We start from the raw sequence: 288358 nt of genomic DNA on the forward strand, positions 1-288358 counted from the left end.
CTCAAGGCAGCATAGAGTAGGGTTCTGCTTCAGTCGTCGGAGTGTTTGCCACACTGGAGCTCGCTGCCCCCTTAAGCCAAAACTTTGGCTTGAAGTCAAGCTGCAAGGCATTCCTTGCAGGATGGAACTGGACACTGGTTCAGCTGTATCCATTATTTCCCTGGAGACTTTCCGGTTCGTGTGCAACCACAGCAAGATGAGGGCCAAGCTTAGGCCATCCAACATCATTCTAACTGACTTCCAGAATTCCCGAGTAGCCGTCAAAGACAAGGCCACCATGGCCATCAAATTCAAGGGTTTTTGGGGGGGCCCTAGATGTGATTGTGGTGAAGGGCCAGAGAATGAGCTTAACAGGGCTAGATTGGTTTGATGCACTGGGCATTCAAGTAACCGGGATCCACCGGACACAAGCGGCGAACTTGGCATCAGTGTGCGAGGAATTTGCAATGTTTTTGACATGAGCCTGGGAGAGTACAAGGGCCCTCCGATAGCCTTTAAGCTTGATTCTGCCATAACACCTATTAGGATCAAGCCCTGTAGAGTGCCATTTGCACTAAAACACAAAATCAATGCAGAGCTGGACAAGCTAGTCAGTCAGGGGGTACTGCAGCCTGTAGAAGGGGGTGAATGGGAAACTCCCATTGCCATGCCACTTAAGGCCAACAGGGAGGTCAGGATTTGTGCTGATTACAAGTGCACCATTAATTGGGCACTACAGCAGCATGCGTACCCGGTGCCAGTCGTTAGCCACGTTTTGGCATTGCTGCAAGGGGGTACCATGTTTGCTAAGTTAGATTTGGCACAGGCCTATCAGCAGTTACCTGTGGATGAGGCCACAGTGGCTGCACAAACAATTGTGACACATAGGGGGGCTTTTAAAGTCAAACGCCTTCAATTCGGGGTTAGTGTAGCCCCAGGGATCTTCCAGGGAGTTATGAAGCGTGTGCTCAAGGGCATTCCGGGGGTTTGCCCCTATTTTGACGATGTGCTCATCGCCGGTGAGCCCACTGAGGTGCTTGCAAGGAGGCTCAAAGCCGTCCTTCTACAGTTCCGCACAGTGGGAATCAAACTGAAAAGGGACAAGTGTAAGATTGGGGTCCCTTCCACTGAGTTCCTGGGATTCTGTCTTGTTGCCGAAGGCATCCATCCTGCGGAGTCCAAGCTGAAGGCAATTCAGCTGGCACCAAGCCCCAGGTCTAAGGGAGAGCTTCAGGCATTCCTGTGTCTCCTTAATTTTTACCATGCATTCCTTCCTAACAAGGCCGCAATGGCAGAGCCGTTACACCGGCTCTTAGATAAAAACACCCCATGGAAGTGGACCAAGGTTCACGAAAATAAGTTTTAAGTTAGTAAAATCACTACTGTCCTCCAATTCAGTGCTTACCTATTTTAATGAAACATTGCCTGTATGCACTGCGTGTGACACATCCCCTTATGGGGTGGGGGCTGTATTAAGCCATTTGTCTAGTGATGGGACTCAAGTCCCCATTACCTATTATTCAAGGACATTGTCCTCAGCGGAGCGCAATTACGCTCAGATTGACAAAGAGACCTTGGTCATTGTGGCCAGGGTAAAGAAATTCCATGATTACTTGTATGGCAGGGAATTTACGGTCTTCACAGACCACAAGCCACTGTTGGGGTTATTTACTACAGATAGGCAGATGCCTCAAATACTGTCCCCTAAAATGTTAAGATGGTCCATTTTTATGTCAGCCTACAGCTGACATAAAAACCCGGCAAAGACATGGGCCACACAGATGGCCTTAGTAGGTTGCCATTGCCACAGGTAGAGTCAGATCCGGCTCCAGCAGCTTGCATTTTGTCAATTCAGGATTTGCCTGAGTTTCCCCTCCATGCTGGGGATGTGGCTGCAGAAATTGCTGCAGACAAAGTTTTAAATAAGAGTTTTGTCATGGATTCACACTGGGTGGCTTGAAAATAGCCCTGGACCAGAATTCCAGAGCTACTTCACTCGTAGACATGAGTTTTCAGCTCACAAAGGTTGCATTTTATGGGGGAGCAGAGTTATTGTCCCCAGTTCATTAAGGCACTGTGTGCTTCAGTTTCTGCATGAGGGCCATCCAGGCATAGTCCAGATGAAGGCATTGGCACGGAGCTACCTATGGTGGCCAGGGTTAGATAAGGCTATCGAAGGCCAAGTACATGGGTGTTACACGTGTCAACAGTCCAGACCAGAAATGCCACAGGCCCCTGTCCACCAATGGGAGGAGACTCATACACCGTGGTCAAGGATTCACATTGACTTTGCTGGGCCCTTTCAGGGACAGCTGTTTTTGATAGTGGTCGACAGCCGCTCTAAATGGTTGGAAGTAATTCCTATATCTACTATGACTACTGCTAGGACCATCCAGGTGCTTAGGAAGCTTTTTGCTACACATGGGCTGCCGGACGTCTTAGTCTTGGACAACGGGGCCCAGTTCACAGCGGCAGAATTTCAGGCCTTCTTGAGGACTAACCTCATAAGGCATGCAACATTGACTCCCTTTCACGCCTTGACTAATGGGCAGGCCAAACGCATGGTGCGCACAACAAAGGAGTCACTCAAGCATATTGTGACCGGGGACTGGCACCATAGGCTGGCTGATTTTTTGCTTTGCCAGCACACTACGCCTTGCACAGCAACAGACAAGAGCCCAGCAGAGCTTCGCTGGGGGAGAAGGCTAATCACGAAACTGGACCGGTTACATGCAAGGCTCCAAGGGGGTTGCAAGTGGGTAATGGGGTGTGGACCCAGAACTATGGGCATGGGAACTTGTGGGTGCCGGGTAAAATTGTCAAAATTTTCGGGACCTCTTTCTTACGAGGCTATGGATGGGGGGGCGAGTTGTTCACCGCCATATTGATCAGCTGCAAAAGTGTTTTGCAGCACGGCCACTAAACGAGGACCTCATGGTAGGTCCGCAATTAGGGCTGGAAACCGGCAGCCAAACAGGGCATGTCACACGCTCTGAGGACTCAAGCAGTCAGTACAACGGGGAGGTGGTTGTAGATGGACAAAGTCTGGGAGTGCAACGTGGGTCTCCTGATGGGGAAAGTCAACTCGAACACGGCAACAGCTTAGCTGACACAGCTACCTCACTGGACTTTGGCTTGGGCTGACCAGGAATGGTCAGCCAAAGGGACTCGAGTCAATACGACTCATGTGAACCTAAGAACCCAGGTCTACCCAGCCCAGCAGGCAAGCTGGTAGACCGGAAGTTGCCTGGATCCCCCAGGCGTTCTGAAAGGTCGTGTAAACCACCGCAATATTTACAAGATTATATTCTTAAATAATGAGACTTCCGGTGGCGGCGCGGCGCCGAAGACAGCCCTTTCGGGCTGCCCGCGGCTCAGCTGTGTTATTTCCACCCGAAACAGCGCCGATCAGCTGTTCGGGTGGATTTGAAGCCCCCTCCTCGGGAGAAGAGGAGGGGGTGAGCCCCCAGGTAGGGGTTGAGTTCTCCGGGGCCGCCTGAGCTTAAAGCTTGGGCGGCTGAAGGATCGAACTCCCCCGTAGCCTGGGTTGCTCCCAGCTGGTCAGCGTCTCTGCTCCGTGATTTCTGGAGCGGAGCCAGGCGTTTGCGACCACCCCTGCCAGAAGGAAAGACTATGGAATAAAAGGAGCAGGCAGAGCGGTACAGGAGGAAAAGGTGAAGAGGACTTTTATTGCTGCTTTCTAGCTTAATGGATTTTATAAATTTAAAAGTGAAAGTGCGTAGTAAGTGAAAGTAAAGATGGCGGCTAAACCTCCTCCAAAAGCTCTTTGGAGTGCTGGAACTTCTCCGGTGCAACAGTCATCATTGCAAGCGTTGTTTCTTCCTGATGTATTGACACCGAAGGATTTACAAGATGCTCTTGGAAAATATGCCCAGGTAATTCTGGAAGCAATGGGTGATAAATTTGCAAAGATGGAGGAGAAGTTGGAGAAACTGGAGGAGAGAATAGAAGAGAGGATGGAAGAGAAGTTCAGAGTGATGAAGGTAGACATTTTGTCTTCAGTGTATAGAGTGGCTGAATGTGTGGAAGATTTGGATGAAAAAGTGGAAGATTTGACTCAAAAAAATGCCATATTAGAAGTAAAAGTACTGGAAAATGAAGATTTAAGAGACAAAATGGACAAAGAATTGAGTCTTGCTCAATATTACCAGATGCAGTATGCTGTTAGAATCAGAGGTTTAAAAGAGAATATTAAGGAAGATCTAAAGCAGCTGATTTGTGAGGCTCTGGAAGTAGTATTGAGTCAGCCAGCATCTGAAATAAAGGGAGGCATGGATAAAGTGTTTCGTGTGAATTCATGGATTGCCAGACAGAGAAAGCTACCTAGAGATGTGGTGGTTTATTTTGTAAAGAGGGAAATTAGAGATGAAGTTATTCAAGCTGCTTATGGTACTAAAGTCGTGATTGCTGATCAAGAAGTTTTGGTTCTAAAAGAAATTCCTCCAAAGATTTTAAGGAGAAGGAAGGATTTTACATTTTTAGTGCAAGAGCTCAAGCAACGAGATATAAGGTTCAGATGGGAGATTCCAGTTGGGTTGATGGTGATGCATGAAGGTAAAAGGTACCGTTTGACCACTGTGATGCAGGCGCGTGATTTTTACAATAACGTTTTAAAAGCAACCCCACTATCACTTCTGGAAGTTGCAAAGGGATCTGGACAAGGAGAACACCAAGAGGCTGAAGATGGACAGATAGAGGAGAATGGTGCTGGAGGAGATCAAGCTACAACTTCTTTGGATGATTCTAGAGAGCAGAGGGTGACGTGTGCTGCTTTAAAACGATCAAAAAAAAATAAAAGAACAAGATCAGCAGAAGTCTATGGAATTTCCAAAATGTACTTACAGCCAAGTAGTGGGAGGAGCACGGCCTAAAAAAGATAGTCCTGTTTAAGCAGTGCTCCAAGAGCTTTGGGATGATATGCATGGCAACTAAATTTTTAACTTGGAATGTTAATGGACTAAATTCACCACAGAAGAGGAAGAAAGTTTTTTAATATTTAAAACAATTCAAGATAGATGTTATATGGTTGCAAGAAACGCATATTAGGGTTGTGGACCAAAAGTATTTATCGAACTCAAGGTTGGGCACGCAATTTGTTGCTTCTGCAATGAATAAGAAAAATGGAGTGGTTGTTTATCTTAAAAGTGCTTTAACAGCGGACTTAATTGAAGCAGATAAGCATGGAAGATACGTTATGATAGAGTTGCTGCTAGTAGGTAAAAAGATGCTTTTAGTTGGATTATATGCTCCTAATCAACAACAAGTTGACTTTTTTTAGTTTATTTCATACAAAGCTTATCCAGTTGGATTATAAAATTTTTATTTTTATGGGGGATTGGAATGGTGTTTTGGATGTTCAGATGGACAAGGCTGGAGCTTTAAAACGCGTCCCAAGTCATGCTAGACTGCCTAAATCCTCTTTTGAAATGAAGGATGACTTGGAACTGCGAGATATTTGGTGTGAAAGACATTCGTATGAAAAGGATTATGACTAATGACTTTTTTTTAAGGATTAAGAAGGTGAAGATATGTGCAAGAACTATTTCTGATCATAGCCCAGTTTGGCTAGAGATTTATAAGGAGAATAAGGAGAATTTTTTTTTGTTTTTTTTTTATATATTCTATATTAATAGTGTTTGTAGTTATCCTATGTGAGCTAGAGAGTGATAGATTTTAGAGTCTATGGTTGTTAGCATATGGTTGTTTATGATTCTTTTTTTCTTTTTATACCTTGTACTCAGCTCTGGGAAGTCGGGGGGAGGGGTAAGGAGGGAGGGATAGGGGAGGGGTAGGGGGGACTGTCAAAGATAAAATGTATGATAAAACTTTTCAATAAAAAAAAAAAGATTATATTCTTAAATAATGTATGTACATTCTAGGGGGGACGGGTGTAATGTATTGGGATTTTACTTGAACTGTTTCACGTGTCTGTCTGAATGCTGCTTAAGATTGCTCAATTGGTGTGTCTGTGTAACGGTCACTGACTAGCCATACTTGCTGTCTCCAAGAAGATCACTGGATGATTTGGGGCGGGAATGGGTTCCTTTAAACCTATTGGCTGCCGCCTAGTGGCCAACCGTATAAGTAGCTGCGCAGAAGCCTGTTTCAGTTCTGGTCCTGTTTGCCTCAATAAAGCAATGTTCCTGTTTGCAACCTCTCGTCTCGCTTACTGCCTGCAAGAACTCACTACACAACCATATTGTCTACCTAATTTATGTTTTTTTCTTTATGCAGAAAGAAATAAAAAATTCTTCTTACCTCTTTCTGCACAGAGAAATTAGTGATTATCATAGGATGGCACTTTTGGAGGACATTGGAGACTCTTTGCATTAGTCTCACTCATGACATCAGTCAGCCAACTTAAGCAACTGGAGGCTTCTCCATCAGGTATGGTTCCCTTCTCTCGTATATTTTGCCTAGCACAATGACTAAAACAACATACACACTTAAGCTTCATTCAGCAACAAAAACTGGGCTTGGTTTTATGCAACAGTATTTTAAGCAACAATACTGGGGAAAAACCCAAGAAAACAGACAATATTAAAAATGGAAGATTTCACTTTCAAAACTCAAAACTTAAAAATCCCTTGTGAACAGAAAACTCTTTGATCTAAAGAAGTTAGACATCAGATAAACCTTTCAGAACAACTTTTATAAATTGGGCATTAAGCTTTACTAGATATTGATATTGATAATTATTTTTAAAATTAAGCATGGGCAGAAGGCAATGTTGAATCACTTCTAGAAAACTATATAGTCATGTCTAGATAGTCTCCAGCAGTCAATCTGGACATGAAAGAGCTTTGCCTTTTTATGGGCTGGAGTCTCTGAGGCTGGCAATATCTGTTGATGCTGTATTCACAATAAATATAATTGTTCAAAAAATACCTATAACATCATTGGAAACAAAAATATCAGAATGCTGTCTTTCATTATCAACTTGGATAACCCGTTCAGAATTCCTCCCTCCCTCCCCTCCTCCCTCTCTCTTTCTGTTCACTTGTGTACATCTACAAGTCCATATTTTCATTTTAAAATATTTAAGAAGGTACATTAATACCTGAATTGGTTAAAAATTAAAAGCTGTTCTTTAAAAAAACTTGCAATGATTAGTGGCTTAACTAGTGCATTTTGCACAATACATTTTTCAAATATAATCCCATGTAGATCATGCTGGAATATTCAAGACAAGAAAGTAACCAAGACATTGACATATACTGACACCACATTAGACTAGTGCAGGAAGAGTTGAAATTGTCTATTGGTCATAATTGTACAAATCAGGCATGTTTTAATCCAGTGATAGCTGATAATATAAGAACACTGCCAGGTGATGGTTCTTTTTCATGGTGACAGGATGCTAGAATACTGATAGTTTCTTTGGCATTGGATGAATTAGTAAATATAATCATCCTGCCAGCGGAATTTCATATTGCATGATATCCCTGAATAATTTTACGTAGCTGTGAATGACATGGGGCGACGAGATGGAATCTTGTAGATCTAGGTGTCAACCAGAGTCCCCCAGCATCAGTTTCTGGATGTGGTCCAACGAAGATCACTATCACTTCAACCCAAAGTCCCAAACCTAATCCCATCACATGATCTAGAAGGCACTGAAACAAACTAGGGTAACCAGGAAAACAAGCCGAATTCTGCCCCTTCCACTCTGTAGTGTAGTTAATTAAGGTAAAGGTAAAGGTTCCCCCGCACATGCGTGCTAGTCGTTTCCGACTCTAGGGGCCGGTGCTCATCTCCGTTTCAAAGCCGAAGAGCCAGCGCTTGTCCGAGGACGTCTCCGTGGTCATGTGGCTGGCATGACTAGACACCAAAGGCGCACGGAACGCTGTTACCTTCCCACCGTAGTGGTCCCTATTTTTCTACTTGCATTTTTACATGCTTTCGAACTGCTAGGTTGGCAGAAGCTGGGACGAGTAACAGGCACTCACTCTGTTACGCGGCACTCGGGATTCGACCCGCCAAACTGCCGACCTTCTGATCGACAAGCTCAGCGTCCTAACCCACTGAGCCACCGCGTCCCTTTTGTAGTTAATTAAAGCTAGCATCAAAGCTCAGCAGAACAGAAATAGGCCAGATAATCAATATTAGTCAAATGTGTCTAGTGCATCCTTCTCAAGAATGTAATATTTAAGTTTGGTTTAGAATTGCACAGAATTCTTCAGCTAAGGGAGAGTTGCTTCATTTTGTGTCTTTTAACTGTTTTTTTAGGCATTCATAGGAATCAAGAAAATCCTATCATTTCCCTCAACTATGATAAGGTTAGTAACTGATAATCATTAAGAAAGAAGTGATCAAAAACCAGGCTGTAATTTTTCCACATCTGTTCACACCTTGTTTAGATCAACAAGCTGTGAAAAAAAATACCCCAAATGAGAGGACAAGTAATTTCTGAGGTTGCCTTCCTAGAAACAGACCCCAAAACTGGCATCCGACTGAAGTGTGGCTTTGATTATTTTATGTGCAAAGAATTATGTGTGCTGCTCAAAATAAGCCACCAATTGCTTTTGCTCCTTCTCATCACATCTGAGTGATTGAGATGTATTACCATATAGGAGAAACATGCTGGCCTGCTTTCTTGCTCCCATTATCATGGAAAAGGACTTCAGTCGGGAGTTAATCCCTGCTTGATCTGATGTGTCTTGAGAATTTCTCCTTTTGCACTACAGCTATCATTCCACTTTTTGATTATTCTCAACTCCCTTGTAAATTTAGGGATTGATTTGGTTCAGCAAGAAAGAATAATGTCCCAATGGTATAAATCACCTGGATTGTCCCTATCTTTTTATTCATAGTCCATAGACAGTACCAATAGAGTCACTTGTAGCAGCAGAAGACCGTTACTGTATCTGCTTATTACTGTTTTGATGCCAACACTCTTCCTCTATAATCACTGTCAATTATAGAAAGAGGGATAACTTTGTTTTTAATATGACATCAATGAGAATAAAATTATTTTTATATCAGTTTCATTCATCTAAATAATACGTTCTTTTTTGCAATCTGCTTTAATACTTTAATCCAATTATCATATAATTTTTGAGCAATATTGTGAGTAAGGTCTTTTTATGTGAAATATGTTTGGCGTCTATTTTGCACCAGCTGCATTTGGGAATAATACATGAAGTGATACTTTATTTTTATTTCTCACTTATAGATTAAGTGTAGCCGAGAGTCATAATTGTGGAGGCATAGAACTTTTTCTGTTTGGTGTGAAAAGTTGGCATTGCTGGAGTCTATCTCTATGGCTGCCAAAGGAAGATGGATTTAGCAGGCATGCTTTATTTAAAGTGATCTGTCATCTACACACTGGAGCACCACACCCCTTTTCATTTGTATTGAAAAGGTGATTTCACAGCCTCTGTAATGGTTTAGTGAGGTTAAAACATGATCTAAATTGTTAGTGTGGAAAGAGGTTCTTTATTAATGTATTTGTTTCTGTGGTGTGAGATATTTGATTAAAACATTAAGGCAGCATCATGTTTCTTTCAGGCTAAATATGCAATTTTAGACTGTAGATACTGTAGAGCCTACATAAGAACTGTCATAAATACAAGTTAGATTCAGATGAGGCAGATGTTACATTGCTAACATCTGATGGACAATGGAAAAAGTAGAGTTCCAAATCTCTCTCTCTCTCTCTCATATGTGTGTGTATGTGTATGTGTGTGTGTGTGTGTGTGTGTGTGTGTGTATATATACACACACACACACACACACACACACACACACACGTATGTATCTGTGTATGTATAAAAATTAAGAAAGGAATGTGCCAAGGTTGTATACTACTACCTTATTTATTTAACATAAAGAACATAAAAGACATCTCAGAGTGGTAGAAACATTTTGAATGTTGAATAATTGATCAGAACGCGGTTGAAAGTAGAAGTCTACAAAAACTAAAGAACATGCTAAGGGGGATGATAACAAAATGCATACAGGAGTTCAAAACAGAGAGGTGAATTATTGCCAAGGAAATAGACAGGCAATGGAGGGAATTAGGTGAATATATAATTGTTTTATCTAAATCAAAGCAAATTTTTACTATTGTAGCTTCTGCTATTATTGGCTACTGCTAAGCTTGTAAGCCGCCCTGAGTCTTCGGAGAAGGGCGGGATATAAATGGAATTAAAATAAATAAATAAATAAAATTATACATTAGCCAGGGAGGCCATAAAATTGTGCTTGTATTTGAGTTTTACAGATTGGAAGTGAACTCATTCAACCATTTTTGTTGCTTGATTTTGATGATTCATTGAAAAAAACAAACCAGTACTGGATAAATATAACTGAAAGCCATTGGTAGAGAAAAAATGGATTAAAGGATTTAACAAAAGGCAAAGAAAAGATGGTGGCAGGTATTCGAATTATGTGCTAATTATTTCACATTCAAATAATTTTTTGGGAAGTATATACTGAACTTTTGTTTTAGTAGTATTTAGTGTTTTTGTTTTAGTAGCATTTCTCCCAAGAAAAATGATCCCCGCAGCAATTTGGAGGGAAAAGCCATCTGCATGAGGAAACCTGATTTATTTGGTTCCTTCCAACCAATTCAGCCATTTTATACTTTCAAGTTGGGCAGCACAACTTTGGTCAGGTACCATCTTTGAAGCACACATTCTTTGAGGTGTGATTGCTGTTTTTAATGTTTTACAGTATTTGGTCTAGGTCCAGTCATCTGTTTTTCCCCCCTTTCTCTGGTTTTGTCTCCTCCTCCTCCCGCTCCTCAGGGTGGCCTACCCCTCCCCTCTTGTTGCCTCCGGTTTCTTTCTCACCCAGGGCTAAAAAAAATTCTTTCTTTCTTTTTCAACGCAGGTTACTTATCGCGGACAGGCTCTCCTAGCGTTTCCATTCTCTTGCCGGCTGTTCTCTCTCGTCATATCATCACGGAGGCAAAACGCATAAACCTCCCGGAGGTTTTCTCTTTCTTGTGTCGGTGTGATCTCCCAACGTGCACGATCCGGTTTCAGCCCAGCCGAAAGGCGCTCTGGGTTATACACTTTTCCGAGTGCCTTCTCTAACTCGGGTTGCCGCTGAACGCACCGAAGTCTGCGGAGCCCCCCACTTGCTTTGCGCTCGTAAAAGGAGCGTTCCCGCCGGCCCGCCCACCGACCCACTGCTCTCTCCTAGCATTTCAAGCGCTTCTCTTTCCACTCCCTCCACTTTTGCTCAAAAGAAAAAAGTCAGCAGCTCCATCTTCCTGCATTTCCATCCATGCGCTAAATTGTAAAAAAAAAGGGGAGATTTCCACCTCCGCCTCCTTCTGCTGCCGCCACCGGCAGCACCAGCCTCACTGGCCGGCTACTGCTGCTGCCACCGCCACCACCACCATCATCTCCCTCCTCCTCTGCTTCTCCTCCTCCTCCTCCTCCTCCCTTTCTCCTCTCCTTTTGGCAGCACCAGGACGTCCGGCGTGGTGGTGGTGGTAGGGATAGCGGCGCTGCCGGTCCTGCCGTGGGGTTGCGAGCTGACGGGGTCTCCTTTGAATCCTCCCGTTTTTCCAAGGTGCCTAGCAGAGCGCGAGCGACCCGAGAGCCTGCCGATAAGCTGAAAGGCAGCGAGGAGTCACGATGAGCACACGAGGTGACGGAGCCGGGCAGCCTTCGACTTCTTCAGCGGCTGCCAAAGAACAACCTGCCACCGCCGAACCGCCGAAGAGGGGACGAGGGAGACCCAGGAAACAGCCCCAAGTCAGTAATTTCTAAGCTAACCTAGACTAGAGCAGAGATATGTGAGAATTGGGCGCGCACGTGCCTTGCAAGCTCCTCAGCATTGGCGGTGTGTGTTGGTAGATGTAAAAGTGTTTTGGCGGCCACAACGGGTTTCTTTGCTCTCTAGCAATTGTAATGAAGCGGGTCAGAGTTGCAAATCCCACTGGCAAGGGGAAGGAGCGGTATGTGTTTGTGTGTGTGCACGCGCGCGCATGAAAGGGAGAAATGTGCGAGCGAGCGCGCGTTTGTTTCTTTTGAACTGGCGAAAACTTATCTTTGCCTTTATTGTGTGGTTTTACTCTGTAACGCGGAGCGGCTCCGGTCCCACCAACCAGCGCTCAAGGGCTAGTTTCGAGCAAAGTTTAAATCTGAGCCTGTGAGCGGACTGAAAAGAAGAATGGGAGTCAGGGCTGTCTTCGCTACGTCTCAATCTTTGTGCCATGTGTCTTCTTAGCTGGTCTCGCAGTGGCTGCTGCCGCAGTGGCTGCTGCCGCCGACTTCACCCCCTCCCATCGTGGCCGGGAGGGGGGGGGAGTCAGACTCCCCAACTGTGTGATTCAAAGGGGGAGCCATTGTTGGCTGCGTGTTTACTTTGCATTTTGTAGGATTGTTTGACTTCCTCGAGGCTTAGTCTGGTCCCCCCCCTCCCTTCCAGGAAACTGAGTACTCTGTGTGAGAAATAGTGCTTCGTGGTTTAGGGCTGGGTGAGTGCTCGTGGGACATTTGAGTCCTGGGCATTCCCTTTTTTTTCCCCACGAGGTGAAATCCATAACTACTATGTGCTACATTTGGCAAAGTAAACAGGCTACGGGGATACCCGAGTTGTCCTTCAAGTCATGTGGAGAGAGAGATTCTCTGCGGATGCAACCAATTAAGGTTGCCGTTGTAACGCTGCCTAGCAGCATGGAGAACTTTTTCTGTTGTTGTTTGGATTGGTTTCCATTTCCTCGGAGGCAGCTATTAGCAATAGGAATTGCCTACTAAGTGCATTTAAAGCTGACTTCCGCGGCATAAAAAATTTCATTCATTAGCATCAAACCACTTCCTTTAGAGCAAATCAGATGGTCGGCAAACTGATCTGAAACCTGAAATGTAAAATACCTCGAAGTGTGTGTGGGGGGTTTCCTTAAATTTGCGACGCTGTTGGGTGATCATTAGCTAGAACCTCACACTTACTCTTATTTTTCTCTTCACATCCCCAACAATAAAGCAATAAATATACGAAAGGAGGTTGTAAACAAACACACACATTCCTTGTATTATCTTTATTAAGCTATCGTGATTTCAGTGTTCCCCTCCCCCAGTCGTAGCAAAATTTACCATCACCAGTTTATTTTTAAAAGTGTGTGGTGTTGGAAGATTCTGGTTTGAAAATGGAATATTTTATGAAATACAGTGTATTCAGAAAAAAATGCTTCTCCCCCAGTCAGTGCTGAACATGATAGCTATCTGGCTTGATTTTTTAAATTTTTAAAATTATGTCAGTTACACAGCAGTACAGTGAAATTCTGTGCATGCCTGCCCAGAAGTAAGCCTCACTGAACGCTGGGTTTTAGTCCCAGGTAAGTGTGTATAGGATTACAGACTTAATTTATTTTGCAACCTAAAGAATGCAGCAGAGTTTTAAGACCCATTCACAACTGCACTTAATTAGTTGAATTTCATCCTGTAATCTAAATAAAATGTTTGATATTTGAAAGTGGATGTTTTTTTTTCTTTTAGTCTATATGATCCATTAAATAAACATTTGAATTCTGAAAAGTGGAATCCTACACATTTAAACAGTCTTCTGTTTATTATCAAACAGAAAGTATTGGGGAACAAAATATCTGAACAAAAACTGATTTTATATACTCTGAATCTCAGTCACGCTATAAACTTTAAATTGTTTTCTCATCAGGCCAAAACATGCAGACCCCACACATACTGTACAATATATAGATTCCATTAAGCTAGACAAAATGGATTGTAAACTACAGAACAAAGCAAAGCTCATTTTGGTAACTTTCATAATGAGAGGAAAAAATATGCCTTAAATGTTCTTTAAGGTTGGAATCTCAGTCTCAAGTGGTTACAAATGTATATTTAATAAGCAATTATCAGGTGAGTGGGAAGAACCTCCACTGACAAGAATGACAAAACATTATCTTATTAGGTGTATTTGGTTGGGAAAAATGTATCTGATATACTTTTTCATTGTTTTTCCATGGAGCTCAAGCTGCTAGGGAGAAACATTTTAATTAATGTAGATAAACATATACTGTTATTTCCCACGTTTAGCATTCTCTTTCACTATAAAATTGAGTCACTTGTTGACTTTAAGGTCTGTTGCTTGTATTTAGATTGGTGTTGAATTTTTTGGGACAACAGTGTGTTTTCTGTTTTTAGGAACCTACAGGAGAGCCATCTCCCAAAAGACCAAGAGGAAGACCTAAAGGAAGCAAAAACAAGAGTCCCTCTAAAGCAGCTCAGAAGGTGAGAGTAGTCCAGAACAAAAGATTTGCTTGCATTACCTCCTATTTCTTAGCTATTGTCTAAACAGTTTCACATTTAATGTTTGCACTGTGCGGGGTTTGGGCCATTTTAATAATATTTCAGGCAGGAATGTTGGAGGAGGATCTTGGACATATGAGAAGCAATCCTCCCTCACCCCCCCCTTGCATAGCTTCTACATATGTTTAGTTTACAAATTCAGGATTTCACTATATATGAACCCTGTTTACTACTGTTAAATAAAGTCTACTATTGTTAGTATCTAACATTAAATGTTCATATTCTGAAAAAATTTAATAGACTTAGGGAAATTATTACTCTAATGTTTTGTTAACTATATAGTTAAGTATAAGCTCAATAATACATTGATGGGTATCAGGATATATGTTTATACACTGATCATCATTATTATCATCCTCATCAGACATTAGGGGTTGAATACCAGACTGTCCTCTATATTCCTTGCTTGAGTTAGGAAGTATGTTTTGCGGAGGGGAGAAACATGCATTCTGAATGTTGTCAAGGGCAGGAAGCATGAATTGACTAGTTCATTGAAGTAATCCACTTTGTCTCAAAACAATTTTTTTTATTTAACAGATTCCAAACCATAATACCACATAATACCAAAAAAACCCCCTGTTTTTATTTTAAAAAATCATGGACAAATGCATAGTATAGTGGTTTGCTTTTTACAGTTTCTTTATAAGATACTGCTGACCTCAATTTTAAATAATTTTGAGACATCATGAATCATGGTAGACCAGTTGCTACCATCAGTGGTTTTCATTTACAAATACATCAGAAACAAAAACACAAATACTGTTATTGTTATACAGATGTGGTATTCTTCGAGTTAAAACTTGTCTAAGCACTTTTTTATATATGCACACCAGTTTTGATATTGTTAATAATGTTGAAATTATGAATTACCATAGCAACCTAGATAAATGCTTTTTTTAAAATTTAAGGACTGACAGTGTTTTTTTGTCTTTCTTTAATTTAGCTCCTTTGAGTTTCAGTACAGAAAACTATTTTATTCTTTTGCATTTGCCCAATCCCCTTTTTCTCCCCATTTTTGCAAATGGAATTTAAAATACCAAATATATTTCACAGGCAGATCTATTTTTAAAAAGAATATTGTAGAAACAGTGCAGACAAAAACAACAAAAATAATCTGTAATTTTAATCCCCCCTAAAAGAGAATCCAGGTAAGGTGATACGATAGGGTGATATAAAATTAAAGGTGGTACTAAGGAAATGAATAGATTTTATACTGCTAAAAGTCATAATCCCACAATCATCCAATAAAAAGGATAGAAGGCAATATAAGGCATGCAATGATTAGTCAGTGACATTTCTTGTAACAAGATGCAGTAGTGACAACTAATGGGAATAACTTTAATGAAAAATTAAATCAGTCTTCTTTATTTCTTCCCAGAATTTCATGACCATTCTCTTGTAGGCTGGTAACAAATATTCCAAAAAAACTGTTAATTTGTTTTACAGAAATCAGAGATCTCATGACAATTTCTGGAGGGTTTTCACATTCTGCTATAGGCTCTCCTTAGGTCCATAGCTGGCCACTGAGGAAACAGAAAATTGAACTATATAAGTATCTTGCTGAACCATAATATCCTTGCTGAACCATAATATCTTCAACTTATTACTGTAAAGGAGCCTGCCCATCATGGTTGTAATATGGGTCATCCACATGATCAACCCAATTTTACAACTTTTTTGTGTGATGGTTTTTAAATAAGTGAATCAGTGATTTGCTATGGGCTTGGTTTGTGAAAAACTGGAAATAAATGTCAGTTTGGGGCAAAACTGCTGTAAAATAGAGTAATGTGATCTCAGGATGCTACAAACGGTCGTAAATGTTGGCGGTCATCAAGCACCCAAAATATCACATGACTGCTGGGGGGGGGCTGGCCATCAGAACTTTGAAATCAGGTTGTAGGTATCCTGGGGAGGTCTGCCATAACTTAAACAATTAGTAACTAGTTGTAAGTCAAAACTACCTCTAGTGTGTTTGATTTTGATTCAGTGTGATATGCAAAATCACTCTCTATGATTTTGTAAACCGCTGATGACTTAGTGATATTTTTAACACCCGTATATAGTAGTTTACTCAACAAACACCAGTAATTTAAATAATAATTTAACATGATAAGTGAACCCAATTAGTGAATCTGCTATTTACTCCACATCACAAAACTTATACTTCTAGTCTTTGTAATAAGCAGTTTGTCATGTTTATAAGCAAGATTTATAAATTTAGATAATTAATCAGCTCTCAGGATAATCCTAACTATTGATTCTATTAAATTCAGTTTGCAGAACAAATAGGTTTTGGATTGTGCATATACAGTTACTCGTCCCAGCTTCTGCCAACCTAGCAGTTCGAAAACACGTAAAAATGCAAGTAGAAAAATAGGGACCACTACGGTGGGAAGGTAACAGCGTTTCCGTGCGCCTTTGGTGTCTAGTCATGCCGGCCACATGACCACGGAGACGTCCTCGGACAAGCGCTGGCTCTTCGGCTTTGAAATGGAGATGAGCACCGGCCCCTAGAGTAGGAAATGACTAGCATGCATGTGCGGGGGAACCTTTACCTTTACCTTTATGATCATTTTATAATATTAACTTGATTTATAAATAATTAGGAGTTTAGAGATATTCACAAAGGAATGGCCACACTTTTGTTCATAATTCAAAGATGTTATTCTTAAAATTATTGATTGTTTTAATAGAATAATTTTACTCTGCAGATATTACCAGTTTTGTGTTAAAAATATACCGTTTACTAGATGCTATGGTTGTTTGAAACACAGGAGTTGTATAATGGTTATCACAGAAGAGGGAGCTTTACTTTTAACTTACAGTGATTGAAAAAGATTGTGTGCAAGAAGTTGTAAGTGGATTCTGCCAAAAAATATCTAGATTTTCAAAAAACTTCTAAAATATATCTTCCAAAAAATATTCTGCAATAATTATTGAATGTACAGTAGTGACTATTGGTTACGTTTTTCTTTATGTGGGTTAAATATCTACTTAATAAAAGGACTATTTGCCTGTTTTTGAAGATCTATTTCTAAGAATGTTGAGGTGTAGATAATTAATTTTATATATGCATGGTTCTCTATCCTAATTATCCTCTATTGGGGAAATAGATTTGTTTTTATAAAAGTATATTCATATGAATTCAGTTTCTTTGCTCTAAAGGAAAAACTCTCTCTCTCTCTCTCTCTCTCTCTCTCTCTCTCTCTCTCTGTGTGTGTGTGTGTGTGTGTATGTATGTATGTATTGTTTAAATAATTTATATTGTGCCTTTCCATTGTTAAAGCAGTTAATAAAAAACAAATTTTAAAGTGTAACTGACAAATTATAAAGTATAGAAGTATACAAAGATGTATAAATCATAGAAGTGCTTTATCTTTTTGGACCTTTGAGAATTGTAACTCACTTTGGAATTTCAATGTATACAAAGTAACTGTGCACATTTGGTATATTGAATTCTTAGGAAAATATATTATTGTTAATTGTAACTGTATGCTTTTTATTGGTCTGAGTTATGGCTATTAAATAATTTTAAAACACACATATATGTTTATTTCCAACCTAGATTTGAAAGCAGGAGTTGTCACTGCTAAAATTATTTTACCATAAAAGTGGATTCTGTAGGTAATGAAATATTGCCAAAATTTATGATAAATAGGTGGGTTCTTTCTCAAAGTAAAGTAATTGAAATGTATTAGAAGATAAATGTATACTTTTAGAATTCAGACAGGCAAATAAAGAAGCTCATGATTAATTGTGAACTCTTACACTTCATAATTAAAAATCTCTCTCTCTCTCTGTATGTGTGTGTGTGTATGTCTATATGATATATATATATATATATGTGAATGATATGGATCTTTGTTATATTTTACAGAAAATTCCATTAAATCTATTGGGATTGTTCTGGAATGCTCAATGATGTATATTTTAAATTTCTTCCTGCATTTTTTTAAAGCTTACACAGCTTCTGGTAGACTTAGAAATCGGGCCTGGGAGGCATTTAAAACAAATTGAGCTTGTTAGGAAATTAGTAGTGTGAAACTTGACAATACATAAAAATGCTGCAGGATCTAATGAGTAGTTTGTTTCATGTCTGCTGCACAAATTCCAGGGAATAACCTATAAAAACAGTAATATAAAACCTACAACTAAATGAATGTATAATTAACAGAGCTTTCTAAAAGAACAGCAGCAGTATTAGCTCTTTTAAAGTTTTAAGTTCACGAAGGAATCAAATAAGAGGTAAAACAAGAAAGATGGGAAGCAGGATAGCACTGTTCTAATTCAGAGGTTTCTGTCACTGAACAAATTCTTACATTGCTGTTTAAAAATGTAGTTTTTAAATATTTGAGGAAAATTGTTTAATAGCTTCTAAAACAAGTATAGATATCTTATGAGTCATATTCTAGATTTTTAGATTTACAGTTCATATTCTTTGTGCTTGATAAAATACAGTTGATTTTTTTTAGAATGAAGATATACATTTAAGGTATTGTGTTACAAATTGTTTTTTTTGGAAGTGAGTTCTCATAATATTAACTATCAAAAATTAAAACTGTTTTGAGAAAATATGTGGAGATTACATTTGTCCATTGCCTCTGAAATGTGTATATGCCTATTATTCACTAGTCAATTAAAATAAACAGCCTAAACTGTGAATATCACCAGCATATTATTTGTCTTTTCCATTCTTCAGACAGTATCATCCACACTACCCACAATGAGACAGTGAAGAAGAAGCCTAATTTGCAAGCATAGATCACATCTGTATGTAGACTGCCATTTATTTATACTTGGGCCAGGAAAAGAAACCAATCCCCTCTTTTCTGGTTAAATTTACAAACATATGAGTGAAGGAAGATGCAGGGTTTTAGCTGCTCTAGCTATTTTTTTTATTTAGAACAATGATTTCTTTCCCCCATAATAAAACACTTCTAGAGCTGCTTTTGTTAGCATGTTTCCTTTACTTCCAAATGTGTCTGTAATTTATGGCTTATGCCAGGATAAATCTTAAGGTACTATACAGATACTAATTCTTCCTCTGTTAGTTACTAAACAATACTTAATCTTGATATGCCCTTAAAAATGACATCGTACCATAGCTATGACCATGCTGGTAAATAGAAAATGATGGGGCCATAGAGTTTGGCACATAGTAAAACAAGAAATAAGTTTAGGTTGACTTGTGCATAGTTCATAACCATATTCACATACTGGTGATAGTTATTAAAAGCAATCAGAAATGTAATCTTATAAAGAAAGCAAACCATGTCTGTTAAAGCAGTGATTTGATTACTTTAGCATGTGCTAATTTGTATGAAACCATGCAGGCAGCATTCAGTCTGTTCCAGTTTGACTGTGATTGGTAGTCTTTTGGTAGTGCTATTGTGTAAATCTTAGTACCGTGTTTTCCCGAAAGTAAAGCCTACCCCGAAAATAAGCCCTAGCTTGATTTTTGAGGGTGGGCCTAATATAAGCTCTACCTCCAAAATAAGCCCTAGTTTTGGGGCAAGGCACACACCTAAAAATCAAGCTAGGGCAGGGGTAGGGGTGTGGATCTGCCCCATGCGCCCCACACCCATTTACCTGGCAGCCAGGCCTCTCCTTGCTGGCCTACTTCTTCTGCGGCATCTTCTGCAGCCAGGCCTGCATTTCACAGTCACAGGCCTTTCCAGAAGACCTGTGCAGCCAAGAACCGAGCTATGGATTCAATCCATAGATAGCTTGGTTCTGCAAGACCTCTGCGGCTGAGGACTGAGCTATGGATTGAATCCATAGCTTGGTTCTTGGCTGCAGAGGTCTTGCAGAACCGAGCTATGAATTGAATCCATAGCTCAGTGTTCGGCTGCAGAGGCCTTCCAGAAAGGCCTGACTGCAAAATGCAGGCCGGAATGCAGCTGGAGAATGAAGCTGCTCCTTTGGCCCCAGAAGAACTGGACCTGCTCGGCAGGGCTGTCGGTGCCAGAGGTGAGTAAGACATCCCCCGAAAATGAAACCAGGTGCCTCTTTCGGAGGCAAATAAAATAATAAGACCCAGTCTTATTTTCAGGGAAACACGGTAACTTAAATATAGGCTTATGAGGAAGAGGCAGATTTTATTTTTATAGACAGAATACAGTATATTCTTTACCATGATTCTGAAACTTGAAGCTGGATGCCAGTGGAACTGACACATGCAAAATATTTTCATGTGGTCATCCTACTGCCTAGAGTGTAGTGGAGAATTTAAAATGTTAAACTTGGTGGTAAATGGTAAATGCATTATTCTGCCAAATGTTATAGTATAAGTTACTGATATGTGATGATTGCAGACTCTGGAATCATGTCATTTTTAGTATTCTGTCCATCTGAACATGTCTAAATGATAGCAGTCATTTTCTTCAGCTATTTAGACTAAATCTTTGTAGAATTATGAACTGATTAAAAGAACATCAATCAGATCTTGTTTGCTTTCAAAAGAAAAACGTAGGTAAACGGTTTAACTAATTAAGATTTTTTTCCTCTTTCTGCTGTTAATGGGAAAGTATGTTACATATTGAATGAAGTCAGGCTTCATCTAGTTCACCCATATGTGAGGATGTAACTCACCTTATCAGGATGTTAAGAGAACAGAAGATACAGTGAATTGATTATGCAGGTATACCATAAATCATGGTTACTGTGTGACTAAACCTCTGATGAAGACGTAAATCTTAATATCTGAAAAGTGATTCATGAAGCTATAAGTTTTAAAATTTGAGACATTGAATATGATTGAAGAAGTGTTGATAGTCTAAGTTTAATACATTTGCAATGAAAAAATAGAATTTTTGATACAGATAATCCTCAATTTACAATACTTCATTTAGTGACCTTTCAAAATTACAACAGCACTGAAAAAGTGACTTATGACCATTTTTCACACTTACGACTGTTGCAGCATCCCCATGATTCACATGATCAGAATTCAGACACTTGGCAACTGACTTATATTTATGATGGTTGCAGTGTCCCGGGGTCACATGATCCTCTCTTGCAACCTTCTGACAAAGTCAATGGGGAAGCCAAATTCACTTAACAATTGTGTTACTAGCTAAACAACTGCAATAATTCACTTAACAACTGTTGCAAGTAAGGTTGTGAAATGGGGCAAAACTCACTTAGCAACTGTCTTACTTCCAAACAAATTTTGTATTCAATTGCGGTTGCAATTCGAGGACGATCTGTATTTTGCTAGTGAAATGTCTTCTGTTATACTTCAGTGGGCTTTAGCTACATGAACTTTCTGAAATGCTTTCTTTCTTGTATCTATTTTTGATTTTAAACTACATCCTTGGTAGGGGATGGCAAAAAAAATCCTTGAAATTACACAGTTTTATGTTTGGCAATATTGGGGAAGAGGTGCAGCAATAGGTGCAGGCTTTTTGTTCAAAGAGGTTTGAAATTTGGAGCATGCTGAGGTTGCCTTGAGGTTTCCCCTGTGAAACTTTGTTGTAAGATCCTACTTGAGAGAATTGAGAAAGAACTTAATGAATACCTTTGCCTGACTAATTGTTTTGAACTCATCCTCATTCTTCTTATACAGTTATATCAGTTAGTTGTATAATAATGCTACTACTGAGGAATATACATATAGTTTCAGGAACATTTATTTGGATGCTTGTTGTTCTTACTTTAATGTACCTTTAAGAATGTTTGCATTGACTATGGTCAGTTGGGAATAAAGTTCAATGAATTCATTGGGCCTTACTTTCAGGTAACACCAATAGGATTGCTGGAAAGATATTATCACTTTGTTGTGAAATCTTTGTCCCCTCTTTCCTCTTTTTTTGAACTGGAACGTATCATTATCTTTCTTATCCCTCTGAATAAAGTCTAATCTGAAAACTACATCCTGTAATCAAAAGAGTTTTCCACCAAGAGACTATTCAGTGGTAGGAAATTGCTGTTATGATTATTTTAGGGGAAACATTCCACTATGACCAAATTCTCCCTGTCTTTTTAGATACCTTTATTTTTCAATCATGATACTATTACAGTCATTTGTTTTAAATACTAGTTAGGGCGAAGCTCCAAAGATTTCTAAAGTCCATCTTGACAGATGACAGATGAATACATTATATTTGAAGAACTGTTTTGACTATTAAAGGAGAGTCTCAGGAATTTGTGCAAAAGGATAACACAATTATCACTCTGGAAAAGATATGCATTACAGTAACTGTTTTTTAAAAACATGCATTCTCAACAGAAACTTTTTTTACTTACATGAAAATATGAGAGGATTGGGTCAGGTAAATTATCTGATTTGAAATAACCAGTGCTTTTTTTGTATGACACATGTCATACAACCCGCCTTGTCTACCCTACAAGGTTCCATCCCAAAAAGGTGCCGGAACTCCGTTCTGGACGTTCTGTGACAAAAAAAGCCCTGGAAATAACATTTTTAGATACAGTACTTTAAATGTTTTTAGAATATCTGTACTGCAGTGAATTAAATTAATTCAGTATATCCAGTTGCTGACCTGAAGTGAGGTTGTAATGTTTTAGTTTCCACTTGTGTAAATCAGAAGTGTTTGTATTCGGTTTTTTTAACTTCAGTATTTTTTACAATAACATAATGCAATGCAACTGTTAGATTTGTTATTTGCACTCCTTTTCTCTCAAAGATGCATGGCTTCACAAAGCAGTCTTGGACTGATATAGAGTCTATTCTTGCTTGTGTTTCTTTCCACAGCTTTTCATTGGAGAATAAATAATAACTTTTTCTTCACTGAAAACAGCAAGTGGTTTGAATATTTCTTTTTTAATTTCAAAGGACTAATTATTTCAGGATTTTCCCTGTAAGGCCACCATCTTCCCATTTACAGAAAATAAACTTTTTTTAATAAACAGCACATAGTTTTCATAAACACCTTAAATATCTGTCAAGCCTAACCTTATTGTACAAGTAAATCAGTGTTGGCAAATAGTAATTTAGGAGTTATGAAATTGTACTGAAATGGATAGTCAAGGATTGGCTATCAAATGTGGACTGCTAAAATCCAGTTGATCATTAGATGGGAACAGTGTTTTCTTTTTCTCTTTGCTACCATTTACAGATCTTTCAGATTTTTGAAATTATCTTCTAGGACAGCCTACACATATTTTTCCATATTATAGAGAAGGGAGTAAAAGATAGTAATTAAGATTTTGAATAGAAATTGAGATGTATCTTAAAAATGCTTTCAGGATCAATCTACCTAGCTTGATTCTAGATGTCATGTCTAGAAAATTGGACTAATAGTGAAAAAGGAGTGATTGCTGAAATATTTTTAAGCAATAATCACTGAGTGTTATGTGGTAAATTGTTAATACAGATATGTTTCCTTATGCAGGTTGTTTGAGCATGGTATCTTAAGAAAATGGCATTTATACTATGAAGTGCTATTTATAATTGAACATGAAGATTTTATGAAAACATTTTAAATGACATTTTATCCTCTAATTTTGTGCTGTTATATTTTCATATGTTTCTTCCTTATAACGGAATATGGATATTTATCTATATTTATAGTATCAAGGAACTGTAGAAAACTGCTGCAGTATTTTCAAATGTTGTATCAAAATTCCTTTTACAAGGCATAGGCTTAGACAAAGATTTTCAGTAGAAACTGAAAGAATGGAGTGTTAAAGTACTAAAAGCAAAACAGATAAATAGGCATACTATTAATTACAGAATATAGGCACTACTGGGATTACATTTTATTTTATTTTACTTCTATAGCCTCTTATCTCAACCAATGACTCTGTGCTACTTAAAGTTCTAAAAATATAAAAACAATAAAACATTTAAACAATAAAAACACTGAAAATAAATATATAGAGCAGCCAAGATACCGTATATACTTGAGTATAAGCCGAATTTTTCAGCCCACTTTTTGGGCTGAAAAATTCCACTTCGGCTTATACTCCAGTCAACAAAAAAACTTACCGAGGACTTGTGCGCGGCCGAGGCTTCGGTGCTTCCGGGATCGCGCGCACCTCTCCCAAGCCGCCGCCGTCCGGAGACCTGCCGAAGTTTGGGGAGGTTTGGGGAGGTGCGCGTGCACCTCCCCAAACCTCCCCAAACGTCGGCAGGTCTCCGGACCTCCGCGCCCTGCCTGCCTGCTTCTTTCCGCAACAATTCATTTAGTGACTGTTCAAAGTTACAATGGCACTGAAAGAAGTGACTTATGATCGTTTTTCACAGTTACAGTCTTTGGAGCATCTCCATGATCATGTGATCAAAAATTAAGATGCTTGGCAACTGGTTCACACTTATGAGCGTTGCTATATCCCAAGGTCATGTGATCACCTTTTGCAAACTTCTGATAAGTAAAGTCAATGGGGAAGCCAGATTCACTTAACAACCAGGTTACTAACTTAACAATGTCAGTGATTCACTTAACTGTGGCAAGAAAGGTCTTAAAATGGGGCAAAACTCACTTAACAAATGTCTCACTGAACAACAGAAATTTTGGGCTCAATTGTGGTCGTAAGTCAAGGACTACCTGTACATAGCCAAGTTTTTAAAGCCTTACAAAAGGTTAACAGGGTTGGGGCTATTCTAATTTCTAAGAGGAAAATATTCCACAGTGGAGGGGCTACTGCAGAAAAGGCCTGTCTTCTATTCCTTGTCAGCTGACTTTCTTTGGCTGATAGGATTTGCAGCATGCCCAGGCAGCTAAATAGAATTGAACAGATAGAGACTCTTGGAAAAAGATGGTCCCTCAGGTAACCTGGTCTCAAGCTATTTAAGACTTTAAAGGTGACAACCAGCATTTGAATTGTACCTAGAAATATACTGCTAGCCAATACAATTCTCATAATACTTGTGTTACATGTGCTGTATGTCCAACACCATTTATTAATGTGGAGTTGCATTCCGAACCAACTGAAATTCTCAAGTACTTTTCAGGGGCAACCCCATATAGAGTACATTGCATTAATCTAAGTGAGAGGTTATGTGGGCATAGGCGATAGTGAACATTCCTGGTCCAGGAATGGGTGCAACTGGTGCACTACTGAAAGGTGTGCAAAGGTTCTCTTAGCCACAATTGCCACCTGCTCTTTGAACAGGAGCTGTGAATCACGGAGAATCCCAGATTGCATATTAGGTCTGTGGAATAGTAGCACCCATCTAGAACTAAGGAGTGAAGAACCTTGTCTTGGGAGGGTCCAAATACTACCATAGCCACCAGTTTTGCCAGGGTTAAGTCAGAACTTGTTTTGCCCATCAGGTTCCACTGGAATAGGATATCCATAGTATCACTTGAGGGCCTGAGGTAGAGGTATAAAGCTGGGTGTCATCTGTATATTCTGGCCAAACTAGCAGCTGAGAGAGCCCTATCCTCATCTTCCACATGCTCAAATTCCTACTCCTCCTTGCAAGATGTAGCCCCCCCCACCTCCATTGATTCTGTTTTAAGGCTGAAGTCTAATACAGAGCAAATGGGAGCAGCTTTGGCTGCATTTTCTTCACAGCAACCCTGTAGGTGAACTTTGGTATTATTCTTCCAAGAAGGGACCAAGTTACCTGTAACAGGGCTAGTGGGTGTGCTGCCCCGCTCACACATGCACATGTAGCAGTATGTTAAAATTCTTTATTGAGTGGCCTGAGCCCAAATATACAGTCCCCAGAAGTTCCTGATTAGCAAAAGCCCACGCACCCCCTTGGAGTCCCACTGGAGGCTCTAAGGCAGACATGTCAAACACAAGGCCCGGGGGCCGGATGAGGCCCACGAAGTGGTTTCATGTGGCCCGTGATGCCATCCTGGAAACAGTGAGGGAACGGCCCCCACTGCCTTGGCCTTGGCCCAGAGACCCTCCTTCTGCCAGAGACCCTCAGATCTGTCCCACTCCTGCCCAGGCCCCCATAGGCACCCTTGATGCGAACAATGTAGAGCTGGCCACGCCCACCCAGTAGGCCATACGCACTCTAGCCATTCAGCCACAATCCAATCCAAAGCTACCACTGCTCTACTATTCCATTTGGTCACTAAGACTTTAGTCAGTCCAGGTACCAGCTTCTTCAGAATAATTGGATACATTAGTTGTTTCAGGTGGGCCCAAGCAATGGAGGAGAGTGGCACTCAAGAATTGGAAACTTATCAATTAGTGATCTGCCTATGGCAGGGGAGAAATTAATATTTTCCCCAAATCCATAAAGCTCTGCCATTGAGCTGACCCAAAAACCAAATCAGGTATGTCACCACTATGATGAGTTGGGCCCTGGACAATTCAACAAATGGCTAGTAACTCCTGAGCTACCTCTGATCCTGTGGCCAGGAATAACGACCGAGGTTCTCCAGGACCATGAGTCCAGGGAATACCACTACCAGCCCAGCCACAGAGTAGGGAAGTCACTTTGCAGCAAGAAGGCTGATACAATAGCAGCAGACCCAGCTGACCCTTCCTGCTGCCCAACATAAGAAATAGCATCTCATATTTGGTAATCTGTGGAGCAAGGCCCCTGAATACCTCCAAAACATCCCAGACAATTACCACCAGCCCATATCACCTGTCCTGAAGTCAATAATAATAACTTATAGGGCTACTGTTTATTAAGTAATGCAGGAGAAGTGCTGCTTAAATCTTAAGGCTGTAGTCCTTTGTGAATATTTAATGGTTATCATTGGAGACAGGAGGTGGCTTCACATATTGCCCTTAGTCATGATATAATTCAGGGCTTTTCAACCTTTTCACCCATTGTACCACTTTTAGGATATGGCAACATCCGAGTACCACCAGTCGCCTAGCAAGGTGTCAAAAACTTGATGACCAAAAAAAAAAAAAACAACAACCACCAGTCGCCTAGCAAGGTGTCAAAAACTTGATGACGAAAAAAAAAGGAAAAAAGTGATGAAGTACAGGTAGTCCTCGACTTACAACAGTTCACTTGGTGGCTGTTGGAAGTTTTATTTATTTATTTATTGATGGGATTTATATCCCGCCCTATCTCCTGAAGGACTCAGGGCGGCTCACAATAAAACATATAATAAGTGCATAAATCAAGATAAATGAAATTGAGAACATCAGTGCAATAAAAAATTAGAGAATTTAAAAATGAATTAAAAATACTAAATATAAATTAATTAAGATGCCTGTCAGTCTAGGTCAGCTTGGTGGAACAGGTGTGTTTTGAGGCCGCGGCGAAAGGATTGGAGGTTTTGGGCTATCCGAAGCTCAGGGGGGAGCTGATTCCATAGGGTTGGTGCTCCCACAGAGAAGGCCCTCCCCCTGGGGGTCGCCAGCCGACATTGCCTAGCTGACGGTACCCTGAGGGGGCCTTCTCTGTGTGAGCGTACTGGACGATGGGAATTTGTTCCCGGCAGCAGATGGTCCTGCAAGTATCCCGGACCTAAGCCATGTAGGGCTTTAAAGGTAAGTACCAGCACCTTAAATCTCACCCGGAGGGCAACTGGTAGCCAATGCAGCTCCCGCAGGAGGGGTGTAATAATGGCACTGAAAAAAGTGCCCCCCAAGCCAAAGCCAAGCAAGACACCTGCCTGCCCACCCAGTGGCACTCTTCCTCCTGTCCAAAGTTTTCATTGTTGTGAGCATTTCTGTTGAGGATTGGCAGCAGGGGTGGGGTGGGGGGGTGTTTGGTTTTTATTCCCCCCCTCTGCTGGGTGGTTGCAGCAGGTTTTGGTCACTTCACATGACCCTGGGACACTGTGACTGTCATAAATATGAATCAGTTGCTAAGCATCGGAATGTAAATCACAAAACCCTGGGGATGCTGCAACGTTCCAGCTGATCGGCACTTCTGGGCTCAGCAGAAGCACCAGGATCAGCGCCGAGCTCCAGCTGGAGCCTGGCGCTGATCCTGGGGCTTCCGCTGAGCCCTGAAGAAGTGCTGATCCTGGCACTTCCGCTGAGCCCTGACAGCCCTGCAGCTCCAGCCATCTCTCGCTCAGGCTTGTGCGGTGCTGCCGCTGGTTCAGCTCATTCCCCTCCCCCACTACCACTTTTCTAGGATGGTCGCATACCACCTGCCAGGTGCCAATGTACCACAGGTGGTACCCGTACCACTGGTTGAAAAGCTCTGATATAATTAGTTAAGTTTTGCTTTGGTATGTTTATCAATCCAACCAATTCGTTTTTTTAAAAAACATCTGTGTTAGAATTTATATGAACCCACCAAATTATTATTTATTGAATTGCAGCTAAGCAAGCCATGGCTTAGCATGTTTATGAATACATCCATTATAGAAGTTAAACATTGGCTTATGCGATTGTGCTATGTGTAAACCCAGCTAGAGCCCTTATTCAAACAAGTAGTATAGTTTTGTACAATGTGTTAACCTTTAAAGGAAATTTCCTTTTGAATAATAACAGAATATAAATGGTATAGATATTCAACATTTCAAACTGTTTTTTATCCACTTTTGCAAATGAATTGGAATGGTAAGAAAAACTGAAGTGTTCATGCAATATACCATATTAATTCAGTTAAATTCATTCAAGAATTTAACTTTATAAAGTGTTTTTTATTTGTAGGATTTGAATTAATATTAGTACTTAGCACCAAAATCATGTTTAGAATTGGAGAGGAGGAAAATGGATTGAAATAGCCTTTTAAATAAATGTATCTTTTGAGTATGCTCTGAATAATGTAACATACAATTTATGTATAGACAGTATGTTTTCTGATCTTCCTACATTCCTCTAGTCCCAGCTTTTTTGTTAGCAGTCATTGCTAACATTTTGAGTTTGTTTTGGCCCACAAACAAAGAAAAGTTCTTTAAACAGATACATCCAAAGATATTTTTTGTCAAGAATGTTGATTTGCTTTCCATACATTCTTATCAATAGTCTAGACACATGAAGATCACAGTGAATAGCATATCATTTTTTTTAAAAAGCCATATCCTTCCTCAAACAATGAACTTTTCATTCTGTTTCATGAAAGGATGGGCTCAGCTTTTCTCCATAAGGGAAAAAGGGAAAGAATAGGGAATGGGGGAGAAAAAATAAAATAGATAATAGCAGATTTTTTTTCTTAGTGGCTCCCTTCTAATCAGTAGATAAATAAAAATAACAGTGTTGCAGGAAGTAGGCGCTAGTTACCTCAACACCAGGGTTGTCTAATAATGTAATTAGAAATAATTTGGATCTATATCATGTATCTTTGTTTTTACAGAAAGCAGAAGCCACTGGAGAAAAACGACCAAGAGGCCGACCCAGGAAATGGGTAAATACTACTTTACATTTATAACTATGGCTATTTCATCCTCCAAACATAGCATTAATATAGATGGTTATGTCATTTTTTAAAACTTCATTGCTATTTTCTGCTTAATTCATCTCCTAGCAGATCCTAACCTGGCTTTAATGATTGATATACTTAGTTAATAGCCTGGATTCACACCATAGTCTAGTGGCACTGCAGGAGGCTGGTTTCAGAAAGCTGCAGACAGTAATATCTGAAGTGGAAGAGAGAATGGCAGTCCCAGTCTTGGAGTAAATCATCTCCCATCTTCCTAGTATATACATATACTTTCTCTATATTTGTAGGTTAACCTTGCCTAGTTTGCCTCATCAAATTTGTTATATCACAACTGCAAGACGTCTGTTAATTATACTGGCTGGGAACCCTAGGATCTGTAATCCAAACATATTTGGGTAGAGTAGATTAGGAAAGATAGATGTTTGTAGGGAGCACAAACAGCAGTCCTGTGTGCCTGATGTTGCAGCTATTTTGTGCTCCTGGTTGCTATCACTTATTCTCTTCATCACTATCCCCAATCATACCCTTACTCTTTTAGAGCTCTTTGGTGGCCAAAGCTTGCTCCTCTTTGTGGCTACAGCATTGGTAGGAGGAGGAAAAGACCGGATTTTTTGTTACCTCTTCAGCAAATAGTACAGGTAGTATACAGATTTTGTGATAATAGATACTAGATTGCACATGTCATTGTATATGTAAATAAACTGGGCTGTGGGAGCTGATTAATGTTTTTTTTTGCCTGGACCTCTGAAAACTGCAAGCACTGCTCAGTGAAGGTGTTGAAAGAAGGCTCATGAAGAGTAACCATGGTTTCTTACCTTTAGACTCTAATTTGCTCAGAGACTATTTATTGAATGGAAATAGTTGTGTGAGTCTATATCAGCATAAATGAACCTCAGCTCTTGCTTTTTAAAAAAAGAAAATGAGATAGTTTGTTGGGTAATTCAGTTACAAAGGTTAAAGAGGGGTTTATCAGACATCAGAAAGTGATTATGAAAGAGGATAAAATTCAAACAGAGTGTAGGCAAAGATAAGGTTAATAAACAAAACTCCTTTGTTTCTTTCCATAGTGTCCAGGGACAACTCTGCCTCAGAGTTAAGAAACTTATACCAAACAAATCATTGGTTTATATTATTTATCCTCTTTGGGTTGTCTCAGAAAAAATTGGCTTAAGCAAAGTGAACTTGGGTTTTCAAGCCACTCTTTAAATCAAGGTTTACATCTTCACAACAGTGCAAAATTGTTGTATAATTTTTAAAGTAGGGATAGTGTAGCTAAAGCAGATGTGTTTATTAAGTTTAGTTTGGGTTCATTCTCTCACATGCATCCTAATATCCTATCAGTAGAGTAGAATTTTGCTTTGTGGATTCTTGATTCAGGGCATATTACTCATGTCAGAGCCGTTCCTGTCACTATAGCTTCTTTTGCGGCACTAACTATTGCCATTGTCTACTATAGAGAGCATCCTCTCGTACTGTATTGTGGTTTGGTATGCTGGTCTGACAGCCGCGAATAGGAAAGTATTACAGAGGGTGGTGAGCACAGCACAAGACATTGTGGGCTGTCCCCTGACACCACTGGATGACATCGCCAGGGCTCGCTGTCTTGGAAGAGTGAGGAAAATTCTCAGGGATGACTCACACCCTGGACATTATCTCTTTACTCTCCTACCATCGGGTAGGAGATATAGGAGTATATCCAGCCGTACCAACAGGCTGAAGAACAGCTTTCATCCATGGGCTGTTAGGCTCTTGAACGGGAAATAATTTTATAAACTTTATGCATAATTGACTTGCGAGGCCGGTGCATTGTGCAATTAGCTCACATGGTGTAATAAGATGGAGGGTTTGTTGTCACTGTGAGTTGGGGGTGGGGGCACGAAGGGAAGCTCAGCCAATCTCAATGTATACATGGTTGTACTTTGACAATAAAGGTTCATTCATTCATTCATTCATTCATTGTCCAGGCAGTGTGGAAAAATCTAAAATAACGTCTCAACAGGCAAGTAACAGCTCCACCATTCCTCTTATAAAATGAAGAGCTTATAGCTCTAAAAGAGGAAGTTTCTTCAGGATATCAGATAAAGTGATAGGACAGACAATGACAGTACACACAGATTTTCCCCTGACATCTCCATGTCAAAACCTGATTTATCAAAATTAAGAGTCAAAATGCTGCAATTTTTCTTCCAAGTTGAAGCCAAGAATTACAAATCACTGGGAGAAGAATGTCTACGTTAATGTGTAGACTCCTAATCATTGTTAAGCTCTCTGCCAAGACTTCAGCTATTGTTCTTTTTTACCTATTAATCTATTTACCAAAGTTTAAAAAGGTACATATAAAACTAATTAAAATTAGGTTAAATCTTACTTAGTTTTGTCCCAGCCAATGCATTTTTTGTTGAGAGTACAGTCCTTGTTATGTTACTCAAAGGGGAAACACAATTCCCAGCCTAAAAAAACCCTATGTGCTTGTACTCTAGACCAGGACTTTTCAACCTTTTCACAGATTGTACCACTTTTAGGACATGACAATATTTGAGTACCACCATGCTTAGCAAGCTGTCAAAAACTTGATGACTAAAAAAAAGAGGGGGTACTGATTAGATTAATTTGTTGTTATAGAAATGGATAGTTTATAATATTATGGAAAAGTAAAAAGTTGAGGTTCAATTTTAATGCTTCTTTCTACTGCAAAAGAGGAAGCCTGTTCTTTTTCCCTTCTCCCCCTCACTTTTTCCTCCTTTTTCCTCCCCACTGTGTCCTACTATTTGCTTTTGTATTTTTGTATTTTATTCTGTAATCTAATAAAATATTACCAACTGTAGAAAAAAAGGGAAAAAGTACCAGTTTTAATTTCTTTGGTGGCTATTCCTTTGCTGAATCACTTTCCCTTTGCACTGACAATTGTATGATGAATTTATCCGTGTTTATTAATATGCGCCACTACCAGCTAGCTCAGGGGTCTTCAAACTTGGCACTTTTAAGACTTGTGGACTTCAACTCCCAGAATTCCTCAGCCATCATGGCTGGATGAGGAATTCTGGGAGTTCAAGTCCACAAGTTTGTAGACCCCTGAGCTAGCTGTCGGCCCTTCCTTTCTCCCTTCTGAGCTCTTTCCACAGTGTAATATGAATGCAACAAAAAAAAACCCCAATCCCTTCCCTGTACCCTTATAAAGACACAGGAATCAAGTGCAAAATAAGAAAGGCTCACAAAATAAAGAAACACATAAACTCCATTTTTTTTCCTTTAAGCTGCCTCACGCGTGTCACGGGTCACAATGTTGCAATCCAAGACTGAAAGGCTCGGCAATTGCAAAAAGCTTTAGCCTTAAATTAAGCCTATTTACCTTCAAAGAAAACTTTCTAAAAGCCATAGACAGACTCAAGGCAAGGGGGTAAAACTAATTACATTTGTTTAAAGGGATTAAACCTACGGAAGTCAACACTTTGGACTCATTGCTAGCCTCAAATACAGACTAAAATAGTCCAATAACCAAAGCACACAAAGGAGCCTCTGAATTACAAAACGCTGTAAAAATTGTACAAAAACCCTTATGGTAACCCAATCAAGCTGCCAGCTGATCCAGAACTAAATAAACCCACCTCCTTTCCGACATGCCTACTTTTTATTTCATCAGTGCTAATTGCATTCTCCTGGCTTGACAAAATAAACCAGGGGACCTTTTCTTCCAGCAACAGCTGCTTCTTCTTCCCTGTCCCTGTTTCCTCCCTGCCTGCTGACCTCTTCTCTTTCCCTGTTGTCTTTTTTTCCCTTCCTGCCCATACCACCTCCTTTTATAGCCTCTCCTCTCCACCCCCCCCTGCTTTTCTTCATTTCATCTCCAGCTCGGTGCTGCTTCCGGAAGCGCCAATCAGAGGAGCTAATCATCTGGAGCCCTGCCGGCTCTTGGGGCTTCTGCCGAGCCCAGACAATCCTGCAGCTGCAGCTGCCTCTCCTTCAGGCTTGGGTCACTTCGGCTCATTCCCCTCCCCCGCTACACTTGGCTAGCAGTCGCATACCACCTGCCACATGGCAAAGTATCACAGGTGGTACACGTACCACCGGTTGAAAAGCCCTGCTCTAGACTAGAGATGAGATATTTTTACCTCAACAGTCATATAAAGTATATGATAGTGTTTAATAGTTTGGTTTTAAAACTAATGTTTAACAGTATATTGAAATATTCTTTCTGGATAACAAAAGAACAATGTGTGAGTTTTGTAGTTATTTTGGTTTGTACCAATAAATGGAGAAAAGATGCTTTTATCAAACTGACAGATGCAGACAGATTTTTCTGTACAATGATGATGATGATGATGATAATTTGTTAAAGTTATATGCTGCCTGACTCCCTGTGACTCCATATGGTTTACAAATTATTAAAAACTTTTAATACAATAAAAGGCGCCTAATGGACCCGGAACGGTTCCAGAGGGCGCTTGGGCCTATACCCATCACCCTTACCCACAGCCCAGTTGATGCCCTGGTGGATGCCTGGGAAAGGGCGGCCGCCGAGGCACTTTACTGTGTTGTACCCTTGCAACCTCTGACCCGGCGCAGATCCCGTTGGGCTCCATGGTTCTCTGCGGAGCTCCGGGAGATGAAGCGTCGGAGACGGGGTCTAGAGAGCGGTTGGAGGTCCAGCCGATCCGAATCTGACCGATTGCAGTTAAGAACCTTTATAAGGTCTTATCTTGCGGCGATAAGGACGGCGAAGTCTAACTACTTCGCTGCCCTTATCGCGTCCGCAGATAATTGCCCGGCCACCCTGTTTAGGATAACTCGCTCCCTCCTGAATCAGGAGGTGAGGGAGGATCCCTTACGGGGACGAGCCGAGGAGTTTAGTCATCATCTGGCGGACAAAATCGCTCAGATCCGGACCGGTCTGGACTCTGACTGGGCAGAGTCTGGAGGAATCGGACGGTCTTGAGCATGTTATCTGGGCTGAGTTCGATCCTGTTTCCCCTGATGATGTGGACAGGATCATGGGGAGGCTGAGCACCACCACCTGTTTGTTGGATCCGTGCCCCTCCTGGCTAGCTTATGCGGCCCGGGAGGAGACACGAGGCTGGTTCCACGCAGTAATAACTGCTTCTTTGAAGGAGGGTGTCTTTCCTGCCGCCTTGAAGGAGGCGGTGGTGAGACCCCTCCTCAAGAAGCCTGTCCTGGACCCGGCTGTTTTAAACAACTATCGTACAGTCTCCAACCTTCGCTTTTTGGCGAAGGTTGTTGAGAGTGTGGTGGCGTATCAGCTTCCTCTGTTCCTGGAGGAAACTGATTATCTGGACCCGTACCAATCGGGTTTCAGGCCCGGATACAGCACGGAGATGGCATTGGTCGCGCTGGTGAATGATCTCTGGAGGGCTCGGGACAGGGGTTGCTCCTCTGTCCTGGTCCTATTAGATCTCTCAGCGGCTTTTGATACCATCGACCATGGTATCCTACTGCGGCGTCTCAGGGGGTTGGGAGTGGGAGGCACCGTTTTACGGTGGTTCTCCTATCTCCTGGGCCGTTTGCAGTCGGTGTTGACGGGAGGGCAGAGATCCGCCCCGAGGCCTCTCATTTGTGGAGTTCCTCAGGGGCCGGTTCTCTCGCCCCTCCTGTTCAACATCTATATGAAGCCGCTGGGTGAGATCATTCGTGGCTTCGGGGTGGGGTATCATCAGTACGCTGATGATACCCAACTTTTTCTTTCCACCCCGAACCAACCCAGCGATGCCCTCGCCGTGATGTCCCGTTGCCTGGAGGCGGTCCAGGTCTGGATGGGGAGAAACAGGCTTCGTCTCAATCCCGCCAAGACTGAGTGGCTGTGCATATCGGCATCTCGGGTCAACCAGACTATTCCATCTCTAACGATGGGGGGGTGAGGTGTTACCCCCCGTTGATAGGGCTCGCAACCTGGGCGTCCTCCTGGATTCATGACTCAATTTTGAAGACCATATAGGAGCCGTGACCAGGGGGGCTTTTGCCCAGGTTCGCCTGGTGCGCCAGTTGCAACCCTATCTGGACCGAGATGCCCTACGCACAGTCACTCATGCGCTCGTGACCTCCCGTTTAGACTACTGCAACGCTCTCTACATGGGGCTGCCCTTGAGGACCACTCGGAGGCTTCAGCTGGTGCAGAATGTGGCCGCGCGAGTTGTGATGGGGGTTTCCCGATACTCCCATGTAACACCTCTACTCCGCGAGCTGCATTGGCTCCCGGTTGCCCTCCGGGTGAGATTCAAGGTGCTGGTGATGACCTATAAAGCCCTAAATGGCTTGGGTCCGGGATATCTGAGGGAACACCTGCTGCCGGCATCACGTTCCCTTCGTCCAGTGCGCTCTCACAGGGAGGGTCTTCTCAGGGTGCCACCGGTAAGAGATTGCCGGCGGACGACACCCAGGGATAGGGCCTTCTCAGTGGGGGCGCCTGCCCTTTGGAACCAGCTGCCAGTGGAGCTGAGGACTGCCCCCGACCTCCGTTCATTCTGCTGGGACCTGAAGACCTGGCTCTTCGAGCTCTCTGGCCCAGGCTGAGAATTAATGTTAATTTTAACTGGGGTTTTATTTATGCAGGGACAAATATAATTTTTTTTTAAATTTGTTTTTAACTTTTGTATCTTGTTTTTTTTAATCACCCTGTAAACCGCCCTGAGTCCTTTGGGAAAGGGCGGTATATAAATGTAATAAAATAAAATAAATAAATAAAATAAATAAAAAACACCAAAGCAGCACAAAATGAAAGAACATGGCAGAGAAATAAAGTGTGGGGGAGGGGGGGAGGAAAAAGGAGCCTGCTTTAATATCGTCATCTGTAATCTTGAAAATCCTTTGTGAACTACAATACTCCATTTATAACACAATTTTCATACACAATCATGCTGAACAATTATTTGAATGGATTAGCTTTTTGAAGTACCTACTCTCACACATAAATTTATAATATTATTTTTACAAATAACTTAAGGCAGCAAACCACCTTCCTCCTCATATTTTCCCACAGCAACCGTGCGAGGTGAGTTGGGCTAAGAGTGTGTGACTGGCCCAAGATCACCCAGCTGGCTTCTGTGACTAAGGTGGGACTTGAACTCACAGTGCCTTGCTTTTTAGACTGGTACCTTAGCTATTAGACCAAACTGGCTCTTATTTACTACACTGTAAAATAGAAATAGCTTATCCTCATGTTAGGCTATCAATTGATGATGTATATCAATTATTGAGAAGCTGTATTCTATCTTTTCATTTTTTTCTTAAATATTATGATGCGCCCAGAGAATATGGGGATAAAAAATTATGCTATTGTATACGTTAGTCTGAATATATAACATATAATTACATGATCCTGCCTTGAGCAGTGGGCTGGACTAGAAGATCTCCAAGGTCCCTTCCAGCCCTATGGTTCTATGTTCTATGTTCTGTGATTGAGTAAATCTCATTAATATAGTAATTAATATGCATGTCAGAGCTCTCATGAGAATATGTGCATCTAAAATTGTTATCTGCTGAAAGAGCTTAGGAAGGAGCTCCCTATTTGCATTAGAGTATACAAAGAGCTTTCTACTGAGAGCAAAGTATACCAAGACAAAAATCAGTGAGGCACGTTATCTAAAGCCATATGTTCTTATGCATTTTACAGGCAACTCTGTCAAATAAGTTTCATTTAAATTTTAAAATAACATTGTAGTTATTTTATGCTTAATCAAGTATATTTACAACAAACATTTCTACAAAATATTTTTTATAATAGGGTTCATAGAGATTTTTTAAATTATACTTCTGAAAATACAGATTTATTTATTTATTTATTATTGGGACTTATATGCCGCCCTATCTCCCGAAGGACTCAGGGCGGCTAACAACAATAACATACAATAAATACAGAAGTTAAGATAAAATTAAAATTAAAGGCCTCTGTACAATAAAATTAAAATTAAAATTAAAATAAATTAAAAATTAGAGTTAAAAAATTAAAAACATAATTAAAATCCCTGTCAGTCCAGGTCAGCCAGGTGGAAAAGGAGTGTTTTGAGGCCGCGGCGAAAGGACTGGAGATCTTGGGCCATCCGAAGCTCATGGGGGAGCTGGTTCTACAGGGCTGGCGCTCCCACAGAGAAGGCCCTCCCCCTGGGGGTCGCCGGCCGACATTGTCTAGCCGACAGTACCCTGAGGAGGCCTTCTCTGTGTGAGCATACTGGGCGATGGGAATTCGTTCCCGGCAGCAGATGGTCCTGCAAGTATCCCGGGCCTAAGCCATGTAGGGCTTTAAAGTACCGTATATACTTGAGTATAAGCCGACTCGAGTATAAGCCGAGACCCCCAATTTCACCCCAAAAAACTGGGAAAAGTTGTTGACTCGAGTATAAGCCGATCCGCCGTTCTGCAAGCCTCCGCCGCCAGCAGAGGCTCGATCCGCCATTTTGCAAGCCTGAATACACAGGAATACCCTGTGTGGCCGCGGCTCTCGGGGAAGCCCTGGCTGTCCGCTTCCTCGCTCCACGCTGCCATTCGGGGCCCGCGCGTTCCCCGGGCAAATCGCGGCGCCCAGCAGGCGAGGAAACATGCCCGCTCCAGTCGCGCCCCCTTCCCTCAGGAGACGCGAAGCAAGTGACCGCCCGGAGCTTACCGAGGACTTGCGCGCGGCCGAGGCTTCGGTGCTTCCAGGATCGCGCGCACCTCTCCCAAGCCGCCGCCGTCCGGAGACCTGCCGAAGTTTGGGGAGGTTTGGGGAGGTGCGTGCGCACCTCCCCAAACCTCCCCAAACGTCGGCAGGTCTCCGTTCCTCCGCACAGACCTGCCGACGTTTGGGGAGGTTTGGGCGCCTCCCCAAACCTCCCCAAACGTCGGCAGGTCTCCGTTCCTCCTGCCGACGTTTGGGGAGGTTTGGGCGCCTCCCCAAACCTCCCCAAACGTCGGCAGGTCTCCGTTCCTCCGCACAGACCTGCCGACATTTGGGGAGGTTTGGGCGCCTCCCCAAACCTCCCCAGGTCTCCGTTCCTCCTGCCGACGTTTGGGGAGGTTTGGGCACCTCCCCAAACCTCCCCAGGTCTCCGTTCCTCCGCACAGACCTGCCGACGTTTGGGGAGGTTTGGGCGCCTCCCCAAACCTCCCCAGGTCTCCGTTCCTCCTGCCGACGTTTGGGGAGGTTTGGGTGCCTCCCCAAACCTCCCCAGGTCTCCGTTCCTCCGTGCAGACCTGCCGACGTTTGGGGAGGTTTGGGCGCCTCCCCAAACGTCGGCAGGTCTGCGCGACGTTTGGGGAGGTTTGGGGAGGCGCCCAAACCTCCCCAAACGTCGGCAGGTCTTCGCGGAGGAACGGAGACCTGGGGAGGTTTGGGGAGGCGCCCAAACCTCCCCAAACGTCGGCAGGAGGAACGGAGACCTGCCGACGTTTGGGGAGGTGCCCAAACCTCCCCAAACGTCGGCAGGTCTGCGCGGAGGAACGGAGACCTGGGGAGGTTTGGGGAGGCGCCCAAACCTCCCCAAACGTGGGCAGGAGGAATGGAGACCTGCCGACGTTTGGGGAGGTTTGGGGAGGCGCCCAAACCTCCCCAAACGTCGGCAGGTCTGCGCGGAGGAACGGAGACCTGGGGAGGTTTGGGGAGGCGCCCAAACCTCCCCAAACGTCGGCAGGAGGAACGGAGACCTGCCGACGTTTGGGGAGGCGCCGAAACCTCCCCAAACGTCGGCAGGTCTGTGCGGAGGAACGGAGACCTGGGGAGGTTTGGGGAGGCGCCGAAACCTCCCCAAACGTCGGCAGGTCTGCGCGGAGGAACGGAGACCTGGGGAGGTTTGGGGAGGCGCCGAAACCTCCCCAAACGTCGGCAGGTCTGTGCGGAGGAACGGAGACCTGGGGAGGTTTGGGGAGGCGCCCAAACCTCCCCGAACGTCGGCAGGAGGAACGGAGACCTGCCGACGTTTGGGGAGGTTTGGGGAGGCGCCCAAACCTCCCCAAACGTCGGCAGGTCTGTGTGGAGGAACGGAGACCTGGGGAGGCGCCCAAACCTCCCCAAACGTCGGCAGGAGGAACAGAGAGCTGGGGAGGTTTGGGGAGGCGCCCAAACCTCCCCAAACGTCGGCAGGTCTGCGCGGAGGAACGGAGACCTGGGGAGGTTTGGGGAGGTGCCCAAACCTCCCCAAACGTCGGCAGGAGGAACGGAGACCTGCCGACGTTTGGGGAGGTTTGGGGAGGCGCCCAAACCTCCCCAAACGTCGGCAGGTCTCGGACGGCGGTGGCTTGCGAGAGGTGCGCGCGATCCCGGAAGCACCAAAGCCTCGGCCGCGCACAAGTCCTTGGTAAGTTTTTTTGTTGACTGGAGTATAAGCCGAAGTGGAATTTTTCAGCCCAAAAAGTGGGCTGAAAAATTCGGCTTATACTCAAGTATATACGGTAAGTACCAGCACCTTAAATCTCACCCGGAGGGCAACTGGTAACCAATGCAGCTCACGCAGGAGGGGTGTAATATGGGAGTATCGGGGTGCTCCCATCACTACCCGTGCAGCCGCACTCTGCACCAGCTGAAGCCTCCGGGTGGTCTTTAAGGGCAGCCCCATGTAGAGAGCATTGCAGTAATCTATACGGGAGGTAACGAATGCGTGGGTGACTGTGCGTAGGGCATCTCGGTCCAGCAACTGGCGTACCAGGTGAATCTGGGCAAATGCCCCCCTAGCCACGACTCCAATATGATCTTCAAAACAGTCATGAATCCAGGAGGACGCTGTTCCGAACCAGCCCTCTTCTCGCACCCCTAATCAAAAGAAGAGACTGGAAAGCGTCCAAGGCTAAAAGGCTTCTGCCAAGATTTAATAGTAAACACACAAGAGCTTATCTTCTCAAGCAAAAGAGTTGCTTTCAGCAACCAGCCCCTCCCCAAACACTCCTTTTATAGAGAGCTCAGGGCGTGGTCTCCCTGTGCCTCCTCCCGAGGAGTCCCATAGCCTTCCTTTGTTTGTCCCTGCTCGACTGCCTCCTGCGTCGGGCGTCCTTGAACAGGGCCAGCTGTGGGTCATCATCCTCCGCACTCTCGGGCTCACACAGCTGAGCAGAGGTTCCCGGCTGAGGACTCTGCAAAGTCTCCAAATCATCATCAGCCGGTTCGTTTCCCTCCTCCCCCACATCTGAGTCCTCCGATACATCGGAGCCGGCTGTCGGACCCACAGGCTGACCCTGAGTCACAACACTATCCCGCACCGCAGGGCCCTTCCCCCGGGTCTGCCGATCCGGATGCGGTCGGGATGGGAACTGTTCGTGAAACGCAGTCACCAACGCAGGGGCATGAACGGCGGTCGCGTCTTCCCATGTGAAGTCCTCCGGCCCGTACCCTTTCCACTCGATCAGGTACTGGAAGCGACCTTTCAGCCAGCGGGAATCCCTGATGCTGGCGACCTCGTACTCGGGGGTGCTGTCGCCATCACGAGGTCCTGATGGGGGAGGTTCCGCTTGGCGAAGTGGACAAGCCGGTTGTTCGGGGACCAACAAGGACCGATGGAAGACGGGGTGCACGCGCAGGGAACGTGGCAGAGTTAAACGATAGGCGACCGGGTTGATGACGGCCTCGACTGGGAACGGTCCAAGGTAACGGTGGTCCAGCTTCCTCGCCGGCCGAGTGGATGGTAGGTTCCTGGTGGACAGCCAGACCCGATCCCCCACCGATAGTGGAGGCGTATCCCTTCTCGACCGATCGGCGAACCTCTTGTAGTCGGCCTTGGCCTTCTCCAGCTGCCGTCGCACCAACCGATGGATCGCCTGTAACTCCGCCATGAATTCGTTCGCTGCCGGCTCCGGTGAGTCCACGGGAGAAAGGGGGAAAAACCGGGGGTGATAACCCACATTGGCCAAGAACGGTGTCATCTGCGTGGAGGTGTGCTGCGAGTTGTTAAAGGCAAACTCGGCTATGGCCAAATAGTCCACCCAATTGTCCTGCTGCAGGTTAACGTAGCAGCGCAGATACTGCTCTAAGATGCCGATGACCTTCTCGGTACCCCCGTCGGTCTGAGGATGATGCGCGGACGAGAGGCAAACCTTAATGTCCAACGCCCGCATCAACTCCTGCCAGAAGCGGGCTGTAAACTGGGCCCCCCTATCGGAGACGACTCTATCGGGAAGGCCGTGCAGCCGGAACACCTGTTGGATGAACATGCGACTAGTGGCGCGAGCTGACGGTAAGCCGCGACAGGGGATGAAGTGCGCCATCTTGGTCAACATGTCCACCACCACAAACACTGTCGTGAAGCCGGAGGATGGGGGTAGATCCGTCAGAAAGTCCATGGACACAGCCCCCCAGGGTCTCTTGGGCGTTGGCAAAGGCTGCAGTAAACCAGGCGGGGCCCCTGTCGCTGACTTGGCCTGCCTGCATGGGACGCAGGAGGTGACATAAGACTGGACATCGTGTCGGACTCGGGGCCACCAGAACGTACGGGAGACCAGGTTCAGAGTCTTGAACAGGCCAAAATGCCCCGCAGCCGGGTTATCATGACATTGGCTGAGGACGAGTCCCCTGAGTGGCCCTCCTGGAACATAGAGCCGGTCACGATAATACAGGAGTCCATCCGTGACCGACCAAGGCGAATCTGGCCCCACCTCTTCCTTCCGCTGAGCCACCCACGCCTCCTGCTGCTGCGCCTCCCGGATCCGAGCCCGTATATCCACCGGCTCCCGCACCGCAGCAAAAGACTCAACGGGGATCACGGTCCATTCCGGAAGCTTGTCTTCCACTCGGGTGTACTCGGGCTTCCTGGACAGAGCATCCGCTCTCTGGTTGTGCCCGCTTGGTATGTACCGCACCCGGAAGTCAAACCTCGCAAAGAAGAGGGACCACCGGATCTGGCGTTGGTTCAAATTCCGAGCGGTCTGCAGGCTTTCCAGATTCTTGTGGTCCGTCCGGACCTCGATTTGATGCCGCGCCCCCTCCAGATGATGCCTCCAAGCCTCGAACGCCGCCTTGATGGCCAGCAGCTCCTTCTCCCAGATGGTATAGTTACGCTCCGAGGGATTCAATTTCCGAGAGTGATACGCGCAAGGGAAAAGGGTACCGTTGGGCGTCGCTGCCTGGAGCAACACGGCCCCAATGGCAATGTCGGAGGCGTCCGCCTCCACGACAAACGGCCGTTGCGGGTCAGGATGCTTCAAGATGGGCTCCTTCATGAAGGCGTCCTTCAAAGCTTGGAACGCCTGTTGTTCGGGGGCGTTCCACTGGAACCGAGTCTTCTTCTGCAGGAGTCGGGTGAGGGGGGCTGTCAAGGCAGCAAAGCCAGGGATGAATGTCCGATAGTAGTTGGCAAATCCAAGAAGTCGCTGAATATCCTTCACGCGACGCGGGGGTTGCCAACTCTGCAACGACTCAACTTTACTCGGTTCCATGGCGATGCCCTCAGGAGAAATGCGGTGACCCAAGAAATCAATGGTCACCTGGTAGAACTGGCACTTCTCCAACTTGGCAAACAGCCGATGTTTCCGGAGGCGCTGCAGGACCTGACGGAGATGCTGATGATGCGCTTCACGCGACGGGGAGTAAATCAGGATGTCGTCCAGGTAAATCACAACAAACTGGTCCAACAGATCCCGAAAGATGTCGTTCATAAAATGCTGAAACACAGCGGGGGCGTTGGTCAGGCCAAACGGCATCACCGTGTACTCGAAATGTCCATAGCGAGTACCAAACGCCGTCTTCCACTCATCACCCGGCCGAACCCTGACGAGGTTGTAAGCTCCACGCAGGTCCAGTTTCGTGAAGATCTTAGCCTCCCGGAGTCGGTCCAAGAGCTCGGGGATGAGGGGCAGCGGGTAGCGGTTACGCACCGTGATGGCGTTGAGTTTCCGGTAGTCACAGCAAAGCCGTAACTCGCCCGACTTCTTTTTGACGAAGAGCACGGGCGCAGACACTGGCGAGGACGAGGGCCGGATGAAACCACGAGCCAAGTTCTTTGTCAGGAAGTCCCGCAATGCAGCCAACTCGGGCTCCGACATGGAGTACAAACGCCCCACTGGGAGAGGCGCATCAGGGACTAGGTCAATGGAGCAGTCGTAGGGCCTGTGCGGGGGTAATTGGTCCGCCTCTGACTCGCTGAACACGTCAGCAAAGTCGGACAGTTCGGGAGGCAAGGAAACCCCTGGGGAACCCTCCACCTGGCCGGCACAGATATGGCGGGTGTGGTCCACGCACTGCAAACTTGGGAAGGTGACCAAGTTCTGAGACCAATAGATCTGTGGATCATGCGCCCGGAGCCACGCCAGTCCCAAGACCACGGGGAAGTGCAGATCCGAAGTGACGTAGAACTGAATGGCCTCCACATGGGTACTGATGGCCATACACACGGGTTGCGTGGCGGCCGTGATAGGCCCGGACAGGAGCACTCGACCATCGATGGTCTCCACAAGCATGGGCGGATCCACTGGACACTGGGGAACAGCCCATTTGGCCACAAAGGCCGAATCCATAAAGTTAGTGGTAGCCCCAGAGTCAATTAAGGCATGGACCGGAATCCCCTCTGGCTTGCCAGGGAGGATCAGTCGTGCCTCCAGAATCAAATGCCGTGGAGGTTCACAGGCACCGTCGGAACGGCGTCGCTCGGCGTGATCGTTGTGGGTCGCCCGATCTTTCACACCGTCTAGATCGGGCTCGGGCCGTTTCCCGATAGCAAAGCAGGGGACTTTCTCGGGGCAGGCTTGGTCACTGACGCCCGCTGACGCTTCTTCGGGCAAGAAGCAGCCAAATGTCCAGGGTCCCCACAGTAAAAACACAACCCCTCCGATCGTCGTCTGTCCATTTCCGTCACCGATAGACGGGACCTGGCGGCACCCAGCTCCATTGGCTCCTCCCTCTGGACTGGGGGCTCACGCACAACAGGGGCGGCAGGGGTCTGTGGGGTGGCACGGCGACTCTTACGCTGCTGCAGCCGGGCATCGATCCGCAGACAAAGATGGATCAGCCCATTCAGGTCTGAGGGAATGTCCACGCGGGCCAGCTCATCCAACATCTCCTCTGACAAGCCATCCTGAAAGGCATCCACGAGCGCAGCCTCATTCCAGGCGGAATCCTGGCTAAGCAGCCGGAAATCGCTGATATAGGCCTGTAGAGGGCGCTGACCCTGCCTCAAAGCTTTCAGGCGTCGGGTGGCGGTCTGCGCCTTAATCGGGTCCTCGTACATGAGGCGCATATGGTCACAAAACCCCCCAAAGTTATCCAACAAAGGGCTAGGCTGTGCCAACAGAGGCGTGCCCCAACGAGCTGCATCTCCCGACAGAAGGCTCAACACGAATCCCACCTTATCTCGGTCAGTGGGGAAATCAGCTGCTCTCACGCTGATATAAAGCTGGCATTGTCCCAGGAAGGCAGGAAACAGTTCTGGTTTACCAGCAAATTTATCCGGCATAGCTATCTGACATTTCCTCCTGGGTGGGGGGGCAGCATGTACCTGAGCCTGCAGTTGTGCCACCTGAGTGGCCAGCAAGGCGAGTTGCTGGTTGAGCTGGGCATTCTCGGCAAGAAGCTGCTCCATCGTAGTATTAAGGGGTGGGTGGCTGAAAGCAAACTGTTCCGAACCAGCCCTCTTCTCGCACCCCTAATCAAAAGAAGAGACTGGAAAGCGTCCAAGGCTAAAAGGCTTCTGCCAAGATTTAATAGTAAACACACAAGAGCTTATCTTCTCAAGCAAAAGAGTTGCTTTCAGCAACCAGCCCCTCCCCAAACACTCCTTTTATAGAGAGCTCAGGGCGTGGTCTCCCTGTGCCTCCTCCCGAGGAGTCCCATAGCCTTCCTTTGTTTGTCCCTGCTCGACTGCCTCCTGCGTCGGGCGTCCTTGAACAGGGCCAGCTGTGGGTCATCATCCTCCGCACTCTCGGGCTCACACAGCTGAGCAGAGGTTCCCGGCTGAGGACTCTGCAAAGTCTCCAAATCATCATCAGCCGGTTCGTTTCCCTCCTCCCCCACATCTGAGTCCTCCGATACATCGGAGCCGGCTGTCGGACCCACAGGCTGACCCTGAGTCACAACAGACGCCTAGATTGCGTGCTTTATCAACGGGAGGTAACATCTCTCCTCCTATAACCAAAGATGGAACTTCTTGGACTAAACGAGATGCCGGTACGTAAAGCCACTCAGTCTTGGCCGGGTTGAGCCGGAGCCTGTTCTTTCCCATCCAAATCTGTACCGCATTTTTAATAACTCCCCAATTTGTTTTTGCTAGATTTATGAATTACATAGTGGCCAAAATTGTGGAAACCTTTTGGGAAAAATGTACATTTAAAGTTTGATGGCTAATAACACCACTTTTTTTGGAGTAGTACCATAAAATTATATATCAATGGAAAGATAATTTAATCAAGAATGTAATGAATAACTTTTATGAAGGATTTGCTATTAGAATAGCAGTTATAAAGAAGAAAAGTGAAACACGTAAATAGTTGGGTAACTAGCATGAATTACGGCCTTACAACGTCTTCCCATGGAGTGAACCAAGTCCTTTAATTCTGCAGCTGTTATAATGTGAAACCAAGATTGAATGACTGCTTCTAATAACTGGGTCTTAATGCTGGATTGCTTCTGACTAACGAGTTTCTTTAGTTGACTCCATAGATTTTCATTTGGGCTAAGGTCTGGGCTATTCCCAGGCCATTCCAGCAGTGGAATATGATTATCTTGAAACCACTTTTTGCACATAGCAGCAACATGACATGGAGCTGAATCCTGTTGAAATATAAATGTTTCATTGTCTTGGAAAAGATCATGTGCAGAAGGCTTCAGTTTGGGCTCAAGTACTTCATTAATGTATTTTGGCCATTTATATTCCCATTAATAACACAAATTCTGCCAATACCTTTTGATGTCATACAACCCCAGATCATAACACTGACTGGGTGTTTCACGGTACATGTAATGCAATCAGGATGCAAATCTTCTCCGATTCTTCTTACGTATTTTATGCCATCACTACCAAACAGGGAGAGCTTGGTCTCATCACTCCAAATAACACTGTCCCATTGTTCCTCCGTCCATGCAACAGGGGTTTTAGCCCAGTTTAGTCTTTTCAACCTTTGTCTGAGAGATAAGAGTGGCTTTTTTCATGGAATTCTAGATTTTAGGCCAAATTCCTGCAGTCTGCACCAAACAGTCCTTGCATTCAACTTCACATTGCATTGCAGCATTTCATCTTGTATACACCCAGATGATTTTCTTCTGTCATGTAGTCACAGTCTCTTAATTCTTCGGTCATCACTTGCTGTTGTGCACCTTTTCCTGCCTTTACCAGTGTGGTTTTGTAGTGACTGAGTCTCCTTACACCTCTTCAGAAACTTAGAAATTCCACCTTTGGTTAAATTTCCACCATTTTTTCTTCTAATTTCTTTATAACTGTAGCCTTGTTCACATAATAATAATAATAATAATAATAATAATAATAATAATAATAATAATAATAATAATAATAATAATAATAATAATAATAATAATAATAATAATAATAATAATAATAATAATAATAATAATAATAATAATAATAATATTTTACATCGCTTTCTGGGTGACCAGTCAACTCTTTGCACTATTACTTTAATTTTATTACATTTTACAAGCTCACTAAATGAAAGAACACAAAAAACCCCAACCAAATTGATAGCGATCACATAACACACTGACAAATGTCCTCCTCTCAGCTTCAATACATGACATCAATAACTGAATCCTACAGTGATCTGATTGGCTCATTGCCAAAACAAGATGACACCTGATTGGCTCTCTAAACACTCATGCTCATTGGCTACAATCAGATGAAGGAAAAGCTACCTGATATCAGCCTAAGCAAGTTGTGCTTCTGTTTTCTGGTTATTTGGCTATACCTTTTCATAGAAAACAGATAATTGAACAAACTTTGTTACATTACATTCTTAAATTATCTTTCCATTGATAAATAATTTTAGGGTACTACACCAAAACAAAGTTGTGTTATTAGCCATCAGACCTCAAATGTACACTTTTCCCAAAAGGTTTCCACCATTTTGGCCACTACTGTATACTGTATGTTTATCAAACTTCATGAAGTATTATTTCTGCTGTGTCCTTCACTATGTATATAAAGAGATGCATTCGCTAACAGATAACTAACAGATATAGTTAGTTCAAATGAAATATTTTACATTTCTAAAAACTATGAATCCCTTGGTAAAACTAAATGTTGCACCTCTGTTACCTTGCTTTAATACCGTGTTTCCCCGAAAATAAGACCCGGACTTTTTTTTTTGCCTCCAAAAGAGGCACCAGATCTTGTTTTTGGGGTCTCTGTGTGTTTGTCTTTTCCACTGACCTCCGGCACTGACAGCCCCACCCATCTGGTCTACTTCTTCTGGGGCCATAGGAGCAGCTTCATTCTGCATCTGAGAATGGAGCTCCGGCCTGCATTTCGCAGTCAAATGCCTTTTTGGAAGGCCACTGCAGTCAAGAACCAAACTATGGATTGAATCCATAGCTTGGTTTTCGGTTGTAATGGCCTTCTGGAAAAGCCTCTGCAAAATGCAGGCCTGGGGATGCAGCAGAAGAAGTGGGCCGGCGAGGAGAAGCCTGGCTACAAGGTAAGAGGATGAGGGACGTGTGGGGCAGCTCCACCCCCCCACCCACACCGTAGCTTGATTTTTAGGTTTGTGCCTCGCCCCAAAACTAGGGCTTATTTTGGGAGCAGGGCTTATATTAGTCCCCCTCCCCCCAAGGGCTTATTTTCGGGGTAGGTCTTACTTTCGGGGAAACACGGTAGTAGAAGTGTACACAAATTCATAATTGTATGTAAAATGTATTATTTTTACAGTAAATTAATATGTCTTGAAAATATGCTATGGGAATGAATTATTTGGCTTCTATGCTTGACTGAAGAACATCAAGACATCTTACAAAAACTCAAGTGTTCATTCATTACGAAGAGCCAATAATGTATTAACATTTGGCTTCAATACATTAGTTTCATATAAACCTATTACTGTATTATTGAAAAGGTAAGAATTTTGGTCTTAATTCAGACTAGATGATTCATACTATTGATTTCAGTGAGATACAAATATATATCAATTTATTTGTTTGTGGTCATAGACCAAAGTACAAATACAACAAAAGAAAAACATGGAAAAAGTAAAATCATAGACAATTGGACACCAGAAGCCTTGGCTGAGGGGAATTACAACATTCTCCTCTAATAGTTACAGCTCTTAAAAAAAAATTAGAGACCTGAGAAGTAATATATGAGGAGCCATCCCCTAAACAATATAAGACCAAATTACTAGCATTGGGACCAGAAGGAGAGACAGTACTTTAGTTCTGCCTGCGTTATACATAGGGCAGTATAAAAAGACATGCTCCACAGTTTCAACCTCAGCCCTATCACAGGGGCATAATCGCTCGCTAATTGGGAGCCTCTTAAATCGCCCGTCGAGTAGTGCTGAGGGCAAGACATTGAAACGGGCTAGAGAGAAGACTCTCTTATACTTGGGGATAGTTAGAGTGTAGAAGTATGAAGCCATCCTCAGTCCATAATTATTAGATTGGCTGAAGATCAGAGGGGAGCAGGTTTTGTTAGCTCTGGCTCTTAAATATTGCAAATCTATGTCTACAAGCTGTTGGACTTCCCTAGATTGGGCATCCTTAAGGCCATAATCTCCCAAGACATCACCCGAAAAACCTAGCAAGTGGAGTTTCCTCATCAGCTCCCTCTCCCAACGAGAAGTATGAGGGTCAGCAAACACCAGGGAGAGATAGCTACCAGGGACTGCCAAGAAGAGCACCCGAAACCACCATTTAAAGGTGTTGATCCACGCCATGCATTCGATTGAACGAATGCCCAGTTCCAGGTACATCGGAACAAAGCCAACACAGGGAGGGAGACCCAGAAGTTTCCTAAGAAAAACAGCCTGGGTTCTTTCAATACAATCCTTGAAGCCCTGTATCCATATGGGAATTCTGTAAAGAGTTTGGGCCAAGGTTTTGGCTTTATATATACGCAGAGCAGAAGGGATGAACTGGCCTCCTTGGGTAAAGAAAAATCTTAGAATCTGCTGATGGCTACAGGAAGCCGAATTCAGCACCTGGGTTCGATGTCTGGTCCAAGCGCCGGTATTTTGAAATTGAATACCTAAATACTGGAAGTGGAAGACCTGCCTAACAGCATTACCATTAATAGCCCAGTTGTATAACTTCCGGGCTCTAGAAAACACCAATACTTTAGATTTGTTGTAATTAATGGACAAGTGGTTCTTGGCACAGTAGGACCCAAATGCAGAAAGTAATCTTTTCAATCCTAGTCTTGATAGTGATAGAAGGACCGCATCATCAGCGTATAGGAGAAGCGGAATCTTCGTAATTGACAGCTTTGGGGCATGGGACTCAATACGTCCAATGTAAGAGGCTAGATCATATACGAATAAATTAAACAAAAGAGGGGCCAGGACACAACCCTGCCTTACTCCGCTCTTAATCGGGATAGGATTTGAGAGTTCTCCCTGCAAGCCGCACCTGACCTGGCTGGAGGTCTGATTATACAAGGATCTTATTAGGAACAAGAGACGTCTATCGATTGAACTTTTGCGCAATTTTGACCACAGCAGTTCCCTAGGGACTGAGTCAAATGCTGCCTTTAGATCAATGAAAGCAGTAAAAAGTTTGCCACTTCGTGTGAAAGTGTATTTGTCAACCAGGTGCGCTAGGACAAAGCAGTGGCCCAATGTGGCACAGCCCGCTTTAAACCCGATCTGTTCTGCACCAATAATGTTGGACTCCTCGACCCAGGTGAGGAATCTAGGTTGGAGGTATTTAGCATATAGTTTTCCAATGATGGAAAGCAGGCTTATAGGGCGATAATCGGCCGGGTTGTTCCTATTTCCTCGTTTAAAAACTGGGACAATAATTGCTAGGCTCCAGGAGGTAGGAATCCTGCCGGAAGTATTAATATGGGTGAAAAGTGTTGCTAAGAGAGGAATCCACCACTTGGGATTAGATTTTAACAAATCAGGGGGTATGGCATCAGGGCCAGGGGCTTTGCCTGACTTGAGTTCAAAGATAAGCTCAGTAATTTCAGTGTGAATCACAGGTTGCCAGTTAGGAATTGCAGGGGGCAGTTGTGGTCCAAGCTCAGTCGGAAGTGTTGAAGCCTGGAAGATTGACAAGAAATGATTTTCCCAATCTATGTTGGAGATACAGCAGAGAGGGAGTTCTTGGTGGCCAGGCAAAGAGCTGGCAACAATTTGCCAAAATAATCGGGTGTTCTGCTGGATGGAGAAGAGAAGTAGATCCCACTTCTCTCTCTGTTTAGCCCTCTTTTCCTTAACAATTAGTTCTTTATACTCCCGATTCAGGCGATAGTAGTCCTCTGGTGGGCATTTATCCCCTCGATTACGATAGAGCAAGTAAACCCGGTTAATCTGGTTCCTAAGCATCAGACATTCTTCGTCAAACCAGGGATTACTTCTTAAATGATATGGGCCACTTGGCCTACGGTCAGCTCCTAGCTCCCTTTGGACACTATTAATTAGTGATTCAAAGGTCAAAATTATCTCTGAGCCGCTACTTATTAGGGCCTGATTGTATAGGCTGAGACACTCTGGAGATGATAAAAAGGAGTGAAACTTTCAGTATTAGGAGACCATTTGATCCTCCTTGTATACGAGGCCACATAAGGATCCAATATCTGGGGGCCTTTAGACAGATGAATATTTGAGGAAAGCCCAATGATTGTAACCAGGGGATAATGGTCGCTCTCTGTAAGGCAGTCCACATAGAAAGCATGGACTGCCTTTCTTAGTAACTGGGAAACCAGCACAACATCAATAACACTACTCTCATGTGAGGAACTAAAAGTAAACTCACTGGCTAGGTCGCCTGGGGTACTCCCATTAAGGATTATCTTATTATGTTGGGATGCTAAAAGGGCTAACTGAATACCAGCAAAGTTTGTTAGTTCATCCTTAGAGTGCCTAGCTGAAATCTGGTGACCTATTGCCTGGAGGATTTCTTGGGAGTAAAGTGCCTCAATCAATGGAGGAACTTGGACTCCCAAATGGGCATTAAAGTCACCCCCTACAAAGGTGAACAGCACTGGGAATTTAGTTTCAATACAAGTAATATAGTTCTCCAGTTTGCCCCATTGAGCCTTAGTATCGGCTTGCCTCACCGACGGGGGGAGATAAGATGTTAAACAATAAAAATTTGCTGCGTTCTCTCTTAATTAGGAGTGCCATGGCTAAGGAGTCACAGGGGCAGCTCCACTGACTCCACTTTTAAAGAGGTAGAGACCAGGCAAGCTAGACCACCCTTGGGTCTTCCCGTCGTAGATTGTTTGGTAGCAGCCAAGGAAGTGGCCATAAACCCTGTAAGGGATATCTCATCACATGCCCAGGTCTCCTGAAGCAAGACCACATCGAATGACTGGATATAGTTGGTAAATTCTATGGTGCCGCACCTTCTCCCCCAACCTGCTGTGTTCCACAAAAGGCATTTGAGAATGCACGGGGGGGGGGGGTTGCCAGGTTTGATAGTCATTCTTTATAGTTAATTTTTTCCAGAGAACCCTTTAGGTGTGGAAAGATACACCCGTTGTTAAATGGCAGTGTCACCCTCTTGGGAGACAAAGGCAGGGAAGGGGGGAAGGGAGGCGAGCCTTGTTCATGGGGCTGTAGGGTTCTAAGCGTGCTCCAGTTCATACATGTAGCATTAGTTGGTTGCTTAACTGGCAGGCATTCAGTGGCATCAGCAGAGGGAGTCTGAGATAGCCCAAGATCTTCAGATTTACGAATTAAACATTCTGGAGAAAGGGCCAAGGGAGCTTCCACTGATGAATTGGTATGGACTCTCTGAAATCCAAGGAGATCCTTGTCAGGTAGTGAAAGACTCCAGAGCTTAGATTTAACTGCAGCCAGACGCTTTATAATTTGGGCCCTTTCTGGTTGTGGGAGCGCACGAAAAGAGTTGAAAAGCTGTGTCTCTTCCACGTTCCAGAAATTATCTTGAGATGAGTCGATCTCATGGATAGGTGGAATCCCAGAGGCACTGGCCTGAGGCTTATTCACTAAGAAACCTTGGATGCCCTGGGCAGGTGTCACTTTCTTTGGGGTCATTTCTTCCCAGCTGATCAAGTCAAGGCAAGCTTCCTGATAAGATGTTACTCGCTGAGGGAGTTTGGTTTGACCGCTGTGGGAGGATCAGTCAGGCTACCGTCTGAGAGGACACCATTGGGATTTTACAAGAATGGGTGTGTAATTAGTAGATGGTCTAGTGTCAGGGATGACATTCAGGGTTGGCACATTAATATGTGCTGCTGAAGGACTTTTGAGGGCAATAAATCTCCTGACGCTCACAGATTGTCGATTGCTTAAAAAAGGCTTAGTTGACATATCTTTGAAGACTCTTCTTGGCAAAATGCCGAAGGATCTTAGCAGAGATCTTCTCCTGAAGAATAGTTTTGGAGTGTTGGGGTTGTCAGAACTGAGTAGCACTCTAGTGCACCATATAGGGAAGGGTAAAAATTCAACCTCCTTCAAATCATCAGCTTTCAGCCCCAATAGCTGTAGAATATGGCCTCTTGCCAGCCGTATTGAGCCCCAACGAGGCAAGTAGCCGTTAATGGGATTGATATTAAGGGCCACCTGTTTTGGCTGTAAAACCAGGTGACTGCGTCTAAAGGTGTAGAGTTCGAACTATTAGTAGGGTTACATTGAACAGATCTTTTGCTGAGGCTTGACAGGGAGGACCCTGCCATCACATCAGGCTGCCGAGCAGCCAGCCCAGGGCTACTACTGGCAACCCAGGAAACTAGATAGTTTAGAGTACTTATAATTTTATCAAGCTGGAGCTGTATGCTCGCTGTTGTATCTGCAACCAGAAAACATTGCTGGGCCAAAAGTTCTGTGAGGGTTAGGGTTAGGGTTAGAAGTGGGCCAGCGAGGAGAAGCCTGGCTGCAAGGTAAGAGGGTGAGGGACGTGTGGGGCAGCTCCACACCCCACCCCCACCCTAGCTTGATTTTTACATTTGGCTTCAATACATTAGTTTCATATAAACCTATTACTGTACTATTGAAAAGGTAAGAATTTTGGTCTTAATTCAGACTAGATGATTCATACTATTGATTTTAGTGAAATACAAATATATATCAATTTATTTGTTTGTGGTCACAGACCAAAGTACAAATACAACAAAAGAAAAACATGGGAAAAGTAAAATCATAGACAATTGGACACTCAAGGACTTCAACTCCCAGAAATCCTGAGCCAGCCACGCTGAGGGGAAAGAGAGAGGTTTCCAAGTTGAGCCATGCTGGCTTAGGAATTCTGGGAGTTGAAGTCCTTGAGTCATAAAAGAGCCAAGGTTGCCTACCCTGCACTAGAGGAGGACATTAAAATTATTTACAAGGTTACTTCTGTAGGAACTAAATTTTTAGAATCTAAAACAGCTAATTCAAAAAAGCCAACAGGAAAGAACCTCACATTTTTCATCTGCTCCTGTCTTTTGGAAAGTAAAATTAGATAACAAAATAATCTATTTCCTATGTTAACATCTCTGCAATGAAATAAATAAAGGTAACAGGAAAGAAATGAGAAACATTTTTCTCAATGTAATATGTCTAATTTAGTTGATGCGAGAAAAAAAATAGTATCTTTTGTACACTCTTGAAAACTATTTTGAATCTATAACCATCTATTACAACTAAACCACTTTAAATTAAACAATTCTTAAGAATGAAATATTCTTAATTTGGACTTTACTTTTACTGTTTGGACTGTTGTGTGTTTTGAAAAATAGATTATTTAGAATCTAGTTATGTTGCATTTCAGTCTTTAAATAATTAACCTAGTATATACATAACAATATATGATGTTTTCCATGGTGAGCTTAACATCAATAACAACATGTATTAAAAAGGCTAAAATAATTTCTGGTGGTATTATCTGTCCATTAAAATTTTGTTTAGTCACAATCTTTCACTTTTTACATTCTGGACAAGCAGTGGTCATGTATCCTAGCAAAAGATGTTACATATGTGTTTCTCATCCATAACTATGGCACCCTAAGGATACCTGCATACATGCAAATGCTTCTCTGGGATCAGTAACGCAGCAGGGATTGCTTTTTCCTTCCAGTAACAGATTGCTGGGAAATACCAAACATGGCCTTGAGAATTCCAATGTTTGTTACAAATTTTTCTGGATGTGGTTGGAAAGAGGCTGTTTGGCGCCGGAGACCACTGCCACAAGGAACACAGCTCTGGGTCGGGGTTCGGAGCAGCTCTGGATGGGGGCTCAGCATGGGCTGCGGTGTGGCAACTGCGGGGAGGGGAATCCCCATGGCGGCTGTGGGGAGGGGAATCCCCGTGGCATGTGGCTCCGAGCCGCAGGGGCGGGGGTGCAAAGGACGGCCAGCGACGCTGTAGCAAGACACCAGCATCGCTCCCAGTGACAGCACCTCTGAGTTCCAGCACCTCTTTTTTTAAAAAACAAACAAAACCCCACTGGTTATATATAATACAGAGTGATTTAATTGTATTACACATTTTCAACAATTACTGATAGAATTATATAGAGGGTTGGTTTACCTATTCTAATGTACAAATGTCATTTTTGTTTTGTTTGCAGTACTATTACCTCTATTTAAAGCAGCTGAATTAGTGACTCAGTTGACAGTGTTTTTATACCTTCATGGCCACTGCTAATTTTCATTGGTACCTAGATTGTCTGAACTGAAAACTGTTCATACCTCCTCAAAGTTTTTTTAGGAGTGGTTTCCTTCCTTCCTTCCTTCCTTCCATCCTTCCTTCCTTCCTTCCTTCCTTCCTTCCTTCCTTCCTTCCAATTCAGAGATCGGTTTTCAGTTATATGATAAATCAAAAGACAAATTGCATGAACTCATGGTGTTCTATACTTATAAATCCAAATGTGACATTCAACCTATGTTAATAACTTATTGGGAATTAACACATTTTAAGCATCATGTATGGAAAGTCTGTGCTGGATTTCTTTCATAATGGTTATTTCTTGCTTTCTTTTTACAAATTTTATTGATTTTCTAATGCTACATTCACATATTTGAAAAGCAACATGGTGGCTGGGTAGTAGTAATTCAATTACATACAGATATCATTAGTACAGATTTCAAATTGCTACCATAAACATTTCCTCTCTTTTTCCCTTCATATATACTGTCTATTTGTAGATTTAAAGACAAGTTTTATCCTATCAATCACATAGAAAATAACTTTCTTACATATATCCACAGTTTTTAGTTTACACATATTCTAATTGTTTTAACATACAATCTTTTACACAAACAGTGACCTAATAGATTTTTCAATTTTGAATTTTCACTAACATTTAGATTTAACGTTTCATATTTATCATTCCCAAGCTTTTAGTATACTCCCAATTCATCTATCACCATTCCTCACAAAATCTAATATTCAAAATACACATCCCATTTACTTAACTTCTCACCCTCTATGTGAACAAATTAAGGATACAATATGATGGCCTTCCTGTTTGCTAATTTTCAGTTGTTTTTTTAAGTAGTAATCAAAATTTCTTTTTATTTCAATATTTAATATTTCCTCTCTTCGTCTTTGTATCTGCTATTTTTTGCTTAAACTGATAATTTTCATTTTTAACATTCCATATAGTCCTATTTATTACTTTCAACAATAAGTTTTTAGCTTGTCTACATTATTCACCTTTACATGATCTTTATGCACAAATCAATATTCAAATTAGCTATTAGTATTTATACTGCCAAATTTTAATGACCAAAAAATTTTCTTTATCTCAGTTCATAACAATGTCATAACAATCTTATCTATTTAAGTACATTATGTTTCAGATTTCAATAAGATGGTCGAAACTCCATTCTTCTTTAGTCTTATTCTGTCTTTTTTCCTTTGCCAAATCATCTTCCATGTCCTTGTTTTTGGGTCATCAAACCAATCTCCTTGTAATATCATGTATATTAATTGATATTGGCAAAACCATCCGGTCGCCATTTTTTGAGAGGACTTGTAGGTCTAGTGGGTCATCTCTATTCTTCCATATCGAGGTAGTTGATCTGAATTGTTTGTCTTCTTATCCAACTGTTCTTTTTCTAGATCCTCTAGTTCCTTCTGAGTTGTATAAGAAACCTCTTCCTTTTTCCAAGTTGTCAATGTGTTTTCTGGATTTTCAAATATAAATATTTGTTGAATAGTAGATTCTTCTGTCATCGTATTTGAACGTTTCATTTTTTTCTGTTGTATTTTGTATAGATGATTCCTTAGTTGTGGCCAAAGTTTGGGCTTTCATATCTGGGCTGTCTTCTTGTTCCTTCACATAGCCTCTTAGTATTTCATTGGTTGTGGTAAGAATTTGGATTAGTGTTTTCAACATAGTGAGAGTTTGTTGATCTTCATCTGTAAATAAATTTTGTTCCTGGTCTTCTTCCATATTGGTATTTTAAGCTAAAGCCTTTACACTTAGAAAATCCAAAAGAGAGAATTTTTTTTTCTAGGTAGGAACACAAAGCCTTTCACAGCTGTTTTCCAAAGTTCTCAAGGTTATATATCTTATCTGATGTAGTTCCCATCTTCAAAAAAGGGAAAAAAATAGATCCAGGAAACTACAGACCTATCAGCCTGACCTCAATACCTGGGAAGATTCTGGAAAAGATAAACAACAAATCAGTGAACACCTTGATGCAAACAAAGTCATCACTAAAAGTCAACATGGGTTTGTCAAAAACAGATCATGCCAGACAAATCTTATTACATTCTTTGACCAAGTGACAAAATTAGTGGACCAGAGGAATGCTGTAGATATAATTTACTTGGACTTCAGTAAGGCATTTGATAAAGTAGATCACAACCTACTACTTGATAAGATATAAAAATGTGGGTTAGATAGCATCACCACCAGATGGATTCGTAGCTGGCTGGCCGTACTCAGCGTGTGGTCCTCAATGGAACTGCATCTACATGGAAGGAAGTGTGTAGTGGGGTGCCCCAGGGCTCTGTTCTGGGCCCAGTGCTCTTCAATATCTTCATTAACGATTTGGATGAGGGGATAGATGGGGAACTCATCAAATTTGCAGACGACACCAAGCTGGCAGGAATAGCCAATACTCCAGAAGATAGGCTTAAAATACAGGAGGATCTGGACAGACTCGAACACTGGGCACTATCTAACAAAATGAAATTCAATGGTGAAAAAAGTAAGGCTCTACATTTAGGCAGGAAAAATTAAATGCACAGGTATAGTATAGGTGGTACCTTGCTCAATAGTAGTAACTGTGAGAGGGATCTCGGAGTCCTAATGGACAATCACTTCAATATGAGCCAGCAGTGTGCTGCAGCTGCCAAAAAAGCCAACACAGTGCTAGGCTGCATTAACAGAGGGATAGAATCAAGATCAAGTGAAGTACTAATACCACTTTATAATGCTTTGGTAAGGCCACACCTGGAATACTGCATCCAGTTTTGGTTACCACGGTGTAAAAAAGATGTCGAGACTCTAGAAAGGGTACAGAGAAGAGCAACAAAGATGATGAGGGGGCTGGAGGCTAAAACATATAGGGAACGGTTGCTGGAATTGGGTATGTGTAGTTTAATGAAGAGAAGAGTGAGGGGTGACATGATAGCAGTGTTCCGATATCTAAGGGGCTGCCACAAAGAAGAGGGAGTCAAGCTATTCTCCAAAGCACCTGAAAGCAGGACAAGAAGCAACGGATGGAAACTAGTCAAGGAGAGAAGCAACCTAGAACTAAGGAGAAACTTCCTGGCAGTTAGAACAATTAACCAGTGGAACAACCTGCCTCCAGAGGTGGTGAATGCTCCAATACTGGAGGTTTTAAAGAAGAGACTGGACAGCCATTTGCCTGAAATGGTATAAGGTTTCCTTCCTGAGCAGGGGGTTGGACTAGATGACCTCCAAGGTCCCTTCCAACTTCTTCTTCTTCTTCTTCTTCTTCTTCTTCTTCTTCTTCTTCTTCTTCTTCTTCTTCTTATTATTATTATTATTATTATTATTATTATTATTATTATTATTATTATTATTATTATTATTATTATTATTATTATTATTATTATTATTATTATCATCAGGGGTCGGTGCTCTCGCCCCTCCTGTTCAACATCTATATGAAGCCACTGGGTGAGATCATCCGTGGTTTTGGGGTGAGGTATCATCAATATGCCGATGATACCCAGCTCTTTATCTCCACCCCGAACCAAGCCAGTGATGCCCTCAACGTGATGTCCCGTTGCCTGGAAGCGGTACGGATATGGATGGGGAAGAACAGGCTCCAGCTCAACCCGGCCAAGACTGAGTGGCTTTACGTACCGGCATCTCGACTCGTCCAAGAGGTTCCATCTTTGGTTATGGGAGGAGAGGTGTTGCCTCCCGTTGATAGGGCGTGCAATTTAGGCGTCCTCCTGGACTCACGACTCAGTTTTGAAGATCATATTGGAGTCGTGGCCAGGGGGGCATTTGCCCAGGTTCGCCTGGTGCGCCAGTTGCGCCCCTATCTGGACCGAGATGCCCTACGTACGGTCACTCATGCACTCGTTACCTCTCGGATAGATTACTGCAATGCTCTCTACATGGTGCTGCCCTTGAAGACCACCCGGAGGCTTCAGCTGGTGCAGAATGCAGCCGCGCGGGTAGTGATGGGAGCATCCCGATACTCCCATATTACACCCCTCCTGCGTGAGCTGCATTGGCTACCAGTTGTCTTCCGGGCGAGATTTAAGGTGCTGGTACTTACCTTTAAAGCCCTACATGGCTTAGGCCCGGGATACTTGCAGGACCGTCTGCTACTGGGGACGACTTCCCATCGCCCAGTGCGCTCACACAGAGAGGGCCTCCTCAGGGTGCCGTCGGCCAGACAATGTCGGCTGGCGACCCCCAGGGGGAGGGCCTTCTCTGTGGGAGCACCAGCCCTTTGGAACCAGCTTCCCCTTGAGCTTCGGATGGCCCCGGACCTCTGGTCCTTTCGCCGCGACCTCAAAACTTTTCTCTTCCATCAGGCTGACCTGGATTGATGATGGGTTTTTAAATATGTTTTAATTTTTAACTGTAGTTAATTTATTTTGGGGCTATTTAATTCGTTTTTTAATTTTTGTATTGTTGTTTTTTATTGTTGTAAGCCGCCCTGAGTCCTTTGGGAGATAGGGCAGCATATAAGTCCCAAAAATAAATAAATAAATAAATAAATAAATAAATAAATAAATAAATAAATAAATAAATAAATAATAATAATAATAATAATAATCTATTTCCCTGGGCAGTCAGCCAGGCCCATTTTAAAGTTTCCCTTTGAGTCCCAGAGTTGTCTTAATCTTTTCAGTTTTTCTTTTTTTTTTCATAAGAAAGAATCCAGATTTCCAACAGAAGAGTTATGAGTGGTATGGGCAGGCTGCATTATACTCGTAACTGGCGCACTACCTGTATCAACATCATATAAATTCTAGCAAAAACATATTTGAAAAAGTCTGTCGTGTTAACAATCGAAAGTTTCCTTGATTCTTCTCTGGAAAAGTAAGTATAATAGGAGGACTATATTTAGAAATGAGAGGTTATAGTTTTGGATAGGTTTCATTATCTAAACTACCTGACGCCATCTCAGGATTGGCGGTCGAATTTCCAAAGCTTATGGTACTGGGAGATTTTAATCTACCTTCCCTGGGCAGTGCATCAGAAGTGGCCCGAGAGTTCATGGCCTCCATGACGGCCATGGACCTTACTCAAATTACTCAGGACCCAACTCACGAGGGAGGAAACATGCCGGATCTAATTTTTGTCTCTGGGCAGTGGCTAAATGGGCTGGGTGGGGTTACTCCAACATCACAACCCCTTTCATGGACAGACCACTACCTCCTGCGGTTGGGCCTCCGTCACGTCACCCCCCGATGTCAGGAAGCGGAACCGACCAGGTGGTTCCGCCCCAGGCGCCTGATGGACCCAGATAAATTCCAGATGGCGCTTGGACCGATTCCCACCTCCCTCTCCCACAACCCGGTCGAGTCCTTAGTTAATGCCTGGCAACAGGCTGCTTCGGAGGCGCTCGACCGCGTTGTCCCTTTGCGGCCTCTGACCCGGCGCAAGTCCCGACTCGCTCCTTGGTTCTCCAAGGACCTGCGGGAGATGAAGCGCCAGAGAAGGGGCCTAGAGAGCATTTGGAGAGCCAGTCGGTCCGAGTCTGACCGAACACAGTTAAGATCCTTTTCTAGATCCTATCTTGTGGCAATGAGGGTGGCAAAGCGCGCCTACTTCACCACCCTCATTGCGTCCGCAGATAATCGCCCGGCCGCCCTATTTAGAGTGGTCCGCTCCCTTTTAAGTCAAGAGACGGGAGAGGACCCCCTACATGGACGGGCTGAGGAATTTAGTAAATATCTGGTGGACAAAATTGCTCAGATTCGGGCTGGTCTGGACTCTGACTGGGCAGTATCGAACGAGAGGAAAACGATGAAGTTGGCCAAGTACATTTGGGAAGAGTTCGATCCTGTGACTCCGGATGAAGTGGACAAGATCATGGGGAAACTAAGTGCCGCCACATGTTTGTTGGACCCGTGTCCCTCCTGGCTAGTCTATGCTTCTCGGGAGGTTACACGAGGCTGGCTCCTAGCAGTTATCAATGCCTCACTGAGTGAAGGGTACTTCCCCGCTGCCTTGAAAGAGGCGGTGGTAAGGCCCCTCCTCAAGAAACCGGCACTGGACCCAGCTGTTTTAAACAATTTCCGTCCTGTCTCCAACCTTCGCTTCCTTGCGAAGGTCGTTGAGAGCGTGGTGGCACGACAGCTCCCTTTGAACCTGGAGGAAGCTGAATATCTAGATCCGTACCAATCGGGTTTCAGACCGGGGCACAGCACGGAGACGGCATTGGTCGCGCTGGTGAATGATCTCTGGCGGGCCCGAGATAGAGGTTATTCTTCTGTCCTGGTCCTATTAGATCTATCAGCAGCTTTTGATACCATCGACCATGGTATCTTACTGCGTCGTCTTGAGGGGCTGGGAGTGGGAGGCACCGTTCTGCGTTGGTTCTCCTCCTACCTCTCGGACCGTTCGCAGACGGTGTTGGCAGGAGGGCAGAGGTCAAGCCCTAGGCCTCTTAATTGTGGAGTGCCTCAGGGTTCGGTGCTCTCGCCCCTCCTGTTCAACATCTATATGAAGCCGCTGGGAGAGATCATCCGTAGCTTCGGGGTGAAATATCATCAATATGCTGATGATACCCAGCTATTCATCTCCACCCCGAACCAACCCAGTGATGCCCTCGACGTGATGTCCCGTTGTCTGGAAGCGGTACAGATTTGGATGGGAGAAAACAGGCTTCGACTCAACCCGGCCAAGACTGAGTGGCTGTACATACCGTCATCTCGTTTAGTCCAAGAGGTTCCATCTCTGACTATAGGAGGAGAGATGTTACCTCCCATTGATAAAGCACGCAATCTGGGCGTCCTCCTAGATTCACGACTCAGTTTTGAAGATCACATTGGAACCGTGGCTAGGGGGGCATTTGCCCAGATTCGTCTTATATACCAATTACGCCCCTTTTTGGACCGAGATGCCCTACGTACAGTCACCCACGCACTCGTTACCTCCCGTATTGATTACTGTAATGCTCTCTACATGGGGCTGCCCTTAAAGACCACCCGGAGGCTTCAGCTGGTGCAGAATGCAGCTGCGCGGGTTGTGATGGGAGCTTCCCGATACTCCCATATTACACCCCTCCTGCGGGAGCTGCATTGGCTACCAGTTGCCCTCCGGGTGAGATTTAAGGTGCTGGTACTTACCTTTAAAGCCCTACATGGCTTAGGTCCGGGATACTTGCAGGACCATCTGCTGCCGGGAACAAATTCCCATCGTCCAGTACGCTCACACAGAGAAGGCCTCCTCAGGGTACCGTCAGCTAGGCAATGTCGGCTGGCGACCCCCAGGGGGAGGGCCTTCTCTGTGGGAGCACCAACCCTATGGAATCAGCTCCCCCCTGAGCTTCGGATAGCCCAAAACCTCCAATCCTTTCGCCGCGGCCTCAAAACACACCTGTTCCACCAAGCTGACCTAGACTGACAGGCATCTTAATTAATTTATATTTAGTATTTTTAATTCATTTTTAAATTCTCTAATTTTTTATTGCACTGATGTTCTCAATTTCATTTATCTTGATTTATGCACTTATTATATGTTTTATTGTGAGCCGCCCTGAGTCCTTCAGGAGATAGGGCGGGATATAAATCCCATCAATAAAATAAATAAATAAATAAATAAATAAACAATTAAATTGCAGAATTTGCTATGCGTTTGTAGTAGATTTGGTTTAGATATTTCATGGAATAGTATTGGCATTTACATATTAATTCCTATTTCATCAAATGAAACGTTTTTCTTTTTAATCTTAAAAGCATTTAAATTATGTACCCAGATTATATGTCCTGTATGAAAAGTACTTATAAACCCATATTTACAAGAAAGTACTATTTATCTGTTACTCTTATTAAATAACATGAAATGTCTCAGCACTGTGTGTTTTAAAATCCATCTTGTATGCATCTTTACCACTTCAGGGTGAAGGTCTCAATCATTTTTTTTAATCTAGTTTCTTTCAAATGTAACTGGTTGTCATACTTTTGAACATACTTTATATTAATAAATAGTGTAGCAACTGACTAGTGTATCTGTCTTGCAGTGTGAACATCTATAGCCCTTTAAAAGATAGGAACTGCAATACTATTACTATTAGAACTATTTCAGTGCTTGTTTGGTGTGCTGGTCTCCTAAAGCATAGTCAAGAAATGTATCATAAGTTGTCAATCATTCTGTGCTATTATAGTGAAACAGAACATGAAGGGCAAGGGCTCTCCCATTAGCCTAATTTATCCATTCATCTTTCTTCCCTCTCAACTCTTACTAGCAGCCAGATTTTCTGCATGCTATAATAACAGACGAAGTTGTGTTACAGTTGACCAAATGAAGCAGACTCCTGTCAGTCATCCTAGCACAGTTTTGACTATGTTGACTGGAGTGGCTGTGCAGTTTCTGACCAGTCTTTCTTAGGTATTCCTGAATATATATATTATTGCCTGCAGAATATATGTTCTACCATAAAATTGCAGCCCCATTTTCTAAAGAAAAAGGGAGTAAGGCCCTTTTTGCTTACATACTTTCAAAAGCATTCTCTCCAGTTCCTCAATTTTCTCCGATTCTCTCAATTACCAATCAATTTTCAGCTATGGGTGACTATTAATAGTTTGGATGGAACATTTTCATTGGGGGAGGAAGATGATGCTGTAGGAAAGAGTTAATTGCCCTTCCTGTCCCAGAATATTGTTGGTATTATCATTCTTTAATAAATGACGGTACATTTGCTGTTGTTACTACTGCTTGCCCCATTAATTGCATTCTAATTAAGTAATTGATAAAAAGACCAAGTGCTTGATAAAATATAAAAATTAAGAAGTCCATTCCAGAATCTTTGACATTTCAGCTACTTTGTAATGAAGTATTAAAAATATTGGCAAATCAACCTAGTGATCATTTTGTGTCTGTTAAGTTACTAATTTACACAGATTTGAAAGTTAGATAGAATTTGTAGTCTTGTATGTAGTTAAAAGAGTGAGTGGATCCGATATGTTACGGAGTATCGAGTTTGACTGGAACATCAATTAATTTAATTAAGATGAATTGGGATCCCTATATTTTTGCCTTTATAATCCTATCTTAGTTTCTTTGGATTAACTCTTTGAAATGTCCTTTCCATTCATTTACAACTGATCCAAACCATATTGTAACATGTTAATGTTGATAAAATCACTTCTGGGGCACTGCCAACTACCCTGGGGCACCAGTGGAGGTGTGGCACTCTGGAGGTGGCTGATGGATTAGATAACACCCACTACCTTCCCATGCTCACTTTGCTCAGTTTCTCATCATCTTGGACAATTTAATTTTAACTGAATCTTAAATTTAAGATCTCTATTGTTTTAATTTCTTAGTTATATGGTACCTTTATCAATATTGTAAGCCACTTAGAATTGCCTTCAGCAAGATCAAAGACATACAAGTTAATAAATATGTCTACTAGGAGCTTCTGTAACAGGAAAAAATAATGCACTATTAAAAATACAGATTAAAGGAAGAATCTAAACTCTAAATAGAAAAAATGGGTGCAACACAATTTCTATGTATTGAATGTGCCTTATTCTTGTCAAATTTATGTTAAAGATTTCATACTGAAGTTGTTGCAGTTCCCTCCCTCCCATCTAGGACATAGCACAGAAGCGTTGTTTGAACAGGGTCCGTAAGATTATCTGGGATACTACTCATCCTCTTCACAACCTGTTTTCCTTGTTACCTTCTGGGAGAAGGTTTCGTGGTATCCGTAGCAGAACATTCAGATTCAACCATAGTTTCATTCCATACAGCATTAACCTTGTGAACTCTCAGGCTTCTTACTTCCGTTATATATTCAATATGGACAGTATTTAATATTTTATTGTTATGTATATGTAGGGGTGTGGGTCCATACTGTACATATGTTGTTTTTGGTATGTTTTAGATGTGTGTCATGTATGTGTTTCACTTTGAGAGCGGTCAACTAAATTTCATTTTTGATGTGTGCCATTGTCCCCACAGTAAAAAATGACAGTAAAGATTATCTTATCTTATCTTAACTACATACAGTGTGGTTGAGATCTGGCTATACATTTACTGAGACATAATGATGCAAAGTGGCTATGATCTTTTCTTTTAAATATCATGGTTCCGATAGATGAGACCAACTAAAACAGAAGCTGAGGCTTGAGGTTTCCTTTAAGAACATGTTAATTGGCTACAAAGTATCCCCACTGTCAAAAGTGAAACCAAGACTAAAGTTCCCTCCAAAAAGTTACAGTATACAAAGTTAAACATCCCACTCACATTACTATGCAATCAATTTCTAATAAATTATTTTGGTGGGGTTTCTAACAGAAAGCTCAGCCTCCCAGTCTAACAAGCAGAATAAACAGAAATGACCTTGGTTCCCATGGGACAGAGAATTGTTTAAGCTAGCAGAAAAATTCCACTACCACTCTCCCATTCTGGTGGCAACCGAAAATGAGCCAAATGGCTTCATTCAGTTTCATTGCAGAGTTGACAGTCGGACCTCCCAAAAAGAAAACAGATCCTGTAGAGAAATAAACTGAGAAGTTAGGAACCACCCCGAGATTTCTGAGGATGCTTATCGTAAAAAATTTTTTTATCAACCGATCTGCCTTGACATCTGAACTTTTCACCCAAGTTGCCTCTGACAATGGATATACCTTCCACTGTACTAAGAACTATAATCTCCCCTTGAATAATCTAGAGTCAAGGATTTGTTTTATTTCATAATGAGTCTCCCCCTCAACCAAAAGGGGACCAGCTACTTTCTTAGGAATTGGTCTTAAGGATGACTCTCGTGAGAGGTTTTAGCAAACTACAATGGAAAACAGGTGGATTTTCCCCAATAAATGAGGAAGTTGTAACTCCATTGTCACATGGTTTATAATTCTAACTATAGGAAAAAGATAAAAAAAATTGACCCCAATTTCTTGCTAGGTAATTTGAGTCTTAAATGTTTAGTTGAAAGATAGACTTTCTCCTCCACCCAGAACAGTCTCTGAGGAGATCACTTCTTGTCAGCTTGTTCCTTGTATGTTTTTGCAGCTTGTGTTAGAGCCTTTTTTACGTTAGTCCTAACATGATGTCACCCACTGATCTAAAGTTTGTGAGGCAGGTGGTTCTTGGGGGTATTCAGGCATAGGAATGAACTCTTTACTGGTGGCTATTTTAAATGGAGTGAGCCCAGTACTGCTGTGCATGGTATTATTGTAAGCCACTTCAGCAAAAGGCAGGAGGTCAGCCCAGTCAGTTTGTTGGTAGTCAACGTAGCATCTGATGTATTGTTCTACCATCACGTTAGCTCGTTGAGCCGATCCATTCGTGCTCAGATGAAAAGCTGATGAAAGTCTTTGTGTGGACCCAATTAGCTTGAGAAAGTCTCTCTAAAACCTCCCCGTAAATTGAACTCCCCTGTCTGATATAATCCTCTTTGGAGCACCGTGGAAGCAGTATATATGTTTCAGAAACATCTTGGCTAATTTCTTTGCAGAGGGAAACCCTGAGCAGGCTATAAAATGAGCCTGCTTTGAAAAGAGATCAATGACAGTCTATATTACTGTATTCCCCCTACTTTCCGATAATTCAACAATAATGTCCAGAGCTATCTCCTCCCAGGGCTGAGAGGGGTCCGCTACCTGCTGCAACAATCCAGGGGGATTTCCAGGTCGCTTTTCCATGGCAGCACAAGTGGCACAGCTTTTTATGTAGCTTTAAATGTCCTTTTTCATCCCCAGCTTCCAAAATTGCCTCTGGACCAAATGTAATGTCTTTAGAAACCCAAAGTGGCCGACTTGTTTGGCATTGTGACTGCGTTAAAGCACCTGGAGTCTGAGGGTATTGGGCAGGCACAATTTAGAACCCTTCCAGGCTAAACCATCCTGTGTTTGGGTCAGTAGGGTCTTATTCGCCTGGATCCATGTGTCATTTTTTAAGTCTTCCTTAAAAATTTTTTTTTATCAAAGGGCTATCTGGCTCAGTAGATTGTGTGTACACTTGGCCCCTAGTGATTACTTGTGACGCTGATTGTGGCAGTGGAATAATAGAATTTACAGTCTCCTCTTGGCAGCTTTTGTACTGGGGCATTCTAGACAAGGCATCAGCTAGGAAATTCTCCCCCCCCCCCCGGGAAGTATTTCAGAGTGAAATTGAAATAATTAAAGTACTGTGCCCAACAGACTTGTTTGGGTGACAGTTTTCAAAGGGTCCTTAATGCCTCTAATGTCCACACTTCAAAAGGCACTTTACCCCCCTCAAGGAAATGGCACCAAATTAGTAGGGCCCATCTCACTGCAAAAAACTCCTTTTCCCATATAGCCCATCACCTTTCCATGTCAGTTAATTTCCTGGAGATGTAGGTGCAGGGTTGTAGGTCTCCTCTTTGATTTCTTTGCAGAAGGAGTGCTCCCACTGCGATATCACTTGCATCAGCCTGAATTATGAACTGCTCATCAGGATCACGGTTTTTGAGAAAAGGTTCAGCAACCGCTTGGCATTCCATAGACCATGGCAGGGGCTGACTGGTTCAAGGTTCCCCCTCTTTTCCAGTTTTCAGTAGTTCAATAATCAGAGTTATTGTAGCAAAAGAGGGAATGAATTGCCAATAAAAGTTTGCGAACCCCAGAAAGCTTTGAAGCTGCTTGCAGGTTTGTGGGAGCTGCCATTCCAACACTGCTTTGACTTTGGCTGGGTCCATTTCCACCCCTTCACTGGAGATTCTGTAACCAAGGTAGTTGAGGTGCGTTTGATGGAATTCACATTTGGAAAGTTTAGCATAAAGTTTTGCTTTCAGTATTTTTTTAGTACTTTGCGTACTAATCTGATGTGCTCCGCTATAGACTCTGTGTAAATAAGGATGTTGTCAAGATAGACTAGGACTCCTTTATACAAGTGATCATGCAGCACTTGATTGGTCAATTGCATGAACACACCAGGGGCCCCTTGTAGGCCAAAAGCATAACTTTGAAGTGAAAGCTTCCCAGAGGGCTGTTGAAAGCTGTTTTCCATTCATCCCCCTCTTTAATTCAAGCCTCTCTTAAGTCCAATTTTGTGAAAAACTTTCCCTTCGCCAAACGGGCTAATATGTCTTTCATCAGGGGAGGGGGTACATATTCTCCACACTGACTGCATTTAACGCTTTAAAATCCACACACAGTCTCAGTGACCCATGTTTCTTCTCTTTAAAAAGCACAGGGGCAGCCACGCATGACTTTGTGGGTTGATTGAAACCCCTGGCCAGATTCTTGTCAATGTACTCCCTCAGTTCTTTTAACTCTTTGGGTGTCAATGAATACATTTTTGGCTTAGGGAGTTTGACACCCGGTAGGATATCAGTTGCACAGTCAGTCACGCGGTTTGGGGGAAGGATGTCACATTCCTTTTCACTGAAAGCTTCTGCCAAATCTCAGTATTCAGTACTCAGTATAAGTTGGGTCCCTGGAATGGGTTCTATGGCAGCTCTCACAGGTTCAAGGGTCAGTTCTTGATCTTTAGTAGCGATAGCTTCTCACACCTCGCTGGGTGTGTGAGGGGTAAGGGGTCCCATTGCTAACCTTAAGGTCCTCACTCCATCCTCCCACCAAATCAAAGGGTGCAACTTATCAAGCCAAGACAATCCGAGAATTAAAGATTCAGTCATTTTTGGGACCACTATGAAGCAGATGATTTCCCAGTGCTCCCCCATTTATAAATGCGCTGTGCTTTGGTTAGATGAGTGGCAGAAGTTCCCCCCATAAGTGACCCGTCTACCTGTTCAAACCTTATGGCTAGGGGCAGTAGTTTGACACAAATTCCTAGTTTTAGCACTGTAGGGAGATTGATTATGCATCTGGTACAGCCTGAGTCAATTAAAATGTTTAAGTCCTTTTGGGCTCCTGTCTTGGGTACTATGACTTTCGTAGGAAAGGCAAAAGATGGGATGGGTAGGCTCACCATTGGGTCATTTCCCCCCTCATCATTGTCATAATGTGCTGGCATTAGGAGTCCTTCTGGATGAGGTTCTGTTTCTCCCTGGGGTGGACAAGTGGCCCAAACAGCTCTTGGTTGGCCCAATTTGATTTCTCCCAGACAGAATGAAGCTTTCTTCTTGTCTTTGGTGGCTGGTGTACACTTGGCTTGGGGAACTGGAACTGGCACTGGACAATCAGCAACTCGGTGTCCTAGTTGGCCACATCTGAAGTACTTGATCGGGGTCCCTGCTGGCGGCCGAAGGGCACTGCTGGCTCCAGTAGCTTGGGGGCGTTGGACCACTCATCATCTCTCCTGGACCTGCCTTGGTCTGGGCTCAGAGGTGGTGGGCCTCTGGTGGTGATCCAGTTCGATGTTTAAGGTTATAGCCACATGGTACCATTCATGGAGCTGATCAGGAGCTCCTCAATAGGTGCACGCCTGAAACAAATCACGGTCTAGCCCCACTTTGAAGTGGCGGATCAGCAATGGCTCCAGTCGCTGTCTGAGCCTGACAGTCACTTTCCGGAACTCTTGAACATAGTCCTTGGCTGGTCTCCCTCTCTGCTTCAGGTTATGGATGTTTTTCTCAGCTTGCAGAGCTAGAGACTCATCTTCTTACCTGGCTCTCAGTTCACCCATAAATAGATTGATGTTCCACAGTTCTGGTGCTTGTTCATCATGCAGGGTTGTTAGGCATATGGTGTTAGCCTACAATGTTGGGTTGAAAATATATTAACCATAATGCTATGACTTTAAGAAGTTAATTGGCCAATGGGTGTGTAAGTGTTCTCATGGCCATAAGAGGAAGCTAGGAACGTAGCTTCTCTCTCTCTCTGAATTCACTGATCTCTACTATTACTGTTTTTGCTCTGCTGTTGGTTTACTACTGTTGTAAACCTGAACTGTGTATTGACCTCTGGACCGGTAAGAAGACTTTGTAGTTTGGATTACTCCTTGGACTGTTGCTATTGTTTATGACCTGGACTGTTTATTTTTGATTGTGCATTTTTGTTCTTACACCACCTCAAAAGTAAACTACTTTTTGTTTTTATAACTCAGTGTATTCTTGTGTGACTTTTACTGCTCTCAGTACCATTCCTTGTCTGTGCAACTCTTTGGTAGCACAAGGAGACCTCTGCACAACAAATTCCTTAACAAGGGTGATCACTCACTCGGCTGCTTCCCCCTCTAGGTTCGCTGCCATGGCATTGACCATCCTGGCCCTGGTGGGGTAGGCGGGAGCATAGCAGTTCAGGTGAGCCCACACTTGGTTCAGTATCTCCGTCAAACATGGGTTTGATAGGAGGAGGGTCTCTAGGTGGTTGTCTCCAGTAGGCTTGTTGCATACCTAGTCTCTGGTGCTGGAGCTGGGGGAGAACTACATTGTGAAATGCTCTCGGCTGGGCTCCAGGGCTTGTAGGACGTTGACCTTTCTTGGGATTCTGCCTGTGCACTGGACTCGATGCCAAGACTGGCAGGGGTAGCGGTGAAGCAGCCTGAGTCATTGTGACTGAGCGCGTGCTTCGCTGGGGAGATAGCATTGGGGAGCTCCTGCGGTCTTGTCCACTGGAGATCAGGTGGTGAGCAGTCAGCTCCACAACTCCCACTTCGAGTTCGTCAGATTCCTCTCTCAACCTCTTGATGGATTGGCCATGGAGGGCGGTCAGGTACTTCCACTCTCCTGATTCATCCCAGCCAGCTTGCTGCTTCACCTTTCTCAGTATAGGTGAACAAAGGCCATGGGACAAAATTAGTGGGAGCTCTGCCTCAGCAGGTCTAGCAGCAGGAGCTGCATTCTTTGCCTGGGCAATAGCCTGCATTCTGGTCACCATTGTTGCACTGAGGCCAGAGGACAACTCTCCTTTCCTCTCCATTTCTTCCCTGAGTCTTTGTCGTCCTCCTACAGAGATAGGTAGGTGACTGGGGCTCAGGACCCCAAGTATAAATTTTTAAGGAATCTTCAGACCAACATTCAAGTCAACTTCAGACCAACATTCAAGTAAGCAATACCCCAATCAAGAAACTGCCAAAGAGCCATTAGTAAACAGCCCAACCAAAGAATCCCTAAGACTGTCCCCACCCACACAGATAGGCAAGACACCAGAATATAAACTGACAGTAAACAGCACTTCTTACTAGCACTGATGATGTTACCTAGTTAGGGTAATGAAACATCTGCAAGAAAACAAGCAAGCTCAAAAAGCACCAATGACTCCTCTTTTCTTTTAAGATAAAATCAGAGGATTAATGTAGCAAGTGCCACACTTCAGTTCACAAGAAAGAATAAAGTTGTTTCAGATCAAAGAACAGGATTTGACAGAGGAAACAACTGTCCAAAAGGAAAAGAATCAAAGGAGTAAGCTCAGTTGATGAGCATGACAGCCAGGAACTAACAGAATTTATTCTGTCTTGAAATTCAGAATCCACTCTTAAGTTGAAGAAACACATGCTTGAATATTGGGAAAGAAGAGGAGGAGTATTGTAGTAGTAATAATAGTAAAACAGGACAGTGAATCTCTGGAGGTCAAATATTATGCAGATAGACCCTGCAATCAGATAAAGAGAACAGCTGTGACAGTTGATAGCTCACTGCTGAAAGCAGAAATAAAAATTTGTTTACCTCACCCATTGGATTCTAAAATGTGCTATTTGCAAGGATCATAGATGAAGTACGCAACTTTCAAGACTTATAAAGTGCACAGTGCTAATATAAAGTGCTAATCTGTGATGCTGCCAAAGTTGATACAGCTCTCACCATAACTTAAGAAAGAAGCTTGAGGATATGGGAGTCTAGGTGGCATTTATTTGCAACACATGAAAGCTTATTGTAAGGAGGAAAGAGTCCTGCAAGTGAACAACTAGCTATGTAAATAATGTTGGTGGGAAAGATTTGTTTTTTGGGGGGGATTATAGACTGAATTATTTCAATGACTTGGAAAAATAAGTTGAACCAGAGGAATCCATGAATAATGCTTTCCAAAGTAAATTACAGATCTTTCAAAAAAGCAGACTGTAAGGTGAATAATCTGTAAGCATCTGTAAACAATGCAGTAATTTCCAGAAATGAGACTGGATATGCCAAAAAAACACACAAGCTAGGCTAAAAGAACCTTCTCATTTTTTGATGAAGCAATTTTTAGTAGATTGTGGGAATGCTATAAATTCAAGATTTCATGATTTCAAATCTGTAATGCGCTCCTATATCAGCTTAAGATAACATAAAACATTAAACATTTTGTCCATTCCCCTAATAATGTAATCATGATAACATAACATAGGATATAAAAGGTAATATTACTAACATAGTATTAAAATGTACAGTTCTAGGATCTTTACATATATTACTGATCCATATATGGACATTCTTTTATACTGAAACTATAAAAGTACATGGTAAATGTAATGTGGGATATTAAATTGAAAGAATATAACAATACTACTCAAATAAAGTAATAACAGAATTGGAAGGAACCTTGGAGGTCTTCTAGTCAAACCTCCTGCTCAGGCAGGAAACCCTATACCATTTCAGACAAATGATTGTCCAATCTCTTCTTTAAAACTTCCGGCGTTGGAGCATTCACAACTTCTGGAGGCAAGCTGTTCCACTGATTATACCATACCTTACATTATAATAATACCAGTCTGTAAAAATATGGGAATAATCTTCATTTGATCTGCTAGCTCTGCTAGTGCTTGCTATCTTGATTTCACATTTAACAAAGTATCCCATGGCACTTGGCTAGGAAACTTAATATGTGCATGACAAGTGAATTCATAGCTGGATTCAAAATTATATTCAAAGATTGCTCAACAATTCCTCATCAATCTAGAGACAGGTATTTGAACGGGGTCCCACAAGATTTGGTCTTGGATCCAAAAACAAGGCTAATTATTTTTTATATTGCATCAGAAATACAATTTTCAAGTCAGGGAAGTAACACATTTCATTCTGCTTTGGTAAGATGTCACTTTGATTATTATGAAACATCAGAAAAGGGCAAGAAGAATGATCAAAATGTTTGGAACTTCCTCTTCCATGTCTAGGTCAAACTTTAAACTGCCAGAATGAAGCACCTTTCTCGCTTTGTTGTTGGCCAAAAATAAGTCATTATTGGTACATGTTTCTGGTAGAAGTTGACATAACAGCAGATGGGCTGGGCTCTGCATCTCTCCACATTCATACAGCATGTTGTTATCTGCTAAGAGCCTCCACTTAAGCATATTGGTTTTACTACTTAGACACTCCTAACTCTCAACCTATAAAGGAGTTCATATCCTTCAACCATATCTTTCTTTAATGTTAATCCTTGCTCAACAGTTCCCTTCCTCTACCTTTTAATTCAATTTTGTTCTTGTAAACCCTCAAGAATGGTTTTCTTGCCATAAAGCTTTTCGTAGATTTGAGTTGGTGGGCTTGGGGCATATATCCATTCAGAGGATATATTCATTCAGAGGATATATTCATATATCCATTCAGAGGATCCGTTCAGAGGATTCTCTTGCTTAGAAGTTGCATCTGCCGCAACTTCTCTTCTGATCTTAGATGGGGCAATGCCAGTGAGAGGATATATTTTCTTCAATTGGTGTAGATTTGAGACTTCCTGTCACTAAGCGTACTGCTTCTTTGACACTGATATCACTTGTTTCACATGTAAGATGTACCCTACACTGCAGTAGCATACTCTGCTGCAGAGATGCTGAAGGCCAAAGCTGATGTGTGCAACGTAGATGGTTGAGCTCCCAACATGTAGTTTATCAATTTCCTGGTGTTATTGTTCCTCAAGCAGACTTTAGCCTTAATGCTCAGGCAATGCTGTTTAAAGGACAGCATACTGTTGAGTGTCATGCTGAGATACTCAGATGTTGGACAGTTCTGTAGTTGGTTCCCTTGCCACGTAACATCCAACTCTTTCTTTGCATCTTAATTTCGGAGGTGGAAAGCACACAACTGGATCTTATTTGGGTTGGGCTTTAAATTGTTGATGGTGTAATATCATCCTAATTCTTAAAGTGCTACCATATGTTTTCTGCTACCTCATCAAAAGCTGATCCTTGTGCTGCCACTGCTGTATTGACCACATAGATGAATAGACGTGTGTTGTCAGGGACTGGTTGATCATTTGTATATATGTTGTATAATGTTGTAGACAATACACTTCCTTAAGGCAGCTGGTTCTTCTGCATCCTCCATCTACTTTTCTTATCATTCAGTGTCACATAAAATCCCAGTTCTGGAGGAAGCTGTTAATGGCCTTGGTAAGTTTATTATCTCCAGTGATATTATTTAACTTGTGTAGCAATATCCTATGGTTAACAGTGTCATATGTTGCAGTTAGATAGATGAAAGCCATTCCATTACCTTTCTTTTGAAACCATGCTCAATATGTTGTACGAGGTTTAGGATTTGGCCACAACATGACCTCCATGGTCTAAAGCCTGCTTGCTTCCGTATGAATTTTGAGATGCAGTTGAGAATCATCCATTCCAGTGCCTTGCAGAGATGGCAGAGGAGTGATATTGGTTGATAATTTTTCGAATTGTCTGGGTCTTTGCCAGTTTTCAGTAAGACAGCAACTCTAGCCTACCTCCACAAGCCAATCTTAAACTCGGCTACACAGTTGGAATTAAGTTTTTTAGAAAGAAATGGGAATGTTTAATTCTGAAAAGAGAAGGCTAAGGATACCTCAATAGCATTCTTGTAGTATTTGAAAAGGTCTCACCCTAGAAGAAAACCTAGGTATGCCAGTATTGCCCTAGAAATTAGGACACAGAATAATTTATTTAACTTATTGGATAGCAGATTCTAACATATTATTGGGAAATTTTACTTAATGGTAAGCACTATTTGATAATGGAATCAATGATTCAAAGAGGAGGTCCCTTCACTGAATGGGTATTATGGAGGTTTACAGGTTACATTTTAATTTGAATCACTGCACACAATGGGGGGACTGGGCTAAATGGCTCTTTTCAACCCTCAAAACTTTTATTTCCTAATTAATGGTCCAGGGCACAGGTCTGCAACTCGCGGCTCCGCCATCTGCAGTCCAAAAAAAAGGGGGGGACTAAAAAGGTTGTGAGGAGGCTGGGAAAATGAAGGAAGAAAAATAGATAGAAACAGTCAAGAAGGTGAATATGCTGATAGCTTAGCTTATCAACGTCAGAGGGACCTTGCAGTCCTAGTGGACGATCACTTGACCATGAGCCAGCCATGTGCAGCAGCCGCCAAAAAAGCTAATACAATCCTGGGTTATAAACAGAGGTATAGAATCAAGATCACGAGAAGAATTAGTACCACTTTATAAAACCCTAGTAAAATCACACCTGGAATACTGCAGCCAATTTTGGTCACCATATTACAAAAAAAGATGTTGAGAGTTTGGAAAACGTTCAGAGATGAACAACTAAGATGATCAAAGGCCTGGAGACTAAAACATATGAAGAACAGCTGCAGGACCTGGGTTTGGCTAGTCTAAAAAAAAGAAGAAATAGGGGAGACATGATAGCAGTATTCCAGTATTTGAGGGGCTGCCACAAAGAAGAGGGGGTCACATTATTCTCCAAAGCACCAGAGGGCAGGACAAGAAACAACGGTTGGAAATTGACCAAAGAGAAGCAACCTGGAATTAAGGAGAAAGTTCCTGATCATGAGGACAACCAGTGGAACAGTGTGCCACCAGAGGTTGTGGGCACTCCAACACTTGTCTGAGATGATATAGGTTCTCCTGCTTGAGCAGGGGGCTGGACTAAAAGGCCTCCATGGTCCCTTCCATTTGTATTCTATTCTAGATGAAAAATGGCTATTGAAAAATTACTGGTTTAAAAGATAATTGTATAATTAGTTGAAAAACATTTTTTAAAAAATGTCCCATCCTGCATTTGCCTCTGGTTTAAATCAGTAACTCAGGGGTGTTCTATCTTGAATGGGTGGACATACAGTATTCTTTTGTGTCTGGAATGCCTTGATGACATCCATGTGAAAAGGAAGTGAATTTATGCTGGAGTCTAATAATTCAAAAATTTTGTCAACTGAAAATCTTCCTATATCTTTGAATTTTCTTGCTTTTCTGGATTTATATTTGATCTTTTATTTTATTTCAATGAGGCTTCTTTGTATGTGCACACAATTAATGTCCCTTAGACTTTTTATTGGCTATATACATGCATAAATAGAATAAAAACAAAACAATTCATTTGAATATTTTGCAGAAAATTGTGTAGGTTCCAAATGAAAGACCTCAACTTTGAAATTATTATACTAGGCATCATAACACCTGGATTTTTTTTAAAGGGGAACATCTTAAACAGTTTTCATAAACTATTATATGTCAATGTTGAATTCAGCTTAATTCAGAACTCAGGAGGACTTTGCCATGAAAATTACAATCCATGCCAGAACGCCACAGTGGAACATGTGAAGTCACAATTAAGATGGCATGTTTGGTGGGCCCATTGAGTGCTTTTCCTTCTTTGAATTTTCTAGAAAAATTGAAAAGCAACCCATGCTCCAGATAAACTATAATTAACATTGAAAGAATATGTTTTCTCTTTTCTCTATTTTCAATATTCTAAGCTATCTAATAAAAGGTAAATAATATTTAATAACATATAAACATTATTGTATTAAAACAATAAAATATATCAGGATTCATAAGAGCATAATTAAAGAAAAATACAGAATTAAAAAAGATTGGTGTCTAAACATTTAAAGAATATGCTTTTCATCTGTTTGCATATGAATTTTCTAAGAAAAATGGATGTATTTGAGACTTTGATTTCAATCGAGACTCTTGTTAGTGGGCTCTGGCTTCTCCTGTACTAAGCTTAGCAATAAGGATAGGTAATAGGGTAAACTTAGGTTACAGGGTTTAATTTTTTTCCAAGAGGGTATGAAACAAAATAATTAAATGTAATATTAGCATCCAATATTGATGATATTGAAGGTATAGCCAAGTCTCTGCATAAATAGCATACGGTATCATTACTGTATTTTTGCTGTTTTATTTTATAATAAAATAACAAAATCTGTTGAGCTAACACCCAAAATTTCAATTAAATTATATCTCAATATTTGATTCTACCACTTATAACAGCTTGCAAATATTTTTTGTTCAAAGAAAACTAACTGGCAAGTCTTCTATTCCTCCTTTCTGTATAGTGTACATTTTTATCATTCAAGCTTCAAAACATTCCTTTGCCTGTTCAGGAATTACATGTTTTAGGTAGGAATCATGGGGTGGGTAAGCTATGTTTTATGTACGCTTCAGTAGCATAGCATTGGCACATATAAATACTAGGGCACAGCACCAAGGTAGGAATGTATATAGAAATAAGTTTAAATGATAATAAGGGATATGTAATGGAATAATAGGCTAAATTTCAGACTTCAAATAATTAAACATTTCATTTTTCAAGAAGTAATAATAAAAATAGGTTCTAATGAAACAATTGTTCACAATGCTCAACTTGTATCATCTTGAATTTTAGAATAAATATAAAATGAGATCTAAATTAAATAACTAAGCAAGTTAATCAGAATAATTTATAAAATTTTGAAAATATTAGCATTGTTTTCTACAACTAGGTGCTCTTTCATAATTCTGGAATTGTAGTTAATCACATCAAGAGCTGCAAAATGAGGAGCCTAGTATTTAGGCATTATTGATAAATGCTTTATTATAGTATATTGTTTTTGGCAACCTTTCTATGCTTTCATACAGCAGAGCTGAGGAATAAAATTGAATTAGAAACAATAGCTAAATAGTTCCTATATTCTTAGTTAATATTTACTTGGCCATTTTATTACTCATGGAATCTGCCCCGTTTTATCATACCTCCTTCAAGTGATAATAAGGACCAGGTGGAAACCTGTTATTTAACGTAAAACTATTCTATTTCCATTAAAATACAGGATGATTCATTGATTGAATTGCTGAGCTCTCCATTGAAAATAAATAAAAAGTTCAAGGCTCTTCAACTTTTAAGTTCAGTCCATAAGCCAAACCATATACCTCACAGGAAGCTTGTGTTAGATGATCATTTCTACCCTCCTCAAATGTAGCTAAACGGGCAGTGCCTCTGGCATGTTTAGAATGAAAGGTGGAAAGGAAGGATTCAATCTTTTTCTTTAGTGTCATTTTATAGTGAAAGTTGCATATACTTTACACTTTGGGTTTCCTGTCCCCTCCCAAAACTCTTAGGAAAAGCGTAGGTATCAGAAAAACCGATGTGTTCAAAATGCCTTGTAGAATTTGGCCAATGATTGGGGGAAAAAATGTTGGAATTGCATTTCAGGATTACTGTATTGTGTGTTTACATTTTTTCATAGAAAAACTAATGGACTGGTAAATCAGGAGAGATAATAATAGATCTTAGGCAAAATCACTTGCTTTATGCTTGTGGCTCTGTTAAAAATTGAAATAAAATCAAGTAGAAGAAGTAAAGAGAAAGTAATACATACAGTATGACTTATGTCCTTCTCACAAGGACCCAGTAAATTCCATGCTATAAAAACTTTGCTCAAGCTGCCTTCATCTTTCTGCTCCAGCAATTAGAAAACAATAGAAAAAAACATCCGATCATGTTTCCATTTATAACAACTTTTGGGTATTAGAAGATGAAATACATTAAAATTAATTGTGTTCTAGAATTCCATGGATTTCATCATTTACCTAATGTGTCAATGATTCATATTTATTTTTAGTTGGTTTTTATACAAGTGAAAAAGTACATATGAAGTTCTTTTTTAAGATTGCTATCAAATGAAACATTGTTTGATTTCCATGGCAATCATTGTGCATAACAGTTAATCAGCTGCTAAGAGGATCATTACAAGTGGCATTGTTTTTGAAGTTTTTGAAGTTTCCAATTTTTTTCTGATATAGAGGATGAACAACCATTTTTCACTGCATGCTAATAGTCTTTCTTTAAATTCAATCTGTTTCGTAATTTTGTGCACAAAACCTAAATATTTTTCAATGAATAATAGAAAATAGCCATTCTATAAACTGTGACCTGAGAGCTTTCTAATGAATGATTGTCACTAATCAACATTTTTTCCCCAGCAGTCTGTTTAATGAGATTCACAATCTACTGAAGTTACTTTTTGGAAATGAAAGTATTCAGTTATAGTACATTTCAGGACATTCTTAAATTTATTAAAAATCATATAACTTTAAAGAAGAAATATCATGTATCCTGAAACCAAGGTCTTAAAAATTGTAAAATATATAGATTTGTCAATTTGATCTAGTGAAAAATCAGCATCTACAAAAACAGAAATTTGAAAATTAATCAGTTTTTCTTGACTTAAAACTCATTGCACTCCTGCTACACAGATGTAATTATCAGTATTCTCAGTTTTCTTTGGATGATGGAAGGTAAAAGAAATCTCTGGTGAAGAAACAAAAATTAGGGGTGCAAGTTGCTTGAGCTCATTCCTTGTAGTGCTAGATCAAGAAGTGATTTATTAGAGCTGCTAAAGCCTATAGACCATACATCACCTTCCTGGTTGGCTTTGTTGGCACCTTGTCACATTCTTGTGGGCTTGAGGAATTCATTGTTCTTGTTTGAACTGATAAGAACAAAAAAAAAGGATTTTCTGCCTGAGACCTTGGGAAAAGTAGAAGGGGCGGAATGTTGACGTGAACAGCAGGGCTGCACTTTCCCAAGCCTTACTTTCAGTGGGTTGTTTTTTTTTAAGCAAACAGAAGACCACCAATCTTAGGTGTTTTCAGTTTCACCCTTAATAAAAGGGTGTTTCCATTGGTGAAAAAACAGGTTAATATACACAGGTTTTCTGTAGCATGATAAAGAAAGATTACATTGATTCTTCTTTAGGGCTGGAAGTTTTTTTATTTTTTATTTGATTTTAATTCCATTTATATCCCGCCCTTCTCTGAAGACTCAGGGCGGCTTACAAGCTTAGCAGTAGCCTTCATTCTATGTATATGCCTGCTTATTAGGGCTTTCACACAAACCCCAAGCGGCATTATTACAAAGTCAGCTTATTGCCCCCAACAATCTGGGTCCTCATTTTACCTACCTCGGAAGGATGGAAGGCTGAGTCAACCTTGAGCCTGGTGGGATGCGAACCTGCACTAATTGCAGGCAGCTGGTGTTACTTAAGGAGGCATTAGCCCACTGCTCCACCAAGGCTGTAGGGCAGCCCAAGATTCCCACTGTTATGGAGACAAAAGGGAAAAGACAGATAAAACTAGCAACCTAATAAGTCAAATTGGTCAAATAAAGCAAATCTCCAAATCTACCCTTAGACTTATTTATCTATCATCTTTTAAATTTATCATTCAAAACTTAAGGAATGCTTCTGGAAATAAATTCAAACCTTATTTTCCAATCATTTAATTGGAATGCTAAAAAGAAAGTATCTTTTGATTTGAGGCAGTGCCTCTAAAATTCATACACACACAAGAGGACAGAGAGAGAGGGAAAGAAAAGAAGAAAGAAGAAGAAAAGAAAGAAAGAAAGAAAAAGTTCTTTTGTCTGTTGTCATGGGTAAAATAATGGAGAGGTACTTTGAGCGGACAGGAAAAGTAATGAAGACATAGCATTCCTTGTGCTACAAATAAGGAACAATGTTATACTGACTGAGAGCCAGCTTTTGAACTCAGTCGTACACGTTGTTTGAGTAGATACAGGATTATGCTGTTAGACTTGTCATGTGCCATTTGATACAAAGCTTTGATAAAATGTGTCTACAAATAATTGATCTGCTTTTAATTTCTTATGTAATGTCTTGTGAAGCCATGATATATTTTAATCATGATTTATTACTGCTACCTTAGTTTACACAGCACACTAAGTTCATATACCAAAAAAATCATATACCAAATTAAGCAAAAACCAAGAAAAAAAAATTACATGATATTTAGGTAAAATGGATCCTACCTTAGTTATGTTACCCATTTTTCATATTGTATAATTATTTTTAGATGGCATTTAGGTTTGTCTGATAGCAAATAAACAAGAAACAAAAACACAGGTTTATGTTTAATGTTCTTACAATACCATCAAGAAAAGGAGTTTTATCCCCACTTATGGATTAGTTGTCACGGCTTGAAGTAATCAACATTTAAGATAAGGATTCTAGACTAGTTGGGTTTTATGTTTAGCCTACAGCAAACTGCAGTAGTTAAACAATCAACACTTGTCATTGTTACTTATCAGGGCTTAAAGAAGGCTTTACATTTTGATTTCATTAAAGTAAGAAACAGACCTAAAGGAAAGCAATAAGAATAATAGGAAGGGTCAAAAGGTTACACAAAAGTGAACAGTCTGTTTCTAGGCATGGCTGTGTCATATTCAGGAGTTCACACATCTACCCAATTATGTAACAGTAGTAATTATAATTATAATGATTTACAGGATCAAAAATATATATTAAAAGTTCAGATGCTATTTTATATTCTGCATCCTCCTAGATATAAAAAAACCTTATTCTTGCATTTTGCATTAATTTATGAAAAACGTATTTTAATAAACTACCACAGTCTATTTCTGTACTGTGGAGAATCCTAACTTTTTCCACATGCATACTTTATATTTGCTAAGTTCTAATTAAACTGTATGAAACGTTCTTGTGTGCCAATATTAAACCTACAAGAGCTTCCTTTTGGGTTTTTTGTTTGTTTATTTGCTTTTAATTGTACATAGCCCTAAAAGGACAGCTATATAAATCAACTAAATAAATAAACAAATTGGAAAGATTATCAATAGCAATGTTTGTCTCACAGCCTCAAGCTGTCACAATGAGGGGTATTTCTGGAGGACTTTATAACGATAAATGTTGCAAGTCTGCCTATTTAGAACAGTATTGAATAGTTATATTCAAACATAGTACTCAGCACCTGTTAGCTTCTAAAAATTCAGTATTCATTTATTCAGGAAGGGTTGTTTTTTTGCATAAAGTCTGATGTTTAGCTAGAAAGCAAAAAATGCAACCAGTGACATTTGTCTGCTGAAAACTAGTGACCCTTTTTCACTTCTTGATTTTCAGTTTTCACAGTTTGTTCCATGCCATGGGGAAAAAATTATCCTGCATAACAGCATTAAATGTTATCATACGTGGTGAAGATCCTGTTATCTCCAATTGCTGGCAACCGCTAGGGGGAAAAGGGGGAAACTCTATTGTTAATGTTTTTAATGTGTTTGGTTTTATACTTTTAAGACGGTTTTTATGTTTTAATTTTTGATTAGGAACTACCCTGAGTTTGTTCTAAGATGGGATTCTACAACAGTAGTGATTTTTCTTCATTTGCCATGTTCTAGGCTTATAGGGGAGCACAGGTATTGGAACAGAGTAACCCTTTAATGATCTGGCAGGCAGTAGCTTTGTTACTTCTCTATAAATTGCTCCTAAGCAGGGGAGATGCTAAAATTAATTGAAATCTGCTGTTAAAATGAAATCAATTGAAATCTGCCGTTATCATGAAAAATATCAAATGTTTTCTAAACTCTCTTTCAATACTTAAAAATGTCCTGAAAAAATAATTCTAGATTGAATTTAAATCACATATTATAATATTGTTTCCTTCACTGAAGAAGTATGGTATAATGTGCTATAGGACTGTGGAAGACTAGTGACACCTGCAGGATCCTGCTGTTTTTATCAGAATGAAGAAAGACTCCTGGAGTGCCATGCCTATTGGCTGTGTAATGCACGTAGGAAAGGGGCAAGCCTTGCAGTTTTACAATGTTGCTTTTGCCAGTTGACCCTTCTTATTCTCTCTGTGGAAAGCACTATATAAGAGGCAAGAAACCTAAGTTCTGTAATGGTGAAAATAAAACTGTAAGGTATGTGCCAAATTTAAAATAAAAAACAGTGGTGGTCAATTGATTATGTTTCATCAAATCACGGTTGAAACTTAGCAACCCTATAGATAGACCTCCTCAAGAATGATCTGTCCCCATCCTGGTCCTTTAGGTCTTCCAGTGGTGCATTGATTGCCACTACAATTAAATCCATCCATCTTCTTGCTGGTTCTTGTAATCTTCTCTTTCCTTCAACTTAACCCAGCAATATTGACTTCACAAGGGAACTGGATCACCATATAATGTTCTCAAAATACGATAATTTGAACCTGGTCATTTAAGTCATTTAAGCCTTGAGTGATTTTTTATTTCTCTATGATCCACTAGTTTTCTTTCTTGGCTATTTTTTGGGAATCTTGGATAAGGGGATGTTTCTCAGAAGTGTCAATATTCTTTCTATCATTTGCAATTTTTGGCTTTCATAGTACTATATCAACACAGCACAAGTTATTGATACTCATCTTCTACAAATTCAGCATCCTTCGATATATATTCAGCATATAGGTTGAATAAATAGAGTACGCTCTTATCTCACACCTTTACCAATTTTGATATAGTGTGTTTTACCATGTTCTATCTGGATTGTGGCTTCCTGAGTTGTTTTGGAGTTCCCATGGTCAGCACAATCAAAGGCCTTTTTATAATCGTTGAAGCACATACAGGTAGTCCTCAACTTACAACCATTTGTTTAGTGACTGTTTGAAGTTACAGTGACACTGAAAAGTCACTTATAACCATTGAAGCATCCCCATGATCACGTGATCAAAATTTGGACACTTGGCAACTGGTTCATATTTCTGACAGTTGCAGTGTCCTGGGGGTGTGTGTCACGTGATCCCGTTTTGTAACCTTCTGGCACGCAAAGTCAATGGGGATGCCAGATTCACTTTACAACTGTGTTCCTAACTTAACAATGGCAGTAATTCAGTTAACTGTGGCAAGAAAGGTCATAAAATGGGGCAAAATTCACTTAACTGTCTTGCTTATCAACAGAAATGTTGGGCACAATTGTGGTCATAAGTTGAGGACCACCTGTATTGACTTCTTCTGGATATTCTTTGGCTTTTTCAGTATCCATCATGCATCAGCATTGTTCCTTACCATTGTTTGAAATCAGCTTGAATATCTGGAAATTTTCTTTACGTATAGGGCTCTAATCTATGTAGACTGATTCTTAGCATTATTTTGCTAGCATGTGTAATTAAGGATGTTGTACATTCTCTTAAGTCTCCTTTGTTGGTCACTTTGTGATGAGATGGGCAGCATAAATAGATAGATAGATAGATAGATAGATAGATAGATAGATAGATAGATAGATAGATAGATAGATAGATAAACTGAACCTTACAAATGTTTTGGACTACTGTGATATTCAGATTTGCTCGCTTGTCTAGAATCTTCTTTTTCTGTTGTTTGCCATATTTCTAGCCTTCTGACTTGGTAATGCCTAGAATGCTGATCTGACTTCATCTTTTAGTATTTAGAGTTTCTGCTGAAGAGGCAATAGCTTTTAGTATTCCATTTCTGTTTGATTTTCAGCGAATTAACTACAGTTTGCCTATTGACATCCTTTAGCATATCAGATAGAGGTTAGAACCTCCATCTGAGTACAGATTTCTTTTGGAAAACATTGTTTCTCTATTCCAAAAACAATGGTAGTAGTAGATAAATGACTATTAATATAAAAATGTGATTGTGTGTTTTTTTTCTATGTACTTAAGCCAAGTGTTTAGGAATATTTCGCCCCAAACTGCAAGATATCTTCACATTCCAGCTTTTGTCTTTTGTTTTTCACACTGTTTCTTGTTAAAAAGATTTATCAGTAAAAATGTTAGTAAGGTTGGTAGCTTGGATTCTCTTGCTTCTTTCTCTCTTTCTTCATTTTCTCTCTTCCTGTGAGAGCTATTTTACTTTGCTTTCTAACATTGAACTTAAATTCGGCAGTGTATCACTGCACTCTGCTGGAAATACTCTGAGCCAGAGAAGACTTGTTTGGATCTCTTAGATGGCTTTTACAAGGGCATGTGTGAAGGCTGAGCAGATAACCTTTGAGCTGTCAGGAACATGACTAAATGTGTGTTTTTGCTTGTCAGAAATAACAGAGTCTTGAGGGCTGGAGACAGAGTTTGTAGCAGGAAGGATGAATAAAATAAATAGAGCCACCTTCATAAAACTAAATGCTCACTATCTTCTTCATAACGGTACTGGTATATAAGAATATGGTGTGGTGTGATGTGGTGTGTAGTGTAGTGTTGTGTAGTAATGTAATATAATGTAATAATACATAACAGAACAGTAACATTAGTGGGTAGGTAGTGATCAGCTTTCCTAGGTATGTGTAACAGTTTATAAGGGGATGACAGAGTTTTAAGGTCATCATAGGCAACAGAATTATGTTGTTTCTCTTTTTAAGAAGGGGGGGGAAAGAGAATTTATCAGGTTAATTTACTCCAGATTAAGGAATAACATTTACTAGGTTTTACTTGGGAGTCTCAGCTCAGTTTCATTTGTTCATACTGAGAAATTTGTCATTGCCAGAAAATAACTGAATTTTCAAGGCTCAGGGTGGCTGCTTATAGGCAAAACAAAACTTTCTCTACCTTCCCCCCCCCAAATTCCACAGATAAGATCTTTTCTGCAGATTAAGTACAGGTCTAGCTACATGTAGCATATATACATATATAAAAACCAGGTGTCATGAGTGAAAGCAAGCTCATGGGCATAAATTAATTTAAAGGTCAATTTTATAGGAGCAGGCAAATGCTGTTGTATTTTTCAGCATTAGTTTGAATTAGTTATATGCTGTCAAAGAAAAGCAGAAAATGCTTAGGAAGGAATGTTTGTTTTATCGTGGTTGACCAAAAGTATTCTAGTGGTTATAAACAATGTAGACAGCTAAGGATGGGAGGTGCCATTTACTCGATCTGAAACTCATTCACAAACCTTTGACACTGACTTAAGGTCATGACAGATAAAGAGAGAGGCATTTCCCAGGGAAAAGTACCATAACTTGTATATTATTTTAGTGGGGAAAAAGTGCACAAAAGAAAAACAGAGCAACATTTTATATTGACTTTAAAAGTTGAAATCTGTTTTGCCATCCATGCAGGACACAATCCGTGTGGAAGTTTTTTACTTTTAGAGGACATAGTAAGGTCCTTAAAAACACATCTGTTAATACTTTAAAGAGTGTGTTTCTGATAGGGGGGGTGTATTTTTAAAAATGCATATCACAAGGAGACAGACAGGTTTACTGTGAACTTTATCTTCAGAATGAGGACATCTTATAAAAAGGATGTAAAACAGTTAACTTTTAAAGCAACCACTTGTAAAGTGATATGCCCTCATATGATGCAGTAATCTAGCATGATAAGATCTGTACATGTGCCTTCAGTAGGCTTAAATTGGTTCAAAAATCTACATTTATTTTACTTCATTACTTATGCAGTATATTCTGAAAGCACTCTTCATTTAAAAGAAGACCAGCATTTTTGTTATTGTTGCATTGGTTATTCTCCTGCTTCAAAGAGGCATTTAAATGACTTGCCACATTTCTTAGATTAATCATGACTTAAAAAGTTATCAACCTTTGTAATGATATTCCTGTCTCCTAGCAACTGGGAAGTACCTACAGAATGCCTGGATCATCTCCTTCATAGTTGTTGCACTCAAAAATTAAAGGCTTGCAAGATAGCCAGTTGCCTTTTAATTAAGGCATTTTTCCATTACTAGTTAAAAGCAAATATTTATGTTTTTTGATGAAAGGAACAAATTATATTATACTGCATATCCTTCTCTTTTTGGTTCTGTGTATTTAGAAATGTGTGCATACTTGTATCAACTATTAAAGGTCTATTTAGGAAAAAATATATATAATCAGCCTATCTTTCATAAATTATTTGGCATCATTGAGTCTCTCTCTCTCTCTCTCTCTCTCTCTCTCTCTCTCTCTCTCTCTCTCTCTCTCACACACACACACACACACACACACACACACACACACACAAAACAGACTTCTTTCAGCAGAATACTGTTTTCTGTATATTCATGTAGTGTATATCAATCAGTTTGCATGTCCTTCATAGGTATTGCACCCAAAAAGTATAGATAGCCAAATGTTATTGATTCTTGTATTCCTACATAGTTATACTTTTCTTTCTCCACCCAGAGGTAAGTAACATAGAAAGGTATAGGTTACCTATAAAAGGCAATCTTTTAATTTTTTATTATATTGTAAGCCACTCAGAATTGCTGTATTAGTCAGATGGAAGGAAGGAAGAAAAGTAGTCCCTGCAGATTTTACTCCCCTAGTCGTTGCCAACTATAAGGGGTGACACTTATCTCTGTTTCAAGGTCATGAGCCAGTGCTGTCTGAAGACATTTCTGCAGTCATGTGGCCAGCATAACATTGCGGAGTGCTGTTTCTTCCCCATCAAAGTGGTACCTATTTATCTACTCGCATTTGCATGCTTTCAAACTGGTAGGTGGGCAGGAGCTAGGCGAAGATGGATGGACAGTATAGAAATTTAATAAATAAATAAACCTTACTCAGATAAAGAAAAAGAGAGGAAAGAGAGTAGTGTGTCTCTCTGTGTGCGTTTCCTGGCCTTTTAGTTGCTTGTATTAGCATCCTGCACTATTTTTCTTACTTTTGCCTATTGGTTTGGAGCCATTTTTTTTCTATTAATGCTCAAACAGTCGGCAGCTACAGAAAGAGAGGAAGCCCTTAGATATTTGTAGCTGTTCTGACATTGACTGCAATGAAACAAATCAGTCCCCTGAGTCAGCTGGTCAGAAATAGAACAAAGTAGAAACATATTGAAAATAATCAAAAAGTTCTAACCAAAGGCAAGCATTTTTAAGTTTCATTCATATAATTTTAGTAGGGAGAATTGTGAAAACAATGCATTGGTTGGAAACAAAACAGTCTGAATCAAGTTTTAAACTAGTATTTAAAGTTATAGGAAAGCAACAATTATTAAAATATATTTTCTCTTTTCTACTTTGTGGAATTTTGTGGACTTTTAAACTACTGGATCAGGCAATTAAATCATCCCTGTTTATTATAGCTCAATAAATTCTTTATAATATATTGGATCATAGTCCCGATCCTTTAGATATTCAGTGAACATATTTTCTGCACTACAGAATTATAACAGTTTACAGTTAAGAGGCAAGGATTTCTTTGATTAAATTTTGTTTTGGCTTCTTCTTTTATATATCCAGCATATTTTGTAAATAATTAACATGAACATCAATGCCATAATTGGAAGAAAATCTGATGAGTTAAACTTGTGGCTTGTTAACACAAGTCTTTCCTGTCCCGTGCTGCTTGACAGGTTGCTTTCAAAACAAAGAAGTTTTAAAAAGAGTTTCTTATGTATCAGAGTTGTAGAATCAGGCAACAACAGAAAAACACTGTAAACCCCTTAAAGGAGCAGCTTTTCTGATCTTTGTCTAAACTACCCCAAATTTTACATATGTATGCATAAAAAAGGGACGCGGTGGCTCAGTGGGTTAGGACGCTGAGCTTGTCGATCGGAAGGTCGGCAGTTTGGCGGGTCGAATCCCGAGTGCCGCGTAGCAGAGTGAGCGCCTGTTACTCGTCCCAGCTTCTGCCCACCTAGCAGTTCGAAAGCATGTAAAAATGCAAGTAGAAAAATAGGGACCACTACGGTGGGAAGGTAACAGCGTTCCGTGCGCCTTTGGCGTCTAGTCATGCCGGCCACATGACCACGGAGATGTCCTCGGACAAGCGCTGGCTCTTCGGCTATGAAACGGAGATGAGCACCGGCCCCTAGAGTCGGAAACGACTAGCACACATGTGCGGGGGAACCTTTACCTTTACCTTTACCTATGCATAAAAATGTGTCAGTCTTCCATATTACAGGAAAATTGATAATCTATGGGTTAGGGCAACTTTTTTTTTTAAACTGACAAGGGCAAGATACCAAGGATGACTTTAGTAAGTTTTTAGCCCAATGAGCTTTCACTTTGGTTTCCCCAATTTTCAGACCTCCATAGGAATTAAATTGAATAGGCCTTGACTTAATCTAAAGTGTTTTTACTGGCAATCAATTTAATCTTCTGGCATAAAGCAGAAATCTATCTTTCCTTAAGAAGGAAAAGTACAAATGAGTAAAAAAGAGGAAAGAAGAAAAGAGAATAACTTTGGTTCCGATGATGTATTGCCCCTAACAGGTAAAATCAAGTTGATCTTGATGGAAAAAAGATGACTCTGGTCTTGGACTGAATATCAGAAGGAATTGATCTAACATATCAGCTCTCTTGTATTTACAAGACGTAAATACCATATCCTACTTATGAGAATTTCACATGGGATTTTCTTCTGCTTAGGAGGGGAAAATATATAAATCTGAAAAAAATGTAGAAGAAAAGGTTACTGTTAAATTCTAATTGTCTTTTAAACCAGGCTGAGTTTAAAAGTATCAGAATCATTAAAATGCTGTTATTTGTTGTTCTGTCACTCAGATGGATCTTCACACCCAATTGACCGTGGTGCCCAGGCTCCCCTGCCCTCCACTTTCTCTTGGAGTTTGCCCAAATTTATGTTTCTTGGATCACTGACACTATCTAACCATCTTATCTTCTGCTGTCTCCTTTTCCTTTTGCCTTTAGTAGCCAAAATATTTGAGCTTCAGCTTCAGTATCTGTCCTTCCAAAGAACAGCCAGGATTGATTTCCTTTAGGATTGATTTGATCTCCTTGCAATCCAAGTGAGTGTCAAGAGTCTTCTCCAGCACAATTCAAAAGCATCAATTCTTCAGCGCTCAGCCTTCCTTGTGGTCCAACTCTCACAGCTGTACATTACTACTGGGAAAATCATAGCTTTGACTATACAGGCCTTTGTCAGCAAGGTGATGCCTCTGCTTTTTAATATGCTGTCTAGGTTTGCCTTAGCTTTCCTCCCACAGAGCAAGCTTCTTTTAATTTCATAGCTTCATAGCTGCAATCAATGTCTGCAGTGATCTTGGAGCCCAAGAAAATAAAATTTGTCACTCCTTTCATTTCTTCCCCTTCTATTTGGCAGGAAGTGATGGAACTAGATGCCATGATCTTAATTTTTAAATGTTGAGATTCAAGCCAACTTTTGCACTCTCCTCTTTCACCCTCATCAAAAGGCTCTTTAGTTCCTCTTCACTGCATATTTGAGGTTGTTGATATTTCTCCCAGCAATCTTAATTCTGGCTTATTATTCATCCAGACTGGCATTTCACATGATGTACTCTGCATATAAGTTAAATAAGCAGGGTGACAATGTTGTTGTACTCTTTTCCCCATTTTGAAGCAATGAGTTATTCCATGTCCGGTTCTAACTCTTGCTTCCTGACCCACATACAGGTTTGGCAGGAGATAGGTAAGGTAATCTGGGACTCCCATCTCTTTAAAAACTTGCCATAGTTTGTTGTGCTCAACAAAATCAAAGGCTTTAACATTGTCAATGAAGCAGAAGTAGATATTTTTCTGGAACCTCCTTGTGCAGGAAGTTTTCCCCAGTAGCCCTGGTGGCACAGTGGTTAGAATACAATATTGCAGGCAAACTGCCCACAATCTTGAGTTCGATCCTGATAGGCTCAAGATTGACTCAGACTTCCGTCCTTCTGAGGTCAATAAAATTAGAACCCATATTGTTGAGGGCAATATGCTGACACTATAAGTCGCTCAGAGAGTGCTCTAAAGAATTATGGGGCAGTATATAAGTCTAAATGCTAATCTTATTTATACATAATCCAGCAAATGTTGGCAATTCTCTGCCTCTTCGAAATCCAGCTTTATACTTCTAATAGTTTTTGGGTCACATACTGTTGATGCCTAGCTTATAGGATTTTGAGCATAATCTTGCTAGCATGTGAAATGAGCGAAATTATACAATAATTTGAATATTCTTGGGGATTGGAACATAAACTGAACTTTTCCAATCCTGTGGCCACTTTTGCATTTTCCAAATTTTCTGGCATATTAAATGCATCAACTTTTAGGATTTTAGCTGGAATATTGTCACCTCCACTAGCTTTGTTGGTAATGCTTCTTACTGCCCATTTGACTTTGGACTCCAGGATGTCTGGCTCAATGCCTCTGATCACACAATTGTGGTTATCAGTGTCATTAAGGATTTTCCTGTATAGTTCTTTGTGTATTCTTGCCCCCTCCTCTTAATCTCTTCTGCTTTTGTTATTCTCTACCATTTTTGTCCTTTATCATTCCTACCTTTGCAGTTAAAGTGCAAAGTTAAAGTATAGAATATTTAAACTAAAATGTAAATAATTTTTAATTACCGAAATATAATTTCAGTATATTCATTGAAATTTAAGTTGCTTTATTTCTCCCACTGAAGTTAATTAAACTTCTGCTTTACAACGCTACAAATATTCATTGCATTATAATGAGACTGATTCTCTTCTCTCTGGAGTATTTCAATAGCAGCCAGAAAATAATTTTGAATTAAAACTTTAAACTAAAGGTATACATACTTTTTACAGATATGAATAGCTACTTTGTTAAACGAAAGCACTGTCTTTTTGTGTAGTTTTGTTGAAGGCCCTTAGTCAAGACAGATTCAGGCTGTTTTTTGTTTTTTTGAGATAGGTGAAATGGACACATTGGTTGCTGGTTTTTTTGTTTATAGTGGGAAATGCTAAATTCTAACAAGTTTTAAAAAAGTCTGAAACTCCTTTCATGTAGGGGCTGATATGTAACAATCAGAGATTAAATGCATCTTTGGAGAATCTACGTGATTCCTTTTCTAAAGTTAGGAATGGTTACACATGAATATGAAATACCATTTTTGATGTCTTGTATACAGATAGCCTTAGACTTACAACCATTCATTTAGTGACCATTAGAAGTTATAATGGTACTGAAAAAATGACTTATGACTATCTTTCACACTTATAATCATTGCAGCATCCCCATGGTCATGTTATCACCTTTTGATAAGAAAAATCAGTGGGGAAGCCAGATTCACTTAATACCCATGTTACTAACTTAACAACTGCTGTGATTCACTTAACTGTGGCAAGAAAGGTTGTAAAATGGTGAAAAAACCAAGTAATAACTGTCTTGCTTAGCAACATAAATTTTAGGTTCAATTGGGGTCAAAAGTTGAGGACTAGCGATATCGCGTTTATTATTCACCTTTTCACATATGTTAAAATTTGACTTTTTAAATGCAGGGATAATTAATTGGTGTTGCCAAATTATATTTAACTGATGGTATTTCTTTGTGTTGTATTGTTATCCACTATCTGTGATTACTAGATAGCAATAGCAATAGCACTTAGACTTATATACTGCTTCATAGTGCTTTATAGTCCTCTGTAAGCAGTTTACAGGGTCAGCATATTGCCCCTCCCAACAATCTGGGTCCTCATTTTACCGACCTTGGAAGAATGGAAGGCTGAGTCAACCTTGAGCCAGTGAGAATCAAACTGCCAAACTGCTGGCAGCAGATTGCTCCAAAATCAGCAGTAGATTACTTGAGATAAATTATGAACTATATTTTGGTCATAGGAAAAAGTATTGTATGACTACTTAAATCAGGTTTACTATGAGGCTATTAGCTGAGACAATAAAAAATAAATCAGGCTGGTTGGCCTGTTAGGGAAAGAGGATGTTTTTGAGAATAGTATGTTTACCATTTAGGTTTAAAGCAAATTCTGTGGTGGACCTTAAAACATAAAACTTTGCACTTGTAGTTATGTTATATTGCCTTTTTTTTTGCAAATGGACAGATGGTTCTGTAGAAGGGAAAGAAATACATTGTTTTACATGTAAAAATCAAAAATAATTTGCCCTATTTCTAGTTTGATCTGACAGCTGTGTCTTTGTATTTAGACAACACTGTTCTCTTTGAGAACATATTAGTAGGTTAAACTGAGAGAAAACATAGGCATTCCTTTTCATTCTTCCTGGAATGCAACCATGACCGGAAGGGGTTATTAAGAGTATTAAATTTCCATATTCCTAGCTTTTCAAAAGGATTGCAAAAGGTAATTTGCAGGAAGTAGCCAAATCTTTTTGTCAGCCTGCAAAGTGAGCTGGATAATCATTCACAGCAACTTCTCCACTTCCTTGACTTTGAATAAGTTCTGCATTAATCTTTAAATTCTGTCTCAGACTGATTTAGTGTTCACCAAGTGTGGATATGGTGAATTCAAAACAATTTTACAATTGTTCCAATAGAAGAAAATATTGCCTCCATCTTCCTGTTCCAGCAGTATGATCACTAAACTAGTTTATATCCTGCAAATACTTATTATATTGCCATAACTAATAACGTATTCCTTTTCCTTGTAGTGTAGATTGAGATCCTTTTTTTAACGGGGGGGGGGGGGGAGGTTTATTGTGATTCAGTTATTCAAGAAGCAATTTTGAGAAATGAGAGCTTTATCTAGAGATAGAAGAGAAGAAGCTATGGTTACAATTCTTGATTCCTTCTAATCTACATACAACTGCAACACAGTATCTTTTGTATGCACCTTTTCCTTATCTAAGAAAAAACTTTGAATTTCCTTATAAAGTAAAAGATGATTTTTCTTCTTTTCATTGCTTTCTCTTTAGGAAAATTGAGCAGCAATTCTTACGGAAATCACAGGGTTAATGAGAGTAGGGTGTATGAATCAGTAATATGCATACATATAATATCAGTATCTATATGTACTTGTCAGTGGATATAAGATTTCTGTCATAAAATGGAGAATTCGAATTTTATATCTTTCTGCTTCCTTCTAATGGTCAGTTGGATGTTTGCAACCCAGATATGAAAATTAGACAACCATCTTAGATGAAACAAGTCTGAATGAAAAGGGCTCCATATTTATATTTGCTTCTCTGTTCTTTGCCTCATTTTTTGCCTTTAAAACTATGCTTTCATATACACCTGATTAACTTACATAATTATCAATTTATAGCAAGTGGTTTCCTTATTTTCTACATGAGGGTTAAAGGTATGCAGGGAAATCCTCCTACTGACACATATACTTGAGGGTCTTGGCTGAAGGATATCACAATTGGCAAAGAGCTGAGGGAAACTTGACTTGGTAGCTGCTGAAAAGAGTATTTGGCAGTGAGGTGACCCACATGAGTATGATTCATATAGTACTCTTGAAATATGGCAGGAGGCCTAGGAAAGGAGTTAGTGCCAACACTGAGAGAGAAATGACAGGCTAAAAAAATCACATTCTTTTTATAGTGCAGTCATTTCTCACAGAAAAAAATACTGAACTTGTCCTGCCAGCAGAAAGATTGCAGGCCCAACTGTGATTTTACGAGTTTGAGTCATTCAGTTAATCAGTTAGTGGTAGAACATAGGAAACCTTCTATTAGGCAAATTTTGAAAAATGTTTTAAAATTAATAAATAGTGACACTGAGCAGTTTATTCATTTACTGTAGTCTAAACCACTTCCAATAAAATGCTAAAATTGAAAAGAGGAAAGCACTTGTTTTTTGTTTATGGAAATAGTCATTGCAACTACTGTTTCATCCTTGATCCAGGTAATCCATACTTAGAGAACAGAAATATATTCTGTTTTACATTATGGCAGTATACTGCTTCTACTTGTTTTATTCTTTTGCTGTATATAGAATTATATATAATTATTAATTCGTGTGTGTGTGTGTGTGTGTAGAATTATTGTTTAGCTCTGAATGCTGTGGCCACAAAATATTTATCTATCTAACAAAATATGAGGGTCTTTGATAACAGATATCAGATGTGGCTTATAGATGGCTGGTTTTTTTAAAAAAAATCACGATGTTTTATTGGTAGATGTAGTATGCATATGAAACTAGCTGTAGAAGATATATAGAAATATCAGTTTATACTAACTAAATGTAAAGTTATATCCTGACCATGGTTTCTAATATTATTACAAAAACTCTAGCTTAATCCTGGTGCCATCAGTTAAAAACTTTATTGAGAGCAGATGTTTGAAAAATGTTTGAAAGAGAGCAGCTGCTAATAAGAATGGGCAGTATTTAGCTAGTGAACTGATTCAGCTTAAGGCATTTTCATACTGCTTTACTCATAATGGTAACAATTATTAAAAATGTACATCTGATTTTTTCAGAATAACGTGGTATATCCATTATTATGATTCCATGAGAACATATTTCACCTGCTGCTTTCATGGAGCAAAGTAGTATTTCCTTCAGTTTTTCATCCAGAGAAGGCATATTTTACATTAAGTGGACATAGTTTCATCTATTGGTAGAGCCCGACCAAACTAAATACATGCTAAATAAATCTAAAAATATATTTTTTTCTTAGATGAGGCAGATAAGTTGTGCCTACCAGGTAAATCACCATTTGATAAGCTGTAGTTCTAGGTATAATATTGACATATTACGTAGTACACATTATTTGGTAAATCTCACAAAGGCTAGTTTTATTTATTTTCTTTTTTGACTATATATGTCACTAGAATCATTGGAATGTATCTAGGCAAATATTAATGTTAAAAGCAGTGGATAAAAGTAATACAAACAACAAAAACCAAGGAACCATAATACATACAATACATCAGGAAAACACAACTCCAATATTCAAAACGATCAAAATAGAAAGCAATCAGAACTCCCCATCTTCTGTGATGATGTAATAATTCCTTTTATAATTGTTAAAATTGTTTCCTTGTTTTGCCAGGAAAGCTAATCATGATGTGCTTGAGAACCTGCTGAGTACATTATAAAAGTTTTACCAACAGCTGTGAATCATTTTAATGAAGTTGATCAAAAAATTTGTGCACAACATGAATTTTGCAAACATGGACCCATCTCTGTGGTCATTTTGGCTTCAGGTGAAAAATGTTTCAGACTGTTTAAAACTCTGTATTTTTTTGTGTGATTCCAGATTTATACACCACTGATAACACGGAATGAGTTAACTGATTTAAATAAATATCTAGATTTTTTATGTTATAACTTCTTGTAGCATATAACCAAAGACAACATAAATCCACAGATGACATGTCAATTTCATAGACTCATTGGACTTCCCAATACCCATGCCAGGAAAAATATCTGCAGTTTTAAAAAGTTTTTTGAAATGTCAGAAGTGATGGGATCAACCACATCTTGGGGGCTGGGATGTTTCAGAGGGCAGGAGTTGGATGGCCTGCTTCCTAGGCCCCACCGTTCAGGTGAGAGCTTGAGCATGTGCTTCTTAGACCTAATGGAATGGGCAGAAACAAAAGAAGAAAGGCAAATACAATAAATCTAAAAAGATAATAGATAATACCAAACAAGTTAACAATCCATAGCAAAGCAGATTAAAAAAACAACAACCAGTGTATGAGCAAATAATATAAATAATGTTCTCAGCTGATACAATTAAGAAAAATAATGACAGCATCAAGCAAACATCAAGCAAGTAGCTTCAGAGAAATATGCCAGAACTGAAAAAAAACCTGCATTGCATTGGAAAGGAAATAGCTTAACTAATAGACACATCTTCCTATCTTCCTCCCTCCCTCCCTCCCTTCCTTGTAATGAGAACTTCACAAAGGAATTCCTAGACCATAATTCTCCTAAAAACTCTTAGCTATTTTAATGCCTTAGTCAGAAATATGGAAAAATGATTTGTTTATCTGTCTCTTTTCATGAACAACAAAGCAATTTCATCTTATAACAGTAGCATTGAAACCATCTATTATTCTATTTGAAATCCTTTAATAAGATATGAGTTATGGTCTTTAATAATGCCAGCTTCCGCACACATACATGCACACACACATCTTGTATATTTTCAAAGGCAGTGTTGGTTCAAAGACTTCTTACTTCTCAAAGACCATAAATTTAGCACCATCAGAAATTGTTGACTCTGTAGCATATGTAAGTTCTTCCTCCAAGAATATGTCTATGACAGATTTATATTGATGGCTGTGCTACCTACACTGCCATCACAGACTTCCATTATATTCAGGTTCTGCTAGCTCAGTCCCCATTTCCTGTTTAAAGTGAGACAAGGTCCTGCTTGAACAAGGGGTGAAATTACAGTTGAACTTTCTAATTGCTGTCAGCACAGGAAAACCTTTGAGAAATATAGTAGTACCTCTTTGTGTCAGGTATGTGAGTGTGTTTTCAAGGCTACCTTGGCAATCTTTTCACCAGTCTGCATGAAGCTGTGAACATTTTTTAACAAGCTGCAGGCTCAGTTTTCTCTGATGCAAGGGTTCTGGGGTGTGTCTAAGCTCTTTTTAAAATGAGATCTTGCCTATCTCAAATATGAAGTCAAAATGGACTTACGCATAAATCTGACAGAGTTTTAGATTGGGTTTGTTTACAGTTATCGACAGAAATTGTAAGTTCTGTGCTAAGGCACATTAGTATGCTGAGGAAAAGAAGTATTGAGGAGCCCAGAGAAACCACACTTTCAGACTCAGTTGGCTGTCTCATGTGCTTTCATATGAATTGAGCTACTTACTTTTTAAAATTGTGTCACATCTTTACAATGATTGATGATGGGAAGTTGCCTGATATCAAGTCAGATGGTTTGACATCAAACTTAATCCTGTAGATTCTGTATAACAATAGTTCTGTCATCTAGCTTTACTCAAGGTGATGCTCTGCTATCCTGGCTGAAGATACTATAAGATGCAGTCCAGCAGACGTGAAGGACAAGGGATTGTAGAATGCTGTTCTAAGATTATTCCCATCACATACTACTTTGTTTTGAAATGGCAGGGATGATACATAGCATCTTCTCTACTCAAGTCTTCTGCTTCTCTTATCCTTTCCAAGAAATCTGTTGAATTGAGTTTTGTGCACAATGGCATCATTCAGTAACTTCTTCACTTAAGTGGTAGAAGGCATGTTGAAATATAAGCAATTGGCTCTTTAGAGGTAGACTGTTCTTAAACCTTTAAGATTAAATCTTTCTTCAGTACAAATGAAGAGACATGCTCACCATTCTTTCTTTAATGAAATGAAGGGGCAAGTTTTTCTTTGAATAGATTTTTGCTTTAGGTCTTGTTATCCAAACAAATGAGCCTATGTAGATTGTTCTTAAAACAGCCATATAGAGTTTAATTGTTGTTTTAATAAAATATGTCCCTTAAATTAGCTTTCATTTATTTAAAGAGGTTTATTTGTTGGGACTAGATTTTTAAAGACCCAGCAGACTCAAACATGCTGGCACTACGTTTTTTGTCTGATTTCTAAATAATTGATTTGATATTACATGATTGTATTTATATAATTTAGCTATGTTAAATGAAACGAAATGGAGATAAGGTTAAAAACTCCCTTGAGTTAAGTTGTATTCCTAGTGATTACATGGATGCCTGCTTATAGTTTTCTGGCCAACAGGATATAAGTGGCTTACTATGTTTTTTTTTAAATTATTTTTTCAAATAGCCCACAGTCTTGGCCCTGATTCTCATAATCTTCCATCCAGGTGCTAACCAGTTCAGACCCTGCTGAACTTTCTGGAGATGATAACGGTTGGCTGAGTGCCGTTACCTATTGAAGCTGTATCTTGTATGCAGCCAGTCTGTCCGCTAGCAGTCAGAATTCTTTTTTCTGTTGTACATTTTTTTATAAATCTTTTTTTCTCTACAAAAATAATGTTTGCTAACTGAAAAATAAGCAACTAATCTCCCAAGAAGTCTACACAATTCAACACATTTGGAGATTCTTAAGCCTGCTTAATCAGCATCCATTTCAGCCATGTTTATCAAATAATAGTAAAATATATTGTACTTAATAGAGAATACTAATATCTTACCACAATAGACATCTAAGCCAAAAGTTATGTCCTGGTATTTCAAGTTATATGTGAACTTTACACATCTTTCACCTCTGACATTTGTGCCCATTTATATTCCTATGTTCCTTCTTTTGGTTGTCAGGGTCTTTTGCTAAGATGGCTCAACCTCCCATTTCCTATCTTCTGTCTAAACCCATTCCTAATCCCTTTAGCCTTTCTGTGATCTTAATCCCTGATTTTTCATTCTTAGATCACTAATTTTTCTAATTCTTCTACTAGATTTTTTGTTTGTCACATTGTGGTTCTACAGAGGAACAGATTATTAAATAGGTTTGTATTAAGCCAGTTAATATGGGGCAGCTTTAAGACAGAGCCCAAGAAAGACTTACTGCACTTTCATCTGGCTCAAAATAAGAGAATGAAAAGAATGGCAAGAATCATCTTTATAATATCTATTTACATCTAATCAAAAGATGGCACTACACCAGAAATGATATGCTGTGATATTCTTCACCACTAGATTCTCTCAAGTCTAAGGAATCTTGGAACATTAAGATGAGACCTTTCTGTTATTTGTTTGGATAAATCACAGTGGAAGTGGTATTGATTGTGCAGTTTGAGAATATTTATAATAATTGAAGCAGTGGTGTTAATAATACAAAATATGTTTGAACACTAGTTATAAACCTAACTTCTGAAACTTTCTGGCAATCATCTCACAGCCTATCGCTTGGCGTTAGATGGAAGGGGGGACTACTACATAGCAGAGAAAGTTGTATTTTCTTCCATAATATAGAAAGGTTGAAACAAGAGCTAGTTCTTTTTAGCATGTATCTCCAGCAAATGAAAATTATACATGTCATAGGAACATAACAACTTTGAGACCCTATGAGTAGAAGGATGTGATGTAAATTGGTTAAAAAAATAAACTACTGTAACATAAAATAGTGAGTCCCTATTGTTTACCTTCATTTTTCTGTGGTCTTTTGATAAGGAGGCACTACTACATAGCAGAGAAAGTTGTATTTTCTTCCATAATATAGAAAGGTTGAAAGCAGAGCTAGTTCTTTTAAGCATGTATCTCCAGCACATGAAAATTATACATATCATAGGAACATAACAACTTTGAGACCCTATAAGTAGAAGGATGTGATGTAAATTGGTTAAAAAAATAAACGATTGTAACATAAAATAGTGAGTCCCTATTTTTTATCTTCATTTTTCTGTGGTCTTTTGATAAGTTGAGATGCACTAATTAAATGGGATTATTCTGCTATGTATGCTCATTTCTGCTTCACCAAACCAAATATCAGACTGGGAAAACAGTGGTACAGACTTCATTAAACACCATTCCACATCTAGGACTGGGTGGTTCAAATACCCACAGCCAAAGCTTGATTTTGATCCTTCCCATGCAGAACCTTAGAGCCTCCAGACACTGGGACAAGCTTTAGTGGGGATGTAGCAAGATGTAATGGTATGTGGGAATGACCTCAGGAAAATGCTGTCCAGGGAATGATCAGATAGCTGAAGGCATAGCCCACAGCTAGACAGTGAGTGGAACAAAAGGCTCAAAAGAGATCCTCCCTAAATTCTTAGGATGCAAAAGAGGCATGGTGAGAACTGTGCTTTCAGACTTGCAAAATTCTGTTAAATGTAACTTTACAATAAGGTGGAATTAGCTCATCCCATCATAAGACTGAAACAAGGCCAAGTACTATTATGCTGTACAATTTTATATCCTTTGGACAAAAAGCTGCCTTAAGACTTCTGGTCCCATTGGATGGCTACTGAGTGATTATTGACAGTCACCTGTCCAGGTGTTCACAACCTTTTCCAGAAATACGTCTAAAACCTTGTATATGTAGAACATTTGCTGTATCACTGAGTTATATATTTACATTATTTGATTTTTAAAAATCTGTATTTAACCTAACAGAGAAATTAGGCAATTAGCACACCATTGTTAAGCAGTCTGCTGGTATGTTTAAAAGATACTCTGTTCTTTCATATCCATCTCATTACTTTATAAATGGATATCTACCAGAAATAGCAAAGTGGGTGTTTTATATAGCTAGTAATATGAATAACACTTGCAGACCATTAAAAAACAGTTTACAACATTATGATTTTGAAAAGCATGAGAACATTAGTCACCAAACCAAATAGCATTTTATTAGGTTTCAGGTAAATGCAAATGCAAAATTAGTCTTCAGCAGTTTTACTGTCGCTTTGCTCTTCATTCTAGCTTGGAGGCGGAATACCAACAATATAAAAGTATATAGCCAGTTTTATGAGGAAACATATTGAAATTTAGACACATTGAGAAAAACCTTTAAAACCAATGAAATACAGGAATTTAAGAGGTATGGGAAGGAAGTCATGTTTACTCAATGCATTTAGATAAGAATTTCATGGACTTCAGGATTTCAGAACCTATAGTATTGCTTGATTAATCATCCCTACAACTTGAAAATAATTGTGTGTAGTAAATAGATAATAGTAACTGGTTTCGTTTTGATTTTAAACAAACAAAATAAAAGATTTGGGCTAAATTCTACAAATGAAAATTAACAGATGTCTTTTGCAACACGAGAATCTGGCTTCTGATGGAATAAACATTAGGTCTGCTCTTATTTCATTAAACACTTTGTTCAGTTTAGAGCAGGGGTGTCAAACTGCCGGCCCACGGGCCGGTTTCATCATACTGAAGCTGTGCCCACCCCATTGTTGGCAATGCAAAAAGTCACAATACGTCGTGACATATCACGTGACATAGCGAGTTTGATACCCATGGTTTAGAGGATATTCATGGCTATACTATAGTTAAAAAATGATTTTAAAATGCTGGATATTTTAGTTTTTCAAGCTAATAAATCAGTTAAGACCATACCTTTTTTTCTAAAATTGTTTTATGGTTAACCTTAAGCCAAAAGTACCGTATATACTTGAGTATAAGCCGAATTTTTCAGCCCACTTTTTGGGCTGAAAAATTCCACTTCGGCTTATACTCCAGTCAACAAAAAAACTTACCGAGGACTTGTGCCCGGCCGAGGCTTTGGTGCTTCCGGGATCGCCCGCACCTCTCCCAAGCCACCGCCGTCCGAGACCTGCCGAAGTTTGGGGAGGTTTGGGGAGGTGCGCGCGCACCTCCCCAAACTCCGCGCCTTGCCTGCCTGCTTCTTTCCGCAGCGGAAAGAAGCAGGCAGGCAGGGCGCGGAGGAACGGAGACTTGCCGACGTTTGGGGAGGTTTGGGCGCCTCCCCAAACCTCGGCAGGTCTCCGTTCCTCCGCGCAGACCTGCCGACGTTTGGGGAGGTTTGGGCGCCTCCCCAAACCTCCCCAAACCTCGGCAGGTCTCCGTTCCTCCTGCCGACCTTTGGGGAGGTTTGGGCGCCTCCCCAAACCTCCCCAAACCTCGGCAGGTCTCCGTTCCTCCTGCCGACCTTTGGGGAGGTTTGGGCGCCTCCCCAAACCTCCCCAAACCTCGGCAGGTCTCCGTTCCTCCTGCCGACCTTTGGGGAGGTTTGGGCGCCTCCCCAAACCTCGGCAGGTCTCCGTTCCTCCGCGCAGACCTGCCGACGTTTGGGAAGGTTTGGGCGCCTCCCCAAACCTCCCCAGGTCTCCGTTCCTGTTTGGGGAGGTTTGGGCGCCTCCCCAAACCTCCCCAAACCTCGGCAGGTCTCCGTTCTTCCTGCCGACCTTTGGGGAGATTTGGGCGCCTCCCCAAACCTCCCCAAACCTCGGCAGGTCTCCGTTCCTGTTTGGGGAGGTTTGGGCGCCTCCCCAAACCTCGGCAGGTCTCCGTTCCTCCGCGCAGACCTGCCGACGTTTGGGGAGGTTTGGGCGCCTCCCCAAACCTCCCCAAACCTCGGCAGGTCTCCGTTCCTGTTTGGGGAGGTTTGGGCGCCTCCCCAAACCTCGGCAGGTCTCCGTTCCTCCGCGCAGACCTGCCGACCTTTGGGGAGGTTTGGGCGCCTCCCCAAACGTCCCCAAACCTCGGCAGGTCTCCGTTCCTGTTTGGGGAGGTTTGGGCGCCTCCCCAAACCTCCCCAAACCTCGGCAGGTCTCCGTTCCTCCGCGCAGACCTGCCGACCTTTGGGGAGGTTTGGGCGCCTCCCCAAACGTCCCCAAACCTCGGCAGGTCTCCGTTCCTGTTTGGGGAGGTTTGGGCGCCTCCCCAAACCTCGGCAGGTCTCCGTTCCTCCGCGCAGACCTGCCGACCTTTGGGGAGGTTTGGGCGCCTCCCCAAATGTCCCCAAACCTCGGCAGGTCTCCGTTCTTCCTGCCGACCTTTGGGGAGGTTTGGGCGCCTCCCCAAACCTCCCCAAACCTCGGCAGGTCTGCGCGGAGGAACGGAGACCTGCCGAGGTTTGGGGAGGTTTGGGGAGGCGCCCAAACCTCCCCAAACAGGAACGGAGACCTGCCGAGGTTTGGGGAGGTTTGGGGAGGCGCCCAAACCTCCCCAAAGGTCGGCAGGTCTGCGCGGAGGAACGGAGACCTGCCGAGGTTTGGGGAGGCGCCCAAACCTCCCCAAAGGTCGGCAGGAGGAACGGAGACCTGCCGAGGTTTGGGGAGGTTTGGGGAGGCGCCCAAACCTCCCCAAAGGTCGGCAGGAGGAACGGAGACCTGCCGAGGTTTGGGGAGGTTTGGGGAGGCGCCCAAACCTCCCCAAAGGTCGGCAGGAGGAACGGAGACCTGCCGAGGTTTGGGGAGGCGCCCAAACCTCCCCAAAGGTCGGCAGGAGGAACGGAGACCTGCCGAGGTTTGGGGAGGTTTGGGGAGGCGCCCAAACCTCCCCAAAGGTCGGCAGGAGGAACGGAGACCTGCCGAGGTTTGGGGAGGTTTGGGGAGGCGCCCAAACCTCCCCAAAGGTCGGCAGGAGGAACGGAGACCTGCCGAGGTTTGGGGAGGTTTGGGGAGGCGCCCAAACCTCCCCAAAGGTCGGCAGGTCTGCGCGGAGGAACGGAGACCTGCAGAGGTTTGGGGAGGTTTGGGGAGGCGCCCAAACCTCCCCAAAGGTCGGCAGGAGGAACGGAGACCTGCAGAGGTTTGGGGAGGTTTGGGGAGGCGCCCAAACCTCCCCAAAGGTTGGCAGGAGGAACGGAGACCTGCCGAGGTTTGGGGAGGCGCCCAAACCTCCCCAAAGGTCGGCAGGTCTGCGCGGAGGAACGGAGACCTGCCGAGGTTTGGGGAGGTTTGGGGAGGCGCCCAAACCTCCCCAAAGGTCGGCAGGAGGAACGGAGACCTGCCGAGGTTTGGGGAGGTTTGGGGAGGCGCCCAAACCTCCCCAAAGGTCGGCAGGAGGAACGGAGACCTGCCGAGGTTTGGGGAGGTTTGGGGAGGCGCCCAAACCTCCCCAAAGGTCGGCAGGAGGAACGGAGACCTGCCGAGGTTTGGGGAGGCGCCCAAACCTCCCCAAAGGTCGGCAGGTCTGCGCGGAGGAACGGAGACCTGCCGAGGTTTGGGGAGGTTTGGGGAGGCGCCCAAACCTCCCCAAAGGTCGGCAGGAGGAACGGAGACCTGCCGAGGTTTGGGGAGGCGCCCAAACCTCCCCAAAGGTCGGCAGGAGGAACGGAGACCTGCCGACGTTTGGGGAGGTTTGGGGAGGCGCCCAAACCTCCCCAAAGGTCGGCAGGAGGAACGGAGACCTGCCGACGAGCCGCGGCCACACAGGGTATTCCTGTGTATTCAGGCTTGCAAAATGGCGGATCGAGCCTCTGCTGGCGGCAGAGGCTTGCAGAACGGCGGATCGGCTTATACTCGAGTCAATAACTTTTTCCAGTTTTTGGGGGTGAAATTGGGGGTCTCGGCTTATACTCGAGTCGGCTTATACTCAAGTATATACGGTAGTTCTACATAATTTTAGTCTTTTTCTTTAATTTGAATTTGATATTTATGCCTGATTTTAGATTATACTAGTTTTTTTCTCTAATTGAAAATATATAAATGAAAAATTCAGCATGCTGCAAAACAAAGCACAAGTTTCAAATCTAATTTATACTTAAGTTGTAGGTCTTATAAACATTCTTAGAAATAAAATAAGTGTAGTATTTTGTTTGGAAAAAGATAAGGTGAAATAGTAGAGATCATCCTGAGAATTTAGAAATGGTGCTAAGGTAAGAGACTAGCTTCACTAATTTTGCTTCTGAGGGAGCAAATTTTTGTTATTAGCAAACCCCATCCTAACACTCCCTTCAGAGAATAGCTCTAATAGGTTGTTAACATTCCACATGTATCTTATTAGTCCATAAATATTGAGAACCCCAGAAGAACAAACATAAGGAGTCTCCTTGTTTGCAAATGCTCCTATAGCAGTGTTTCTGCTATACGTAAACTTCAGGATCAAAATCGTCAAATGTTGAATATGAACCCTGCATAGTCTCATCAAATGTTTCTTCATTTTTTTCAAAATAATTAAGTAATTTTAAAATAAAATTTGTGAAGATATTTGCTAATTTTATGCACATGTAAAAAAGAATAGTCTGTAGAAATCATTCAAATATGTATTCTTCTATTTAAAGCAGAAGAAGATATATTTCAATAAAGCTTGAGGAATATATGAAACCACCATATTCCACCATATATGAGGCAGACCATTTGTTCACATAGCTCAGGATTGCTGCTGATTGACTAATGAATGTAAGATGAATGTAAGCTGTTTTGTAGAACTGTACAGTACTACTGATGGAAGCAGGTGGTACATTCCCATGAGCCAAAGCATCTTGTGGGGATTGAAATCAGAAGCACTGTCCAACCCTATATTTTGCATGCAAAGTATATATACTGTGGTGTAAAACTGGTTCTGCCGCTGTTTCCAAAAGTGCTAATTGAAGAAACTGGAATCATTTTGCAGTAAGTTTTTCACTGATATTATTTTTATGGTTATAGCATACATATTAGTTTTATTGTATTAAAAATATATAGTAGCACAGAAGTAGTATTTTAAATAGTCAGATAATCATTATGTCATTGTTAATTACAAATCACATAAACACACAAACAAAACAAAAATAATTTTAAAGCAGGTATGTCTGAAAAGTAAATTGGAGTGAAGCTACGAGTCGCTTTCTAAAATCTGACATAGAATGTTCATCTATAAAATGTGTATGAGAATATATGCCAGGAATATGATGAAGCATTATCGGCTGCTTTTTTTCAATTCTAGCATATATCTAAGCCCTTATCATATTACATTTTTAAATAAATATGATAGAAAATAGAAAGACTAATATGTACCTGATCTTTTTTACCTAGCACGTAGAGTTATACAGTATACCACTTCATGGTACTTTACAGCGCACTCTAACCAGTCCACAGAGTCAGAATATTGCCCCCAACAATCTGGGTCCTCATTTTACCAATCTTGGAAGGATGGAAGATTGAGTCAACCTTATACTGCATTCTAACTACTGAGCCACCACAGCTACCTATTGATCTGCTTGGAGCTCAGTCTTTCTATTATCAATTGAAAGTGTATAGAATAGAATGAGTTATTCATAAAGAGTAACAAATCAATCATAACAATATGATTGCACAATTTATATATGTTTGGTTTTTATTAATTGTGCTCTGCATTTGGCATTGTTCTAATTTCAGAGAGAAAAGTTAATATCACTTCATATTATGAGACTAAGAATTGTTCTTAGTTAAGCAGAATTTTCTAAAAATAACATATTGAACACTGATAGATAGAAGAAGATGGTGCACCTGTAAGAACATCTAGTTTCCTTGAAACATTATCTAGCAGAATAATTGGTTCTGGGATTATCAAAATAGAGATGGTACAAAATAGCAAAACAATAACTGGAGAATTACACATAGTCCTCAACTTACGACTTCAATTGAGCCCAAAATGTATGTTGCTGAATAAGAAATTTGTTGAGTTTTGCTTCATTTTATGACCTTTCTTGCCACATTTGTTTAGTGAATCACAGCAGTTGTTAAATTACTAACATGGTTGTTAAATGAATCTGGTTTCCCCATTGACTTTGCTTGTGAGTAGGTTGCAAAAGCTGATCTGAGACACTGCAACTGTCATAAATGTGAATCAGTTGTCAAGCATATTGGTTGATACGTGGGTCAAGGATAACGCGGAGACAGCAGGCTCGGCTACTTAGATTTATTGAGGTACACCAAGACGAGGTAGTGGGGTTACAGCTCCCTTTTATAGCCCGCTGTCCGTTGGTTCCGCCAATCCTGGACCCGCTGTTTTCCCACTCGCCGGATGGGCCAATCAACTGCGTCGGTTTCTGACAGCTCGGGTCCGTGTGTGGCGCCTGCGTAGTTGCTACCGGCAATTTGACAGCTGTCAAATTGCCGCGTGCTTAACTGTCAATGGTGATTTACCTCACGTAGCGTTTGAAACCATTTCATAACTTGATGTAACATAACTAACAGTTAATAACAATTAACAGATGAATACATATCACCCCTTACCCCTCCCCCGAACTGGTGCAATTCCTCTCCCTTGGTGGTTGTGTGTTACCCCGCCATTCATAGTCTCGCAAATACGTTGGTGGTTGTCTCCTTCGGCAGGAGCGTCTTGGGGTTCCGTCGTTCTCTTGTTCCCCTTCCCCCGGTGCTGGTTGGTGGAATGTGGGAATTTGACGGGTTCTGGTTGTCATTTGTGGGGGTGATGTACTGGGCGGGGTTGGTGGCGGAATGTTTTGGGGTTGCCGGTTTCTTAATTGGTCTATGTGTCTGCGGATGTGTCCATTGAGTTGTGTCTGTATAATGTAAGAGAGTGGTCCTGTTTGGTCGATTATGGTGCCCTGCAGCCATTTTGGTCCAGATGCATAGTTACGGGCCCATACGGTTTGTCCTATGGAAAATGTTCTCGACGGCAGGGGTTGCTCTATTTCGATGTTGCCTCTGTCCGGGTGCATTCTATCCAGGCGAGTGATCAGCCTTCGTCCCCATCGTAGTTCCGCCGGTGATTTTCCAGTGGTAGTGCATGGAGTGGTGTGCTGGGCGAGGAGGTATTGGGAGAGTCTGCGATGCCAGTTGCCCTGCACTATTTTTCTGAGGGCGTCTTTGGTGGACCTTACCATGACTTCAGCCATCCCATTGGAGGAGGGGTGGAAGGGAGCCGATGTAACGTGTTTAATAGAGTTGCCCCTCGTGAATATCTGAAATTCGCGAGATGTAAATTGGGGGCCATTGTCAGTAACAAGGGTGTCAGGGAGGCCGTGTGTAGCGAAAAACCCTCGTAAAGCCTGGATAGTATGGGTAGTGGTGATGCTGTGGACTGGGGCAATTTCTAGCCATTTTGAAAAACTATCTACTGCAATTAGGAATGTTTGCCCGTGGAATGGTCATGCGAAATCCAGATGGACCCTGGACCATGGGTTTTTTGTTGCCTCCCATCTGTGTGGTGTGTTTTGAGGTGGGGCTGATCTTGTTAATTGGCATGGGTAACAGCCCGCGACATAATTTTCAATGTTGCTGTCTATGTACGGCCACCACACATAGCTCCTTGCTAGGGCTTTCATTTTTACGATCCCGGGGTGTCCCTCGTGAAGTGTTAGTAGGGTTTTTTCTCTGTGTTTTTGGGGAACTACCACCCTATTTCCCCACAGAAGGCACCCTAGGTGGGCGGATAGCTCGTGGCGTCTAGCAAAAAATGGCTTAAATTCCTCCCCCGGGCAAGTGTTTGGCCATCCTGCGGAGACCCATTGATATATTCTGCTGCAAATTTTGTCAGTGGCTGTAGCCGAGGAGATGTCCTTAGCTGTCAAAGGGGTATCTGGAAGTTCTGTGATTGCCAGAATACGCCCAGCTGGAGCTGGGTCTGGATCTGAGTCAGGCAGGGGCAGCCTGCTGAGCCCGTCTGCGTGTCCTAATTCTTTTCCCGGCTTGTGGATTAATTGGAACGAATAGGCTGACCAACGCAGTATTCTAGGCGACAGTATTTGCGGGGTTAGCTTGTTCCACGTGAATATGCCCAGAAGGGGCTTGTGGTCGGTGTATATGGTGAACGTTCTACCGTATAGGTAGTCGTGGAACTTCTTGACTCCCGCAACGATGGCTAGCGCTTCCCTATCAATTTGGGCGTAATTTCTTTCTGCCTTTGTAAGGGTCCTAGAATAGAACGCTATAGGTTTTTGTTCCCCTGAGTCTAAGAGATGACTTAATACTGCTCCTATCCCGTATGGAGATGCATCGCAGGCGATGCAGAGTGGAAGGTCTTCTCTGAATAATGTTACAGTAGAGCTGTGGCATAGGGCGTTTTTGAGTATTCTAAAACTGGCATCGTGTTCGGATGTCCAGAGCCAGGGGCGTCCCTTGTCTAAGAGGCGGTGCAATGGTTCGGCTAGCGTAGCCTTGTGGGGTACGAATGCATGATAAAAGTTCAAGAGTCCTAAGAACGCTTGTAACTCTTGCTTATTTTTAGGTGTTGGGGCAGCTTTGATAGCTTTGATTTTAGCCTCAGTGGGGTGAACTCCGTGGGCATCTATTTTATAACCTAAAAATTCTGTTGAGGGAACCCCTATTTGGCATTTCTGTTTGTGAAGTTTAAGACCTGCTGTTCTGAATCTGGTCAGAACAGCTGACAGGCGCTCTGCCAAATTTTCTTTATTTTCTCCGGCGATGAGGACATCGTCGAAATAGGGGCATACCCCAGGAATCCCTTTTAATGTTTTTTCCATTACTTCTTGGAAGATTCCTGGGGCTGCTGAAATGCCAAACTGTAAGCGTTTGACTTTAAAAGCCCCGCGGTGAGTTACAATCGTTTGCGCATCTGCGGTTTCAGGAGTTACTGGAAGCTGCAAATACGCTTGCGCCAAATCAAGTTTGGCAAAGATGGCGCCGGACCTAATAGAAGAGAGGACGTCTTTCACCGCGGGGACCGGGTAAGCATGTGCGTTTAGTGCCCGGTTTAGAGTAGCTTTATAATCGGCACATAATCTGATTTGGCCGTTAGGTTTTATAGGGGTCACTATAGGGGTTTCCCAGGTCCCACCGTCGGTGGGTTCTAGGACTCCTATTTTGACGAGGCGGTCCAGCTCGTCCTCAATTTTTTGTTTGAGGGCAAACGGGACCCTTCGTGCCCGAATTCTTATGGGTGGCACCTCTGGTTTCAGATTAAGGGTGATCGGGGGCCCTGTGTAAGTCCCAAGGGAACCGTCAAAGACGTCTGCAAATTGTTTGCAGATGTCTTCGAGGCTTGCGGCCTGTACTTTGTTGATGCCCGTTAGTTTTATGCCTAGTGCCCTGAACCAGTCCAGTCCTATTAGGTTGGATCTGTTCTCTTGGGTCACTAGGACGTTAAGGGGTCCTCGGAATTTTTTAAATTCCACTAGAATTTTTGCTTGACCCTTCAGGGGTATTTGGGACTTCTGGTAGTCCGCCAGGATCACCTGGGGAGGTTTTAAAGGGATTTGTCTCCTGTTTTTGCGGCAAATTTCCCTGAAGGTTTCCCCTGAAATGAGGGTAACTGCTGAGCCGGAGTCTACCTCCAGTTCGCAAGGTACCCCTTGTAACCTGGCTTTAATTTTTACTTTAGGGGTTAGACTGTGGCTACCCCCCCTCCTACCTTTTTGTTAGCCTGTACTAGGTGTCTGGGGGGCCTGGTTTTTTTGTCTGGCCCGGGGTGTCATACCTGGGGACGTTGCCTCAACTTCGTGGAGCTCTCCTCGGTTGCGGCTTCTGCATGCCGTTTTGATGTGCCCCGATTTTCCACAGTTGTGGCACCGGGCGTTCCTGAATCTGCAGGAGGATCTGATGTGGTTTCCTCCGCAGCTGGCACAAGCGACTCTGGGCTCTCGGTTGTTGTTCTTGGGTCTCGCCCCTTCCCTGTTGTCGGCTTTCCTGGTTTGGAGCTTTTCGAATCGACGGTGGATGGCATCCACGTCAGTGAGGTCTTCTAGTTCCCCCTGGTCTCTGGGAACTGTTTCCCCTTGATTCACGGCCCCGGTTTGGTTATTTTCGGCCTTGGCGAAGTCTTCGGAGTGGGTATTTTCGTACGCCTGAATCTCCCTAGTGACTTCAGCTAGATTCAGGGACGGTTTCGCCATTATTTTTCTCTGGAGGTGCTCGTCTCGGAGACCGATGACCAGCTGGTCCCTTATTCGGTCCTCCAGGTCCAGGAAGTGACACCATCTGGCGGCTTGTCTTACTCCCGCTACGAAGTCGGCTGCCGTTTCCCCTGGTCTTTGGCGACGCTTCGCGAACTGGACCCTCCAGTAGATCTCGGAATGGGTCGGCATATAGTGCTTGCTGAGCCTTTCTGTGAGCTCAGCATAGGTTACCTGCGCGACCGGCTCCGGGCTGCACAGACCGACGGTCACGTCGTACACCGCGGTCCCGCTGAGGTATAAGAGAGCTGCTGCCTTAGCCCGGTCTTTGGTTATTTTACTAACCAGCAGGTACCCCTCAATTTGGCCAAGGTGTGATTCCCAACGCTCGGGAAATCGGGTGTCAAATTCGCGTATCTGGCCGAAAGCTGCCATGCTGTCTCGGTTCTCCCTCGGCTTGCTTGAGGTGGAAGTTACAACTTCCCAGTGACTAGCTCTGAGCCTCCAGAAGGGAACCTTCCTAAGCTCAGTGACTTCAGCTTAGCAAGCCGATCCCATCCTCGTCGCCAGTGGTTGATACGTGGGTCAAGGATAACGCGGAGACAGCAGGCTCGGCTACTTAGATTTATTGAGGTACACCAAGACAAGGTAGTGGGGTTACAGCTCCCTTTTATAGCCCGCTGTCCGTTGGTTCCGCCAATCCTGGACCCGCTGTTTTCCCGCTCGCCGGATGGGCCAATCGACTGCGTCGGTTTCTGACAGCTCGGGTCCGCGTGTGGAGCTGTCAACGTGGCGCCTGCGTAGTTGCTACCGGCAATTTGACAGCTGTCAAATTGCCGCGTGCTTAACTGTCAATGGTGATTTACCTCACGTAGCGTTTGAAACCATTTCATAACTTGATGTAACATAACTAACAGTTAATAACAATTAACAGATGAATACATATCACCTATGAATGTAAATCACATGCTCATGGGGATGCTGCAATGGTCATAAGTGCAAAAAATGATCATAAGTCATTTTTTTCAGTGCCATTGTAACTGAACGATTACTAACTGAACTGTTGTAAATTGAGGATAATCTGTATCTCTTTTCATTCTTACTTGGTCTATCAAATAGCTGCATATAATAATTTCATGTTATATCTGGAACAAAATTTATCCTTTCTACATTGGAAAAAATCTTAAGCAACATGAAGTATAACAAAATAGACATTTCATGAATCAGTAATAGATTTTTTAAAAGAGACAAACTAAAGAACAGGAATACATGGCTTACTTAGTGGAAGAAACTTGCTCTAGAATCTATTCCTCTAAACATGATTTCGATAGTTGAATAATCACATATTGTACTTGACAGTGCTTTTTTTGTAAAAAAAAAAAAAGGTGCCAGAACTCACACGTCATACAACCCGCTTTGGCTACCCTACAAGGTTTACCTTTATAGTTGGAAAAAAAAACCCTTCAATTTTTAGTGTATCTAAAAGACTAAGTTTTTGTTCAAGTTAAGTTAATACTATTAAAGTTACCATGCACTGTTTGGCTTTAAATTACAAGAAGGCATTTAATCTTTTGGGACATTTACTACTGGCATACCCATTTAATTTAATGAGTGGAAATGTCAGCTTTCTACGTGGAATGAAATTGGCCCAATAAAACAAAATTTGGTTGCTTGTAAAAGATTGAATTATTTTTAAGAAGTTGTCAAACAAGGTGGAAAAATTTGCATTTAGAGTTTAATATGGATATTGACTTGAAACAAATTAAAGTTGAAACTTTGTCAGTGAACAGATTACTTGTTAATGTTTATGTGTCTCCCACCGCCACCATCGGCTTCCACACCACATGGTCTGACCTAGCCAATCAAGCCACGCTCTGGCTGTGGTGCTCTGCCACCTCATGGCTCCTCCTGGAAGAGGCAGACAGTGCTGGAGGGGACCCCGCTCGCACCGTACTGCCAGTGGGGCATTTTCAAAAACAAACGAGGATAGGAAGGGAAACAATAGGAAAAGAACGCAACTCTGGAAAATCCATCAAAAAATGGTGCTGAAACTCTGTTCCGGGGCATTCTATGACAAAAAAAGCCCTGGTACTTGATTTGTCAAATGAATTAGATATCTAGGGGGGAAATGCAAAATTGCCTGTCAAGTGAGTTGAAGTAAACAAAGTTAAAGGATTATGAAAATTTCAGATAGCTTTCCAGAATTCCCACTTCAGATTTCAGACAATCAAACTGATTTTAAAAGTAAATCCATATTATAGATAGTATAGTTAAAGTTATTTTACTGCAGAGGTTAATAAAACAAAATACTGACAGTGAAAATCCAATGCTCTTCTAAGGCTAAGTGGTCAGCTGAAGTAGTGGTTTTTGTTTGTGTTCAGTAATTGTGCATTTTTGTTAGTTACACAATTAATTTTGTACTGTTTGATGAGAATAAACTTCCCCAGTAAAATGTTTGTTACATCTGATTGGTGCAAAGAAGTCTCACACATTATTTTAATGTTAACATGATATAGACAGCTAAAAAGCAGCATAGATGCAGAATTAATACTTGGCAGACAACCTGTGGTTTGTAATTAAAAGATTAGTCTAATGCATTAATTAGTTTAATTTAGGCAAATAGCAAGAAAAGGATATGTGGTATTTCTGCAAAAGAAACATTTAAATTAATGGATGGCAATTTGAGAAAAATACTTTTCAAATTGATTCCAAACAAAATTGATACACTTTTATAAAATAGCAAGTTTTAAATAATGCCTTGGACATTTTCTTCAAATACTCATTGCATCTAAGTTCTTTTTTGTGTGTTTTATTTCCTTCAGAATAACACCAGACTGAAAACAAAGAAAGGCCTGTGCTCCCAGGAATTTTCTGCATTCCTCTGTGGAGTAGGCATTTTCTCAGCTACAAAGGCCCTTTGGCAAATTTCATCTAATCATGGATTTGGTCTGGCCTCTGATAGGTGCCATTCATGATCTTGGTCTGCTGTTTGATAGAGCTGAGGCCTTACTGGGATCTTTTCACCACTAATAAAACAGTAGTCTTAGTGAGAGAATCAGATTTTCTGTTTCAGAGAAGAGCCATGTTTTCCTCTTTCCTAATCCTATCTGCTTGTTTGTTATGATTTTTACTGAATATACTATTTTAAGTTTACATGGAATAGGAGACATTGGGACAACTTATTAAAAACATGACAGCGGTACCTTCAGTACATATAAGGATTGTATATGGTTATACATGAAAAATACTAAAATTGTTTACTTCTTAGTATTGTGGCCTCAGAATTTAGCTCATGTAGAATTAGATTTGGAGATTTTATTAAAACGGATGATTTTACTATCTGATTTCTGGAAAGATAAATGAAGACACTGAATCTGTGTCTTGATTCCCAGAAATCATAGACTGGGTGTTTTAAACTTGGGGTAGACAAGCTTCTGCCTTAGTGTATTCTTGGGTTTGAAGTCATAATCATAATCATAATAGTAAAGTTGGAAGGGACCTTGGAGTTCATCTAGTGCAACCCCCTGCTAAGGCAGGAAACCCTATACCATTTCAGGCAAATGGCTGTCCAGTCTCTTCTTAAAAACTTCCAGTGTTGGAGCATTCACAGTTTCTGGAGGCAGGTTGTTCCACTGGTTAATTGTTCTAACTGTCAGGAAGTTTCTCCTTAGTTCTAGGTTGCACGTATGTTGTGTTGGCTGAAGATCCTCCTGAGCTTTTCTGATATTCCTGCAACGTATGGAATGACTACGTTGCTTCATTTATCGTTTTCTTCTTTCTTCTAAAGAAGAAAACAATAAATGAAGCAACGTAGTCATTCCATACGTTGCAGGAATATTGGCATATTGGAAAAGCTCAGGAGGATCTTCAGCCAACACAACATCCTTGTCCATGGCAAGGATAAAACACCCAGCCACAAACTGAGCAACATGGTATATGCAGTACAATGCAGTGAGCCATTTGCAGATTTGTACATTGGGAAACAAAACAACCATTTCATAAACGCATGGCACAACATAGAACAAACCCATCAAGACAATATTCAGCAGTCCATCTGCATTTAAAAGACAAAGGCCACTCTTTCAAAGACAGCAAAGTCTATATTTTGGACAGAGAGGACCGCTGGTTTGAAAGAGGGGTCAAAGAGGCCATCTATGTCAAAATCTTTCCCAGAGGGGAAGGGATACGACATGAACTATCTTCAGTCTACAACACAGCCCTTTCAACAGTTCCAAGAAGGCTCCATTTGCACTACTCATGTAACCCTGATGATACAGATAAACAGCCAGGTGGCATCAATGACTGTCTAAAAGAATGCAAATGACCTGCTGCCTGCAAGGAGTATAAAATCCTTCCGTGCCCCACCATCCAGTCAGAGCCTTGGATGAGAAGTGAAACGTCTTCAAAGAAAAACAAGAAAGTCTAGTTGCCTTGTGAAAAAGCATCTTTGGGATAACTATGACCTGGATGACTGAGAATCTCCGTAGACATCCTCAGTAGCACATTGAGTCTGACCTGAATGCCTTCTCATCTTGCACTAAATTATCAATAATTTTATATTTATTATCTGTGATTTTATTGCAACAAGTTGGTGGTAGGAAGAAACCCAGGCTTCAAATTTCAGAGCTACCCTATATGAAGGATGGGATTCCTCAGTTTTGTTAGAAGTAGTGAATATAGGAGGCTGGAATCCACAAGAACAGAAACAAGGTTTTATTTTAAAAAAATTCTTTGACTCCATTGTAGTAAAATTAGCATCAAATACCTTAGTAGCTCAAATGTTCTCTCAATTAAGGACTTTATTGTCACGTGGTGGCTCAGTGGGTTAGGACGCTGAGCTTGTCGATCAGAAGGTCGGCAGTTTGGCGAGTGCCGCGTAACAGAGTGAGCGCCTGTTACTCATCCCAGCTTCTGCCAACCTAGCAGTTCGAAAGCACGTAAAAATGCAAGTAGAAACATAGGGACCACTACGGTGGGAAGGTAACAGCGTTCCGTGCGCCTTTAGCGTCTAGTCATGCCGGCCACATGACCACGGAGACGTCCTCGGACAAGCGCTGGCTCTTCGGCTTTGAAACGGAGATGAGCACCGGCCCCTAGAGTCGGAAATGACTAGCACGCATGTGCAGGGGAACCTTTACCTTTTACCTTTTATTATTTGACTCTTACAAGGGTTTGCCAGGGTATGGTAGTACCTATATCACGAAAATGATGATTCTTATGTACTAACTAGAGCAACAGAGCATTATTACACTAATTAAATTGTATTATTGACCTGCAAAAAATCCCTCTTCTTTTCACATTCTTCTTTCTTTATGTAGCAGATGATAGTTGTGCATAGTTCAGGAATTATGCTTTCTACATGAAATGGATTCTGATGCAGCAAGTATGCCTACAGAAAAGTAACATAATGTTCCCATCATGATGTAAATTTTCATTTTTAATACTATATCACAATGTGATGCTAAAAATAATTGCATGGAAATTGAATTAGGAATTTTGATTCTCTGCTTAGTGTAAAGCACAATCAAATTAATAGCTTTTACAAAATAGGTTGTTGATAATTATTTCATTTAGCTTACCTAATTATAAGGATAAGGACAAAAATCATAATCATATTTATAAGTGAAATAGAATTGATGTTGAAATCTCAATCTGATCATAATCAAAATACCGTATATACTTGAGTATAAGCCGACTCGAGTATAAGCCGAGACCCCCAATTTCACCCCCAAAAACTGGAAAAAGTTATTGACTCGAGTATAAGCCGATCCGCCGTTCTGCAAGCCTCTGCCGCCAGCAGAGGCTCGATCCGCCATTTTGCAAGCCTGAATACACAGGAATACCCTGTGTGGCCGCGGCTCGTCGGCAGGTCTCCGTTCCTCCTGCCGACCTTTGGGGAGGTTTGGGCGCCTCCCCAAACCTCCCCAAACCTCGGCAGGTCTCCGTTCCTCCTGCCGACCTTTGGGGAGGTTTGGGCGCCTCCCCAAACCTCCCCAAACCTCGGCAGGTCTCCGTTCCTCCTGCCGACCTTTGGGGAGGTTTGGGCGCCTCCCCAAACCTCGGCAGGTCTCCGTTCCTCCTGCCGACCTTTGGGGAGGTTTGGGCGCCTCCCCAAACCTCCCCAAACCTCGGCAGGTCTCCGTTCCTCCTGCCGACCTTTGGGGAGGTTTGGGCGCCTCCCCAAACCTCGGCAGGTCTCCGTTCCTCCTGCCGACCTTTGGGGAGGTTTGGGCGCCTCCCCAAACCTCCCCAAACCTCGGCAGGTCTCCGTTCCTCCTGCCGACCTTTGGGGAGGTTTGGGCGCCTCCCCAAACCTCGGCAGGTCTCCGTTCCTCCTGCCGACCTTTGGGGAGGTTTGGGCGCCTCCCCAAACCTCGGCAGGTCTCCGTTCCTCCTGCCGACCTTTGGGGAGGTTTGGGCGCCTCCCCAAACCTCGGCAGGTCTCCGTTCCTCCGCGCAGACCTGCCGACCTTTGGGGAGGTTTGGGCGCCTCCCCAAACCTCCCCAAACCTCGGCAGGTCTCCGTTCCTCCTGCCGACCTTTGGGGAGGTTTGGGCGCCTCCCCAAACCTCCCCAAACCTCGGCAGGTCTCCGTTCTTCCTGCCGACCTTTGGGGAGGTTTGGGCGCCTCCCCAAACCTCGGCAGGTCTCCGTTCCTCCGCGCAGACCTGCCGACCTTTGGGGAGGTTTGGGCGCCTCCCCAAACCTCCCCAAACCTCGGCAGGTCTCCGTTCCTGTTTGGGGAGGTTTGGGCGCCTCCCCAAACCTCCCCAAACCTCGGCAGGTCTCCGTTCCTCCGCGCAGACCTGCCGACGTTTGGGGAGGTTTGGGGAGGCGCCCAAACCTCCCCAAAGGTCGGCAGGAAGAACGGAGACCTGCCGAGGTTTGGGGAGGTTTGGGGAGGCGCCCAAACCTCCCCAAAGGTCGGCAGGAGGAACGGAGACCTGCCGAGGTTTGGGGACGTTTGGGGAGGCGCCCAAACCTCCCCAAAGGTCGGCAGGTCTGCGCGGAGGAACGGAGACCTGCCGAGGTTTGGGGAGGTTTGGGGAGGCGCCCAAACCTCCCCAAACAGGAACGGAGACCTGCCGAGGTTTGGGGAGGTTTGGGGAGGCGCCCAAACCTCCCCAAACAGGAACGGAGACCTGCCGAGGTTTGGGGACGTTTGGGGAGGCGCCCAAACCTCCCCAAAGGTCGGCAGGTCTGCGCGGAGGAACGGAGACCTGCCGAGGTTTGGGGACGTTTGGGGAGGCGCCCAAACCTCCCCAAAGGTCGGCAGGTCTGCGCGGAGGAACGGAGACCTGCCGAGGTTTGGGGAGGTTTGGGGAGGCGCCCAAACCTCCCCAAACAGGAACGGAGACCTGCCGAGGTTTGGGGAGGTTTGGGGAGGCGCCCAAACCTCCCCAAAGGTCGGCAGGTCTGCGCGGAGGAACGGAGACCTGCCGAGGTTTGGGGAGGTTTGGGGAGGCGCCCAAACCTCCCCAAACAGGAACGGAGACCTGCCGAGGTTTGGGGACGTTTGGGGAGGCGCCCAAACCTCCCCAAAGGTCGGCAGGTCTGCGCGGAGGAACGGAGACCTGCCGAGGTTTGGGGAGGTTTGGGGAGGCGCCCAAACCTCCCCAAACAGGAACGGAGACCTGCCGAGGTTTGGGGACGTTTGGGGAGGCGCCCAAACCTCCCCAAACGTCGGCAGGTCTGCGCGGAGGAACGGAGACCTGCCGAGGTTTGGGGAGGCGCCCAAACCTCCCCAAACAGGAACGGAGACCTGCCGAGGTTTGGGGAGGTTTGGGGAGGCGCCCAAACCTCCCCAAACGTCGGCAGGTCTGCGCGGAGGAACGGAGACCTGCCGAGGTTTGGGGAGGCGCCCAAACCTCCCCAAAGGTCGGCAGGAGGAACGGAGACCTGCCGAGGTTTGGGGAGGTTTGGGGAGGCGCCCAAACCTCCCCAAAGGTCGGCAGGAGGAACGGAGACCTGCCGAGGTTTGGGGAGGTTTGGGGAGGCGCCCAAACCTCCCCAAAGGTCGGCAGGAGGAACGGAGACCTGCCGAGGTTTGGGGAGGTTTGGGGAGGCGCCCAAACCTCCCCAAACGTCGGCAGGTCTGCGCGGAGGAACGGAGACCTGCCGAGGTTTGGGGAGGTTTGGGGAGGCGCCCAAACCTCCCCAAAGGTCGGCAGGTCTGCGCGGAGGAACGGAGACCTGCCGAGGTTTGGGGAGGTTTGGGGAGGCGCCCAAACCTCCCCAAAGGTCGGCAGGTCTGCGCGGAGGAACGGAGACCTGCCGAGGTTTGGGGAGGTTTGGGGAGGCGCCCAAACCTCCCCAAACAGGAACGGAGACCTGCCGAGGTTTGGGGACGTTTGGGGAGGCGCCCAAACCTCCCCAAACGTCGGCAGGTCTGCGCGGAGGAACGGAGACCTGCCGAGGTTTGGGGAGGCGCCCAAACCTCCCCAAACAGGAACGGAGACCTGCCGAGGTTTGGGGAGGTTTGGGGAGGCGCCCAAACCTCCCCAAACGTCGGCAGGTCTGCGCGGAGGAACGGAGACCTGCCGACCTTTGGGGAGGTTTGGGGAGGCGCCCAAACCTCCCCAAACAGGAACGGAGACCTGCCGAGGTTTGGGGAGGCGCCCAAACCTCCCCAAACAGGAACGGAGACCTGCCGAGGTTTGGGGAGGTTTGGGGAGGCGCCCAAACCTCCCCAAACGTCGGCAGGTCTGCGCGGAGGAACGGAGACCTGCCGAGGTTTGGGGAGGTTTGGGGAGGCGCCCAAACCTCCCCAAAGGTCGGCAGGTCTGCGCGGAGGAACGGAGACCTGCCGAGGTTTGGGGAGGTTTGGGGAGGCGCCCAAACCTCCCCAAAGGTCGGCAGGTCTGCGCGGAGGAACGGAGACCTGCCGAGGTTTGGGGAGGTTTGGGGAGGCGCCCAAACCTCCCCAAACAGGAACGGAGACCTGCCGAGGTTTGGGGACGTTTGGGGAGGCGCCCAAACCTCCCCAAACGTCGGCAGGTCTGCGCGGAGGAACGGAGACCTGCCGAGGTTTGGGGAGGCGCCCAAACCTCCCCAAACAGGAACGGAGACCTGCCGAGGTTTGGGGAGGTTTGGGGAGGCGCCCAAACCTCCCCAAACGTCGGCAGGTCTGCGCGGAGGAACGGAGACCTGCCGACCTTTGGGGAGGTTTGGGGAGGCGCCCAAACCTCCCCAAACAGGAACGGAGACCTGCCGAGGTTTGGGGAGGCGCCCAAACCTCCCCAAACAGGAACGGAGACCTGCCGAGGTTTGGGGAGGTTTGGGGAGGCGCCCAAACCTCCCCAAACGTCGGCAGGTCTGCGCGGAGGAACGGAGACCTGCCGAGGTTTGGGGAGGCGCCCAAACCTCCCCAAAGGTCGGCAGGAGGAACGGAGACCTGCCGAGGTTTGGGGAGGTTTGGGGAGGCGCCCAAACCTCCCCAAAGGTCGGCAGGAGGAACGGAGACCTGCCGAGGTTTGGGGAGGTTTGGGGAGGCGCCCAAACCTCCCCAAAGGTCGGCAGGAGGAACGGAGACCTGCCGAGGTTTGGGGAGGTTTGGGGAGGCGCCCAAACCTCCCCAAACGTCGGCAGGTCTGCGCGGAGGAACGGAGACCTGCCGAGGTTTGGGGAGGCGCCCAAACCTCCCCAAACGTCGGCAAGTCTCCGTTCCTCCGCGCCCTGCCTGCCTGCTTCTTTCCGCTGCGGAAAGAAGCAGGCAGGCAAGGCGCGGAGTTTGGGGAGGTGCGCGCGCACCTCCCCAAACCTCCCCAAACTTCGGCAGGTCTCGGACGGCGGTGGCTTGGGAGAGGTGCGGGTGATCCCGGAAGCACCAAAGCCTCGGCCGCGCACAAGTCCTCGGTAAGTTTTTTTGTTGACTGGAGTATAAGCCGAAGTGGAATTTTTCAGCCCAAAAAGTGGGCTGAAAAATTCGGCTTATACTCAAGTATATACGGTATTTCCTAGTCACAGAAGTCCATTATATTGTTTTCTTATGTAGTCTATAGATTGGAGGTTAAGATAGTGGGAGAAACAGTGTTCTGCCACTTTGATGTTGAACAGAAATATCCTTAGCTGAAGGAAAATTGGGAAGAAATTGAATTATGAATTGAACAGCCCAGCTGCAACTTCAATTATTTCTAGGATCAGAGATAATATAACTTTCAATACCAGTTGCTGGGATATATTAGTGGGATAGGAATATTATCCCACACATACTTTGCATCTCAATTTCCTACAAACCTGCAGATGACTAGGCATGTGATCCTACAAATGATCCAGTCAGTTCTTCTTAATGTTTTTATCTTGGTCCTTGTTGCAGTCAATCAGTGTATTATTTGTCCATTAACAAAGAATATATATGTAATTTGAGGAATCAGATTGTTAACACTTCCATTCAAATTACCAATTGTCCAATAAGGTTTCCATTGTACCAGTGGATGGCAACATAGGATTATAAAGACAGCATAGCTTCAATATACTTTAGATTTATAGAAGCCTATTTTCTATCCACCTCAGTACTCTATCTGTATTACTTGGATAAATAGATTGGCCCAATTTATAGGGTACACTATTAATCTGATTTTTGATATGAAACAGTTCAAATATATTTTATAAATATTTTAATCTTTCTTACTATGAAAGCTGCAATTTTCCTTAAAACAGAATTTAATATGATTGAATTAACATTGATGCATAATGCTTCACAACTTCATGAGGCCTTTTTCTATTATTATGTATCTCAATGGATTTTTAAAAAATAGTTTAAAGTTCTGCAGAAAATCTATTAATCTTATGGTACATATCTCCTTGTTTCCAATTTCTCCCATAGAGTATTGTCAACAAGATTATATTCAGCTGATTTATAATTTATTTATGTTTTTATTATTATTATGTCTACTTTTGTTTGTATTTATGTTAAAGGGGAGTTAAAGCACATTATGAACTTGGTTATCTATATAGTTGGTTAATGTTAGTTAGATTATGATTATTATATTTGTAACCCTGTATTCAGCTCTGGGAAGTGGGGGAGGGAGAGCGGGTGGTTTGGGGTGGGTTGGTTGTGGGGATTATATTGTAACTTTTATAAAACTTTTTAATAAAAAAAAACCATCCCCAGTGAGATACTACCTTGACGAGGTTTTGGGGCTTGTGTAGTCTGAGGAAGATGAGAGCTATGCCAGAGATTCAACCATACTGGACAGGTCTCATCAGAGGAGTCAGACAAAGAGTGTCTCTCCCATAAAAAATATGGTGAGACGTAAATTTCAGAATGCCATACTAGCTCGGATGTCGCCTGGGTTAACAAGGTCCATGCTAGATGTTGGAGTTCCTGGATATCTGGTGAAAAATGGGTTATATGACTCAGGATTGTTGGCTGAGCAACCAGGGCCAGCAGCTGCAGAACTACTGGAAGAAAAGGTGTTTACCCGTTGCAAATACACAGTGATTGAAAACAAAGAAATAATTATCTGTTATTACAGATCAAGTCCAACAAGAAGAGGATATCTAAAATGAATGTGCCAGTTCTGGAAAGAACAACATCCAGAATCAGAAATAACAGAACAGAGACTAGCAGATTAACGCCGATTTATAGTATGAAATAAAGTATTCACAGAAACAGAATTGGACAAACTACAAAGGTTTACCCAGGGCAAAGAAATCAAAGCCTTGCCAGAAGTAATTCAGAATGTAGAGGCAAGCCAGGGGGAGTTGGGAGTGAAGGAATCCAGCAGAGATATATAACTGTTCTCATTTGGAAACCAGGCACCTCTTCCTCAGGAAGAACAAAGCCCTCTAACTAAAGAAATACAAGAATTGAAACAAAGAATAACTGAGCATCTAGAACAGCACAAAAACAACAATAAGGCTGCCTGCATTGAAGCTTGTTCCAAAGAAACAGCTAGCACAAGCATTAACCGATGCAAATACTGCAATATCAAGCATAAGCACCAATTCACTGCAAGAAATAAACCAACTAATATACAGCACAGCTGCAGTTATAACTGAATACCTGGGATGCAAAATCAACAAAGAAAAACAAACAAACAGTGCACCACAAAAATGGAAAGTTAGACTAGAAAATAAGATCAGCAAGTTAAGATCACATGCAAGCAAGCTAGAACAGATGAAAGAAAAGCTGAAGAACAAGAAGACCAAAGAAGACCTAATCAAGAAATACCACTTAGAAATAAGGAAGATCAAGGAAGCACTGGAAATAATAAAGCAGCAAATAACAGCTATAGCCAGGAAAATCAGTAGATACGAAGCTCGAATTGCAAATTATAGGCAGAACCTTCAATTTCAATCCAATCAGAAACATTTCTACAAATCCATCAATGGAGAAACTGCAATGAATCAGTCAGTACCTGACAAGGAAGAAACAGTGCAGTTCTGGAAGCAGATATGGGATAACCCAAAGAAACACAACAAAGATGCGGCTTGGTTAAAAGAGGTGGATGCAAATAAAACAGAAGTTGAAAAGAAAGAACTAGTAATAACAACAAAAATGGTAGAAAAAAGAGCAAGGAAGATCAAAAATTGGTCAGCACCAGGTAAAGATGAACTGCATGGGTTTTGGTTGAAACATCTAACTGTTATATACCCACTCCTTGCCAAGCAGTTCAACAATATACTACAAGGAGGAGAAATTGAAAAGTGGCTAACAACTGGGAAAACCTACCTAATAATGAGAAATCCAGCAAAAGGGGCAACACCAGGCAACTACAGGCCAATTACCTGCTTACCAACAACTTTCAAATTGCTAACTGGTGTGGTAGCTAATGGAGTACAACAGCATCTAGTTGAAAACAATCTCTTTCCACCCGAAAAGAAAGGAAACCACCTCAATAGCAGAGGAACAAAAGATCAACTCCTAATAGATAAAATGATCTTGGAAAACTGCAAGAAAAGGAAGACCAACCTGAATTGACTACAAAAAGGCATTTGACTCTCTGCCACATGACTCAAGTGCCTAGAAATAACAGGAGTCAGTAGAAACATCAGAAAATTTGTGCAAAGATCGATAGCACAATGGAAGACACAGTTGCAGGTCAATGGTGAAAGACTGGGAGAGGTTAATACCAAGAGAGGAATATTTCAAGGAGATTCATTATCACTACTACTGTTAGTTATTGCACTGTTTCCTCTGTCAACAATACTGAATATCTCAGGCTATTGCTATCAAACATCAAAAACATCTCCTTTACATGGATGATCTGAAGCTATATGGAAAAACAACATCTGAAATAGAATCACTGCTGAACACTGTCCATATATATAGCCAAGATATTGCAATGGAGTTTGGCTTGGACAAATGTGCCACACTTACTCTTAAACAAGGAAAAATAGTGAAAATTGAAGGAATCAAGATGCCCCACGAAAATAACATTAACAGTCTGGATGAGGAAGATTACTACAAATACTTGGGTATCCTTCAAGCTGACAACATCAAGCACATTGAAGTCAAGAAAAAGATTAGAAGTGAATACATCAAGAGAGTGAAGAAGATCCTCTTAAAGTCCAAACTCAATGGAGGAAATACCATGAAGGCAATCAACACCTGGTCAATTCAGTGGCTTTGGAAGAATATTTGAAGGACAATGATGAAGATGCACTGAAATTAGTATATCAGGAAGGCTTACTGACTACTGGAAAGACCAAACTGGCCTACAAGAAAGACCAAATGAAGAACAGAATGGAGGCATGGGAAGACAAAGCACTACATGGCCAGTACATTAAAACAAATAGCTGGGAAAGCAGATAATAACATGATCTGGCAATGGCTAAGAGCAGGAAAGTTGAAGAAAGAGACCGAGGAACTAATTCTAGCTGCACAAGACCAAGCCTTAAGGACAAATGCATACAAAGTCAAAATTGAGAAGACAGCAGCATACAGTAAGTGCCACCTATGCAAAGAAGCTGAAGAAACAGTGGACCATCTGGTAAGCTGCTGCAAGAAGATTGCACAGACTTACTATAGGCAGTGGCATGACAAAGTAGCAACAATGGTGCATTGGAAGGTCTGCAAGAAATATCATTTGCCTGTAAGCAAGAACTGGTGGGATCATAAAAAAGAGAAAGTTATAGAAAATGATAAAGTTAAACTGCTCTGGGACTTCAGAATTCAAACAGATGAGCACCTGCAATATAATACCCTGGACTTAGCAATTGTCAATAAGAAAGACAAAAAACTCTGGATAGTGGACGTGGCAGTGCCTGGAGACAGCAGAATAGATGAGAAAGAACTGGAAAAGGTAACAAAATACCAAGACCTACAAAAAGAAATAGAAAGACTGTGGCAAAGGCAAACAAGGGTAGTACCAATAGTAATAGGCGCCTTGGGTGTAATCCCAAAACAACTGGAGCACCACTTGAACACCATTGGCATTGACAAATTCGTCATTAGTCAATTGCAAAAGGCAGCCTTACTAGGAATTTCTTCCACCCCGTAACGATCTCTAATACCATCAAACATCCACATCTGCCTATCCCAGGTAGATAGAAAAAATGCCAAATCCAGTCTGAACATCTGGCTGACTGTGAGATTATCATCATCATCATCATCATCATCATCATCATCATCATCATCATCATCATTATTATTATTATTATTATTATTATTATTATTATTATTATTATTATTATTATTATTATTATTATTATTATTATATTTTGAAGGGACCTTGAGATCTTCTAGTCCAATCCCCTGCTCAAGTAGGAAACCTTATACCATGTCAGACAAATGGTTGTCCAGTTTCTTCTTAAAAGCTTCCATTGTTGGAGCAGTCACAACTTCTGGAGGCAGGTTGTTCCATTGATTAATTGTTCTAACTGTCAGGAAATTTCTCCTAGTTCTTTTTTTAAAAAAAAATATTTTATTGATTTTTTACAATAACAATCTTTAGTGCTTAGTAAAACAGCATGTTGTCTGGGTTCATATATTTAAAAATAGTAATAATTAATTTTTATAATTCCATAATCAATATATTAATTAATGATATATGTCCTTGATCTTTTCTTCTTCCAGTAGTATTTTTCTTTTGTCAACATTAAACAAATATAGTTCTTAATACTTTCAATGCATACAAGGTTAGTTATAAACATTTTTCTTGTGTTTGTACAAATAACAGTAAGATCAGCATATAAAATCTTTTCTGATCAACTTATATTTCAATTGTATTTATAAAAGTCATCTTATTAAGTCACTATATGTCCTGTTTTCAAGATTCTTATTTTAGCTTAATTTCTCCTCTATTCAGACCATTCTTATCAGTCATAATTTTCTCAAAGTTAATTACCTTTAAATAGTCAAATTTTTCATTCACATACACCATCCCAATATTTTTACATTTCATATATTATAAAAAGTGCTATACTACTTGTATATCTTATCCCTCTTACTGTAGGGCCCCTTTATATCCATAATTTATCTATTCTTTTAACCATATTCAAACAAGTGTTTAATCATATAGCACTCTATCTGGTAGGTCGAATCAAATCTATATCTAACTCTAGCCTTCTTCTTTTGCCAAGTAGCTTTCCAAATCAGTGTGTTCAGCTTGCCAGGGGATTCTTCCTGTAGTTTTGTAAATATTGTTGGGAATAAGGAAGACAAGTTAGGTAGGATGTGCATTTTTTGTCTCTCAAGATCTAATGATTCTCTTGGCTGCTCTATAATCCATTTTGTTAGATCTTCTTTCCTATCTTCAGGTCTGTTTTGAAAGTCTGAAAAATAAAATATCTTTTCCATTTCCATTGTTGTGGCAAAACCTTGCAAGTTTTCTTTTGTTTGTATTAAACTGTGGTTTTCTTCATTTGTAGCTTCCCTCTTTGGGTCACTGTCCCCTAGTTTATGTTCTGTTATCTTGTTCGTTTGTTCATTCTTTGTTGTTGTTTTCTGAGAGTTTTTTAATTATAAGTTTAGGTTAAAGAGGTGCTCATTTATGACGTCAAAGTTGCTTTTAATCTCATCATGATTTCAGACCATTGTCATTGAATCTGTTGCAGCATTGCATATATTTTCTCCTGGAAAATATTTGTCTTCTCTTGGAGTTTTGCTCCTGCAGATCTCTGATGTTCCAAGCTGGGGCCTTCAGAAAATGATATTAGGTGTGGTTTCCTGCCACTTTTAGATAGGTATGTAACATTCATTTTATCTCCCCCCTCCAGATAGTCTTTCACTGATACTATAGTCTTTGTAATTAGCCTTGTCAAACCTGCCAATCTTAAAGTCCAAACAACCAAATCTTGTATAGTTCTTATCTTTATATATGGTTTTTATAATCCAGTGCATTTCCAATTGTCAAAACACCACTAAAAGTGGTATTTTATAACAGTTCTTCAATTCAGGGGTCTTACAATTATCAGCCAGCCAGTGTTGCAGTCTAGAACGTTTAACCACTTAAGAGCTTTCCAGTAAATTCCCCCCTAGAAGATTAGCCAAAAGTCAAGGTTTTTCTTTTTCTGCAAACAATTCTTGAGCTTAGAGATCACAGTTCAGTAAGTGTTCATAATTCCAAAAGGTCAGCAGTTTTTAAAAAAAGTGTAGTTCTCACTCTGTAGCAGATGGTCCAGTGTATTTTCTTTCCTCTGTTCCCAGCTGTTCTCTATTTAGCTAGAAGTCACTGAGGTTCAAAGGAACAAGTTGTTGTTTTGTTTCTGGGCATCTAGCTAATTTCTGAGTCAATGCATATCCTATTCTATGCTCTAATTCTCCACTAGATGTCAGTAGCTATTCATTTTCCAACTTTTCAAACAAATTACTTTGTTGTAATTTTATCAATACTCTTTGAAATGTGGAATCTTAACAGTTTTCATAATTTTCAGGTTTATCCAGACTGTAGTATTATTAACTTCATTTCAATATATTTCTGTCACACATAAAAATTAAATCGCTGCTTCCGTCTCCTCCCTTCTCACTTTCAAAGGATTTTTTACTTCTTGGGGATCTTTTCCAGGAAATCAGTTACAAAATAGAAGAGAGAAGATTGATATTCTCACCCAGTTTCAAGCATGCTGTTCACAGTTGTTTTGGTTAGTGCTTTTGGACTTCGGCTGCCTGTAGCTTGGGCTAGTCACCCAGGTGTAGCTAGCCTTTCTCCTGTCGGTTGGGAGGGTTTCTCCCGGATCAAAGGGATTGACCGCCATCATTCCGCGATCATTGGGGGCCTCCTCCTTCGCCGCCTCCAGGGGGACTTTAGACCCATTTAGGGTCCCCTGGCAGGGTGAAACCAGCCATGGGATGTGGAGCCCCACAATCCCTCGGCTGTGTCACTACAACACAAGACCAGAAGTAAGAAATTTCTCCTAAGTTCTAGTTTGGTTCTCTCCTTGATTAGTTTTCATCCATTACTTCCTGTCCTGCCTTCAGGTGCTTTGGAGAATAGCTTGACTCTCTCTTCTTTGCGGCAACTACTGAGATATTGGAACACTGCTGTCATGTCACCCCAAGTCCTTCTCTTCATTAATCTAGACCAGGGGTAGGCAACCTCGGGTCTTTTATGACTCATGGACTTCAACTCCCAGAATTCCTGAGTCAGCTATGCTGACTGAGGAATTCTGGGAGTTGAAGTCCATGAGTCATAGAAGAGCCGAGGTTGCCTACCCCTGAACTAGACATACCCAATTCCAGCAACCATTCTTTATTTGTTTTAGCCTCCAATCCTCTTATCATCTTTGTTGCTCTTTCTCTGTACTCTTTTTTACATCATGGTGACCAAAACTAGATGCAGTATTCCAAGTGTGGCCTTACCAAGGTGTTATAAAGTGGTATTAACACTTCAAATGATCTTGATTCTGTCACTCTGTTAATGCAGCCTAGCACTGTGTTGGCTTTTTTGGCAGCTGCAGCACACTGCTGGCTCATATTTAAGTGTTTGTCCACTAGGACTCCGATATCCCTCTCACAGTTATCTCTATTGAGCAAGGTACCACCTATACTATACTTGTGCATTTGGTTTTTCTTGCCTAAATGTAGAACCTTACTTTTTTCACCATTGAATTTCATTTTGTTAGATAGTGCCCAATATTCAAGTTTGTCAAGATCCTCATGTACCTTAAGCCTATCTTCTGCAGTATTGGCTATTCTTGCCATCTTTTTTCCCCTCTTCCTTTGTCTTTTTTATTTTTCTTATGAATGTTTTTAAAACAGTCATTTGCTCCATTCTTTCAAAGAGAAATAATAACTAGGGCACTTGCATTCCCCTCTAGGCATTGTTTCACAATGTGCTGTATGTAGTTGTTCCATCTTCTCATCCATTGATTCTTCTGAGGTGCGTATGACAGACAGTTCCTGGAAAATAACTTACATTTTCCTTGTTGTCATTTATCTAATTTTTCTACCTTTTTGGTAATGGGAAGCAATGCTAGGTTTGACAGATATTGTCAACTTACTGTAAGCAATGGTTATGTCACTGGCACATTTACTCTTTAAGTACACTATTTGGAAGAAAAGGTCAACAACTGAATCCAGAATCTGCTGCATTTGCAGGCCTAAGGAAGTCAGTTATTGCTTTAGTAGACGTTGTTGCCTTCCAGTAATGAGGCTGTGGACTGATCTACCAGCTCAGTTTGTGGTGAGGTAGAAGCTTGTTCTGAAATTATTTGAACTGCTTTATTTCTAAGGGAGAAAATATTGTTATTGCTTTTGTAAGTAGTGGGTTTATGACTGATTTGTGCCATCTCAGTGGAGGGTTTGATAATCTTTTTAGTATTAGGGTAGATATTGTGCGTACATTGACATGGACTTTAAAAGTGTCATTAATTTGAAGTGATGAGATAAGTCTTGATGATGGACTGTTGTAGTAAGTTGGCATGTTGATGGGGATTCAACATTATTAGGTTGAATTTTGTGCATATTGGATCTGGTTTTCTGTAGTGTGCAGTGGAAAATGACTATTAAAAATGCAAGGGTTTGGGATTGGATGCCAGTTACACAGATCACTTTATGGTTTAACACTGGAAATCACCAGACAACACAAGAACAGAATATGGATGTCATCTAAAGACAGTCTATATTACTACATTCTATCACAGTTATATCTAGTTGATATTTCTTACTATTAGTATATTAGTATTTTAATTTGTACTTTGTTTATTTACACCACTGTATACAGTAATATGGGCAAGCAGAGACTGCCTTTGGTAGAACTGTAAAATCTTCTGTTACCCCCTTAAAAAGTATCTGCCTCCGCTTGAAAATAAAGTTCTATTATATATATGGTCTCAATGAGGAATATAAGACAGTACTTGGGGCAGGGGTCAGGTCATCAGCACAGTCACACAACCTATTTACTTTCCTCTCCATAAATGCTTACTGTGTAAGTGCTTTGAATCTTGAATTACTGCTTCAGTCTTGGGAAATTGAAGATAAAGTGTGGACTAAGCTTTAGCATGTATAAAAGGGTAGTTTCCCTTAAAAATAGCTATAAAAGCCGGTACGAAAACCATAAATGAGTGCAAAGATGTCCATTAAAAGAATGACTATACCAATAAACATCTGCTTTTTTTCATAAAAGTATAGGATTTGGCTCACTATATATCTTAACATTTTTTTCTTGATATTATTCCTCTATTTTCATTACTTTCTTTTTCTTTTTATAAAAACATTAAAGTTGATCACTGTTGACCACTGAGTCTAACCTAGTATCATAATTCCTATGGATGTTTATTCAAAACTGTAAAATTATTTTTGAATTTTAACACAACTTCACTTTGGTGAAATGAGAGAAGATGTCATATGGGAAAGACCAGGGCCATATGTCACATGTTAAGTTCCAATTAAAATGATTTATTGCTCATGGCCAATGCAGAGGAATTTATTCTCAACTAACAGCACAACCTTTGGCACTAGATAAGGGTGAATTCAATTCAAGGGGGGTTGGATGGAATTCAAAAGGGGTTGGACATAGTCTGCTTGTGGCAGTGTAGAGATTGTAGGCTGATCCCACTTTTGACTCTGCTCCCAGGCTCTGTCACTCCTTCTCCTACATCAGATATTTAAGGAATTGTAGCTACCGTCCTGCTTCTTCTCTCCTTTGACAATAAGGCCAAGGAGTACCCACATTGTTGTGGAGCTGTGAATAACCACATTTTTTTAATTTAAAAACTGAAATCCTGCATTACACAGATGTGAATACATTTATTTGCTTTTAAAAACATAAAGGAATCTGAAATGATACATATGACCTTCTACTTTTATTATAACTGCAGCATGATACATGTGGCATATGTGCTTTTGTTGTTACATAGATGATAAATATGTATATAACCTTCCAAATTCTTCCTCTTGTTTAATACATTAAACTGTTAATGTACAGCCCATGATTACATTACACACAGAGAAAACATTGAACGGTATTAATTAACATGAGACCACAGAGCAGCAATTGTGTATTAAAAAAGGTTAGCACAGCAGGGTCTCAGAAATGAAAGGTATTCTAATTTCCATATAATAGAGAGAGAAAAATCCTGTTAACCTTTAGACATGGGGAAATGGAGCTAATCACAGCACTAAAACTGAAAAGATAGCAGACTTGGAATGCATGCATATTGTACTGTATGTGTTAAAGTATTACTTCAGTCTGAAAGAGCAAAGTACAGGTTTATATTCTTAAAAAAAGACTGTTTATTCTTGTGTTGCATGCTTTTGATCCACAGTTGTCTACGATTCACTTTAAAGTTGAAAAGAAAGATTTGTATGTCAAATCCAGAAAAAAGTTAGGTTATAAATAACAGAAATATGAGAGTTCAATTGTAGGATGTAAATCCTTAAGTAATATAGTAGAAAGAATAATGTACTGTATTGTGGTTTGGTATGCTGGCTTGACAGCCGCTGATAGAAAGATATTACAGAGGGTGGTGAGCATAGCACAAAACATCATGGGCTGTCCCCTGGATGACATCGCCAGGGCTCGCTGCCTTGGAAGAGTGAGGAAAATTCTCAGGGACGACTCACACCCTGGTCAGTACCTCTTTACTCTCCTACCATTGGGTAGGAGATATAGAAGTATAGCCAGCCGCACCAACAGGCTGAAGAACAGCTTCTATCCATGGGCTGTCAGGCTCCTGAATGGGAAATAACTCTATGTATGATAGACTTGTGAGGCCGGCGCATTGTGTAATTAGCTCACATGGCGTAACAAGATGGTTTTGTTGTCACTGTGAGTTGGGGGGGCACGAAGGGAGGCTCAGCCAATCTCACTGTACACATGTTGTACTTTGATAATAATAAAGGTTCATTCTTTGCTGTATTTTATTTTTCCTTTCTATTTTTTCTATTGTTTTCTTTTATGCATGTTCTATTTTTCTATTTATTCTTCTATTTTCCTAATTTGTAAAAGTTTTTAAAATTTTAAATTGTAATTTTTAGTAAACTTACTATTTTAAATAAATGATTGCTATGTCTGGTAGCAGCACAGGCATATGCTAGGTCCTATAAAGTTATGTATGAATGTTATACTGTAACCTGTAAAATGTAAAAAGATGTAGGAAGTCTCATGCCCAACATACAGGAATTAAACTGTATGTTGGACATTGGAACCTATCTAGAAACCAACTAGAAGTATGGTTTCAGAGTCTGATTATCTTCCAGATACTTTGCATTCTGGAATAACTAATAGCCTTAACTTCAACTTCAACTTACAACCACAATTGACACCAGAATCTTATTGATCTCATTGATCAAAGCAGTCATAAAGCAAGATGTCATGTGACTGCTTTGCTCAGTTCCCACAATCCTGGCACTCCTGGTTATGATCATTAAACACATGGAGTCTCAAATAAGGGAAAATGCCAAAGCAGAGAGGTAGTGTAATAAACTGAGGAGGACAAGGTGTCGCAGGGGTAGGGATGCTCTGAGCAGATGCGTGAGAGTCTCTGGGGCTGAAATTTCTCCCTGCTGAATTCCAAGTAGAAACCATTGACTTTCTGGGAAAGTTTGCAGAGAAGATTGCAAATGGTGATCACATGATTGTGGGGGACTTGATAATTGGTTATAAGTACAAATGGGTTGCCAAGTGGAATTAGTAAAATCCTGATTAGTTTTAGGACGCCGAGCTTGTCGATCAGAAGGTCGGCAGTTTGGCAGGTCAAATCCCGAGTGCTGCGTAACAGAGTGAGCGCCTGTTACTCGTCCCAGCTTCTGCCAACCTAGCAGTTCGAAAGCACGTAAAAATGCAAGTAGAAAAATAGGGACCACTACGGTGGGAAGGTAACAGCGTTCCGTGCGCCTTTGGTGTCTAGTCATGCCGGCCACATGACCACGGAGACGTCCTCGGACAAGTGCTGGCTCTTCGGCTTTGAAACGGAGATGAGCACCGGCCCCTAGAGTTGGAAACGACTAGCACACATGTGCGGGGGAACCTTTACCTTTTTAAGTAGGGGTAGGTAGTTATTATATTTATAAAAGAAATAATAAAACTTTCTATACAATAAAAATAATCTTTATAAGCTTGTGATGCTACTTTTCTTGCACTGAGAGTAATTTCCAAGTAGTAAGATTGCAATTTGTAATACATGTTAATTGAATTTATTATAGCAGTCCTTCTTTCTGGCAGTAGGTCCCATCAATGTTTCTGTTCTTATAGGACTTATTAGCAGGCCTTATGATACAACCATAAAATTCTCTCAGATCCAAATGCAGTGTATAGTTCCCAGCTTATGTCTGAGAACATTTTTCTTTTCCACAAAATTAAAAAAAAGTGGTTTGGCCATGATTTAGTTAAAAAGAATACAGAAATGGAGTTTAGACCAGGTTTTGACATACTTGACATTCCTGTTCACTTTTAAAATACCAAATACTTTTGAAACCAGAATGTTCTTTCTAGCTTTTACGTTTAAGAGAATTTATTTTGCTGGAATAACTAGAATAAAACAATGGAAATAAAAATGGCGGTATGGAAATAAAACATAATACTTACAGAGAGTACAAATGTCCTTCACATACATATACAGACTGCATCCTATTTATGAGATAATTATGGGGCCCCTTCCAGCATACTTTCTGGCCTTGCACTTCTGGTTATGAATAGGTACACCTGCTGGATATCTTTAAATTCATCTTTAAATTTGGGAGAGGGCGGGAACCTGAATCACATAGGATTTCTGTCTTACACTGAGGTATTCTATATATGCTTATTTACATGACGCACTTGCCAGATATGAGAGGGGAGAATTAAAACTGGCACAGTCTATGGTTAGCTCCTTGCAATATTTCTCCCAGTATGAATGATCATACTGTATTTGCCTAAACATACAGGATACATTTCTAAGTGAATAGCAATAATGTGTCAAAAGGAAAGAAAGAGGAAGGAAGGAAGGAAGGAAGGAAGGAAGGAAGGAAGGAGAAAGAAAGAAAGAAAGAAAGAAAGAAAGAAAGAAAGAAAGAAAAAGAAAGAAGAAAAAGAAAGAAGAAAAAGAAAGAAAGAGAAAGAAGAAAGAAAGAAAGAAAGAAAGAAAGAAAGAAAGAAAGAAAGAAAGAAAGAAAGAAAGAAAGAAAGAAAGAATCTGGTATATCCTTATTCTACTTAGAAAAAAAATGTGTCCCTTATTGGGGTACTTTGATTTAAAATTACCTTGCCAGTTACTGCCGATACCTGTATTGTCTATATACCTTACAAGTTATGAGACACTCTTGATGTTGTACATAATTTCTTTTTATATTCTTTAGGTATTCTGACATGAGTATTCTACTTTTGAAAGGTGATTGATTGAAAACTCAAGGAAAGTGTAATTTACTATTAATAATCATAAAAGACAGCAGCTCAAATACATAATATTTCTTCTGTAGATATAATGGAGTGATAAATACTGCTAAACCATAGAATCGGACCATCAGTTTTAGTGGCAATCAAGAATCTGTGAATCTGTGGTTGTGTGTCTAGATAATTATGAATGAATTTTAATAGCTTGATCCATTTTCTGTTTCCTTGTGTTTGAAAAATAAACACGTTCTGATTAAAAAAGATTGTGCCATCTTAGAAGAAATACTTCCTGTAGATTGATGCTTTTTATAAGGTAATAGGCTACTTAACTTTTTATTTAGTCCAAACTTTAAACCTCTGTGTTTTTAATGATGATTTAAAACAAAATGATCAGTGAAATTCCTGGAAATTTTGGTACAGAATTATTTGAAGAAAATATTTAAATACTTTTGTAATTTTTAACTTATGTGTAACAATTTGATTCATGGTTTAGTTTTATGTTATGTCCAAACTGAACTTTGTCAGTCACAAATGAAAATTTTTGAATAATACTTAAATCCACAATAAAATAAAAAATAATAAAAGCAACAATCTTGTTGTTAAAAGTACCTATGCAATAAGGTAAAGGTAAAGGTTCCCCCGCACATGCATGCTAGTTGTTTCCAACTCTAGGGGACGGTGCTCATCTCCGTTTCAAAGCCGAAGAGCCAGCGTTTGTCCGAGGACGTCTTCTGTGGTCATGTGGCTGGCATGACTAGACGCCAAAGGCGCACGGAACGCTGTTACCTTCCCACCGCAGTGGTCCCTATTTTTCTACTTGCATTTTTACGTGCTTTCGAACTGCTAGGTTGGCAGAAGCTGGGACGAGTAGCAGGTGCTCACTCTGTTATGCGGCACTTGGGATTCGACCCGCCAAACTGCCGACCTTCTGATCGACAAGCTCAGCGTCCTAACCCACTGAGCCACCACGTCCCTTACCTATGCAATATGCACACATAAAACAACTTTAAAAGTAGTAAGAGACTTGAGTGAACAATTGTTTTATTTGTTTTTAATTTTTTGTATTCATGGTTTTAACTGCCCTGTAAACTGCCCTGAGTCCTACGGGAATAGGGCGGTATACAAATCCAATAAAATAAATAAATAAATAAATAACTGACAGAAAGTAATTAACTCCATTATTCCTCCACTGCAATCAGCTTTTCAAATAACAACCAGATCGCACACACAGAGACCCCCTGCTAGTCCTGACGATCGCTCTCTAAAGGAATTGAAGGAGAAATCAGACTGATGCCTGGTTTAAAGATATGAAATCTATATTAACCTTAAGGGGAGGGCTGGCTTGGAAGGGTTCTGAGTTATACCTCCCAAATGGCCTCAGGCTCCAGGCATTGCAACAGAGTCATGACACTAAGCAAGTGGGTCACTTTGGATTTTTAAAAACATTGCATCTGGTGCGAAGGCAATTCTGGTGGCCAAGAATGAAAAAAGGACATTGAGAGTTATGTTAAGACTTGTGCCACTTGTGCTGCCATGAAGAGGCGTCTTGGAAAACCACCAGGTTTATTGCAGCAGGTGGCTGATCCTTCTTAACCCTGTGAGGAGATAGCCATGGATTTTATAGTGGAATTACCTGAGAGCAAGGGAATTGCTAAGCACATTGGTTTGTGCTTAAATTGTAAGCCGCCCTGAGTCTTCGGAGAAGGGTGGGATATAAATGGGATTAAAAATAAAATAAAAAATAAAAACACTGTAATATGGACTGTGATTGATGTATTTTCCAAACAGGCGCATTTCATAGCTTGCTCAGGACTTCCCTCTGCCCAGAATCTAATCAAACTATTTTTGAAGCACATATACCGACTCCATGGAGCCCCAAAGTGGATTATTTCTGACAGAGGGGTCCAGTTTACTGCAAAATTTTGGAGGGAGTTCATTAGAATGATTGGGTCCTCCCAGGGGCTATCATCAGCTTTTCGTCCGAATACTAATGGAGATGCTGAGAAAGTTGTCACAATGGTGGATCAATACCTCAGATGCTCTGTAAGTTACCAGCAGACTAATTGGGCTGACCTCCTGCCTTTCGCAGAAGTAGCCTACAACAATATGGTACACATTAGCATTGGACCCACCCAATTTAAAATAGTAACAGGTCAAGATTTTGTGCCCTTGCCTGAGTATCCACAGGAGCTTTCTACTTCCCAGACTCTGGACCAATGACTTCCAGGGGGTTTGGGTGAATGTGAAGAAGGCATTGACCAAAGCTACCAAGGTTTACAAAGAGCAAGCAGACAAATGACATTCCCCTCAGAAACCTTTTCATGTGGGACAATTAGTTTATTTTTCAACAAAATATTTAAGGTTAAAATTGCCTAGTAGAAAATTAGGGCCAAAATTCCTTGGTCCTTTTCCTATCACTAAGATGATTAACCCTGTCACAGTGGAATTGAAACTACCATGATTGTTGGGGAAAGTTCGCCCTGTGTTTCATTGCAGTCTATTGAAACCTGTGTCAGAATCCTCTTTGAGACCTGTCCCAAAGAAGCCACCAGGTCCAATGGTGGTGGAGGGAAAACACATTATGAAATAAAATGTATTCTTGATTCTAGGTTGTACAACAGAAAGTTACAATACCTTGTTCAGTGGAAAGGTTACCTCCTTTCGAAAGCTATATGGGAGAAATGTACAAATGTGAAAGCGGATAGATTGGTAAAGAAGTTTTACGATAAATACCCTCACAAACCTCGAGGGACTGCTTAACCTGCTTTTTCTTTTCCCTGCAGGAGACTTTTTCTTTTTGATGGGGAGCCAACTGTCAACTTTAAAAATGAGCATGGCTGAGGCCATCTTGCTTATTCATTTTTGGTTAATGCATTGAAAGGAGGGAGGGGTGTTTGCCAGTCTAAATAAACTTTTGTCCTGTGGGAACCAAGGTTATCAGCTGCTCCCAAGACTGCAGTCTGGGCGTTTCATGAAAAGCCCGCCAAGAAGATGTATTGGGGAACACAGTTGTTTGCATAGCTTTAGGGGTAGGATTTCTTAACTTTGTATTGGGGAATTTTTATGTGTGTCTTGGTTTCACTTTTGACGTGCCGATACTTTGTAACTAATAAACATGTTCTCTGAGGAATTTCCAAGCCTCAGAGTTCTGCTTTATTTGTCTCTGTCAGAACCATGACAGCTTACACTTCAAAAGAATATTGTTATTACAAGTATGGGTATTGGCAGCCCACAGGAAAAGAGTTAATGTCTTTCTAAGTAATACTGATGGAACACAAGCAAATTATACCTGTCAAAAAAATCTCATGCTATTCCATGACATAGATTGAGGGTGTGAGATGTGTGCTCTGAATGCTATAATGCATCCAGTATGCAAAGATTCACATTAAAATAATTTTAAAATTGTAGAGCATTTATCCACATATCCAGATAACAAATCTTATTGAAATCACTTACTTATTAAAATCACAATTATAATCAAGACTGTAAAGTTGAATACACTTTTTGCAAGAATTCCTGCACATTCACAAAAAAAAATATTCATGTGCATTCACCACTTCATGTCTCGGAAGAATAACATGTAGAAAGGGATGTGTGTGCGTGCACACATGCAGTTTTAGAGAGGACACATCTTTTAAAAATTACTTTATTTATTGGCATGTAACTTGGCATCAACCTTGTTTGATGAAAACAATTACACATTTCTGGTTTGAAGTGGATAGCTGTGTTTGACCATAGTGAGGTCACTGTCAAAGTGCATTTTCTAGAGTGTCCATTTTGAAAATTTACTTTCCATGGGATATGCCTGTTTTTGCACTTAGTACTTTTTCCCATATGGAGCACATTATACTTTGTACTGGCTTTAATGGGTTTCCAGATGTAAGCTGTTAGCATGAGCCTATAAATCTTGAAATGGTTTGAGATTAGCAACTATAGAGACCACCACTGTCACTGTGGCACTTTAATTCAAAATGTACAATTAGGAGCTTGCTAGCAAGGTAGTCTAAGGTTGCATTTATGTATTTGTTCATGAGATGATCCCCAGGTGTTGAAAACACACACCTTGTATAGCTGACATAGAATGAAGGTCCCAACTGTCTTCACTCTATGAAGACCCACAACATAGGAAACTGCCTGATGCCTAAAATGACTACATTCGTTTAGCCTAATGTTAACTCTTAATATTAGCAGCTTTTTCAGGAAAATAGGTAAATACATGCCAGTTGCCAAGCACTCAGATTTTGATTGTGTGATTGTGGGAAAATGCTGCAATGATCATAAGTACGAGGACGAGCCATAAGTCACTTTTTTCAGATTTTGACCCATCGCTAAATGAATAGTTGTAAGTTGAGGACTAGCTGTATGTGGATAGAAATTGAGAATGTGTCCCTAATTCCTGACAGTTGAGTAATGCTTGGTATTTTCCTGAGGGGGGGGACAAACCATATTTGGGTTATATCACTTTGAATAGTAGATCCCAACTTTATGTATCTGTGAGTAGTGGAGAAATAGAAACCCAGTTTGTATGAAATTTAGGTTTGTTTATATTTTGCTACAAAATAAAATGCTGAAGGGAAAAATATATGTACAATTACAGTAGCATTTGCACCTCATCCTGCTAATACTAACCCAGATGGCCAGATAAGAGTAAAGAAAGAAGAGGAGCCAAACCATCCCATTAACTTTTCCCAACATGTCTCTTCCTCTCCACTCCTTCAAAGTCATTGCTATAAACTGGCTTATGAATAGGATCTAACAGTTATTATTTTTGTTTTTAAATGTAATTGTGTTTTTACATAAAACACCAGACTTTTGCAGACTTTTTGCAGTGGACAGAATATGAATTCCATCTGCTCTTTCAAACAACAATTTTATTCATTGTTTGATGAAGCAGTAAGGACAATGTTGGTACAGTTTATATACACTTTAATTTACTATATGTAAAAATTATGTGAAATATGTAATTATGTTACATAATTATGTTACATAAATTTTAATTTAATGGACATTATGCTTCCTTTCTTGGTTCATAAAATCAAGCTTTTATTGTATTTGTTGACAGTATCTATAAACCCTTTGATAGGATTTGTTTCCTGAATAGATGGAAAATAAAAAATAAATATTTTCAATGAAGGCTACAATCAGAACCATCATACAAATTACAGACAAGTTCTGCATAAATAGATTACATGTTTGGTTACTAATGTAAATGTTTCCTGGCTGTCCACTTCCATATGTTATTTGCAGGTGTGTATCCCACTACGAAGTTCCTTTCTTGTATGTAAAAGTAGTTCAGATTTTGAATTCAGTATTACAGTATTTCTAATCTCCTTTTCTATTTTTCAATCTGTTTTGTTCTGTTACCGTCTCTCAAAAACTTTTCAAAAATTTTGCTAACAAATAGTTAATAGTGTGAATTGGAGTTCACACTAAACAAAATTTGGAAGTTCATACAATTTTTCTTCAGTTATTTTAATTATTATTAGTTATCTTTTTCTTATCTTATTATATCCTGAGCATAATGCTTAATGCATTAATGGGATAATTATGATTTTGTTATTACCCTATTAACATATATCAATCTCATGATTTAAATAATACAAATAAATATATCTTGATAAGTTACATATTTTTTGTTTAGATGATATGAGATATCATTATGCATCACTTTCTGCAAATTTTTGGTAGGATTGCTGTAAAATTATTTTATTGCAAATTCTAGATCTCTAAGGGAAAATGGTGATTGGAAACAAAAAGATAAAAAATGTCAGATTTTGGTAATCCTAATACAGCAAACAAAAATAGTATAGTCAGTTAAATCCAAATTAATTTGTAAGGAAATAAGATACTGATTTTTGTAAAGTTAATTAAGAATAGTGTAGAAGATAATATTTTTAGGATCAAATCTTGGTCATTTATTGGGATCAGAGGTTTAGTCTTCTGAGCTTTTGGACTCATGCTGGAGCCCAGACTCAGAGAACATTCTACCAGAATGTGTGCATTGGGCTATTCTATGCATAGTATTTACTGTATGTGATGCCTGGTTGTGTGGCTTTTTAGTTGTTGATTGGGATGTTCAATATTTTAGTTCAGAATCTTTGTATCTCAGGGTTGAATTTGTGATCCTTGGTGCTCTCTGAGTTTGTCTATTCTGGCAGACATTTCATTACCAAACTAGGTAATATCATCAGTACTAAAAAGGACTGGGGTTTGTTCTTACAAGAATAGCTATTAATATGTTGATCAATGTGTCAGTTCACAAATAATATAATTCCCTCATTTGAGTCTCTTTTTCTCAAATACCTTGCTTAGTTCTCCTTAGAACTACAGGACAGCTTGTTTAGATGATAAATGTGTTTTTACCGATAACTGGTTCTTTAAATATGGACTTTTTTCGTGGAATAAACTGATATATTTCCTATTTTGAAGCATTGGCCTGTATAATTTGTATTTATCTTTCACTTTGCCAAAGGCAAGAAGGTTAGAAGTTTCTAATTTTGATTAACAGCAAACCCAGTTCATCATTTTGCAATCAAGTATGTGCAAATTAGAATTAGATTTCTAATATATTTCTCCTTTGGAACGCTAGCTTGCCCTCAAACTACAATTTGTAGGAAAAATAGTCCCCCACCTTTAAATAAAAAATTTTGTGATCTTCTCTTAGCTGGACATGTAAGTATGTACTCTCCTGCCCTCATGCACAAAGATAGGAAGGAAAATGTAAGAAAAGAAGGAATTAAATTTAGAGTAAACTATCTAAATTCCCTGTTTTGAAAATAACATAAATAGACACCTTATAAAGGACATGAGAATATTTTGTACTACATGTACAAATGTATTCTGGCCTTTGTCATACAGTTGCATTCTTTCAGAATCAATATTTTGTACGACTAGCACGCATGTGCGAGGGAACCTTTACCTTTACCTTTTAAACAGGAATGAATTATTTGAAGATGATGGTTGAAAGTGTTGACTTCCAGGTGTTCAGGATTTTAACAGCCCTAGCCAGTATGGTAATGGGTAAGGATTATAGAAGCTGTAGTGCAATTTCTGAGATGTTCAGTCCCCAGACCTATATTTTTGTTGCTTCTGGAGGCCTCACTTCCTCTAAATAATTGGTGAGTAAGAAAAGGCACTGGAACATTTTGTCCTACATACGTTTTGATTTGCTTTGTGCTGGAATGTTGACATTTGTTGTAAATACATACTTTTCTGTGGTTTTATCATTTTGAAGAACATTTCTGGCCAGTGTAGAAAGACATTTAAAGGTTCTCCTAGTGGGAATTTCCTATTACTCAGTTTTCTGGGCATCCTGGAAGTACCTTTAGACTGAATCATGCATTTTTATACATTGAGGAAGAGATATAAAAATGCATATTTCCCCAGAGGGCTTTTTGAAAATTGAACAATATTTTGAACAATACATGTTCCCAACTTGGTTTTCGAAAACTACATTATTTTAATACCTATATAATATTTTAATACCCATATAATTGAATCAGTGGGACCTAAACAGCCTAATTTTAGGTGTGTGTGTTTGTATGTGATACACACACACACACACACACACACACACACACACACACGATAGAATTGCTGGAGAGGTGAAACTACATTTATATCTTTGGCGTCACTGGTCTGTTTGTTTCCATCGGCCGTATTTTTTCGAACCACTTCGCATTGTGGAGTGCAGTTGCCTCTGGGTGCTGCGCATCACCAAAGGCGAGAAAGGGGGAGAACAATCCCCAAGGACTTTTGGCATGAGGACACGTGCAATGTCAAGGGCATTGATCATGACCAGAAGAACAGACAGCAATTCTCCACTGACAGCGAGCACCCAGAGGCAACTGCACTCCACGAGAACGAGTGCGAAGCGGTTCGAGAAAATACAGCCGATGGAAACAAACAGACCAGTGACGTGCTCCATGAGTGGAGCGCAAAAGCGCCAATGATATAAATGTAGTTTCACCTCTCCAGCAATTCTATCCTTATGACATTGGCAGTTGGCCAACAAAAGCTCTATTTTATTGAAACTGTTCAGTTTTTTACCTCATCCCGGTGTTCAAACTTTTGTTTTAATTTCAATATGCCTGGGATTCGTATTTTTAACTTAATTAAGGAATATGTGTGTGTGTGTGTATGTATGTATGTATCTATCTATGTATCTATCTATGTATCTATCTATGTATCTATCTATCTATCTATCTATCTATCTATCTATCTATCTATCTATCTATCTATCTATCTATTTAGATAACATCCTGGGATCTATTAATGATCAGTGTGATATGATCTGCAACAAGTGTGATTAAATTCGTAAAAATGTAATAACTTTAACTTCATGTGAATCTTAATTATATTTTATTTATTATTAGTTTTACTTATTTAATATATTTTAATATAGGAGGTGGTTATGTAAATGATACAGCTGAACTTCTATAAATATAGAAGCTATTTATTATACTAAGCATTATAATGGATGTTTGGGCAATAATTCCTGGCAATAATTCCTCTGATGTCAATGAAAAAATGATATCCAGCTGTTTCTGAAAAGTGATATTGTATCAATTGATGTGCTGCAGGATGGGACATGTGACAGTTCATCCTCCATGGCATTGAAAGCACTCAAACCATATACTTGGAAATTTTAGTACAAAGGTTGAAAAGATTATCACCTTTCTCATTTGGACTTTCATTCAGGATATGGTATTTTAGTCTATTTTGTTCAGTAAATAACTGTATGCTGATATTTAGGTAAGAGAATACAGCCATACTAGTTCTCTTGGATTGTTCAGTGGCTTTTGATATCATCAGCCATGATGGAGTCTGTATTTTCTTGTAAAGTTGGACCTTAGGGGCACTGTTTTGCTTTGATTTTGATTTTCCTGGTGAAATGCTGGGCTTTTTTTCCTCATAGAACGCTCAGAACGGCGTTCCAGCACCTTTTTGGGGGGAAAAAACACCTCCCTCTATTGGCTTTAGGAGTAGGCAATCTTGGCTCTTTTTTATGACTCGTGGACTTCAACTCGCAGAAATCCTGAGCCAGCCACGCTGAGGGGAAAGAGAGAAGGTTTCCAAGCTGAGCCTGCACTAGAGGAGGACATAAAAATTATTTACAAGGTTACTTCTTTAGGAACTAAACTTTTAGAATCTAAAACAGCTAATTCAAAAAAGTCAACAGGAAAGAACCTCACATTTTTCATCTGCTTCTGTCTTTTGGAAGGTAAACTTAGAGAACAAAATAATCTATTTCCTATGTTAACATCTCTGCAATGAAATCAATAAAGATAACAGGAAAGAAATGAGAAACATTTTTCTCAATGTAATATGTCTAATTTAGTTGATGCTAGAACACTCTTGAAAACTATTTTGAATATATAACCATCTATTACAACTAAACCACTTTAAATTAAACAATTCTTCAAGAATGAAATATTCTTAATTTGGACTTTACTTTTACTGTTTGGACTGTTGTGTGTTTTGAAAAATAGGTTATTTAGAATCTAGTTATGTTGCATTTCAGTCTTTAAATAATTAACCTAGTATATACATAACAATATATGTTTTCCATGGTGAGCTTTACATCAATAACAACATTTATTAAAAAGGCTAAAATAATTTCTGGTGGTATTATCTGTACATTAAAATTTTGTTTAGTCACAATCTTTCAAAAGATGTTACATATGTGCATAAGTGTAGTCAGTAGCATATGCCTTTTTAAAAATTTTAAACATGCAAAGAAAGAAAAATAAGTCCAAAATATCTGTATTACATCCAGAAATGCCAACTTTGCAACCAATATTTCTCATCCATAACTGGCACCCTAAGGATACCTGCATACATGCAAATGCTTCTCTGGGATCAGTAACGCAGCAGGGATTGCTTTTTCCTTCCAGTAACAGATTGCTGGGAAATACCAAACATGGCCTTGAGAATTCCAATGTTTGTTACAAATTTTTCTGGATGTGGTTGGAAAGAGGCTGTTTGGTGCCGGAGACCACTGCCACGAGGAACACAGCTCTGGGTCGGGGTTTGGAGCCGCTCCGGGTGGGGGCTCAGCACGGGCTGCAGCATGGCAACTGCAGGGAGGGGAATCCCCATGGCGGCTGTGGAGAGGGGAATCCCCGCAGCACGTGGCTCCAAGCCGCAGGGGCGGGGGTGCAAAGGAAGGGCAGCGGCGCCTTAGCATCGCTGCCAGTGACAGCACCTCGGAGTTCCGGCACCTTTTTTCTTTTTCTTTTTTTTTTTAGAAAAAAAGCACTGGTGAAATGTATTGTAGTTTTCCTCAGGATTCTACCTTTTTATGTATGCTGTTTAGCACTGTTTAGCATGTACATGAAACTACTAGAATGAGACATTCAGAACTTCCTAGCCTAAAATCCTGGTGGCTTCATGTAAATGTTAAACAGAGTAGGTATTATTTCTTAATTCTTTGGAAGCAATAAATGTTTCATACACTTGATAGTAATCTACATGAGGAACAGCAAATTGAAATTAAATCTAGACAAATTTCAGTTACTGTTGGTAAAGAAAGGGGGAGGCTAGTTTGGGATTGCGATGAAGTAAATTCTGGATGGGATTTCATTCCATCCAAAAGGCAAGGTTTGCACTTTGGGGTAGCTCCTTGATTTCCACCTGTTACTTCATCCAGGACCAGAGGGAGCTGATGCGCCACCACACATAATAACAACCACAACCTTGCAGGTCTTCTAGTCCAACCCCCTGCATAGGCAGGAAACCCTATACCAGGGGTGTCAAACTCAATTTCATTGAGGGCCGCATCAGCACTGCAGTTGCCCTCAGGGGGCCGGGTGGGTATGGCCAGGGTGGGCGTGGCCTACTGGGTGGGCGTGGCTAGAGTGTGTATGGCCTACTGGGTGGGCGTGGCCAGCTCTACATTGTTCACATCAAGGGTACCTATGGGGGCCTGGGCAGGAGTGGGACAGATCTGAGGGTCTCTGGCAGAAGGAGGGTCCCTGGGCCAGGGCCAAGGCAGTGGGGGCCGTTCCCTCACTGTTTCCAGGATGGCTTCGCGGGCCACATGAAACCACTTTGCAGGCTGGATCTGGCCCCCGGGCCTTGTGTTTGACATGTCTGCCCTATACCATTTCATACAAAATGGTTGTCCAATCTCTTCTTAAAAACCTCCAGTGTTGGAGCATTCACAACTTCTGCAGGCAGGTTATTCCACTGATTAATTTATTTATTTATTTATTTATTTATTTATTTATTTATTTATTTAATAATATTTCTATACCGCCCTTCTCCCGAAGGACTCAGGGCGGTGGACAGGGCAGAATAAAAATACAGGATTACAAAAATTAAAAAATGATTAAATACATGCCCACTAGAACAATCAATACATATTAAAACCCCAATAAAATGACAGTAAAAAACCCCACCAATCCCCCATCAGGCCAGGCCGGCTTGTTCGAACAAGTATGTTTTTAGATCGCGGCGAAAGGAGCAAAGATTGTTCTAACTGTCAGGAAATTTCTCCTTAGTTCAAGGTTACTTCTCTCTTTGATTAATTTCCATTCATAGCTTCTTGTCCTGCCGTCAGGTGCTTTGGAGAATAGCTTGACTCCCTCTTCTTTGTGGCAACCATTGAGATAGTGGAACCTGCTATCATGTCGCCCCTAGTCCTTCTCTTCATTAGACTAGCAACGTTCTTTATACATTTTAGGTTTTAGCCTCCAGTCCCCTAATCACCTTTGTTGCTCTTCTCTGTACTCTTTCTAGAGTCACAACATCTTTTTTACATTGTGGTGACCAAAACTGGATGCAGTATTCCAAGTGTGGCCTTACCAAGACATTATAAAGTGTTATTAACACTTCATGTGATCTTGATTCTGCCCCTCTGTTAATGCAGCCTAGCACTGTGTTGGCTTTTATGGCAGCTGCAACATACTGGAATGACGGCAGTCATTTCGTTCGATTCAGGAGAAGCCTTCTAGCCCGATAGGAGAAAGGTTGGTCACACTTTGTTGACCAGCCCAAGCTACTTGCAGCTGAAGTGCAAAGGTACTAACCAGCACAACAGTGAATAGCGTGCTTGAAACTGGGTGAGGAATTTGATCTTCTCTCTCCTATTTTATATCTGATTTCCTGGAAAAGTTCTCCAAGAAGCAAAAAGCCTTCCAAAGTGATGAGGGAGGGGATTACATCCCACCCTTCTATAGATGGAAGCAGCGAATTAAACCTGCCACAAAGAAGAGGGAGTCAAGCTATTCTCCATAGCACCTAAAGGAAGGACAAGAAGCAACGGTTGGAAACTAACGAAAGAGAGAAGCAACCTAGAACTAACGAGAAATTTTCTGAGTTAGAACAATTATTCAGTGGAACAAACTGCCTCCAGAAGTGGTGAATGCTCCAACACTGGAAGTTTTTAAGAAGAGACTGGACAGCCATTTGTCTCAAATGGTATAGGGTTTCCTGCCTGAGCAGGGGGTTGGACAAGATGACCTCCAAGGTCCCTTCCAACATTTTTATTGTTGTTGTTGTTGTTGTTATTATTATTATTAAACTTTTTTTAATTAAACATGAACCGCATTCAACTGATCATTAAAATTGACTGGCACTAATGGTTGACACGGGTTGCTGCCAGCATCCTAGGTATCAACCAGCTATCTCCTTAAAATGTAAGATGTTCCGAGTAGCACAATTTTTTGTAGCTTTGCTGGAGTTATTGCAGGAAGCTGCAATTTCTTGATGTATTTTGCAAAGTTTTTGGACATAGTTCCCAGTGCCCCGATGATAATGGGTATCACTGTTACACGTTTCATCCATAATCGTGCAGTTTCGATGGCCAGGACACAGTATTTCATAATTTTTTCCAGTTCTTTTCCTTCGACTCTGGCATCTCCTGCTACAGCGATATCAATCAGCTGTACGCTTCGGTTCTCTACAACTGCGATATCTGGCATGTTGTGTTCCAAATGGCGATCTGTCTATATTCGGAAGTCCCACAAGATCTTCACCCTCTCATTCTCGACAACTTTTTCCACCCTATGTTCCCACAACTTTTCGGACACAGGCAAGTCGTATTTTTACACAATGCCCAGTGGATTAGTTTAGCAACTCGGTCATGTCTAGCTTTGTAATCAGTTTGCACACTTTTGCTGCACTCACATATTAAATGTGAAACAGTTTCAGCTTTGTTGTTGCAAAGTCGGCAATGTGGATTGTCAGTAGATTTTTGTATCTTCGCTTTCATGGCATTAGTTTGTAGTGCTTGTTTTTGATCAGCCAATATTAAGCCTTCTGTTACTTTCTTGATGGTTCCCATCTTAAGCCATGCCCATGTCAAGTTGTTATCACATTTTCCTTCAATGTTTTTCAAATGTTGTCCATGCAAAGCTTTGATTTTCCATCTATTTAATCTGTCATCCAGCCGTTTTTCCTTATATTCTGCCTTTGTTTCTGTTATTTTTATAATGCTCTCTGTTTTCACAGCCTGCAGCAATTTTTCTGTAGTTTGATTCACATAGTCATTCAAACTTTGTTTTTCTTCTTCTACAGTTTGGTGGATTTGCAGTAGCCCTCTGCCTCCTATTCTTCTTGGCAGGTACAACCTGTCAATGTCACATCGTGGATGTAGAGCATGGTGCATGTTCAAAAGTTTATGCGTTTTCCAGTCTAGGTGTTCCAATTCGGCCAAAGTCCAGTTGATAATACCAGCTGGGTAGCGTATCACTGGGACTGCCCATATATTAATGGCTTTAATTATATTTCCAGCATTCAGCTTTGATTTTAGTATTTTGCAGACTCTTCTGATGTATTCCTTTTGTGTTGACTCTTTGACTTTTCCATTCAAGATGTTATCTGCTTCCAATATGCCTAGGTATTTGTAACCATCATCCTTTGCTAGTGCTTTCATAATACTTTCGTTTCCCAGTTCTATTCCTTCTATTTTTCCCATTTTTCCTTGTTGCATGGATAATATAGCACATTTTCCAAGGCCAAAGTCCATTCTGATGTCTCTGCTAAACAGTTGAACTGCGTTGAGTATTGATTCAAGTTCAGTGTGGCTTTTCACATACAGTTTTAAGTCATCCATGTATAGTAGATGGTTTATCTTGCCATGCTGGCTTGAGATGTGGTATCCCAGTTTTGTGTTTCTTAATATTATTGTCAATGGAATTAATGCTATTTTGAACAGTAGTGGTGAAAGTGAGTCCCCTTGGAAGATTCCTCGTCTGATGTTGATTTCACCAATGTTCTCCCTATTTGCTGTTAAAACTGTTTTCCATTTTTGCATATTTGCTTTCAAAAATGTACAGATGTTTTTGCTGATTCCAAAGTTTTCCAAACACGCTTTAATCCAACTGTGGAGTAATGAGTCAAATGCTTTCTTGTAATCAATCCACACCATATTTAAATTTGTTTTTCGTCGTTTTGCCTTTTTAAGTACCATTTTGTCAATGAGCAGCTGATCTTTTGTTCCTCTTGATTTTTTATAATTTCCTTTTTGTTCTGCTGGATACAAATTGTTTTCCATCAGATGATTGAATACTGAATTTGCCAGTATTCTTGTAAAAAGTTTGAACGTTGTTGGCAGACAATTAATTGGGTGGTAGTTGCTTGGTTCTGTATTCTTTTCAGGGTCTTTCATTATCAAGTATGTTCGACCAGCTGTTAACCATTCTTCACTTGTGGCATTTTGAAGCATTTCATCAAACTGAGTGGCCATGTGGTGATGGAGGCTGGTGAGGTGTTTCAACCGGTATCCATGCAGCTCGTCCAGGCCAGGTGAACTCCAGTTCTTGACCTTCTTTACTTGTTTTGCAACCATATCAGTGGTAATTACAATATTCTCCATTTTGTTTTGTGTTGCTTGTTTTTGGATATCTTTGATCCAGGAGGCAGTTTTATTATGTTCCGCTGGGTTTTCCCACAGTTCTTTCCAAAAGTTTAAGGTTTTTTCTTTTTTTTTTTTTTTTAATTCCATTTATATCCCGCCCTTCTCCGAAGATTCAGGGCGGCTTACAAGCTTAGCAGTAGCCTTCATTCTATGTATATGCCTGCTTATTAGGGCTTTCACACACACCCCAAGCGACATTATTACAAAGTCAGCTTAATTGCCCCCAACAATCTGGGTCCTCATTTTACCTACCTCGGAAGGATGGAAGGCTGAGTCAACCTTGAGCCTGGTGGGATGCGAACCTGCACTAATTGCAGGCAGCTGGTGTTACTTAAGGAGGCATTAGCCCACTGCTCCACCAAGGCTCTACATGGTAGAACAGTAGTTTGGACTTTTATTTTCATCAAGTGACCGATAGAAGAGGTGCTGGTTTCTTCTGAACTAGAAGTTTTCATGATATTGTTTTATTTGTCCTTCATATCTTCCAATTTTCTTTGCTGTTGCTATTACACACTGTTTTAGGTTTTCCATGATTTCTGTTATTGTTTTTTCCTTCAGGTTATATTTTTTGTATAAACTATTTTTCAGCTTTTCATTCTTTAGTTTTCCTTCTTTCAGGTATTTCAATTTGGTGACATCTCGTAGTTTTTTTGTTTTATTTTCAAGTCGAATTTTCTACTTTGGTGTTCCAGTGAGTTTCTTTTTGGCATTTTATAACCCAATTCTGCAGTTATAATGGTGGCTGTACTGTACATTAGTTGGTTTGTTTCATACTGGGATGGAACTTAAAATGTTCACAGCATTTAGTAGATCTTTCACTCGTTTGCTATGTATGCACTTCACGGATTGCAGCTAGTCTTTTTCTTTCTGTGTTTTCTTTGATGTGGTTTTCAATCTTTTCTTTCAGCATTTTTGCTAGATTACTTAGCTCTACACTTTCGAATTATTGCACAGGGGAATCTTCATCGTGTGTTGCGGCTTCTTCCGCTGGTTGGTCAGTTTGTTCAGGTATTGGAACAATTTCTTCAGCCTTTTCATCATCATTGTTTGTTGTTTTCTTTTTAGCCAATGTTCCTAGATGTTGAATTTCCACATCTGTAATAACTTTATTACGGATGATGAAACGTCTTTGATCCATTAATCGTTGTTTAGTTACGTCACTTTCTGGATGCTTTTCCTTCCACAGTTGTATCATTCTTTTTCAAAATTCCCTGGATGTTGGTTCTGCATGGTAGTAGCATTGGATGATTTCTCAATTTTCTTCAGTTGTCCAGGTTTTGTGCTTTTGTTCCAGTCGCTTTACAATTGTACGCTTTGGTTTCCCAGCAGTAACAACTGAGCCCTGTGGCCCATTTTTCGACAGATGTCCAGGAGCCATAGCATCTGACACGTTGACTCATCATTGGTGATGGGAGGTGCCTGGGTTGGTTAACAGTGGCTTGGCCACTACCAATCAGAAGACAGGTAATCCCATAACCATAGGGACCGCACCTGATAGCTGTTCAGGCCCAGCCACGGGATTATTATTATTATTATTATTATTATTATTATTATTATTATTATTATTATTACTATTATTATTATTATTATTATTATTATTACTATTATTATTATCATTGTATCTGGCTGTTTGGATTTTAAGATGGGCTGGCTTGATAAAGCTAATTAAAAAGATTATGACAACAATGAAAAACTACTCAAAGTGGAGAGATAAAATGGATATTATATACCTATCTAAAAGTGATAGAAAACCATACCCAGTACCTTCTCTTGAAGACCCTAGTTTGGAGCTTCCAAGATCTGCAGGAACAATGACTCAAGACAAAACAAATACATTCTAGGAGAAAATATACACAATGGTGCGACAGATTGAAACGATAATTGTTTCAAACCATGATGAGATTAGAAATAAGTTTGACAATATAAACGAACATATCTCTAACTTAAACCTACAACTAAATAACTTTCAAAAAATGAAAGAATGAACAAACAAATCAGACAACAGAACATAAATTAAATGCAAGTGACTTAAATAGAAAAGCTACAAATGAAGAAAACTACAATTTAATACAAAAAAATATGCAAAACTATTATAGTGAAAACTATTCACTATAATAAAGACAAAAAAAGATGCTTTATGCTTCAGGACTTCAAAACAAATTTGAAGATAAAAAAGAACTAATAAAATGGATTAAAGAACTGTCAGAAGAATCATTAAAACGCAGGAGACAAAAAGCTGATAGTTTATTTGATTTGTCTTTTTTGTCCCCAACAACACTTACAAAAATACAACCTGGCAAGCCAAACTTACTGATTTGGAAAGCGACTTCGCAAAAGAAGATTAGAGTTGGAGTCAAGAGATGTTATTCAACCTATCAGCTGGAATATTATATGACAACACTTGTTTGAATACGGTGTGTGTGTGTGTGTGTGTGTGTAAAGTTTGGGTATAAAGAGGCCCTAGAGAAAGATTATTACATGGTGTATTATAGGATTAAATATGGTTGGAATATGGCCAAAAGAATAGATAAAGCTTGTAAAGGGGCCCTATAGTAAGAGGAATAAGATATATAAGTGGTGTAATACTTTAAAAATATATGAAATGTTAAAACATTGAGAGGGTTTACTTAAATAAAAAGTTTGGATATTTAAAGGTAATAAATTTTGAGAAAATTATGACTGATAAGAGTGGTCTGAATACTGAGTGGAAACTAAGCTTCAGTAAGAACCTTGAAAACAGGACATATAATGACTTTTATAAATACATAAGATGACTTTTATAAATACAATGGAAACATAAGCTGATTAAAAACATGTTAAATATTGATTCTATTATATGCATAAATACTAAAAAATGTTTATATTCAATTTGGTATATACTGAAAATATTAAAAATTATATCTGTTTAATGTAGACAAAAGGAGAATATTACTGGAAAAAAGAGGATCAAGAAATATATTACCAACCAACATATTGATTAATTGTAGAAAATAATTATTATTGATTGTTTAAAATATATGAACCCAGACAACACACTGTTCATGAAGCACTAAAGATTGTTATTGTAAAAAATTAATAAAATATTTTTTTTAAATGAACAATTTCACAAAGAAACAAGCTTAAGAATTCTGAGCTAATGCACTGAAATATATGTGGGTATGCAAGTAAGCCTATTGCAAAGGCTAAAACTACGTATCAAACTTTAGTATCAATTCTCTGCTTTTAATAAAAATAGGATTCCATTCAAATGGGAGCAAATCCCCATTAAGTAGGTTAAAACCATTTATAAATCTGACTTCCAGGAAGGTGGCAAACTGGGTGGCATGTCTGGGGAAAGATCTCTGAAGGATTTCTTCCTGGAGTGCGGCTCTTCAACCTTTTAATCTGAAGGGACTGGTATTCCTTCAGTTTTTAAGACCCACCTGGTCAGTGTGGGTTGAAGAATTTTCCCTCGGAACCCTCCAAAACATCTGCAAGCCGGCAGATGGCTTCTGGAGTTCATCCGAAGCAATCTGCATGCCAAAAGCTGGGGGGAGGGTCTATAATCTGTTCAAGTTTGAAGAAGCCGATGTTTGAAATCCACCTTTCAAATGGACAGCAAGTTCTGCCTTTCCCTTCTTAATCACCTTGAAAAACTACTATTCTTTTCAAGCCAAATTAAAAAGAGGCTCCTTTTAGTTACAGTCTGCTGGGCCTTTTTGAAGACTAATGCCATTTTAGGGATTTCTCTTTGTCTTAAATAACAAGGGGCTGTTAAGGCAAGCTAAATAAGGAAGTGTGGTGAAGAAAGGGAAAAAAGCTGATTGAGACATATAAAGAATGAGGGGTGTGATTTTAGTTTAATATTGTACTAACTTGTACCTTGGCTTTCTCTGCTGTGGGTGGCAAAGATTTTCTGATCTTGACTAAAAGTGGAAGCCAGGATGGACGAACAGAGTATTAGAGATATTCTTGACCAATTTGCTGACCAGCTGTGTTCTAAGGATGATAATAAATCTGTTCTGTCCCAGCCTACTACATCCTTGTTACTTCACAAGGCAACCCCTAATTTAGCAGTAGACTGGATAAATAAACCCCTTTTATTGAAGTTACAGTCCTTGTCCACAAACAAAACAGAGCACGAGCCAACAGGAAAATAACTGGTAATATAAACTGGTAATATAAACAGACCATCATCTCTGGCCACAGAAGTTCTTTGCAAACGGTTGCCTGCAGCAACAGCCCTGCCGACACATTCCCTTTTTGTTACGCAGCCCCCAAGGCGTGGCTTTTCACTGCTTTCTCCTTCTCCCCTGGAATCGACCCATTGTCTCTCTCTGATTTACTTGTGTGACTTGTCTACATTTACGTGTGTCTCTGAGGTCTTCCAGCTGTGCTGCCTCCAAGTCTGACTCATCCTCCCAGCACAGCTGACTTTCAGCTTGACCACGAGTGGAGGGGCCAGGTTCTTCCTCACTTTGTAAGTCTTGTAACTCATCAGAGCCTTCCTCCGACTCTGATGGCTCCCCAGGCCCCTCCTCCTCCTCCTCTGATTCCCCGGACTCAGCTGCTGGGATCATAGAGTGGCACGGAATCACAACACTATCCTGCACCGCAGGACCTTTCTCCCGGGTCTGCTGGTCCAGTTGCAGTCGGGATGGGAACTATTCATGGAAGCGGTCACCAAGGCAGGAGCATGAATTGTGGTCGCATCCTCCCAGGTGAACTCCTCCGGTCCATAGCCCTTCCACTTGATCAAGTACTGAAAGTGCCCTTTCAACCAACGGGAATCCCGAATGCTGGCAGCCTTGTACTCGGGAGCACTTTTTCAGTCACGTTCCGGGGGGAGGTTTCACTCGGCGGACTGGACATGCCGGTTGCTCAGTGACCAACAGAGACTGATGAAAAACTGGATGTACCCACAGTGACCATCGCAGAGTTAATCTATAAGCAACTGGATTGATGACAGCCTTGATTGGGAACAGTCTTAGATATTGGTGGTCTAACGTCTTGGCTGGCTGGGTTGATGGTAGGTTCCTGGTGGACAGCCATACCCAATCTCCCACGGTTAGTGGAGGCATATCCCACCTCGACCGATTATCCACCTTTTTGTAATCGGCCTTGGCCTTCTCTAATTGTTGCCACACTAATCGATGGATCGGCTGTAACTGCCATGAAATTGTTCGCTGCTGGAACCGGTGAGTCTAACGGTGAAAGAGGGGAAAAACAGGGGTGATATCCCACATTGGCTAAGAATGGGGTCATCTGCGTGGAGGTGTGCTGAGAGTTGTTGAATGTGAACTCTGCTATCGCAAGATAGTCCGCCCAATTGTTGTGCTGCTGATTTACATAGCAGCACAGATATTGCTCGAGGATCCCAATGACTTTCTCAGTCCCTTTGTCAGTTTGGGGATGATGCATGGACGAGAGGCAGATCTTAACATCCAACGCCTGCATCAACCCCTGCCAGAAACGGGCTGGAAATTGGGCCCCTCTATCGGACACGACCCTAACAGGGAGGCCGTGCAGCCAGAACTCCTGCTGGATGAATATATGACAGGTGGCGCAGGCTGACAGCAAGCCACGGCACAGGATGAAATGTGCCATCTTGGTCAGCATGTCCACCACCACAAACACCGTAGTGAATCCAGAAGACGGGGGTAAGTCCATCAGGAAGTCCATGGACACAGCTACCCAGGGGCTTTTGGGTGTCGGCAAGGGCTGCAGTAGTCCGGGCAGGACCCTCACTGACTTGGCCTGCCTACACGGGATACAGGATGTGACGTAGGCTTGGACATCGTGTCGGACATGGGGCCACCAGAAGGTATGGGAGACCAAGTTCAGCGTCTTGAACAGGCCAAAATGCCCTGCCGCCAGATTATCGTGACACTGGCTGAGGATGAGTCACCTGAGTGGTCTTCCCGGAACATAGAGATGGTCACGATAGTGTAAGAGTCTATCTGTGACTGTCCATGGGGAATCTGGCCCCAAGTCCTCCTTTCACTGAGCCACCCACGTATCCTGTTGCTGGGCCTCCTGAATCTGAGCCCATATATCCACTGGCTCCCGCACCATAGCAAACAACTCGATGGGGAGCACTGTCCTGGCCAAGAGCTTGTCTTTTGCTTGGGAATATTCGGGCTTCCTGGACAGAGGATCCGCTCTTTGGTTGCGACTGTACGTTACACAGAAATTGAACCTTGCAAAGAAGAGAGACCACCAAATCTAGCGGTTCAATTTCTGAGCAGTCTGCAAGCGTTCCAAATTCTTATCGTCCATCTGGACCTTGATTTGATGCTGCACCCCTTCCAGATGATTTCTCCATGCCTCGAACGCCACTTTGATGGCCAGTAGCTCCTTCTCCCAGATGGTATAGTTTCGCTCCGCCGGATTCAGTTTCTGCGAGTAGTACGCGCAAGGGAAGAGGGCACCACCAGGTGACGTAGCCTGGAGTAATACCACTCCAATGGCAATGTCAGAGGCTGTTGTGGGTCAGGATGTTGTGGGCTCCTTCATGAAGGCTTCCTTTAAACCCTGGAAAGCCCGTTGTTCTGGGGCATCCCACTGAAACCGGGTCTTTTTCTGCAGGAGCCGAGTGAGGGGTCCCTCAGGGAAGCAAAACCAGGGAGAAAAGTCCGATAGTAGTTGGCGAACCCAAGAACTCGACCTTGCTCGGCTCCATGATGATGCCCTCAGGAGAAATGTGGTGACCCAGGAAATTGATGGTCATCTGGTAGAACTGGCACTTCTCCAGTTTGGTATACAACCAATGTTCTCGGAGCCACTGCAGGACCAGATGGAGTTGCTGATGGTGCACCTCTCACAATGGGGAGCAGATCAGAATGTTGTCCAAGTAGATCACAACAAACTGATCTAACAAGTCCTGGAAAATGTCATTCATAAAATGCTGAAACACTGCAGGGGCATTGGTCAGCCCAAACAGCATCATCGTGTACTCGAAGTACCCATACCGAGTACTAAACGCCGTCTTCCACTCATCACTCAACCAAACCCTGACAAGGTTGTAAGCTCCATTCGAGTCCAGTTTTGTGAAGATCTTTGCCTCCCGGAGCCGGTCCAGGAGTTCGGGGATGGGGGGCAGTGGGTATCGATTGCGCACCATGATGGCATTTAATTTCCAGTAATCACAGCAAAGCTGCAATTTGCCGGACTTCTTTTTGACAAAGAGCATTGGTGCAGACACTGGCAAGGACGAAGGCCGAATAAAACCCTGAGCCAAATTTTTGTCCAAGAAGTCCTGCAATGCGGCCAACTCGGGGTCCGACATGGAATACAAACACACCAGTGTGAGAGGTGCGTCAGGGACTAAATCGATGGGGCAGTGATAGGGCCTGTGCAGGGGCAATAGATCCACCTCAGTCCTCCCATGGGACCCTCCACCTGGCCAGCAGAGACATGACAAGTATGGTCCATGCATTGTAAGCTTGGGAATGTGACCCAAGTTTTGGGACCGGCATCCGGAGCCATGCCAATCCCAAGACCATGGGAAAATGCAGGTTGGAGGTTATATAGAACTGAATAGCCTCCTCATGCGATCAGATGGCCGTATATAACGGTTGCGTGGCAGACTTAGTTGGCCCAGACAGGAGCACTCTAATCTCCACTAACATCGGCAGTTCCACTGGGCACTGGGGAACAGCCCATTTGGCCACAAATGCTGCATCCATAAAGTTTGTGGTAGCCCCAGAGTCAATCAAAGTATGGACTGGAATCCTGTTTGGCATCCCGGGGAGGAACAGGCGTGCCTCCAGTATCAGATGCCGTGGAGGTCCGTGGGCAGCATCTGAAGGATGTCGCTCGGTGTTGTGGGACACCCGACCTAAAATGCCTTTTAGATCGGGCTCAGGGTGTTTCCCGACAGAAGAGTAGGTGGCTTTCTTGGGGCAGGCTCGGTCACTAATGCCCTTCATCGCTTCTTGGGGCAGAAGGCGGCCAAATGCCCAGGGTCCCCACAGTAAAAACACAACCCCCCCCGAACGCCATCTGTTCATTTCTTCCAGCACCTAGCTCCATAGGCTCCTCCTGCTGAACTGGAGTCTCACACACAATGGGGGCCGCATGGGTCTCTGGGGTGGCACAGCAACTCCTACGCTGCTGCAGCCGAGCATCAATCCGCAAACAGAGATAGATCAATCCATTGAGGTCTGGGGGAACATCAACACGGGCCAGCTCATCCAACATCTCCAACAAGCCGTCTTAGAAAGCGTCCACGAGTGCAGCCTCATTCCAGGCTGAATCCTGGCTAAGCAGCCGAAAATTGCTGATATAGGTCTGTAGAGGACGTCGGCCTTGCCTCAGAGCTTTCAAGTATCAGGTAGCAGTCTGCATCTTAATGGGATCCTCGTACATCAGACGCATGTAATCACAAAACCCCACAAAGTTGTCCAACAATGGACTAGATTGGGCTAGCAGAGGTGTGCCCCAACAAGCTGCAGCACCAGAGAGAAGGCTTAACATAAACCCCACTTTATCCCGGTCAGTGGGGAAATCAGCCGCTCTCACACTGATAAATAGCTGGCATTGTCCCAGGAAAGCAGGAAACATATCTGGATTGCCATCAAATTTGTCCGGCATTGCAACTTGGCATTTTCTCCTGGGTTGTGGAGCAGCAGGGGCGTGTGCTTGCAGCTGGGCCACTTGAGCTGATAACAAAGCCAGCTGCTGAGAGAGCTGGGCATTCTCCGCACATAGCTGCTCCATGTTAGTAGGGGGTGGGAGGTTGCAGGCAAACTATTCTGTCCCAGCCTACTACGTCTTTGTTACTTCACAAGGCAACCTCTAATTTAGTAGTAGACTGGATAAATAAACCCCTTTTATTGAAGTTACAGAATTATTATTATTATTATTATTATTATTATTATTATTATTATTATTATTATTATTATTATTATTATTATTATTATTATTATTTGGAAGGGACCTTGGAGGTCATCTAGTCCAACCCCCTGCTCAGGCAGAAAACCCTATACCATTTCAGACAAATGGCTGGCCAGTCTCTTCTTAAAAACCTCCAGTGTTGGAGCATTGTCCACAAACAAAACAGAGCACGAGCCAACAGGAAAATAACTCACTGGTAACATAAACAGACCATAATCTCTGGCCACAGAAGTTCTTTGCAAACGGTTGCCTGCAGCAACCAGCCCTGCCGACACATTCCCTTTTTGTTACGCAGCCCCTGGAGTCAACCCATTGTCTCTCACTGATTTACTCGTGTGACCTGTCTACGTTTACGTGCATCTCTGAGGTTTTCCAGCTGTGCTGCCTCAGAGTCTGACTCATCCTCCCAGCACAGCTGACTTTCAGCTTGACCACGAGTGGAGGAGCCAGGTTCTTCCTCACTTTGTAAGTCTTGTAACTCATCAGAGCCTTCCTCCGACTCTGATGGCTCCCCAGGCCCCTCCTCCTCCTCCTCTGATTCCCCGGACTCAGCTGCTGGGATCATAGAGTGGCACGGAATCACAACACTATCCTGCACCGCAGGACCTTTCTCCCGGGTCTGCTGGTCCAGTTGCAGTCGGGATGGGAACTATTCATGGAAGCGGTCACCAAGGCAGGAGCATGAATTGTGGTCGCATCCTCCCAGGTGAACTCCTCCGGTCCATAGCCCTTCCACTTGATCAAGTACTGAAAGTGCCCTTTGTAAGTCTTGTAACTCATCAGAGCCTTCCTCCGACTCTGATGGCTCCCCAAGCCCCTCCTCCTTCTCCTCTGATTCCCCGGTCTCAGCTGCTGGGATCACAGGCTGGCACAGAATTACAACAAAATCCTCTCAAATTACTGAGATGAAAACATGTGGAGAATGCTATGATATTACCAAGGCAATTTCAGAAATACTTGTAACTTCACAAGTAGTTGAAAATGCAGAAAACGCAGAGCAGCACATTACAATTTTGGAAGAAACTGATGCTAACTTTCACTATTATGGTGTTAATATAAAACTTGCAACACAACTGAAAGAAGAAAAAAGACAAATTTGGGACCTTCTCTTTAAGGACATTAGCAAGGTTGAGGATTCCATGATAAAGAGAAACTCCTAGGTAAAACTTCTGGACAAGAAAAATATTTTATTCTAAGAAGATAAGCAGGAAGGAGTGATTTAAACTTAATGAGACAACTGGAACCAGGATGGACTTTTCTTTGTTCAATATGTGTAATATCTATTTGAGAGTATTCAATATATTAAGAGAATTGGATCTAGGATGGATTTTTCTTTGTTTGATACTTGTAACTGAAAGAGTTTTAATCAAAACTTTGAAAATGATTTTTTATTATATAACTTGTGTTAAGAGAAAGCTAAAGAAAATGATGTACTAGTTTAAAGAAAACTGTGTTCTAAAAAGGATGTTTATAAAAGGAAGAAAAAAAGATATAGTTTGGAGGGTGGAAGCTAAATTCAGTATTGAAATTCAAAGCCTGTATGTTAAGAACCTAAAGAAAAAAAAGTATTAGAAAGTTTTGATTTTAGAAAAGTACTTTAAAAAGTTTAGCATTTTTCTTTTTAAAAAGGGGGTGGGTGGGATGGGGGAAAAAGTATTTTTCCCAGTAAGCTCAAAGAATTTGAGAAAATATAAGTTAACATTGTTAATAGAAATGGTGATAATTTACAAAAATTAATAGGGGCAAATAGAAACATATACTATTTCCACAGCAAGGTAAAGCAGGAATGGTTAAATCAGGGGTCTTCAAACTTGGCCCTTTCATGACTTGTGGACTTCAACTCCCAGAATTCCTCAGCCAGCGTGCCTGGCTGAGGAATTCTGGGAGTTGAAGTCCACAAGTCATGAAAGGGCCAAGTTTGAAGACCCCTGGGTTAAATTGATCATTCCATTTAAAGAGGAGAATACTGTATACTTGAGTATGTTTTTCATTTGGATACCACTTCAGGATTTTGTGCTTGTGGTTAAAAAATGTATTTTTGAATTTAGTTTTGTCAATTAGATAGATTTGCTGTTATAGAAATGGCTAGTTATATAATCATGTGTAAAAACAAAAAGTTGAGGCTAGAGTGCTTTTACGTTGTACTGTGCTAAAAAGACCTTTTTTTCCTTTTCCCTTGTACCTCACACCTTCTCTTCCCCTTTCCTTTTCCCTCCCTTCATCCCCTATTTCTATTTTTTCCTTTGTATTTTATATTTTATATATTAAATAAAAAATATTAATATGAAAAACATTTACAAATCTAAGCAAAACAATTCAGAGTAATTTCTTTTGGTTGATGTATACATAGGTTTAACTAAAAATTTTAATCCTCAAAGATTTCCAGGAAAAAAATTAAAATTGTATTCCAATGTCAAGTATTTTCCTCAAATCTCATTTATTTGCAAATAACATTATTTCTTGCTCAACTAAGACTTCTTTTGTCTAGCAATACAATTATCTCTACTGCTTCCTCTCCCCATATTCCGAGTTGAAGAAAATACTTGCCTACTTCTTCCAACTGCCTTATTGCAAACTATCTTTCCTTAATTTTTTTGTAAGTAGATTCCACTCACTGGGAGATAGGCATCCCAGTTGACCAGAACAGACATATACAGACCAAAAGTAGGGCAAATCAATACTGCAAAAGCAAGTATCAGATTTCACATTTACTCCGCCTTTCTCAGGCGAGAGCTCAATGTTTTAACTAAGCAGAAAAAAAATGGTTAAAAGGAACAGACACCCTTCTCTCCCCTTCCAAAGTCCTTGAGTAAAAGAAAGAAGTAACAACCAGATAAAGAGGGGACAGGAACAAAATGTTTAAAAGACTACACAGAAATTTCACCCCCTCCTTCCTACTCAGCACTCTTTTAACAAAATAGTTATTTCTCTTTCTCTCTTTTCAGTAAATCACACACATTTTAACATGAATTTCTCTCTCACATCCTCCATGGGACCTTTCTCATATCTTTTTCTCATTTCCTTGCAAACACTTTTTATTACCTTTCCATTTATTTTACAACAAAAAAATCTGCAACTTATTGTTTCTTTCACAGCCTGGGGTTTGGGGGTTCAACACACAAAGGCATTTACACATCAGCATAAAGGTAAAGGTTCCCCCGCACATGCGTGCTAGTCGTTTCCAACTCTAGGGGCCGGTGCTCATCTCCGTTTCAAAGCCGAAGAGCCAGCGCTTGTCCGAGGACGTCTCCGTGGTCATGTGGCCGGCATGACTAGATGCCAAAGGCGCATGGAACGCTGTTACCTTCCCACCATAGTGGTCCCTATTTTTCTACTTGCATTTTTACGTGCTTTCAAACTGCTACGTTGGCAGAAGCTGGGACGAGTAACAGGCGCTCAGTCTGTTACGCGGCACTCGGGATTCGACCTGCCAAACTGCTGACCATCTGATCGACAAGCTCAGCGTCCTAACCCACTGAGCCACCGCATCACATCACATCACATCAGCATACCTACACATTTATCCTCCATTCCAAATCTCCTTTTTTAAAAAAGGCCTTTTTGTTTATTGTTATTAGAGGGTCTTACCCCTCTCCCAAGTCTTGGAAATGGCACAACACAGACACACATACTACCTTCACACTTCTCTAACAAAAATGGACTGTTTTTCTTTTCCTTAACTACAAATATACTACCTGGGATCCAAAAACATATAACTTCTATTGTTAATATATATGTTTAATTTTGACATAACTAATCTTCAAACCTTCCATATTTTGGCCAAAATACACTAGTGCCTTTAATAGGATTTCTTGGTCCATCCCATCCTGCTAGCATTTGACCCAATAGGCTTTCTGGGGGAAGCCGAATATTCACCTCATCGGTCCCCTCACTCAAAAGTTTACTTTTCCTGTTTCCCATGACTGGTCTTTCCCTGTATATGAGACCTCTGTTCACTCTAAGTTAACCAAACCATTTCACTTCACCTGACTCTGACCAATCTTCTCATGGAGGTACAGAACTGCAGATCAGGGCTCTGCAGTCGTTTTGTATTTCCAGGATCCTATTGATCCCTAATGCATCTCACATATCTTGTCAATCAGATCTCACACACATACCAGTCCTACCTGACTACCCAAGTAACTTGTTGAGTTTTCTTACCTAGGTCCATGCGTGTAGTTATCCGATCACGGCTGATCTCAGCCCATTTTTCTATTCCTTTTCTCCTGTCTTTGTTATTTATCCAAGGTATTTTGTTTGAGTAGACCTCAGGCTACCATGTGGGTCAGATCTCCAGGCTGCTGAAATCAGCAGGGCATGCCCCCTGAATTCCACCAGAGCCAGCTAGGGGATTCCCAAGAATTACTCAAGTCCCACGTTGGGCATCAATTGTGAGAAACAAGTTTCACACTCAAATTGTTGGAAATAACAAAGTGTTTTATTAGAGCTTTTGCAAAAGCTAGTGGATCTCCAAGCATACAAGCAAGGGAGAACACACCATCACAGATCTCAGCATACTTTATACATCCCTATCACTGGCTGCTTGTCCATCTGTCCCAGGCCCAGGTCAGTCACATGCTGACAGTCCACCTATAATTTGCCATCATACCTAAATGCTTAAGATTAGTTAAGCCCTTCTTGTCATCCAAAATTGCTAAGCACTCAGCCCATTCATTTCTCACCTCTTTGGTATTCCCTTATCAGTTCTCTTGTTTATCAGTACAATGTAGTACCTGGTACATATTTCAAGCCAGAAGCTGTGTATGTCATTGCTTAGCAGAGTTCATGCACTGTGTAAACATGGCTATGCTTTGGATAGGTAGTACTGTGGTTATACTTTAAAATACTAACTCTAGGTAGTCTGAACAGAGAATAAACCTTACCATTCATAAGCTATATGTTAGTCTACATTATGGAAAATTACAACTTATTATATTGTATCTCACAATGGGGAAACAAGCTTGTTCTGGGCCATAGTGGAGCTCTCAGCAAAAACCTATTCATGGAGAACATTAAGAAGGGAATAGGCAGGCTTTCTACCATGTTTTTAAACAAAATGCTAAAAGCAGTGATCAGAGTATAGACACATTTCCAATCACTGTCATCTCATTCATTCAACGTAATCTGTATAATAATTTAACCATCACCTTTTCTTTCTGTAGTTGTCAAATATTCTAACATATTGATGTGGTATTGCTAATGTGAAATGACAACAATATTCCTGAAACATATTTGCACAGAATTCCATTAAAGATGTCAATGTTTGGAAACCAACCCACAAGCTCGGAGAACGAACCTTCATCCTCAGAATGTAATATTTCCTGTTACACTGTTGGCAATCTTAAAACAAAATGTTATTTTCAAAAAATGTGGAAATCTTACTGCTTTCCAAACATTAATGATGAATTACAGTCAACCTTGTACAATTGGTGGTCAGAGGCAGGAGATGATTAAAGCTAACTGCAGTTGGCCATAGATTTTTCATCTGTCTTTTAGAGTAAACAAACAATTTTCATCTTCCTAGTTTGGAAAACAAAACAAAAACATTAGACCTCAGAATTTTTTTTGGCAACTATCAATCTTGCAAAACCAAATCAAATGAAAAAAATCCCACCAGGCATTCTAGCTCTTTTATATTCGGAATAATATACAGATAGTCCTCGACTTACAACAATCCATTTAGTGACCGTTCAAAGTTACTACAGCACTGGAAAAAGTGACATGACAATTTTTCAAACTTACGAACATTGCAGCATCACCATGATCATGATTTACTTTCAGATGCTTGACAACTGACTCATATTTATGATGGCTGCAATGTCACCTTTTGCGACATTCTGACAAGCAAAGTCAGTGGGGAAACCAGATTCACTTAACAGCCATGTTACTAATTTAACAACTGCAGTGATTCACTTAACAACTGTAGCAAGAAAAGTTGTAAAATGGGGTAAAACTCAGTTAACAAATTTCTTACTTAGCAACATAATTTTTGGGCTCAATTGTGAACCACCTGTAGTAGAAATATGTTGAATCAGTCTAGATCAGGGCTTTTCAACCTTTTCATCCATTGTACCACTTTTAGGATAAGGCAATATCCAAGTACCAACAGTCGCACAGCAAGGTGTTAAAAACTTGACCAAAAAAAGGGGGAAAAATGATAAAGTACAGGTAGTCCTTGACTTACAACAGTTCACTTAGTGACTGTTCGAAGTTACAACGGCACTGAAAAAAAGTGACATGACCATTTTTCACACTTATGACCATTGCAGCATCCCCAGGGTCAGGTGATTTACATTCGGATGCTTGGCAACTGATTCATATTTATGATGGTCACACTGTTCCAGGGTCATGTGATTGCCTTTTGCAACTTTTTGACAAGCAAAGTTAGTGGGGAAACCAGATTCACTTAACAACCATGTTGCTAATTTAATCTATTTTTCTCCCTCTCTCTTTCTCCCTCTCTCTCTCTTTCTCTCTCCCTCCGTCTTTCTCTCTCCTCTCTCTATTTCTCTCTCTTTCTCTCCTTTTCTCTACCTCCCTTCCTCTCTCTCCCTCCCTCTCCCATTGTCCCTTCCTTCTTTCCTTCCTTCCCTCCCTTTGTCCCTTCCTCCTTCCCTCCCTCACTCTCATTGTTCCTTCCTTCCTTCCTTCCTTCCTTCCTTCCTTCCTTCCTTCCTTCCTTCCTTCCTTCCTTCCTTCCTTCCTTCCTTCCTTCCTTCTCTATTTTTACCAAGAAACCTGATGCGCACTTAACTTTAACACTTCTATCAAAATCCAAGCAAACACACCCCTCAAATCACTTTACAGACATAATTTGAGGAAAATTAATACTCGGTATAACCCAAACTGTCACAAGAAGACATGCTACTAATGATAAGAAATATTTTCTGATGGGGGACTTCCGGGTAAGAAATCAACATGAGCTCATCATCGCTTCCTAACAATAAGGCCACTTAGCATCCTGAGCCACCATTACCGGAAAGAGGCTCAAGAGGAAAGGGAGCAGCTGGGGATGCACTAAACTTTCTTGTGCTCACCTGCCTGCTTACCGGAGCTGCACGCCAGGATTGAAAGAACCACAACCTGTAACAGGAAGCGGCAGTCATGATGAGGCCACTCATAAGCATTTTCGTCTCTCCCGCCATAACCTCGCCTCCTTTCTTTCTCTCTCACCCGCCCCATCACAAAATAACCCTCCCCCGTGGTGACCCCTGAAGCCTATCGGAGAGCAAGAGCCACGGTGGCACGCCCTCCCGCTCAGTGCGAGAGTTTAACGGCATCACCCAATTACAAGCCACTTCACAAGGGAGTTGACTGAAGGGACAGCGAACCAATCAATGATCAGAGTTGAGGCTCTGGCCCGGGGATCATTTTGGAGGCTCGGAGGGGAGGGGAGTGGCTGACGGCTGCCCGTCTAACCTGCCATGCTGCTTTCCAGATGATAAATACTTCTTCGGGGCTCAGCAGACACGCCAGGATGAGTGCCGCTTTTAGCCCATATATTTAACTCACCCAAAACTGTTCCCTTCCATTGCAGAACAAGAAAGGGGGCTTCGGGAACCAAAACAAAACAAACTGCCAGGTTTTCCTAAACCGCTCGACACCCTCCTGGGCAGGTTGCTCAAGTTAAGCAGGATCGGGATGGCCAAGAAGTAGCATCGGCATGCAAAGGAAGAAGTGCTGCTTCTGAACAAACATTCCCCCCACTAGTGTGCCCGATCCAACACCCCCCCGCCATTAAAGCGACTCTTCGGGCTGGCCCATTTTGTCCCTAAGATTCCCCTTTCAAAAGAGGATGCCAAAGCCCCCCGGATGCAGCCTCCCGGGTGCACAGCATTACGCTGACCCACCAGGAGCTCTCTGTGGACTGGAGCTTGGCGGAGGTCGAGGCCAGCCGTATGGAGTCACCAGCTGATCCGCGGCCCCGGATGCAGCCTCCTGGGTGCACAGCATTGCGCTGACCCATCGGGAGCTCTCTTTGGACTGAAGGAGAGGTCGGGGCCAGCTGTACGGAGTCACCAGCTGATCAGCCCTGGATGTGGCTTCCCGGGCACACAGTGTCGCGCCTATGTACCGGCCTTGCTGTGTTGACCCCATGTGCCCAGGAGGCCACATCTGGGGCCTCTGATCAGCTGGTGACTCCGTACGGCAGGCCCCGACCTCCGCCGACGGGCATCAGTCCGCAGAGAGCTCCCAGCGGGTCAACGGCTTCCCAGCACAGCCCTGGCCAGTGAGGAGGCTGGGAGGGAGGTGGCGGCATGGCACTGGGGTTCCCCCCTTCTTTTGTGTGTCGCGCCCACGGGGCTTGACACAACCATTGCCACTGCCTTCCCTGCAAGCGAGCTGGGCAGGACCCAGGCAACACCAGAGCTTGCGGCTTTTCTGCAGTGCAGACCCGAGGGATGCTTCGTTTTCACTTGGCCTCTTGCAGGACCTGGACTGCCTGCACTGACGCCGCGTGCCACCAGCCAGGTGCTTGCATACCCCCAGTGGTACGCATACCACCAGTTGAAAAGCCCTGGTCTAGATCAGACAAATTAATATATAAAATGTTCTCCGCAGGTAACATAGTTTCAATAACTTTTTATAGGCAAAAGAATAAAATAGTTTTATTAAAAAGTTACATTTTCATAGCATGAATTACACTTTAGATTAAGGGCAGATGGCAATTGTAGAAATTATTCAGTTATTTTTAAGTATTTATTTGTGAAATTGATTCAGTAGTCACTGAATCATTTGAACTTTCCCCCCAGTGGTCATTTTACATTCCATATGAGTAAACTCATAAAATATTTGTCTGTTTAAACAGTGCCTCAATCAGCATATGTTGAAATTACACCCAGAATTTACTTGAAAGCTGTACCTATTTTTAGCTTTCCTTTCAGGCATGTTGAACATAAAAATAATTAATTGTTCAAAGTTCCATTTAAAATGATCTGGTTTCACAAGAGAGTTTTAAATGAAAACCAAGACTAAGCTGGTGGCTATATTATAGCCAGAATTTTTGGCAGTTCCATCTTCCATTCCAGATCTAGGGAAATATTAATAGGATGGTGTTGGTGCATTCAGTTTTCCACTGGGATCTAGCTGGCCTCTATTGGAACCAAGCACTCCTTAGACAACCTTGTGGTTGGATCCAGCACATCTCTTAATTTTTCTGATTCTGGTTTTCAGCTATACAGAGATTATCACTACATGCTATTTATGTATTTATCACAATAGGCAACATAGCTAAGTTCTTCCAAACATAAAATATGTTAAGTTTTAAACTTTTTGTTATGTTGATCCATGGTAAATTATTCTCTTTATTTGAACAGATCCATTTTAAACAATTTGTATAGAAAAGGTCTGACTTGTCCTTCTGATGGTGGTGTGTAAATAACAGTATAATGGATAACTCAGAGAGCTGGAACCACAACTAAAAAGAACGGGTTGTGGATTATGCCTACAGTTGGTAAAAATGCATTCTGTGCCACTATTGGATCTGAAATAATGGACCAATTCAACAGATTTCTGCCTAATTTTAATTATTTTTATTTGTTTCTTGACAAATGTAATAGAAAATACAAAAAAAGAAAGAAATATGCAAAAAATTACAAAATTATAAAAAATAAAACAAATGTTCACATATTTCTTTTTACCTTGTAATTTTTCTATAAAATTTGCTAATAAATAATTAACATAAATTATTTTAAAAATAGATATTTGGTCCATGAAGGAGAGCACAGAGTTGAATCATTTGCACTATTCAGTAGCATAAAAGTAAATTACTGTATTCAGTCCACATTGCTGATTTGGTTCATTTTTTTAATCAGATTTATTTGTAGCCCATCTTGTGATTAAAGGCAACAATAGGTGGCTGAGTGCTTTAATTTATATACCACCAGAATCAGGAAGAAGTACAATGGACAATATGTATAATAACATCAAAAATAAAAGATAAAAATAATTATATTAATTGTGAAGAAACATACTGTAGCTTACTTTTTGTAATCGATGAATGTAGTTCAGGGCCTTTCACAAATGTTAAAGCTATATTTTAGGCTTATTCATTTTTGGTTGAGGTTTAAAAGGGTCTTGATTCATGATTATGTGCCATCAAGTAATACTGACTCTTGGTGGCACATAGATAGCCTGATCTTCTGTTTTTAATCTGGCCCTTCAGGTGTTTCAGCATCACCACAGTAATCCGATACATCCACCAGGCTGCTAATTATTCTTTTGTCTTTCCTTCCACCTTTCTCAGTATTACAGACTTCTTAAGAGATCTAGCATGAATATGATAATTTCAGCCTAATCATTTGCACCTCAAATGATTCTCTGGTGTGAATCGCTCTCTTAAGGTCATGCCACAGCATTTCAATCGGGTTGAGGTCAGGACTCTGACTGGGCCACTCCAGAAGGCGTATTCTGTTCTGTTGAAGCCATTGTTTTGTTGAATTACTTGTATGCTTTGGGTCATTGTCCTGTTGCATCACCCATCCTCTGCGGAGCTTCAGTTGGCAGACAGATGTTCGTACATTTTCCTGCAAAATGTCCTGATAAACTCTGGAATTCATTTTCTCATCAATGACAACAATCCGTCCAGGCCCTGAAGCAGCAAAGCAGCCCCAAACCATGATGCTCCCTCTGCCATGTTTTACAGTGGGGATGAGGTTTTGATGTTGGTGTGCTGTGCCTTTTTTTCTCCACACATAGTGTTGTGTGTTTTTCCCAATCAACTCAATTTTGGTTTCATCTGTCCACAGTATATTTTGCCAGTAGTGCTGTGGAACATCCAGGTGCTCTTTTGCAAACTTCAAACGTGCTGCAATATTTTTTTGGACAGCAATGGCTTCCTCCATGGTGTCCTCCCATGTACTCCATTCTTGTTTAATGTTTTCCTTATTGTAGATGTGTCAACAAAAATGTTAGCATGTGCCAGAGATTTCTGTAGGTCTTTAGCTGACACTCTAGGATTCTTCTTCACCTCATTAAGCATTATGCGCTGTGCTCTTGCAGTCATTTTTACAGGACAACCACGCCTAGGGAGAGTAGCAACAGTGCTAAACTTTCTCCATTTGTAGACAGTCTGTCTTACCGTGGACACATGAACATCAAGGCTTTTGGAGATACTTTTGTAACCCTTTCCAGCTTCATGCAAGTCAACAATTCTTGATCGTAGGTCTTCTGAGAGCTCTTTTCTGCGAGGCATGGTTCACATCAGACAGTGCTTCTTGAGACCAGTAAACCCAAAACAGGTGTGTGTTTTTAAAGGGCAGGACAGCTGTCAGCAACACATCCAATATCATCACACTGATTGGAGTCAAGGTTGGCTCACTCCTGGCTCCAATTAGCTCTTGGAGAAGTCATTAGGCTAGGGGTTCACATACTTTTTCTACCCTGCACTGTGAATGTATCCATCTTATGTTCAATTAAAACATGACAACAGCTAATGTTTGTGTAGTATTATTTTAAGCAGACTGTGTTTTTCTATTGTTGTGACTTACATGATGTTTAGAGCGCATTTTATGGCCAATTCATACAAAACTCCACATAATCCCAAAGGGTTCACATACTTTTTCTTGCAACTGTATCTATCTATCTATCTACCTATCTATCTATCTATCTATCTATCTATCTATCTATCTATCTATCTATCTGTATATGTATATGTATATGTGTGTGTATATATATATAATTTTTAACAGAATTCAATAATAATTATTCTACAAAAACGTGTTGTCTATCTTATTCACTAATACAAATTAAATTCCTAATCCCTAAATCTTTTCTCTATCCATTGATAAAATAGGTCCCAAGTTTGAAAATATTCTGTTTCTTCTTTTTCTTTCAACCTTAAAGTAAGTCTGTCCATTTCCACACAATCTAATATTTTTTAATTATTTCTTCTCCTGGTGGTATTCTTCGTTCTTCCAATATTGTGCAAATATAATTCTTGCCACTGTTATCAACATGTAGAATCAAATGTGTGCTTTGCTTATCAAGTTTTTCTGGCATTATACCTAGTAAAAAATATTCAGGTTTATAGTCTACAGCAGGGGTGTCAAACTCAATTTCATTGAGGGCCGCATCAGCATTGCGGTTGCCCTCAGGGGGCTGGGTGGGTGTGGCCTACTGGGTGGGTGTGGCTAGAGTGTGTATGGTCTACTGGGTCGGCGTGCCCAGCTCTACGTCATTTGCATCAAGGGTGCCTATGGGGGCCTGGGCAGGAGTAGGACAGATCTGAGGGTCTCTGGCAGAAGGAGGGTCTCTGGGCCAGGGCCAAGGCAGTGGGAGCCGTTCCCTCACTGTTTCCAGGATGGCTTCGCGGGCCACACGAAACCACTTCGCGGGCTGGATCCGGCCCCCGGGCCTTGTGTTTGACATGTCTGGTCTACAGTATGTGTTTCTCTAACATTTTTTCTAGCCAAGTGTGGATTATTGTCCAATATCTCCTTGCTTTAACACATGTCCACTACATATGATAATAAGTACCTGGTTTGTGTTTACATTTCCAACATTTCTCTGACATATTTTTAAACATTTTTGCTATAGAACATTTTATATAAGTTTTCTTTATATGAAGCTGACATTGTCAATTTATAGTTTCTTTCCCACAAACTTTGCCACTTCTCTAAGTCTGTTATATCCAAAATTCTTTGCCCATGCTATCATTGTCTCTTTTACTTGTTCATCTTCCATTTTGAAATTTAATAAGAAATTGTACATTTTTTAAATTAACTTTTCATCGGAAGCTAATAATGTCTGATCAAACATAGTCAGCTCTTTATATAATCCATACTGTTTAATATCTTTGTCATATCTGACTTGCATTTGTAAATGTGACCACCATATTCAATCAATGCCATGATTTTCCATTTCTTGCCTGGATTTTAAGTTCCCTTCTAATTTAGAATATCTTTGTATGTCCATATTTTATCAAGACTTGACTAGATTTGGATGTACAAATGCTTCCATTGTTGAAAGCCATCCTGGAATTTTCAAATAAATTTTACATTTTATTTTTCCCCAAGTTAATAATAGTGCATTTCGAATGTAGTGGTTTTGGAAATATTTATGTATTTTATTTTTTCCATACCATTAAAAAAACATGCCAACCAAGTTGCAGATCATGTCCCTCTAAATACAGCAATCTTTTATTTCTAGGAGTTATCCATTCTTTTATCCATGTTAACACTGATGCTTGATAATATAAAACCCAATCTGGCAAGCCAAGACCTCCATTTCCCTTGGCTTCTTGTAACATTTTCAATTTAATTCTAGCTTTCTTTCCTTGCCAGATAAATTTTTGAATTAGACAGTTTAAATCTTCAAAAGAAAAATTCTCCACTTTTATAGGTATCGTTTGAAACAAAAATAGTATTTTTGGTAATATATTCATTTTCATCATAGCAATTCTTCCTAACATTGACAGTTGAAAATTCTTCCATTTTTCCAAATCAAGCTTTGATTTAACAATTTAATGTAATTATCTTATTTTATTGTTGAACATCTTGCTGTCAAATATATTCCCAAGTATTTGACCTTTTTGACTATTTGCAATTCTATTTTTTCTGATAATTGCTTTTTTTGTTTATCTGTAAGATTTTTTTACTATCACTTTAGTTTTTTCTCTATTTATCTTTAATCCTGCTATCTCCCCAAATTGTTCTATCTTTTCCAAAAGTTTAGGAATCATATCTAAAGGTTCCTCTAGAATGAATACCAAATCATCTGCAAATGCTAGATTTCACCTTTTATTTTCAATCCTTTAATTTCTGGATCTTGCCTAATGTTTCTATTTAAAACTTCCAAAGTTAAGATAAATAGCAATGGGGATAATGGACATCCTTGTCTTGTGCCTTTTCGTATATCAAAATTCTCTGTATAATCCCCATTTACAATCACTTTTGCTGTTTGTTTGTGATATATTGTCTGAATCATATTTATAAAGTTTTGACCAAAATCCATTGTTTTTAGTTGTTGAATCATTAATTTCCAAGAAACATTATCAAATGCCTTTTGGGCTTCCAAAAATACTAATGCCAATTGTTTCCTTGGATGGAGTTCATAATATTCCAATATATCTAATATTACTCTCAAATTATTTTTTATTTGTCTCTTTGGCAAAAATCCATTTTGATCTGGGTGTATAAATTCAGTCAAAAATCTTTTCAGCCTCTCAGCTATTATTGAAGTGAAGATTTTATAGTCCACATTCAGTAGTGATATTGGTCTATAGTTTTTGATCTGGGTGAGATCTGAGTCCTCTTTTGGTATCAAAGTAACATTGGCTTCTGTCCATGTATTTGGGGTTTTTGCCTCCAATAAAAGTTCATTACATACATCTTTCAATGGTGAACTTAATGTATCTTGTAAACATTTATAAAACTCTGCCAGGAGTCCATCTGGTCCCTGTGTTTTTTCAATTTTTTTGTCTTTATTGCCTCTGTCAGTTCCATCATTGGTTTTTTCCCCCCATTTAACATAGTCTTAAAGTTTTCTGGAATTTTTGGTAAATTATTTTCTTCCATATATTGAGTCATTTTCTCCCATGGACTTTCTTCCTTAACATACAGTTTGTCATAGTATTTTTTAATTATCTTTTTTATTGCTTCATTTTTAAATTGTAAACAGCCTTTTTCATCTACTAAACTGTTTATCAATTTTATCTCCTCCTGTTTTTTAAGCTAACCATCTTCCTGGTTTGTTTGCATTCTCAAAAAAGTTTTGCTTTGCCCTTTTAATTTGCTGTGCCAATTTTTCTGATTCTATTAAATTTAATTTATATTTTTATTATTTCCATTTGTCTTTTCAATATTTTGTTTTGTGGGTTTATTTGTAGTTCAAGTTCTAATTTTTAAAATTTGTCTCTTAACAACTGACACTGTTGTCTCTTCTTTATTTTTTTTCGCCATGTACGTTATCACTATGCCTCAAAAATATGCTTTAGCTGTATCCCATACATTTTGTAATGTTGTATCTTCTTTTTTATTTTCTTTTAAGAAAAATTCCATTTCTTTTGTTGCTAATCTATAAATTCTTTCTATTTTAATATAGATTGATCCAAAGTCCATCTTAATTTTTTCTGCATTCCTTTCCACACCATTTTTAAAGGATTATGATCTGCCCAAGTACCTAATTTCAATTTCCTGCATATTAACCCTTAACTCAGGCATCATTCAAATCATATCAATTCTGGACCAAGATTTATGACTATTAGAATAAAATGTATATTGTGATTTTCCTGGGTTCATTTCTCTCCAAATATCTTATACACCAATTTCCTCTTATCGTGTTGAAAAAAGTCTTAGGTAATCTTTTTCTTCCGTTTCCCTGATTTACTACTTTTATAGTCTAATGTCCCATCTACTACTTCTTTGAAATCCCCAATTAAGCATATATTTTGATATTCCATTTCTACTATTTTTCTGTGAAGGTTTTGATAAAATTCTTCTTGTTTGTTATTTGGCGCATATATTGCTATCAAAAGTATCTGGTTTTGATTTAAAACTATTTCTACCATTAATATTCTTCCTTCTTCATCTGCATAAATCATTTTTGAATCTATTGTCTCTTTAACATATATAACTACTCCTCTTTTTTTGTTGAGCTGATGTGTAATAAAGTTTTCCAACTTTTGGATTTTCCAAAAATTTATGATGTTGTTTTTTTATGTGTGTCTCTTGCAAACAAATTACATCAATGTTTAATTTCTGTAGTTGTTTGAAAATTCTTTTTCTTTTTGATGGGGAATTCAATCCATTTCTGCCATTTTAAAAGAAGTTTTAGAGAGTATATTTTTCACTTTCCCCCCAATTTTACTACTTTTATAGCCCAGTCTTCCATCTGCTATTGCATTGAAATCTCCCATTAAACGCATATTTTGGTACTTCAATTCTACAATTTTTTGTGCAATTTTTGATAGAACTCTCTTTGTTTGTTATTAGGTGCATATATTGCTACTATCAATATCTGTTTTGGGTTTATAATTATTTCCCCCATCAATATTCTTCCCTCTTCATCTGTGTAGATTTTTTTTGGGATTCATTATTTCTTTAATATATACAGCTATTCCTCTTTTCTTTTGTTGGGCTAATGCACAATGAAGTTTCCCAATTTTTGGTTTCTCCAACAATTTGTAGTGTTGTTTCTTAATATGTGTTTCTTGGAGACAAATTATATCCATATTTAATCTTTGTAGTTGTGTAAAAGGTTTTTCCTTTTTATAGAGGAGTTCAGTCTATTTACATTTAGTGTAAGAATCCCATTTTCCTTCTCCATCTTTTTCAATTATATATAGGTCTTAAACTTCTAGTTATTCTTATCTGTCTCTGTTCTCTTAGTCTTACCACTTCTTCTGTCTTTGTATTTTCAATTTCTTCTTCTTCACTTGGCTTAGCTACTCCTTCCATTGTCATTTCTTCCTGTCTCTTTGTTTCTTTCTCTGGACAGGGTTCATGAAAGCTCTGTGGTTGTCATAGAATTCCATTGCCTTAAATAGTAACAAGATTCTTGGCCAGTTAGCAATACAGCCAGGAAATGGGGCCCTTGACACATTCAGCACCGCAGACATGGATCCATAAAGGTTTTTAAGGCTTTACAAAAGTTTGGATTGGTGGAGACTTCCGGTTTGCGCATGCGGCACTGGCAAACATGCCAGGAGAAGCTCTCCCCCTGCCATCTGGTCTTTCTTCCTGGGAGGACCCTGCAAAGGGTTAAAAGTCACCCTGGAGGGGCGATCACCATGAGGAGGTTATCTCTCTGCGATTGCAGAAGGGCAGCAGCCCTTTGTTTGATCCGAAGTTACTCCTCTGGCCCAAAGAAGAAGAGATCAGCCATTAACATGGCCGATCACTAAGCCGTTCCCTGCCAAAAGCCAAAATCACTATCAAACACAATGAAGCAATCTGGAGGATTTGGGTGAGACCTTACCCTTCTTACTTCCCTAATTACTTTACTGTGGGACTTTCTTGAAAATCTTTTTCCCCCTTCTTGAAAATTCGGCGACTGCTTACTTGGGGATTTACAACCTTAAAGCCTCAAAAGAAATCAAATCTGTACCTCTGAAATTTTTGGGCCACTAAAAAGTTTTTATTGTCTATTTTTACGGGGATCTACTACCCTATTTACTACTAAAAATGAATTAATTGAATAAAAGACTTATATTGTATTACTCTGTAAAAGGATTGTACGTGCTATTGATGACATCCTGTGGTGAAACCTGGCATAGCAAGTAAACGTTTTTTGTTTTTTTTTTACTCTGAGACTTGGCTCTAATAGATTTGTCATTGACATTATCTTTAAAGATAAAAATTGGGAACACCTGGCACTGAAAACAACCTTTAGGAATAGTGGAGGTGGACATTTATTGACTTTTATTAAAATAGCCTCCACTAAAGGCCTATCTGTAAAATATTAAAGAAATGGAAGAATATATCCCACCAGTTGACTATAAACTCATACTTGATACAATTTTGGCAGTGACTGCAGAAATAAAAGCCAGACTTAAAGACAAATTTGATAGCACAAACTCACCAGATGAGACTCTTACTTCAATTGATGAACTGACAATCCAAAAACAAACAGAGGATGAGGAACTTAACAATAAAACAGGGGACTTTAAAGTACAACAAGTACAATCTACTGAGATCCTTGAAGCCCAAACTTTGATTTCAACTATAAAACCTACAATCCAACAAGCAACAGAAGCTGAAGAAAGCAATACTAAGATGGAGGATGTCAAAGGCCTTCAAATACAGTATACCAAGACTTCAACCAACCAAACAATAATTACAACACCAGACGTGACCTCTTACCTAAGCCAGATGGATTTGAAAGAAGAAGACCAGAGTCAACTAAGAACAACTGCACCACGCCAAACATGGAGATTGGATTTACTGGAACGAAAATTTAATGACTACAAAGGGGTCACTCTCTATGAAAAATTGATAACTGGATGGTCTCCCTGTTCAAACAACGTGTGTAGGAAGAAAGGGAGACACATTTGAGAAGCTAAAGGCAATGATATGGAAGCCTGCCTGGCACAAAAAGAAAGCTAGAATTAGATTTAAATGAATTTTTCCTCTTTTTCGGTTGTAAGTGTTAGGACTTGCAATAATAAAGCTTAAATTTTTCTCTCAACTGTTAAAAGATATAAACTGAGTCTATATTTAGGATCTAGATTTAGCTATAAATAATAAAACATACTTTCTTAATTATAGATGAATTGTAAGGATGACAAATAGCATATATATGTATTTCAGATTTGATAATTGCTATATAATGAAATAGATTAGATATTAAAACATAACTTTGAATTATAGAATTTGCAATAATATAATAAAAGATATTTTAAGAATGGATGAACTACTAAGATGTTAAATAGAATATATTTGTTGTAATGATAGAGCTAAAAATATTTTCTTAATGGGCTAAGGTGAATCTTTAAAAGATACACATTGATTTTATACTTAACTTTTAAACCTTTAAAGGAAAGGAAAGTTAGCTATTAGAATTGACTTATATTACAGAATTTGGAAGGATACAACAAAAGATATTTTCTCAATAATTAGTGAACTATTAAGATGTTAAATAGAATAAATTTGTATAACATAAGAATGCACTGAAATGAACAATAGACAGGATAATTACTATATAATGAAATGGGGAAATGTGGGCTACCCAAAAATTAAGTTTTCTTTTATATATTATAGGCTAGTTTGGAATATCTTATTCCAATTAGGAAAAACGTAAAAACAGGACATGGATATGTATATGTGAAAATATATTGAAAATTGGTTTAATTGATTGTGTTATAATTAAATATGTATTATTTTGATTAATTTGACAATGCTATCATAACTAAGGGAAGGAGAGGGAATTCTTGTTGATGTAACTTGACATATCTACAAATGACTTTGTTATTTACTATTGTTTACTTTTAACTACCAACCACCATATTGCTTCATAAATACTTGGATGTAAAACTAAAAAAACCAACAAAACTTATATTAAAAAAAAGTTTGGGTTGGGGCCAAGGGCAGATGTTCCACTGCAGAAAAAGCCCATCTTATAGTCCCCATCAGCTGACACTCTTTGGCTTACAGCATGCCCATTCTGCTATGGGTAAAACACTTCAGGTACTCCGATCCAAAGCCATGTAGAGCTTTAAAGGTAAGCACCTGCACCTTAAATTGAAGCTCATGCAGAAGTGTTGTGTATTTGGCACCATTTACTTCAATGGTGCAGAAAGCGCAGCCATATTCTGCACCGGCTGAAGTTTCCAACTGATCTTTAGGGTCAGCCTCCTGTGGAGTCTCTTGCAGTAGTCTAAATGAGAGGTTATTGTGAACAAAGCCTCTTGATCCAAATATGAATGTGACTGGCACATCAACTGAAGGTGTGCAAAGGTCCAGCTACACTAGCATATGAAAATTGTGCAATTGCTTGCATACTCTCTTGACTCTCTTTGGTATTGGTTTGTAGACTAATATTTCCAATATATCATCCACCTAGATGACTGAGAATCTCCACAGACATTCATGCACTGTGTTATTCTCCAGATTTACTGGCACAGTTTGGTTAAAGCTTTTACTGATTCTTCTTCAGTTTCTTGCCCTATATCTGCAGCTATTCCACCAATTCCTCTAACTTTAAAATTTATTTTCTAGTATAAATAAGAAGGCGCTCCCACAGTGCGCTCCCACAGAGAGGGCCTCCTCAGGGTGCCTCCGATCAAAGAATGTCGATTGGTGGCCCCTAGGGGGAGGACGTTCTCTGTGGGCGCGCCAGACCTGTGGAACCGCTTGCTGGTTGAGCTCCGGATGGCCCCCAACCTTCGCTCCTTCCGGCGCGATCTAAAAACTTATTTATTTGAGCAGTCTGACCTGGTTTGATGGGTTAGGGTTGGGGTTTTAATATGTTTTTAATTACTGTTTTAAACTTGGGCATAATATTTAATCATTTTTTAACTTTTGTATTCCGTTTTTATATTTATTGCCCTGTACACCACCCTGAGTCCTTCGGGAGAAGGGCGGTATAAAAATATAATAAATATAATATAATATAATATATCTTTTAAGGTATCTTGGATGTTGATATCTCTATTGTATTTTTAGCACATTTTTTAGTATACCAATTCAAGGTTGAAAGATTTTGTTTGTTTGTTTGTTTGTTTGTTTTTCTTGGCAATTTCCACTGTCTGTCCTGATATCCAAGTTTCTTTCCTCTGTTTCATGGTCTCTGGCATTCTGTTCTACATCTTTACAACATCTTTGATTTCCACACTTTCTTTGGTTTCCTATCAATGAAGTTCAGGACTTCAAATTGATTCCTGATGTTGAAAATGATGGGCATATGCTCAAGATCATATTGTGAAAACTGGCTGGCTTTATTCTTCTGCTTTAGCTTGACTTGAAATTTGCATATGAGCAGTTCTTGATCTGACTACATCTTTGTTGTTATAACTGAGCTTTTCTACCTCTCTATACCACTAATACAGTCAGTTTGATTGCTATGTTTGAGGCATAGGTTTTGGTTGTTTGAAGAATGTGTTAGTAATCACTGGCAAAAATTGATAAGACATTTTCCTTCATTTTTGTTTCTTGGTCATGTTTAATTGCATTTTCCACATTACAATTTTCTTTGTAACTTTGGAATTCTAGCTTTCAACCACAAACAGAACATCTTGCTTGCATGTTCTGTCAATTTCAGATTTATCAACCTCCTCTTCTTCTTCATTGGTCTTTTCCTATGAAATCTAATTTATATTTTTGATCACTGATTTTATTGTTTCCCATATCTTTATCTATCTTTACTGTCTTTACTATATTCTTTCTGAATATATAAGCAATGTCATTTCTTTTTTAGTTTTCATGTTCTGAAACAGTACGATCTTCTTAATGAAAGTGACAGATTTCCAGCCCAAGTAATTTACTCATGCCTGTTGTCAGTGTGAAGTTGATTCTGTTCATCTTTCAAATGTTGAACTTTCTCATGTTCATTTTCCTTATATGCTCCATGTTTCCACTGTGATTCTGAATTTTCAGTTTTGTGTTTTCTTTACCTGCATGGCAACATCAGCAACTAGACATTCCAAACTCTTTAATCGTGGAGCATATACCATTAGTATTCCTAAAAACCATCAGTTCTTCTTCATGCACATATTAAATGCCAGCAAATGGAGGAATGATCCTTTTAGTTACAATAGCAAAGGCATCATTTCATACTATGTGGGGAAAGGAAATGATAAAGCATTCCTGTATTTTACCTAGAAAACCACATGGATAAACATTCAAACGTGAACCTGTATGAATTATGTAGAGACATACGCACAATTTGAGTAATAAATTATCAAACCCTTAGAATAATAAACCTAGGGTCAGTCACTGGTAGTAGCTCCAGAATTGGCAATATTTATTCTAAAGCTGTGATCTGTTGCTATACAGGTAGTCCTCGACTTATGACATTTCATTTAGTGATCTTTCAAAGTTACAGCGGCAGTGAAAAAGGTGACTTATGACCATTTTTTGCACTTATGACCATTATAGCATTGCCATGGTCATTTGATAAAATTCAGATGTTTGACAATTGACTCATATTTATGACTGTTGCAGTGTCCCAGATCATGTGATCATCTTTTGCAATCTTTTGACAAGCAAAACAGATTCACCTAGCAACTGTCTTATTAACTTAATAACTGCAGTGATTCATTTAACAACTATGGCAAGAATGCTTGTAAAATGGAACAAAATTCATTTAACAACTGTCTCCTTTAGGAATGGAAATTTTGGCTCAATTGAGGTTGTACATCACGGACTACCTGTGTCAGCTTCAGCTAATTTTCCATTAAAAATGCTTTCTGGCTATATTGAAATAATAGCAATTAAATGGCTGATTTCTCCCTTTTCACATACTGCAGAAGTAAAGCAATACTGGACAGCCAGGAATAGATTTTTCTTTTTTAATAGACTCAAGAAGAGCTCTGGAATTAAGCTGTTAAGCTGTCTCTGGCCTGCTTCCATCCCATATCTGAGCAAGCAAGAAGATTATGCATTCATTGATTTCTCATAGAATCCCTCCTCAAATTGGATCTAGTCAATTAAATTTAAACAAGTCCCAGATAGAGAATACCACCAAAATTAAGATGGTGGAGAAAAGAGTAAAAGAAACAAAAAAACTCAATGGACTAGGAAAGGAAGAAAACTGAAGAATCACCACTGACGCTACATGTTCACTTATGAGATGCTAGGATTATTGCTTGTTTGTTTGCTGTAGCTGCCCATCTCAGCAAATGATTCTTATTTGCTTTACACACAATACTGGCACAATACAGTCAACATTTGCTCCATCATGCTGTTCAAATTCTTGTAGTAGTAAGTCTGAAGTGTTCCAACACCCTAGAAAGTTAAATGTATTCCAGTTCAGAGACTTGATCACTTTCATATAATAGAAATAATAATAATAATAATAATAATAATAATAATAATAATAATAATAATAATAATAATAATAATAAGAAGAAGAAGAAGAAGAAGAAGAAGAAGAAGAAGAAGAAGAAGAAGAAGAAGAAGAAGAAGAAGTTGGAAGGGACCTTGGAGGTCATCTAGTCCAACCCCCTTCTCAGGCAGGAAACCCTATACCATTTCAGGCAAATTGCTGTCCAGTCTCTTCTTAAAAACTTCCAGTGTTGGAGCATTCATCACTTCTGGAGGCAGGTCGTTCCACTGGTTAATTGTTCTAACTGTCAGGAAGTTTCTCCTTAGTTCTAGGTTGCTTCTCTCCTTGACTAGTTTCCATCCATTGCTTCTTGTCCTGCTTTCAGGTGCTTTGGAGAATACCTTGGCTCCCTCTTCTTTGTGGCAGCCCCTGAGATATTGGAACACTGCTATCATGTCACCCCTCACCCTTCTCCAAAGAACAGGAGCATTTTTAGCTGGAAAAAAACAACATAAATAAAATAAAACTAATCCAAGGAAACTTTTTTAAATATAACAAATGCTAAGAAACTGTTGTACATTATTGCTACCCTCAGTCCTGGGTCAGGAAAAAATTATATATTCTTTTGACATTAATATAAGATGTTAGGCTTTAATTGCAAAAATACAATAAAAGATTGATTAATAAAATAATATGTTGCGTAGACTGGCTTAGAATTTGTTTTTAGTTCTTTAAACTAATAAAGCTTTAAACAGAAAAATAAAATGAAGAAGAAAATTAAATACCTAAGGTATGAAAATGCCTATTATTTTATTGAATTAAGACGCACAAACAAAAGCATCTTCATGGTTTTTGGATAAAAAAGAAGTTTCATAATTGGTGGTCAGTGCAAGAATGTTTTTTTTTTAGTTGGTAGGTAAGTGGCATTTAGCAGAGGAAGGGATTAATATCTAAAGGTAGAAGGAGTTTTCTCCAAGGAAGTGTAAAATATCGGTCAATAGAAGTTTAGGACTAATTTGTTAACAAACAGTTATGTCAAGGTCTCTTTTTGCTTGGTGTGTAATTTCCTAGATTTCCTCTTTTCTCCTCTTTGAAGTTAGGGACAAATTCCTTCAATATTCCAGAATGTAATGCATTTGGATCTTGAGATTTAAATCTATTCAAGGTAAAATATTGCTTGAGCGACAGTTTCAAGCTTCAGTGCTGTTTCTTCATCCTGCTCTTCAAAATTAACTGATAGAACATGTGCTCTGTTGCTGGATGGATATATGTGCAACCAACATAAGAACCGAGTAGCTCTGCCTTTTATTTGTAATCTGTTAGCATTTTGCTCTCTTCATCCAGAAGTTGGTTTTCCATCATTTGGAGCTGGAATGAATCCACAGATATTCTAGGATGGCATGTTTAAAGAGCTTATTAACACAAAGCCACATTCTTTAAGCAGTGAAGGTTCAGGAGGTAGAGCTAGCAAAGAGAATGAACCTCAGAACATTCCCTTGTTGTTGACAACACTGTCAGGCAACCCTTCAACAGGAATTTAGTGGTTTTATATTTGATTGCTGTATAAAAGATGTAAAGTAACTCTCCCTAGTTTCCTGATAGGTAGAATTCACTGGGAAATCACATATTTCATATAAGATGTAAGTGATTCCTCGTATGGAGATAGTATATGCTGGCAAAGAAGACTAAATTTATGCAGCACAGGTCCTTTATTCTTGGCTGTAATGTATAAGAGATTTAAATGCAACTACTGTATATCTGTATTATTTTCATACATTGCTTTGCAGGGTTCTCTTTGTGATATTCCATTTACATAATAGTGCTTATATATTAGTGCTTAAAATGTTGTATTGTGCATAATTTTGATTATAATAATAAAATGTATATAAACTAAACTTAAAGAGAAAAATAGAAAAAAGAATAGTATAACAAAAAGAAGGAAAAAGAAAGAGAAAAGCAAGAATATACTAAAGAAAGAGAAAAGAGATATATAAAGAAGTGATTCCAAAACTTTTTAATAACAAATGTAACAAATTTAGTAACTCTACATCCCCTTCAAGGTTACGATTAGTTCTTCATCCCATCTCTCATCCCTTATCTATAGACAAATCCATAAAATGTTAAAATTTCAGTCCCAGTGTCAGCAAAAAGTCCATAAAGTATAGCAGTAACATAGCTTATTTTAACCATGTTCAAATAAATCAATTTTATATTCCTTTCTTTTACATCTAACAGCCTTAATCTTTAGTTCATTCAAATATTATTGTAGGATTTTATTTCTTTTCATTTTTCATTATTCCATTGCACAGAGTATTTCAAGACTTTAAACAAGCTACTTTTGTAAATTCAGTCAGGAAAAAAATTAGATCACTTTCTTGGTTAATCTTTTTCTAAGTTGTTTTCTTGGCCTGTCATTTGTAAATCAACTTTCAATGCCATCTCTAGCTTGCCAAATATAATTTATTCCACATATGTCACTTCTTCAATAACATTTTTTGAATATAGTCTATCCACAGAGGCAAATATCATTAATAGCGTGCCTGCTACTTTCTGCCTCCATTCTTCAAAAGTTTGTATTAGTATTTTCAATGTCAAAATGTTTTTCATTATTCTATCGGTCCCAGTTGATTAACACAAAAAGTATGGTTGTATTTTCCCCCCTCTGCCTAGAATTTTAATCCCCTCTAGTACCCAGTTTTTAATATCATAAAATGTCTTGTCTTCACTGTGTATTGCAAAAAAAAGAGATTTATTTTCTCAGAGTTTGTCTGAGTTGGACAACCAGCTAACAGTAAACAACAGACTAATCAGCTAACCACCAAGACCACTCCCGCCAATACTGAGAGGGCAAGCCACTAGTATTTAAAATGAGAGCAAACTCCATTCCCTCCTAGCACTGATGATATTACCTAGTTTAGTATTAAAACATCTGTAAGAAAATAACCAAGCTCAGAGAGCATCAAGGACCCCAAAGTTCAACCCAGAGCTACAAATATTCTGTTCTATATTTTTAATCATTTTGCCATTTTTATTGAGTTATAAAAAATAGTAGCATTGATTTATACACTATTATCTGCTAATTTATATCTTCATTTCATATGTGAATTTTCATAAATGTTTTTCACATCTTAAACCTTTTATGTTGATTTAAAATGAAATTGTTAGGGAATATTCATAATAAATTTCCTTCTTTTTTGGGGGGAACATTAAAAAAAACTTCAGAAACATACACAAATAAACATAGAAAAATATATTTTTCCCCTCAATTTTTTTTCTAAGGCTTCATAACTCTGTATTGGAGGAAATAACCATGAATGTACAGGAAGAAATAACAAAAATTGTGCATGCGCTATTGGTTAAGGGGTATATATGGTGAAAATAATTTAAAGAAATATTTTCATTTGAAATAATTTAATTTTTCACTTTGTGTAACAAAGTGAGATGTGGCTTCATAAAATGTAAAATTTTATTTCAAAATTTAATATGCAGTATGAATAATGCAATAAAGTATAAGCATTCTAATAAATTCTCACTTATCCATAATTTGGAATATGCTTTTTCAGTTACTTATTTACTATTTTTTTCTTGTATGTATTATTTGAACCCTTCTTGTTTCTTACATGGTCGAGATTAAGACTGACAATTTTTGATTAACCATATTTTATTTTAAACACAAAAATTCAGTAAAGAAATTAAAATGGGTATTGAAAGAAGTAATAGTCTGTAAAGGTGTAAAGTATGTCTTCATTATTCAAGAATAAAGAATAAATTAGCTTATCATTAGTAGATGCTTTGTGGGTGGGTGGTCCTTACAGCTCCTGTTAATTCATAATACCTACCAGTTTATTTGAGTTTAGTAGCTAATGTTAATGCAACAGATTGTGCACAGATGACAAAATCTGTTCATTCCCACAGAATTCTGAAACACATGACTGCAAAACGTGTTGCCCCAACTAAGAAAAATTAAAGCAATGTATAAAAAAATTACTAATGTCCTTCCCTTGAAAAACAAATTAGACTCAGCCACAATAAATGTAATGATAAAAATATTATGAACATTAGAAAAAGAGGCTCTTATTACCCAACTATAAATGGAAACAAGCTGAACTCTCTTTATATGAGCCACAAAGTTTGCCAATGTGCTATCAAAGGGAAACAATAGCTGGAAATTTAAAAAAAAATTCTTCCTGTTGAATGCAAACATTTATTTAGTTTATATCTAACATAAACTTCAAACTTTTTTACTCATCTATTCTAAATTGTTTTACAACAGTCAAACAACATTTTACCCCAAATAGTTTGTGTGCTTGGAAGAAAGGATAAACTGCTGCATAGATAGTTCTTGACTTACAACCATTTGTTCAGCCAGTGTTCAAAGATATGACCGCACTAAATATTGGGACTTAAAAGCAGTCCCCAAAGTTATGATTCTTGCAGTGCTTCCATGGTCATGTGATCAAAGTTCAGTTGCTTGGCAGTCACATTTATAACCTCAGGGGTGCTTTGCTATGTGGTTAGAGCTCAAAGCATTGTTAGAGACTCCACACACCCACTTCACGGTCTGTTTCTGTTACTCTCCTCTGGGAGGAGATTTTGGTAGGACTACCAGATTCTGTAACAGCTTTGTTCCCTATGCCATCCATCTGGTAAACTCGCAAGATTCGCTTTTCTTGCCATGTATATCTATACATCTGAACTAGACTGTTGTTTCTCTGGGCCACATATGTGGGTATATGCATAATTTATTTTATTTATTCTCATGTTTATGCATATTGGAGGTGGTTACCCTTTGAGAGCTGTATGCAAGGAAATCTCATTTTAATGTATGCTGATTAGTGTACATTTAAAGTGACAATAAAGTTATTGTCCTGTCCTATCCCATCCCATTCCATTCCACTCCCTCACCCACCTATCTTCCCTTTCATCTCTGCTTTTTGGGTGCCCTACCCTCCACTACATGCCCTCCCTGCCAACAACACTTCCCCCAGGTAAACTTCATTGTCTTCTTCTGCTGGTTACCCAAATCTATGTGTTAAGCATGCAGCAGGGCAGCAGAGCATAATATTTAGTGAATCCTGGCATCACATTTTGTGCAAAAAAATTAAACAAAACTTTTAAAGGGGTTGTCTAATGCCACAAAAAGCACAAAAGGTAGGCTATCACCTAACTTGAGTGTCATAATTTAGAAGGCCGCCTTCGTAAATGCTACCCACATTTTTAAATTACAGGACTTTGAAAAGGGAATGTAGATAGATGGGAAGCTGATGAAGAACCTAAATTCAGGCACATATTTAAGAAAAGGGGGTGATATTGAGATGCCTTGGCTTCATGCAAGTTTAATATCAGCACTACAAACTGGGCTCAAAAATTAATTGAAAGCCTGTGTATAATATAATAATAGCTACTAAAACCCATTAAAACCATACTATTTATTTTGAACCACCAAGAGTTTCTGGATCTTGTTCAAAGACTGCCTCATCTCTAACGCATGCCAGTAAGCCAACAATATTTCATTGCAACTAAAAAGCTTCTCATGAGGTCATAGCTGGGACAACAACAGCCATCTGTGGACCAAATTTCAGCTTGAGACATAACTAACCTCTCCATGATTAGCTCCAAATTGGTAAGGCAGACAAACAGCAGTTTGTAATAGTAGATGAAACAAAAAAAAATGTCTAGCCTCATTGTGTTCAAAAAGAAGAGTCATATCTTTTGTTCAATGTAGGCATATATTTAAAAAAACATACATTTCAAAAAGATAGTGTCTTAACAACATGTGATTAATATGAGTTTTGATTTTGGTGTCTTTCATTTTATATACAGTACTTTCATATTATATACCGTATAGGCTGACTTAAACACTTTTACCTTGGATAGGATCTGTCTACATGTTGCTGTGATACACAACCTTCCCATGAGAGCAGTTGTGCATCACAGATGTTCATTTGAGTACGATGCTTCTAGCCCTTTCCTCCCTGAGAAATATGCTAAGAAAGAATTTCATGAAACTGATGGGAAAAAACCTATGCCATTTTGTAGGGCATTTGTAGCTGGAGCAGCTAATCACTGAAATTGGTGAATTTAAAGAAAAAAAAACTTGATAAAAGATCTATTTTCCATTATTACACAGGCCTTAGACCCTAAGCAATTAAATATGGCAGAAGAAGGGAAGCCATTTTATATTCTCTCTGTATGTGTGCTCACATACACATATAAACACTTTTTTATCCACCATTGTGAGAGCAATTACATGCTTCTCTCCGAAATCATTTTATGAACTGAGAAAATTATCTTGTGATAAGATTGAAGAAAGCTTTTGAAAACAAAAGGATTAGCCCTTGCACTCTCTCTCTTAGTTTGTTGTAATTGTTTCTGAAACACCATAAAGAACATTTTCCTTACTTATCTCTTTCTTCTACCTCATCTCATCCAGTTAATTTCCATTTTCTCTTCCCTTCCCTATGCATCTTCCTCTTCCCCTTGAAGAAACTCAATGCCATTTTTTTATTGAAGTTTTATAAAAGTTACAATATTATCCCATCCCAACCCACTCCTAACCCCCCTTCCCCCTCCCTCAATTCCCAAAGCTGATTACAGGGTTACAAATATATAATAATCATAATCTAACTAACATTAACCAACTATATAAATAACCAAATACATAATGCACTTTAACCCGCCTATAACAAAATTAAAACAATCTAAAATTTACTCATAAGCTAAATGGAACTTTTTAGAAGAAGTTCCATATTTTTCCTGAATACAATCTTAAATTTTGGGCTTGAGTAAATTTTACATTTCTAACCCAAATTACCTCCCATACATCCAATGGGATTGGTTCTTGAATATTTTGAGCCCACTTTACCATACAATCTTTCACTAATTCCATTTCCGAATCCAATTCTATTAAAGCATTATAAATTCTCTTTATATGCGCTCGAGTTTGATCTTTAATCTGTTTTACCAAATTTTCATCCATCAGTGTCAAACCAACCTTCTGATCTAACTTCCACCTAGCTTGCAGTTGAGTATACTGGAACCAAGACTGTACAATATTTTCTTGTTTTAACTCAGCTAACGACCTTAATTGCCAATCATTCCCTACCAATCTAAGTAATTGCTTATAAGAAATCATATCCAAGTTCACACCCATAGATACACCCTCTATTGCGTGTCCAGGAATCCCCCAAATTGGTATTTTATAATTCAACTTATAATAATACTTTTTCCAAACACGCAATAAAGCACTTCTTAAAATATGAGATTTAAAAGCCTTGTCAACTTTTTTATCATAAATCAAATATGCATGCCACCCATATAATAAGTCCCATCCCTCAAGATGAAGTATACTTTTATTTGTTAAATTAAGCCAATCACTAACCAGTGTTAAAACCACCGCATCATAATATAATTTCAAATTAGGCACCTTAAGTCCTCCTCTTTCCCACGCGTCTTGTAAAATCTTAAGTTTAACTCTTGGGTTTTTCCCCGCCCAAATAAATTTATTAATACCCTTCTGCCAATCATCCAAATTAGCATCCTTTTTCAAAATAGGTATCATTTGAAACAAAAAGAGAAACTTTGGTAAAACATTCATTTTAACAGCTGCAATTTTCCCCAACAAAGATAATTGTAATTTTTTCCAATTATTTAAATCCTTTTGTACTTTTAACCATAACATCTCATAATTATTCTTATATAATTTCACATTAGAAGCTGTAATATATACTCCCAAATATTTAACCTTTTTTACTATTTCATAACCTGTCAATTTTACTAACATTTCCTTTTCATTCATGGTCATATTTTTAGATAATATTTTAGTCTTATTATTATTTACCTTAAAACCAGAAACTTTCCCATATTGAATTATAATTTCCATCAAATCTATAACCGATTGAATCGGTTGAGATAATGTAACAACCAAGTCATCCGCAAATGCTCTTAACCTATAATTATTCTGCTTTATTTTTATTCCCTTTATTTTAGTTGATTCCCGAATTTTAATCAATAAAATCTCCAATGTTAAAACAAACAGTAATGGTGACAGGGGACACCCCTGTCTTGTACCTTTTTCAATTATAAATGCATCTGTTAGTCCCCCATTAATTATAATTTGCGCCGATTGTTGTTGATATATAGCCTTAATAGATTGCAAAAATTTATCCCCAAAATTCATCTTATCCACAACTTTCAGTAGAAATTGCCAATTCAACTGATCAAAAGCTTTTTCACCTTCCAAAAATATCAATGCCGCAGGTACTTGGTTGTTCTTATCCAAATACTCAATTAAGTTAACTATTTGTCTTACATTATATTTCATATATCTTCCAGTTATAAATCCAGACTGATCAGTATGAACCATTTGTTTCAAGACTTGCATTAATCTATTTGCCAATATTTTTGCAAAAATCTTATAATCTGTGTTTAAAAGCGATATAGGTCTATAATTCTTAGGCTGAGTAAGGTATTGATCCTCCTTTGGGATCAACGATATAAAAGCCCTTCTCCAGGATGGAGGCACTTCCCCTCCAGCCTGGATATTATTAAATAATTCCTTTAAAGGTTCTACCATCTCTGCAAGTAAGGTTTTATAATAAATTGCTGTTAAGCCATCTGTACCAGGAGCCTTACCCACTTTTAACTGTTTAATTGCTAATATAATTTCCTCAGAAGTAATTAAACTATTCATCCCTTCCCGTTGTTCATATGAAAGCATAGGAATATGCGCTTCCTGTAAATATTTATCTATATCTAAAGCTTGTATATTCTCGCTAGCATATAACTTTACATAAAAATCCAAAAAACCCTTTTTAATCAAATTTTGTTGATATGTTTCTTTACCCTTATATTCTATTTTCTCTATAGTACGTAACTTCTGTTTTTTCCTTAATTGATAAGCTAGCCACCTACCAGGCTTATTTGCGTTACAAAAAGTATTATGTTTCGCATATCGCAAATTAGTTGCAACCTGATCCTCCATTAACATGTTAAATTTATAGAGCCTTGGTGGAGCAGTGGGCTAATGCCTCCTTAAGTAACACCAGCTGCCTGCAATTAGTGCAGGTTCACATCCCACCAGGCTCAAGGTTGGCTCAGCCTTCCATCCTTCCGAGGTAGGTGAAATGAGGACCCAGATTGTTGGGGGCAATTAAGCTGACTTTGTAATAATGCCGCTTGGGGGGGGAAAGCCCTAATAAGCAGGCGTATACATAGAATGAAGGCTATTGCTAAGTACATTGGTTTGTGCTTAAATTGTAAGCCGCCCTGAGTCTTCGGAGAAGGGCGGGATATAAATGGGATTAAAATAAAAATAAAAATAAAAAATAAAAAAATTGCTCTTTCAACAAATTTATTGACATCCTTAATCTCTTATCTGATGGATTCAAAATAAAAGCTTTCTCCTTCAATTTAATCTCTTCTTCCAATTCTTTACATTTTTGCATCTGCTTATGCCTATGACCATTATTCATATGAATCAAAATCCCCCTCATATAAGCTTTACTAGCATCCCAAACCATTTCAATCAGTGTTCCTTTATGCATATTCAAAACAAAAAACTCTTTCAAATAATCTTTACATTTCTCTGAAAGTACATCATATCTAAATAAATTTTCATTCAATCTCCAAGTTCTTCTGATCCCATCTTCCCTAAGTAGCTCCATCCATACAGGACTATGATCCAACAATATTCTAGGAAAAATCTTGACATTCTTGACCCTGGAAATAAGATCACCAGTAATTAAAAAAAATCAATTCTGGAAAACGATTGATGCCTGTCCGAGAAAAAAGTAAAATCTCTGTCCTCCAAGTTTCAGTCCTGCCAAATGTCTCTTAATTCCAAGTCATCTTTCAAATTAAAAAAAAAACTGTAGGCAATCTAGAATAGTTAGGAGAGTTTTTAGAAGATCCCTTCTTGTCCTTGCTTGAATCCAAAACACCGTTCCAATCACCCATCAAAATAACAGATTTATAATCCAATTGAGTTAGTTTATCATGTAAAAACCTATAAAACTTTCTTTGCTGTTGATTAGGAGCATATAATCCAATAATAAGAATTTTCTTGCCTTGTAACAATAATTCAATAATAACATATCTTCCCTGTGGATCAGACTCAATTAATGTAGCAGATAAATCTCTTCTTAGATAAATAACCACCCCACTCTTTTTATCTGGAGCAGATGTTATAAAGTGTAATCCCAACTGGGAATTAATCAAGTACTTTTGATCTTTTGCACAAATATGAGTTTCTTGTAAACAAACAATATCATTTTTATGTTGCTTCAGGTAGTGAAATACTTTCTTTTATGTGGTGAATTTAAGCCATTAACATTCCATGTCAGGAACTTTATCGCCATTCCTAGCGACCTGGAGCCTCTGGAACACCGCCTGAAGATCCGCAGTTGATCTCTTCGGTCGCGCCCCTCCCACCGGCTACGTAGTAACAGGGCCTTGTATCATAGGCCCAGAATCCATCTTCTGTTTCAATTGCTCCTTTTCTTTATGTTTATGCACAGCACGCATCATTCTCTGTTCTTTTGGATCACCCTTTAACAGCAAACTCTGTTCAGTAGATTCAGCCAATTGTGCCTCTCCAACAAACTGTGATGTTGCCCCTTCAACTTGTTGTTTATCTTCCAAACTCTCTTCTGTTCTCTTAAGTAGTGGAGATGGCAGTGAACCTGCTTTCAGGACATAAGTATAAAAATCTTTTGCCTTTGCAATCGTATTAACTCTATATCGTGTCCCTGCATAGTTCACCACTATTCCAATAGGTATCTCCCATCTGAACTGAATCTGTCGGTTTTTAAGCTCATCAGACAAAAAACCAAAATCCTTCCTTTTTCTCAACATTTTAGGAGGTATTTTTTTTTCAAAATTATAATATCTTGACCTGCAATTTGAAATCTCTGTTGATAGAAGGCCTGGATGGTTGCATTTCGAAGTGACCTCTTAGAAAAATAAATCACCACATCTCTAGGTAAATTTTTCTGCCTCACAATCCAGGAATTGACCCTGAAAATTTTATCCACCTCCCTTGATAACTAACTCCTTAGGATCCCATCCCAAGATGGGAGCTATAACTTTAATCACCTCCTCTTGTAAATCCTCTCGAGGGTTTTCTTTCAATTCCCTTATTCTCAGAGCAAATTCCATGTCTCTATATTGTGAAATAATCACCTCATCCTCAGTTTTATCCATTTTATTTTCTGCTTTAGCAATTCTATTTTCTAGTTTTTCACTATTTTCCACAACCTCGTCCACACGATCATCTAAACGTTCAATATGTGCAGCCAGCCCTTGAAGTGCAAGCAAAATGTCTTCTCTCATCTCTCTATTTTTACACTCAAGAAGATCAGCCACCTCTTCCTTTATTTGTTGAGCCGTTTGTTGTGCTTGAAGCTTCAAAGCATCCTGCAGGTCTTTAAGTGTAAATGCTGGTGGTGGAGGAGAGGGTGGAGGGGATCTGGGCTTTGAAGTGGATTGCGTTGCAGGCTGTGTTACGGGAGAGGAAATTAAGCTTTTCGAAACAACAGGAATTACCTGCCGTCTTGAAGCCATTTTCCAACTTGCTACAATTCACTTTCTCTTATCACTTTCACTTTCCCTCTGCACTTCAGGATAAAAATAAAATCCAAAAAAAGGAAAATAAGAAAAAAGAGGAACCTTTTAAAAAAATTTAAAACTCTAAAATCCAATGTATTATTTAGACTTTAACAGAATCTTCACACTTTATTCTTTCAAAAAAAAAAACATTTCGGCGCCATCTTTTCTCTTTCAAAGTCAAATTTGTGTATGGGGAAGATTAAAGCACCCCGAGTTAAAGTTTTAAATACTTGCAAATTTACTCCTCCTGGTCAGCTCTGTCTGTTTTAAAATCAATCATAAATCACTATAATCCGCAGATGTGGATGCAGCGTCTGGCTTCGCCCCTGCTTCGGAGCAAAGGCGTCCTGAGCTCGGAGAAAGCCTTGGGCTCTGTGGGAGCTCTCACCCTCCGACCCCCAGATATTTCTGGGAGGTTTGGGGGAGCTCTACCACTACCCGAGGAGAGCTCACCTCCCCCTCTTCTCCCGAGGGGGAAGTTTACAAGCCGCAGGACAGCTGATTGTCACCGTCCCTGCGGTTCAACAAAGCCTCAGGATGGGCAGCCAAAGAAAAGCCGCCATCGGCATGGCGTAACCACCGGAAGTCCTTAAACTCAATGCCATTTTTGATGTTTCTTTATGAAAGAGGGAGGGAAATCTGGTCGAGTGAGAAAGATTTATATTGTTTGGCCTATTGATGTGGGATTAATGTTATAGTATGGGGCATATTATTTTACAGCAACTCATCCTTAATATATATTAATTCAATTATTATTCTTTACATATATGCATGTAACTATAGGCATATATATGCATGCAGACACACATTTACTGGGAAGGGAAAGATCTTCAGGATTGTTTGCAGTTGGTGTTGGCAATCCTAAACTGAATCTAAGTGTGAAAGCTGTATTGAAGACAGTTTTTGTGTTTGTTTATATGTATATTTATTTGTCAAACAAATTTGTTCTTTTCCCTGTTTTGTGAGGCTGGGAAAGTTGTCTTAAATTTAAATTCTTCTTTGTAGTAAATGTGATAATTGCAAGAATTTAATTCAGTTCTGATTTTTCCACAAATAGCTGTCTGTAAACAGGGAGGGAGGGGGGAACATCTTTTCTTTTTACAAAGAAGCTTGAAGCAAAGAATGTAAAAGTTTAAGCAAATAAGGAAAGGGGGTAGTAATAAGACACCATAAATTTTCAGCTTAGGTCTCTGAATTCAAATGGGGTTTATATTGCCAGAAAGCAAAAATTATTACCATATGGATACTATTCCATTGCCCTAGAGGGCATTAAGATGGTCAGCTAGGCAACATCCTGAGATGAGATTCTAAAAGGTGCAAAAGAATCATACTTCTTTTGCAGGGAAGGTGAACTGTGCAATAACGTGTTGTTGGGGTTTTTTTTGGAACAGACACAGTTCTGTAATCTTGGCTAAAAATTCATGATGATGATGATGATGATGATGATGATGATGATGATGTCTCACTTTTCTTTCATAAGCTCAAGGTAACTTAGATGGAGATATCCTCTCACTCTATCCCTTCAACTTTGTGTGGTTGAGTTGGCAGAGATTTGGGTAGCCTTAAGTCACTCATTGAATTTCCATGGCTGAGGGGGACTTTTATGTGGGTTAATCTAACATTTTAATCATGATACAGTATTTACTCTTAAGACTTTCTGTGGGGTAGTATATTATTTCTATCAAGAGAATTCAGTCTCTCCAGAAAGAAAAAGAGTTTTAAAGCAACCTAGGAAGTTTCTTATATGACAGTGGACATGCCTGTAGTTCATTTGACTTCATTTCTATGCTAAGTGAACTAGACAATTTTAAGTGTTATTATTTTAAAAAAGGAAAGATAAAGGATAAGTCTATAATTGGAGCAAGAACACTCCACGTTATATGATACGTTTTGCTGTCACCCACTCACTCCCCAGATAATAATAGATTGTTCCTACCATTTAAAAGAACTTGCTAAGGCTGTCCAAGATCCTACTCCTATGCTAACCTAAAGTATGGCGGCTGAGTTAAGATACAGAGCTTATCAACCAGAAGGTTGGCAGTTCAGGACCTAAGTAATGTGTGACAGAATGAGCTCCCATTACTTGCCCCAGTGCCTGCCAACCCAGCAGTTTGAAAGTATGTAAATGCAAGTAGATAAATAGGTACTATTTCAGTGGGAAGGTAACAGCTTTCCATGCACCTTCAGCATGTAGTCATGCTGCCCACATGACCACAAAAGCATCTTTGGACAATGCTGGTTGTTTGGAGATGAGCATCGTCCCCCTACAGTTGGACACAACCGACAGGGGCGCCTTTTACTTTTACTTAATATTTTTCTTAGCCTGGATTATGTGGAATGTGCAAAATTAAGTGTGGTATTATCTTTGCTGTTGTTAAAATATGTTTTTAACTAGAGATAGCCATAGCCAAATGCCTCCCCCAGTTGTTTTAGAGTAGTAATCCTATACATTATCAGTGTCAATTGACTATATTTATTAAACATGAGAGTTCATGATGCTACATCAACAGTTACATTTTAATTATATGTGAACTATATCCTTGGGAGGAATGGGTAGGAAAACCTGTTTATGGCTGTTTATGCCATTTTGCCAAACAAAATTGCTCAGATTCATCAAAGCCTTGATCCTCCTGGCTGAATCTAATGGGGTGACTGAGTCATCATTTATTTCTCTTATAATGGACTATTTTGGCTGCTTGGGGTGATTTCTGCCTCCCCTGGCTCTTGAGTAGAGCTAGGGAATATTTCCATTTGAATTAGAAAGATGGTCAATACCTTTTTGCAGACGTAATATAAGGAGTCTAGAAGGATGTTACGATGTGCTGCCTTTTATGAGGCCTTTATAGATCCATCATTGAGTGACATTTTGACAAATTTTCACCCTTCCTTGGGGAGGCACATAATACAAATCCAACTTTAAAATATGCTAGAGACACAGCAGATGGGCAAGGGGGAGAGGAGATGGTTCTATGCGAGTGGCATGCACGTGTGTGCGTAACTCCATTTGCATGAGCAGTAGGCACGCGTGTCTGCTGCTTTCATAAACGGAGCTTCACGCATGCACATGCTCAACCACTGCTTGTGCATGTGTAGCTATAGGCACATGCACACTCAACTGCTACTTCCATGGCCCAATTCCAAACAGGCTGCAGCCCAGTACTGGGGGTGGGGAACCCTGTGCTAGATGAAATAGATTATCTAGATCCTTTTCTGTTAGAGTTCAGACTTGGATACTAAGCTTGTCAGGTGAAAAGCTGACTGCCTGGATTTGAGATTCAACTGTTACGCAATGGGGTAAGATCCTGTTACTTGCCCCAGCTCCTGTCAACCTAGCAGTTTGAAAGCATGCAAATGTAAGTAGATAAATATATACCACTACAGTGGGAAGGTAACAGCATTCTTGGCATATAGTCATGCTATATGGAATTGTCTTCAGCCAACACTGGCTCCTTTGGCTAAGAACTGAGATGAGAGTCAGATACGACTGGACAGAGGAAATCTTTATCTTTACCTTTCTTTAGTAGAAGCTTTGTCAGAAAATGGCATACCCCACTTGGTGGTTTCAGACCTCAGTGGCTTTTGTTTTCATGTACCCCAGAATCCTTTGAGACCAAAATTGTGACCAAAATTGTGGAAACCTTTTGGGAAAAGTTTATTTTTGAGGTTTGATGGCTAATAACACCACTTTTTTTGGAGTAGTACCATAAAATTATATCTCAGTGGATAGACAATATAATCAAGAATGTAATGCAACAAAGTTTGTTCAATTATCTGTACTGTAATCTATGAAAAGTTATAGCCAAATAACCAGAAAAAGGAAGCACAACTTGCTTAGGTTGATATCAGGTAGCTTTCCTTCATCTGACCATAGCCAATGAGCATGAGTGTTTAGAGAACCAATCAGGTGTCATCTTGTTTTGGAAATCAGCCAATCAGATCACTGTAGAATTCAGTTTTTGATGTCATGTATTGAAGCTGAGAGGAGAGCATTTGTCAGTGTGTTATGTGATCACTATCAAGTTGGTTGGGTTTTTTATGTTCTTTCATTTAGTGATCTTGTAAAACATAATAAAAGTAAAGTAATGGTGCAAAGAGTTGACTGGTTGCCCAGAAAGCAATGTAAAATAGTATTATTTTATTTTATTTTTTTATTTTAATTCCATTTATATCCCGCCCTTCTCCGAAGACTCAGGGCGGCTTAAAAACTTAGCAGTAGCCTTAATTCTATGTATATGCCTGCTTATTAGGGCTTTCACACACACACCCAAGTGGCATTATTACAAAGTCAGCTTAATTGCCCCCAACAATTTGGGTCCTCATTTTACCTACCTCGGAAGGATAGAAGGCTGAGTCAACCTTGAGCCTGGTGGGATGCGAACCTGCACTAATTGCAGGCAGCTGGTGTTACTTAAGGAGGCATTAGCCCACTGCTCCACCAAGGTGAACAAGGCTACAGTTATAAAAAAAAACTAGAAGAAAAAATGGTGGAAACGTAACCAAAGGTGGCATTTCTACTGTACACTTTTCCAAAAAGGTTTCCACAATTTTGGCCTCTACTGTAGAGGTCGAGACTTCAACTATCCAGATATCAACTGGGAGACAAACTCTGCAGCAAGTGGGAGATTGAACAAATTCCTACTAACCTAGCTGACAATCCACTTTGTCAAAAGGTGGAGAAGGGAACTAGATGTACAGCCATACTGGACTTAATTCTTACTAAGATGTGATAGAGGGAGTTGAAGTTACCAGAAACCTGGGCGAAAGCAACCACGTCATACTGGAATTTAATATTTAATTTAACTGCCCTGAGTCCTTCGGGAAAGTGTGGTATATAAATCTAATAAAATAAATAAATAAATAAATATAAGACAAACACTAGCAACAGAAAACAATCCAACAAGGGTCTTAAACTTCAAAAGAGCTGACTTTAACAAACTCAAAGAGAACCTAGGAAAGATGCCAGGGGAAAACAACCCAAGAAGTGTGGGAAACCCTGAAAAATGTGATCATAAAAGCCCAGTCCAGCACAATACCAGTGAAAAAGAAAACCAGGAAATTCAAGAAGAAACCAGCATGGCTACACAAAGATCTCTCTGGCAAACTAAGAGACAAAAAGGACAAATACAAAAAAATGGAAAGAGGGTGACATAACTAAGGCCTATTATCAGGAGACAGCCAGAACATGCAAAGATGAAGTCAGGAAAGCAAAGACTCAGAATGAACTAAGATTTGCAACAGAAATCAAGGATAATAAAAAACAAGTTTCTTCCAATATATTAACAACAAGAAAATAGTCAAGTAAACTGTAGGTCCACTAAAGAGAGAAGATGGCAAGGAAATAACAGGCAACAGGGAGAAAACAGAACTGCTTAACTCATACTTTGCATCAGTCTTGACACAAAAAGAAACCATACCCCAACATACCAAAAAAAACACTGCAAAAAACAAACTAGAAACAAAAATAAAAATAAGCAAGAAAATGGTAAGAGAACACCTATCCGACCTTGATTAATATAAATCACCAGGACCCGAAAGATTACATCCCAAAGTACTGAAGGAGCTGGCAGATGTTATCTCAGAACAATTGCATCATATCTTTCAAAAACCCTGGAGCACCGGGGAAATACCTGAGGACTGGAAAAGGGCTGATGTGGTTCCCATCTTCAAGAAAGGAAAAAAACAGACCCAGGAAACTACAAACCAATCAGTATAACATCAATAACTGGGAAGATCCTGGAAAAGATAATCAAAAAGCAGATCTGCGAACAACTAGAAACAAATAAATTTATAACCAGTAGTCAGCACGGGTTTGTAAAAAACAGATCATGCCAAACCAATCTTATTTCATTCTTCGATAAAGTGACTAAACTAATAGACCAGCGAAATACTGTGGACGTAGTATACTTAGACTTCAGTAAGGCACTTGATAAGGTAGACCACAACCTACTCCTTGGTAAGCTAGAAAAAGGTGGAATAGACAACATCACCACCAGATGGATCTGTAGCTGGCTGGCAAACTGTATCAACGAGTAGTCCTCAATGGCACTATATCCACATGGAGAGAAGTAAGCAGTGGGGTACTGTCTTAGGCCCAGTACTCTTCAATATCTTCATAAATGACTTAGAGGAGGTAATTGAAGGAGAATTCATCAAATTTGCAGATGACCCCAAGCTGGCAAGAGTAGCCAACACCACAGAAGACAAACTCATTATAACTAGTAAAAAAAGTTGTGGCTAAATTTCAAATTTAAATTCTATGATTTTCTGCATCATATGATGTATATCTTCTCAATACTATTTTTATATATTCATCATATGTGATAAGACATTCCTTTTTTATATATTCATCACATGTGATAAGACATTTAGTATCATAAGATTTGTCTATCTCAGATATTGATGGAATTGTATATCATCTATAAACATTTTATATTAATTTTCTTTTACGTTATGATGTGTACCTTTGGATCATTTTCTTCAATAAACAAATGAACACATGTAACATTTTTGACCATGTGTAATTGAGTTCCCTTTGTCTAGCTTTGATTTGTGTGGAGAACATATAACATTTTATGTCATATTTATGCTTCAAAAGGCTTCACAAACTTTTAAACACTTTTGTAATTCCAATATTATAAAATAACAATTAATTTTGATTGTAGAAAAACAAAATTTCCAATAAAGAATTATTATTTGCAACTTCATTCACAATGTAGTTGAACTGTCCAGCTTTCTTCCAACAGAAATGATGAGCAAGTATAATCAGTCAATATAGAATAGAGCTGGAAGGGACCTTGGAGTTCTTTGAGTCCAGCCCCCTGCTCAAGTAGGAGAACCCATCTCAGACAAGTGACGGTCTAGCCTCTTCTTAAAAATCTCCAGTGATGGAGCGCCCATGATTTCTGGAGGCAAGCTTTTCCACTGGTTAATTGTCCTCACTGTCAGGAAGTTTCTCCTTAATTCCAGGTTGCTTCTCTCTTTATTCAGTTTCCAACCATTGTTTCTTGTCCTGCCCTCTCATGCTTTTGTGAATAATGTGACCCTCTCTTCTTTGTGGCAGCCCCTCAAATACTGGAACACTGCTATCATATCATCCCTGTTTCTTCTTTTCTTTAGACTAGCCCAGGGGTAGGCAACCTTGGGTCTTTTATGACTTGTGGACTTCAACTCCCAGAATTCCTGAGCCAAGTCCACGAGTCATAAAAGAGCCAAGGTTGCCTACCCCTGGACTAGCCAAACCCAAGTCCTGCAGCCGTTCTTTGTATGTTTCCAGGTCTTTGATCATCTTAGTTGCTCTTCTCTGAATTTTTTCCAAACTCTCAAATCTTTTTTGTGATATGGTGACCAAAATACCGGCATCTCGGGTTAACCAGACTATTCCATCTTTAACGATGGGGGGTGAGGTGTTACCCCCCGTTGATAGGGCTCGCAACTTGGGTGTCCTCCTGGATTCGTGGCTCAGTTTTGAAGACCATATAGGAGCCATGACCAGGGGGGCTTTTGCCCAGGTTCGCCTGGTGCACCAGTTGCGACCCTATCTGGACCGAGATGCCCTATGCACAGTCACTCATGCGCTCGTGACCTCCCGTTTAGACTACTGCAATGCTCTCTACATGGGGCTGCCCTTGAGGACCACTCGGAGGCTTCAGCTGGTGCAAAATGCAGCCGTGCGAGTTGTGATGGGGGTTTCCTGTTACTCCCATGTAACACCTATAAAGCCCTAAATGGCTTGGGTCCAGGATATCTGTATTTTTTATTTTAAATTGTTTTGTATTATTGTAACTTTGTATAAGCGGCTATGTGGGAGGGCAATTATATAAATTTAAATAAATAAATATTTATAGACAGTGTTTTCCAATACCAATTGGTTAGGGTTTTTTTAATTGCTTGAATGGATTCCTTGACTGAGCTTTTTATGAGAGTGCACTTGAATTTGTAAAGAGTATCCTTACAAATAATTTTGAGGTGTATTGTTTTCCATAATGTTATTCCCTCCAAAAGGTGCATACATATTATAATATATTGTAATTCAGGGGTCCCCAAAATGCTAACATAACTTCCAAGCTTTGCACAGAAATGTCACATATGAATTGACCAAACAATGGTATATTCCCACTGTGCAACTCCAGACATTATAGCAATAGCACTTAGATTTATATACCATTTCACAGTGCTTTACAGCCTTCTCTAAGTGGTTTACAGAGTCAGCATATTGCCCCCAACAATCTGGGTCCTCATTTTACCGACCTTGGAAGGATGGAAGGCTGAGTCAAACTTGAGCCAGTCAGAATCAAACTCCTGGCTGTGGGCAGAGTCAGCCTGCAATACTGCATTCTAACCACTGCGCCACCATGGCTCTTCCCATCTTATGGTGAAATTTCCTACAAAAATAGGAAGAAGTCATTTCATATACTCACAAAGATAAGTTCAGCAATCCTTTTATATCATTTGCATTAATTAAAACCTAGAAAATAATGCAGAAGTAGAATGAAACTATAGAAAAATTTCATTCACAATATATTCTGCTTGCTTGTGATGCTTTATGAATACTAGGTTGGGTATTAAACTGAAAAATCTTGTGATGCTTTATGAATACTAGGTTGGGTATTAAACTGAAAAATAGAATTTAAGCAGAAATTGCAACTACTTGTTCCAGAAACCAGGGCTTTTTTAACAAAACAAAAATATGTAGAAATAAAGCTAATTGTGACTTACTAAATGGCTGGAATACATTTCTTAGCTACCCGTTTCTTTTATACATCTTTTGCTAAATACGGTATTATACCCAGCCTGTAAGCTGAGGTTAAAAAAGACTCAGGCTACATGTTTAAACTTTTTTGGAATTCTGAATAAAGCCAGTTGGTTTTAATTACAGCTATGCAGAACAAAACGCTATCATTCTAGAATGATTTTGCAATTGGGAATTCTGACATTCAGTTCCATTTTGGTGTAGCTCCTGTTAGAATCTGGTGTAAAATGCAAGTGATTTACTTCATCAGATAAATGAAAATAATCAGCAGAAAGATCAACAATTCAGTCTTTAGAGCAAGAGAATTTTAAGTGGTGGATTGCTTTTTGACCCTCATCTTTGAAGTTCCTTATTATGTGGATGCTATTGCATGTATACTATTACGCTCATGCTTACAAATTTAAAAAGGGAAGATGAAGATTAAAGACTGCTGTTTTACAATTTATAGCTGTTTAGTTTTCTCTTGAAGGAAAAATACTGCTCTAAAATCCAAATCCAAAACAGATTATTGGAGAGATTTGAGTAACCTCCTCTTGATTTGAGGTACATTACCATATCCACTAATGCTTTTGATTTGCTAGTACTTAGCGTGCATATGTGAATAAACTGTTTTAAAGCATGTTGAGAATGTTCTCCTCATTCATCTTATGGACTTTGGCATTCAGGAGATATAGTTTCTGTTTCCAAAATGTAATAATAAGGAATGATATTATATGTGAAATGCGTTATAAAATATCCTTATATTATTTGCTCAATAATACAAGTATTATTGTAACTGGATGTTTATTAGCATTGCAGTGTCTAGAAAAGGCCCATTCTCAATGCTCTAAAGATACTTTGTCATAACTTGTCTTTTTTTAATTTCTATCTATATCTCCTTCCTGTGTCAACTTTTGCCTAGTTTTGGAATAAGTTCTGGAATGTCCAGTTTTGGAACTGAGTCACAAGTAACAGGTCTCACTTTCCCTTTTAAATTGCTGAGCATTAATGATTTATTATTTCATACCTAAAGATGCAAAATAGCTAGGATGAAAACATTTTGGGCTATCCCTCACAAAATTAGAGTACTTGCTAATACAAATATTTTTCTGTTTATTCATAATAGTTTTGCAGCAGCAGCAGCAACAACAACAAACAACAATAATAGAGTTGGAAGGGACCTTGGAGGTCTTCTAGTCCAGGGCTTTTCAACCAGTGGTACGGGTGCTATCTTTGGTACATGGGCACCTGGCAGGTGGTACACGACCATACTAGAAAAGTGGTAGTGGGGGAGGGGAATGAGCTGAACCAGTGGCAGCACCGCACAAGCCTGAGCGAGAGATGGCTGGAGCTGCAGGGCTGTCAGGGGTCTGTGGAAGCACCAGGATCAGCGCTTCTTCAGGGCTGTCAGGGCTCAGAGGAAGCGCCAGGATCAGTGCCAGGCTCCAGCTGGAGCTCGGTGCTGATCCTGGCGCTTCTGAGCTCAGAAGAAGCACCGATCAGCTGGAATGTTGCAGCATCTCCAGGGTCTTGTGATTTACATTCAGATGCTTGGCAACTGATTCATATTTATGACCGTCACAGTGTCCCAGGATCATGTGAAGTGACCAAAACCTGCTGCAACCACCCAGCAAATGGGGGGAATAAAACCAAACATGCCCCCACCCCACCCCCGCTGCCAATCCTCAACAGAAATGCTCACAACAATGAAAACCTCGGATATGAGGAAGAGCGCCACTGGGCGGGCAGGCAAGTGTCTTGCTCAGCTGTGGCTTGGCGGGGCACTTTTTTCAGTGCCATTGTAACTTCGAACAGTCACTAAGCAAACTGTTGTAAGTCAAGGACTACCTGTATCACTTTTTTCCTTTTTTTTGGGTCATCAAGTTTTTGACACCTTGCTAGGCGACTGGTGGTACTAGGATGTTGCCATATCCTAAAAGTGGTACAGTGGGTTAAAATGTTGAAAAGCCCTGTTCTAGTCCAACCCCCTGGTCAGGAAGGAAACCCTATACCATTTCAGACAAATGATTGTCCAGTCTCTTCTTAAAAACTTCCAGTGTTGGAGCATTTACAACTTCTGGAGGCAGGTTGTTCCACTGATTAATTGTTCTAACTGTCAGGAAATTTCTCCTTAGTTCTAGGTTGCTTCTCTCTTTGATTAGTTTCCATCCATTGCTTCTTACCCTGCTTTCTGGAGCTTTGGAGAATAGCTTGACTCCTCTTCTTTGTGGCAACCCCTGAAATGTTGGAACACTGCTATGTCACCTCTCATCCTTCTCTTCATTAAACTAGACATATCCAACTCCAGCAACCATTCCTTATATGTTTTAGCCTCCAGTCCCCTAATCATCTGTGTTGCTCTTCTCTGTACTCTTTCTAGAGTTTCAACATCTTTTTTACATTGTGGTGGCCAAAAGTGGATGCAGTATTCCAAGTGTGGCCTTACCAAGGCGTTATAAAGTGGTATTAACACTTCATGTGATCTTGATTCTATCCCTCTGTTAATGGAGCCTAGGACTCTGTTGGCTTTTTTGGCAGCTTCAGCACACTGCTGGCTCATATCTAAGTGATTGTCCACTAGGACTCTGAGATCCATCTCACAGTTACCTCTATTGAGCAAGGTACCACTAATACTGTACTTGTGCATTTGGTTTTTCTTCCCTAAATGTCGAACCTTACTTTTTTCACCATTGAATTTCATTTTGTTACATAGCACCCAATGTTCAAGTCTGTCCAGATCCTCCTGTATCTTAAGCCTATCTTCTGGAGTGTTGGCTATTCCTGCCAGCTTGGTGTTGTCTGCAAATTTGATGAGTTCCCCATCTATCCCCTCATTCAAATCATTGATGAAGATGTTGAAGAGTACTGGGCCCAGAACAGAGCCCTGGGGCACCCCACTACACACTTCCCTGTAGATGCAGTTCCATTGAGAACCATACGCTGAGTATGGCTGGTCAGGCAGCTACGAATCCATCTGGTGTGATGCTGTCTAACCCACATTTTTCTATCTTATCAAGTAGTAGATTGTGCTCTACTTTATCAAACAACATGTTTGGTAAAATATATTTTTTCTTTCTAAACCTAACAAACTGCTTCTTTTTAGAACCCAGATATATCTCAATAATGAGCCACATGCAAATCGAGATCATACAAGCCCATTTGCCTCTTGCCTCTCTCTCCTGCTGATTACACCTGTACACGTGTTTACTCCAAAACCACATCAAACCCACGTACATTCTTGTAGGCTAACTGGTTTCTAGTGCTCAGAAATCCCCTTTTTCTTGGCAGTGTTCCTGGCATTCATGTGACTCCTGCACACTGCAACTCAATGAAATCCTCTGAAACAGCTGCCAACTCACCAAATTTTCCATGAATTAGGTCCTGACACTTCAATGAGAGGAAAGACAATGTTTGAAATAAGGCCAGCTCTGGCTTACTGCCTAGTATGTGTCACATAATTCTACCAGCTGCCCTTCCATACAACTCTTCATACTTTACAGACCACCAAGCAGATCCTTGAATACTTAAATGCTGTTTAGGCTTGGAGCTGCCAGTATGTTTTCTCAGCCTCTGGCACCCACTGGCTCCAGACTGGGCTCAGAAAGTTTTTGTAGGCGTTTGTTTTGTTTTGTTTTTATTTTTATGAATGACTGCAGAAGAGTAGTCTGCCAGAACTGAGGCACAATACTGCAGCCATTCATGGAAAAAAAGTAAAAGGAAACATTGTACTTTGGATGCAGACCAAAGTTTAGAGGAATCTTACTCATGCAGGGCTTTTCCTAACAACTCCGATAACAGCTTTGCCAACTAGATTACTGTGATTTAGAAAGCATAGAATTGTGATTGGAGATGGTTTGTTCTTCTATAAATTAGTTCTGCCTTCTTCCCCCTCTACCCCACTGTTTGCATTTTTATTCCTTATTCTGCTCATTTTGAGGAAAGCTCACTTTTTTTTACAATTTCATTTTTTATATTTTCAGCAAGCTGATCCAGGTTTTGTGTATGTGCTGGGGAGGGGGTAAATAAGTTTCTAAATTTAGATTACATATGTTCTATCTAATTTTACAAAGAAAAATGGTGTCTATCATACCAGGGAAAATTGTTTAGCTACTACTGCTGATACATAATAATAGAAATTTTAGTCTTTGATAACATTATGATTAAAAATCCATTGTAAAAATTGGAAATGAGGGATTGGTTGCATATTAACTGCTAAAGCAAATTTACCATGAACAAATGAAAGCTTTGTAGTTCTCAAATATTTCCTTTTATGATAGCAGTGAATGCTTATTCCTTGTGCTTATTCCCATACCTTAATTCATTGTATCCTAAACTTTCCACTAAAACTTAACCATTCATATAGAAGAAATCAACAGACACTTTTATGAGATTTGGCCATATTCAGAGAGATTGTACTAAAAAAATAGTTCACTATTTGGATATCCCCAGCATAAATATATACATATGGTAAATAGTATCAGTTGTATCTCTATAGAGATCTGTTTCACTACTTCATGAACTTAACATATACAGAACACCTTGCTTGCTGCTCAAGCCTGAGGCTTAATCAGTAGCAAGTTAGTGAGAGCTAAACAACAAAACAAAAATGAACTGATCAAAACTTATCAACCTGGTGCTTTGATATTATTACTGCTGTCCCAGAATTTCCAGCCAGCCAGAGAGTACTCAGCTGGGGTAGGGTACACAAATTACTCAGTGAGAGCCTCAGCTCCAAAAGGAAATACGTACTTTTTAGCCATTCATATAAAAAAGGATGGGATATCTAGCATGATTTCTCAATCTTAGCAACTTTAAGATACCTGGACTTCAGCTCCCAGAATTGCCCAGTCAGAATGCTAGCTGGAGAATTCTGGGACTTGAAGTCCAAACTTCTTAAAGTTGCCAACATTGAGAAACACTGATCTCCCCATTCCAAAATTAAACCTTTCACCAACTAAGTAAAAAGTGAATTATTGTGGCATATATTAGATTCAGCTCCTTGTCATGTTTCTCTACTAGTAATGTTACTACACAATGAATTCTTGCTCTAGGACAGGAGTCCTCAAACACCGAGCTATGGCCCGGTACCGGGCCATGGCTTGTTAGGAACCAGGCTGCACTGCTGGAGGTAAGCAGCGGGTGAGTGAGTAAATTCAAAACCATCCCTCCACGAGGCCAGTCCCTGGTGCCAAAGGGGAGGGGGCACCAGTGCTCTAGAAGATACTTCAACTATAGAACTTGTTGTTGTTAGCTGCGAAGTCGTGTCCGACTCATCGCGACCCTATGGACAACATTCCTCCAGGCCTTCCTGTCTTCTACCATCTTCTGGAGTCCATTTAAGCTCACGCCTACTGCTTCTGTGACTCCATTCAGCCACCTCATTCTCTGTCGTCCCCTTCTTCTATTGCCCTCGATCTTTCCCAGCATTAGGCTCTTCTCCAGTGAGTCCTTCCTTCTCATTAGGTGGCCAAAGTATTTGAGTTTTAGCTTCAGGATCTGGCCTTCTAAAGAGCAGTCAGGATTGATCTCCTCTAGGACTGACCGGTTTGATCGCCTTGCAGTCCAAGGGACTCGCAGGAGTCTTCTCCAGCACCATAGTTCAAAGGCCTCAATTCTTTGGCGCTCAGCCTTTCTTATGGTCCAACTTTCACTGCCATACATTGCAACTGGGAAGACCATAGCCTTGACTATACACACTTTTGTTGACAGGGTGATGTCTCTGCTTTTTAGTGTACTGTCTAGATTTGCCATGGCTTTCCTTCCCAGGAGCAAGCGTCTTTTAATTTCTTGGCTACAGTCCCCATCTGCAGTGATCTTGGAGCCCAGGAAAACAAAATCTGTCACTACCTCCATTTCTTCCCCATCTATTTGCCAGGAATTGAGAGGGCCAGATGCCATGATCTTGGTTTTCTTAATGTTAAGTTTCAACCCAAGTTTTGCACTCTCCTTCTTCACCCGCAACAAGAGGCTCTTTAGTTCTTCTTCACTTTCTGCCAACTATAGAACTGGTAACCCTTTTATAAGATAGCTACTCATGAAGCTGAAAGTTGTTGATTTCAGCCCAAATGTTTCTGACATGGGCATCCACTCTTAGGTTCCAAGTAGATTTAGACAAATCTTAAGGAAGACTCAGAATGATAAGTCAGATAAAGATTTACATCTGTTCCTGATACTTGATCAAAACCAAAAGGAACTGAATTAGAGATTTTGAGTCCAAAATTAATTTCTCACATATCAACCTGCGATATTATCTTTTCAGACTACCAAATATTTCAAAATTCTATAAAGAATAAAATCATTTCAGTCTGCTGTTAAGTATGGCATACCTACAATTTATATATATAAATTGAGTTATATGTTTAAAGCTAAATTAGACATGATTTAGAATATGCAAATTACCTGCCATTCTATTTATTGTGTACTGTAAATGTAAACCTCAGTACTGTAAATGCATGAATCAGATTATCAACATAGTTTTAAGCAAGGATAAATATGCCATCTTGCATATTATGCTAAAATAATATTTTTCTAGATATATTACATTAGAAATATAGCAAGTTGTATTCATGTTAATTGTCTAAATGATATTTTTATATACACATATATATCATCTGGGTTTATTTTTGTTTTGTTGTTTTGCAGCCACAGCAAGTGGTCCAGAAGAAGCCAACTAAGGTAAAAATTATTTTGCCAGATATTTAATTCAATTCCTTGTAATAGTTTGTCATGCTTCTTTACTTGAACCATTACTATAAAATGAATGGAAATATACATTTTATAAGTACTTACAACAGAACGACCAAATAATTATATGCATATTTTTTTAAAAAAACATCTTTTGCAAAGACTAAAAATATACCATGACATATCGTTTCATCAATTTATCAATTTAGATTCCCACTGACTTCTTTCTGCTGCATTTCAAACAATATGCAAGAAATGCTCTGATCTGTTTAATTGTTTTGAAATACAGAAGCAGGTTATGGTTCCTTTAGTTTGACTATCTTAAAGTACAATTGTAGATTTTTTTTTTACATGAATAGGGAAGAGAAGCTCAAAATCAAGTTACTTCCATTTCCAGGGGCAATGAGAAATCAGAAAACTCAAAACTGCAATCACCTCCAAAATAAATATAATTTAATTACCAGTCAGTATGTGAACCTTTTCTGGCCATTTACTAACATGGCATAGTGTCATGAAATCTTACACTTTTGTGCAAAATTTTCACTTTACTGAAAATTAGAATAGAAAAATATTTGATATGTATGCATTTGAAGTAAAGTTAATGAGAAGAGCATAGGATAGAATATGTTAAAATATTAGTAATTAATTGTAAGTGAGCAACCTCCTTGATAAAGCTTAACTTGGGGATGAAATAAAGCTGCTAAAATGAAAAAAAGATAACATTTTGCATGAAAAATTGATAACCTTTTCTGTACCAGCAGTGGTGAAATGCTAAGGATAGAGCTCTCAGTGAAATAATTTTATGAAATTTCATTGATTAATTTTGTGATATTATATAGTTGACTGGTGAATATTATTTAAATCCTGCTAACAACTTCAATTCCCAGGGGAAAAAATGTGGGGAATTCAAAATTCAGTCTGCTAAGGAATTTATAAAGCACGGGTGTCAAACTCGCCATGTGATGTGTCACAATGTATTATGACAGGGCTTTTCAACCATTGGTACAGGTACCACCTGTGGTACATTGGCACCTGGCAGGTGGTACGTGACCATCCTAGAAAAGTGGTAATGGGGGAGGGGAATGAGGTGAACCGGTGGCAGTACCACACAAGCATGAGCGAAAGATGGCTGGAGCTGCAGGGCTGTCAGGGCTCAGTGGAAGCACCAGGATCAGCTGCCAGGCTCCAGCTGGAGCTCGGCGCTGATCCTGGCGCTTCTGAGCCCAGAAGAAGCGCCAATCAGCTGGAATGTTGCAGCATCTCCAGGGTGTTGTGATTTACATTCAGATGCTTGACAACTGATTCATATTTATGACAGTCAGTGTCCCAGGGTTATGTGAAGTGACCAAAACCTGCTGCAACCACCCAGCAGATGGGGGGAATAAAAACCAAACACCCCCCCATCCCACCCCCACTGCCAATCCTCAACAGAAATGCTCACAACAATGAAAACCTCAGACAGAAGGAAGAGCACCGCCGGGCGGGCAAGCAGGTGTCTGGCTCGGCTGTGGCTTGGGGGGCACTTTTTTCAGTGCCATTGTAACTTCGAACAGTCACTAAGCAAAATGTTGTAAGTCGAGGACTACCTGTACTTCATTACCTTTTTCCTTTTTTGGAGGGGGGGTGTCATCAAGTTTTTGACACCTTGCTAGGTGACTGGTGGTACTCGGATGTTGCCATATCCTAAAAATGGTACAATGGGTGAAAAGGTTGAAAAGCCCTGTATTATCACTTTTTTTTCACGATGGGTCGGACACGACTTCGCAGCTAACAACAACAACATGACTTTTTTGCATTGCCGGAGCTGGGGTGGGTGTGGCCTCTACATGATGCAACTGGCCTGTGGTCCAGCAGTTTGACACCCCTGTGTATAAAGCTTTCCTTCTTTGCATTTGCCAGGTACTTTGTAGATCGTCCCACTTCAGCAGAAGTTTGGCAGAATGTCAATGGTGTAGTGATAGGGACCTCACATTTCCATTCACATTCTCAGTTGTGGCTAGTTCTTTTGCTGGACCAACTGAGAGTAAGCCTGGATTTTAGGACACAATTCTAGTGCATTCAACATGTATTTCTATAGTTTAGCACCCTGAGGGATCTCCTCTGATATTCATGGGTCAGCTACTTGCACTTTTGGGATGGGTCCCTAACTAGGTTATTTCCTGATCCCACTTCAAACACAAGTATGGCAGAACTTGTAGACAGAAAAATGGGGAGCAAATAACAAAAAGCAAAAACTTGTTGGAGTTTATTCTCCCTAGTCTGTTGAGCGTTCAGGGAATGGGTCTGAAAATAAAAACAGGCTGTTGGAATCTCCTCAATCCAAACTAAGAACTCAAAGTAACATTCAAAATAAAATGCCTAACCAGAAAGGTAAACTCCTCTGGAGTGGCAGTTTGGAACTTGTTCTCCTGCTCCATCTGCAGCAATCAAAAGAAGCCTTCTAGCTTCAGCTGTGGGTATATAAGCAGCTCCTTAGTTGTGTAGACTCTGGTCCTCTTTCCTCTGAGGAAGACCTTGAAACAACTTTCTTCTCTGCCTGAACAATGAGCTGAGACCAGGCCAAGCAACATAGAAAGAGGTGTGTGTATGTGTGTGTGTGGGGGGGGACAGTTTTGGGGCAGTTTTGGGGCAGTTTTGATCCAAATTGCACCAAGGCAGTTGCAAGTCAAATTAGCTTGCCCTGGACAGCTATGTTGTACAAAGCTAAAAGAAATTCTGCCCAGTTGTTTCCCAAGAAATTAGAAAGAGATATGACATGGCTGAAAATAAAGTGGGCTATTACAATATTCACTGTCAAGGTCTGGCATACATAAAACATCTCATTCAAATATCAGTTAACAGCAATGCTCAGGTCACATTCACTATGGTCTTGCCTTGTCTTGCCAGTCAGAAAGAAGTCATTTACCTATTTCCATATCCTTGCTGGTGCAGGATCAGAGGATACAGGAAGAATTGGAGAAGATGTGCAAGGACTCCTGAGTTCCCTAACCCTAACGCTAACCCAGAACCATAAGAAAGGAACTGTAATAGCGTTGGCCAGTTATGAATCTAGTCATCATGTAATCATATGTTGAAATAATCTTCCATTATTCTTTTCTAGCTATTTATCCATTAGTTCTTAAAAGGAAGCTCTGGCTTCAATTGAATATTAATCTTTAAAATTCTCTTTATCAATTTTCTAGCTTTTTTATACTGTATGTCCATCAAGCACAATAGCATATACCGGTATATGTATTTCAGTCCAATAGCTTTTAGCTTTTTTACAAGTCCATCAAAGGTAATAAAAAGTTCCTACTATATTTCCAGCAGGTTAAAAATCCTATATATATGTTTAACAATCTTTCTTTTGATAAATGCTATCTATACATTTTATAGAAATGTTCGTTTAGAGTTTAACAAACTATAAATTTCAACCTTTTTGTCCACATATTTTCTTGTTGCTGCATTTATTATATCCAAAATTTTTAGCTTTATCTTATCATACAGTTTTAACATGTTCATCTTCTATGTCCAATCTGAACAGAAACATTCATTTTAGCTATAAGATATTTGCCATTAGTACATAACTCAATTTCAAATATAGTTTTATCATGTTCAAAATCAGAAATACTTTTATCGTTTAAATCTTTCTGAGGGTTGCATATATGTAAATCATTGACATTTATATCATAAAATCCTCTATCTGAATGTATGTGAATCCAGTTTTTTTCAACTTTTTTATATGTCCACCAAGCATGATAAAATATTCCTTATGTTGTTCATATTTCCAACATACATTTCAAATGCCTTTATACCTTTCAGATCTTGCATTTCAGTTTTCACACGCAGAATGCAAATACATTCACTACTTAGGGGCGTATGCTTTCTTATTTACAGTTAGGAGATTTTATATTAAATATATATTATATTAAATATATATTATATTAAATCCCAAACCATCTTACAGAACCCTGAAGATTTCCCGCCTTATAGCTGGAGAATTTCATAATAGTTCTCCTTATTTGTATTAATACAAATTGTTAAATTGTATTACATCCACATGAAAGCTGAGGAATGATTTAGAATGACTGAAGAATAGCACTGAGCTTATGTTAGAAAAGATACCATATCATCTTGTAAGCCACTAGTAAGTAAGATACTTTTTTCTATCTGGACGAACTTATTTTGGGATTTATAGTAGGAAATACCCATAACATTGTTCTCAGTCACTAAAATTGAACTGATACTATCAAGTGAATTCTATAGTTATTTCTTGGTTAAATTATAAACAAAGAGAAAATAATGTCAGTTTGCTCATTTGCAAGCAGCCTACAACAGCTGTGTTCCATATGCAACGTGCTATACTATATGGGTGAATTACATTGTAAAATAATACAAAGGGAATGGTTTTTTAGAGAAACATGGTGATTAACAAAGTGATAATTTTTAAAACTTCTAAAGCTTAAAAATGTGCATTTAGGAATTCTTTAGGATAGTTTGAGGGGTGCAGAAGAAAGGCTGAAAGTCTTTAGAATGCCAAATGGTAATTGTGTGTGTGTGTGTGTGTGTGTGTATTTATAAGATATTTGAATACTAGAATGGAAGTAAAAGTGTTCTTTTTAAGCAGGTTGATTCCCTAACTCCCCCAAACCTAAACAACAACCCTATTTCCATCTATGGAAGAGTAATGGAAGAAAAGAAGAGACACAAACATCAAGAGACTAAGAACAATTCAGTTAATACTTTAACACATAAAATATACCTTAGTCCAGGTGGCAAGAAACTTAGTAAGAAATATTTCAAATCCTTTAAGGATATTGTCCTTTGGTAAGGTCTAAAGAGGGCAGAAAACCTCTTAGAATATGTATTAACCCACAGATTAACATGAAACATACTGTAGTGAAATCTGGGTAGCTTTTGCTGTTTTAATCTTGACCAAATGCATGAGGCTTGATACCATTTTACCAGATATCAGTGGGGCTGTAATCCTTTCATTAACTCTATGCCTTCTGGTACATCTGTGGGTTCTTGTCTTGATGTAGAACGTGAAATCAAGTAAGCTGAAACAAAAATGGTCCTATTTATTAACCTTTGTACAAACTCTTACTATAAGTGGAACATGAATAAAGCTATTTAAGTGTTTGGGAATCTATTTTCAATCCTTCACTGTGTAGTGATAACAATTTCTACCTCTCAACCTGTTCCCAGAAACCTTCAAATCCATATTGATTTTTGCCAGATGAAACAGCAATATATTCTTTCTAGCTGCTGCAAGCAAGTGCTTGTGAGCAAAGGTGCTAACTTCATTTTATAAACAGAAAAGGTCTGTCTCTGTAAAGACTTGAATGCAGTCAAATCTTTTAAGAATTTTACTTGGTGCTCAATGCACTTACCTGCTTGGAATTTGGTTTTGCCTCTGTTAAGGTTTGCATGAGGATCTGTTATTAAAATGTTGAATACAACTAGTTTTTCGCGTGGGTTCTTGGCTCAGTCTGTTTTTTGTTGTTGTTAGCTGTATTGTGGAAAACATGTATAGCCAAGAATTTTGCCTATTGTGGCTTCTCAGCAGAATTTCTCATCATATTGCCCTTCCTAGGCCTTAATGGAGGTCAAATAGTCCTTGACTTGGATCTGCAGAAAGGCAGGCATAAGGCCTGAAGCCATTACAACAAAGATATCTTTTGTAGGCCTTTCTCTACACACACACACAAAGAGAGAGAGACAGACAGACACCTTACAAGGGTGCTTTTATTATAGCAATTGTTAATGTCTTGCTCTCTGGGATGCTGGAGGGAAAAAGTATAGTGTTCCAGCTTGGAACATTTATGCCTGTGCCTAGATAATGCTGTAGTAGCAGTTTTTTGTTATCCCCTTTATAGTAGCTTGAGCTCCAAGCTACCATATTCCCTCCTAAATATTTAGGTCAAGAATAGAATAGAATAGAATAGAATAGAATAGAATAGAATAGAATAGAATAGAATAGAATAGAATAGAATAGAATAGAATAGAATAGAATAGAATAGAATAGAATAGTTTATTGGCCAAGTGTAGTTGGTCACACAAGGAATTTGTCTCTGGTTTATTTATTTTATTTATATATTTATATAAATATAAATAATAACACTTCAGTATAAAAAGAAGGTAACATAACTTCTATTACACAATTGGTTTGTTATTATTCCCACTAGGGCTAAATTCCCATCAGGAAGAACTGGGTTTCTACTGGTGATTCCAATTTATTTTATTATGCATTTTTAATGAAGACTTATCTGTATCATTTAGGTACTGTAATTACTTCAATGTTTTGGTATTTGGATGTAAATAGATGACTATTCTTAATTATCTGGAGGAATAAAATCATAATTTAGTATACATCAAAACATTTATGAATACTGATGTTTAGGTGTTTTGACTTCTTCTGTAGTTATTCTGAAAACTCCATTAGTGATAAAAACCACTAATACTCTGAGTAGTATTCAGTGAACTGAAAGCTATCAGCCAGTTGACACTGCTATTTTTACTCTTTCCAACTGAACAAACTACTGTATTGGAAGGCAATTCTGTAAAGCAGGGCCTTTCAACCAGTGATACGGGTACCACCTCTGGTACATTAGTACGCGACCATCCTAGAAAAGTGGTAGTGGGGGAGGGGAATGAGCTGAACTGGTGGTAGCACCGCACAAGCCTGAGCAAGAGATGGCTGGAGCTGCAGGGCTGTCAGGGGTCAGCGGAAGCGCCAGGATCAGCTGCCAGGATCAGCTGGTGCTCAGTGCTGATCCTGGCGCTTCTGCTGAGCCCAGAAGAAGCACCGATCAGCTGGAATGTTGCAGCATCTCCAGGGTCTTGTGATTTACATTCAGATGCTTGGCAACTGATTCATATTTATGACCATCACAGTGTCCCAGGGTCATTTGAAGTGACCAAAACCTGCTGCAATCACCCAGCAGAGCGGGGGAATAAAAATTTTAAAAAACCCATCCCACCCCCAATGCCAATCCTCAACAGAAATGCTCACAATTGAGCGAAGGGGCAATGTCATTGCCTCTTGAGGAGATGCAGCAGGCGGAGGCTACGGAGCAGAGTTTGGCATTAAAGGAAGACCCCAAAGAACAGAGGATGACAAGAGCTGCATATAGCGTATGGAAAAAGAGCAAAAACAAAAGCCTGTATTTGGTCCAGCTACGCAAGACGCGGCTGTCTCAGAGCCTGTGGGAGGAGCACGTCCAAAGAGAGCAACAGCTGATCTTCAGGCCATGTTCCAAAGGCTCATGGTCACCAGAGATGGTGAAGTTCCTGACATGGAATGTTAATGGCTTAAATTCACCACAGAAAAGAAAGTAAGTATTTTTTTATCTGAAACAACATAAAAATGACATTGTTTGCTTACAAGAGACACATATTGCATTAAAAGACCAAAAGTATCTGATTAATTCCCGATTGGGAACACATTTTGCATCTTTTGCTCCGGACAAGAAGGCTGGAGTGGCCATTTATTTAAGAAAAGACTTTTCGGCAAGATTGATTGAATCGGATAAACAAGGGAGATATGTTAGTATTGAATTAATACTACAAGGAAAGAAAGTTCTTCTTATTGGATTATATGCTCCAAATCAACAACAGCAAAAATTCTTCAAATTTTTACATCAGAGACTAATCGAATTGGATTATAAAACTGTTATTATGATGGGGGACTGGAATGGAGTTTTGGTGCCATCTGAAGACAAGAAGGGATCCTCCAAAAACTTTTTTAATTCGAAATTGCCTAAAGCTTTTTTTGATTTGAAGGAAGATCTGGAATTAAGAGATGTATGGCGGGAAAGGAATATGAGAGACAGAGATTTTACCTTTTTTCGGATAGACATAAATCTTTCTCCAGGATTGACTTTAGTTTGATTACTACTGATCTTTTTTCTTCGGTTAAGAACGTTAAGATTTTTCCCAGGACAATGTCTGACCATACTCCTGTTTGGTTGGAGTTTTTTGATGAAGATGGTAGTAGAAGATCCTGGAGGCTGAATGAGAATTTATTTACAAATGACTTGTTCTTGCAGAAATGTAGAGAACATATGAAAGAATTTTTTGTTACAAATATGCATAAAGGTACATCGATGGAAATGGTTTGGGATGCTAGTAAAGCTTATATGAGAGGGGTTTTGATTTATATGAACAATGCTTACAGGCGTAAGCAAATGCAAAAACGTTTACTTATTGAGGAAGAGATTAAATCTAAGGAGAAAAAGCTTATTTTGAATCCATTGGATAATAATTTAAGGATCTCAATACATTTATTGAAAGAACAATTTAATATGCTACTGGCTGATCAAGTAGCAACTAATTTGCGCTATGCTAAACACAATACTTTTTGTAACGCTAATAAGCCTGGTAGATGGTTGGCTTATCAATTAAGGAAGAAACAGAAATCACGCACTATAGATAAAATAGAATATAAAGGAAAAGAAGTCTACGAACAAAATTTGATTAAGAGGAGTTTTTTAGATTTTTATTCGTTATTATTTTATTACCTTGCGGCGATGAGGACAGCGAAGGCTAATTATTTCGCTGCCCTCATCGCATCCGCAGATAATCGCCCGGCCGCCCTGTTTAGGGTGACTCGCTCCCTTCATCATCTGACGGATAAAATCGCTCAGATCCGGGCCGGTTTGGACTCTGACTGGGCAGAGTCTGATGTGGAGGAATCGGACTGTCTTGAGCATGTTATCTGGACTGAGTTCGATCCTGTTTCCCCTGATGATGTGGACAGGATTATGGGGAGGCTGAGCTCCACCACCTGTTTATTGGACCCGTGCCCCTCCTGGCTGGTTTTTGCGGCCCGGGAGGCTGGTTCCAGGCAGTAATAACTGCTTCCTTGAAGGAGGGTGTCTTCCCTGCCGCCTTGAAGGAGGCGGTGGTGAGACCCCTCCTCAAGAAGCCTGCCCTGGACCCGGCTGTCTTAAACAACTATCGTCCGGTCTCCAACCTTTGCTTTCTGGCGAAGGTTGTTGAGAGTGTGGTGGCGCATCAGCTTCCTCTGTTCCTGGAGGAAACTGGTTATCTGGACCCGTACCAATCGGGTTTCAGGCCCGGGCACAGCACGGAGATGGCATTGGTCACGCTGGTGAATGATCTCTGGCGGGCTCGGGACAGGGGTTGTTCCTCTGTCCTAGTCCTATTAGATCTCTCAGCGGCTTTTGATACCATGGTATCCTACTGCGGCGTCTCAGGGGGTTGGGAGTGGGAGGCACCGTTTTACGGTGGTTCTCCTCCTATCTCCTGGGCCGCTCGCAGTCGGTGTTGACAGGAGGGCAGAGATCTGCCCCGAGGCCTCTCGCTTGTGGAGTTCCTCAGGGGTCGGTTCTCTCGCCCCTCCTGTTCAACATCTATATGAAGCCGCTGGGCGAAATCATTCGTGGTTTTGGGGTGGGGTATCATCAGTACGCTGATGATACCCAACTTTTTTTCTCCACCCCGAACCAACCCAGTGATGCCCTCACCGTGATGTCACGTTGCCTGGAGGCGGTCCGGGTTTGGATGGGGAGAAACAGGCTTCGTCTCAATCCTGCCAAGACTGAGTGGCTGTTCATACCGGCATCTCGGGTTGACCAAGTTATTCCATTGTTAACAATGGGGGGGTGAGGTGTTACCCCCCGTTGATAGGGCTCGCAACTTGGGTGTTGTTCTGAACCAGCCCTCTTCTGGCCTTGTAATAAGGCAAACCCCTATTCAGAAAGAAGAGACTGGAGAGCGTCCAAGGCTAAAAGGCATCTGCCAAGATTTATTACGCAGTTAACAAAAACACTAGAGCTTGTCTTCTCAAGCGGAAAAGTTGCTTTCAGCAACCAGCCCCTCCCCAAACACTCCTTTTATAGAGAGCTCAGGGCGTGGTCTCCCTGTGCCCCCTCCCGAGGAGTCCCGCAGCCTTTCTTTGTTTGTTCCTGCTCGACTGCCTCCTGCGTCGGGCGTCCTTGAACAGGGCCAGCTGTGGGTCATCTTCCTCCGCACTCTCGGGCTCACGCAGCTGAGAAGAGGTCCCCGGCTGAGGGCTCTGCAAAGCCTCCAAACCATCATCAGCCGGTTCGTTTCCCTCCTCCCCCTCATCTGAGTCATCCGATACATCGGAGCCGGCTGCCGGGCCCACAGGCTGGCCCTGAGTCACAACAGGTGTCCTCCTGGATTCACGGCTCAGTTTTGATGATCATATAGGAGCCGTGACCAGGGGGGCTTTTGCCCAGGTTCGCCTGGTGCACCAGTTGCGACCCTATCTGGACTGAGATGCCCTATGCACAGTCACTCATGCGCTCGTGACCTCCCGTTTAGACTACTGTAACGCTCTCTACATGGGGCTGCCCTTGAGGACCACTCGGAGGCTTCAACTGGTGCAAAATGCAGCCGCGCAAGTTATGATGGGAGTTTCCCATTACTCCCATGTAACACCTCTGCTCCGCGAGCTGCATTGGCTTCCAGTTGCCCTCCGGGTGAGATTCAAGGTGCTGGTGATGACCTATAAAGCCCTATATGGCTTGGGTCCAGGATATTTGAGGGAACAACTGCTGCCGGCATTAAGCTCCCTTCGTCCTGTGCGCTCCCACAGAGAGGGTCTTCTCAGGGTGCCGCTGGTCAAAGAATGCCGTTGGATGACACCCAGGGGGAGGGCCTTCTCTGTGGGGGCGCCTGCCCTCTGGAACCAGCTGCCTGCGGAGCTTAGGACTGCCCCCGACCTTCGATCATTCCGCCGAGACCTGAAGACCTGGCTCTTCGAGCTTTCCGGCTCAGGCTGAGTTTTAATTTTAATTGGAGTTTTAACTGAGGTTTTACATGTTGCAGGGACTTAGTTTAATCTTTTTTAAATTGGTCTTAATTTTTGTATTAATGTTTTAAAAATTATACCCTGTAAACCGCCCTGAGTCCTTCGGGAAAGGGCGGTATATAAATTCAATAAAATAAAAATAAATAAAAATAAATTTGAAATTATATTCTAAAGAAAATATACAAGCTTTAGATATAGACAAGTATTTACAGGGAGCTCATTTTCCGAGACTCTCAAAAGAACAACAACTTGAGATGAATTGCCCAATTACATCAGAAGAAATTTCTTTAGCTATTAAACAGTTGAAATTGGGCAAGGCTCCAGGAACAGATGGATTAACAGCAATTTACTATCAAAAGTTGCTGCTCAAAATGATTGAACCCTTAAAGATTTTGTTTAATGAAATTCAGACTGGAGGTGCAGTTCCTCCATCATGGAGGACAGCTTTTGTATCATTGATTCCAAAGGAGGATCAAGACCTTACTCAACCTAAAAATTATAGACCTATAAGGTAAAGGTAAAGGTTCCCCCGCACGTGTGTGCTAGTCGTTTCCGACTCTAGGGGCCGGTGCTCATCTCCGTTTCAAAGCCGAAGAGCCAGCGCTTGTCCGAGGACATCTCCGTGGTCATGTGGCCGGCATGACTAGACGCCAAAGGCGCACGGAACGCTGTTACCTTCCCACCATAGTGGTCCCTATTTTTCTACTTGCATTTTGACGTGCTTTCGAACTGCTAGGTTGGCAGAAGCTGGGACGAGTAACAGGCGCTCACTCTGCTACGCGGCACTCGGGATTCGACCCGCCAAACTGCCGACCTTCTGATCGACAAGCTCAGCGAATACAGATTATAAGATTTTTGCTAAAGTATTGGCTAATAGATTAATGCAAGTTTTGAAACAAATGATTCATAGTGATCAATCGGGATTTATATCTGGGAGGTATATGAAATATAATGTAAGACAAATTGTAAACTTGCTTGAATATTTGGATAAGAACAACCAAGTCTCCGCAGCATTGATATTTTTGGATGCAGAGAAAGCCTTTGACCAACTGAATTGGCAATTTTTATTGAGAGTTGTTGAGGAGATGAATTTTGGAGAAGGTTTTTTACATGCTATTAAAGCTATATATCAACAACAAACTGCACAAATTATAGTTAATGGGGGGCAAACAGAGACCTTTAAAATTGAAAAAGGTACAAGACAGGGATGCCCCCCTATCACCATTATTGTTTGTTTTAACATTAGAGATTTTATTAATTAAAATTCGAGAGTCCTCTATGATAAAGGGAATTAAAATAAAACAGAATGATTATAGATTGAGAGCTTTTGCTGATGACTTGGTTGTGACAGTATCTCAACCGTTACAGTCGGTTATAGACTTGATGGAAATTATAACTCAGTATGGTAAGGTTTCTGGGTTTAAGGTGAATAGTAATAAGACTAAGATATTATCTAAGAACTTATCTATGAGTGAAAGGGATATGTTATCTAAATTAACAGGTTTTGAAATAGTGAAGAAGGTTAAATATTTAGGAGTATATATTGCAGCCTCAAATGTAAAATTGTATAAGAATAATTATGAAACACTATGGTTGAAGGTACAAAGGGACTTAAATAATTGGAAAAAATTACAATTATCTCTACTGGGAAGAATTGCAGTTGTTAAAATGAATGTTCTACCAAAGTTTCTCTTTTTGTTTCAAATGATACCTATATTGAAAAAGGATGCCAACCTTGATCAATGGCAGAAGCGTATTAACAAATTTATTTGGGCGGGGAAAAAACCAAGAGTTAAATTTAAGATTTTACAAGATGCCAGGGAAAGAGGGGGACTCAAGGCGCCGAATTTGAAATTGTATTATGATGCGGTTGCCTTGACGTGGGTTAGTGATTGGCTTAATTTAACTAATAAGTGAATACTTCATCTTGAGGGATGGGATTTGGTATATGGATGGCATGCATATTTGCTTTACAATAAGAAGGTGGACAGGGCTTTTAAATCCCATATTCTTAGAAGTGCTTTATTGCGTGTCTGGAAAAAGTATTATTATAAGTTAAATTATAAAATACCGATTTGGGGAATTCCTGGACACGCGATAGAGGGCGTATCTATGGGAGTGAGTTTGGATATGGTTTCTTATAAGGAACTACTTAGATTGGTAGGGAATGATTGGCAACTTAAATCATTAGATGAGTTAAGACAAGAAAACATAAGTTACTCTTGGTTTCAATATACCCAATTGAAAGCTAGGTGGAAGTTAGACCAAAAGGTTGGCATCACAATTACAGATCAAAATTTAGTAAAACAAATTAGAGATTTAAATTGTGCACATATAAAGAGGATATATAATGCTTTAATTGAATTGGATTCGGAAACGGAATTAGTTAAAGATTGTATGATAAAGTGGGCACAAAATATTCAGGAACCAATTTCGTTGGACACTTGGGAGATAATTTGGGTCAGAAATGTTAAATTTACTCAGGCTCAAAACTTAAGAGAAAATTTTTATAAAATGTTTTATAGATGGCATCTGGATCCCAAGAAGTTGTCTAACATGTATCCTAATTTACAGTCTAAATGTTGGAGATGTGGTAGTTTAGAAGCCACCTATTTTCATATGTGGTGGACTTGTAGAAATATAAAAGCTTTTTGGATTAAAATTTGGTGGAACATTCAAAAGATTTTTAAGAGAAAGATAAAGTTTTCTCCGCAATTGTTTTTATTGGGGATTGTTGTAGATTGTGATGTTAAAGAAACTAATTTGATGTTGAATATGATAACAGCAGCACGGTTACTGGTGGGACAATATTGGAAGAAGGATAGTTTGCCTACTATAGAAGAATGGGTGTTTAAAGTTTCGAATCTTGCAGAAATGTCTAAGATTTCTGCTTACTTGAAAGATCATTCACAGGAAAGATATATTTCAGTCTGGAGGAGATGGATAAATTATATTCAGAACAAATATGGGACTAAAAAGTTCCATTTAGCTTATGAGTAGATTTTAGTGGGATTTTGTTATTGGTATTTTGTATGTAGTTATGTTAAAGGGGAGTTAAAGCACATTATGAATTTGGTTAATTGTATATTATGCATAATTTTTATTTAGAATATGATTATTATAACTATAATCCTGTATTTAGCTCTGGGAAGTGAGGGGGGGAAGTGGGTGGGTTTGGGGTGGGGGGGATTTGGGGATATATTGTAAAATTTTGTTTTTGTAAAACTCTTTAATAAAAAAGAAATGCTCACAACAATGAAAACCTCAGCGGGCAGGCAGGTGTCTTGCTCAGCTGTGGCTTGGGGGGCACATTTTTCAGTGCCATTGTAACTTTGAACAGTAACTAAGCGAACTGTTGTAATTCGAGGATTACCTGTACTTCATCACTTTTTTCCTCTTTTTTTTTTTTTGGTCATCACGTTTTTGACACCTTGCTAGGCGACTGGTGGTACTCGGATGTTGCCATATCCTAAATGTGGTACAATGGGTGGAAAAAGTTGAAAAGCCCTGCTGTAGAGGAGTGGGCTGTCTTTCTGCCTATCAGCAATAATTTAAAGTGAAGAGCTGATACATAGCTCTGGGACATTATTTGCTTTGTAGATAAATGGACTCAAGTTCAGGCCGTAGCATCTTTTCAGCCAGAACGCGCTCAGCGTTAAATCCATGGGGTAGCCCCGCCCCCTGGGTGTGCGCACAAGCAGAGTCCAGCATCCCTGCTGGCTGTCTTGCCCCACAGGCTGACTTCACACAGGACACCGGCGCTGGCCGTCTCCTATGCGCACACTCGGGGGGCGGGGCAGAGGTGGCAAGGCAGCTCCTTGCTGGTTCCAGTGGATCTTAAGCTGAGTGCGTTCTGGCTTTGATGGATGCAACCAGGGTTGTAGATCAGCACCAACCCCCCCCCCCAGCACCTCTAGCCTCACAGCTACAAGGCTTTCCTTTCATTGGGACAGACCCCCACATGCGGGATAGCAAAACCAGCAGCAACATGGCAGCGCTGGGAATCTCCCCCCTCCCATCACCACTTCCTGAGCATGGAGGAAGGAAAGAGATGAGAAGGAGAGAAGTGTAGCAGAGAGGGGAATTTGGGGGGGGGGGTTGGCGCTGGCTCAGAGGCTTTGCCAGAGCTGTGAGGATTCGGCAAAAAAGTTGGGAGCTCCAGAGGCTTCCGTGCTGGCTGGGGGCAGGGTGGGGCTCTTTAAAGGGGAAGAGAAGATTGACTGGGGGAAGAAGATTTTAGTTTCTCTTTTCTGGAAGGAGAAGGAGGGAGAGCAAGGTAGGAAGGCAAAAGCTTTTTATTCTCTCTCCAGAGAATAAACTTCCTACCTTGATCTAGAGCTCCCGACCTCTCTGCCGAATCCTCAGAGCTCTGGCAAAGCCTCCCAGCCAGCGCGGATCCCCCCCAATTACCCTCTCCACTGCACTTCCTTCCTTCTTTTCATCTCTTTCCTTCCTCCACACTCAGGAAGGGGTGATGTGAGGGGGAGAGATTGCCAGTACTGCCATGTTGCTGCCAGTCTTGCTATCCCACACGGGGGGTGTCTGTTACAGTGAAAGGAAAGCCTCATGGCTGTGGGGCTGGAGGTGCTGGGGGGGAGTTAGCACTGATTTACAACCTGGTTGCATCCATCAAAGCCAGAATACACTCAGCCTTAAATCCACGGGGCAGCCCCATCCCGTCCCCTGGGTGTGCGTGCACATAGAGTCCAGCGTCCCTGCTGGCTGTCTTGTCTTGCAGGCTGACTTCAGCCAGGATGCCGGCACTGGCCATCTCCTCTACACGCACACAGACAGGACAGAGGCGTCGGGGCAGCTCCTTGCTGGTTCCGGTGGATCTTAGGCTGAGCATGGTCTGGCTTTGATGGAAGCAACCAGGTTGTAGATCAGTGCCACCACCAGCAGCACCTCCAGCCTTGCAGCCACGAGGCATTCCTTTCAACGGGACCGCCCCCACCCAGGGGGAATGGCCAGCAGCAGCATATTAGTGCTGGCAATCTCTCCCCCTCCCATCACCAGTTCCTGAGCATGGGGGAAGGAAAGAGATGAGAAGATGAAGGAAGGAATGTAGCGAGGAAGGAGGGAGGGAGGGAGGAAGGAATGGAGGGTGGGAGGGAGGGAGGAAGGAACAGAGTAAGGAAGGGAGGGAAGATGCTGGCCCCGGTCCCATCCTCCTCCGCCAGAGATCCTCAGATCTGCCCCAGTCCTACCTAGGCACCCCTGAATCAAGTGATGTCGAGCTGGCCATGCCCACCCAGTACTCCACACCCACACTAGCCACACCCACCCAGTGGCCCTGAATGAAATTGAGTTTGACACCCCTGATCTAGTAGGCACTGGAAAATATCGTATCCCTTTTCTTGTTACAACACTTTGTAAAAAAAGTAGATAGTGCTTCGCTAGTGGGCCAATGGTGCAACTTAACAAATGTTTATGCTTCACCTTAGTTTATACCGGTATAGAACAAAAACATACTTTTGGTGCTTTTCTCTGCTGGTCCATATGTCTGTGGGACAAATGACAAAGGTAGTCAGCTATTTTAAAAAGCATTCAGGGATCTGTAGGAGTGGTGAATAACAATACATGCATAATGATATCACTTACTGTATATGCAACAGATTCTGTACTTGTTTCATTCCTTATGATCAAAATACTTAATTGTAGTGTTTACACAAGGATATCTCACATGTTTGTTATTATTGTGATTTGTTGTGGTGCTTATATTGTATGCTTTTTTAACATCAAAAACACTGCCCCCTCCCAAATTCAAATACCACAATACACTATTCAAATTCTTCATGAACATGTCACTCGAGGCAGTCTTGGACCTTGGATATATCTTTCCCCTGAGCCTTCTTCAAGCAGTTTGTAGCTATGGTCATAATTTATAACATCAAAAGTAATTCAATATACAAACAGGAAAATTTTTACTCACTTAAAAACAGTATCTCTCATTCAACTAGCAAGAATGTGATTATAGCCTGTTATAGCAATTCTCAATTTTCATCTGTTAAGTAGACTATGTAATGTTGTGAGCTGTTCAGTATTAGGAAATTTTTCTTGACTAATGCTCACAATAATGTCACTGCATTTCCATTTTGAAAGGCTCTTTTATCTACATCTCTGAGCCCTCTTTCCAATGGGTAAGCATGCTTGACCAGGAAGGGACAGCTTGGTCTTTACATAGCTAGGTCCTAATGACGAGTGCACAGCTTTAGGTGTTCAATCTCTTTCTCTTACTTCAAAGCAATTCCTTTAAGATTTGATGAGAGGTATATTGTGAGTTTTAGTGCATAAAATGTTTCTCCTACCTCTTTCATACATGCAGCGCAGCAATCTTCAAATCCAGTTCTAAGTATATTTACTATCAAGTAAATAGTTGGAGTTCAGCAGATCTTTCTCCTAGCCAGGAGCAGTAACCACCATTGTATCCCTTTTTTCCATCTAGTCTGACCCTTGATCACAAGAAATATCTTTCCAAAGACTTCATTTTGTTGTATAATTCTGCAGCAACCGTATTGAGAGCAGATGTGGTAAGAACAAATTACAAACATCTACTTTCTAAAGATAGCTGCAGCAGCTAATAATTAAAGGGAATCCCACACAGAGATGTTAATCCAGGGTCAAGATTTATTTTGGGATGGAAGTAAGCTTTGTTGTCCTAGTATTTGTGTTGAGGATTAGATAGGCAGAATGCAACTGTGTTTATTCTTCTTGACCTCAGAGCAACTTTCAGACATATAGTACTCCTGAATCATTTATTTGAATTGGTTTTTAGGTATTATACAGTTTCAAAGAATTGTACAATAGACTGTTTAGGCTATTGAGTCCAATATCCTATCACGACCCTTTTGATGCATGACCCTCTTTCCTAATGAAGCAATGTGAAAACCTTGATAATTTGCATAATTTTAGATACCTACAAGCCTATATGACAAAATTAGACTACAGTTTCCATTCACAGATTGTGTTTGAGATTGCACAGATTGCAGTTTGAATCTATATCAGGTCATGCAAAGATTCTTTGTTATTGTTGCAAACAGCAATGTGAAAATGTGGCTGTCTACAGACAGGCTTAAATCCCGTTTTCCCATTCACATGAGTAATACATAAAAGAACTCCTGAAATGAAAACAACAAGATGTGTGTCTGTACACACACATACCACCACTACCAAGTGCCAGTTCTTTCTGCTTCGCCTGCATGTGGGGAAATTGAGGAATTTCAAATTTATTTCAAGAATTGTTAAACATATTGTGAGCCTTGAGATTCCTTGTATGCTAGTTAAAATGTTTATTAGTGCTACAATATGACCCCAGAAGAACTAGTATGTGAACAACTGCCTGCTCAAATTTTGGTCACCTAAATTTGTTTAGATTCTGCACACAAGATAAATAGACTGAAAGACTTGTTGCATGTATTTGAAAATCAGTAATAGAAAATGCAGTAGGTTTGGATGCTAGTGACCATTCATAGGGCTAGGAATTCTGGGTTGCAAATATCTGGAAGATCACTAATTGATATCAAAGAGACACAGAAAAATCTAATATATCCATTTGGCCATGATATTTTTTGTAGGCCAGATCCAATAACAGTAATCCAATGGCTAAGCATAAGATGTCACTTCCATTGATGATGTCTGGAGGCAGTTGTAAAGATCAGAACAGCTGAAACAGAAACATACAATAGAACAGCTAGCAGTGTCATCAGAAAAAGCAAGAGGAAGTAATGTGTCAGAGTAATTTGGTTTCAGATGTACTTGATATTAGATTATACCATGACAAGTCAAAAGTTCCTGACTTAAGGCTTTGGACAACAGTTGTGAAATATTTTGAAAAGTCTAGAAAATAAGTTGAAATAAACAGTAACTCACAAGGACTAGGTAACATTCATGCCAACCACAGTTTCTGTCTATGTATTCATACATCCTCTGTGATTGTGTAACCTGGGAGTATGAAGGTGACTGGAAATGAAATTGTGGAAAATGCTATATCTTTGTAATAGTTGACTTCCTTTTTGTAATTTAAATATTAATTGAAAAAATAAGGCCAGGGGGTTAGCTGACACTTGGCTTCCCTCTCTTTTGCCTTTCCATGGCTTTGATCATGCTACATCTATCTTTGTGCCTCATTCTCCAGAGACCATCTCAGGGTCATGGCCTGTTTCCTAGTCAAAAGGTATAAACCTACTGGCTTAAATATTTGAGGCCCACAGTTTAGCAGGGGGGCCTTTTTGCTTCATGCTTTCTCCATTTCCCACATAACCCAGAGCAGACTAAACAAAACCAGTGTGAAATCTCATGACTTGATGGTGCTATGGTTATATTTTTTAAGCTGTCATCCATTCATTTGTACTTGTGTTTATTCCCTGGATTTACAGCTTTTTTCAAGCCTTTTTGGGGGGTGAATGTTTGAAACCTTTTGAAAAAGGATTGCAGAAAGCAGTGGCCAATGATTAAAGCCTACTGTTGTTTTTTTCTCGCCATGCTGCTCTTGTGCAGTAGTGTCACACATGGTAGCATTTAGCATCCCCTTCACAGCTGAAGTGTTTCAAACACTAATGAATGGAAGTTTGGTCACATAATGCAGACAAGCTGTATCACAGGCTTTGCTGAGTGGTGTATGGCAGTGGCCTGGGAAAGGAAGAGAGTTATAAATTGTGTCAGCTATAGCCACCCAGACAAAATGAAGCCATGTGGAAAATCAAATCTATTAAAATATGAAGACTGTTATAAGCTGGTCATTCTTAAAAGGTCTCAGTTTGCTATATGGGTAAATGTTTACCTATTCATCCTAGATCTTTTTCACATGCTGTCTTACAAGATGATGTGCAGGATTTGATAAAAATCAACTTCTCTCTAACAGCCTTTTATCAGCAGTGTTTATTGTCTCCAGTTTACCACCCATATCCTGAAAGGTGCTGCACATTAATTGAATAAGGAGTGTAAAAAGAATGGCTCAGTGGAGCAAGGTCAGAAGATGGCCCTACATATTTTAAGACCAAAGGAAAAGAGTAGGGGTGGAGACTGGGACTAAGAATGAAAGAGACAGCAAAACAGCCCTCTGACAGTTTCTGGTTTTGTGTTGTTAACCTAGATTTTAGACATTGCCTCCAAAACAGGGTTATGCTTACATGTGTTTTAAGCTTCAGGCAGAAGGTTAGCGTGGTGTTTGGTTAAAAATTTCAGTAATAGCTGAGCAGGAAGATAGTTGTGCTGTCATGTGTGGTGTGATAGGTTGGGATATGAGAGGCCAAAGTTCAAATCCACACTTAGCTCTGAAGCTTGTTGGGTGGCCTTGGGCAGCTTTCCATTTCCCAGCATAACCTGCTTCCCAGGACTCTTAGCTGAGTGGATAAATGAGATAAGTCCATAAAGTACTTTGTATGTTGAAAGTCCTGAAGATGTGATTAATATCAAGAGAATAATGCACATGAGATGCACATGCCTTTTCTTTAACCTGAAAACTGAACTTTTTTATACAGTCATTTTTGCTACCTACATTTCTCTGTGAGCTTGTTCTTAGGCATATCTGCATACCATATTTGGATTCATACATATCTTTAAAAGGAGCAATATGGGAATGGTATGACCTAAAGTTTACAATTGAAACAGCACCTCTGATAGTTGCTCTAGTTGCAGAAATTAATTATGAAAGATGTCTCTAAGTCCTGGTACTTATGGAAAAGAGCTTAAAAACAGTATAAACTTGTTCCTAATGAGTTAAGATATTAATGACTTGGGGGGGGCTTGATTTGTGTAAAACGGGCAAAGGAATTAATCCAATCACATTTTCCTCCCCCCCCCCCATTGTTAGCAATTCCAGTGTAGCTCACATCCTAAAATGTAGCCACATTTTCTATTTCTTGTTCATCCACAATGCAATTTGTCAATCTTAATGCAGTGTTTTACATTAATTCAGTGATTCCTTCAACAAGCTAAGACAAATCCTGTTTGTGTGAACTCAGTTACACCTTGAAACTTGACTACAACATTCTGAGTAAGTCTGAGTAATTCTGAGAAAGTTATTAATAATGGATTCCTGGTTTATATTTCATACTGCAAAGCAAAAAAGGAAGTATATATGGACATAGGTTCTGAGAATATCTCACTCTTATTAAGCTAAAATACAGTTGTTTGAACTGACTCAGTTACTCACTTCAACTTAAGGTATTTTTAAATAGTTGTATAATTAATTTACTACTCTGATTGCTTATTCCAGGATCAGCCTGAAGAGACATCCTCACAAGAATCAGCAGAAGATGATTAGAAAACCACACTTTTCTATTTCTACCTCATCAGCAGTTGGATCTTTTGAAGGGAGAAGACACTGCCATGACCACTTGCTTCTGTTTCCACAATCTTCTACTTTGGCCTGAGTGGGGAGGAGGGAAGGAATCCACATAACCTTGAAAAGGACTTATTAATAATTATTACAATCCCTTCATTGTCCCAGGTTTCATGAAACTGCTGTAACACAGGGGGACACAGATTAACAACACAAAATATACTTATTGTTTTCTCTTATTTTTCTTTAACCTACTAATAGTTTGAGCTGCTAAGTAAGGGTGAATGGGTCAGTAAATCTCAGAAGCAGGTTTCAAGTTGTTCACTGCACTGCCTATATATGACTATTTTAAAATATTGATTACCATGGGCATTTGAATTGGAAGGACTGGTGTTTGACACTAGTTCTTACAACATCTCTGACAACCCACTCCCTGGCTTAGTGAATTCCCTCTTTAGAACACCAAAGATAAGGATTTAGATGCTAGGATTGTGTATGCTTCAGGATGATTCAGGAGGGTTTCACACCTCATGCAAGCACAGCACCTCTCTACTGTTCATTAAAGCAGCCTGAAACAAAAATGCAAATGCCTTTAATGACTACCCAGTTAGTGTTGTGCTTGTCTCACATTAATTTCAGTGAGTCAGGTCTATAAAGCAGCTGCATAATTTTATAGGCTTGAGTAGACATTTGCAAAAAGAAATAGATAACTTTAGTGAACAGCAGAGAGTTTATTTTTGGAAGGTCAGAAGTGCTTCTTTGAAATAGTTTTTGAAGTATGCACAGCTCTTTTAGATACTATTTTGATAGCCTTGGACTAGATTTGTGCTTATTTGTTTTTCATGTTATTGTTCTTTTGAGACACATCTAAGGTTAATTTCTTTCAGTTAATTCAGCTGATAATCAGGAAGGAAAAGTCACAAGAAAAAAGGTACTTTGCAACAAAAGGGAAAAATGACATAATATACTAGTAATACACATATCTGCTGAAGTAATACCAAATGGAACTCGAACAGTACCTTCTTTGGAAACATGTTCATACATGTGGAATCTGCTTTCTAGAGATTATCATGTTGTTTAGAAATGACTTACATCAGACTTTCAGGACTGAAATTTAGCAACTAAAATTTGGATTTTAGTGAATTTTAAACAATACCTCAGAATGATTTTAAATCATACCATACTGGAACCAAGGGAAATAACTTAGATATTTAGTTTGATTTGTTACTGTGCTGCCAGCCCATTCCACTCCTTCAGAGGAATGGCCTTATCATCTTCACTAATACATCTCCATTCAAGAGCCAATACTATGTACCTCAAGTGGGCTTATTACTTTTAAGTAATATACATTGACATAGGATATTTATCTGGACAGCTTGGTCCAGTTATATGTCCCCATTTTTTATTAAAAAGCAGCACTTTTAACAACTGCAATACTACCCCACTTTTCAGTACTACCTCTGTTATTTACATTGAACTCAACAATCATAAACATTTGCTGCTATGAGCATACAATGCAAGAAATTGTTATTGGATAAGTAATCATAAATTCTGCATTCCCCCAATCTTTTTTTTTACTTTGTCAACTTCATTGCAATTAAGAACACAATACTGTTAATGTTTTCCAGCGTTACAATATTTTTTAAATTTTTAAAGTATGCTATGCCTTTCTCTGCTAAATTTCTATATAATGTACCATTAACTTGAATATATTTTTGTACCAAATTGCTCATAAGGTTTGTAATGATAATTTTCTTCATTGACACTACATGACATAAAAATAATTAACTGCAGTGTTTAACTATTATTGTCCAAGTTTGTACCTCAATTGACTTTTTAAAAAAAGAAATGGATAAGTCGATTGACAAGACCTACCTCCAGACTATTAATGGATGAACTTGCTGTTTCTTTCAACAATTGTTTTTCAGAAGATAATACTTTTGTCTTCCCAAAAACAAAAGCAAGGAAAACCCCAAATTAGAACTATTTTTGTAAAAGAGCTTTGTGGGAATTGAACACATATTAATTTGTTTCATATTAAAACCACCCCTCAAAGAAACTTGAATCTTTGTAGGTTGGACGCAACAAGCTCAGCTTTTTGCATAATGCAATCACAAATATGTGTGTGTAAGTTTGTGTGTGTTTGTGTATGTGTAAAACTAGTAGATTATATGAGAATACTCATCAAGTATTTTTCATTTTTTTCACAAATGTGATTTTTTTTTGTAATAAGTGTCAACCAGATTTATTTTAAATGCTTCTTATGTAGAGATGAATACTTTGACTTCTTTGATTTCTTCCTTTTTATTTCCTCTCTTTGTCTGCCTGTCTCACCCTCAGTGGAAATATCTGTTGGTAACCTTGTTTCATTATTTGGGCCAGGGGTAGATTCTCAGGAAAACATTCTTCGATATGGCTTTAGTGTTAGTGAAAGCAACTAAGGAGAGCTACTTACTGGCTGCTTCTCAAGATTGACTGTTAAGAACAAACACCTGCTCCGGTGACATGAGTGCCTTGCATTAGGGATCAATAAAGATGAGCGTATAAGAAAAATGTATTTTAGGTATCCTAATGTTCCCTAATTTGTAAATAATTATACAATAACTGCATATGTGACTTAGTCATGACTATTCAAGCCGTGGCCTAAAAGACAAACTACAATGCGAATACACAGATTTCTCCTCGTGGGTACAGCCAACTGACCCGCTCCCCCGCCAAACAAATCCCTTAGAATGAGACATAAGGGATATTACTGGAAATAAAACATTTAGTGACTGATGAGGAACACTTGTTCAAGAATGCCTTGCTTCCTTAGACTATGGGTTTTAATAGCATAGGCCAGTGTTTCGCAACCTTGGCAATTTACCATGTGCGGAGTTGCAGTCTGCACATGGAAAACTCACCAAGACTGAGCAACACTGGTATAGGCCACACTCCCTAATTCCATGATTCTAGTATGTACAAAAACTCCATCCAGGAAAAGGGATGTATTATTTTTAATCTTAAGAAATGGTGTGGATACAATAGGAAATCCCTATTTTGCATATGGGAATATACCATGAATTACTGAAGAAAATCAAGTAAACTTTACCTATATGGAGCTCTGTGTGAGCATCAGTATCATATTGGAGTTTCTGAATCTGCTTAACAGTGTGAGATGAACTAAATATTTTTGACAAGTGGGGGCAGGCATCAAACCCCTAAGGTCTTATAGCTTTGATCAAATCTTACATTTTCTGTATATTGTAGAACAATCAAAACACATTACTACCTCTCAGGGTCTTCTATACCTCATTTTCAGATTGAAAATAACCTTGTGGCCATTGAAACAGAAGGATCATCATAAAATTTTTATATATATAGTTTATTTTTATGGGAGATAAATTTTATAGGACTGTTCTTTGCTGTCATTGGTCACTCCTAAATAAGACTGGACATTATTTTTTTCTGCCATTTCTGCACAGTTGATATGCTTGCAAAAACATACAGTTCTTTTTCTAGTTTCCTCAACTGTTTTCTAGTTTGTTGCTTTGTTACTCATATAGAGTTGCTGTCTATGATTTTGAATTGCTTGCTTGTTACTTTGCTGGATTATCACAGTTTGTTCAGCACAATAAACTCATAGTTTATGTAATCTTTGTTCAATTGCTAGTATTTTGTCACTACTTCATAATTAAGCAATAAAGTTTGGTATTGTCAAGTTTATAAAAAAGCCTTAAAATGCTGTACAAATGTTACTGTATTCAAACTATATACTGTATATGATACATGAAAGGGAGACCCAATTGGCAGTTAAGGCACCAAGCTAGAAACCAGGAGACTGAATTCTAATACATATTTAAGTACATACGATAACCATTGTGAGCAGAAATATACCCTCCATTGTACTTGCTGCTGTTTTTAAATTATCTGATATAATGGTCAAACTATAGCAAAAAGTGGAAACCAAAAATGCCATGAACTGCCATATACACATACTTGACATGGTTATATTTAGCCTTCATTGTTATGAAAAGGAAATTGCTGTGTCCTCATTGAAAGTACTCAATCAGACTTGGAAGCAAGACAATTGGCAAATATATAGAAAAATAACTAGCAATTACATGAATTTATAGGTTCTTCTATCTTACTTCTAGAAGAAATGTTATGTGATACATATAGGTTTTCAGTGGAATTGAATTACTTGCTGGCAAAAAGTTAAACTCCAGAGCCATAAACTTGTATTAAAGTTTTAGGGTTGTTGTTTTTTTTAAATGGCTGCTGAAAATTAGTGAGTTAAATATTATGCATTTTATCCTATTCATATCAATTCAGAGAAAATAAATTGTTACACTAATTTTGCCTTCTATTTAGATAAAGGTAAATAACATTAATTATGAAATCTCAAATGAGTAGATGGTAATTTTTTCAGCTTGGCTTTCAAAACTGGCAGTAAGGATCTCTAACCTTAAGTGTATTAAACGATAGATAACATGAATGATATGATTAGGGTATTACAGAGCACCTGTAGACAGTTTGAGTAAATTATATTCATTGCCTCAGCCTAACTTATCTCACAAGACTGAAGTGGGGCAGCAGGATGTATACTTTTCTGAACTGTTTCAAGAAAGAACAAAATAAAAATAACAAAATAGTTAAGCAGAGATAGTTTTGATACCAGCAATTCAAAGCCTTCAATAGTAAAGTTAACTGGAAAAATGACTATAAATCACATTTTAATAATGTAATTGTGTTTTTGTTCTTCAATCAATCAAAATGTAATTTTTATAAGGAATTACACTCCCAAATGAGTTTATTTTTATTTCAACTAAATGATATAAACATTCAGATAGTGGCTAAAGAAAAATACAGATATGCAGAACTGAAAATATTTCATATGCATATACATTATCTGTAGAATAATCAGAAAATCAGATTTAAAAAACAAAGCAAAGTAATGTACAAATGCTATATATACACAATATACATAAATATCTTTAGCATTTATTTTATTCAGGGCAGAAAGTACATTCACAAGGAAAATCTTTAAAGTATTTTACCTTATTGATAGCAACTGGCTGACCTCTTCTGGACTTCCAAGGGGAGGAAAATCCCAGAAAAATATGTTGGCATAGCACTTCTATATTGCTGCTAAGAAAATTGAATGGATGTATTCAGTGCTTTTTTTGTAAAAGAAAAAGGTGCCGGAACTCACACATGTCATACAACCTGCCTTGCCTACCCTACAAGGTTCCATCCAAAAAAGGTGCCGGAACTCCGTTCTGAGCGTTCTATGAGAAAAAAAGCCCTAGATGTATTAATGAAATCACCAGAACTAGTTCATGAAGTGGAAATTTTACTTAAAGAATCCTAATTTGGATAAGGACAGAAAAACTTGAAATTGTTTATTCTGTGAAATGCAATTTTATCCATTCTGATACACAAGAAAGTAATAATTAGAATGCAAGTACCATAAAACCACGTTAGAATAATTTCTATCATAATTAAAAGTGCATTTTTTTAAAAAAAATAATAAGATAAATATGCTCAGTTATTAACAGCATTTCCAAGCAAAACCTGTGAAGTTTCACTAACAAGGATAAGCCAAACTCAAGAAAGCTTGTAATACTCTATGACTTCAGAATGTACAAAAATTAAAAGTGTCCAATCCATAACAGCGTAGATATACTAGATATACTGGTATCAGCACAATACAAGTTTATTATGTATTATCTAGTATTTCAGACACAAATCATAGTGGGCATTTAAGGTTTCAAGCTGCTACATTCCACAACCTAAACTGATGGTCATTAGAATGAAACTAAGTGGATGCAAGAGTGCCACCATCACCACCGCAAGATAAAAATTATTTTCCCCTCAATGCTTGAGCATATTCAGAGAATCTACCAGTTTGACATTCTAATTGCCAATCCTGTCATTCATTCGCAGAACTGTCATATTCAGTCATGATCTAGGGGGAGAAAAATAATACTGCACACATATCTGTGAGGAAGATGGGCAGTTCAAAATATGAAAAATAAATATGTCAATTATGAGTTTCCCATAGACTGCCATCATAAAGTGTACAAAAACAACACTGGATTAGCCAAGCCATTAATCCAACACCAAATCATGATACTTTTATGATTCCATGAATTCATCAGACCCTGGGACAAATATTCAGATGTAACTTCCATTCTATAACTATGATTCTAGCTTGTAGGCTTTCTCAAAAAGTAGACTAGGATAAATATTAAAATGTCAACACTGCTAACATTGGATGTTCTTGCTCTGACAACATATGGAGATGCAGCCATTTTCCTTTTTATGTTTTACTCTTAGAGTTAGAATTAGATGATACTGGGGGAAGAAAGAGGAAAGTACATGGGAGTTAGACATAACAATATTGTAGCAATGTGAGAATCAAGGTTTTTTGAAATAACTGATGGTAAGCAATGGGTTGGAGAACTGGAGGAAAAGCCTGCATTACAAACTAATTGGAGAATGTGATTTATGACTGTTAATCAGAGGAGGGAAGTGCGCTAGAAGTGTTCAGGTGAAGGGAATTCAGATTTTGGCTTCACCTATGTACGTGCTGATGCTATGCTACTTGAATAAAGATTCTTTAAGGTAAACGATGCCTCAAAGTTCTTTGAAAAGTTTCATCTGTTGGAACCATGACATTTAAGCCAAAATCTCCAACTTTCCTAACTATCTAGGGATCCTGAGCCCCAGTCACTGTCCCTGGAATCAAGGAATAAACTGACAAAGATTCAGGGAAGATTTCAGCATGGAGAAAGAGAAAACGCCTGAAGCCAGCACCCCAGCAGCAGCTGCTAGCCTGGGGGGTGGGGGGTGGGAGCGACAGCCAGCATGCCGGTGGAGAAGGTGCTTTTTCAGGCCTCCCAGCTGGGGGCAAAACCCAAGTAGCTAGGACAGCTGATCTGATCATCGGAATGGGCCCAGCCCAGCGGAGACTCCATACGCCTCAAGATGGCCTTGCCACCCTCAAGTGCTTCAAAGGCAAACAAGGTTGAGCTATCACAAAGGGATTCCCGCATATCGCGTTCCCCAGACCAGTGGAGAGCTACCAGATTGTCTGCCACTGAGGACTCAGGTGAGTGGAAGTAGCTGTCCACAGCTCGTAGTCAGTCAGTGGAGAAGATGGAAGTTTAAGGGGCTAGAAATGAGAAGCGTAGTGCAACCTTCCCATTCCCCATACGCCAATGATCATGATGATTGATGAGGCAGCCATCAACTCCTGCCAAGAGGAACACCCAGCCCCTCCTTTGCAGATCAGGCAGACTTCCTGCTCCTGAAGCCCCCTACTAGGGTCTCTAGTCCCACAGAGAGAGACAGCTCCAGTCACTGCCCCTCCAGAAGCCCCGATCCCACCGAAGAGATGAGGGGCCGGGCAGTCACCAAGAAAGCCAATCACCAGACCGATGTACATATCGATCACCCAGTCTGGCCCCCCTGCAGCAATGGGGAATATGACAGCCCCCGCAGGGAGAGGTCAGCAATCTCTGAGCTTGCAGCAGCTAATAGAGACCTTGCAGCAACTTGGGCTGATGCATAGGACAGGAGACCAGCAACCGGTGGGAGGACAGCCACAGCAAGGGGGTTGGTAGTCACCCCCAAATGTACAGCAACTGCTGAGGGGGCCCACAAATGATGGAGATCCAGCAACAACCCCCTCTGAGGCCGCAGGGGCCCTACAGCAATTGAGGATGCCACAGCTCCTGGCAGACCAGCAGCAGGGAGGATGGAAACAACCCCCACCCATTCAGCAACCATTGAAGGGCCTACAGCAACTGAAGGTGCCACAACTTCCAGCTGACCAGCAGCAGGGAGGACGGCAGAAGCTCCCACCCAGGCAGCAACCTTTGGGAGACCTACGGCAACTCAGGATGCCACAACTGCCGGTACTGCGACAACACGGGGGAGTGGCAACAGCCCTCAAATGTGCAACCCCTGGGAATGCGGCAGCAGCCAGGGTGGGGCCAGCAGCAACTGGGGGGTGCAACAGCCACAGTGGGGGGCCCAGCAGCCATTGATTACTCCACCTTTCAGAGCAACCTTTGAATGGGTGTTAGGCATATGGTGCTAGCCTACAATGTTGGGTTGAAAATATATTAACCATAATGCTATGGCTTTAAGTTGTTAATTGGCCAATGGGTGTGTAAGTGTTCTCATGGCCATAAGAGGAAGCTAGGAACGTAGCTTCTCTCTCTCTCTGAATTCACTGATCTCTACTATTACTGTTTTTGCTCTGCTGTTGGTTTACTACTGTTGTAAGCTGAACTGTGTATTGACCTCTGGACCGGTAAGAAGACTTTGTATTTTGGATTGCTACTTGGACTGTTTATTTTTGACTGTGCATTTTTGTTTTTACACCACCTCAAAGTAAAATACTTTTTGCTTTTAGAACTCAGTGTATTTCTGTGTGTGATTTTTACTGCTCTCAGTGCCCTTCCTTGTCTGTGCAACTCTTTGGTAGCACAAGGAGACCTCTGCACAATAAATTCTTTAACACTGGTTATGGGCCCAGGCCTGTACTGAGAGTAAGTGCACACAGTATTCCTAGCTGAGTTAGCTATTTGGTGTAAAATGGCACAGGAACTGTTGTCAGGCATCTCCTGGATAACCCGGTTGGATGGGACAAACTATGTTTCCTGGTCCACAAAATGCTGCTTGCTTTTGCGCAAGGAAGGACTATGGGCTGTTGTAAATAACCCACCAGATACTACTGCTTGGGATCCAGATGACGAAGAGGATGCAAAGAAGTTAGACAACTTTAAACGTAGCAATGAGAAAGCTCTTTGCATTATTGGACTAACACTGAATGACCAGCAGCTTGTCCATATTCGTGGTGAGGAGTCTGCTGCTAGGTGTTGGGATGTTTTGCGAAGGCTTTATGTTTGTGACAGTGTGGGTGCACATATACACCTTACACGTAAGCTGTTTAGGACTCGTCTGCAGAAGAATGGAGATATGCTGACCCATTTAAATTACATGAAGGCAACTTTTCAAGAGCTTCATGAAAAGGAGCTGATTTTTTCAGAGTTGCATCAGGTCTACATTATTCTGTCATCTTTGGATGAGAGTTATGATGAGTATGTTTCTTCTTTGGAAGTCCTGACCAGAGAGGAACTGACATTGACTAACATTACTGGGAGACTGCTGGAAGAGTCCAGAAGGAGGCGTGACAGAGACCAGCTGAGAGAGACACAGCCACAAGAGGAGCAGCAATTCACCACTGCTTACAACGTCAAGAAATGTTATTCTTGTGGGGCTAGAGGGCATATAGCCAAATTCTGTAGAAAGGGTAAAAAACAGAATGTGAATAGCAGTGGGAAGGCTAAGAAGGGCATTGGTTTGGCTATTTCTGGTGAATCAACATCCAGAAATAATGAATTGTGGGTTGTTGATAGTGGGGCTTCACAATGCATTACTAAAGTGAAAAAGAGGTTTGTTAATATGAAAAACAGCAACCAATATGTTTCACTAGCCAACGTTTGGAAGATGAAGGCCTCTGGTGAAGGTAATTCCTATTGTCCATGCATTGATGAACAGTTACCTATGTTATATATACCTAAACTAAGATTCAACTTGTTATCTGTAAGGGAATTGGTTAAAGTTGGGTTTGTGGTAACATTCAGAGGGGAGCAATGCACTATTGAGAGGAATGGAACCTGTGTAACTGCTAATTTGAAAGATGGTTTATTCATTCTCACAAGTAACCAGGTTAGTACAGTTAAAGCTAACTCGATATGTGAGAACAAGAAGCCACATGATGAGTGTATACATTTATTGCATAGGCGGTTAGGGCATGTAAACTTTAACTCACTACGTAAAACAGTGGAATTAGTAGAAGGAGTTAAACTGAAGCCATGTAGTAAGTATTTGAATTGCAATGCCTGTAATCAGGAAAAGAGCAAGGCAACTCCTGCAAACAGGATAAACAGCTTCAAAACAACTGTACCTTTGGAAGTTGTGTTTGCTGATTTAATTGGACCCATGAAACCAAGTTTAGGAGGGTCATGTTATGTTTTAAGTATATTGGACCACTACTCTCGTTATGGATTTTGTTATCTGCTTAAGTCAAAGGCAGACACTTTCCAACAATTTGCAAACTGGCTGAAATTTGTGGAGAGAAAAACAAAGAGAAAGGTTCAGTGCATAATTACTGATAATGGTACTGAATTTACAAATAAGCGTTTTGTTGATATGCTACAATCAGCTGGCATTGAGCATAAACGTTCAGCCCCTTATAGGCCACAACATAATGCATTTGTTGAGAGACGTGGGCAAACGTTACAAGCCATGATGAGAACGATGTTAAGAGATTCTGGCTTAACAGATAGACTGTGGGGGGAGGCAGCAAAATGTGCAAACCATGTTCTGAATATAGTTGTTAATACTTCTACTGGTAAAATACCATATACAATATGGCATGGTAGAAGACCAAACCTTGATTACCTGCACACGTTTGGCACCCCAGCTTGGGTCCACATTCCTGCACAACTCAGGAGTAAAGGCCAACATAGGGCTAGGCAATTATACTTCGTAGGTTATGAAGCTAACCATAGATCCTATCGTTTCTGGGAACGAGGCACAACTAATGTATATAACAGTGCTAGTGCAAAATTCCTTGAGCACGTTGGTTGGGATAGGTTAGAGCAAGTAACTGTTAATACTGATCCTCTAGTGTTTGAGGACTCCTCTGATAACGTAACTAGTAATGATAATGCATCTCCTGTAAATATAAAAGATGAAGAGGAGATAGGGGAGATAAAAGATGAATCAGAGGAAGGAAAGGAGACAGAAATTCAAAGCCCTGTAATTCCTTGGCGTTCAATGCGTATCAGACATCCACCTGATCGCTATGAAGCTAGTATAGTATGTCAAGTTAGTGTAGAGCCATCTAACTATGATGAGATCAGGATGTATCCTGAAAAAGAACAGGCATCATGGAAAGCTGCAATGAACAGGGAGTTGAAGTCTTTGCAGAATCTTAAGGTTTATCAGAAAGCAAAACTGCCACATGGTGAGCAAGCTATAGGTTGTAAATGGATATATAAGATAAAGAAAGGAGTAGATGGAACTATAACCCATAAGGCACGTTTGGTTGCACAAGGTTTTGCCCAAACTACTGAGGATTATGACGAGGTGTTTGCACCCAGTCTAAGGGCAACTACTTTAAGAGCAGCTTTAGTATGGGCGGCTAAAAACCAATATATGGTTAACCATGTAGATGTTGAAACTGCATATCTACATGCTCCATTGCAACATACTATTTATTTAAGAATACCACCAGGATTGACCAGTGATAGAGACCATGATTGTTGGGAATTAAAGAAAAGCCTCTATGGATTGAAACAATCAGGCTATGAGTGGAACAAATGTTTAGTTAATGAGTTAAGTGCAATAGGTTTTGTAGCCAGTAATGCTGATCCTTGTTTGTTTAGAAGGGAACACAACGGAGCATTATCTTTTCTCTTATTATTCACAGATGATATTGCAATAATAACAAAAACTGAGTTAGAAGCACAAACTATCATTTCAAGATTGCAAACTGAATTCACAATTAGAAATCTTGGGGAAATAAGCCACTATTTGGGGTTAGATATTGTGAAAACAAATAGGGGTTTTAAGGTGTCGCAAGCCAGTAAGATATCTCAGTTATTAAAGAGATACAATATGGAAATGTGTAAACCAGCTAAAACTCCGATGGCTATGGATATTAAGGACACTAATGTTGAGAGTCCTGTATTTGATAAGACTATGTACCAATCTTTGATAGGAAGTCTTATGTATCTGAGTAATTGGACTAGACCTGATATTTCTTACTGTGTAAATCAATTAGCTAGGTACAACAATAATCCAACTGTTAGACACTGGCAATCAGCTAAACGAGTATTAAGGTATTTGAAGCAAACTATTCACTACTCGTTATATTTAGAGCCAAATCGTGAGTTAATCCTTACTGCATATGCAGATGCGAGTTTTGCCTCTGATTCAAACAGTCGTAAATCTACCTCAGGGTTGGCTATAATGTTGGGTGATTCTTTAATTGGATGGAAGTCCATTAGGCAAAAACACATAAGCTTGTCTACAATGGAGGCTGAATTTTCATGTCTATCAGTGTTATGTACAGAACTGCTAGTGTACAAACAACTATTGTTAGATATGGGTTTAAATGTAAATGATCCATTTATTGTATATGAGGACAATCAAGCTGCAATAAAGATGGCTAATAATGCTGCAGTAAGAACAAGATCTAAACATACTGATCTTCGTTATTTAAATGTCAGACAATGTGTCAAAGATAAATTAATACAGTTAGAGTATTGTCCATCTGATGTAAATATTGCAGACCATTTTACGAAGGTACAAAGTGCTGTGAAACACAATGCTAATTGTGAAAGAATGTGCATAAGATTGTAAGAGTTATATATTATTCTACCCAAAGGGGAGAATGTTAGGCATATGGTGCTAGCCTACAATGTTGGGTTGAAAATATATTAACCATAATGCTATGGCTTTAAGTTGTTAATTGGCAAATGGGTGTGTAAGTGTTCTCATGGCCATAAGAGGAAGCTAGGAACGTAGCTTCTCTCTCTCTCTGAATTCACTGATCTCTACTATTACTGTTTTTGCTCTGCTGTTGGTTTACTACTGTTGTAAGCTGAACTGTGTATTGACCTCTGGACCGGTAAGAAGACTTTGTATTTTGGATTGCTACTTGGACTGTTTATTTTTGACTGTGCATTTTTGTTTTTACACCACCTCAAAGTAAAATACTTTTTGCTTTTAGAACTCAGTGTATTTCTGTGTGTGATTTTTACTGCTCTCAGTGCCCTTCCTTGTCTGTGCAACTCTTTGGTAGCACAAGGAGACCTCTGCACAATAAATTCTTTAACAATGGGGACCCAGAGAAGCTGATTTTTTTTCTCAACCAAGTGCAGTCTCATTTGAACCACTGTGCCTATCTTTACCTGGACCCAGCCGCCATGGTTGAAGTGATTGCATCCAGCTTCGAGGGAGAGGCATATGAATGGCTGAATAATTTATATAATGAGCAAGCCCCTGAATTGGAGGACCCCCACCTCTTCCTCCTAGGACTGAGAGCAAGGTTTGAGGACCCATCAAATGTCTCAAAGCAGAAGAACAAATTCATAAGATAAAGCAAGCTGGCAGGCCTGCTCTGAAGTATGTACAAGAGTTTTGCAAGATAGCTGGTCAAATAGAGAGGTGGCCTGAGCAGTCCCTAGTCCATCACTTCAAAGAAGGGTTAGACAATCACCTCTCTCAGGCTTGCATATATCGAGCAGTACCTGATCAGCTGCAAGAATGGTACTAGACAGCAGTAAGACCAGACATTCAGCTCGCTATAAGAAGCCTCCCCCACCTGAAGCCAAGCCGAGGCCAGAGCAACCCAAACGGCAACCCCCCCAAAAAAACCTCAAACTGCTGCAACTGCTGAAAGACCAGGCCACCTGCAGGCCTGCCAATCAATTGCTTCTGATGTGGACAGCAGGGACATCGTGCAGCGAATTGCCCAGTCCCCTAATCCCAACAGCAGAATATATCGGGACCAGCAGCGAGAAAGAAACCTGCCCAGCAGCCAACGAGAGAGAAATCCAACTGGATCACATCCCCCACAAAGGAGGACACCGGGACTCAGGCTGGATCTGCCCCCACTCTACTGTCTTTTGACAGCAATGACGAAGGAGAGAACAACCTGATGGTGAGTTGACACGTCCTACCTTTCTCACTTACTGCCAAACTCATAATCCCTAAGTCGGGGGCACAGGTAGATTTAAAAGTGCTAGTCGATTCTGGATGCTCTCGGTGCGTTATTAGCTTGCCATTTGGCATGAAAATGGGCACACAAGCAAAGCTGCTCTCCAAACCCATGAGGTTTGAGCAAACCGATGGATCCTGATGTGAGGGACTTTAGTCACACAATTAACTGAGCCCCTATGCCTAGAATATAGGTGAGCACTGGGAGTTTATTTTTTTTTAATTGAAAAGTTTTAAAATACATTTTATCTTTAACAATCCCCCCCTCTCTGGGAGTTTATTGACTTCCTGGTGGCTCCAAAAATGACTGAGGCTGTGATCCTAGGATTAGCCTGGTTGGACAAATGGAATCCTTTTATCTGGTGGGAGAAAGGAATGAGAACTGTGTGGCTACCTATAGGGCCCAAGCCCCCTATTGATTCAACAGACATTACAGGAAACTTTAGCCCACCCAGTGAGTGAGCGCACATGGCTTCTCACTGCCACCAGGTGAGCCACTCATCCCCAGTGAGTACCAGGACCTAGTGGAGGCATTTAGTGAGAAAGAATGTGATACCCTGCCTCCTCACCAACCCAATGATTGCTCCATTGAACTGTTGACGGGAGCAAAACTCCCATGACCAAGAATGTACACTATGTCCGCCCTCGAAATGGAGGAGATGCAGTGATACATGGACAAAAACCTACTTGTGATTCAGGGTCAGCCTGTGGATTCGGCAGTTGGGTCGGATGATTCAGAGGAGGAGGAGGGGGGTGTTGGAGAGGTTGCTGAGGGTGTTGGAGACCTTGCTGATGAGAGCCCTCAGCCAGGCCCCTCCCACCTGGTTACGACGTAGACCCAGCTGTGTGAGCCTGACAGCGTGGATGAAGATGACCCACAGCTGGCCCTGTTCAAGGACACCCGACGCAGGAGGCAGTCAATCAGGAGTAAACAGAGGAAGGCAATGGGGCACCTCAGAAGGAGGCAGAGAGAAGCCATGCCCTGAACTGTTTAAAAGGGGAAGGCGTGGGAGGGCTGGTTTGCTGAAGGCAACCGTTTGAATAGCTCCTGTTTCATGGTTCGTGTTTGCTCTCTTTGCTCTCTTTGCTCTGTTTACGTTTTTATGTTAATAAATTTGGCAGGCTTAGTTCCAGCCTCTTGCCTTCTTGTAAAAGGGGTTGCCCCTGCCTTTTCTGCAGGGCTGGTACAGAACAGTTTGCCTTCACCCTCCCACCCCTTACTATTATTATGGAGCAGCTACGTGCTGAGAATGCCCAGCTCGCCCAGCAACTCACTTTGTTGGCAGCTCAGGTGGCTCAATTGCAAGCTCAGGTCCATGCTGCACCCCCACCATCACCCCCACCTAGGAGAAAATGCCAAGTTGCGATGCCGGATAAATTTACTGGCAATCCAGAAATGTTTCCTGCTTTCCTGGGACAATGCCAGCTCTTTATCAGCGTGAGAGCAGCTGATTTCCCCACTGACCGGGATAAGGTGGGGTTTGTGTTAAGCCTTCTTTTGGGTGATGCAGCTCATTGGGGCACGCCTCTGCTGGCTCAACCTAGCCCATTGTTGGACAACTTTGTAGGGTTTTGTGATCATATGCATCTGATGTATGAGGACCCTATAAAGACGCAGACTGCTACTCGACACCTGAAAGCTCTGAGGCAGGGTCAACGCCCCCTACAGGGCTATATCAGCGATTTTCGGCTGCTTAGCCAGGATTCCGCCTGGAATGAGGCTGCGCTCGTGGATGCCTTCCAGGATGGATTGTCGGAGATGTTGGATGAACTGGCCCGTGTGGATATTCCCTCAGACCTCAATGGGCTGATCCATCTCTGCCTGCAGATCGATGCTCGGTTGCAGCAGCGAAGGAGTCGCCGTGCCAGCCCACAGACCCCTGCAGCCCCTGTTATGCGTGAGACCCCAGTTCAAAGGGAGGAGCCAATGGAGCTGGGTTCCACCAGGTCTCGTCTATCAGTGACTGAAATGAACAGACTACGATCGGGGGGGGTTGTGTTTTTACTGCGGGGACCCTGGGTATTTGGCTGCTTTTTGCCCAAAGAAGCGACAGTGGGCATCAGTGACCGAGTCTGTCCCGAGAAAGTCCCCTACTTTTCTGTCGGGAAACGCCCCGAGCCCGATCTAGACGGTGTGATAGATCGGGCGTCCCACAACAACACTGGGCAACGTCTTTCCAATGCTGCCTGTGGACCTCCATGGCATCTGATATTGGAGGCACGTCTGATCCTTCCTGGCAAGCCAGAGGGGATTCCAGTCCATGCCTTAATTGACTCTGGGGCCACCACAAACTTTATGGACTCAGCATTTGTGGTCAAATGGGCTGTTCCCCAGTGCCCGGTGGAACCACCCATGTTAGTGGAGACTATCTATGGTCGAGTGCTCCTGTCTGGGCCAATTACGGCCGCCACGCAACCATTATGTATGGCCATCAGTTCCCATGTAGAGGCCATCCAGTTCTATATCACCTCAGATCTGCATTTCCCCGTGGTCTTGGGACTGGCATGGCTCCAGGCGCATGACCCACAGATCTATTGGTCACAGAACGTGGTCACCTACCCAAGCTTGCAGTGCGTGGATCACTCCCGCCATATCTGTGCCGGCCAGGTGGAGGGTTCCCCAGAGGTTTCCTTGCCTCCCGAACTGTCCGACTTTGCTGATGTGTTCAGCGAGACAGAGGCGGATCAATTACCCCTGCACAGGCCCTATGACTGCCCCATTGATTTAGTCCCTGATGCGCCTCTCCCAGTGGGGCGTTTGTACTCCATGTCGGACCCCGGGTTGGCTGCATTGCGGGACTTTCTGGAGAAGAATTTGGCTCTCGGTTTCATCCAGCCCTTGTCCTCGCTAGTGTCTGCACCCGTGCTCTTCGTCAAAAAGAAGTCAGGTGAATTGCGGCTTTGCTGCGATTATAAGAAACTCAATGCCATCACGGTGCGCAATTGTTACCCGCTGCCCCTCATCCCCGAACTCTTGGACCAACTCCAGGAGGCTAAGATCTTCACGAAACTGGACCTGCGTGGAGCTTACAACCTTGTCAGGGTTCGGCCGGGTGATGAGTGGAAGACGGCGTTTGGTACTTGTTATGGACATTTTGAGTACACGGTGATGCCGTTTGGCCTGACCAACGCCCCCGCCGTGTTTCAGCATTTCATGAATGACATTTTCCGGGATTTGTTGGATCAGTTTGTCGTGATCTACTTGGACGACATCCTGATCTACTCCCCATCGCGTGAGGTGCACCATCAGCATCTCCATCAGGTCCTGCAGTGACTCCGAGAACATCGGCTGTTTGCCAAGTTGGAGAAGTGCCAGTTCTACTGGGTGACCATCGATTTCCTGGGTCACCGCATTTCTCCTGAGGGCATCGCCATGGAGCCAAGTAAGGTTCAGTCTTTGCAGAGTTGGCAACCCCCACGTCATGTGAAGGATGTTCAGCGACGTCTTGGGTTCGCCAACTATTACCGAACTTTCATTCCTGGGTTTGCTGCCTTGACAGCTCCCCTCACCCGGCTCCTGCAGAAGAAGACTCGGTTCCAGTGGAACGCTCCAGAACAACGGGCTTTCCAGACTTTGAAGAAAGCCTTCATGAAGGAGCCCATCTTGAAGCATCCTGACCCGCAACGGCCATTTGTCGTGGAGTCGGACGCCTCTGACATTGCCATTGGGGCGGTGTTACTCCAGGCAACGATGCCCAGCGGTACCCTCTTCCCTTGCGTGTACCATTCACGAAAACTGAACCCTTCGGAGCGCAATTATACAATCTGGGAGAAGGAGCTGCTGGCCATCAAAGTGGCGTTCAAGGCCTGGAGGCATCATCTAGAGGGAGCACGGCATCAAATCGAGGTCCGGACGGACCATAAGAATTTGGAAAGCCTGCAGACCACTCAGAATTTGAACCAACGCCTGATCGGGTGGTCTCTTTTCTTTGCGAGGTTCGACTTCCGAGTTTGGTACATACCTAGCGGGCACAATCAAAGAGCGGATGCTCTGTCTAGGAAGCCCAAATATTCCTGAGTGGAAGCTAAGCTTCTGCCCAGGACAGTGATCCCCGTCAAGTCTTTTGCTGCGGTGCGGGAGCCGGTTGATATACGGGCTCGGATCCGGGAGGCACAGCAGCAGCAGGTGTGGGTGGCTCAGCGGAAGGAGGAGGTGGGGCCAGATTCTCCTTGGACGGTCACGGATGGACTCTTGTATTATCGTGACTGGCTCTACGTTCCGGGAGGGCCACTCAGGGGACTCATCCTCAGCCAGTGTCACGATAACCCAGCGGCGGGGCATTTTGGCCTGTTCAAGACCCTGAACCTGGTCTCCCGTACCTTCTGGTGGCCCCGAGTCTGACACGACGTCCAGTACTATGTCACTTCCTGCATCCAATGCAGGCAGGCCAAGTCAGCGACAGGGGCCACGCCTGGATTACTGCAGCCCTTGCCGACACCCAAAAGACCCTGGGCGGCTGTGTCCATGGACTTTCTGCCAGATTTACCTCTGTCCTCTGGTTTCACGACAGTGTATGTGGTGGTGGACATGCTGACCAAGATGGCGCATTTCATCCCCTGTCGCGGCTTACCGTCAGCCCGCGCCACTAGTCGTATGTTCATTCAGCAGGTGTTTCAGCTGCACGGCCTCCCTGATAGAGTCATCTCTGATAGGGGGGCCCAGTTTACAGCCCGCTTCTGGCAGGAGTTGATGCATGCATTGTTTATCAAGATTTGCCTCTCGTCCGCGCATCATCCTCAAACTGACGGGCGAACCGAGGTCATCGGTATTCTGGAACAATATCTGCGCTGCTACGTCAATCTGCAGCAAAACAATTGGGTGGACTATCTGGCCATAGCTGAGTTTGCATTTAACAATTCGCAGCACACCTCCACACAGATGACACCGTTCTTGGCCAATGTGGGATATCACCCCCGGTTTTTCCTCCTTTCTCCCGTGGACTCACCAGAGCCGGCAGCGAATGACTTCATGGCAGAGTTACAGGCGATCCATCGATTGGTGCGACGTCAGTTAGAGAAGGCCAAGGCTGATTACAAAAGGTTTGCTGACCGGTCAAGGCGGGATACGCCTCCACTATCAGTGGGAGATTGGGTCTGGTTGTCCACCAGGAACCTACCGTCAACATGGCCAGTGAGAAAGTTAGATCACCGATATTTAGGACCATTCCCAGTCGAGGCTGTCATCAATCCGGTTGCCTATCGCTTAACTCTGCCACGTTCCCTGCGCGTGCACCCAGTTTTTCATCGGTCTCTGTTGGTCCCCGAGCAACCGGCCTGTCCACTCCACCGAGGGGAACCTCCCCATCAGGACCTCGTGATGGAGACAGCACCCCTGAGTACGAGGTCGCCAGCATCAGGGACTCCCGTTGGCTGAAAGGTCGTTTCCAGTACCTGATTGAATGGAAAGGCTACGGACCAGAGGAGTTCACCTGGGAAGACGCGACCGCCGTTCATGCCCCTGCTTTGGTGACCGCTTTTCATGAACAATTTCCATCCTTACCGCATCTGGATCGGCAGACCCGGGGGAAGGGCCCTGTGGTGCGGGATAGTGTTGGGATTCAGGGTCAGCCTGTGGGTTCGGCAGTTGGGTTGGACGATTCAGAGGAAGAGGAGGGGGGTGTTGGAGAGGTTGCTCAGGGTGTTGGAGACCTTGCTGATGACAGCCCTCAGCCAGACCCCTCCCACCTGGTTACGACGCAGACCCAGCTGTGTGAGCCTGACAGCGTGGATGAATAGGACCCACAGCTGGCCCTGTTCAAGGATGCCCGACGCAGGAGGCAGTCAATCAGGAGTAAACAGAGGAAGGCAATGGGGCACCTCGGAAGGAGGCAGAGAGAAGCCATGCCCTGAACTGTTTAAAAGGGGAATGCGTGGGAGGGTTGGTTTGCTGAAGGCAACCATTTGAATAGCTCCTGTTTCATGGTTCGTGTTTGCTCTCTTTGCTCTGTTTGCTCTGTTTATGTTTTTATGTTAATAAATTTGGCAGGCTTAGTTCCAGCCTCTTGCCTTCTTGTAAAAGGGGTTGTCCCTGCCTTTTCTGCAGGGCCGGTAGCAGGCTGGTACAGAACACTACTGAGGGAATTCATTGAATGGGTCAAGTTTGCTGTGGGAGCCCCTGTGTTGTTTAAAGAAAGAAAAGATGGGTCTCTTCACCTCTGCGTTGATTATAAATCTCTGAACACCATGAGTGTGGAAAATAAATACCTCCTCCCTGAGAGAGGCATATTACCGGGTAAGAATAAAGGAGGGAGATGAGTGGAAAACTGCCTTCAACTGCCCCATGTTAAGCTATCAGTTCAAAGTCATGCCATTTGGGCTACAGGGGGCCCCAGCCATATTCATGCAACTGATTAATGATGCCCATTTATACAAAGGGGTTCTGGTGTATCTTGATGACATCCTGACATACAGCATGAATATGGCTGATCATATAAAGCTGGTGAGAGAAGTGTTAAAGAAACTATTGAATGCCAAGCTTTATGTCAAACTGTCAAAATGTGAACTTCACCAGACCCGATTAGATTATCTTGGCTACAGAATTTCCAACAAAGGCATTGAAATGGACCCAGCCAAAGTGGGGGCTGTAATTGAATGGCAGCCCCCAAAGACTCGCAAACAGCTCCAGAGCTTCCTAGGTTTTACCAACTTCTACCATCAATTCATCCACTTCTTTGCTGAGATCACCCTACCCCTTACAGAACTACTCAAAACAGTCAAAGAAGGAGGAAAGCCACAACCAGGCCAACCACTAACATGGACTATGGGCTGTCAAACCACTTTTGAGAATTTAAGAATACTATTTGCTGTTGAACCAGTCCTAAAGCACCCCTGCCCAGGGGAGCCCTTTGCAATTCAAGCCGGCATCAGTGACGTGGCCATCAGAGCTGTATTACTGCAAAAGAACCAAAGTGGAGCCTTGCAACCCTGTGCCTACACCTCAAAAAAAAATACTGAAAGCGAAAGGAGGTGGGCAATCTGGGAGAAGGAGGCGTTCGCAATTAGGTGGGCTCTATTAAACTGCTGACACTATCTAGAAGGGAGCAAGGTGCCTTTTGTAGTATGGACAGATCACAAAAATCTAGAAGCACTGAAAACTCCCTGCAAATTGTCCCCAAAGCAAGTGCAGTGGGCACAGTACTTTAACCATTTTAACTTCACTCTAAAGTACATACCAGAAAGAAAAAACTTCCTAGCTGATGCTCTATCCAGACTGCTCCAGTAGAAAAGTGAACACAAAGAGGTTAATGAGGCAATTATCGCCAATCCACAAACTGCTGTTCAACTCACGCCTCGCAGGGCCCCTAATCCTGATGATCCTGGGGCAAACAAAATAAGTCAAGAGCTCCTCACCGATCAATGGTTCAAAGAAAATCAGACCTCCCTAACAGGCAGGGATGGTCTGGCTTACAAGGGAGAGGAAATTATACTTGCCAGAAGCCCTCCATCTTAATGCTCTCAAACAGCCATGACGTAAAACAGGCTGGACACTTTGGATATTTAAAAACTCTACATCTCATCTGCCAGCAGTTTTAGTGGCTGGGGTTAAAATCGGATGTGGAAAATTATGTCAGGAGTTGTACTGTATGTGCCACCATGAAAAGAATTCCATGGAAACCCCATGGGTTACTGGAGCCAGTGGCAGACCCTTCTCAACCATGGAAAGAAATTGCTATGGACTTTATAGTAGACCTACCTGAAATTAGGGGAAATACAGTCATCTGGACTGTGATAGATCTGTTTTCATAGCAGGCTCACTTCATCGCCTGCAAAGGACTCCCATCTGCCCAACAACTGACTAAGTTGTTCTTGAAACATATATACCAGCTACATGGTGCCCCTAAATGAATAATTTTGGACAGAGGGGTGCAGTTCACAGCTAGGTTTTGGAAGAGCTTTCTTAAATTAATTGGATCATCTCAAGGACTATCATCTTTTCAACCATCTACTAATGGGGCCGCTGAATCCGCTAACAAGATGGTGGAGCAATATCTCAGATGCTATGTTTCCTACCAACAAACCGACTGGACCGACCTCCCTTTTGCAGAGGTGGCTTACAATAACTCTGTTCACAGCAGCACTGCCTTCACGCCTTTCAGAGTAGCCACGGGAAAAGAGTTTAGCCCAATACCTGAATACCCTCAGGTGCCCTCCACCTCTCAGACACTTGATCAATGGGTGATCAAAGTTTGGAAAGCCATGAAAACTGCTTTGAAAAAGACTTCCAAGACCTATAAAAAGCAGGCAGGTAAAAAGAGGGCTCCTCAAAGAACATTCCAAGTTGGGGAAAAGGTTTATCTGTCAACTAAATATTTATGCCTCAAATTACCCAGCAAGAAATTAGGACTGAAATTTTTGGGGCCTTTCCCTATCGTAAAGATCATCAACCAGGTCACAGTAGAATTAAAACTCCCTAGGCTTTTAGGGAGAGTTCACCCTGTCTTCCACTGCAGCTTGTTGAAAACTTTTCAGGGCTCCACTTTAAGACCTCCCCCTAAGAAGGCACCGGGACTTCTCATAGTGGCGGGTCAGACTCACTATGAAGTAAAGTATATTCTTGATTCTAGAATTTTTAAAGGGACATTGCAGTACAATGGAAGAGATACTTGCTGTCTGAATCCACTTGTGTGACATCTAGCAATGTGAAAGCCGACAGACTCATCAAAAGGTTCTATAGGAAACACCCTAACAAACCGAGAGACAGTCCCTAATATATGCTTTTGTTTATGTTACAGAATCTGTCCTTTTTGTAAGGGGGGGCGGATGTCAACGCTGCTAACATCGGATGTTCTTGCTTTGACAACATATGGAGATGCAGCCATTTTCCTTTTTATGTTTTACTCTTAGAGTTAGAATTAGATGATACTGGGGAAGGAAGAGGAATGTGCATGGGAGTTAGTTAGACGTAACAATATTGTAGCAGTGTGAGAATCAAGGTTTTTTGAAATAAGAGATGATAAGAAATGGCGGGTTGGAGAACTGGAGGGAAAGCCTGCATTACAAATTAATTGGAGAATGTGATTATGACTGTCAATCAGAGGAGGGAATTGCGCTAGATACTATGTGTTCAAGGGAGGGGAATTCAGATTTTGGCTTTGCCTATGTACGTGCTGATGCTATGCTACTCAAATAAAGATTCTTTAAGGTAAACAATGCCTCGTAATTCTTTGAAGAGTTCCATCTGTCGGAACCATGACATAAAGCTCTTCAGGACAACCACTCTTTAAATCCCTAACACCTACATGAGATTACCTTCATCACATTAAATAGTTTTCACATTCTTAGCACTAGGCACAGAAAGTCACAACTATTTTGTGTCTCCAGTTTGAACAGAGAAATGTGATGTAATTGTGATTTTAATGATAATTTGATCATGTATGTGGGCAGGGTCATTGAGGTGTTGAGTTTTTGAGTTTGGCTGTTACCCTTATTTTATTTCCATTAAACTTTGTTTTGATTGTTCCTGTTTGAAAACATGCTTCTAATGTCTGGTCACCCAATTTGAATTGCAAGACCTCGCAGGGCTCTGGAGGCTACAAAAAGGGTGTTCAGGGGCTGCCTGTAGACTGTAGCCCAGGAAGGATGTCCAGGAGTGTTTATAGACCAAAACCTGTTTGTTTTCCCCCTTCCTTGTGTCAAAGACACATGTGAAAGAGGTTACTTCTGTTTCCTAACATTTCTTACATAGTTTAGATCAGACATGTCAAACTTGTGATGTCACGTGATGTTGCACAATGTATTGGAGCTTTTTCTCCATTGCCGGCAATGGGTTAGGCACGGTTTCCTGGTGATGCGTCTGGCCCGCGGGCCAGCAGTTTAACACCCCTGGTTTAGATGATATGCTCTTTCATAACCAAGCTGGAAATAATACAATTATGCAATTATTTATTCAGTCTTTCCATTCAATTTCTATACTGCATGAACATGTGCAGAGAACTAAAATAAAACAGGTGACACATAATGAAGCTCCCTTCTTTGTTGCATGCATGAATGTCTAAGCAGCATTCTGAGCCAACAGGTTTCTGAATTATAAGACTGCTGCATAAAAAACACAACTGTGTTTGTCTACTTGCAAGATTATCAGCTGAGGCACCTTTATTCGAAATCTATTCTCATTGAAGAATATGTGGAGTTTTCATAGTAATTACAGATAACAAAAATATTTCTGAGCATAGTTGTCAAAGCAGGTGAGAAAGATAATGTTGGGTATAGCTAAACTATTTCCTCTAAGACCATTTGAAGTTGATTATCCAACATCTTATTACCTTCTGAAGGCAGGAAGATGGAGATGACTTATAATTATCTAGTACCAATAGATATGGGTTAAACCTCTTAAGAAGAGGCCCAACTATTGCCTCTTTAACCCATGGTATTCTGTCTTCCCTCACTGAGAAATTAATGACAATTAGACCAGTTCCAAATAAAGCGAACTATTTTTTTTATTGAAAAGTTTTAAAATACATTTTTAGAACATATACCCCATCTCCCCCACCCCCCTCCCCTTCCCGCCCTTCCCAACACCCCCCCGACTTCCCAGAGCTGAATACAGGGTATTACCTCATACAATCTTACTCTAAAATAATCTAATTAATATAATTACTCTTTAAATCCTATCGCACTTTAACTCTGCTTAGCCATAGAAAAGATAAATAATATATCCTCTAATTATAATAACTAATAACTATTCATATGCTAAATGATACTTTATAGTCCCATACTTATTCTGAATATAATCAATCCATCTTCTCCATTCTGCTATTTATTTATTTATTTATTTATTTTTGGGACTTATATGCCGCCCTATCTCCCGAAGGACTCAGGGCGGCTAACAACAATAAAAACAACAATACAAAAGTTAAAAGAAATTAAATAAACAGCCCCAAAATAAATTAACTAAACAATTAAAAATTAAAACATTTTAAAAACCCATCGTCAATCCAGGTCAGCCTGATGAAAAAGGAAAGTTTTGAGGTCACAGCAAAAGGACCGGAGATCCGGGGCCATCCGGAGCTCAAGGGGGAGTTGGTTCCACAGGGCTGGCACTCCCACAGAGAAGGCTCTTCCCCTGGGGGTCGCCAGCCGACATTGTCTAGCCAACGGCACCTTGAGGAGGCCCTCTCTGTGTGAGCGCACTGGGCGATGGGAAGTCGTCCCCGGCAGCAGACGGTACTACAAATATCCCGGGCCTAAGCCATGTAGGGCTTTAAAGGTAAGTACCAGCACCTTAAATCTCACCCGGAAGACAACCGGTAACCAATGCAGCTCACGCAGGAGGGGTGTAATATCGGAGTATCAGGATGCTCCCATCACTACCCACGTGGCCGCATTCTGCAGCAGCTGGAGCCTCCGGGTGGTATTCAAGGGCATCCCCATGTAGAGAGCATTGCAGTAATCTATCCGAGAGGTAACGAGTGCATGAGTGACCGTACATAGGGCATCTCAGTCCAGATAGGGGTGCAACTGGTGCACCAGGCGAACCTGGGCAAGTTCCCCCCTGGCCACGACTCCAATATGATCTTCAAAACTGAGTCCAGGAGGATGCCTAAATTGCGTGCCCTATCTACGGAAGGTAACACCTCTCCTCCCATAACCAAAGATGGAACCTCTTGGACAAGTCGAGATGCCGGTACGTAAAGCCACTCAGTCTTTGTTGCGAGTGATCTTTCACATATGCTGAGACTTTGGCCATTTCGAAACTTTCAAAGTCCATTCTTCTATAGTAGGCAGATCCTCCTTCTTCCAGTATTGCACTACCAAAAGTCTTGCAGCTGTTATTAAGTTCAGCATCAATTTAGTTTCTATAGCAGTACAGTCAGTGATAATACCCAAAAAAAACAATTAAAGATCTTCTGCATGTTTCACCAAATTTTGATCCAAAAAGCTTTAACTTTTTTACAAGTCGACCATACATGATAATACGTTACATCATCATAACCACATCTCCAACATTTTGGTTGACAATTTGGATACATACATGCTATTTTTTGGGATCTAAATGCCATCTATAAAACATTTTGTAAAAATTCTCCCTTAAGTTTTGTGCCTGTGTAAATTTAACATTCCTAACCCATATTTTCTCCCAAGTATCCATTATTATTGGTTCTTGAAAATTCTGGGCCCATAAGCTACCATTAATCCTTAACCAGTTCCGCTTCTGAGTCAATTTCTATCAATGCATTATATATCCTTCTTATATGCGCTCTATGCTTATATGCGCTCTACTTTGATCTCTAATTTGCTTTACCAAATTCCCATCTGATATTGAAATGCCAATTTTCTGATCTTCTTTCCATCTGGCCTGTAACTGCCCATACTGAAACCAAGTTTGTACTATTTTTTCTTCTTTTAGAATATTAAAAGACTTCAATTGCCATTCATTCTTTTCCAATCTAAGAATTTCTTTATATGTTATCACATCATGTTTAAATCCCACATTTATATTTTCTATTGCATGTTTAGGTATTGCCCAAATAGGAATTTTATAATTCAACTTGTATCGATATTTTTTCCAAACTCTCAACATGGCAGACCTTAATATATGTGTTTTAAAAACTTTGTCCACTTTTTTGTCATACAATAAATAAGCATGCCAACCATATAACAAATCACACCCTTCAATATTCAATAATCTCCTTTGTGTTAAATTAAACCAATCACTAATTGACGATAATACTGCCGCCTCATAATATAATTTAAGATTGGGCACTTTGAGACCACCTCTTTCACGTACATCTTGCAATATCTTAAGTTTAACTCTCGGTCTCTTCCCTGCCCAAATAAATTTATTAATACCTCTCTGCCATTCCTCCAAATTTGAATCTTATTTAAGTACAGGTATCATTTGAAATAAAAATAAAAATTTAGGTAAAACATTCATTTTCACAGCTGCAATTCTTCCCAATAAAGACAGTTGTAATTTTCTCCAACTATCTAGCTTTTTTTGTATTTTTAACCATAAGAATTCATAATTATTCTTATATAATTTAGTATTTGAAGCTGAAAGATGTACCCCCAAATATTTAACCTTTTTAACTATTTCAAATCCCGTTAGTTTTTCTAAGGCTACCTTTTGTTCTATGGTCATATTTTTAGACAATATCTTAGTTTTTGTCTGTTTACCTTGAATCCAGAAACTTGTCTGTATTGTAAAATTATTTCCATTAAATCCAAAACTGATTGAATTGGTTGACTTAACGTAATAACCAAGTCATCTGCAAACGCTCTCACTCTATAGTCTTGATCTTTTATTTTAATTCCCTTTATTTCCTTTGAATCACGTATTTTAATCAATAATATTTCCAATGTTAAAACAAACAACAATGGCGACAGTGGACATCACTGTCTTGTACCCTTTTCAATTATGCAAGCTTCTGATAAGCTACCATTAATTATTATTTGTGCTGTTTGTTTTTGATATATAGCCCTGATAGGTTGTAAAAACTTATCCCCAAACTGCATCTTCTCTAACACTTTAAATAAGAATTGCCAATCCAATTGATCAAAAGCTTTTTCAGCGTCCAGAAAAATCAGCGCTGCAGGGACTTGGTTATTTCTTTCTAAATATTCTAATACATTTACAATATCTCACATTATTTTTCATTTGCCTACCACTTATAAATCCTGTTTGATCAATATGAATCATTTGTTGCATAACTGTTAGAATATGTTATTGAAAAAATGGTTTGTTTAACAGAGTATTATTAATACACAGTGGAAGTTGTACTGGGACTTTTAGGCAAACAGTAATGCACTAACACGAGTTTTATAACTTATTTTTACTCAGACAACAAAAAGAAACACAGTAAGAAATAGTCCAAGTATCAATCCAGTATCATGCACATAAAAGTCAGTCCATAAAAACATAGTATCAAAATACAAAAGCTGCTTACCAATATCAAAAACAATATACACTGTAGCAAGCAGTTGATTCTTGAGAGAATAAATATCAAGTTAGCAAACAAGAGAACAAGAGGTATCCAAACACTAACATCAAACACATATACAAGAGCAACTACGTGTAACATCTAACTCTCTTTTATGTGGAATAATTACAGCCACACCCTTAGGCCGTTTAACTCCTTAAAGGTGCTTTTACTCCATTATATAATATTGTCACCCAAATCAAGTTTAATCTCTAACAATCTCCCCTTTTGGGTGGCATATTATACATATATTTTTACAATCTCAAATTACACATATCACAAACAGATTTATGCTTTATAGCACCCTGAGCTTTAGTAAACTGGTCAGCAATATTATCTTCAGTTGCACAATATTCCAGTTTAATCAAATTATCTTTAACACATTGTCTGACATTTAGATACCATAGATCCGTATGTTTTGATCTAGTTTTCACTGCAGCATTAGTTGCTAATTTTATAGCTGCTTGATTGTCTTCATACACTTTTATTGGTTCATTACAATTTAAACCCATATCAAACAATAATTGTTTCCATACCAATAGCTCAGTACATAATAAAGATAAACAAGAAAATTCAGATTCAGTTGTTGATAAGCTTATATGCTTCTGTCTGTTAGACCTCCATCCTACTAAAGCGTTTCCCAATAATACAACCAATCCTGAAGTGGATTTCCTGGTTACAGTATCAGATGCAAAACTAGCATCTGCAAATGCTTTTAGTTCCAATTCCTTTGTTGGCTCTAGATATAGAGAATAATGTATGGTGTGCTTCAAATATCTTAAAACTCTTTTCGCACCTTGCCAACATCTGGTTGTAGGATTCTCACAATATCTAGCTAAATGATTAACTGTAAATGCTATGTCAGGTCTTGACCAGTTACATAAATACATCAAGCTGCCTATTAATGATTGATATATCTTTTTATCAAAGACATTGCTGTTATCTGCTGAACTCTCAAAACCTTGAACCATAGGTGTTTTTACTGGTTTACAGTTTTCCATATTATAACGTTTCAGCAAACCATTAATTTTCTTAGCTTGAGACAGTTTAAATCCTTTACTAGTCCTGACAATATCCAGCCCTAGATAATGACTAATAGCTCCTAGATCTTTTACTCTAAATTTTCTTTTTAACCCTGAAATTATTCTTTCAGTTTCTGTTTCATCTTTTGCTATAATAGCAATATCATCAGTGAATAATAATAACAATGATAATTCACTATTTTGCTGTTTTATAAATAAACAAGGATCTGCAATACTAGCTTTAAATCCCAAACTATTTAATTCTTTTACTAAACATCTATTCCACTCATAACCTGACTGTTTTAAACCATACAAACTCTTATTCAGTTTCCAACAGTACCCTACTTTACTTTCTATTCCTGATGGAACTTTCATATATATATCATGGTTTAATGTTGCATGCAAATAAGCAGTTTCAATATCTACATGTTTTATACTATAATTCTTATTTGCTGCCCAAAGTAAAGCAGCCCTAAGAGTGGAAGCTCTTAACGTTGGGGAAAATACTTCATCATAATCACTATTATTCTGTGCAAATCCTTGAGCAACTAATCTTGCTTTATGTATTACCTCTCCTGTAACACTTTCTTTCAGTTTAAAAACCCATTTACATCCAATTAACTTTTCTGTTTTAGGTATTTTAACCTCTTGATAAACATTAAGATCTTGCAAAGACTTTATTTCTTTATCCATAGCTACTTTCCAATTCTTTCTTTCATTCTCAGGATACATTTTTATTTCTTCAACATTAGAAGGTTCAATGTCTATTTGACAAATTAAACCTGCCTCGAAACGATCAGGCTGTCGTCTTTCCCTGTTAGACCTTCTGAGAATTATTGGACTTATAGGTACATTTACATTATTATCTTCTTCCTCTCCTGTCTCCACTATCAGTGGTTCTTGTTTGATCTCTCTAGCAGGTTCCTCCTCTTCTTTATCACTTTCATTTGAGGAGTTAGTTAAATCTTGTTGAGGAATATATACAATATCTTCTACCCTTTCCCAGCCTGACTGTTCTTGAAAAACAGCGCTAGAACTACAATAAATGTTTTTAGTACCTTTCTCCCAGAACCGATAAGACTTATGGTTTAACTCATAGCCAACAAAAAATAATTGTTTAGCTCTATGTTCTCCTTTATTTCTTATTGAACTTGGAATATGTACCCAAGCAGGTGTCCCAAATGTGTGAATATAACTAAGATTTGGTTTTCTCTTATACCATAAGGTATAAGGAATTTTACCTGTAGCTGAACTAACCACATTGTTTAAAATATGATTAGCACATTTTGCTGCTTCTCCCCATAAACTATCAGGTAAACCAGAATCTTCAATCATAGATCTAATCATAGCTTGCAATGTTTGGCCCCTCCGTTCAACAAATGCATTATGCTGAGGTCTATAAGGAGCTGTACATCTATGCTCTATTCCCTCTGAAACTAACAGCTCATTGAACTGTTTATTAACAAACTCAGTTCCATTGTCTGTTATTATGGTTTTTACATTTAACTGAGTTTTCCTTTGTACAAACTTGAGCCAATTAGATATTGTTTGTATAGTTTCAGTTTTTGACGTAAGGAGATAACAGAACCCATATCTGCTATAATGGTCTAGAATATTTAATATGTAGCAAGCACCCCCTAAACTGGGTTTCATAGGACCTATCAAATCCATAAATACCAGTTCTAATGGAGTTGTGGTTTTAAATCCATCTAACCTATTAGCTGGTGCTGCCCTGCTCTTTTCTCTACCACATACGTTACACTGCAGATATTTCTTACAAGCCTTTAACTTAAACCCATTAGACAAAGCTACAGTTCTTTTTAGTGTATTAAAATTCACATGACCCAATCTTCTATGTAATAAATGAATACATTCATCATGTGGTTTTTGATTTGTACAAGTAGTAGCCATTATAATAGGATCATTGCTAATTACAAACAAACCGTCTTTCATATTAGCTATTAAATTCACTTCATTCTTTTGAATAAGACATTCCTCCCCTTGGAAAGTAACTTTAAAACCTGCTTCCAATAATGCCTTAACTGATAATAGATTATAATCACATCTGGGAACATATAGCATTTCCAAATTTTGTTTTAAAAATGAACAGTAAACCTTACCCTCTCCAGAGACCTTGACTCTCCAGCCATTAGCCATAGAAATATATTTTTTACTAGACCTTATATTCTCAAAATCCCTTTTTATTTTTGAAATACAGTGTGTAGCTCCACTATCTACCATCCACCAATTGTGGTTATTAGTAGTTCTATTAGCTACAGCTACATTAATCAGCTTTTTATTCTTTCTATGGCTTTCCTTTCTCTGACAATTACTATTCTGACAAAACTTAGCAATATGTCCCTTTAACCCACAATTAAAGCATTTCCTTAAAATATAAGCAGATTCAGTCTTCTTTATTTCTTGTTGCAATGGCTCTCTCAACTGTTTTCTCTCCATACGACATCTTGATTCTTCCAACAACCTTCCAGTTATTGAAGAAACAGTTAGGTCTTCTTTGGACAAAACCTCCAAGGACGATACAAAGGCATCGTAGCTCTCATCCAATGATGATAAAATGATGTAAACCTGGTGAAGCTCTGAGAAAATAAGTTCTTTTTCTTGCAGTTCCAACAAAGTTGCTTTTATAAAGTTAAGGTGAGCTAACATATCGCCATTCTTTTCCAGCCTAGCTCTAAATAGCTTTCTGGTAAGATTTATATGAGCACCAACACTGTCCCGAACAAAAATCTTTTTCAACTTAGCCCAACATTTAGCAGCAGATTCTTCTCCACGCACATGGACTAGCTGTTGATCTCCTAATGTTAGCCCAATGATAGATAAAGCCTTATCATTGTCTTTATTGAAGTCTACAATCTTCTTGTTATCTTCTTCATTAGTTGGATCCCAGGCAGTTACATCAGGAGGATTATGGACTATTTTCCAAAGACCTTGATTTTGTAATAGCAAACTACATTGTGTAGACCAGGATACGTAGTTTGACCCATTAAGCCGGGTAATGCAGAATGGATTGAATAGTCCTTGTGCCATTGTCTGAATTCGAAAACTCAGTTAGGAAATATAAATACAATACTGTGCCTGTCCTCAGCACCACACTGGATCTGGGCCCATAACCATTGTTAGAATATGTTATTGAAAAAATGGTTTGTTTAACAGAGTATTATTAATACACAGTGGAAGTTGTACTGGGACTTTTAGGCAAACAGTAATGCACTAACACGAGTTTTATAACTTATTTTTACTCAGACAACAAAAAGAAACACAGTAAGAAATAGTCCAAGTATCAATCCAGTATCATGCACATAAAAGTCAGTCCATAAAAACATAGTATCAAAATACAAAAGCTGCTTACCAATATCAAAAACAATATACACTGTAGCAAGCAGTTGATTCTTGAGAGAATAAATATCAAGTTAGCAAACAAGAGAACAAGAGGTATCCAAACACTAACATCAAACACATATACAAGAGCAACTACGTGTAACATCTAACTCTCTTTTATGTGGAATAATTACAGCCACACCCTTAGGCCGTTTAACTCCTTAAAGGTGCTTTTACTCCATTATATAATATTGTCACCCAAATCAAGTTTAATCTCTAACAATAACCTTCATCAATCTATTTGCTAAAAATTTTGCAAATATCTTGTAATCAGTATTTAACAACGATATAGGTCTGTAATTTTTAGTTTGTGTAGGATCTTGATCTTCCTTTGGAATCAACGTTATAAATGCAGTTTTTCATGATGGCAGAACCTCTCCTCCGGATTGAATTGTTCTAAACAATTCTTTTAAAGGTTCCACCATCTCTAATTGTATATTTTTATAATAAGTAGCAGTCAATCCCTCTGTCCCAGGTGCCTTACCTACTTTTAATTGTTTAATTACTAAAATAAGTTCTTCAGTAGTTATCAATTGGTTCATCTCTTCCCGTTGCTCTTGTGTGAGCACCGGGATATTCACTCCTTGCAAATAACTATCTATGTCTAAACCTTGATTTTTATCCCTTGCATACAGCTTAGAATAAAATTCAACAAAGGCCTTTTTAATGAGATTTTGCTGAAACACTTCTTTACCCTTATAATCTATCTTATCTATATGACGAGACCTTTGTTTTTTCCTTAATAAATAAGCTAACCACCTACCAGGTTTATTTGCGTTATTAAAAATGTTATGTTTAGCATATCTTAAATTAGCTGCCACCTGGTCTGCCATCAGCATATCAAACTGACCTCTTAATAAATTAATTGACTCTTTTAGCCTCTCGTCAGATGGATCCATAGTAAAAGCTTTCTCTTTCCTCTTTATTTCCTCCTCTATTTCTTTATGCTTAAATTCCATTCTACGTCTATATTTATTATTCAAATATATTAAAACTCCTCTCATATAAGCTTTACTTGCATCCCATACCATTTCAATAGAAGTACCTTTGTGCATATTCATAATAAAAAATTCTTTCATCTGCTTTTTACATTCTTCCACATTTTCTACATATCTAAATAAATTTTCATTTAATCTCCATGATCTTCTGTCACCATTACCATTATCCAATTCCATCCAAACTGGACTATGGTCTGATAAAGTTCTTGGACATATCTTGATCTTCTTAATCCTAGAAAAAAATAATTAGTAATTAGTATAAAATCAATCCTAGAAAAGGATTGATGTCTGTCAGAGAAAAAAGTAAAATCCTTTTCATCCATGTTTCTTTCTCTCCAAATATCTCTCAATTCCAAATCATCTTTCAAATCAAAAAAAGATTTAGGCAATCTGGCATGATTAGGAGTATTTTTAAAAGATCCTTTCTTATCTTTCTGCGTGTTCATCACACCATTCCACTCTCTCATTAAAATACAAGACTTGTAATCCCATTGAATTATTTTGTTATGTAGCAATTTATAAAATTCTTCTTGTTGTTGATTAGGAGCATATATTCCAATTAGAAGTATTTTCTTCCCTTCAATAAAAAGTTCAATAATAATATATCTTTCTTGTATATCTGCTTCTATTAGTTTGGCTATCAGGCCCTTCTTCACATATATTACTACACCATTTTTCTTCTCGGGAGCGGATGCAATAAATTGTGTACCCAGTCTCAGATTTATCAAATATTTCTGATCAGATACCCGAATATGCTTCTCTTGCAAACATACAATGTCATTTTTAAAATGTTTCAAATATTGAAATATTTTCTTCCTCTTTTGTGGTGAAATCAAACCATTAACATTCCAAGTCAGGAATTTTGTCGCCATCTTTTGCGACTTGAAGCCTCCGGAGCGCCTCCTGAAGATCTTCAGAAATCTGTCTCTTCGGCCTCGCTCCTCCCACTTCTTCACTTGATTCTTGAGTTGTAATCATCAAACATTGATCCTGTTGCCGTTGTTTTTGTTGTGCCTTACGTCTAGATGCAGCCTGTGTTATTCTTTGAGTCATAGGTTCTTCTACTAAAGCCAAGGGTTGCACAGTTTCAGAAAATTGCTGTTTTTCTTGTGACTGTCGCTCTCCTTCATTCTTTCCTTCTTTATCTTCTGAAGATGGCGGTGAACCTGCTTTCAATACATTAATATAAAAATCTCGTGCCTTCAAAACTGTATTAAGATAGTGTCTTATTCCATCATAATTCACCACAATCCCCATTGGTATCTCCCATCTGAACTGAAGCTGTTGTTTTTTCAATTCTTCTGCCAAAAAAGCAAAATCTTTTCTTTATCTCAAAACTTTTGGGGGAATCTCTTTCAGAATCAAAACCTCCTGACCAGCAATTTTAAATCTCTTATTATAAAAAAGTTAAATAATCTCATTTCTTATCTTTCTCTTCGTAAAGTACACCACCACATCTCTTGGCAATTTCCTTTGCCTGGCAATCCAAGAGTTAACTCTGAAAACTTTATCTATCTCATCAAAGAAATCTTCGGGTTGAAACCCCAAATTAGGTGCCAGGGCATCCACCAGCATCTTTTGCAAATTCTCCTGAGGATTCTCTTTCAAACCTCTGATCCTCAGGGAAAACTCCATATCTATCCATATTATATTTAACTTCACCCATTTTGGCCTCCAACATCAAATTATTTTGTTTCACTTCTTCCAACCGCTCATTCAGAGTCTCAATACAACCTGCAAGCCCCTGAAGTGCTAACAGAATGTCCTCCCGCATTTCCTTGTTCTTATCCTCAATAAGCACAGCCACCTGTTCAGTTATTTTTTCAGTTACTTTTTCAGACTGAGTTGCTAAAGCCACTTTTAAAGCATCTTGTAAGTCCTTTAAAGTTACAGGTGGAGCAGCTGTGGGGGATGATGTCAAAGACTGCAATCCAGATTGTTGAACAGGCGATGTCCCTGCACTTTTAGGAACAGGGATTCTAGGAGGCTTAGAAGCCATTTTATAGCCAGTTAACTCTCCATACACACTTTCACTTTTCTTCTCCTTTAACAGCTTAAACCAAATCTTGTAAATTTAAGCAGGTCAAATTTAAAGTCCAATTCCTCCTCAATATCCCAGCAAACACTTTCACTGTAAAAGAAGTGAGAGAGGAAACAAAAAAAACCCCTTCACTTCTTAAAACAAAAAAATCTTCCCCTCTCTTTTCCCTGTTCACTCAGGTGCCATTTTCCCTTTCTTTTCCAAGTAGTTATTGAGACGAAAAAAAATATTTTTCGAGAGCTAAAGCCTTGTACTTGCTATTTATATGACTCCTGTATCTGCTCTGCTGCTACAATGTTTCTAGATGTCAATCAGATCCGGCAGGAGTGGATTCAGCATCTTGTTCTGCTTGTAGCAGAAGAGTCCTCCGCTCCGGAGATTCCCAGGCTTTGGAGGAGCTCTCACCCTTCAAACCCCAGAACAAACGTTCTGGGGCTCTAGGGGAGCTCTACTCCTACCTGGGAACTCCCCCTCCCCTCTTCACCTGAGGAGTGGGGTTTTCCCGCTGCGGAGCAGCTGATTGTCGGCTGCTCCGCAGTTTAAACAGCAACGAAGGGCCAGCGGTCGATTCCTACTGTCCACGACGCTGGAGAGCCACCCGGAAGTCTAGCCAACTATTTTTTTATGACAAGGATCGAAAGAAGGAGTGGTGACTATATTGCCCCAAGCAATATCATGGCTGGTTAGAGATGATCCAGGAGGGAAAAAGGACATGAAGTATCTGTACCAGGTTTTCTTCAACAAGTGTTTTGTTTTTGTTTTTTTGCATTGCCATCTATAGTTGGCACTTAATGGTGGTCTCATCTTCTGTTTCCAAATTCCTAAATCCTAGAACAGGCCATACTTAATCAAAGACTAATGGCTGAACACAAATTATTCTTAACTGTCAGAAAAATGACCATATTGTCTCAATGATTGCTGTGGGTTGATTTTTACAGTAGCATCAATATAAGAACATGATGATGAATAATGTTTCCAAAGTAAAGTTGTTTTATGGCTTCTAAACATTTTGGCTCCTATTGTATTTACTATTGTTAGCTAACACATTGGCTGGACATGCTCTCGGAGAAGATTTCAGGACCTCCACTGAACATTTTTTAAATTCTCACCACAGACTGAAAATTCTTGATCTTTGTAAAGACATCTGTTTTATATACCTGGAGAGGATGGATTACAAAACAAATTCAGTTTGGGGATCCAAATACATTGCAGTTTGTCTCTCTAACTGTATTAACAGCCAAACATAATGAGTGAATCAATTTTTAATTAGACTGTAAGAAAGTGAATAGCTTACTGTCTTTCATCACTGTCACAGCCTCTTATCTTTGCTTGTCATCAGTCTATTGGAATTTTGGAACTGTGACAATGAAGTGGGGCTCTCCTGTTAGTCTATACCAGGGGTAGGCAACCTAAAACACTCAAAGAGCCACTTGAACCCGTTTCCCACCGAAAAGAAAACACTGGAAGCCACAAAAAAATGAAGATAACACTTCATACTGTATATTTTCTTTACCTTTGTGCTATGTATAAAAAACTATAGTGTACTGCATTTATGAAATCAATGAACTGCTACAAAGAAAACAACTTTTTATTTCTGCATGCAACAAAAGCATTTTAAGCTCCCAAAAAAGGGTCGAATGTTACTTTCAAATAAAATACTCAAATGTCTATTTGAGTCCTCCTTGTATTTATGAAAGAAAAAGCCAGTGCAAACTGTAAAAACTACAAACAGAAAAATAGAAAAGAAAAAAAATGCAGGGAAAAAAAGGACAGGAGAAAGAGGGGGGAAAAACCTTTCTCCTTCATCCCAACAGGTAAAAACAATTTTAGTAGCTTATCTACCAACTTTAAATACAGCATAATTATCCCCATACTTCACCTCTTAATTAAAAAAAACCCCAAAATATTTCTTTTTTTTTAATATTTTTTTATTAAACTTATTATTTAAAAACATTGGATACAGTACCAGCGGGCTGACAAACCTTTTTGTCTACAATGTTCAAATATATATATATACATGTATATATGTACATCAAATAAACACTTAGATACACTTAAGTTACAAATCATTAAGATAACAGAATATTTAAGACAATAAGCTAGTCTGTAAACCCTATTAAAGACCTTTCTTTTTTATCCCACCAAAGATACAATTTGTTCCAAATTCTATAATATTCTGATTGATCTTTATTTTTTAGTTCCAAAGTTAGTTTGTCCATTTCTGCGCAATCCCAAATTTTCCTAATAACTTCTTTCTCACCTGGGATCTCATTCTTTTTCCATTTTTGCGCAAATGACATTCTAGCTGCTGTGATAATATGGATCGTTAAATATAGCACATCTTTAGGGTATTTCTCTTTCGTAATTCCCAACAAGAAAAATTCTGGACTAAACTCAATATCTTGTTTCAATATTTCTTTCAGCCAGGTCCAAATCATTCTCCAAAATTTTTGTGTTTTACTGCAAGACCACCACGTATGGAAAAATGTACCTATCTCTTCAGAACACTTCCAACACTTGGGAGATGCTGTTATATACATTTTTGCTAGACGGGCTGGGGGGAGATGCCATCGATAAAACATTTTAAATAAATTTTCTTTGTACGAAGAGGCCAGTGTTATCCTTTTGTTTCTGTCCCAAATTGTTTGCCAAGTGCCTAGATCAATGTTATGTCCTAAATTGTTAGCCCAGATCAACATGGGATCCTTCACTTGCTCTTCAAACAGTTTATATCCCAAAAGCAATTTATATAAATTCCTTATTTGTTTAGAGTCTGGTCCCAGTAATATTTTGTCCAATGCTGTTTCTGAGGTATATATCCCCCATTCATTTTTATCCTTCCTATATCTCGATTGGATTTGTAAATAAGCCCACCAATCGAGTTTTATACCTTGTAGTTCTAGTTCATTCCTAGTTTTCAATTCCCCCTCCTCATTCAGAATATCCTTGTATGAAATTATGTTACCCAAATCAAATAGATTTGGGTAAACGATCGCTTCAAGGGTGGATAGCCAGACCGGTACTTTAGTGTAGTTATGAGATCTGATTTTTTTCCAGGTATTAAATAACGCATGCCTAATCTGATGTCTTTGAAAATGTGAGAAAAGACCTTGTTTCTCCGTCCATAGGAAAGCATGCCAGCCATATTGCAAATCGTGACCCTCTAAAGTTAGTAGTCTTCTATTTCTCAAGAGTACCCATTCTCTAATCCAACTCAGAGCCGCTGCATGGTAATATAATTCCCAGTCTGGCAATCCAAAACCCCCATTTTCCTTCGTGTCCTGTAGATATTTCAATTTAATTCTTGGTTTTTTTCCCTGCCAGACAAAATTTGATGATAATTTATTCAAATTTCGAAAAAATTTAGAATCGAGTTGTATTGGGATATTCTGAAATAGAAACAGGATTTTAGGCAGAATATTCATTTTAATGACAGCAATTCTTCCCAATAATGAGAGGTTTAGATTTCCCCATCTTTCCAGATCCCCTTTTATTTGATTCACTACGTTATCATAATTATCTTTTTTGAGTGAGGTACATCTAGCCGTAATGTTAATCCCTAGATATTTTATTTTCTTAACTATTTCTATATCCATAATTCCAGCCAAATTTTCTTTTTGTTTATTGGTCATATTTTTAACAACCATCTTGGTCTTATTTCTATTTATTCGCAGTCCAGCGACCTCACCATATTTAGATAGTTCTTCCAATAAATTTGGTCCCGTCTGACATGGATCCTCCATAATAAAGACCAGATCGTCCGCGAAAGCTTGAAGTTTAAAGGTTTCCTTTTTAATGGTTAATCCTTTTATCTTTGGGTCATTTCTTATAGTTCTCGTTAATACTTCAAGTGATAATATAAACAGCAGTGGTGATAAGGGGCAGCCTTGCCGTGTTCCCTTTTGAATTTGAAACTTCCTGGATGCTTCCCCATTAATAATTATTTTTGCTTCCTGGTTGTCATAAATTGCCCTAATTACATTTGTAAATTTTTCACCCATGTTCATGAAGCTAAATTGTTGGTGCAAGAAAGACCATTTAACATTATCAAATGCCTTTTGGGCGTCTAAAAAAAGTAATGCCATCTGTTGACCACTATGTAATTCATAGTACTCCAACGTATCTAATATTATTCTAATATTGTGCTTAGTGTGTCTCTTAGTGAGAAAACCATTCTGGTCTGCGTGTATGAAGTCGTTCAGAAATCGTTTCAATCGCTCCGCTATAATTGAAGTAAATATCTTATAGTCCGAATTAAGAAGTGATATGGGTCTATAATTTTGGATTAATGTATGGTCCGTATTATCTTTCGGGATAAGGGTTATGTTTGCCTCCGACCAAGATTTAGGCGTTCTTGCGCCTTCTAATACTGCGTTAAATACCTCCACTAGGGGTTGCGCTAAGATATTTTGTAATTCTTTATAAATTTCTGAAATATTTCATTAAACATTCTTTACTAAAAGTCCAGTAAGGACAACCACATATATTCATTTTTTCTCTCTCTGTCTCTCTCTCCCTCCCTCCCTCTCTCCCTCTCTGTCTCTCTCTCCCTCCCTCTCTCTTTCTGCCCTTGGTCTGCTAGTCATCTTCCCCCACTCAGTGTTGTGTGTGTGAGTGAGAGAGACAGAGACAGAGACAGAGAGAGGCACTTGCGCTTCCCTTCTCTCTCTCTCTCTCTCTCTCTCTCTCTCTCTCTCTCTCTCTCTCTCTCTCTCTCTCTCTCCCTCTCTCTCTTTCTGCCCTTGGTCTGTCAGTCCTCTTCCCCCACTCAGTTTGTGTGTGTGTGTGTATGAGAGAGAGAGAGAGAGAGAGAGAGACAGAGACAGAGAGACAGAGACAGAGACAGAGGGAGACAGAGAGAGGCACTTGCGCTTCTCTTCTCTCTCTTTCTCTCTCTCCCTCCCTCCCTTCTTTTCTCCCTCCCTCTCTCTTCCTCCCTCTCTTTCTGCCCTTGGTCTGCCAGTCCTCTTCCCCCACTCAGTGTGTTTGTGTGTTGTGTGTGTGTGTGAGTGAGTGAGTGAGAGAGAGGCACTTGTGCTTCCCTTCTCTCTCCTCTCTCTCCCTCCCTTTCTCTCCCTTTCTCTCCCTCCCTCTCTCTCTCCCCCCATCTCCAATCTTCTGCTCACCTGGCAAGCTGGCTTCACACTGTTCTCGGACAAGCTGACACACATTCTCATTGGGCTGGCTCTCCTGCTGCTTCCTGCTTCCTGTGGAGACACAGCAAAGACAGGAGCCCTGCCCAATAAGTTTGTCAGCTTCTTGGAGGACAGTGTGACACACACACACACACACACACACAGAGAGAGAGAGAGAGAGAGAGAGAGAGAGAGAGAGAGAGAGAGAGAGAGAAGGGAAGCGCAAGTGCCTCTTTCTGTCTCTGTCTCTCTCTCTCTGTAAACTGGGAGCTGCAGGAGAAGGTTGAAAGAGCTGCAGGTTGCCGCCCTGTGGTCTATACAATCTAACACATGGCAGACTTATATAGGATACAAACATTCCACCAACTAACCAAAGACCCTCCATAAAGTACAGATACTAGCTGTCCCACGATGACAGTGCCAAAGTTGTAAGTCAGAGTTCTGCCCCTCATCCCCTTAATCTATTTTTATCTTGAGATATTTTGATAATACTCCAGGATGGTTAGTAGTAAATTCTTATTACCTATCGGAATAGTACGGGCACTTGGCTGGCCTGCTTTACTATTTAGATGTTTACTGAGTTCACAACCCATATCAAAGTAACATTTATCTTCATTGGCAGCTCTCTGTAAGAGTTTCGCCATTTTCTGAATAGCTTGATTTCTACTCACTATCTGATCCAGCTCCCTGCAACCCAAGAGCTGTTCACTTGATACCTGATGACTGGTGCCTGATGACTCTGGCTTCAGCTAAGAATTAGTCAAGCACCACATAGACTCTCAGCCCAGATAGTACAAACATAAACATGAAGAGGAAGTTTCCATTTACAACTATTTATGCCACAGAAAAACCAATCCAGTGGTCTGAAATCAAATGTTGCCACTTTGTTGCCAAAGGCAATTGTAAACTATTTACTGGCACAAAGGAAAAAGCCAGTTTTCAATGTATGTCAGAAACAGCACAATTATACACATAGAGCATTTAATAATGCTTTTAAAATATTGTTACCATAAATTTTAATAGTGGTGATAATGCTATTTTTTCCCATGACAGCACTGTACCAAGCTTTTTCTACACTCATTTTGTACAGTTTAATTGATTCTGTGTTGATCCTAATCAAAGGAGAGAGAGTGGGAGATGATAAATGATAGACAGGTGTAGTTAAATTCTTTCTCATCATTCTTTCATGGAACTCCAAACAATATACATTGACTTTCCACTCAGTCTACCATCTAGGTGAGAGGTGTCCAACCTTGGCAACTTTAAGACTTGTAGACCTCAACTCCCAGAATTCCCTAGCCAGTCACTAACTATTCTTAGCTGTTTGTGAATTTTAAATCACAAGTAGAATTATCTGACTTTCTAAACTTTCTCATCAATCAAATAGTTCACAGCACTACAATAAGTGTCCGTTCTGATAGAAGAGGAACCCTAATTGTCATCTTACAGAATACTACAGACAGAACCAGTGACCTGACTGGGCTGCACACATTACTCTTCAGCACTGGCAAACCATATGGAGCTCCTACCCAAAGCAATATTGCCATGCATGGTTGGTTATCAGAAAATGGTGAGTTTGACTAATCACGCACATATTATTCTTATTAAATTGAAATGAATGTTTCCTTGCCCAGCCATTATTACGACAGAGTACATTGATTTTTTTTAGAATATAATAATTGGTTAGATAATTCTTTTTCTATTTTCATGAGATGAAACCTCACCTTATTTGCTGATGACTCTGCTTAATTTTCTTCTCTAATTTTGATTTTATAGTTATTATTTCTCCTGTACATTTGATGATCTACTCTGAATTTTCTTTTGTTTCAGCTCTTAATCTGTATTCATCTCCTGGAATTCCTTTCTTTCAACTCATCTATTTTCAACTCTGAAAATATTGCCTTTACATATATTTAAATTATGATTTATTACATGGTTTATTAAATTAACCACCAAAAAAGGTCTGCATTCACACATTGTCATGCATTTTTTTATTGTAGCCTAATACAGTGTATGAATGCAGCTTCTATTTCATCCAGGACTGTTTGCATTAAGTTTCATGCTTAAATAAAATATTAGAAGTCCCAAACAAAGCCCCATTCATAAGCAATGTCTAGAAAATGCACCACACATGCAATCATAAGGACAAATGAACCTTTCATTGAAATCAGAAGATTTTTCTTTCAAGTAAATGTGTTTAAATTCAGGTTGTGTTAATAACAATATCTTCAAGCAACTACTTGAGTTCAGTAGCCTTCCCAAAAGCCATATTTTTTTCCTTAGAAAATAAGTGTAACAAAAATGTAGTTGATATGAAGCCAATCCTTTTCCTTTGCAGACACATAAAGTTATATGATGCATCTCCTGAGTTCCAAAGGAAATATGTTTTAAGACATATAGTGCTTTTTTCATTTTTTATAGAACACAGGAAACATTCACACTATTCTATCTGCTTTCCATTAACAACTTCAGAGTTGTTCCCAGTCATTTTGGTAATTATCCTTGACCTGAAAAAAATGACCTTGAGCATTGCATTTTCTTCATTCTCAAAACAATGTATAGTGGGTTTCAGAGTGTAAATGTACTCTTTCCATCTTCCAAGCTCTAAATTATAAATATATTCATGGTTCTATATACACTTCAGGAATGTACAGCCCCCGTGGTGACTTGCTTTGAAAAACAATGGCAATGCCAATTGCACAAATTATTTTGTTACTACATATAAAATATGCCAGCAAAGACCTGGAGTAGTGTGTAACATCTGGTGACATTTTCATTTAGTTGATGAAATTCAAAGCACAATAAACCTTCCTAATTAGCCAACATAATGACCAAGAACAAATTTTGCATGGGAAAATTTCCTGGATAACCCAACAGAAGCATGGATATAGAAACATCATATAAATCCTGCCTTCTTATTGTAACTTCACCACTGACCTTTTCACTCATTGAGATAAATGTATTTATATATATACTTCATGCAATACCAAGACATACATACAAAGCACATTCACAGACTCTTTAAATATTTGCTGCCTATAAAGTCTTCCATTTAAAATATCTTGTTTCCATATATTGCTGTCATAAAAAATAATAATTTCAATGGCTTATTTGTTAGAAGACATCTTAATAGATGTTGGAAATATGTGAAATATCTCCAACATTAAAATAGCTAATTGAATAGTAACTGTAAAGTTCTTTTAAGGTTCACTACCAAGCAAACTATCTAGGAAGGTATAGAACCATTACAACTGAATACAAAATCATTTATCTTTTGCTTTTGATAATTTAATAATTTTGTTTTATATTCCCATGTATGCAAAAAATACAAAATTACATAAAATATGTAATATTCCCATTGATGTGGATCTAGGATTTAATATATCCCAAAATTAAAACTTTAATAGCTAAGTGAGGCATCAGAAAGGTTGCTACCTCTCACTAACATTTGGACTCTTTTACTTAAAAATAGAACAAACTTTATTTATGGTCAAAGACAAGTTACAAGACAATTAAAAAAAAGAGAACATGAAATTTCAAATTTTACCCAGAATTTTAAATGTCAGAACCTCTTGTAAGCCTCTAGAGAGGCTAATATAGCTTCCAAGGGCAATAAAAATGGAAATATTCCTGGGAACTCAGGGGCATGGCTGTTCCCGTTCCAAAGATCTTGAATCTTTGCAACTACAAGTCTGGAAGCCAGATGACAAATGGATGATCAGCTTCAAATTAAAATTATTTATATCAGCAAGGACATAACTACCACATCTACTGATGCCAAATAAGTAATAGCCTTAACAATTTTGTAGGCCTGGTCAGCAACAGTTTTTATTTTGTTTTTCAAACAGGAAAAGATTGAAAGTAATTTCAAAATATTTAAATGCCTTAATTTGTTCTTGGGAGATGCTATTAATCTTCCAGCAATGTCTACATCTTGCAGGCCTCTTAGTAAGATCCATCACTTTTGTTTTGTTATAACTGATAAGTGTTTCCTCTCTCCATAATGTCAGCCGAAGGCTTGAAGACTGCACTTGGATCTATCTATATTGTAGATAGTATGCTTCATCAAATATAGCATTTATTTCCCAACTTTTGAGAGTGGAACTTTTTTTTATTAAATTTTATTAAATGTTGAAAAGAAGGGGGGTAGGATACAACTTGCTTAACTCCTTTTTGAATAGAAAGTGGGATGAAAAGTATGCTAAAATATCATAACTAACCTTAATGAAATCTCATAATTACAATTCAGTGGTCAATAGAAGAGACTACCAATTTCACAAAGAGTCTGTATTTAGAGATGGAGTCAAATAAAAAATTTCAATCAATGAAAGTAGCATAAAGAATACTTCTTTAAAGTCAATTTTTCCCCAGTATCTCCTTATTTATGTCCTTATGAAATCTTCAGACTATTCTACAGAGTACTTTTTAACTTTTCAACAGAAGGCACCACTCACTGGCTTGACACTATAAAAGTTGACACTGGGATGACCATGGCATATCTGAGGGAGGCAGTGTGAGACAGAGGGACATGGAAAGTGCTAATCCATAGAGTGGCTGAGAGTCAGACACAACTGAATGGCTGACAATGATGACGTCTTTTCAACTAGAGTGAAGCAAAATAATACGCTGAACAAGTTTTGATCAACCTGCCCAAAACCTAATCTTTTCATCAGTCAATATGTTGTCCTCTAACAGCTAATCAATAAATGTCCAAGAAAGATGTCTGGAATGAAATTTATTGAAAATACTTAGGAAATTAGATGAAGATTTGCCAGATCAATTTTATCACTGAAACTAATTAACTGCACTACTTGGGAATCTGTGGGAAATTATCAATAAGAATAAAGATGTTAATAGGTAACTTATCAATCAGAACATATCTTGAATAATTCTGCTAAAACTAAATTTCTTCCAGTTGTTGTTTTATTATTTTTTAACTGTAAAGTACTTTTGGTGATATCATAAGGAGATATATGAGGTTAATCTGAAGAATATTCTGGATGTAACTCAAGGGATATTAAATAGATGTGTGTGTGGACAAGAATATCAACCTTTCTATCAAGCAAAATCAAACTTTTAATAGTGAGTGCCACACAAAGTGCACTAACCAAGCAGGTGGTAAGAAATTAGGGGAACTCAGGCACCACACAGGTTATGTAGAAAGTAAACACAGGGTCAGTCATAAAGGACTCAAATGTCTATACACCAATGCACAAGGTATGAACAGTAAATAGGGTGAACTAGAAATTCAGGGAAATGAGGGCAGATACGATATTGTTGCCATTACGGAAACATGGTGGGGTGAAACCCACAAATGGAGCACACAGCTAGAGGGATTTAAATTATTTAAAAGAAACAGACCAAATAAAAGAGGAGGTAGAGTTGCTCTCTATATAAGACATAACTACATTTCTACAGAAATAGAGCACAACAATGATGAAAATTGTCTTGAATGCATTTGGGTCAAGATAAAAGGGGGGGAAATGACATTGACATAGGTGTATACTACAGGCCACCAATCAAACAGAGGAAATAGATGAACTTTTTGCTAGTCAGCTAACTAAGGTATGTAGGAAGCACATCACAATAGTAATGGGGGACTTTAATTACCCTGATATCAACTGGGAGACAAACTCTGCACCGAGTGTAAGATCAAACAGATTCCTGACAAAGCTAGCAGACAACTTTGTCTCCCAAAAAGTAGAGAAGGGAACTAGGGGATTAGCCATATTGGATCTAATCCTCACTAACAGAGATGAAATGATAGAAGGTGTTGAAACCACAGGAACCTTAGGGGGAACTGATCATGCAATATTGGAATTCAACATTATGGAAGCACAAGCAATAGAACACAGTCAAACTAGAGTCTTGAACTTTAAGAGAGCTAATTTCAATAAAGTTAGAGAGGTCTTGGGAAGGATTCCATGGATGAGAATCCTCAAGGGGAAAACAACTCAAGAAGCTTGGGAAATTTTGAAAAGTGAGATAATAAAGGCCCAGTCTAGCACAATACCAACAAAGAAGAAAAATAACAGCTCTCAAAAGAAACCAACATGGCTGCATAAAGAACTCTTTGAAAAATTGAACGATAAAAAGGACAAGTATAAAAGTGGAAAGAGGGGGACATAACTAAAGCAGAATATCAGCAAATAGTCCGAGCATGCAAAGATGAAGTGAGGAAAGCTAAGGCTCAAAATGAACTAAGGCTTTTTTTTTTATTGAAAAGTTTTAACATACAATTTTTCCCTTAGAAAATCCCCCCTCCCCCACCCTTCTCCCTCCCCCCCTTCCTCCCCCCCCTCCCCCCCTCCCCCCCACTTCCCAGAGCTAAGTACAAGGTATGTATATAAAAAAAAACAATCATAAACAACCATATACTAACAACCATAAACTCTAAAATGAACTAAGGCTTGTGACCAAAGTCAAAAATAACAAAAAAAGCTTCTTTCAACATGTAAAAAACAAGAAAAAAATTAAGGAAATGATTGGTCCATTAGTGGGGGCAAGTGGCAAGAAGGTGACAAGCAACAGGGAGAAAGCAGAACTATTTAACTCATTTTTTTGCCTCTGTCTTTACACAAAGGGAAAAAACAGTCCAACCTATCAAAAAGAGTACCATAAAAAATAGATTAGAAACACAGGTTAAGATAGGCAAGAAAATGGTAAATGAGCACCTATCCAGCCTAGATGAGTTCAAATCACCAGGACCAGATGGATTACACCCCAAAGTTCTCAAGGAACTGGCAGATGTGATCTCAGAACCACTTAACTATATTTTTCAAAGATCCTGGAGCACTGGGGAATTACCAGAGGACTGGAAAAGAGCTGATGAAGTTCCCATCTTCAAAAAAGGGGAAAAAATAGATCCAGGAAACTACAGACCTATCATCCTCACCTCAATACCTGGGAAGATTCTGGAAAAGATAATCAAACAACAAATCAGCAAGCACCTAGATGCAAACAAAGTCATCACTAAAAGCCAACATGAGTTTGTCAAAAACAGATCATGCCAGACAAATCTTATTGCATTCTTTGACCAAGTGACAAAATTGGTGGACGAGAGGAATGCTATGGATATAATTTACTTGGACTTCAGTAAGGCATTTGATAAAGTAGATCACAACCTACTACTTGATAATGTAGAAAAATGTGGGTTATACAGCATCATCACCAGATGGATTCGTAACTGGCTGACCAGCCGTAATCAGCATGTGGTCCTCAATGGAACTGCATCTACATCGAGGGAAGTGTGTAGTGGTTTGCCCCAGGGCTCTGTTCTAGGCCCAATGCTCTTCAACATCTTCATCAATGATTTGGACGAGGGGATACATGGCGAACTCATCAAATTTGCAGACGACACCAAGCTGGCAGGAATAGCCAACACTCCAGAAGAAAGACTTAAGATACAGGAGGATCTGAACTAACTGGAACACTGGGCGCTATCTAACAAAATGAAATTCAATGGTGAAAAAAGTAAAGTTCTACATTTAGGCAAGAAAAACCAAATGTACAAGTATAGTATAGGTGGTACCTTGCTCAATAGTAGTAACTGTGAGAGGAATCTCGGAGTCCTAGTGGACAATCACTTAGATATGAGCCAGCAGTGTGCTGCAGCTGCCAAAAAAGCCAACACAGTGTTAGGCTGCATTAACAGAGGGATAGAATCAAGATCACATGAAGTATTAATACCACTTTACAATGCCTTGGTAAGGCCACACTTGGAATACTGCATCCAGTTTTGGTCACCATGATGTAAAAAAGATGTTGAGACTCTAGAAAGAGTACAGAGAAGAGCAACAAAGATGATTAGAGGACTGGATGCTAAAACATATGAGGAACAGTTGCTGGAATTGGGTATGTCTAGTTTAATGAGAAGGACAAGGGGGGGACATGATAGCAGTGTTCCAATATCTCAGGAGCTGCCACAAGGAAGAGGGTGTCAAGCTATTCTCCAAAGCACCTGAAGGCAGGACAAGAAGCAACGGATGGAAACTAATCAAGGAGAGAAGCAACCTAGAACTAAGAAAAAACTTCCTGACAGAACAATTAACCAGTGGAACAACCTGCCTCCAGAAGTGGTGAATGCTCCAACACTGGAACTTTTTAAGAAGAGTCTGGACAGTCATTTGTCTGAAATGGTATAGGGTTTTCTGCCTGAGCAGGGGGTTGGACTAGATGATCTCAAAGGTCCCTTCCAACTGCATTATTATTATTGATCATTGCACAGTCGGCCAGATGTTCAGACTGGATTTGGCATTGTTTTCTACCTATTGAGTCCTTACCAAGGACCTGGGATAGGCAGATGTGGATGTTTAATGGTATTATAGATATTGTCACAGGATAGAAGTAGTTCCTAGTAAGGACCGCCTTTTGTAATTGACTAATGGAGAATTTGTCAATTCCAATGGTATTCAAGTTGTCCTCCAGTTGTTTTGAGATTGCACCCAAGTCGCCTATCACTATTGGTACTACCCTTGCTTGCCTTTGCCACAGTCTTTCTATTTTTATTTGTAGGTCTTTGTATTTTGTTATATTCTCCAGTTTTTTTGTCGTCTATTCTGCTGTCTCCAGGCACTGCCACGTCCACTATCCAGACTTTTTTGTCTTTCTTATTGACAATTGTTAAGTCCAGGGTGTTATGTTGCGGGTGCTTGTCTGTTTGAATTCTGAAGTCCCAGAGCAGTTTAACTTTATCATTTTCTACGACTTTCTCTATTTTATGATCCCACCAGTTCTTGCTTATAGGCAAATGATATTTCTTGCAGATCTTCCAATGCACCATTGTTGCTACTTTGTCATGTCAATTTTGACTTTGTATGCATTTGTCCTTAAGACTTGGTCTTGTGCAGCCAGAATTAGTCCCTCGGTCTCTTCCTTCAACTTTCCTGCTCTTAGCCATTGCCACGTCTTGTTATTATCTGCTTTCCAAGCTATTTTTTTAATGTACTGACCATGTAGTGCTTTGTCTTCCCATGCCTCTATTCTGTTCTTCATTTGGTCTTTCTTGTAGGCCAGTTTGGTCTCTCCAGTACTCAGTAAGCCTTCCTGATATACTAATTTCAATGCATCAGATATCCTTCAGATATTCTTCCAAAGCCATTTTTTCTTCTTCAACCATCTGATGTACTTGCAGCATTCCACGTCCACCTATTTGCCTTGGTAGATAGAGTCTGTCAGTGTCACTGCATGGATGAAGGGCATGATTCATTGTCATTATTTTTCTGGTCTTCCTATCCATTGCTTTTAGTTCTGCTTGAGTCCAGTCCACTATTCCAGCTTTGTATCTAATGACTGGAATTGCCCAGGTATTGATTGCCTTCACTGTATTTCCTCCATTGAGTTTGGACTTTAAGATCTTCTTCACTCTCTTGATGTATTCACCTCTAATCTTTTTCTTGACTTCAGTGTGCTTGATGTTGTCAGCCTGAAGGATACCCAAGTATTTGTAGTAATCTTCCTTATCCAGACTTTTAATGTTATTTTCGTGGGGCATCTTGATTCCTTCGGTTTTCACTATTTTTCCTTGTTTGAGAGTAAGTGTGGCACATTTGTCCAAGCCAAACTCCATTGCAATATCTTGGCTATATATACAGACAGTGTTCAGCAGCAATTCTATTTCAGATGATGTTTCTCCATACAGCTTCAGATCATCCATGTAAAGGTGGTGGGATAGTCTGGCAGATGTTTTTGATGTTTGATAGCCATGTCCTGAGTTATTCAGTATTGTTGACAGAGGAAACAGTGCAATAACTAATAGTAGTGGTGATAATGAATCTCCTTGAAATATTCCTCTCTTGATATTAACCTCTCCCAGTCTTTCACCATTGACCTGCAACTGTGTCTTCCATTCTGCCATCGATCTTTGCACAAATTTTCTGACGTTTCTACTGACTCCTGTTATTTCTAGGCACTTGATTATCCAGTCATGTGGCAGAGAGTCAAATGCCTTTTTGTACTCAATCTATGCCACATTCAGGTTGGTCTTCCTTTTCTTGCAGTTTTCCAAGATCATTTTGTCTATTAGGAGTTGATCTTTTGTTCCTCTGCTATTGGGGAAGTTTCCTTTCTGTTCAGGTGGAAAGAGATTTTTTTTCAACTAGATGCTGTTGTACTGCATCAGCTACCACATGAGTTAGCAATTTGAAAGTTGTTGGTAAGCAGGTAATTGGCCTGTAGTTGCCTGGTGTTGCCCCTTTTGCTGGATTTTTCATTATTACGTAGGTTTTCCCAGTTGTTAGCCACTTTTCAATTTCTCCTCCTTGTAGTATATTGTTGAACTGCTTGGCAATGAGTGGGTATAGAACAGTTAGATGTTTCAACCAAAACCCATGCAGTTCATCTTCACCTGGTGCTGACCATTTTTTGATCTTCCTTGCTCTTTTTTCCACCATTTTTGTTGTTATTACTAGTTCTTTCTTTTCAACTTCTGTTTTATTTGCATCCACCTCTTTTAACTAAGCCACATCCTTGTTGTGTTTCTTTGGGTTATCCCATATCTGCTTCCAGAACTGCACTGTTTCTTCCTTGTCAGGTACTGACTGATTCATTGCAGTTTCTCCATTGATGGATTGGTAGAAACGTTTCTGATTGGATTGAAATTGGAGGTTCTGCCTATAATTTGCAATTTGAGCTTCGTATCTACTGATTTTCCTGGCTATAGCTGTTATTTGCTGATTTATTATTTCCAGGGCTTCCTTGATCTTCCTTATTTCTAAGTGGTATTTCTTGATTAGGTCTTCTTTGGTCTTCTTGTTCTTCAGCTTTTCTTTCATCTGTTCTAGCTTGCTTGCATGTGATCTTAACTTGCTGATCTTATTTTCTAGTCTAACCTTCCACTGTTTGTTTGTTTGTTTTTCTTCTTTGTTGATTTTGCATCCCAGGTATTCAGTTATAGCTGCAGCTGTGCTGTACATTAGTTAGTTTGTTTCTTGCAGTGAATTGGTGCTTTTACTTGATATTGCAGTATTTGCATCTTTTAATGCTTGTGCTAGTTGTTTCTTTGGAACAAGCTTCAATGCAGGCAGTCTTATTCTGTTGTTTTTGTGCTGTTCTAGATCAGGGCTTTTCAACCTTTTCACCCATTGTACCACTTTTAGGATATGGCCACATCCGAGTACCACCAGTCACCTAGCAAGGTGTCAAAAACTTGATGACCCCCAAAAAAGGAAAAAAGTGATGACATACAGATAGTCCTCAACTTACAACAGTTTGCTTAGTGACTGTTTGAAGTTACAATGGCACTGAAAACAGTGCCCTGCAAGCCACAGCCAAGCAAGACACCTGGCTGCCTGCCCGGCGGTGCTCTTCCTCCTGTCCAAGGTTTTCATTGTTGTGAGCATTCTGTTGAGGATTGGCAGCAGGGGTGGGATGGAGGGTGTTTGGTTTTTAATTCCTGTCTGCTGGGTGGTTGCAACAGGTTTTGGGCACTTCACATGACCCTGGGACACTGTGACCATCATAAATATGAATCAGTTGCCGAGCATCTGAATGTAAATCACAAGATCCTGGAGATGCTGCAACATTCCAGCTGATAGGCACTTCTTCTGGGCTTAGCTGAAGCACCAGGATCAGCACCAAGCTCCAGCTGTAGCCTGGTGCTGATCCTGGCTCTTCCACTGAGCCCTGACAGCCAGCAGCTCCAGCCGTCTCTTGCTCAGGCTTGTGCAGTGCTGCCACCGGTCCAGCTCATTCCCCTCCCCCACTACTACTTTCCTAGGATGGTCACATACCACATGCCAGGTACCAATGTACCACAGGAGGTACCCGTACTGCAATGTATGCAAGCTGTTATAAGTTTTGACAGGTTCAGGAGGTAGAGAGCACTGGACAGTGACAGTGGAGTCTGGCCAATGGGAAGCAGAGTGCGACACTATTGGCTGTTGAGACTGACTCGAGCTGAAGTTTGATTTAAGGGGTTAAGAAGAGCACTTTGAGACCGTCCAGCATACTGCTGACTGATTTCCAAAAATCCCCAATAAAAGTAAAGGGGGAGGCCACTTTGGAGGTGCGGTACAAAGAGTTCCTGGGGTATTTGGACGTCCTAGTGGTCAAGAGACAAAGGAATAGCCTTGTGGGTTTTGAGTGGTTCAAAAGCCTTGGAATTGTCATCACTGGCATTAATAGAGTCCAATCCCAAAGCATCAAAGCAGTCTGTGAGGCATTCGCTGACATCTTCAATGAATCGTTAGGCAAATACACAGGGCCCCCCATCACATTTAAGCTAAACCCCAACGTAATGCCAATCAGAATTAAACCGCGACGGGTACCTTTCGCTCTGAAACAAAAAATAGAAAGAGAGCTTGATAAATTAGTGGCACAGGGAGTGCTTACACAGGTTGACAGTGCCGAGTGGGAGACTCCTATAGTCACCCCACTCAAGGCAAATGGCGAAGTGCGCATCTGCGCAGATTACAAATGTTCCATCAATAAAGCATTGGACCAACACGCTTACCCGGTGCCCACGGTAAGCAGCATACTCGCATCTCTTCAGGGCAGGGCCATTTTTGCCAAATTGGACTTGGCACATGCATACCAACAACTGCTGTGTCCAAAGAGACTGCAGATGCACAAACTATTGTCACTCACAAGGGGGTGTTCTGGTAAACCGGTTACAATTTGGAGTCAGCGTCGCCCGCGGCATCTTTCAGGAAGTGATGGAGCAAACGCTTAAGGGCATCCCTGGGGTCTGCCCTTACTTTGATGACATCCTTATTGCAGGAGGGTCAGAAGAAGAGTTGGCTAACAGATTGCAGGCTGTTTTGGAAAGGTTCAGAGCTGCAGGTCTCAGACTTAAAAGGAACAAGTGCAGCATTGGTGTAACTGAGACAGAATTTTTGGGTTTTAAAATCGATGCTCAGGGCATTCATCCTACTGATGCCAAGGTGAAAGCAATTAAAGCAGCTCCCACACCCAAAAATAAAATGGAGCTTCAAGCTTTTTTGGGACTGTTAAACTTTTACCACGCATTTTTGCCACACAAGGCATCCATTGCAGAGCCTTTACACAGATTACTCAATAAAAAATCACCATGGATCTGGACTACCACACATGACAAAAGTTTTCAAGCTCTAAAAATATTATTGGCCAGCAATGCCACGATCACCCATTTCATTGAAACTAAACCAATCTGCATTGCCTGTGATGCATCTCCCTATGGAGTGGGTGCAGTATTAAGTCATATTGAACACGGGGGTAAGCAAGTACCAATAGCGTATTACTCCAGAACGTTGTCAGCGGCAGAGCGTAACTACGCGCAAATCGATAAAGAAGCCTTGGCAATTGTTGCTGGAGTAAAGAAATTCCATGAGTACCTGTACGGTAGGGAATTCATTATTTTCATGGATCATAAGCCCCTTTTGGGTCTTTTTACCACAGACAGGCAAACTCTGCAGATAATGTCACCTAGAATGCTCAGGTGGTCTATTTTCTTGTCAGCCTATACGTGCAAGCTTATATACAGGCCGGGCAAGGAAATGGGCCATGCAGATGGGCTTAGCAGGCTTCCCTTGCCAAATACTGAACCAGATCCGGCTCCAGCGTCACAAATTATGTGTTTACAGGAATTTCCAGAATGCCCCCTTAGTGCAAAGGTCATAGCGGCAGAGACACCAACTGACAAAATTTTAAGCAGGGTTTTGGCTTGGGTCTGCTCGGGATGGCAGGATAGGTCCCTGGGACCGGAATATCAGGCATATTTTGTGAGTAGTCATGAACTGTCGGTTCACAAAGGATGTCTGTTGTGGGGATGCAGGGTTGTTATACCTGACAAACTACAACGGAGAGTTCTACAATCACTCCATGAAGGGCACCCCGGCGTGGTACGCATGAAGGCATTGGCTAGGAGTTATTTGTGGTGGCCAGGGTTGGATAAGGCCATCAAAGACCAGGTCGTGGGATGTTATATCTGTCAGAGGTCCCGGCCTGAACAGCCACATGTACCAGTGCATAAGTGGGAAGCCACACACACACCCTGGTCCAGGGTGCACGTTGATTTTGCAGGACCCTTTCAGGGACAATTATTTTTTTTAGCAGTAGATAGTTACTCAAAATGGTTAGAAGTGGTACCAGTTCATAACATGACCACGGCAGGGATGATCCAGGTACTCAAGGGACTTTTTGCCACACATGGCCTCCCTGGTCTCTGATAACGGGCCACAATTTACTTCTGTGGATTTTCAGGTGTTTACGACAATGTTCGGAATTAGATACGTCACCGTCGCCCTGTTCCACCCATCTTCAAACGGCATGGCTGAACGTATGGTGCGCACGATGAAGGATGCTCTGCAGCGCATCATACACGGAGATTGGAAAAGCAGGTTAGCACAATTTTTGTTGCACCAACACTCAACCCCTTCAACAGCTACTGGAAAGAGCCCAGTGGAACTACGCTGGGGAAAAAGACTCATTACAAAATTAGACAGACTACACCCAGACAGAGTAGCAGCAGACACAGAGTATCCACTGAATCACAGCCAATTCACCAATGGAGATTTGGTATGGACCAGGAATTATGCTTCAGGTCACTCTTGGGTGCCAGGGGAGGTTGTTCAACAAACTGGTCCATTGTCTTACATTATATGGGTGGAGGGGGGTAGACAACACAGAAGGCACGTTGATCAGATAAGGAAGAGAGTCATTGAAAATAGTTCTGGAATTGGCACACATGTGGACAGTCCATCAACACACACTGATAGCGACTACCTAACAGATACTGAAAATTTGTGGACTGTAGGTCCTAACTTAAATACTGACACAGTGACACCTGCCAGAGGACCAGAGCAAAACAGACAGTCTGTTCTACCCATACTGGACAGGGGAGAAACTTTGAGAAGATCTAATCGTTCACACAAGTCACTGGCGTATCTCACGGATTTTGTGCATGAATAAGCAGAAGTATGCATGTATATAGTTGTCATTGGGTTATGAGTATTGTTTAGTCTTAAAGGGGGAAGGGGTGCAATGTATGCAAGCTGTTATAAGTTTTGACAGGTTCAGGAGGTAGAGAGCACTGGACAGCGACAGTGGAGTCTGGCTGGCGGGAAGCAGAGTGCGACGCTATTGGCTGTTGAGACTGGCTCAAACTGAAGTTTGATTTAAGGGGTTAACAGACAAACAGTTGATGCAGTATAAATAGTGCAAATATAGCCGTTTATTCAGTTCAGTTCTGTTACAGTTACTAGCAATAAAGTACAGTGTTACAGCACACAGCGTCTGACTAATTCTTCAAACCTGCAACATAATACGTACCACTGGTTGAAAAGCCCTGTTCTAGATGCTCAGTTGTTCTTTGTTTCAATTCTTTTATTTCTTTAGTTAGAGGGCTTTGCTCTTCCTGAGGAAATGGTGCCTGGTTTCCAAATGAGAACAGTTGTATATCTCTGCTGGATTCCTTCACTGCCAACTCCCCCTGGCTTGCCTCTACATTCTGAATTACTACTGGCAAGGCTTTGATTTCTTTGCACTGGGTAAACCTTTGCAGTTGTTGTTGTTGTTGTTGTTATTAAATTGTTTGAGCTATCATTCAATAAGTGAAATGTGGGAATGAACTTGGAATACAGGCAAAGATGCTCAGCAAAAGGAAGGGTAAGATTAAAAGACAAATTAACCTGCAACAAGAATATTGATGAAGTAAGCAACTCTGAAGAGACCTTCCCTAGTTTCTTATGAGGTAGACCAGACAAGTCTACCTCACAAGGCCTGATGAGCTAATTCTACTTTATACTAATGTTGCATTACATGGCCAAATGAACTAATTCTACTTTATAATAAGGTTACATTAACAAAATCTTGCAAGTATGGCAATAAGACATGACTATGCTCAACCCATTCCTCTGGTAGAACTGTTCAATTTTTTCTGACCCAAAGTTGAAGAACAAAGTATAATTCTTCTACATGTCTATTTGGGCCAGTGTCTACCAACTGTTCAGTTGGGCTTACTATTTTTTTTCTTTTTAAGCAATCATAAAGTAGTAGCATTATCTCCATATACTTTATATGCTTCAGCTATTTTAGCCTGACATCAAGACATTCCCATTCAAACCAAAGCTTAGTTTTCAACTAAGTTCTAAACATTTTAATTGAACCTTAGGCCACTAGTATCTCCTGATAATTATCAACTGTTTTGAGAAAAATAAGCAATGCTTCCATGGCCTTCCTCTCATAAAAATAGATTACTGTTGCTAAGAATTTCCTGATGGCCTCTGATTTCTTAGAGTAGATTATCTCCCTCCCTGAGGAAAATGAACAGTTCAGAAATGTGATAAATAAATAAATAAATAAATAAATAAATAATACATACATACATACATACATACATAAGCACATACACAAGATAGCCCAACTTATAGAAATATTGGCCAGTTTTAGCCCATACCAAAATATTACACCAGTGTATTAGAAACTAACATCACAATGAGAGGGAATTGATTACTGCTAGGTTAATATCAGTTTCAAAGAAGGTAATTTTATTAATTAGTTTAATAATTTTATTTAAATTTAATTTAATCAATTAAGAAAATTTATAAATTTTTATTGAATTTGAAAATGGAAGAAGAACAAGTTAAAGAAACAATGATAACATGGGCAAAGAATTTTGGATATAACATAGAATTAGAAAAATGGCAAAACTTGTGGGAAAGAAATTATAAACTGACAATGGTAGCTTATAAAGAAAATTTATATAAAATGTTTTATAAATGGCACTTGCCACCAGCAAGATTGGCAAAAATGTTTAAAAATATGTCAGATAGATGCTGGAAATGTAAACATTAGTCAGGTACTTATTATCATGTATGGTGAACATGTGTTGAAGCAAAGAGGTAATGGAAAAAAATACATACTTGGCTAGAAATGATGTTGGGAAAACATGTAGATTTTAAACCCGAATTTTTTTATTAGGTATTATGCCAGAAAAGATTGATAAACAAAGTATAAATTTAATTTTACATGTGATAACAGCGGCAAGAATCATATTTGCACAATATTGGAAAAAGGAAGAATTACCATCAGAAGAAGAAATAATTAAAAAAATATTAGAATGGGCAGAAATGGACAGACTTACTATGAGGTTGAAAGAAAAAGAAGAAACAGAATACCATCAGAATTGGGACTTGTTTTATCAATGGCTGGAGAAAAGAACAAAGGATTAGGAATTAAATTTGTATTAGTGAATGATAAACTCAGACAACACATTGTCGAATAAGCACTATTGAATTGTATGGAAACAAATTAATTAAAAAATTACAAAAAAAAACCTAACATCACAATGAGAGGGAATTGATCACTACTACGTTAATATCAGTTTCAAAGAAGGTAATTTTATTAATTATATGTGGAGATGCTAAATTAGTAATCCTGGTACCACATCTGTTCCAACATGAATATTCCCCTTGAGGGGTCCTTGGTGCTCTCTGAGCTTGGTTGTTTCCTTGCAGCCACTAGCACTGCTGATTTTATTTAGCACTGATGATGTTACCTTGTTTGGATAATTATTGCTAAGCACATTGATTTGTGCTTAGATTGTAAGCCGCCCTGAGTCTTCGGAGAAGGGCGGGATATAAATGGAATTTTAAAAAAAGCTGCAAAAAAACATCAAGCTCAGAGAGCACCAAGGACTTCTCTTTTCAACTCTAAGCTACAATTCTTCTCCTTTATCTTCCCTGTATACAGAACCATTTAAGATTGTTAAAACAAATTTAGTGATCACATGAACCAACCACCGTTTTCCATAATTAACTTATTTTTAGATTAACAAAAGTGAAGCTGAGTTATTCTACATGCAAATTCTGTTTTTTGATCAAAGAGACTCTACTTTCTAGATGTTATCAAATTCTGTTATGCTGCCAGTAAAATAAAATTCAAGCTGACTAATCCCCATCCTTCAATATAGTTTAACTGTGGTAAGTTTTGAACAATATTGAAAAAGGATAGATGATGATGATGATGATAAGGATAGATGAGAGAGAGAGATGAGAGATAGGTATTCATCATTATTATTGCACTGGTAATAATAATGACAATATTCTGTATTATTCCTTTAGTTTATGTTTTATATACAGTCCTCTTTATATCAAACAACTTATTAATTGTTTTGTTTCACACTAATTTTTGATCAAAATAAACTTTGACCGACTGAAGTTGCGTTAAACCATCAGGCAAGAGGAATCACCTTTAATGCAAATGTTAATTATTTCACCATCATCTGCAGTAAGAGGATAATATCAAAGGTGTCTATCAAACTCAACAAATCTTGTTCCGTATTGCACAATCCAACTATGTTTCCAGTAATCGTAATGCTATTCTGCTGATTACTCAGGATTCATTTAATTGATATTATTTCAGGATCTTCTTCTAATAATAGGCTGAATCTACTACATGTGGTTCCACTAAACCACATAAGTTTGGGATATAGGTTCACTGAGGATTTCATCATTTGCCTTAGAAGTAAGCACAATATCTTTAGGGGCCTTATTTTAATTCTCTTTGCTGCTAGTTTTTGATGGCCAAACGCTTATCCAGTTTGAAAATTTAAATTATTCTCCAAAATAAGATTTTCTGGACTTTGCCATCTTCTACAAGGATTCAATCCACTTTTCTCCATGCCACTTTGTTAATTAAACAATGGAGGATTAGATGTAGAATTACCTGTCAAACAAATCTCTTGCAGTCCATAAGAAAAGCCATACAACTATCTGCTTTGTAATCTTGTGTTTTGCTACATTTGTTCTTCCACATTCCTTGCTTGTGTTCTGAAATGCAGCAAGGTTTTGAGTAGGGTAATGACTATGTATAGAAGCATGAGAGATTATTTTAAATCTTCCAGTTTCCAAAAATAATCAGCTTCTTTGTCCTTCAATGATAAATTAAAAGTTCTTTAGCATATCATCCTCAGAACAAAAACTTTATACAGACACCATTTTAAGATTATTTGGAGTTCTGCTAATTTTTTCCCTTCAACATCTCATCTAACTATAATCAGAATTTACCTCTTTATGGGTCATTGAAACCTGCCTTTTTTAATAGTTTGGATGTGTATGATCTAACACCAATACCTTGGAATACCCAGTTAGATACAATTAAAAGAGCACCAAGAATATTTTCATTTAAAAACATTAGGATATAACTGAACATTTAAACTTCAATATTATTGCTATTATTGCACTTAGAAACCATTCCATCTTTTCCAAGTCAGCCTGGAACATTTGGTAAAGACTGACTTAAGTTAAAAATTATTGCTTTGTAAGTGAACCAACTTACTTTGTTAATGTTATTATATCTGGAAAAAAACAATTGCAGATTGAAATACATGAAAATGAGATACCCCTTATATCTGAGTGGCTGGGTGGCCCCTACACACTTTATCATCGAAGGATCTATTTCTTTGTTGTGACGCAACTTACAATCCTTTCTATGTATCCCCTCTATTTTGACTTTTATAGTAGCAATTAAAAGAGTGTTGAAGCTTATCTAGCTTTTCTGTG

At 40.3% G+C, this 288358-nt stretch overlaps 1 protein-coding gene across 2 annotated transcripts; it reads left to right on the forward strand.

Moving 5' to 3' along the window:
• Positions 1-11591: 11591 nt before the first annotated feature.
• Positions 11592-228560, forward strand: HMGA2 (high mobility group AT-hook 2; the record flags this gene model as incomplete). 2 transcript variants are annotated; one of them, XM_081331973.1, is made up of 5 exons in its annotated part: positions 11592-11711; positions 14121-14207; positions 29431-29481; positions 207472-207504; positions 228513-228560. In XM_081331973.1, 5 exons carry the CDS (start codon positions 11592-11594, stop codon positions 228558-228560), a joined length of 339 nt encoding a protein of 112 aa, XP_081188099.1. The 2 variants fall into 2 exon arrangements, 1 of the variants encoding a protein (XP_081188099.1); XR_014027011.1 differs by lacking the exons at positions 11592-11711; positions 14121-14207; positions 207472-207504; positions 228513-228560 and adding exons at positions 26763-27157; positions 30056-30072.
• Between the last annotated feature and the right edge of the window lie 59798 nt (positions 228561-288358).

Source organism: Vipera berus, assembly GCF_964194415.1.
Source record: "Vipera berus genome assembly, chromosome: 6".
Taxonomy (NCBI): Eukaryota; Metazoa; Chordata; class Lepidosauria; order Squamata; family Viperidae; genus Vipera; species Vipera berus.